At 39.3% G+C, this 204225-nt stretch overlaps 4 protein-coding genes across 4 annotated transcripts; 1 reads left to right on the forward strand and 3 right to left on the reverse strand.

Moving 5' to 3' along the window:
- Positions 1 to 5726: 5726 nt before the first annotated feature.
- On the reverse strand, positions 5727 to 16002 carry LOC140230265 (tRNA wybutosine-synthesizing protein 5-like). Its single transcript, XM_072310442.1, has 8 exons — positions 15828 to 16002; positions 14010 to 14175; positions 13108 to 13261; positions 11772 to 11963; positions 10520 to 10652; positions 8700 to 8863; positions 6707 to 6877; positions 5727 to 5920 (listed from the first exon to the last, which is right to left on the reverse strand). Exons 1-8 carry the CDS (start codon positions 16000 to 16002, stop codon positions 5774 to 5776), a joined length of 1302 nt encoding a protein of 433 aa, XP_072166543.1. The 3' UTR covers positions 5727 to 5773.
- Positions 16003 to 25272: 9270 nt separating this feature from the next.
- LOC140230045 (cell division cycle-associated protein 7-like) lies at positions 25273 to 32462 on the forward strand. Its single transcript, XM_072310251.1, has 9 exons — positions 25273 to 25368; positions 26165 to 26275; positions 27114 to 27206; positions 27655 to 27846; positions 28725 to 28829; positions 29630 to 29836; positions 30544 to 30693; positions 31507 to 31643; positions 32415 to 32462. The coding sequence occupies exons 1-9, from the start codon at positions 25351 to 25353 to the stop codon at positions 32428 to 32430; spliced, it is 1029 nt and encodes a 342-aa protein (XP_072166352.1). The 5' UTR covers positions 25273 to 25350; the 3' UTR covers positions 32431 to 32462.
- Positions 32463 to 40584: 8122 nt separating this feature from the next.
- On the reverse strand, positions 40585 to 44152 carry LOC140229668 (cytochrome P450 2U1-like). The gene is made up of 3 exons (XM_072309912.1): positions 43765 to 44152; positions 41970 to 42986; positions 40585 to 40945 (listed from the first exon to the last, which is right to left on the reverse strand). Exons 1-3 carry the CDS (start codon positions 44150 to 44152, stop codon positions 40761 to 40763), a joined length of 1590 nt encoding a protein of 529 aa, XP_072166013.1. The 3' UTR covers positions 40585 to 40760.
- Positions 44153 to 59750: 15598 nt separating this feature from the next.
- On the reverse strand, positions 59751 to 180391 carry LOC140230046 (serine/threonine-protein kinase SIK3-like). The gene is given in 14 exon segments (XM_072310253.1): positions 59751 to 60328; positions 65508 to 66609; positions 67858 to 68221; positions 69359 to 69456; positions 70285 to 70458; positions 71684 to 71706; positions 71709 to 72018; positions 72859 to 73110; positions 74195 to 74418; positions 77490 to 77613; positions 79890 to 80014; positions 84308 to 84469; positions 86376 to 86556; positions 180209 to 180391. Coding segments are annotated over 14 exon segments (3885 nt in total). The 5' UTR covers positions 180377 to 180391.
- Positions 180392 to 204225: the final 23834 nt, after the last annotated feature.

Here is a 204225-nt window from a genome sequence, read left to right on the forward strand (position 1 = left end):
TCCACAAGTGGGTTCTTGGTATCTTGCAAAAAGTTAAAGGGGCATAGTCCCGGTAGTGTAGAGGGCGCTGTTGATGATACTGCCGATCACCGTTAGCATTGATACGAAGATTACCGAAGTTCAGCTGTCATCAATAGTAAAGTGCGCAGCTGTTGCTAAGTAACGTTGCCTTCGTTGTCTTCTCTGCGCATCGCGCAGTCTGTAGTAATGCCAGGGTGCGTGCATATGTGTTTGTTATTATGACATCACAAAAGAAGTTTGCTAAAGCTGTCATCCCCCTCAGCCGAATCATGAGCCGAACTGTGATCCGACCACTGACTACAGTGAATCGGACTTCTTCGGACTCGGGGGGGGGGGGGGGGGGGGGGGGGGGAGGGGAAAGTGGGCCAAAGCGTAAGCGCTAAAGAGGAGTCGATAGCGTAGGTCTCTATAGGAAACTTGTGCCGTGCGCCCGCGTACGCTTTTGACTATAAAAACACCAGGACCATGCACCTTTAAAAGCCCAATATTTTCATCTCGACCATTAGGGGCCTACTATACCTCCCTTTAACCAGAGTGAACTTGCCAACTTACATACCTCATTATAAGGGTTCCAATGTAGCAATGAAGTACTGTACATACATGTATATGTATGTCACATCATCATACAAATTTCACACACACACGAAGAAAAAAAGACTGACACAAGTCTTTCACTTCCATACTGTGTAGTTGTAATAAAATGTTCTACTCCTGTCAAATAGCACATTACAAAATGTTGCTTTGAGTGTTTTTGTTTAATTTTTTTTCAGTCACTGTACTGAGTCTGTTACATTGGTATTTGCAGTATGTGGTCATAAAACTTCCACATATTTCCAAATCACCAACATTTTAAAAATCAAGGTACATGAAATCTATCAAGGCACAAAGATGCATTAAGATGACTGAGTCCAATGCGTACAAAGATATTGGAATGTTGATAATCACCATGCAATATCCTCCCCTCTGTAATGCTGTATGCACTTTTTATTACAGGAGCATAATGTATAGCATACATGCTGGCTTTGAAGACAATTTCACAAGTGGCTGAATGCACAATAAAGAACACAAAGATGGAATTAGAAATTATAACTATCCCTTTCCAAGAGACGAGTACATTGTAAGAGCGATTTCTCACCTTGAAGGTGATACACATTAATTGCACCGGGTTGAATAAGGATATAAAGGTTATAATTTGTCACATTTTTGCCATTTTATAATGATATCACCCATGGTGGGACCCCACCCCTGGTACTCTTGTTAATATTTACCTGTTTTTTGTTTTTTTGTTTTTTTTGCCTGCAACAGATGCAGATTGCTAAATATGTGCATGCATCCATTGTACATATTGGTACAATCAGGCATACATTGTACATCCTACACCATTGTACAAACTGTACATAAAGGTACAGTGTAGGCCTATCCTGCACAACTGTACACATAGGTATACATGTACTTGTACATCCTGTGGGAACACCTTACAGGGTTACAGCCCTTTACACATACATTGTATTGAAATGTGCAATGCACTGAAGGCAGCTTCAAGAGACATCTCACTGCTTAACATAAAAAAATCAAAATATATTGCATGGTCAGAGACTCCAACTCTCCCGTTTTTGACGGGAGATCTCCCGCCGAAAATCCATTTTTGCAAAATCTCCCATTCTCCCGCTTGAGATTTAATTTCTCCCGCCCTGGCTCTTTGTCTCCCGTTGGAAAGGATTTCTCACTTATTTCTATCGTATGTTGAAAAAATAAGCCTTAGATAGCACCAGAGAGCATCTAGAACCCTGGGAATTTCGCGCTTCGCACACATCAACTTGGAATCTCCCGTTTGCTAGGGGTTTCAGGCGGGAGAATCTCCAGATCAGAAGGTGCTTTGGGTTGGAGTCTCTGCATGGTTCTGATAGACAACTAATAATACACACTCCTACAATACAGTGTCAGCTTCAAAGCATACAATGTAGATCTGCTCATGGATGTCATTTACAACTGGTATAATGCATGGTCTTCACAAAGGCAAATGTTTAATACTTTCAGACTTTAAAAGCAAGAAGACTATCATCTTAGCTGGCAACTGGTTGCTGAATTAACCATCGAAATGTACATCATTTCAAAATACCACTGGCATTGTATGCAAACACATCACCAATGGAAACTGCTAGTATACAGTGAACATGTATAATGACACATGCTACTAAAAATAGCCATCAGTAGCATACACATTATTTGCCAACATTTCATTTGAGAAAGTGGTAGAATCCAGACTGCCTACACAAGCAGCGCTAGCTCAAAATCTCTCAAAAGCGGTAGAATTGACAAATATGCAGTAGGCTGTACTAAAAGTAATTTCAACATTTGGTTGTTTGAAAATGAAAAAAAAAAAAAAATGAAGGGAATGTACAGTATTTGGTGGGTGCAGAATACCATTGGATTACAAAGAGGGGCTGCTGACTCTTCCACATTCATCTCACTTTATGTCATACTTGACTGACATTGAATGCTGGCATCACACCTACAGGTGTAACAAATCGACAGAAGACTTACTAGAACAAGATTTAATTATTCCTGAAATACATACAGCCAAAACTGCCCTCCACCACACATACAAAAGCACACACAAACTAGCAAACAGACGACATTGTGACCAAAAAGGCTCTCGCACTGGACAATTTATACATGGATTCCATGTTTCCAAGTTCCTTGAGTGACTGTTAGTGATGATGAATAATGGCCTCTCATCACTACTTAAGGCTAAAGGCAGTTTGATGATAGAAGATGATAGACTATTTTCTGTGAACCTGATGCTTACATAATATGCTATCTACTTTGTAATTTCTTCAGGGATTAAATTGACAGAGAGAGACGCGTTGACGCATCTGCAGATTCCCAAATTCGTTGACAGCGCATTTGCTCAGAAGCACAGCTTTGAATGCTCTGTTTTCCCCCTGAAAATATTGGCACGATCCTCAAGTTTAGGATAGCGCTCTCTTGATCTTTAAAAATAAAAGTCTCATTCAAAGTGCAAGTCACTTTTGAGTCTTTTCTCTCTCACTTATTTGCACTGAATTTGAATGACTGGTATGGGTATGGAGGAGCGGGGCTATACCTCTCCTTTAGGGCCCATCTCCAGCGGTGCCAGTTAAGGCTGGCCCAGCTCTTGGTACCGACACAGTCAAGATTCCGTTGGATACCCATGCATAAGCAGCAAGGCCGTCATGCAACCAAAACCACTATGCATATCCCATTCAAATTTTAGGTACAGTGAAACAAGAATAAAATCAATGGGCTAAGTTTGTAAAAAAACTTATAATGTACCTCTATGGCATACTGGTCGGGAACACGTTGATATTGGCAACATCAAAGGCATGAAATGGAATATGCACAATGTACATGTATATGAAGTGTATCAAGTGTATCAAAATCCTTCAAAAATCCATAAAAATTCCTGGATCACTACAAAAATTAAATCATCTGTTCCTTGTGTCATTATCAACGTTTCCTGCAAGGTTTATTCAAATCCGTTAACAACTTTTTGCGTTATTTTGCAAACAGACAAACATACATACAAAATGTACAAACAATTGCCAATGAAAATGTAACCTCCTTCCTTGGTGGACGTGATAACACTATAAATAATGAGGATGATGAAGATGATGATAATAATGATATCAATAATAATAATAAAAGAGCAATGCAATGAAGTCACACATTTAGACTTGGTAAGGCTTCTTAGTTGACGTATTCATAGATTTCAATACATCATAAAATATTTGATGCCTATACATGCACGCAATATCTATTATAGACAAAAAAAGTAGGAAGCACAAAGCATTCTGGTATTTCATAAAATATGTCTAACTATAAAAAAGAATCTCAAAATCCCACTAAACATTAATGAGAAAAATTCACCATACAATGAAAGACAAAGAAAAGATATTTCATTAGAGAGCTTACAAAAGTTCATACATTCAGAATTACATTATATACATGTGTATCTTCAAAGCACTCTATAGTAAGTTAATGTGCATCATGCCACTGAGATGTCTGATGAAAATATCTTCTAACGGGAAGACATGGAAAGATCTGCTTGGCAAGGTATCCTTTTTCAAGAAGATTTTAAAAAATACATCAAAATAGATACTATCTTGTCAATTCAATTAGTACTTAATAGATATCGTAGACACTAATACCATACACATTTTTGTTCCTTCTTTATGAACATAATACATTTGTAGCATCATTATTTGTTTTTTATTCGGTTGACTTAAGTCAGTACAACTCTAAATTGGCAACACCTGAGCAAGCTTATTGCAATTAATAAATACCATGATACACGTGTAGCTTTCTAATAATTACACGTGGCCCCATCACCGCTCTGCCCTATTAACCCATTGAGGACAATCTGATGTTGCTATAACAGGTATTTTCATAGACACCTGCCCATTGCAAGTATACTCGGGATATAGTCTTCAACGGGTTAAAGTGACAGATACCAATGCCAAGAACTCTGCCAGAGGTGATCAGATGAAAAAATACTTTATCAGCCTTCTCTCTTTTATCTTGCCCAACTCTTGTTCAAACTTTAAAGCCTAAGATATCATTGAAGTCAGAATTCATCTTGGCTTTAGGCAACACAGTACCATGGTGTTTTCAAACGGCCCATCATATTTACATGCCCATCAAACCAATTATATCCTGCACACGACTATTGGTACATTTAAAATTTAAAAGCCCATGATTATCACGAAAGAACTTTATTCAACTGGTAGTTAGCTTTTCACATACTGTTTGCCTTGTAGGTTAAATTATTACACATAAAGTGAGACATATCATTTGAAATTGGAAAAAATTACATCTGGAGCTGTTTATTTACACCAAAAGTCAGGAAACTGTAGCTCTGTGACTTATCAAGGTTTAATGCATGGTGATGGATCATATAAGATTATTGCTACACAAGGACACTGCCACATGTCTGTATGACCTTAAGTAGCAAAATATCTCTATAAATATTATGTACATGGTTGCATGGAATGTTGATGCTGAAATACTTGAAATTTTGTCATGATGAATAAACACACCCCCCCCCCCCAAAAAAAAAGAAAGAAGAAGAAATAGAATTAGAATTAGAAATGAAAAGCATTTGTGTTTCAGCTTTAAATTTCAGAATGTAATCATCCGAAGTGCATTCATCACAGGGAGGCACTTAAGACCTTTCCATTTTGGTATCCGAGTACTTCATATATGGTCACACATAAATATTCAATCAAACTCTGTCGAGAAGTTGAGTCAGTAATGATTAAACACACTGGATGGCCTGTAAAGCAAATCCCTGTGGACAGGTAAATGTATGAATTAGAAACATTGATATTTTACTGTGTTCCCAACACCCAAGCCCTTCACAGAACACAAGTCTAGCCTCAATAAATATAGCAAACTACTTCAAGCATCTATACTGTTTGAAGTCATCTGAAATAGAGAGATCCTAAAGGAAAGTCATGCTCTTTAACTCTCAGCTTGCCCAAGTAGCAATTTTGCACCATACAATATGCACAAATCAAATAGTGTAGCAGTTGGTCTGGTATGTTAAGAGTTAAATTAAGCTGCATCAAAAAGAAGTACTTAACACTATTGAAAGAGAATCAATGGTACTATTTGTACAAAAAACCCAATGCAAGTAATGACTAAACAATGTTAAAACTCTGAGATACAGAAAGACGGTACTACGCAGCCCTCTGCCATGCTGTTCGCTGCGTTATAACTCGTCATGCATTTCGTCCGCCGTAGGACCGCTCGGTAAGTCCAGGTAGCGCGCAAACGACTTGAAGATTTCCACATCCATCTCCACAATCTCCTCGCGAGTGACGTAGCCTCGGCCCTCGGGATCAAATAAGCCAAATACCTGTCATTTAGATAGAAATGAATGGTACAAAACAAAACAAGAAAAAGATGATTAAGGAGTGGTGAGATTCTTGTTGCATAAATGCTTGTGAAATGCTTGAAACATATTATGACTTTTCAACCTAGCAAAATCTACCGGAAACAACAATTACATGAATAATTTTGTGGTGATACCGAATCCTTATGAGCGTTATGATGGCATAAACATCAATATTCATGAATACTCATAAGCTCCCACGGCATTCCCAAAACATTACCGCATGAATCAAACACACACAAAACAAAATACAGTTCTGATGAATTTAGTGGCTCTTTGGTACAAGGAATTATATTTTCCAATTTAAAAACAAAGAAAATAATAGGAATATACTAGATATTTCTGATCATAACTTTAAGAACACTTCTGGTCATGTAACAATTGGAGTACTACTGGAAAGGCATTATTTTGCTCTACGCAATGATGGAATTACCGGGTACTTTAATATGTTTAGAAAAAGATGGTGCTCTTGATAATAAAACTCTTCATTTTACTCAACCTTACTCAACAGTAACCACGAATGGTAAAATTATGATAAAAAGATACATCTCTAAACAACAGAAATATGATGGCTTCTGGGATTGACAGATTAAAGCAATTTCCTTGTCCCCCTCCCCTCCCCTCCCCTCCCCTCCCCTCCCCTCCCCTCCCCTCCCCTCCCCTCCCCTCCCCTCCCCCACCCCTTATCACTCCCACTTTATCCCCATCATCCCTGAGATGGACCACAGGAGGTATCATCTCTCTCCTCACTTCTTCTGTAACAGGATACTCCAAGGCTCTGGGCATGTCCTCCTCCCCCTCGTCTATGATGTCCTGGTAGAAGTGGTCAAAGCGTTGCATGGTCAGCTGGTTGTCCTCCCCTAGTATGGCCAGCAGACCCTCCCTCAGGGTCTCGGGGTTCATGAAACCCATCTCAATCACCTGGAGGTGGGAGAGAGGGAGGAAAGTAAGTACCCCTCCATAAACCTTGATACCAAACCTTGATCATGATGATGGTAATAACAGTAACAGTATCAGGATTAGAAGTGATAACATCTAAAAAAATATCCAATGTCTAGCAAGGTTATTGTGTCAATCCCAATGTGAATATCTTAGTGCACAGCATATCTCATAAGAGAAGTGAATCTGCACATAATTGGACAAGTGAAATATAGGTTCATAGCTTTATCCAACTGGGAAATGAGAGGGAGCTTTCACACAAAAAAAAATTTAAAAAAATCATAGGTTGCTAAATCATAGGTTGCTACATTTTGCCAAGTTTTTCCTTGAAAGCAAATATGAATGAAACCCGACAAGAACATAACACATTTTTATGGTACTACAATAAGGGTGACACTGTTTGCCTAATACCCCCATTCCACAGAGATTTTTCTCATCGGTCACTCATTGGCAGTTTGTTGCTTCCGGCCACCCATCGAAGTGTATCAGATCGCAGTCTGATGAATCCAACTTGTGTCGGTCGACTATAAGATCAGTGACAGACATGTCCCGTGTGATCCTCATCGGACGATCTTACCTCATTGGATCATCGCCTGACACGTCTTGACACTGACCTTGATAGTAGACCAACACAAGTCAGATTTGTCAGACTGCGATCCGATACACTTCAGTTGGTGGCCGGAAGCAAAGAACTTTGCTTCCGAAGAGTGACCGAAGCGAACAAAATTTGGTGGAATAGATGTATAAGGTAGCATTGCTAGTCACCTAGAGCTATATCTCCACACAAGAATCCTGTATAGGAGGCCAGAATCCCTGTCCCCTAATTTACAGGATGTGTGGGGGATGGATCATGTACCCAGGTTTGCATCATGCTCTCTTCACAGATCTGAAACAGGATCTTTAACTCACAGGAGTCCTGATTCTTTCAAGCACGGGATCCCCCTTCCAATGTCCCATCTAATAGACAAAGTGTTTGGACTCTTAGGCCCGAATTCACAAAGGTGGTACAAATGAAACCATGGTTTAAACCATGGACAAAAACCATGGAGCGCCAAGTGTCGCACGGAATATTTTGCTACGAAATCAGTCATTTCGTCGACAAAATGACCGTTTCGTTAACGAAGTTATCATTTCGTGGACGAAATGTTCAGTTAGTTACAAAATGTTGTAATTTCGTTACAAAATAATCATTTCATCGACGAAATGACTGATTTCGATATGAAATATTCCATGCGACAATTGGCGCTCCAGGGTTTTTGTCCATGGTTTAAACCATGGTTTCATTTGTATCACCTTCGTGAATTTGGGCCTTAAAGGGCAAGTTTCCCAAAATATACAGGTGGACTGAATGAATGCTGCAATACTAGTAGAACACATCAGTGGCAGTTTGAGGAAAATCAGATAATCCATTCAAAAGTTATAAAACACTTTTTTTAAGTCTTAGTGCTGCTATGGCTGGATGAGAAAACTACAACAGTTGGTGACATTACTGCAGAAAGACGATATAAAGAAAATATTTCACATGTGACTAAATCAGTTTTTATGTTTTGCTCTAGCAATCTCACACGGTGCGAAAATGTGAACAGTGTTTTCAAAATAGATTAATACCATATGGATGAACCTTGAATTTTACATTAGCGAATATCATACTTTTACATTGAACCATTTTTCAATGACAGATTGTCAAGGAGATATATGAGCAAAATAAAAACTGATTAATCACACACAGGGCCTTCAGTGACTGAGTGGCTGGGTGGTGAACATCCTGCAGAGATTTATTACGACCTGTTTTGTGTGTACTTACCTTGTCGCCCTTCTTGTATGTCCACAACACCTTGACGTCACTGAGGGCGGTATACGTGTTGATGCCTTCGCTGGTGCAGTCCGAGTCGTCGAAGGTCGGCTGAGAGGTGAAGAGGATGGTGCCAGAGATACTTCGGCCCTGAGCTCTCACCTGGTGAAGGTAGCCTTAAAGATAAAAACAGACTAGAAACTAGAAAAGTACTTGTAGTGCGCAGACGTATTAAAGCAGCTCATTTCCACCCATTATACACGCATGCTGAAATTCATCCGATTTCCCACTAGAGAAGCCTTTTGTTTCCGTCATAAGCATCAATCTAAATAGTGTCACAAATGTACACACAAGTAGTTATGTACATGTATCAAGGCTGTATGCATGGTTGTTTAATGTGTATGTACACAGGGTGACCAGATTAATGGAGAACATTCTATATGATATAGATATAGTACATACAGGCTGACCAGATCAGTGGAGAATTTTCTACATGGTATACAATGTAGCTACAGTACATGTATGCATGTGAAAGGAAATACATTATAGCTCACTCAATCTAGAATGATTTAACCCATTCCAGAAAATTCTAGGAAGTGCTGGCTGAGTGAGGCACTGCCCTTGTAACCCAATGTGATTGGTAGTTAATTTTGGCAATGATGTTATGCACATATTAGGCAGTGAGTCATCCAGGTTTCCTGGAATTTGGACTTGCTAGTATGTTCAGGTATGTGGCCCCAGGTTGGAGAAAATTACAGAATGTACTAGAAAGGGGTGAATGGATAGTATATAAGCTGGAGAAATTCTGAGGTAGGCAGAGTACCCGACACCTCTGCTCTGAGAGTTACGTCACTTTTGGCTCTGAAGCGACTTGTTATAGTCAGTCCTGTGTTACCTGCTGACCTGCTATACAAACTGTGTTTGTGGAGATAAGGCCTGGGAGACATTTTGCCTGCAGAGAATTAATTTGCCTACATTGGAGAGAGACTCCATATTTTAATGTCAATGGACATTATTACGGCAAAGCTGTGACGGGCTGGATTCCTTGCTGGACATTATAAAGTGAATCATTATTCAACGCATCAACTGGACGTGGTCATCATAACATTTGGATTCTGCACGTTTCGCTGTGGACGTATATCCTGGATTGTTACCCCGGATTTATACTGTGGATTAATGCAACCTGTGCTTCTGGAATTACGTCGGAGGAATCATTCATCGGTGCGTCAAGGATCACTCATCTGTGCATCAAACATCGTATCTGGACACTGTCAAAGGATTACTTGCTTTCAAATTTGGCTGTAAGTGATTTCACTACCGATTTATAATTGTTTTTATCGATCATTATTGTACTGATGTAAAAACTGATTACGAGTCTGTACCCACAATATCACTGTTAATAAACCGCCTGAACATCAGTTGATTTTTTCTTTTGTGCGATCATTCTCAGAGTGATTTTGGTCGTAACAATAGCAAGCAGAGCATGCACTTTAGAGTGCGTATGCAAACCTCAAATATGTGAAGCTTGAACTCCCAAGTTCGTTGACCCTAACTGAAAAAAGATTTTAAAAATCCCTCAAAAATCCATAAAAATTCCTGAATCACTACCGAAATATAATCAAAACTACAGAATAAACTGCACTCATCCCCTTCTCTCACAAACATCAACAGGAACAGCTTATTGTAACACAATTCCTACTTTCACCCAAAACTTGTTTGTATTCTGCATTTCACACAAAGCATGCCAATGAATTCTTAATCAGAAATGTGCTAATCAAACAGCATTTGCATCTTTTTCTTCCTTTTTTTTAAGTCCTCACTAGTTGTCTCACCTGCTGGTAGGTAGATGCAGTCTCCCGGATCCAGAGTTGCCCAGGTCCACTGAACCTTGGCTACATCAGGATACTTAAACATGTTGATCATATCCACATCCAAGGTGGAGTAACCAGAGCCGACAAATGAGCTCTACAGCAGGGAAGAATGATGAGTTGGAGATGATTTGTGAATCTTATCAATATTATTATGAAAACAATGAAATTACAAGTGAATATCTTTGGATGTACTACATTTTGTACAATACATTTGTACAAAAATAAGATACTCTCATCCACAAATTAATAGGAAATTCACTGAAATTAGCAGTGAGAAAAAAATTATTGTATGATAGTTTTTATCAGTTAATTTAAGACTTCTTTCTCATCTTCTTCTTCTGCTTGAACTAGATTCTAGTTTTGCACAAAGAAAATAAGCACTTCTATGGGATCCTGGTATTCAAATGAAGAAGGAAGATGTCTTCAAATCTTCATAACAGATTTGCAATATATCAGATAAATGTCACATTGTGATAATGATATAAACATCTTCAAACATATACCAGGTACTTGTTTCCAACAAGAGTTGAACATTTCTTATACCACATTTATACTACGGTCAAAATCGCGAGACTCCTCAAACCATTTCTAAAACAATTTTTACAATGATCTCTTGCCTGTTTATTCTGCCCTTTTTTTACCACGCATTATATAACCACAAACATGATTGAACATAAAAATGTGCAAGTTGTGCTGTGTTTATCAGCACCGGTCAGTCATGATGGCTGGTTTGTTTATATACATTTGTGAGAGATGACCGTCAGGGATTAACTTCCAGATTGGCCAAAAAGCCGCTTTTCGAAACTGGTAGCGTTTATACCGCAGCCGAAGGTCTGAAAACCACCTCGTGTAGGTGGTTTCAGAACCTGATTGGATCACATCCCCTTTTCCATATTGTGTCTGTTTATACTGAATTTTTTTTTTTAATTCTTGGAAATGGTAGCATTTATACTGTAGCCGAAGCTGTGAAACCACCTCACATAGGTGGTTTCAGAACCTGATCAGATCAGATCTCCTTTTAGACATTTTGTCCGTTTATACTGAGCTTCTTGTAAAAGGCTGCTCAAGGCTGCTACAGGAGGCTTCAGAACATAATTTTAGCTTCATATAAATAGGGTACAGTCACATAAAACCCAGAGCATTTTTTTTTTTTTTTTTTTTGGAAAAGGGTCACACTAATCTTTTGATCCCTGCAAGGGGGTGAATCTCTCACCTTATCAGCCATCTCCAAGTACTTGGCAAACTTAGGGTGGATCATGATGAAGTTTTTGCGGCCCGCCAGCAAGCAGTGAAGGTTGTGGTCGGCGTCATAGTGGATGACGGATGCCGTGCCCCCGCTGCTCATCCAGAAGTTGGTCTCCTGGATGTAGCGCTTGAAGGTGCCACACAGTAGACTCTTGGGCACCTTAATCAGGAGGAAATCCAGATGAAGAAGGAGTTCATTTACAGTGTATGTCTCATATATCTTGTACAATGTACATACATCATGCAATTTCAGGTCTGCCAACATTCCCACATCCAAATCCGGGAGATTCCACACAGCAATCAGGGAGATATTTGTGTGTTACATGCATTTCAATGGGCGAAAGTAATTCCCAAATCAGGGAGATTTTAATACAATGGATGTGTATTCTCTTAAAGGCATAATTTACCATTTGCATATGAAACAAAAACCCAGCATTAGTGCTTTAAAATAGTTCTAAAATGTGAGTTAGGGATAGAAACGACCACTGTCAAAATTTGAATCCGTATAATCGATGTTAAGTGTTGTTTAATACACAAAATGTGAACAATAGTTATAATAAAGATGTTTCCAGACTAAACCGTATACAGTTACGGTTTATGAAGAAAAACCCTGATATCTCCTTATATTTAAGGTTTCATTGCAAATATTTCATATGGTAGGATGTTTTATGATACAGCAGACCTACACATATGCATCAAATGTGATATCTTGAACATTTTTGAAATCACTGCTCCCAAAGGTAAACTGGACCTTTAATCAGACATGAACAGATTTTGACATTTTCAGGGAGACTCCTGCAGAATCAAGGAGACTTGGCAGCTCTGCAAATTTACCAAATGCTCCAAGCTCATGGGACACAAAAGTGTTGCTATGGTGACTGATATGACTCCCATTACTGTATCGCCTTATTCTTCCAATAGGTCTATGTAACATCCTGACAGAGTGAGACAACAGTTTCAAACAATTGGCAAGAAACTAAAGTTTTGATGCCACAACCCATGTGTTGAGTGCTAATACATGTATATACATAAACTGTACATTTATTGAACTAAGTTTCGTTTGACCGTTTACCACTGACCTTTGACCCCATGGATCAAACTTTCTCCAAATGATCACCATCATTATATCTACCTCAATTTTCATTAAAAAAAAAATACTTTAATGGCCATTTTCAAAATAATGGGGGGGCCTTGCACCGTCATCCACAAAATTGATTACGTATGGACGGACAACCCCCAAACCTGATGCCTCTGCCGAGACTTTACGACATATGCGTAAGAACAGATTGTGGACCAATATTCACCTGTATGTCTGGCCTCATCTCATCGGGTAGAACAGTGACGATGTACCAGTCTTCTGTCTTGTAGCCGTCGAGGAATGCGGAGATTTTCATCCGCTTCGATCTTACTGTTCGGTCTTCCTTCTTTACTTCAACCAAGACATCCAGGTCGCCGTACCTTCACATAAAATAATATGAAAACCTCAATATTGTCACTGACGTAGATTGCATCTTGATCATTCAAGTTACTATTACAAGTGTTTGCACAAAGATGAAAACGTTTCAAGTTTTACTATTGAATGTGATGCTAGGGTATATCAGTGCTGCCAACAAACAAACACTGAAATCAGGGAGGTCAGGCAGACCAATCAGAGAAACGCTTGTGTGTTACACGCGTCTCCATCAGCAAAAATAATTCACAAGTCATAAAGGATTGTATAGTCTCTTTCAAAGCCTTTCTGTTTATTTATATCCAGGGAGCCTCCTGCTCTGGTGCATGAATAATGTCAGTTATAACCATGTATGGGGCACAAATTTCAGTATAAGTTTTGGTTGACCCACCTCAGCAATGAGAAAAATTATCACTTCCTCTTTTGGTTATGCTGAGTGCAATGGAACACATGACTGCAGAATACATTACCATAAGGATCACCTACTAAAAGAATTAAAGAAGACTAAAGATTGTAGAAGTATCATTATCCCTTTTGCACAGGACATGAAATTTTACATGGTTGAAGCATAATGACTTCTAACATCATGCATAAAAGTTTACCTCTGCTAGACACAGATATGAACTACTCAAGAGATCCAATTAGAATATCACTTTAAGATATATTTAAAAAAAATTGTCATGCCTTACTAATTTTGAAATCCATACAGAGGCAGAGGCCTCCCCCATCCCCCCAAAAACAGAGAAAGTGCTTTACTTTTCTCGTAGGTATTCATCCGTCCACTTTTCAATGGCGGGCGACTCCTGGACTGCCTTCCGATAGACGAGGGGCTCGCGGGTCCTCACGTGGTCCTCCCAGAAATGTTTGGGGGAGAGAGGCTCTCGGTATTCCTTGACTCTACTTACAGGCTTTTTTTGGTAACCTTGGGAACATAAAAATGATGATAATAATAATGATGATGATGATGACGATGACGACAATAATGATAATAATAATAACAATAATAATGATAATAATAATAACAATAATAATAATGATGATAATAGTAATGATAATAATAATAATAATAATAATAATAATAATAATAATAATAATAATAATAATAGTGATAATAATAATAATAACAATAATAATAATGATAATAATAATAATGATAATAATAATAATAATAACAATAATAATAATAATGATAATAATAATAATAATAATAATAACAATAATAATAATGATAATAATAATAATAATGATAATGATAATAATAATAATAATAATAATAATAATAATAATAATAATAATAACAATAATAACAATAATTGTAATTATAATAATAACAACAACGATTTTACAAAGTCAAGATGAGAGGAGATTCAGCATAAGGGCATAAGACAGCTTTTTGGGGTAAATGTTTTCAAAAGAAGTGTATGGCCTACAATATGCTTGATTGTAAACTGTGTTTATGGCTATGGCAGTTGGTAATTTCATTCACAGTGGAATCCAGCACATGTGCATATTTGACAGGGTAAGCCAGGTAACATTAGAACTGATAATGACAATATTTCAATGGACATTTACATGGAAGGTGTGAACAGACTAACATGCCATTTTACAAACTGGCTCTGCAAGCAGTTCAGTATGGCCTGAATTCAGGCGGCAATTATATACACAATAATGAGAAGCAAAACCACAGAGACATTGAAAGAGAAATTGTATGAAAATGGGCTTAGAAACAGAAACATCAAAACAGACAGACAGACAGAGAGAGAGAAAGACTGAGAAACAGACAGACAAGCAGAGAAAAAGAGATATAAAGAAGATAGATATACCCAAAGAGAGATGAGGATGCAGAATCAAACACATAGAGAGAAAGAGAGACAGATGGAAAAATATACCCAGAAGAGGGAGAGGAGATAGGGGAGTATATGGAAGAAACACAAAACCATAGGACAGAGAAGGTACAGAGAACAAGAGAGTGCTAGAAATTCACAGAGATTCCCAGCAAGATTCCCAGAGAGATTCAAACATATTCACAGATTCAAACAGAGATTCAAGCAGAAATTCACAAAGAAATTCAGGGAGAAATTGACAGAGGGATTCAGAGAGAGATTAACAGAGATTCACAAAGAGATTTGCAGAGAGATTGACAAAGAGATGAACAGAGAAATTCATAGAGAGATTAACAAAAAGATTCACTGAGGGATTAACAAAGACATTCACTGAGAGATTAACAAAGAGATTGACAGAAATATAAACACATCTAATACAGAGATAATCACAAAGAGATTTGCCAACAGATTCACCACCATAAACTTATCACCCATTATTCCTATCATAATGAACCTTTCCTAAAAAATTTCATCAGCATTCATGCAAAACTTTTCAGGTCATATCACTTCAATAACAAACAAGTTTACAGGGGGGGGGGGGGGGATTGGGGAGGGAATCTGGTCTGGGAAAGTAATACATTGGTAACTGACTATACATCATATACCGTTTTGAATAAAAAGAGAAGTCTCAACAATGATCAATAACAATATAAGAAAAGAAAAAGTAACACTTGTAAATGGTCAAGCATACCAAATGGCCGTAGATGACCAGTGGGAATAACGCCGTCTCGTCTGTACTGGACAACGGGTGGGAATTGTACATTCAGCTTGTCGTTCTTTGGATAGGAGACCTTTGCCTCACAGGACACCGCTGCCAGCAACACAATGGCAGCTAGAAATAACAGCACATCTAAGAACGTTTCCATAGTTACATGTATCTGCAAGAAAGGGAACATACAATAAGTTTTTGGTTGGGTATTTTCTGCTGAAAACATGCACTGCTAAACTTCATACTGTAAAACACGATATTATATATTCGCGGCATGAAATGTTTGCGAATTGGAGCTGGCAGTCTATATCATGGCTTGAAATTTTTGCAAATTTCCTCTGGCATTCAGTAAAAGGAGAAATTTTTGCGATTCATTAATTTTCGCTTTAATATTTCGCACTACTTCAGGCTAGCGCAAATTCTAAAACCCGCGAAAATATCTCCACAATTTTCTCTGCACATTTAAAATGGGTTGACAATCATGCAATATGAATTCAAGAACCCGCGAATAATATGTTTTTGAGCCACTCAGGGCGAAAAATTAATCACACGAAAATACTGACGTTCACAGTAGTGTAGACAAGAACTTTCAGGTTCATTTTAATTTCGGGAATCATGGCTCTTGTGAAATTAAAATGCACACAAACGTTCCTCATTTTACAGTATATGGAATTCACTTACCTGACATCCACTACACAAGCCTCCCCCCCCCCATAAAAAGGAAAAAATACAAACAAGCAGTTAAAATACAAACAAAATCAGAGATGGAAAAACACACTTCTCTATACTTCTGTACATTGCTGAATACTTCTGTGGGCAGAAAATTGAAATTGTTTCTGACAGAATGCACTGGCATAGAAAGGCACAATTTTGCAAAGCAAATAAACTCCTCCCATAGTCACTCACCTCTGTCCTGGTTGTCTGTATACCTGCATTAAATCCCTTTTGAACAGCCTCCAAACTTTTGTTGGAAGTCCTCCTGTGGACAAAAGGCGAAGAAATATATCATATATGATCTCCTTGAGGCGTGTTAAGGGAGAGTTTACCTCCCTTTTTAAATCCTTTGCTTGCAGCTCATTACAAAAAACTGGGGGATTAGAGTTACGTGTATGAAATTCTGAGCCGTTGGTTGATGTGGCACTCACTGTTCACGTGTTGTGCAGACATTGGCCCATTGTATGTAATTAGCTCTCAACAGCTGAATGAGAAAATGCCACTGGAAAAAAAAAAAAAGAAAAAAAAAAGTAAACTTTACAGAGCGGTGGTATTGATTGATGGAATAAATCACGACCTATTTGCTCTCGAACCCCGGCTCCTCAATGAACATCTGGCATCCGATCAAGGGGGGATGCTGCTGGATCAGCGGTTGCTGGGAACATAATCGGCTGTATGCAGGCAGCACGTCGCTATTTACACTGCACTGTGATACCCGTTCAATGACGACAAAGGGCCATAAATCCATCCGGGACTGAAAACGGAGCATTTCTATTTGGTGTGACTTTCTGGATCATACCACCTTGGCAACCAGTGTTAATTTACAAAATAGGATCTGATTGCTATTAATAATGCTGGCTGTCAATATCATGTTGCCTTTTACATTGATACATTGTGTGCCATTTGGTTAGCAAACCTATGTTGTCAGGATGATTATAGTGGAGTTAGTTACCACCTTATACTTTTCAACCTTAGAATGTGTGCATAGAGCACAATATTGACATACATTGTGGTCGTTTGGTAAAGGGTACTCATTTGTTTGCCAGCATCAGTGGAGGGAGTTTAATCTTCAAGCTCAGAAGAGTTTAATTAGCAAACAAGTGTAAGGTTTTAAGAGTACAATCACAATGATAAACTTGGATGTTCATCATTACCCAGACTGGTAGTATACCTCAGTATTAATACTAAGGAGCTCATTTATTTCCAATGTGCATGCATATTAGAGAATGAGTATTAATTTTGTAATTTCTCAGCACCACCAATACTAAGAAAATGTGACATTAGGCGAAGAGATGATATTAAGCACACTTCCATTTTAAGGAAAAATGTCATTTTCATGAATGCAATTTACATTAAAGGACAAGTTCACCTTCATAAACATAAGGATTGAGAGAATGTAGCAATATTAGTGGAACACATCATTGAAAGTTTGAGGAAAATTGGACAATCCGTTCAAAAGTTATGAATTTTTGAAGTTTTTGTGCAGTAACCGCTGGATGAGAAGACTACTGCAGTGTATGATGTCACATGCGTATGCGTACAACAATATTTATAAGGAAAATATAAAGAGAATTTCACAAAATTTCATCTTTTGAAAAAAGTACACATTCCCTTGACTCGTTACCGACATATGTTATGAGTAATATTATTCCCCCTGCCTTTATAAAGAGAAAAGTCAAGTGCTCTGACTTTTATTATGCGAAAAAGTGAAAATATGTTGAATTTTCTTTAAATTTTCTTTATACTGTTCTACGCATATGACATCACAAGCTATAGTAGTCTCCTCATCCAGCGGTTCCAACACAAAAATTTTAAAAATTCATAACTTTTGCACTGATTGTCCAATTTTCCTCAAACTCTCACTGATGTGTTCTACTAATATTGCTGCATTTTCTCAATCCTTATGTTTATGAAGGTGAACTTGTCCTTTAAACAATCATTTGATACATTAATGACAGATTAAGCTCTTTATTCTCAAGTAAGGCAAATTTGCTGTACATACCTTTTGAAGGAAAAGCTCAGGGAATGTGTACTTTTTTTCAACAAATAATTACCTTTCTATGTCAGTAACAAGTTGAGGAAATATGAACATTTTTCAAAAAAAGAATTTACTTGGAATTCTTTTTATATTTTCCATATATCTTGACATTAAAAAACTGTGGTGGTCTTCTCATCCAGCAGTGACTGGACAGAAATTTTAAAAATTCATAACTTTTGAACGGATTGTCCGATTTTTCTCAAACTTTCACTGATGTTGTATTCTATGCACTGCATTCACTCAATCTACGTAGTATATGAAGGTGAACTTGTCCTTTAAAGTCACATTGGATTTTTATTGTGTTATTATTATCATTAATATCATTATTTTAATACACTTTGGAGGCTATTCAAGCAATGGTATGTGTTATAAGGCTGGGTCCAAGGATTTACTCAAATGCTTCTTTTTCTCACTCCTGTAAGTACTGCTTCAGTCAAATATAATGAGCAAGCGGTCAATTATGGCATAGTAGGCATGCAATACCATGCAACTCTACACAGGTCCAGTGTGAAAGCTCCTTAAATGATTAACAACTTATGACACACACACACACACACACAAATAGATGTTATGGATAGTATCCAAACACATTTAAATTACTATAATAAATGAGAGACTTCATGAATGACTGTGATAGATAAACTGAAAGATAAATGGATGAAAAAACACATAGAATGATACAGAAATAACTGTAAAAGCAATGTATCATACATAATATGATACATTGTGATCAATTATCTCAACCTCCAGTCGATGTGATTTCACCTAGATGGTACTGGTACATTATAGTGCAATAGTTTACGAAGTATGTATATGAATCGGGAAGTTAGTTACTTCTCTTGGCACTTGTATTGACGCTGAAGTACAAGTTGGAGTCTATTCTAAAGACCCCATGCCAGGGACTTTTGGACAATGTGTACAACGCTATGGGACTTTTGTGTTTTCTATGCCAATCGACAAAGCGCACAAAGGGTTTACAGCTGGCTACAGGTGCAGGGAGCTAGAAAGCCATTCACATCCAGCAAGAGAGCCTTTTGATATCAGAAAAATATAAGATAATTACTGTATATACCCGTATATGCCATATATTTAGCAAGTCTAATTTTTCATGAATTGGGACTTCCTGACAAATTTACGTGTGTTAAATTCGCGATCACGGAGTACAATACTGAATGGAGAAATGTATGCATGTATGTTACATTCATGTCGGGATCATAGTCAATATTTTCGCACATCTTTAAAATTTGTGAATACATAAGTAGCACCTGACTTGCAAAATTTGTGAAAATAAAACAACACAAAATATTCAGCGTATACAGTATTTAAGCTCATTATCAAATTTGAAATCAGATTATGCTCCAGCGATCGGATAGCCTCAACTTGGTATAGGAGCTTCACACCGACAACATTATGGCTGGAATTCACAAAGGTTTAAACACAGTAGGGTGCCTAGCTTCAATATTTTCTATGGATTGTGCAAAGTTTGATTGAAAAGAAAAACGCACATGGCACATCGCATAATCAGTATATCATAGGCCAACAGACACTGCATCTAACATTGAATGCAAACCCACACATCGGCGCTGGGGCGACAAGACCTCGTATCTACAAAATGTCAAATGTTCAGGAGAGCAAAAAAACATGGCAGCCAAAGCACTGTATCCAATGGGACAGACATTCCTTTGACATGCTATGGTGGCTTCATTTATGGGGTAAGACAGTTAGGATTTGGACAGGACATCACTTAACCAATTATTTGAGCATTAATAAAAAAATAAAAAATTCAGATACAAGGTCTTGTCACCCCAGCGACGATATGTGCAAGGCACAAGTACGCATGATTTGCTCATTTTGGTCCATGGATTAAAATTATTCATGGATACTGTAAAAGGCAGGAATATTCATGGTGTATAAATTTTTGTATGCTTTGTGCTACTAATTATGGCTATCGCACATTCTAATCTGCCAAAATCTCTTTGCGATTTTATCTGCACATTTTGACTGGGTTGAATCGTCTGCTTTGTCGGCTTCCCTGGTACCGGTACAATGTATGAGTGTGTGCCCCAGTACTATTTGAGTGCATGTGTGCATAGAATTATTTCCTGTGCAGGCTATACATTCAAATTGATCAAGCAGCTACATCAACTTTCATGCAGAGAAATGTAAAATTAAATTTTGTCTCATATTTGTGAAGTGAATGAAAACATAGGCCCTACATAATGTCAGCAATGGCATATTAATAAAGAGTGAATTCAAGAACCTGTGAATATGTTTTTGAGCCGCCCAGTGCGAAAATATGGATATTTACAGCAATAAAATACCAAAATTCAGGCCTACAAGTACTGTTAAAGAGGAAATTTTTGCGGTTTTGACATTTTTGCGCATTTTGCGCAACCAGAATCTAGCGTGAAAATAAAAGCACATGAATATTTTGCTTGCCATACGTTCCAGTAGTTGATGTCTTGATTCCGCGGAATTAAAAACACGCGAAACTCTTCTTACCCTGCCTAGCACAAAAAATTACCAAAAATTTTACTGTTGTGATTAAGTACTATAAAAGTGGATATTTTTGCACGACTAATTTTTTGTGCTTGGCCAGGTGAGAAGAGTTTCGCGTGCTTTTAATTCTGCGGAATCAAGACATCAACAACTGGATCATATATGGCATGCAAAAATATTTGCATGCTTTTATTTTCGCGCTAAGTTCTGGTTGCGCAAAATGCGTGAAAATATCAACACCGCGAAAATTTCCACTTTTACAGTACTCCAAAAATCAAATCACACTAAAACTCTATATCACTGGGGGAAAAAATAAAAAATAGCAAAGCCTTAAAACATCTTCTCACTCTTTTTTTTTTTTTTTTTTTTTTTTTTTTTTACTGCTGGTGAGTGGTTTCCCAAAACCATCAATGTTCAAGTGACTTGTGGTCTCAAAATAGGAAATTCTTGAAAAGATTGGTGATATGCAGCGGGGGATCCAGAGGGGGCTTGTCTCCAATCTGGGATGGGATCAACTGCACACACGTCGCCTCCACGCACAGAGCACCATGTTCTAGACTATAGAATACATCACCAAGCTCCATATGTCAGCAGAAGAGATCATGTGCTCAAGCTCACCGTCCCCGTAGCATCAATTGATTCTTATAAATTCTCATTTTATCCCCGAACCACTCGCATCTGGAACCAGTTGCCAACCATGGCAGTTACTGCCCCAACAGTAGCTGCCTTCCAGGAGGCTGCCCTTCCTGCCATCAGAGGGCTGAAACCTCCTGTGGGTTCCATGTTGCTGTAAATCTTACAGAATTTTTAGTGTGCACATCACTATTTTTATTGTAAATATGCTACGACTGCACCATCACCCACTGTCACAGCACATCCCATCCCAGTTTAGTTCGGAAAGAGCTGCTTCAGGGATTATCTCATCAAGGTTCAAGGCTTTATTTTTTTGTTAAAACAAAAAAATAAAATAAAAGGAAAAAAATGGGGGGGCACGTGCGCCCCACTTCAATTCTGTAAAGGCTCCTCCCCTTTACAGAATCCCTGGATCCGCCCCTGATATGTGATACAAAATAAAGGCACAAGAAGGACACATCATGATGATCATGTAACCTTCTTGGAAATCAAGTGTTGTCAGTGCATTGTGTGGTCAGTCTCAGTGCACATTCACAGGTAACTACCTGGCCCCAGTGGCCAAAAACAAACAGACAAACAAAAAAACACACGAACAAACAAACAAACAAACAAACAAACTGAGAAATATTCTTTACCCTTGCTGTGCCTTGAGTGCCAATTTTCACTGACATGTATGAAAAGTAATTGTCAAAAAAGCAACTTAAGAATACAAATTAAACTTTACTTTTAAAATACTCCATTCCATGACACCTTAGTCTTACCAAGTAAATAGACTGAGGCAAATTGCTAACCTGAGTGGGCATGCTACCTCTTACAACAAGGTTCAAGTTTGGAAGGGTTAATGGAATAGATCTGATGAGATTGAAAAAAGTTTGCAAGCCAATCAAGTGTCAGGCTCTTTACTATTTACTAGCAAGTGTCTTTAGACCAGGCTCTATATGGGTTTATTAGCTCTAGCCTATAGTATTAGTGACCAAACGACAACAAAGGTTAATGGGACAGGTGTTTGCTAGAGCTAGAGTGACACAGAACCGAATCTACCTCATGACCTGTGAATCTAAATGTGAAAAAAGAAATAAGCAAAACGTCCAGTCCCAATTCCGTACGGTCAAGTCCAAAATCACTATGTTGTATTGCTTACCACAAAACGGTGAAAATGGGACTATCAGAATGAATCAATAGCAGAGATCCGAGAGAGGCTTTATCTAAACCAACATTTAAAGAAGCAGGTCGGTCTTGATCCCGCTGTCAACGGCGACGCGACGCTACTGGGCGGCCTCGCGCGCCGCCGCCGCCGCGGCAGAAGCATGGTTGTAGCGGCTGCCGTAGTACCACCACCGGTATGGTCACTCACCGTTCACACAAAGCTCTACACGACCTATCAACAAACACTCCCAAAAACACTTTCTTTCTATGGTAGCATCTACTTTGGGGCTGAACTTACCACTCCTTAAAAGTTTGTCAACAAGATGAACGTGATGTTCTTGATCATTTTGCCTCCAAAGGACGAGAAGTTGAGTCGCAAGTCAGATGATCAACATGTGTCTGTTTCATACTGGTTCCGAAAACATGCAGATTGAATGACTGTTGTTACGCCCACAGATTCACAGCGCGAGTCACAGCATACTACACTGGGCACATCTTCCGATGATGATGATACAGTGTACATGTGCCGTATACTGTACTACTATAATACGTGCGTGCATAGCATCAACGATTTACGAGTCGCAAAACCTAACGCAAGACAAAGGGGGAAATCCCTGCTGATTTTTTTTTTTTTTTTGGGGGGTTGTTGTTGGTTTATTTTTTGGGGGTGGGGGATCACGGATCGCTATGTCTAGAGAAAGTTGCTGTTGGCTTCCAAGAAGAAGCTATTAAGAGAAATGAATGCGTTTGAGAATATGAATATGAAGTTGGAGGCGGATCCAGGAATTCCGTAAGGGGTGGAGGGGGGGGGGGGGCACGCGCCCCCACTGCGTTTTCTTTTCTTTTGTTTTGTTTTATAAAAAGGGGGGGGGGGCGCCCGATGCACCCCGCCTGGATCCGCCACTGAGTTGTAGCTTTATCTATTTTAGTATAATACGCCTAAATAATGGGGGAAAAGTGGATATGGTATCTAGTTCAGAAGAATGAGGCATGCAACTTTATAGCAGAGCTGGTAGAGCGGCAATAAGACACAGCATACTAGGCCCGAGCCTACTCGATATCATGGGTATAGAGGATCGAGGAATATATGATCTGTTTTTTAGTGATCCTGCTAGTGTGTAACTCTAAACTTAGAAGACTCTAGAAGGGAAGAATAGACCCCCCCCCCCCAAAAAAAAAGATCAATGACCTTTGTTTGTTTGTTAATTTTCGAACCTTCGATGGATTTGAAGTGTGTTTTTTTTTTTGGGGGGGGGTTGTGTGTGTGTGTTTTGGGTTTTTTTTTTTTTAGGAGTCAGATAAAAGTGTTTTAGTGGGGGAAAGGGATAGGATAGGATATCTCCTTGATGGTTAGCCCCCACCAAGCGGCCTTGGAGAGAAAAAGAGGGATGCGCTCGACGGATTACTATAGCGCCCCTCTGATCACTTTTCTCTAGAAATACAACAAACCAGGGGCGGATCCAGGAATTCTGGAAAGGGGAGCGCAAATTTTTTTTTTTAAAAAGTGCACGGGCACCCTTTCATTTTTTTTTTAAATCTATTTCTTTCATTAAAAAAAGGGGGGGGCACGCGCCCGGTTCGGTTCTCCCCCCCCCCCACCCCCCCCCACCCCCCCCCCCCCCCCCCCCCGATCCGCCACTGTACACAAGTACCGTACCGGTACAGTAATGTGCCTACGATCCATACAATGTGAAAAGGCCTGGTAATCTTCCCATAGCCATCTGGCATCACTGCCCCCATTCCCATCCTTTACAAAATCTGGCCATGCCTGCGAAGTGAGTACGTATTACTATACGTATACGACCGAGCTATATAAAAGTGTCCTACTCCAGTTTGTGGTGACACCCCGGCCCTGGTGAATAAATGCTGTTGACAATTCCACTGTAGAATCTGGAACAAGTAGAATAGCACCATATACTATAGATAGTAGAACCTCTTTGAATAGCACCTTTCACTGTACTACTGATACCGCGTTTGGACAGCCTAGCCCCCCTATGTACACCTGTTTACGTTTGTATCAAAGAGTATAGACACTCTTTGGTTTGTATCCCCTGATTGCCTGAAAAAAACACTGACCTGGATTTGGAATAGTTCAAGAATAGGTATACTAACCAAAAATTAAACCTTGTATTCATATATATGGTTTGTGTATTATCCATTAATGAGAGAAATTTATATTAATTTTTTTAATTTAAGATATAATCTATATATTTCCTTCCTTATTTTAATGAAAAGAATGTAGTAATTAAATATGATTTCATCTTTTGACCCCCATATTAATAATGGTCTATTCCGGATGTGGAGTTTCCCGCGTTAGGTTTAAAGAGCATTCAGCGCGCCTCGAGTACGCCATACGGAAACTGTATCCATTCTGCAACGTACTACATGCGAGTATACACTTACTGCTGGCTGGAACAACGTTTGATGAGGTGACATCGCATTTGGAAGACTGTTCCCTAAAACTTATCATTTTCAATGGCACCAAGCAAAAAGGTTTGTTTGTAACATATTTCGGAATAAAGATGATGGACGGTCGTACCTTAGAAGTAGAACCGTGATCCCTAGATCGCCCCGACGACGTATCGAAACTGGCATTCGCATTCCTAATCCTAGTCTAATCATAGCGTGCATTATGAACCGAGACTTTTAAATTTTAAATGGCTGCATGTATCGTTCGATTAATAATACAGGTATTAGAAGAGTCGTCAAGATCTCGTTGTCGTGATCGAAGTACGACGATGTAATAGTGTTGTGATATAGGCCTACACTGACCGAATTGTAAGTTTAGGCAGGGACTTCACAGGTCTACACATTACACAGAAAGAGTAAATTCTACTCTGTCTCTAATTAACTGCAACCGGCTAGCCGGCAGCCCGAACGCTCACACTTTTTTTTATAACATCATTATTGATAAACTCACAATAACTAAACTGTGTACAAGGAGCGCCCCGGTCCGGTACCGGGGTTTCTAACGTTAACGTCGTTAGATTTACAATGTACTCGGTCCCAAACCTATAACTATAACTTCTACCAACTACTGTGGATATAGTAGCTGTTGGATGTTGGCACGCAGTGCACAGTGCAGTGTTGATTGGCGATCGATGGCAATGAGCCCTGAGCTGAGCCTGGCTGTGTTTTCACTTGATCATCGATCACGTCACATCATGACATCACATCGCATCTGATTCTGATGCAGAAGTAGCTGGAGGACTGGTCTTGTACATCATGTAGAAGTCTAGAAATACGTCGGGCAATGGTTGATGATTCAAGCCATTTTGTTCTCTTTCAGAATTCCTCCTTGTCGGATCTGTTCACGGCAGATCTCTTCAATGGCGAGGAAATTGATGAGGAATCGTACGAGGACAGGAGGCGGAAGAACATCCAAGAAAATCAGCAGATGGTATGCATGCCTAATCTTAACCCTTTCTGTGTCAGGGACATTGGACAGTAGACTATGTGACCCGCTACAACAAAAGGATCCTAACTTGTTACAGTTGCTGACGGGCGAGCTAAGCATGGCCCAGAAAAAATGCTATTTTCAGGCCTTTCCTTTAATCATTTAGGTTCGAAATTTCGGCAGATGATAGAAGATACATTACACTACAAAATTATGTTAAAAACAGAAATCTGAACGTTTTGACAGATTTTGGTGATCTGACTTCAAACTCGATTTTCTCGGCTCACCCGTCAGCGACTTTAGGATCCTTTTGTTGTAGCGGGTCTCACATATTCTATGCTGTGACTTTTTCTCTTTTTTTTTTGGCACTCAAAGCAGCAGAGTTAGTGCATTAAATTAATGTGACCAAAATAAATAAATAAATAAATAGATAAATAAATTTTAGAATTCTTACCATAGGAATACACATTTTGATACTTAGTGTGTGCTTTATATGAAGGTGATGTGTCTGTGAAATTTGTATACAAGCATTATTTCAAAGCCTTCATGGAGCTGTGACCAAAATAAATAAATGAATGAATAAATCTTACCATAGGAATACACATTTTGATACTTTGTGTGTGCTTGTGTAGGTGATGTGTCTGTGAAATTTGCATACAAGCATTATTTCAAAGCCTTTGTAATAGAGAATGAAGCAGTTGTTGAAAATCCTTGTAAATCTGAACACATTTCCTAAAACTGTAGCGGAGTTCTGTGTTTTCTACACCTGGATAAGCAATGGATTCAAGCATATTTTTCTTCCTTTGTATGCATCTATCATGTATTGCCTTTAATTTTTTAGCTCACAAAGTTGTTGGCGGAGATTAAACATGTTCCCGGACTGCCCGATCTGCCCATGTTTCGACAGTCTCCGGCTGCTGTGAAAGCACCAAAGGTAACATAACTAAATTTACCAAAATATTGTGTAGTGATGTCGCAGTCTAATTGCTATCCTGTTGTCATGAGAACTGAATGTGCTGAAGTTTCAGATAAATATGAATTTAAAAAAACAGCAACAAGCAAATTAAATTGAAGATTTTAAATACACATGTGCAAGATGTCAAGTGTGATATTTTTGGAACTCTCACAGATTGCACAGCAAATAGTTGTAGAAGACATATCCCTACTTCACCCCCCCCCCCCCCATTATGATATCAGTGAATAGAATATGTGGCATCAGAGACAGTTGCTAGTAGTAAAATAGTAAATCTACAGCTTTAGATGCTTTCATAGTCTGTGCAAGCCTCTATAAAGGCTCTGGTATATTTTTGGTATGTGTAGCAGTTTCTCAGTCATTGAATATTTGTTTAATGAATAAACAAACAAAACATGTTGTTTTTCAGCCAAAGTCATCCCGACCCAGAAAATCCCTGGAGGTCCAGAGGGCCAGTCCGATCAGACGGAATCCCAGCCGCCAGGCCCGCTTTAGCCCCACCAAGGGAAACACCCCAGCTGCAAGAACCAGACTCTCAAACAGACTCCAGAAGAAACAGGAGGAGCAAGAAGACGAGTTCTTCCCACTTGTTCCTGGACAGGTATACAGAAATATACACTCTTTTTTAACTGATGATATTTATTCTACAAGAAAATTATAAGTGACATGTGAAGAGTATCTCTTTTTCATCATTATTGTGACTGGCAGAAAAAAAAAAAAGAAAGAAGAAGAAGAAGGAATAAATAACTGTTTAGTCCAGGCCTTACTGCAGCACTTTACAAACATGTTCAAATTTTCTTATGATATTTGTAATATGGATAATTATACATTGTAGACTATATACCAGGAAAGTTTGCCGGACATTTTTAATGTATGTGGTAAGGGAAAGGGAATTTAGTAGCTACACGATGTAACTCTACATTGAATCCTGAAGAGAAAGAGCCTTGAAATGATATGATCTTGGTGATACAAATAAAGAAAAAAAGCTAGCTTGTTGTCTTGGACTAATTGACAGCCAAGACAAATTCTCGGCCATCGTCCACATGTGTTTTGGCATAGCCAGAAGGTACAACACTGTATCACACATTGTGTAGTCTTATTTAAGCTGTTTCCAGCTGTCATTTAATACTGTATGCACCATATATTTAATGAGTCTAAATTTTCGCGAGTGGTTAAATTTGCGAGTGGTTAAATTAAAATTACAATTACTGAACAGAGAAATGTATATGTGTGTGTCACGCTCATAACGGGATCAGAGTCATTATTTTCATGTGTCTTTAATTTTGCAAATAGCACCTGACCTGCGAAATTCGCAAAAATAAAAACCTTGCAAAATATTCGGCTTATACAGTAATAGATCTGCTCTCAGCATGAAAGTCTTATCAAAAAGTTCTTTGACCAACAGATTTCTCATCAGATATGACCAAATAGTGGATGTCAAATCACATGACACAGCCTCTGTCTCATGCTCATTTGCAGAAACTTGTCATCAAGTTCGGCCCCTCTCCCGCCACACGCAAGCGGCATGCCTCGGACGGCGAATCGGACCTTGACAGTCGTGGTGATGACTTTGAAGTCTTTGAGGTTGGTTAAAATTCATACTTGTTGTTTGTTCAGTTTTGTTGTGTTTAGTGATGAGAATATAAAACATGAGATAGGATACTTGCATGTGGGAAACTTCATCATGAATGCCATACCAATCAATGTCATGCAGTTTACAAGCTATTTTGCTCTGACAGACCCAGAAAATTAATTGGGCATTGTGCGATCAACCCTCGATTGTCCCTAGCGTACATTTCTTCACGTTAGCGTAAAATATCATTTTCATCTCACGTCTTGTAGATCATAAAGCGGAAGTGGCACGAGAAATGGAAAAATTGCACACTGAAGCATTTGTTTGGGTTTTTTTTTTTTCTTGTCAGCTGATGAAACCTGTAAGGGGCACCCAGAAATATGTGGTGCCCCCCCCCCTTTCGAAATTCCTGGATCCGCCCCTTTAGTAAAACAATCTCTTTTTCCTTTAAATCTATTGTTCTTTCATTAAAAATAAATTACTCTTAAAGGAGGTGGTGTATAGAAAATGTAATAGTTTCTCATTTGTTTTCTAATAAGTGTTTAAATTTCAATGCAGAAGGCACAAAGGAGAAAGAATATGCAAGAAATAAAAGGAAAGATCATTTTTCAGAGAGCAGATTTTGACTTTTGGCTTATAACTATTTATGCAATATGTAAAAACTGACTTTTCTTCTTTTTTTTTTCTATGTGATAGTCATTATATATATTCTTAGCTTACGTTCAGTGAAATGTCTTGTTTTAGATATTTCCTCACCTTTTAGCATTTAATTTTATCTAATATTTTTCCCTGAATTGTGGATACATCTCAGGATGAACTTCCTTTGGATGGGGCTGGAGGGATGCAAGAGCATGAGGAGAGTGATGATGATGAGGAGGAGGAGTACGAACTGCCGACGCCCACCAAGAAACGGCGAAGCGCGGTTCCCGCCGCGCCGAGGCGGCCGGACGAACTCACGGAGGAGGAGCTGAACCTCGTGGCGAATTCGGTGAAGGAGAAGAGTTATGACTCGGTCTATGTAAGTTAACCAAGCAATTATGTCCACAGAGTGTTTGATCTCAGAAGGATACGCCGACTTGAAAACAGAGGATTCTCTCTAAAAGTAGGATTGATATCAAATTACAAGTGTCCACCTGCATTTGTTTCAGTTTCAGTTACATATGAGTCAGAAGTGAGTAATACATGGGAATGTGAAATTTAGACAATGCCGGCCCATTTGAATGCTATGTAGGAAAAAATAGATGCACCTATTTTGCAGCAGCTGCATTTGATGGCTGGCTTGTACAAGAATTTTAGCATGTAGGGGAGATATATGTAAGCTGTTTGAGTCAGAAGACTTGGTGCATTGTCACATGCAGAACAAAGGACATTAAAGACTCATTTGAATCTTCAGAAAATTGAATTCCAGTTCCTCCATAAAAATGGTATTCAGTTTAAGAGAAAAAAAAATAAAACAAAAAAGCAGTTAAAATTTTATTGAGTTTTAAAGACAGAATATGAATTTGTTGGATTTTAGAGTTTTAAATGTTAAAAATAAAATGTTGGACCACAGCTTCACATTACGAGACACAGAGTGAAACAAAAACGCAACGCTAAGTTTCTTTGAAGAGAGCATTATTCTACATGCAAGATTGAGATTATGACCAAAAGAAAATAAGGTATATTATAAATTGTTTTTAACATTCACCACAAGTTCGTTCCCGAACTTTCATTTTTCATTTTCAGGGCACCACATGCCACCAATGCCGCCAGAAGACTCACGACACAAAGACCATCTGCCGCTCGGGGTCATGCACAGGGGTCAGAGGTCAATTCTGCGGACCCTGCCTGAGGAATCGCTATGGCGAAGATGCGCGAGAGGCTCTCCTCGACGAGGTGAGAGAATGATCAAAGTTCTGAAAATGCTGACTTTCACCCAAAATTTATAAATTTCCTCCTAGCATATTAGGACACTGATTTGACATCAGTCATATAACACAATTTGTTTAATTGTGTTTGATTTCATTCATTCTATCATCATAGTCTTTATGAGGATTGAAAGATAAATCATTTTAGTGTTTTTCTCAAGCCTGTTACAAGTGTGCATTTTTACTGTACATAGTTATACAGATATGTAACAATACTCTTCATCTTGTGATACAAAGTTGACAGTAATTTTCATGTAACTAAAAAAAAAAGTAAGTCATTTTGTCCTCATTCAAACCTCGAAATTATTGTGGCACTTTTCAGTGTTATTAGTGATGTATTAGGGATGAAATCACAGGAACGGTGTCATCAATGTCAAAATGGCATTAAAAATCATTGTTTGGTTCAAACAAAAGGAAATCAGTATCTTCAAACTCTGAGAAATTGCTAATGCAGTAATTTAACTTGATGAGAAGCTAATTGCAATGCAAAACAGAAATTAACAGTAGTTTGCAAAAGTTTAGATGGTGTTTGATCAGGTATTCTCTGAAATTTGATTGTGTTCAATTGGCATGCAACTTTATTTGTATTTTTTGGTGTACTAAAAAAAAAAACAAAAAAAAAAAAAACAGAAGTTTTTGTTTTTTCCACTGATACAATATTGAAGGACTTGGTTTGAGCAAATGAAAAACGAAAACTTCAACTATCCAAACAAATGCACAAAGAAAAAGCAAACACACAAACTAAAAACAAAATGGTGTATAAATTTTTCACTTTCCACAGAATTGGATCTGCCCTCCGTGCCGAGGTAACTGCAACTGCAGCTTCTGCCGAAAGAAGCAGGGACGCCACGCCACGGGAATCCTGATCCATCTTGCAAAGCATCACGGGTACCGCAGCGTCAAGGACTTTCTTGAAAGGTGAGGACTTTGAGCTAAGAGTCACTTGCTTTTGTTTTTTTATTTTTTTTATTTGGTTCTTGTTTCTGATTGGTCATCAAGCTGAACCGTAATGCACACATTTCACTTGATTGCATGATAACCAGATTTTAAAAATGCCTGGCTTTTGATGCCCTGATTACCAAAGTGGAGTTCACTGTGGCCAATCAACTGGTTTGAAATGTTTATATTCCTTCTGTTAGTACAATATGTCATGCCATTTTATAAGCAACATGGAGTTGGGGTTGTTTTGTTTTGTTTTGTTTTGTTTTTCTTCTTCTTCTTCTTTATTAGTTCAGGGAGTAGTATATTCATGAAAAATTGAATGTGCAAAATCACTGCCGTATGCAGGATTTCAGTAAAAAGTCATATTTGTCAGGACATGTTTCTAGAAATGCAATTGTTCTCTAATTGTTTTCTGGCACAAGTTTAGAATACTTTGACGTGCGTTTACTTTAATGAGTATATGTCTCGAGGAACATACATACGATGTGAAAGTGACTTGCGCTGATAGATATGCCAGTGGAAAAAATGAAAAAGTAAAAACAAAAACTTGAGGTTTGAGAAAACAATTTTGTGGTTATGATTTTCAAGGAGCATTTATCACAGCTTGTACTTCCAGTTTTACAGCTTGATTAAATATGCTTTAAAGTCAAATAGTTTACATTCCATGGAAATAGACTCTGGTGTGAAACACCATTTTTACACTATTTACATTTGTATTTTTTCTTCTGTCTCTCTGACATCTGGCAGCTTTGGACGTCACTAGGGATCATGACATGTTCTTAGACTTCAGGAATAAGAAGAGCATAGTGATGGGCTGTGATGCCCAATGTCGCCCACTTTCCTCGGTCAATGTCTGCCCATGTAGACAAAGTCACCTTGTCCCCGCTTCTGACCAACACATCTACAGAGCAAGGTATAACTGCGCCATTTCTCAACCTTAACTTGTGACAATCAAAATAAGTAAAACTGCTACATTTTGTTAATGTCTATGCATGATATATGCAACACACTTTATTTTTGATGTGCTTGCAACTGTAAAGTCTTGTAGAGACCTGGTCAGGAGCCAAGTGCTTTTTACAAACTGTATCTTTATTCCTTTCAGAGATATTATTGTTTGTGTTTTTAACTATACTTTTTGCACTTATATTAAAGGGGATGGCTAGTAACTGATCAGTGGGAATCAGTGGGAATGCTGAGGGATGATTGTTCCAATCCTTGTGGGATTCATTTAAGAGTACATTATATATCTTCTGTTGTGTGAAATTTATTTGCTTCAGAACAGTCTCATATTCAAGTAATGTGCAGATTAATGCCCCATCACTGACCAGGCACGCTAACCTGGAAACATTAAACTGCACATTACTTGAATATGAGACCATTCTGAAGCAAATAATTTTCACACAACAATAGATATATAATGTACTCTTAAATGAATCCCACAAGGATTGGAACAATCACCCTCCAGCATTCCCACTGATTCCCACTGATCAGTTACTAGCCATCCCCTGTAAGACAGGAAGAAAGCAAAGGTCAGGTTGAAGAAAAAAAAAAATTGCCATGAATTACCAGAATTAACCATGTTTTGACATGGTTGCAATTCCCTAGAGATCCACTGAGCCTCCAATTTTTTTTTGTATGTTTTTTTTTTTCTTGTTAGGTTGTTGATTCCACGCAAAGTTCTTGTATTCTACCAAGAATCTTTACATTGTCAATGTTCTTTTTTATTCTTGTTTTGTCTCTGTGCTTAGGTACAAGGTTGTATGTACATAAAACAGATTTTAACGTGTATACATGTAAACATGGCTGTAACTTGTGGCTCGATTATATAAAATGTACTCATCTTTGAACACTTCGTGCCCCAATTGCATGGTGTTATTTGTTACACCATATTCTGCCTTTATGCAAGTACTTGATCAAGTTGGATTTTATGTGGTCTGATCTCATTTTCTGTCTGTAACCACGAAGAATGGTAATATCCTTGTAACCACGAAGAATGGTAATATCAAAACCTTGTACAAGTGTATGTTCAAACCTTTCCTCTAGTCAGTGTTAAAGAAATAAAAAAAAAAAAGGAATGCTTGTGGTATCTTCTATGCATCATTTTTTCCAGTGCTGCAGTAATTTAGAGGTAATAAAGACACAAAATGACACTGGAAAATTTGAATTTGATGGGCTGCATCTGTCAGTTACTGTAGCTCCTTTCAGATAAACGTGGTATCTATATCAGAACCACATGGCCGTTCGAGGCCAGGTCATTTGGGCTTTTATATTATCTTTTTACGTGTTGCCAAATTGTCATTTTATGGAGTTGTTCAAATTCATCATTGCACAGATTCATGTATGAATTATGAATTATGTTTTACCTTACAAATTCCTCCAAGCATGTGCTTATTTTGTCAAAAAGATAAATTTTACTATGATCTTATGATTGACTGTAGTCATTTGAAGGTTTTGCATTTTTAGCACTGGGACATTGAAGGCATGTGGCCATTGCGTGTAGTGCCATGCTTTGCAATTTGCAACATATACGATACGTTGTTTCTCTGAAAATTTCATTACATATTTTGAATTCCCGCAAGACAGCGTACATTACAGTATTTGAATGGAATGAGATATTGCTAACTGCCATTCAATTAGTTCAATTTTCTTGTAAATAGTTCTAACTTTCCTGAACAATTTGCACTAATCTTGCATTAACAATGTCAGTGGGGATGCTGGTCCTACTAAAAGAGGTGGACGTATATTTTGCCAAAGTTTTTAATTTGTGTGATATGAATTATTCTATTAACCAAGTTTCGAGCAAGAAAGATGTTCATTCCGTGTCTGTACATAAACTGTTTAGTGCAAGTAGAAGTTTTGCTAACATGTTCCCAACAAGATTGAGATATATTCATGGAAATGCAATTTGTACACGGCAGATCAGGTGCCTGTAGGCAAGGGTGTTACACTTATTTAGCTACGCAGAATTTTCAGACTAAAATTGGCCGTGCTAGCTTCCAGTTATCAAACTTTACAAAGATTTTTTTTTTTTTTGAATGATCATTGATAGGAAGGTTTGCTACACCTGAATGGACTTGATAATCTACTACTGTAAGTTAAGATTGAATTGATTTCTGAATGCTGATGAAAAAACTTGGCAAGTTAAGCTAGTGTAAGTGTCTGTGGACATACTGTATAAAGAGTTAATGACCAAACAAGCAATGTACTAATGTGCAGCTGTGCGAGAGCATGATCTCATGCATGTTTGCTTGGTGCTTTTATTTTTATGTTCTTTCATCTGTCTGGATTTAAATAAAACTCTTCTCTTCCCCATAAGAGTCACCTCTTTCGTTACTGCAGACAACTACACGTGTTATGATGTCAGTCATGGTACTTCTATGGAGTGATCTAGAGGGGTTAATAGGGAGCTTTAGATTTGCGGCACGGACGTTTGAGACGACGCTTGCGTTGGTCATTCTCCTCTCTCCCTGCGTCGTGCTGAAAAGTAGCTTTAGATTATGCTAGGATGCAGCCTATAAAAAATAAAATGGCGTCCCCATATGATTGGTGCATGAAGTAGCTCTGTACGTCGTGAATTCAGCGGACGTAAAAATAACCCAGAACGTGCAGTGAAAATTCAGACGACGCAAGCTTTAAATAGATCAACTTTGATATGCGCTTTTGCGCATGCGCAGAACTTTTTTTTTTTTCTTCTGAACATCCCCGTCGCGAAAATCTAAACCTCCCTATTGTCCCACACTGACATGCTCAACTCATTCCACAATGTGCCAAATTTGTTTTATGTATTCCATCATACAGTGGTGCCAAAGAGTTGTAATTCTTTTTAAACCGTTCTGTGCCAAGGACTTTGGACAGTGTAAATACAATGCAATTGGGTTTTCTGTGCCAAGTACATGTAGCACTCAAAGCATACAAAGGGTTCACATGAACTTGGTATAAAGAGACATAGTGTGATAAATTACCTGATATAGTGAACTGTTTCTACAGTTGTAGTGGTCCCATTGTAGGCCTACGCGTGTTGAATGTTGTAACAGCTCAGGGCAGGTCTGAGTAGATTAGCAGTTAGGCCTGTGTATAGAGAGTACCAAAATCGCAGGATTTCTTGTGAATTCATGCATTTTGATCTCTAATGTGCATCAAATGATGTGACAAGATAATTCACTGTGATCCTATGATATGCTCACACACTTTTTATTAATTTGTTACGTCCTAATACAGACAGCAGTTTCCCAAATGTTGCCAACAAATTTGATCAAAATATGCATGAATTTTGAAACATGAATTGATAAGCCACACTTGTACATAGAGGTTCAAACTTGTTCACTGCAAAACAGTAAAACAAAATCAAAGAAAAAAGTTTTTAATGTCTATTACAAAGTTCTGAATTTGTTGAAATGTTACTGTCAGAGCCGATTTTACTCTTTGGTAGAGTAAAAATTCCTTTTTGAGAGATCGTCTACCAAATACCTGATAAATTGTTCGTCCAATTATGTACTGGCGTGCTGCAGCATTGAAGAGCAGTTCATTCCAATTGTGGTTCTATCATAGAATATCCAGAAAGAAAAGTAGGGTCTAGAAGTGGTTGGTACATTTGACATGTCTGCCCAAAACAAATGATATCTCCCTACCAGAACAAGCCCAGAATATTTTTAGAGTGAACTGATCTCTCCACAGCAGATCATTCCAATTTGCTGTGAAGTTCAAAGAGTCTTGAATTTGTATTTCATTGTTTTTCAAGCTCCAGTGTTTCCAATATAATACAAGAGTTTGTTATGATGAGAATCTGTGTTTGCTAGTCTTGATCAAGACTTTCTGTTCTATTTGTGTAATGCACCAATATCTCATTTCAATTGTGGTATTCTTCAGGAAACTTTGAGTACGTGGTATTGTGTATAAAGCAGCTGCCAAAGTTTTCATCACTATTTGCCAAATACTTTTACTGTTCTGATTGTTACTATCAAACTTGTTCTTGCTAAACAACAATAAACATCTTTTTAATTTTTCTACGAATGCCATGTTCTTTTGAGTGTTCATTGTTTGGACTAACACCACTGACTGTGATGTGTCTTCTGACCTGGGTGACACATACATGTTGTAAAGAATGTGTTTAATGTGTGCTTTTAACAGGGAATGAAACCCAAATTCTACATATATGTGGATTGAGTGAATGCAGCAATATTCGTGGAATACATTTGTGAAGTTTGAGGGAAATCGGAGAATCCATTGAAAAGTTGTGAATTTGGGGAATTTTGCCGCAGCCATTGCTGGATGAGAAGACCACTGCAGTTCATGATGTCACATGTGTACAACAATGTAAAGAAAATATACATTGTATATGAAGAGAATTCCACAAAATGTCACTCTTTTAAAGGGACTGTACAGTACTGGCTGAGGTGGGGATTCATGTTTTGAACATTCCTAAGCGAGATAATGAAAAGCCTCTTATGAAATATGAACGAGCATGTAATTTTAAGAAGGATTCAACGTTTATTTGATGAAAATTGGTTTTTAAATGGCTGAGATATCCAAAAAAGTGCTAATAATAAAAGGCGACATGCCACAACTTTATTAGGATCTCTTTGTTTCACCTTGTTTTTGGATATCTCAGCCATTTCAAAACCGATTTTCATCGAATAAACTTTTGATACCCCTTAGAACTGCATGCTCTTTGACATCTCATAGAGTGGTTTCTGAATATCTCGCAAAACGTTAAAAGCTAAATCCTCACCTTGACCAGAACTGTGCACACCCTTTAATATTAAAGTACACATTCCCTGGACAGGTGTCAAGGCCAAATTTTATTCTATCTGCCTTCTGGAAGATGGAAGTCAATTATGCTAGGAAAGTAAAAGTATGTTGAATTCTCTTTAAATTCTCTTTATATCCTTGTCCATGTATGACATCAAGAAATGTTGTAGTCTTCTCATCAAGCAATAGAAGCACTGAAATTCTAATAATTCCGAACTTTTTAGCAGATTGTACGATTTAACTCAAACTTTGCTGATGTGTTCTATTAAAGGACAAGTCCACTTTCTTATACATGTGGATTGAGTGAATGCAGCAATATTAGTAGAATACAGTACATCAGTGAGAGTTTGAGGAAAATCAGACAATCTGTTGAAAAGTTATGAATTTTTGAAGTGTCTGCTCAGTCACTGCTGGATGAGAAGACTACTACAGCTGATGATGTCACATGCGTACAACAATATAAGGGAAATATAAAGAGAATTTCACAAAATGTTACTTTTTGAAAAAGTACACATTTCCTCGACTTGCCACTGACGTATGTTAAGGGTAATATTATTCCCCTGCTTTCTGAAGGAGGGAAGTCGAGCATTCTCTTATTGTCCGAGAAAAGTGAAAAATATATGTTGAATTTTCTTTATATTTTCTTTATGTTGTTGTACGCATGTGACATCATCAGCTGTAGTAGTCTTCTCATCCAGCAGTGACTGAGCAGAAACTTCACAAATTCATAACTTTTCAACGGACTGTCCGATTTTCCTCAAACTCTCGCTGATGTGTTCTACTAATATTGCTGCATTCACTCATTCCACATGTCTATGAAGGTGAACTTGTCCTTTAATGTTACTGCATTCTCTCAATTCACATATATCATATATTTGGTTTCATTCTCCTTAAAATAACAATGTGGAATACATGTATTATCAAAGTGTTGAGAAACTTGACACCTTGATAGTATTAGCAGTACTAAAGACACTAAAGCAGCACACACACATCATAGTACACACATTCACCCATTAAAACACACACACACACACAACGGAAAAGCTTACATTGTATGAGAATAACACAAGACCACTACCGGTAAATCCTCGCCAAAAACAAGAATACCAACTGAAACCACATTGAAAACTTGATCTAAATAAACAGAATAACGAGGGATTAACAATTTGTGTATCACAATTTTTATTTCTTTAGGCAAACACAATAAAAATGGATGTAACAATGACAAACACATATTAAGCGTCAACAATCATATCGCCATGTTAAGCTCACACATACATGATGTATTAGGAACACAGGTGAAATCTCAGAATGATGTAATCATGATGTAATCACTGCCATAATGAACAAGTTTTCAACATTCAATGTGTCTTAAAATACACAGCATTTACATCTCAACAAAATTAATGATTGCAGACTAGATCCTTCATGTTTATCACACAGCATGGATCAGAGTGGCATGATTTGTTCAAGTTTACCCCGACTGTAAAATCAACCACCCAGGAAGAAGTTTGATCACATTTGCGAACACACTAAATCATTCCTTACCAAAAAGAAACACACAAGCATTCATGGTATAAAAACACATTCAGTATCGCCAACTAAAATCGCCACATTAGGTTCACACACATTGCTCATTTAAATGGACGATATTACAGTAAATACATGTAGCTGCACATATGAAATCACCATTGCACTGAGCAAAGTTAAAAACATATTTAAAAAGTGCACGCCATTAACATCACGCCACATCTACAATGACAATGTCCTACATTTTCTGGGTTGTAAAGGGTGTGTACAGTTCTGGTTGAGGTGAGGATTTAGCTTTTAACGTTTTGCGAGATATTCAGAAACCACTCTATGAGATGTCAGAGAGCATGCAATTCTATGGGGTATCAAAAGTTTATGTCATGGAAATCGGCTTTGAAATGGCTGAGCTATCCGAAAACAAGGTGTAACAAAGAGATCCTAATAAAAGGCGTGGCCTGTCGCCTTTTATTATTATCACTTTTTTGGATATCTCGGCCATTTGAAAACCAATTTTCATTAAATAAACATTGAATCATTCTTAAAATTACATGCTCTTTCATATTTCATGAGAGGTTTCTCATTATCTCACTTAGGAATGTTCAAAACATGAATCCCCACCTCAACCAGTACTGTACACTCCCTTTAACTATGAGAATAACAATGCCACCCCATCATTCAAGTGAGCTTTTTAATATGTAGTGGATGTAATAATGATCAAACACTAGTTGAGATTTTGTCACATCCTTTCATGTAACCTAGTAAAAATATACCCTACCTGAAGTCAATTTCTCACCTAGCACACACTTCATAACATATGATGCCATTTGCTTCTCTCATCTCTCCATCTCAAAAAAAAAGAAGAATGCAGACTTTTACACAAACATAACAGTAATTGTGTAATGTGCATAATTAGTTTTAAAAAAAAAAATCTCTTTATTGTAAATGCAACTTGTAGAAGTTGGATAGCATTGTAACACAAATTACTATTTAAGAGTTAAGGAAGTGAAACATATACCCCATTTAGAGTCCCCCTGTCTAGGAGGACCTCAAGAGGACATGCTAGATGAAAACTAGCCATTTTTTTTACACAAACTCAGTAGGTTTAGAGTTTAGAGTTTAGAGTCCCCCTGTTGTCTAGAGTGAGGTCCGTATACATTTCTGTGGAAACCAGTGAAAGGGTATTTTTTTTCCACCACAAACATTCATCATGATTCATAACTTTTGAACAGAGTATCTGATTTTCTTCGCACTCCACTGATGTATTCTACTACATTGCTGCATTCATGCCATCTACAGAGACATCTGGACTTCAAAGCTCACATTTATATATGTATCACATTGCAAATGCTATTTTAGTCCCGTCCAAAAACTCTGGGTATATTTGGGACTGGTTTATGTCCGTGCAAGGAATGTACCCTGTGTTTGGTTAATGTGTGTGTGTGTGTGTGTGTGTGTGTGTGTGTGTGTGTGTGTGTGTGTGTGTGTGTGCATGTTTTCTTGCTAGGTTTTCTCTTTATTTTTATTATCTCTGGTAACAACATTTACATACAAAATATAGTTCTGTACCTGACATTTAAAAGTGAACATACCTTATGAAATGGTATACAATGTACTGATGTATTCAATGAAATCTCGAAAACTGACAGCTGCAGTTAACCCGTTCCGTACAGGAACCCAGTGACCTGCATGCTGAGAGTATGGGCATTTCAGAATTCAGTATGGAACGGGTTAATTCACGAACAAATTTTACTATGTCAACAATAAAACAATGCATTTTTTATCAAACAGTATTAAAAGAGATAAAAACATCTGACTTTATGGATTGCGAGGTATTGCACAGACTTGGTATGGCATGGGGATTCGGGTGGCCCCCACTTTCCCCACGGTGCTAGGGCGTGGAGCGCCCTCTGGTAGTCGGAACTCGAATCGGTGGAGGAGGTGGGTGAAGAAGAAGTAGAGTTCCATCTTAGCCAGCTGCTCACCCAAGCACTTCCTCCGACCTGTGATGACCAAACAGAGAGAGAAAAAAATGTAAACACAGGAAAACTGGTTTATAACGAGGACCTAAAAAGCATGATGATTGCCTTGTTATATCCAAGGAGCTTTTCCCCAGTAAGTACAAGAGTGCAGAGTATGCATACGCCCTGTACTATTGCTTTGTGAGCGCACGGGGAGCACTGGAAGACGGCGGTAGGCTCACCCCTCATGCTAACACCCTAGCAAACGAGCAACCAAGAAGCAGCCAAATCTGGAAGTGCGTACTTGCGAAAAGTTCATAAGTTGAAATACGTGCTGTATAGATGTTACTTCACTACGCAAAAAATCTGCCATTACTAAGTGGGTAATAGCAGCCCCCATGAAATCTCAGACACCATTATATAGTTCGCCCTCTAGTGGTGGAAAGGAGAAAAATCTCTTTGGTCATATCAGATTTTTCATGGTCTCCGGAAGAAAAAAAAAACAACAATGAAGAAATGTTGAGGGTTGTGACCTGCAAAATCTCCTTGTTAAAGGGGAAATCCAGTCCAAATATAAGTTTGTCTGATATGAAGAAAAGAGTAAAATATCAATATTCAACGGTAAAATTTTGATCAAAATCGGGTAAAAAGTAAGAAAGTTATGACATTTTGAAGATTTGCTAATTTTTCAGGAAACAGTTCTCGAACGGTGACATTATAGGAATATGCAATTTGTGGCAAAGTGAGCATGGTCATATCCTCATAACTTGCCATACAGTTCATACCATATATATATGAAATTTGGAAATTTCAGATTTTTAATTAAAACGCAATTATGCCCGAGGCTCAAAAAAACATCTAGAAAGAAACAACTTACTGGTACTAATGCAGAATGGAAAGAGTTCATCACTTTGGAAAACAGCACCATCATTGTATCATTAGGAGTTTGATTCTGAGAAATTGCATTTGAATATCACATCTTCCCTACGGAACAACACTGCCAATAGCCATCCCAGGCAATCTTAAACCATTGGGTACTATTGGGGATAAAAGAGAAACAACCTACCAATGCAGAATGGAATGAATTCATCCCTTTGGATCACAGCGGTCCTATCCTCATTCAGAAATCTCTCAGGGACAAACTCCTCAGGGTTCTTCCATGTCTTCGGGTCGTAATGCACGGCCCATAAATTCGGTAGCACCAGAGTGCCCGCAGGGATGTCAAAGTCGAAGAGCTTTGTGTCGCAGGTGGAGGCGTGAGGGACCGCTAGTGGTACAATGGTGGCCATGCGCTGGACCTCCATCAGGACCGCCTCGGTGTAAGGGATGTCCTTTCGTTGCTCCAGGGTGGGCATCCTGTCCGGCCCAATGGCTCTGTCCAGCTCCTCGTGGACTTTGCGCTGGACGTCCGGATGCAGGACCAGGTAGAGGATGGCCCACATCAGGGTGGTTGCTGTGGTGTCCGTTCCCGCCACGAAGAGATCCCCAAGCGTCTGCCGCAGATCGTCCTCGCTGAAAGGGACCCCGCCCGTAGAGGGACCGATGCTGCCATCGCTTCCATCATGTGGTGGATTTCCATTGCACGCTTTTTCCCCCTGCACCCGCTTGAGCTCCTCCATATACATCTGCACGAAGCAGGGCTCCTCCGACTCTGGTCTGTTGAGGGCATCTTTGATCATGGCGCTGTCAAATTCCTGCCACTTGCGGTGGTTGTTCGCCAGCTTCCTCCAAACTGGAAGCGGCAAGTACTGAAGGACAGGGATAAAGCCTGTCACACCGGTCGTCTCCGAGATCTCCAGACCTTCGTGGATGATGTCAAGGAACTGCTTGAAGTAGATATCGTCATGCTTGAAACGTTGGCCGAAGACAATCCACGAGATGATGTTCGAGACAGACACATTGAGGTCATGAAATGGAACAAAAGGTTCTGACTTTCTACTGGTAAACAGGTCTGACAAAGTCTCAATTTCAGAGACAATGTTCTCAATGAGGCGGGACTTGCCCATCCCGAGTGAGCGCAGAGCTGCCAAACCAAACCGCCTCCTTTCCCGTTGATTCTCTCCGACATGGGCTGAAATAATGCCTGCATATGAAGCAATGAAAAAATTATTAAAATTAAAATTAGATGAATACTGGTATGAAAGTCACAAATAATACAAATATCTGAGGTCTTTACAGACCTGCCTTCAACACAGATTGCTCTCGACAATACAGCTATATTAAATAACCAAATTCTAATCGCACTATGGCCATGCAACCTGGCTTGAAAGGCAGGACGTGTTCCCTCCTCCATTTTCTTTTAAGGAGTGGGGGGGGGGGGGGAACTCCCCCCCAAAAAAAAAAAAAAAAAAAAAAAAAATCTTAAAGCTTGATATTCTTATATTTCTATTTTGTTGGCATTATCTAAAGATTTTGCAGGATCTTAGCTGTGAACTTTCTTATTGAAGGTAAGCTTTAAGAATTTTTTTTTCCCGCTTGAAAATTTTCAAAACATCCACCAAAGTATGCTCCTCATTGTTGAGATTCAATTTAATTCTAAAAATTGCAAGAGCTCCCTCGTGTCCAAGGGATACCCCTCCCATAGACCTCCCTTTGAAGGGGTACATATTACTAGACCTCTATTACTAGTCAAATGGAACGAGAGCTTGCCATTTATTTCACCAATGATGCATTGTTATTGCAACTATAAAGCATTTTCTCTCTCTCTCTCTCTTGTAAGATGAACTAGTTTACACGTTACTTTGAAGGACTGGATGGGGATCGGGAGAAAGGGAAGATATGGGGTGAGAAAACCTGACGACAGGTAAAGAAAACGTGTAAACAAACTAGGACCTAACACTGACTGTCTACACATTAAATACCTCGTCCTTTGGTAATGTATTCCATCATTCCTAGCTTCGGTCTGTCGGCAAAATCGTCTCCGGATCGGGAAAACGCCTCTCTCATGGAAGAGAAGTCGTTGAGGATTAAAGTGGGCACCACTCCTATCCTCGTGTAAAATACCGGGCCAAATTTCTCCGACATCTTCGCGAACAGCTTCTGCGGCTCGTCCCCAATCAAGCTCGGCATGCAGCCTATCACCGGCCAGGTTCGGGGCCCGCTCGGCGGAAGCTTCATCGCCGACTGCGCCTCATATCTCGTCCTGAATAGCTGCCGTGAGACGTAAATACACACCAGAAATACTGCGAAAGATATTAGAAATGTCGTCGAATCTACAATCAGCAGGTTTCCGATCACTTCGCTGACCATGGTGCGCTATTTCTTGGAAGGATTTTGCCTCCTGTTGACGTAAAATCAGTGAGAAAATAGGCCCTGTCGGAAGGTGCTTCCAACGATGGTTACGTACAATTTGTATGTAATCATTACGTAGCAGAAGTCTTTTTGGCGAATGAACCGGTTACCGCGTGCGGCTGGCATTGCTATGCTTTTACAATACAACCCGGCGATCGTTGAATAACGGTGCCTGATAGTACACGTGTATTCTATTTCCAGGGACGGTAAGGTAAAAAAAATAATAATAATAATACTATAAAGCAAAAACGAAACAAAACAAAACAAAGCAATGCCTTACACGCTTAAAATCAAACTCTAAACAGATGAATTAGGTTGGTTTTATTGAAGTATTTTTCCCCAAATATAGATATACGACAGCAAGAGGAAATTCTCCTAAGCATAATTTTCTTTTTGTCTGAAGATAGACTATGAACCACACAAAGGCGATTTCTTCACTCTTGAGCAAATTACCGATTAGATAAGGCGAGCCTTGTCACTACAGTGGGCCTTTTGTTTTTTGTTTGTTTTTTTTCACATTATGTGAAGCGACGTCTCAATATAGGTTGTATCAATTATTATGTCAATATGATGAAAAGTAAAATGAGCTGAGAGAATGAAACAGAGCGCGGTGAATATTAATTGACCCTATTGTAAACTGATTCAGATCCTAATTAAGCATAATTTCCACCACTCCCCCGCAGTACGAGAATTCTCAAGTTTTTGATTAATAATTCTGTGATAGCGGTTACACTGGCACATTCATTTTAATGCAACTGTGATTAAATGAAGGGATAAAAAAGAATTAATAACCTAAGTTTCTAAATATTTCGACTAGTTTGTTGTTTTTTAAGCAATTTTAACAGTTTATAGATTATATATGCTAGCTATTCAAGGCAACTTTATGATTATACTAGTAACAGTCCTTTTTTTTTCGCAGAATTGGCCTGTGTCTGTGACATAGCCTATAGGCCTATGATATAGGCCTATGACTCTAATCAATTGCAATATAGCTCGAAGGTTAATAGTTATGCTCTTAGTTTTGCTTCCCGTTACTTCACTGATGTATGTCCAAAGTCGACATCATACTTTGTAGGCATATATTCCGACCGGGGTGGGGGATGAAAATAGGGCACAAGACAAGACACAAGATTCTCCATTTTTCTCCATCATTTTTAGCCTTTATTGAGATTTTGGGCTTCAAAGATATTGTAGAGATCGTAACTTTGAAACTTAATTCATGTATCTAATTGCGTTAAATTGTCTTTGGTTCTTATTGTTATCTCGAAGAGCACTTTACGCATGAATGATAACTTGTTTATTCTTGCAATTTTTACTTTTGTGCCTTGGAAGAGAAACACAAAGGTGTCCACTCATGCGTAAAGTTTCACTTTTTATTGACTTACCAGGTTGATAGCCAATTAAATTACCTTTAATATGATATACAGTGTACAATGCATTAACTTTTAGCCAAATATTACAGGTTGCCCACAGTATGTAGGGCCTAATAGTTAGATTTCATATCAATCAAACAATTACATGCAGCTAACATTATGTTGCTTTGTATAAAAAACAACAGAAAAATCTGAAGTAAATCAGTGATTTTTTTTTTTTTTGGGGGGGGGGGGGGTAGACATACATTAAAAAGCTTTGAACTGAAGATTAGAGTAAGACAAGTTGGCAATGCTGTCTGATGTAGGTGCTGAGCAGCTTTCCATTCAGTTTGTACACAAAAATTCACCAATTTTCATTTTTCTTCCAAGAAATTGTTCATCAAAATTCTTAAATGATATGCATACACAAGTTCTGTCTATGCCCAAATGTTTGCGAAAGGTGAAAATTGGTGATTTAATTTTTAAATTATTTTAATTATTTTTTGTACAAACTGAACAGAGAACCACTGAACACAGTTGCCAATTTGCCTTCTGCTCTAAACTTTTATAGCTCATAGTTCCTATGTGTGTCTAGATTTTCCCCCAAAATGTTCATTGATCTACTTCTCTTGATTTATCTGTTTTCATGCGAAGCAGCGTAAGATTAAGACAGCATTTCCCTTTAATTATAAGGCCAGTATATATATGACCAAGGTTGTCATTTTGTTTCCATGAAGACACTATTTTAGACTCATAACATTCTGCACTCATAACATTACGCAGAGATGGAATTCCCTACCATTTATGTGACTTTACTGTAAAAGGAATATGAAATGCATTGTGGCTTTACTGTGTACAGACAAGTAGGCCTACATGTATCATTATCACACGTCTCACTCCTTGTGGCTTTAACCACTATTGTGTGACTATGGCATCGTGCCTACCGAATGTCACTTGTACTTTAGCATGAAAATGTTTGATATATGTAGACTGACACACGGCAAAGACCCCTTACATTCACAGCAAGACGCACTTTACACGCAAACAGCAATGCACACACACAAGCACCCATACCCTCAATCGTAGACTTGCACACTCAATACTTAAAACAAGGTCATCCTCAATGGCATCGTGTAAATAAGTTTTGTTTGCACTGTATGAGGTTCTTTGTTGTATTTTGTAGTTAATGGAGGATACAGATATATCATAGATCATAGATATATATAAATTCTTGGGACTGCAGAGGATGGTTTGTTGTGTCTGGTATTTTGTTGTGTCAGACCTAATCATATCGAGGTTCCACTGTATATATCAGCTCTTGATTTCATGGATCCAGTGTTGACAAATTTAAGTATATTCTAGGCGGTGCTTTTAACAAACCTGTATGTTTGTGTTTTATCCTGAAGTACATGTACTGGCAAGCTTTACTGTATGTATAGCCTTTTGTAAAGGCAACTCGCAATAATTTGTGGACGTGCACATTCACAGCGAGTGTAGTGAGCTGCAATCGCTGCGTGCGAGTCCACAAACTATTGCGAGCTGCCTTTGCAAAAGGCTATACTGTTAAAATACCAAACTTTGTAATACAAAAATTCACCCTTGTTATTGTCATTTAGCTGAGCTACTTGGCTAGATTTTGTCAAATCAATCTGCCACTGCCATTTTGTACATCACTTATTTTCATGTCTTGCATTGTTTTTGTAATCACATACCCCAGTAGGGGTCACTGAGTTAATAAACTTAAAACTTGAATCGCATGTTCACATACAGACATACAAGACACACTCACAAGCACACACGACACACATACACACACACACACACACACACACATATATACCCACACATAAGCTGCCTCCGACCACACAAACTGACACAAAATGAATCTTGTGCTCTCACAGATGCATGCATGAGTGCAAACGACAACAAATGGGACCCAGACAGGTGCAAGATTTTTTTGTCATATAGATATTTATATATACAAATAATCTATGTTCTCTTTTTTTTTTTTATTTCAGCATTTGTGATCTAGTGAATTCAATAACAAATATAGATCCATCTTAAGGATTATAAATAATGCAATATCAATATTTGGCTAATTTGCAAAAAAAAAAGTCAGAATAACCCTTCCCTAGTAATTAATGAATTGAAACTTTTCTCCATTGTTGTATACCATGATTCAAAAACACTTCTGCAAATGCAACAGCAGTACTTAGTAGTGACATTTCCACATTACTGTGTGTTCATACAGTGATAGAAATTGTGCTTGAACTTTCCTCCGATTTTTAGAGACATATCCCTTTAAAATAACAAAAACGAGTGCCACAGTAAGACATGACAACATCATGATTCATGTCACCTCTCCGATCTGCAAGCAGCCTAATCGCTCGCTCGCTGCTGACGAGTCTACCTTTTCACCGGCACGCACCAAGTAAAGAAGGGAAAAGACGTGAAATGTTTGTGCATAATGTAACAGTGTGTGGAGGGCTGAGATTACACAGTGTTATGAGAAGAAAATTCACGAAAGTCGATACAGTTAATGACATTGAGATGCGGTCGACCACTAGCACTAGAATGTTCTTCTTCAGATGAGACAACCACAAGACAAAAACTTTACCACTATGCATCAAGAAGAAAGGTGAACATACACATACAAGATAAACAGAATTGTTATTCAGGTTGATGTCTGTTCTTCCAGTGTCTCTATGATCGCCCCTAACACCACTCTCATTTCTTGACTTAAGAAGTACAAAAATGCTGGTTGTGATGTTAACATCGGCTTTTAACACCATGGAGAAATATCCACACTGTAATCTGTTTGCACCATTTATTACAAAGAAAAAAAGCATGTTGAAACCAACAGGCAGTCGTTTTTCCTCTCTCTTTCAACCTTCTTTAAAAAAAACTTCCCATATTTTTGGGGTCGTTTGTTTCTAATTCTACACTAGTTCAGGGTAAGCTGGTGAGATGGAGGGGCGATGGAGAATTGAGGGACACACATTATGGATGTAACAGCATGAGACATTAACATGACCACAGAGTGTGCATACGATGTGAGGTTCTCTTTTAGAAGCTTCCTTCTTTCGTCTCTAATAAAAACGATGTCACGATGAACGTGGACGCTATTGCAAACTGCATTCAAAAATCCCCTGTAAAAGGAGGTGTGTGGGGTATGGTGGGTGGAGACACGGCGATTATGAACACAGTTTGCTTCATATTCACACCTTTCTCGCATAAATTACAGCTGATCTGGGACTACAAAATACAAAAATAGCTAGACATGATGAAATTTTCAGCAACTTGTGATTTCAGGAAACGACTGAGAGTTGGGGAAAAAACCTGAAATCTGTTGGCGTAAACCATTTTCCACATTTCCCTATCGAGTAAAACGGGTGCTACGGTGCAAGTAAAGTGCTGTATTTCACACAAAGGACTAAAAACATGGGCAGTTAAAAATCACACATATGCTTCATTTTACACAAGGCAAGAAACAAACAAATCAGAACTTTTTTATGAGGGTTTCCCAATTTCTTGATACACAAAATATTTTGTTGGAGATGGTGGCTTCCCCGTATTTATTTGGACTATCATTATCGGTCACAAGAATGCAAAATACTCCCTAATTGTCATTTTTTCTTCACTCTTTTCTGAAATATAATGCAAATATTCTTGACGATCACATGCTAAAGAGCTGACCATTTCAATTCTTCTCTTCATTCTTTGGAATTGAACACGCTCTACGTACTTGACGACATTCACAATAACAAATAACGACATCCTGACTCGAGATCACGCACAATCCCGAATCAAGTCGTCGCACAAACATCAATTCCAAAGCGACAGCATCATCGTATCTTTCCCACCTCTCTTCTTTGTGGTGATTTCTCATCCACATAGGATGTTCGCATCCATAGCAACCTGACTGGATGTGTGTGGGTCTATCGCTCTTGCTAACATCACTAATGTTTAATCGGTGGAGTCATAAATCTGACGATACCCAACCATGCAATTCACACTCGTATTTAAACACTCCTAATCAATTTTGCACCATTGGCTCATTTTTTTTTTTCACTCTAAAAAGCATTAAAAAACAGACAAACAAACAGGATCAACTTGGAACACACAGGATTTTCCTATCCTCCCTCTACAAGCTGCTGCGACATCTAAAATCAGCTCACGGTCACGTTTGTAGTTTTGCATTACAGACAACGAATTAACCTTCAACAACACCTTTTAATCATTTGCACTGCACAATGAGAGACACTGTAAGAGATCTGTTTCAAAGGGAGTGCTGTGTCCAGAAATCAACCTTGACTTGGGCATAGACAAAGGAATTCACATTATGAATGAAATAACTTCATAAACAATAACTTCATAGACAATTAATAGGAAAACTGTGTAGTTATGTGTACTTTAGTGTCAGGGTGGTCAATGGATTTTGAAGTAAAAATACAAAGAAAGGGCATGAGAAATAAAAAAAAAATACACAGTAAGAAATGGAGAGCTTTCAGAACTTCTACACGAAACTGGTCATACCAAAGAGAAACAAAAGAAAGCATGAAAACAATAACGGATGCAACACACACACATGTGGTGAATAACATGCATAACTTAAAAAGGCAAGACAAAGAGTGTCACATTAGCTTGCATACAATGAAATCAAAATGTATCATTTTTTTCTTCTTCAAACAGAAATGAACAAAGCAATGGAAACAATAAAATAAAAGAAGGCAAGGACAAGGGGAGAGGAGGGGGGCTACAATTTACACAGCCTTAAAAAAAAAAAAAAATGTGTGAACGTCAATTACATTACACAGGAGGGTAACTGGAACATTTCTATTACAGATGTTAGCGATTGAGCTCTTTTAAGAAACTCTTACACTTACCAGCCATTTGACACTCAAGCAGTCAGAATCATACTCTGTTTATCTGTTTTTGGTTTGCCAGATTTTTTATTTTTTTTTATCTTTTTTACGACTGACTGTCCACACTGCCATCTTGACTGTCCACGAGCTGTGGGGGCAATTGGGGGCTTGGGACACAAGCCCTGTGGCATAAAAACCAGACATTGCGCATGCCACCACATTTGATGAACATAGGTGGGTGCTATCAACTACGGCCTAAGGTCACTCTCCCCTCCAAATTTTGTCCCCGTACCCATCTGGCTTTGTGGCGGAAGTGGGGACAAGTCCCAGTAAGTGTCCACAGTATGGTTTTGGAGGGACAAGTCCTGCAGCATGGGACTTTCCCTGCAAGGCAGAGACAAGTGCGTATGTCGGGAATGGGACACTGGTGCTCTCCATCCAAGAATGAACAAGACATGGTCTTTAATGAGAAGTTTAGAGTTAGCATTGCCACTAGGGGCACCAACAACCTCTGGAACCACAGACTTTACAAAACATTGAATAATCTTTTGAGAAGAGCTGTTTAAAAAAAAAAAAAAGCCAGAGCAGAAAGTGGTAATTTTAGACATAAGTGTGGCATAAATGTTCTTTTGTCAATTTGGTTGAAAAGAATAAACATTCACAAGTTCCTTTCGATATGCATCCGGTTCATACATCACAAATATCTTTGTATAACATTGTTTTTATGAAGACCACTCCAGTTCTTCAATACTTCATTTACAAGTCAAGGTCACAAGGTCTGAAATGGCCTTTATCTGGACATGCTCGGGTTGTATCTGTGAACCAGCTAATTTGTGTTTCAACAAGAGTAAGTCCAAGTGATTATCCCTGGATAGATGCCGTGTCTATTCATCGCAAGGTCTTTAATGTCATTCTTGGCAGTATTTCATAGAGCAAACTGGAATAGTCTCTTTCATTCATGACCGAATCTGGTCATATACCGCTGTTCATCTCAGTAGCAAAATCATCATAATCAAACTTTATCCCTGGATGTGTAAGTGATCACAGCATTGACATTATCTTAGAAGATTCAAGTTAATATTTTTGTCTGATATTGACACAAATTGTTGTTGTTGTTGTTTTTTTCTTTTTATGTATGACACACGAGAGAGAAAGCCAGAAAAAAAGAAGAAGTTCATTCGCAAATTTCCTGATGTACAAAGAATCTGTAACAAAATTAAACTCTCAGCAGTGCAACACCCAGGGATTTCAAATATTAAAAAAAATAATAATAACCAACATCATGGAACACCTGACCAAAAGAAAAAAAAAAAGAATTGGTCAAAAACACCATTACCTGTGTAACTCTGTCTGCAATAGATTGTGATGTCGGCAGCAGAAAATTGGTTTGTATTCGACGTGATTATTATGCTCACATTCACACTCGTATCCTCCCCGAATCTTTTATTTTGCCGCCTTACGCACGGCTGGTTTGCGCAAACATGATTGCAAGATTAATAGAGATAACACTTGGAACTTTTTGTTGACTCAACATCAAATCTAAGGCCAAAATGGCTATCAGTCGTATGCCAGCCGAACGAGGAAGTGTTTGATGCTGCTAGTCACACTGACAAACTTTAAATATTCCATTTTCTTGATATATTTCAGCACTTCAGCATTCCAAGAAATGATATAAAGACTTTTTCTTTTCTAAAATAGACTTTCAAAACTGGGAAGGATGTGGATGGGGGGGGGGGGGAGGGTTGGGAGGGGGAAGAAATGTGCCCCTCTATAAAAAAAAAATGCACACACAAATCACTAGATGACTATAAATATGACAACATGGACAGAAGCAACACATAACATGGACAGAATAAGTAAAATGCAACCATCGCAGTGAGAAAACATATGCATGACAAGTGATGACAGAATGCAATACGGGGAATGAAGGACTACCAAAATTTTGTATCACAAGTTGGGAGTGGTGCTGGTCGTGGGGGAAATGACGGGAAAGGGGGTGTGACAAACTATTACACATGTCAAATGGCACAGCAGGGCAATATCACGTTTTCAATTTCTTCCACCTTTTACAAGGGCCTTGAGAGTTGGAGAAAGGAAAAACTCCACGCTCAAGGTTTAGTATGAAAAGTGCCACACTACCAATTAAAAAAAAAAAAAGACAAAGTGTGGCAAAGAAATATGCATAGTTATGCATGTATGAAATACGTATACACACCAAAATATAGGCATATTTGTACTCACACACGTATAATTACACACTAAATCTCAACATCTCAATCCACAGATATGTCATGAGAAAAAAAAAAAAAAGAGAGAGAGAAAAAGAGAGACGTGCCAATCGTAATCAATGAGCGAGAATATCTGCAGCTTCGGTGTGAAAAACGAAAAATGGAAAAAAAAAAATGCAGTGTAGACAATTTCGTCTCGACATTTTAAGGTACACTTAAAAGATACGAAAGTAAGTGGTACACCTATCTACAGCACAGTGTCGTTTGCGAGATATATAATACGTGATGCTTCGCAGTCGTCGTTGGTTAAATGACAGTAAGCAACTCCTTCCCACACCAGCTCCCGCCTTTTTCTCACTTGCATTCGCCCATGCACAGCCAGGAATACTATTCTGATTCAAAAGTTTGGGCTGTAGCATAATACCAGATACCATGGCATCCATTCAGGAGAATAGTTTACATTGCATGCCAATGTAATAATAGTGCAAAGTTTGTACACATAAATACAATAGAATCGATAATACAGGTAAACATATCAAGGTGTTTGTTAACATACTATAAATGTACATCTCTATATAAAATGTAGGCTATAAATTAGCATTCATGTTTTCACCATTTTCTCTTTTCATTTCTTTTTTTTAATCATCTTATCTTTAATTTTTTGGTTTTGATCTCGTCACACAAAGATCCACGTGGCATAAAAACACACCATGCAAACACTGAGCCTAGTGTCACTCAGTGCTTTGTGTCAGTGAATGGTAACGCATGCTTTTAAAATAGTACACACTTTGATTAAAAAAAAACAAAGGCCCAGGTGGGACTTTACTCACAAACCTCTGAACTTCTCTCTGGCTCATACCCTGGTCACTGAGCCAGGAACCCAATTATCTTAGTTGTACTTCAATTATGGCAAAAAATATAGGTTGTATAAAGGAAAAAACAAGAAACAATACCCTGGTTCCAACATCGTTTACAGATTTTCGCAGAGGACAATACAAGACAACGACAAAATCCATTTAATCGTTTTCCACATCATGATACACAAAAAAAAAAAAAAAACACAAGAACACATGGACTTGAATGTCTGTAATACTGATAATTGAACACAACACATTGGTGTCCATCGCAACACCATTTGGATGGAGACCGAACGGTCAGTGATTGGTCAGTGAGCGGTCAGAGGGTGGACACAGTAAAGTTTGTATGCACGAAGATGAGTAAAGATGAAAACCAGGCGAACTCTTTCAACATTGTGATCTTTATCTTGTCATAACCCTTTGTGCAGTTGAAGTGTACCAATATCCTGAGAATTAAATTTGTTATATTTGTAGAATTTACTTGCCTTCTGCAAAATATTAGAATTTTCTGTCACTCCGATTGCTTTTCACTAGGGTTTAAATGTAAATTTTCACAAGTACTGTATACCAAAACAAAATGACTTGAAATAGACTAGTCGATCACCCGATTCTTTCATTCGAACAATTGCGCTATCAATATTCTTTTTTCCAAATATGTCTTGAATGATATTGATGTGCAACGCTTGGGCATGATCAGCTCACTAAACTGATCGACAAGGAATCTCGATATTATTCGTAAAAACGTGCCCGTACAGCTAATACGCGCACACATCAGTACCAGCTCTTACGGAACACAACTTAAATGCGTGGAACACATGTGCCAAATTGTCATTGAGATATGATCTGATTTATTGGAATACTTGTACGTATACTTTCAGGGGCTATCACAGCTGAATTATGGCTGTTTTTGTGCATTCTAGCTGTACACAAATTTGATCTCCAAGGTATTGGTACACTTTAACTAAACATTCAAGAACATCCTATACTGTGTAAAACTCCAATCACTTCATCATCTGACAAATCTATTCACACATATCAGGCAAAGGCATCTTTTTCCACTAAAATAGCTTGTAGACTCAGAAATACCCCCTCCCCCTTCCCACCCTCCCCATTCACCCCCAAGGGGGAAACATCAAGTAAATACACAAAACAAAATTCTCTTAGGGATTAATGTCACTTGCTTCATTTTGTTTACATTCTCTGAACAGCCGTACTATCTTTTGCTATCAATATTTCACAATAATCTGAATGCTACTCAAGGTTTTCATTCTTTCTGGCAGAGATAATGTTTCTTCTTTCCCTCTCACAATTACACTGGATTTATAGACACAGGAGAGACTGAGGGCATTATTTTTCTGAACACTCCTTCTCAATGTTTTGACGAGTATTTGCAAAGTGTAACCGTATCACCCCTCCAACCCTCCCCCCCCCCCCCCCAACACACACACGATAACAAGAAAAAAGAGAAAGAGATGAGAAAATACCACAAGCTTTTTGATGGCTGAGATTTAAGTAATATTATCAAACGAGAGAGAGAAAAAACACACACCATATATAGAGCCATATGAACACTATATTCATGACTGAAAGCATTGAGAACTGTGTTATATCTTTCCACTATCATGTTCACTGGAGAACCCCCCCCCCCCCCTTTTTGCCTCTTGTGTGTGTTTTAGAATCAAAATGTCGCTGGCCTCAACTTCATACCAGTTACCACCAATATAGTAATTGTCATGGCCACGCTGAGAACAAACAAGCGAAGCCTTTGGACTCTTGTTGATAAGAAAAGTGACTATGTGAGATGATGCACTTGGGGCCTGGTGAGTTGAAAATGAGACCTTACATTTCTGGGATCTTGCATTACAACTATTGCATTATTTTTCTTTTGCCTATTACACTTCATAGAACTTTCTACACCTAAACACCAAGTGAGGATGCTTGGTAGATGATAAACATTGTGACACTTAAAAGTCACACAACCCATGCACCTATGCACCCACAGTACTACAGACAGACCAAATCGTCTGGGGTGACTGAAGTGAAGGCTAGCCACTTATCTCCCATCCATAGTCCATGTTTCTAAATGCTTTGGAAGAGCAGCAGCACTCTTGACCTATTGAGGACGTGTCCCAAGTATACTCGGGCAGGTGTCTATGGGAAACGCGTGTTGTAGCAAAATCAACCTGTCCTCAACTAGTTAAAGTCAAAGACACATAACTTCACTTCTCAGTGCAAAATATAGCTACTGTAGATAACAATAACCATATTTCTCAAGCTGATAAATAGCAAAGGGCAAAGGGCTCAGAAACTCTCACAGGGAATGAGGGGTATTAATGAGCTTGTTGAAGTCTAAACCATACTTGACCCTTGAGCTAATGCCACTGGAGTTGTCTGAAACCTGTCATTTTGAGGCTTAGTCTGTATTTGGAGGCAATTTAACACATGTCCAGATGGAAGGACAGTCTGCTCCAAGCCCACATCAAATATCAGTTTGGGGGGGGGGGGGGATCTTTTTTTCCCCACCATAGATGAGACAAGTAGATGCCCTCTTGAGAAGAGTCTCTCAATGCATTAAACTAGAAATTTTCATGAGCATGAAATGCTTCGTGAATTTCGTGAAGAGCCAAGATTCGCGAAAGTAACATGCACGCAGAAGTGTTTGTCTATGCAATGCATTGAATGCCAGTGGCAATTGGGGCAAAGCTTCCTAACGCGAAAGTTTCATGCCGCAAACGTTTCTGGATTTTACAGTATAACGTATCTTCCTAACCAGCAATGGGTAACCAACAGGAGAGAGAGGGGTATCACATTGTTCAGGATGAGACCTTCCTCATAGATTTGAAACCCTGTCTTACTCCTTCTTCCTACCAGTGCAATCATGGCATCACTTCATGCAGTCTACTCTCAATAACCCAATTAGTCTGAAGAGTGAAACATGATTGTAACTAGTCCAACTGATATCATAAATATCACGAGCTATAATTAGTCTAGAATTTTCATTTGACTGTTTGTCTCTTTCTCTTTTTTGATTTCCCTAACACACACTTACAGTAATTACTTTTTAAAGTGAGAGCTGGGGCCTGTCACACGTTGTTTCCTCTATCCAAAAGCTTTCCAATACTCCACACTTGACAGTTGGTGGCTTAACAATCGATCGGTTCACAAATATATTCAAATTTTATGCATGATCTACTGAAAACAGTTCTTCTTACCAACTCTTAATATCAAAGACACCTTGCCCCGAAAAAGAAGAAACAAGTAATGCATCTACTAACTGGACCTTACAGATTGAACAAATTTCATGACAATGGGTGAATTCAATAACTGGCCATTTGGTCTACTGCGGGGGAAGGATATATCTATGAATTTGAAATGTAAACACATGCGTCTCACTTGAGGCCGCGTCACATGGCACGTAGTGGAGCAGTCAAAATGTTTAAAGTGGAAAGTAGGAGAACACGGAGGGGGTGGATCTTCCCATTCATTTTGAGAGCTACTTAGAACTCTGAGGTCATCCTTTGGAACATACAGTCAATTCTAGATTACCCATGGAAACATCTTTATTTGGGAAATTTAGAAGGGGAGAAGGGTTTTTGTTGAAGGGGACTGGTATTTGTTTGCCTTTTCCCTATTTCATCCCATTTTCCTTCAATCATTTGCCCCATGGTAACTATTTGTGGCTCCTGACCATCATTTTCTCTACACCCTGTACACCCTTTTCACAGTATAAACACACTGGCTCCAGCGAAATAGAAGAAAAAAGTACAAGAAAATGCATGCATTGTACAATAGATGTCATGCACGCTCCAACACACTACTGATCGAAGAGGACATTAATCTTTGGGATTTCAGCATACCTTCTGACTCAAGACACACTTACTCCACGCTGGGAGGAAATTAGGGAGGAGGCGGATCGTTTCCATGGAGATGCTTTGCTCTCGAGATGCCTGCCAAATCGCTTCTCGCTTGAAAGATGCTCTGTGATGCAGGAATTGTCAGGGCACGGATTCAACAAGTGCAAAGGTCAAGATTCTACTTCTGCCTTTTTAATAAGTCTTTGTGGAGATATTTACCACATCACAGTGGACGACGTACTGTATCTGAGCCCAATGTAGAATCATTTTGTAGGATTTCCTGAACAAAAGTGGAACAAATTCGAGGGAGAATCCGTGCCCTGCCCACTTGTCGTTTTCTGAATTACTGTGTTCTTTCTCTTTTTCTCAAACTGTGCATTAGACTGTTGGCAGATTCCTAGCATTCAATGTTTGCAAGAAGCTTCCCCATCTGTTCACAAACAGCATCTTTCAGCAATTTACTCGAGAAACTGTCTCTTGATTTGACAAGGATGGCAATGGTTTGATACCAACAAAAAAAAAAAAAAGAAGAGTAGATGGCCTACAAAGCTGAAGTGTGATTTCCATTCAAGTCAATGACGAGGTGTGACGCCTTTCAAAAGTCAATCAGTCAAAATGAAATTTGCCCCTTTTATCTCTACCACCACAATTTAGTTTTGTTCTTGCTGACAAATCAACATGTAAATTAGTTTTCACCACTGCAATCACATCAATCAATGTCAAAGCAATTCATAGTGGATGCCACAAAATGAGAAATACCAATATCTACTGTACCAGCATTGCTGTGTAAATGATTGCAATTCGGTCTCAAAGAATCCGGGCAGATTTCTCGAAATGTCCTTTTGCTTTTGGTAATGTGCATGGAGGTATTCTTTAAACTTTTGGTTGAATGACTGAAGATGCTTTAGTCATCTTGTAATGTCTTTGGGATTTAAAAAAAAAAAAAAAATTTCCTTTTCAACACTGACCTCACCTTCCAGTTGTGTATCAAATCTAAGAACATGTTTGCTAGCTAAGCAGTTTTAAAGTTGAATGATGCTGGTTTCCCCCCCCCCCTTTTTTTGTGGAGCGTTTCTTGAAGTCTTCTGTTGCTCATGCACTTGAAACAAATTAACTGATTAGAAAACTGTTTTCAATCACTGAAAGGGCTTACGGTGGCAGTACCCATTTATTATCACCCCACTAAACATTCATTCATGATTTGTGGTCGGCATAATATTGTATTTAGATGGCGCTGTCTCTGGTTGAAATATTGTTTGAAAATCTGATCAAATAATCCAAAACAGGAGGAGCGAAACGAAGACTTTGGAAACTATTCCACACTCATCATTAATTTTTGTGTCATGATCAGCTACACTGCAAAATCACATTCTCAACCGATGCCTGTGTTATGGCGTACACTCGAGTGTTCATGGGATCAATACGCTACCAATCTAGTGGTATCTTATCAGCAAAATAGAACTGGCCAGTACTGTTCTAAATAATACTTGAATCACATGGAATCTTATGTGTACATCACCCATGATAGCCGTATTCATTCGGCATTCAGTTGACCACTAGCTGTGGTGTCAAGTGCAGTGTTCTTAGAGAGTGACCAACATGTATATAAAGGAAATATCGTTTATTTAGCTCAAGGACTGACAGCACTGTTTTCATTTGCATTTTATCACCTTTTTTTGACAACTTCGACATTGTAACATTTCAGCCCTTTTTTTTTTTAAAAACAAACAAACTAGAAGGCGAGGTAAAAATGGGCAAGCACCATATCAGAGCAGAATATGATCCCAGCTGATATTGCACACATTTGCTGGATTTCTTTGGGAGGCCTGTAGAGGGCACCAGACACAGAGCCATCTTACTTTCTCCCCATTCACAGACCATTGGAAATCACACCTCTCAGATCAGAATGGATCACAAAATGTCTACATGCCTTATCCTTCTTCCCCGCAATGCAAGAAGAGAGAGCCGCATTCCCTAGAAGCTATTTTTCAAAAATTTCCTCTTACACACGCTTTTCGCCATCTCCATGGTTACGCACCTCTCGACAACAAAGCTGTTGCCCCGGGCGACCGATCTAGCTACCTCCCGCCACTCCTCCCCGGCTGCTATTAAATCACAACAACTCGCACATGATCCAGAACGCTCTGCACTAGCAATGACGTGCAAACACCAAGCACTGGAGTGTTTGTAACATTCGTTGTCCTAAACCTCACGTGTACATGTATAAATAATATTCTTAAAATGCTACACAGCACAAGAGAGAGAGCTCACGACGGTCTCGCTTCGGCAGCCCAGCGAAAATTCCGACAGACACTCCTCGGCTGAGATGAGAGATGAAACGAAAACATATGAAATGCAACAGATGATTTTTCTTTATGTTTTTTTTTTTTTCAGCTGCTGCTAGAGATTCATGGTCTGTAAGATTTCGCTACACAGCTCCTTGTACTGGCTGGCGTCGCCAGCGATTTTCCGCAGCTTCAGACCGTTCAGCTTGAGCCCTGGCACTCGACACACCTCCATTTCCATCTCCACACCATTCTGTTGCAACATGAACATGCAGTCGTCGTTCCTGTACACCAGGCCCGGCTGCTTCTTGTCCAACGTCCTCTGAATCTCCGCCACAATCTCGTTGAGGTCCTTGTACGTCGTCATGCTGAACGACTTTGCGTGCTTGATCGGCGACGGCTCGCTGGCGAGGTCCGACGAGTCGCTCAGCGACATGCAGCTCATGTTCATGCTCTGCCGGATTAAGGGCGGGATGGCGCCCTCGTAGTCCAGCTTGACGAGTCCGATGGCCGTCATGCCCGAGTTGTTGTTGTTGGCCATGTTGAAGATGCCCAGGTCCCCCGAGGGCACGCGAAACGTTTGCTGAAGTAGCTGGGCCCGTACGTGCGTCGTAGAGGGCGCATTCGCCGAGTGATGCCGTTGGTGGTTGCGCAGCTGACCCTGGCTCCCCCGTATTCCGCAAGGGAAGAATCCTAATGGAGGGGGAAAGAGACGGGGAGAGCGGGAGAGAGAGAGAGAGAGAGAGGGGGTGGGAGGGAGAAAGAGAGAGAAAGAAATATAGAAAGAGGAATGGGGGAAGGGGGGAAGACAGAAAACGGGTGCAAGGTGACTGGTGCGTGATGACTTCATTCTCATACATATGCAACATGGAGTGATGAATATTCATGATTTTGTGTCTACTGCCTTGACGCTTGTGATAAAGTCTTATTCAAGCTCTTCTATCATCACATTATTTTTTTTTACAACAACCAATTCAGCCACTTCAATTTTTCAGCAAATAGATATCAGAAGAACATAAACAAAGGTTGTGGAACGGAACAAGTTACAGTATTGATTTCACTTCTGGCATGTTACAAAAGTCTATCTTACTCAGAATATACAATACAGCAAGAATAATTTTGGGTCTTGCCTTTGAATTCTACAAGCTATGATCTTTCAGTAAGAAAAAAAAAATGAGAAATTTCTTTTTGTGTTAGAAAATACTTTCCACAAGCTAATTAGAGATGAACTCTGCCGACTCTCTCACAAGGTCAATCAAACATAATTACCAAAGCAGCCAGATGGGAGACTAGATACCAAATTCATTCTGAAATAAAAGCCTGTGCAATGGACTCTGTAGCTAATGGCAACAAGAGCCTTACACACACACATTAATTTCTCAAACGGGTGTGCTGCAAGGAAAATTGCCAAACGCTCGAAAAAGAGTCGAGAAAAATCATACAATATAAAACCGTGGACGACTTCATGCAAACTGATGATAATGTGGTTTGTTTATAGCCAGATTTAGCAGGCTTTTACCAGTACACTACAACACAAATCTGTCACATTTTACCCATTCATGTGGAGGAAATAAAACATAAATAGAGACGTCATGTATGCACCTTTTATATGACAAAGAAAAATTATTCAGACCCACGACAATGATACAACTATGATGGGGAGAATGATGACGATGATGATGACGATGATGGAGAAAGACAACATTGAAAACTGAAGTTGGGGTATAATAACAACCAAAGTTTGACATCAAGATTTGGTGTCAAACACCAGGGAGTGGTGGCAGGGTGGGGTCTGGGAAGGGGGGGGGGGAGGGGTGTGTGTGATGCAACGATGGCTACTTGGGGGCACGGAGATCGTACGATCACATGACCACAATCTTGCGTTCAAGGAGACAATGCATGGCCTGCATGCGACACAGACGTACAGAACAAAAGACTAAAAAAAAAAAGTACTGACAAAGATTTGGTCGCTATCGGTTGGTCCGAAAAAGTGGGAGCGGGTGTGGTCACACAGGTCGGGGGTCATCTCCTACACATTTTGCATAAATCTTCCTCAATGCAAATCTGAATTCATTTGACTCTCCCTTTAAGCACAGGAAAGCCATGGACTTACAAACTTGGAAGTGTTGTAGAGCATATATAGTTGGACACAGGATTTTGATTCAGTACAAAAGGACACACAGCTACATGGCAAATGCCAATAATGAAGGAATGGCACAATGTAAGATACTGTTAGAGTAGATATTTTCATGTGACTATTTTTAGTGCATTAGCCGGATGAAGAGTTTTTCATGTTTTTAATTCAACAGAATCAAGACACCAACTACTGGAACCAATGGCAAGCAAAAATATTTCTGGTAGCGGGAAATGCACATAAATTTCAACATCATGAAAATTTCCACTTTTACAGTATTTGTTCTTGGTATCAACACAACTACACTTGCAATTGCACTACAAGACACATTTTACTCTGATACTCTACAACTACACTGCTGCACACTGTCAGGTACATTGCAGGTTTTCCGTTGATATGAAGTTAAAGTTCTTTACAAGTAATGGACGCCGTACAAATGGAGACTTTCAGCTCCTTCACACAGATTTTTGGTTAGCTCACGTGTGTTTGCCATGTAAGACTACTCCCTTTAAGATGATTATCGTAAAGGAGACTCCGAGTGAGAAGCACCATAAGCTGAAATTGATCCCAGACAACTTCCTCAGCTCTTGGAATGCAGCAGCGGAAGTAATCCCACAATGCAATCCTAAGCCTCCCAGAAGCTGTGTGACGTTACCATGACGATATGAGGTTATTGGCCGGATGGTCGACAGCCTTTATAGAACCACTCCTCACGCCACTCCACTGTATACTTATAAAAAGGGACTGACAAACGTATTTTGTGACTTTGCATCCATATGAAAGCAAAAAACCTCTCAACAATATGACGTCACATGGCGCATCAAATTACACTTGTGGCATGTAACAGTATATTCATGCTTGCTACGACAGATTTAGACAATGGGCTAATTCCTAACCCGTCAATGTTGCTATGCATGTTTCTTTGCATCCCAGCCACATTCCCTTTTTTCAGATGATGGACAATCATAAAACCACCACTGCTTGAAGCAAAGTTATTGAACTTGTCATTGACGGCAGATTAATGCAACGCGTCAGCCTCAGCCCTTTTAGCATTTTGAGTGCCATTTGGCACAGAAATATAAATCCAACAGTGTTGTATACATTGTCCAAAATTTCCTTCCACAGTAAGGGTTAGAGCAAGTATTTACAGTCCATCTCCACTGATGAATGCTGAGTAAACCTCTGAGAGCAAGTGACTGCAATCTGCATATATGAAGAGTAGCTTTCACATATTCTTGCTTCTTCTGCGTATGTAGTTTTCTGTTCCTTTGTTTTCCAGACGATCGGCCCCAAATCCCTTATACGCCAGACAAAACTAATCCGCACACTTCCCATGCACCGTCGACATGAGTACAGACTATGTGGTATCAAAAGGGAAATGTGGGATCAAGCGCTCTTGGAGGAAATCGCCTAGCACTCTCCCCGATCACATCAAAGGAGCTTGACAGGTGGAGCTGGAATCGACTGCACTCAGAATTTGCCAATTTCAGAGAATTTTCCTCTCCTTACAGGTGATTCAATAACAGTGTCCTATTGTGGTTGTTTTTTCCAGTTGCACTGGACATTTTGTGCAATTTTCTCACTTCAATGGTGATCAATAATACCATGAAACAGCAAAAATGATACAAGTATGCCGAAAAATATATGCCTTTTTACAAGATGAATACATCTAGTGCCACTGCTTCTGGCATTGAGGCCAATATATCCATCTGTTACATTGAATTCAGATAGATAAGTGAATATATGTGCCTGTTTATTACTCCAGTATCAAAATCTTTCAGAAATACACATTACGTGCAAAAATGATGGGGATATCATAAGCATAATTTTAAGGCTGTTTTTTTTTTTTTTTTTTTTTTTTGGGGGGGGGGGGGATTTCCCTTCCAAACGGAATCTTGAAAATAGCACCTTCTTTACTTTTTAGTATCCTATCATATCAATAAAAGATTCCCCAAAGGGGGAAAAAAAAAGAGAAAAGAGTGATAATACAATATTTTCCTGTCTTATTAATTTTCAGCCACTCTTGAAACATTATTACAGAACTTACATACATACCATAAATTTCACATATTACAATACCATCAAATACAACATTGTTACACTGGCACCACTCTTCACAGTATGTCATTTCAACACCTACATGTATTACATATATTCGTGAAGGCAGCTAGTATCGACATATACACTAGAATGACTTTTCAACACATCTGCACATCTACACTTATCGCGAGCAGCGATCAGATTATCCATGAAGTCTTTGTTACAAAAGAACGATCCCTACACCAACGGACTTGCGACTATTCACCTCGTACGAGTTTACACGCTACTTGTCATCAATCGACACAACAGATAATACTAACCACAACCAGTGGAAGAATTCATGATCTCCGAAAACAGCTCATATCACCACACATGTATAATTCAACAGTGACTTCAAAGGTGTTTGATACTTTAATAATTGCACCTCTTCTTTCATAAACATTGCATTGAATTCAAGTTCAAATTTAGATTGCATTCCATGTATGTATGCGCTTCAAGCAATCTTACAGAGTGGATTTGGCGCAATATGAATTCATACTGTTATCGTCATTATCAGTATGTTTACATGATCGCATGGTGGTAATCCAATTTTGCTAGCCGTGTCAATTTCCACCAAAGTTGGCGTATTTGCTTTCAAAACACATGAGTCAACTTCGTATCCTAGCTCACGAAATCTGACACTGAGAATGTGAATTTGTGCATTTCTTATCATTTTTTTCACCCTTTCCTGCAGAAGGCATATCCGTTTTGTCACACGAATCCTAAAAAAATAGCAACAAACAAAATTTCCAGAGTTGCTCATCTACAGTGACGAAAAACATTGCAGGGGGGGAGTATTCATATCAATAATTTAAAAAATTGGGCTGATCAAAGGCTTATTGTATATATATGTATCCGAGATATCCTGTTCCCACACAGCCTTCCAAAGAAAGGTTTACCACCAATGCGTCATCACGGCATTTTCTTTTTATTCTTTATTTACAATACTACTCATCATGTGTCCAGGGTTTGTTGTATTCTTGACACGGCACTTATTGTCACTGAAAAAAAAAATTTAAAAAAATTAAAAAAAATGGCAAAGTTCGTAGCATCATGTAGATACTGCTTGAATCAATGCTTGCAGCTGATGTCAAGCATATACTGACACTGGCCGCAACGTGAACTGTAAGAGTAAGGCATTATCACTGCTCTGTATCCACACTGACAAAACGTTCCTCCTCAACAATTGGCACAGGTCAAAAGCTAACTGATTTATATGCATAAATCATACTTATGTTGACAAAATACAGTTTTATCGCAAAACGAGCTAACTTCATAAGTTGAGATATTTGCAATTAAAGCCGCTTAAAACAAAGGAAATCTTTTACACAGGATGTTCTTAATCGTAACTTCCATGAGTATTCCTTATTACAATGTATGTTCCACATATGGTATCACTGGAAAGGTTTTATTTCACTCTATCCAATAATGGAATTACTTAATGTTTGAAAATGGCACTTAGCCCATTTTGCGATGAAACTCTTCAAATATAGGTGAACTTTAATTTAAAGGGGAAAAAATATGTTGTTTCTTTTGTCAATTACATACATATCTAATTATGTTGAGTTGCTTTAGGTGGCGTTGTGCCTTGTATGAGGCAAGGCCGTATGGAAGGGATTATATAAAGCTTTGCTACGAATAAGTGGCTTGCTTAGTTACCTTGGAAACCACCACTGGAATGCATATCTTGGTTCTGTGTGTTTTCTAGCTCCTGCTGTAGGCTTGCGTCCTCGTAGTCTTGTGTGGAGAGGTGGGGCTGTAGCAAGGTGGCTGGGTAGGCCTGGCTGAAAGGCAGGCTCGGGATCTGGGGTGCGTGGTCCCCCGCATCAGACGTCGGGGTGTTCACCTCGTGGCTGTTCTGCGCGGCGATGTACGCCTGCGTCACCGAGGGCATGTGAGAATAAGGCCCTTGCAAGTGCGGGTGGGCGGCCAGGGATGCCCCCAGGCCCGGCAGCCTGTCAGTGTGTGCCTGCGACAGGCCCAGCATGTGGGGCAAGTGTCTTTGGGCAAGGTTGGTGAGGTCCATGGGGCCAAGCTGCTGGGGGTGCTGCTGGGGGTGCGGCTGGGGGTGCGGGTGGAGGGTGTTCTGCTGGACGGTATCGGGGCTGCCCGTCATGCGCAGCGGGCTGGGGTAGTTGGAGTTCTGCTGCTGCATGAACTGCAGGCGCTGGAGGGCAATGGCCTGCATCAGCTGCTCAGTAGTGGGGACCGCACTCCTCTGCTCCCGCTCCAGGCTTTGGTTGCTATCATGCTGCTCGCTTCGCCCGTCTGTCTCCTCCAGGAGCGGTCCGTTCAGCCCTATGTGCTCCAGACTCCCTTCCCCGAGGAGGTTCCCCGAGCCGGGATTGGAGCGGTCGTGACCGTTGAAGTTCACCTCCACGCCACGGTGCGAGTGCACCGAGTGCGCCGTGACGGGACTGGGCACGGACTCGTCCGGCTGGCTGCTGACCGAGTGCGGCGAGCCGACCATCGTGTCCAGCAGCGGGTTGACCGGGAAGCTCGTGTCGGTCGGACTCTCCACGCCCGTCTCCTCGGGGTGGACCGGCAGCGAGCTGGAGAGCGGAGGGCTCCCTCTGCTGCCGGGGCTGTGCAGCTTGCGCAGGCTGGGCGGGCTGTCCGACTGGCGCTGCAGATGAAGGCGCTGAAGGTGCTGTTGTAGGTGCTGGGTCTGGAGATCGTTGATGGGGGCGTCGGAGCGGAGGGAAGAGACGGGTGAGATGTGGGGTGAGGCACTGGCCAGGCCCGTTGGTGAGTGAGAGAGCTGCAGAGGAACAGGATACATAGACAAACACACATCACTAACAAATAATACACAATGAGATTTCTGTACTCATCATGTCTTCAGAAGTGGCATTAACAGACAATCTAGGAATAGATAAATGCAACATGGCTAACAGTGTAACAAATCTGTCCCTTATTTGCTGATAGATGTATTCTGGTACTTTGACCCCTCGGCCATCCCCCGCCCCCCCCCCCCCCCCTCCTTCCATCTCCTTCTCCACCTCAGTGTTTTCCATAAAAAACCATTAAAGCTAACAACAAAGAGGAGGCACACAGCAATCTATCATGTTGATTGTCTACTAGCCCACATTTGGATATCTCTCTTAAACTGAACTACTGTAAACGTGGAAATTTTCGCGGTACATTAATTTTCGCGGATTTCGCGCTACGCTCGGCTAGCGCGAATTCAAAAACGCGCGAATATATCTTCACAATTTTCTACGCACATTTTGAACGGGATGAATTGTGTGCGCTTCATCGATGATACTGCTACGTAGTACAATGTACAGGCATGTTTACGCTATTCGTACTGTGCGAAGAGATACCCTAGATTGCTGTGTACTGTAGCATGCATGTGTGCACCGCACGCATCGATGCTACAGTCCCCCGTGACTACGGTACTAGAGTCACAGCTGTACTACGTATTTGAGTGCTTGTACTCGCAGTCGAGCCGCTCGCTACGTCGCTTGTCGTACGCTGGCATAGCAAGCTATGTAGCAGAGGCTTTGGATGAAAGCAGTGAATGTGTACTACAGTAAAGTAACCTGCTGCTGAGCGCGAATTTAAGAACCCGCGAATACGTTTTCGAGCCGCTCAGCGCGAAAAATTAATCGCGCGAAAATATTGACGTTTACAGTATGCCACATTTCAAGACAACAGATGGGAGCATAGTAGCAAAATGGCAAAGATTCTGGACTCTTTAAAAAGAGGCCGTGACATCAAATCAAACTCAATAAAACATCCTTAAACATGATATTTTTCCCACAATACTCCTCTTGATCCAGTCACAAAAATGGGTATGTAACAAACCTTTTCTAATGATAACAGCATTACTTTCTGGAACAGCAGAGCTACTATCACTAAAGAGGTCAACCTAACTACACAAGACCACACCACAAGATTTGACATCGGCAAAGAATTGCCAAGCATGTGTGTGAATTGTCCCTCCCCCATTCCCCTTCCTCCCCTCCCTGCATCCCCAGCCAAACCCCAGCAAAGTGAACGTTACCATGACGCCCTGCATCTTCTCCTTGTGGAGCTGGTGCTGGTGCTGCTGCAGCTCCTGGGTGCGGGCGTCGACCGGCGAGCTGTACTGCTTCTGCAGCTGCTGGCACTCCTTGTGCAGCTGCTTAAGGGAGCTCTTCTGGCAGCTCCCACTGCTGCCTCCGCCCGCCGCCGCCACCTGCTGCAGGTGCGCCCGGTAGTACTGGAGGTTGGGCATCCCGTCGGAGGCCCGCCGGGCGCTGGTGCTGTTGGGGTAGAGGTGGGGCTGCAGGAAGCGCTCGCGACGCGTCCGCACCGACGTGGGTACCTCGCCGGCCGTGAGCATGTCGGGACCGATGGTGTGCCGACATCTGCCACGGTTTAGGTATCTGGAGAGTTTGACACAAGAATGGCGTATTAGAATGCAGCAACTTTTTCTATTTCCTGAAGGTCATTACCTGTTTTAGTTTGTGTAAACATAACATCTGCAGGCAAATCAATTTGATAATTTTGATATTGTTATTTTCAACAAACTTGAAATATATTTCTATAAACTGATCAAATTCTAGGTAGTTCTACTAAATCCACAGCTTAAACTTTCTCCCCTCCACTGTCAATTCAAGATATGGTGCTCCTCACTTCAAAAACTTCAAAGATGGTGTCAAACAAAGGAAGAAATAACCTTCACAGTTTCATACTCATTAATATTATTGTGACTTTGATAAAATCTCCCTGTGACGACTCCTGAGGATAGGTCAATGATAACATTCTAACTACTTCTTTGGAGACCCTAAACACCATTTCCAAGATTGATGGCAGGATTCAATCAATTTCAGTTGTATGGTCACTGAAAGATGGCCCAACCACAACAAGTGCTTCATTAGATATTTCAAGAAAAAATTTCACTTTTCATAGTCAACTTAAGTCAATCTTATTCTAACTTTGTCACATGCAAACTCCCTTTCACAAAAAGAACTCTTTTAATGAATACAGGCAACTCCCATTATATTGAAGTCCTAGGGACCAGCAATTTTCTCTCATAATATCAAAATTATGTTACAGCCAACTAGTATGGTGTATAAAGATATATAGATGATAATTTGGGGGCTTGAATTTATACTCTGTTGTAATTAACAAGAATTTCCTAAGAACCATGTTTGTTATAACCAGGGCCAGCTGATAAACCCCAGAAGTTGTACCAGACAATTGCGCTGCTGGAGACCTTTTGTTTTGTTTTTGTTTTGTTTTTTTGCTTGTTAGCTGATGAAACCCGGAAGTGGCACCAGAAATATTAACTGGGCCCCCCATTTTTAAAAACACGGCGCCAGCCATGCTTCCAGGGTAAAAAAATAAAAAGTGGTGGGGGTCCCCAAGTGGTTAGATCCTATGTATTTCTATCTATTATGCAAAAAAGTGTGGGGGGGGGGGGGATGGTTGCGCCAGCCCAGATAATCGGAGTGCACTGTATTGCGAAAACTTCCAAGGGAGGTTTCCCGCCCCTGAGGTTATCTACAGCCCTTGATTACCGCTTCACTTCCTCCTGGTCTGGCTCCCCGTCAGAATTCTCATCCTCCTCAGGCATGGCGGTGGCTGACAACCTCTGCTGCAAGGTTTCTGCTGCAGTCTGTGGGTGGGGGCAACAAGTAGGTACAACATGTGGTATAGTTTCCTCAACACTTTTCTAGATTAACCATCAATGGCTAAAACTGGTTGACACATTCGAGGTAAAGAATGAATGGCCGCTACCGCAGATACGAAATCAAGAATGAATAAGCAATTATGATACTTGGGATATTGGTGATGATGATAATGATGCAAGAACCATGAGGATTGGGATGATAATAATGATAATAATCATGGCGGCACAATTGATGATGATGTTAATACTGCAATGACAATGAAGCTTGTGGTAAGCTGATGATGATGATAATGATGTTGACAAAATCATTTACGTTGACATCATCATTTAATGATGATGATGATGATGAGAGTGAAGATGTGATGGTGAAAGGGATAGTTTTAAATACTAAATGCCACTGATGTATTAGATACTCACTGAGATAGAATTTTGGCCCTACATAAAACACAAGTGATACAAGAGTAAAATCTCTAACATTTATGAGATTCTTTTACAATTCTGAAAGGAAGAATGATTTACTTCCAGCCCATCATTATCCTAATGGAGGGGATGTAATCTTTTGATATGAATTGATGTGTGAATAAGTTCTGAAATCAGTTTTTAGTAGTAACCAAGATAAAAAGAAATGGTCATACAAATTCGGGCAAGATTCAAGCCTAAGACCTCTTGATCATCTAACAGGTGTATCCACTGGAACACCAAGCTTCTGCCCAATAGTCAGCAACTGTTAACAAATTACACATACTAGAGGGATCGAGAGATGCTTTGTTTCAAAAGAGCTTGAGGTATTGCCACTCCCCCTCTCCCACGCACCTGTCCAGTGGCATCAATGTCCCCTGGCTGGCTGGTCCGGACGACCGTTTGTAGCTGCTTCCTGAACTGCTGGATGTTAAGGTACATGTTGGCGCCCCCGTCCGACGCCCTGCGCCCAAAGTTGGACTGGCCCGCCGTGGCCTCCAGAGCCGGAGGTTTCAGGAGATGCTGCTCCTATTATGGAAGCGGGAGAGAGCAGGATGTGCAAATGAGATGAGTGCACAGTTACCAAGATAACCGTCTCTTACTGGACTCTACACTGTTCACTCTATAACTACTCTGCATTGCCAATTTGGGTGAGAAACAAGATGAGCTCTTGGGTATTCATTGTGATGTCACTGCATTGCCAATTTAAGAAGTGGCGAAATAAACATTCAGCTCTTTCATCATGATGCACAGTAAGTATTGAGAACAATAGAACATAAACTTCATTTATGTCATGATTTTCCTTTATCTTGCCCACTCACAATGTGGCTTTTAAAAGGTAGAGAAAAGGGACAGCACTGCTCAAAATGCATGTTAGAACGTTGGCTGTAAATATAATGCATGTTGATCTGACATAACTGTGTTTGACATGTGGCGCGGGGGAATGGAAATAAGCTCATCAACCTCAGACACTCCTACATATGAATAAAGAGGGAAGTAACATCAATATGGTGATGGAATATCTACAGTAACTTCAGGAAATGAGTAGTACAAAGCAGTGAGGAGTTGCTCTCGGAAGCATAAAAAGATTCCGATCATCTGAGAGTGGCAAATGTTCTCTTGCCTTGTCCGAATTACTGGTACATTACTTCCCCTAGCAGGGCACAGGGCAGTACTGAAATATGATAAACAAATGAATACAGCATAACCTTATCAGGGCAATTCCCCCCCCCCCCCCCCCCCCCCCCCCCCCCCCCCCCCCCGGAATTAGGATTAGGGTTAGGGGAAGGGTCTGGGGTAATTGTCCAGGGGTTTATTATTGCCCTAGAAACAGCTTAACAAACCTTACAAAATTACTTGATATTTGCATTCAACTTTAAACAACACCAACAAAAGGTTCCGCAGCCCCGACATTGGCTGGAAAGACTAACATGTCTCTGATAAGTTGACATTCAAAACCCTTGGCAAACCTCACACAAAGGTCTACTCGCATAAGTGCATCAAACACTCAAGAACACTGAACAATGCAATTTTGAGGACTGGAAAAACAAATCAGACACAATTCAGGCAATGAGTCACTGAAAGCCTGAAAAAAAAAAGAAAAAAAAGCATGTTGAAATCTAAACAAGGTCTAAAGCACAGCTGAATGGGAATGATGATAATACTTATGTTATAATAGAATGGGGAATTGTTTCTTTGCTTTACTATCATCATTTTTTTTGTTTTAAACAGGTGTGAAACTTAAACTGGATACCTTATACGTAAGCTGTTGCTCTGGCTGTTGGGCATTGCTGTGAGAAGGGGCAAGTTCTGCGGCAAGTTGCAGTTGATGTTGAAGGCGGCGGCCGCCCCGCCCAGCGGTAGGCCCAGCAGGCCGTCCAGCTGGGCGTCGCCGTCCCCACTGGCCACGCCCAGCCCCATCCCGGCCAGCTGGGGCGGGGCGGGCAGCTTGGCCCGCAGGGCGGCGGGCAGCTTGTGGGAGGGGTCGCCCGTGATGATGGTGTGCCGGCGGATCTGCAGGTAGCGGGCCAGGGCCTCGGGGCTCGGCTCCTCCGGGTCACTGTCCATTTCTTCCAGCTGGTCGTTGGACTGACGATGAAGAAACATCACACAAAAAAATCAGATAAAATCTATCCATTCGTGGAAACGTTAACTTCCTGGCAATTGTTTCAACAGTACTCACAGTAGGAAGGTTATTCCATGTTATAAGAAGGAAATTTCCATATTGTTGAAGTTCAAAATCCTTCTGAAGACATTTCTGTTTAAAATGTATTTTGAATAAGTTTTAGTCTTGCAAACTGCAACACCTACAGTACATAAAATTCATTTTCTTTTTCCATTTTCATCCCTCTCCCTTAAAGCGCATAGAGACACTAAGGTAGTGATATAATATATATAAGCATTGTAGTATCATGTGAGTGTAAGAGATGGAAACAAAAACATAGGATTCTAAATAAATGTTACTGTCCATGCACAGAATACCCGAACGGAGGAACTTCATCATATTTTCTACAAGGACAGAACTTTTACTAACACAATAAATTGTAAATGAATAAACAACAGAAACTCTTTTTGTTAAATCTACATATTTTATGTACTCTTTCAACATTACGGGTTGATTAATAAACTTGTTTTCCTTTTCTACAAATTTTCATCAATTCCTGCCATAGTCCCCTCTGGTGCCTACATCCTAGGATGAGATGTTTTCACCCACACTGTCCTTCTTTAACTGAAGGTTTGAGAAATGGGCACCAAGTAATTCTAATATTATAATAATGGGCAGGGTCCACTGGCATAACAGTGGCAATACTAAATATGACCATTATCGAATCGCAGTGTGGAGTGTCTAATCCTGTACGATCATCAGGTTGGTCCACACTCCCAACACGAGAGCTTATAACGTGTACATGTATGAACAAACCTACATACCTGTATGACCTGGTTGTCCTCGTTCGTGACATTGACCTGCGGGATCATGTGGTCCGGCAGCATCATGTTGCGCTGCGCCGCGGGGGCGCCCTTCCCCACCGCCATGGCGTGGTACTGTCCCAGCAGCGCGGCGGTGGACTCGTCCGCATCAGCCAGTCCCCGCCCAAGCGACGCACGCATGTGCCTGCGGTGTTTGTCCAGCAAGAGGTTGTAGATTGCACTCAGTTCGTCAAAGCTTTGGTTTGTGATAGACTGGGAAGGGAGTGGAAACAAATGCCAATTTTCATATACTGGTAGAACAACTGAAAAATACTAACAGTACACATATTTTTGCAAAATTACACACAACATAATGGAAACCATAAAGCCTTACGTGGCAGCAATACCAATATATACAGTGTATATATATATATATATATATATATATATATATATTAATAAGCATATAATTTCATAATAACATTAACAAGAACAATGCCCCCAAATTTGATAACGCACATTAACTGGCTAGTTTCGTGCGCAAAGCAGATGATGGAGGTAGAGGTTTTGGAGACAAATCGGGGGAAACGACGGAGAAAGTTGCCCATCGATCAAAGCTAAACAAACTATTCAAATGAGTCAAGAAAACATCCTCCCTATGCTCTCTACACGTGAGTCTTCTGACCAGAGTTAGCAACCTGTTTTACTAGTTGATGATTGCTAGATTCATGTTCCAAGCGGCCACGGCAGCCCCATTTGCCCAAAACGGAGTGCTCCGTGATGGGTAGATGAGATATTCTCCGGTTTCCCCCCCCCCCCCCCTTCGCATGCTAGCTTTGTTCATTCCAGTCCTCGCCCCAGTGAACATATAGCTATCAGACACTGTTTTCACGGCGAGTGGTCAGGCTAGACTATCAACATTTTCCGTCGCATCCAGCTACGGACCGCCTCCAGGCTTTGTTACGGCCTCTTATCCCGTCGATGTTCATCCCGTTTTATCACGGCATACAAGATTCCTCCTTAGCACCAGGACTGCAGTAGCAAATTTTTGGACACTTTATAAATCTAACGCGGCATCCACGGCAATCACAGCCTGTCATGATTGCTTATCCCATCCCACTGTGTTGTTTCACATCCATCCCGTTTTGTCCATGGTGGCATGAAACATGGCTGCCATGGTTGCCGAGAACATGGTGTAAACGCAGCATTAATGTAGGAGTGTGTAGTAAAATCATCAACTTGAAGAAAAACCGGAAACTCCTATTGTTGAAACAAGAGCTGGGAATGGTTAAAAAAATTCAGATTCTTTCCTCCAAAGTCAGAATGGTTGGGATCTGGGCGTGTCTCTCCCCCTCACCTGCAGGATCCTCTCCCTCTTCAGGCCCATGGACACCATCTGCTGAAGGACGCCCTCGTTGACGGGCTCCTCGCAGTCTGTCTCCGCGTTGTGCTCGGCGAACATCTTGTCGAAGACGGGGTCGGGGCCGTCGGCCTTGGTCCAGCGGTGGCTCAGGACCTGGTCCGTGGTGTAGCGCCGGCCCGCATCCAGGACCAGCATGTGTCGTATTAGATCTTCACAGCCTGGTGTGGGAGAGAGAGAAGTGGATGAGCAATGATTGGTTGGAGCCTATCAACAACAACAACAAAAACACAAACAAACAAACAAATGCATCATATTTGATTTTTTTTTGATTTGATTTGTTTTATTTCTGCATTCAATCAAATACAATTTAAATACAAATTTCAAAAAGAACAAAGACAAAGAGTAGCAAGTGCAGTGAAATAAATCGATAACAGTACACAAATAGATACACATAGGTGACTAAGTGTATTGAGCAATGTAGATACACAAAAACATAAAATAAAATATTTGCAGTATTTTTCAGTAAATAACAGAGATCATTGAATGCAGGAGACCACCATCGTAAGCGATTAAGCTTGAAATGGATGGAGGCCTCATGCATCATATATTTCAGTTCAGTGCACATCTCATGAATGTACACACCAATCCAAATGTAAAGTTGGTATAGTGCCCTCCTGTTATCACAAACAGTTACAACAAAAATTTTGTTACACCGAAGTAAAATGATTTAAGTCCAAAGATTGTTTATATCTTCTTTTCGTACTTTACCGTTTGGTTTAAATAAATTTTGGTGTAACGAAAGAAGTAGAGTTGCCTGTAAATATATATACATCACATAATAGATAAAGGAAAACCTTGATAATACTCTGTTTAACAAAGTATTTATAGAAAGCATTGCCATGCACCAGCCTATGCACTGGTTAGCAAGGTGAAAACACACGTTTCATTACTCATCATTCATAACCACATTAGAGCATAATGGTACTCCAGATCAGGGGTCGCACTTAACTTTTTTTTTTTTTAACTAGCCAGGCGGACTACTTAGAATCAATTTTGACACTGAAGCAATATTTTGGCTAGCCGGACGGACTAGTAACTTCAGAATTTTTTGATTTTTGGCTAGTCCGACGTGATTTCGGGTGGCTAATGGCCAGCGGACCATCGCCAATTTCGAACCCTGCAGATACAAAATGTACCACATGTAAAAACTAAGGCTGGTGAACGTAGTTTCTCATTTTGTGGGCCACAGGCATGGAATACCTTGCCAAAGGAACTTCGCTTATATCACCATCTGTTTTGATATAAAAAAAAAAAATGAAAAAGTTTTTATTCTCACTTTAAATATGAATGTAAAGTGCATTGATCAACTTAGTGGAAACGGGCAATAGAGAAGACTATTTTTCTTAGTATTATTATCATAAAATGACACAGGGAAGAATACAATGTATATTGATGGGAACATACTCATATACATGTCACATTCATGAGGATATAACGGGAACTGTCCATTTTAACATATGTACAAAGAAAATTAGATGGCCAAGATGACCTTGTACATGCGAATCATTATCATATGACAGGAGTTATACTTCAGGTCTATACTTTTGATCATAATAATACTGGTAAACAAATCTCCTTTACATATGAAAGATTTGGCAAAGACCTTGTTTTGTTTGACAGGTTTTGTTACAGAATATCTTTGAAAGAGTTCATTTGAACACATGATCTCATTTTTGTATGAATGCATCTTCTCTGGACTCTCGGAGCCTACCACTAGCAGCATGCTTTCACTCATACACATTCTGAATGAAAATCTGTGCTTTTCTCAAAATCAACAGGGGATCAAAGAGCCACCTTAAAGGTAGGGAATCCCATTTGCATGCCTTAAATGAAGAGTTGTATAAATACAGTGGTATGTTGAAGAGAGTATCATTTTAGAAACTCCCATAAAGTATTGAAAGTGGAAGGTAACATTTAGTACATTTTTATTGACCGTTAGATTTTGAATTGATTTTTTTTCGGGGCTCACTGTAAATTCCAGTACATTACTAGTCTACCTTTGCAGACCCATGCACTGCATGTGTGTTTATCATGTATACTTTGTGAAGAAAGTTCATCAAAACTTACAAACATTTCTATATACATTCTTGCCACACACTCTATATGTTATTACATCAGCTCTTATACTTTTAGATTTGTTTATTGATAAAAAAATACAGAAGACTGCAACAAAAAGGCTTAAGTGTGGCTGACACACAGAACTACTGAGCAGTTGAGTTTTGTGCACTATTCAATTGTAGATAACTGTTGACTTCCAAATTTCTCAGCAGTGGCCTAAACAAGTCCCCTGAGGTACATATTTAATGTTTTGCTGCATTTTGGGAGGTCTGTAAAAGGTATCCCCTACCCTTAAACAAGTACATTCGCAATAACCATGATATATAGCATGAACGCACGACACACATCGATAAAGGGAAACTGCCGTGCTGTAAAGAACAATGTGCTTCCCTCCCATTAAAGATATTCTCACATAACACCTTCACTAGATAAAATGCACCTAGATCCCTTCTGTACTATTTTGACCTCATATAAATGCTCTCTATTGTGTCACGTAAATCCGGTATCTGTCGAAACGCAGGTGTGGCGTGGTATTGAAGGACAATTCTCTGCCTTTGAAGTCTGACATATGAAAGTTCACAATCACATGTCTAAAGTAATATTGATGACACTTAAAAACACGCAATCTTCTTCTCACCATCAATATTTCATTGACCAGTATGAAACCTGTGGACATTTGTTACGAGATAAACTAACATTAAGTGACAATGGCTATGCAAATTCAGTGTAGAATTATAGGTTTCTGAAACACACACAATCTATTAAAGCAGCAGTAATTACTGCAAATACTGCAGAAAAAAGAAAAGACTGACATTGAAAGAGAGAGGGGGAGGGCATCCATTATCCAAAAAATAAATAAATAAAAACTTTTCATTTACCAGGGCCCTACTTCGCTTGCGATATCACGCTCATTTCATGATGCTTAGTATCGTAGTAAACACCCTACTGCAAAATGAAACTGCTGCCCACACAGCACACTCAGCTAGCTTAAACTTATACATCAAAAGTTTACACATCCAACTGGACCCCACGGAAGACCAGCTTAGCATAACTGAATATGGACTATCCAGCCATCTGCTGAGATGGAAAATGAACAAACAAACAAACAAACAAACAAACAAACAAACAAACAAACAAACAAACAAACAAGCAAACAAACAAACAAACTCACCTTCTGACATGAAGAAAGGTATCCTAAACTGGCCGGAAAGCACCCGCGCCCTCAGGTTGTGAAGGGTCTTCCCATCAAAGGGTAAAGCACCAGAGACTAATACATACAATACTACACCCAGACTCTGCAAAGAAGAACAAAATATTTGTTAGAAATAAGTTAAAATTACCTCCTTTTCTATTTTAATGAGGAACTTTCCATCCCCCACCCCATATTCAAATACTCTATTTCTTTTTTATTTATTTATTTATTTTTTTTTTTTTGGGGGGGGGGGGAGGGGAAGGAGCTATACTGTACATACCGCTGACTATTAAAGGCAATAACAAAATCCGTACACAAACATATTTCAAAATACGACATCAACACTTCGAGTCTAAGGTAAGTGACAGGATGACAAGACACAGTTATAATTGACTGGATTGACTAGATACCACTTCTGTGTTCCCATATGGAATCATAAGAATCAAAAATTTACTCATGAATTTTCTGTTGCTACCTTCAAAAGTTAGGGCACTTTCTTTTCGAGGAACACACACACACACACACACATCTAGAGTGCAAGTTTACCCCATTTTCTGTAAATTTACACGTGTATATAACATTAACAGAACTGAACATATCCAACAGTACAAGTTTCACCAATATACATCATGTAGGAATACATGCAGAATACTTTCTAGTTTCATATCTGTAAATGGATTTGCGATATTGGCTGACATTCGCTGCATTTCAAATTGCGTTTTATGTAGCTCACTACACTTATTTTTGCCTTCTCATGTGTCTGATGAATCATTTTTAGCTCTGTAAGTAATCAGACTGGCCTCAGAAAGACCACCATATCTTGTATGTATAGTTACCATGTGCAGTTATCTAGTGTACACCCTCCTGTCTTTGCTCATTACCATGTCAAGCAAAAATTAAACTTTATTGCTCTTGTTGACATTTTGAACTACACCACGGCTGGGGCAGTAGCTTCCAATGACAACCCTTTGACACATAGATGCACAATTCTACAGCAAAATCAAATGCTACGCAGATTTTTGCTCACAAACAGAAAGAAGAAAAAAAAAAAGGTAGAAGAAACCATAGATTAATTGAAACATCTTCAAAATAGAGTCAAATGCCAAAAATAAAGACAAAGACAGAGAATGATATGACTGCACTGGGGGTTGGAAGGGGTAGAAAACCTATGGAAAACCTATGTTTTTATCTTAGTATTACTGCCGGAAAAGGTAGAGAATTTGAATGGCTTGCTTGACACTGAAGGAGCAATCAGGAAGAGGGCATATATCGGTTTCCATGGCAACAGAGACACATCTTTCCTTGCACGCATGGCTTAATCACTCTTCTCCGGCTTCATACACCAAGGTTACGCCGACGAGGAAAGGAGGCTGAAAACGACGGGATGAAAACAAAATACAGAGCGAGACAGGATACCCACACACACATGATGATCTCATTAGCGCAGAGAAGTTCCAATCTTTCTAGGAAGAAAGGTCCTTGGGAGAAAGGATGCAGTGGGGGTGGGGATGGGAGAGAGAGAGAGGACATGTGCCACTGAAGACGAGTCACGTCTCAGAATCTCCCACTCCCCCGGGTGAACGTGTGCACGGTTGTACCCACATATCATCTCTTACGCCAAACTCTATTGTCAACTTCTGATGAGTGCAAGCCTAGGGCAGACTTAACATTTTAATCTCTTACTGACTGAATTCACACACACACACACACACACACACACACACACACACACACAGTCTGCAGTGTACATGACTTTATGAATGCACAGGATGCAATGCACTCTACCTTAAGATCAGACTTGACGTGCTTGCCCAAAACAATGAGCAGATCACAAAACAAAACAAAAAGATCAAAATAAAAAAACAATATCCCCATTCCCCTGTGTGGAATGCACCATTCAACTCTTGACGAAGAAAATTCCCAGCTATCACCGCACAAATTGGAAAGTGAACTTCTCGCAGCCCTGTGTAGTATGCATCTTTTCATATGTGTTCTCTCCTTATCGTGTACATGTGTGCTTTTGTACATACCAATCCGTTGCATCTTCATACATGATGTATTTGCGTGTACGCTTGAGCGTATAGTGTATTGATATGTATGATGCATTGTATGAAAAATTGAGTTTTAGCAGTATCACTGATGTTCAGAGCACCAATGTATTATTGATAAAAAGCAGTAAGAGCACAATACCAAAAGAGAACTAATTACATTAAAAAGTGCCGGGATACCAGACATGATGGACAAATCGACCCAACATGAATTCTCAGCCCCAATCCCCACATGCGCACCAATGCGTTACTTTTTATGAAGCCCTGCAAGTATGATACTGGTTTTTCCGATATCGAATACTGGAGCCCCAGCGGACTGCTTTCTGCTTACCCAGACGTCAGCCTTTGGACCATTGTACTCCCTCCCTTCGAAGAGCTCGGGGGCGGCGTAGGGGGGACTGCCACACCACGTCTTGAGCAGGTGGCCCTTTTCGAAGAAATTGCTAAAACCAAAGTCTGTGTTGTCGCAGCGAGAGAGAAAGAGAATAGGAAGGTGTGAAAGGAGAGAGAGTGGAAAGAGATAAAAATGAGAGCCAAGAGAGAATACAGGGAGAGATATATATAGAGAGAGATAATATTATGAAATTTGATATTTCTAAGTACTCATATAACGAAAACATGAACATTGGGTACATAACATTGACTCATTAATGAGTGAGTCAAATAACGTGGGTTCCGTAACGGGAAGCGAAACAAGAAAAACATATCTGACAAGATTTCAGTTAAAGACATAGTAAAAAAAAACAACAACAACAACCCGGAAACATAACGCCTCCGGCAACACTTCATGGCGGAGGCATATTAAAATGGTTACAGAAAAAAATAACAGGAACGGTTATGAATATGAAAATATTCACGTACTGAACATCATCACCTAAAGAGCCCTACAGCACTGTGGACACACAAATTGTATCATGGTTTTTTAAGTGGCAGTTACACTTCAAATCCTCTCCAAAGCAAGGGTGGACAACAAGTCATCAAAGGACAGCATAGTATGTTTTGCAATAGGAGCATAATGAATACTGGTTTACTGTTAATACAAGATATCTTCATGGCATGGAATTTTCGCGAATTGAAGCTGGGGAGTCTTTTCCGCACCATGAAATTTTTGTGAATTGCCACTGGCATTCAATGCATATACAGATGTAAGTGTAGAAGAAATTTTGCATGCATAATCATTTCACATGGTGTATCTTAGCTCTTGCAAAATTTGCAAAATTAATACGCACGCAAACATTTCTGGATTTATAGTAACTTTGCTTTGACTGCTGAAGTGACCACCCAACCTGCACTGCACAAATACTCTATGGATTACAATGCAAGTACAACTGTATAGTACAACAAAATTTACCATGCTTAAAATATTTTTCCTATTTACATCAGGCAAATCCATGTTTTAATGGCCAGCATGACTTACTGGTAAATTGGCTTAAATATCACAAATTTCAAACCTTGCAATACCAGTAAAGGGGTGGCAAAAGAAGAGTATATTAACTAAATCAACCGATCATCATAAAAAATAAGGGATTCGAAAATCTGAAACATTTTTCGCATATTGCAAGGAATAAAGATCTTATAAAAACATGGATGAAACAACCTCGAGCAGCAACAATGTACATTGTATGAAACAATGATTAGCAAGTTCACACTATACACAAACTGTATCTAGCAAGAGTGGTGCCAATTTCTCTTTCGGCTTGTCACTCCCTTTACAGTAATTTGCCAATACAAGTGTACATCCTTCCGCAAGACACATTTTGTGGTGAAAACCTCCAGGAAATGGTAATGTATTAGGGTATCAGTGGTGACAGTGTGATGTATAATGAGGTAAATCTTGCGAGTGGGCAAGGAGAACGTTACCACTACTTCTTGTGAGTGGGCAAGGAAAACGATACCACCACCTCATTCAAAAGAGCACTGTTCTGCCCGCACATGAGCGTTACATCAGGATTAAATGCAGGCCTTATCGGCAAAACCATCAACATCTTAAATGAATCTATCAAAACAAACACACAAACGCAGCCACTAGCTCCTGTATGCACACAATTTTTAGGCATGTGTACCTTATGATACACACACAGTGCTGTAGCAAGCCATTTGGAATTTCACAAAATCTGACGGGAAAATTGATAGGCAGTTGGCTCAGGAAATCATGTGCTCAATGAATGATTTTAAGCAAAAATAAGAAAACTTTATATCCTGTGATGAGAATCTTTTGGTTGATCTTAATCTTTGATACCTTTCTTCAGTAATCCAACACTTTAACACAGCTTCTCACTTCCTTTCAAGTTTTGTATGATTCACCATGTGACTTTTGTCATGTGACTTTTGTCATGATGAACTTGCATTGTTTGGAAAAGTAGACATGTGTGCTACTTATAGAGATCATTCTAGTGAAAAGAGAATGGGTTATTTCTAGTTCAGTGCTAGTGCTCGTGCTATCTCAGCACTCACACTGGCGATACAAACCAAACTTGAAATCCGTCCGTGTTGGTAGATTGACCTCAAAATTATGACATATTTCAGGTAGTTGGTGCTGGGCCCGGTGTTGAATGACATTTTCTGAACCAAGCTCCACTTTTTGTGTTTTGGCGATTTACATGCCTCTTCCCCACTGGCCAACACTAGCCCCCAGGATTATCATTTTTGTCATTTCAAGTTCGGCACTAGACTCCCATTTTAACTTCTCAGGCATGCATGCTCATCACTGGCTATCTCAAGTTCTATTTTGGCTTGTAAGATATTTTTGTTGGCTTCTACTTGAATGCCATCCAACCATATCTGCCACTTTTACATTCTTTTTTTTTCACTCAGCATTGCCTTCCCAAGGGCCTTTCTTACAAGTACCAGCCTGTCTAACCACCCAGCAAACCAGCCATTTTTTTTTTTTTTTTAATTAATGTGAAGTTGCTTTCTAGAGAAACATATACCAGCTATTCTAACATTCGTCTTGGCTCATTCAGTAGTCTCCGGTACCAGCTTCTTTTTCCATTTAACGCTGACCTCTTTTGACATTTATGTTAGATCGGTTTTCTATGCTGCCGTTGCAACTTTCCGACACGGTTCATCAGGATTCCGCTATCTGCTATTTTGACATTGCATGTTGTTATTCATTTATAGCTTTCAGTTTGTTTGTTTTTTGCTCTTATTGTTGTTTTGCAATTGTTTTGCTGTTGCTGTTGTTGTTGTTGTTATTGTTGCTGTTGTTGCTGTTCATATAGTTGTTTGTTGTTAGTTGTTGGTTTGTTATTTGTTGTTTGTTGTTTGTTTGTTATTTGTTGTTTGTTGTTTGTTGTTGTTGTTGTTGCAGCCATCATGCATTACTTTGACATTTATCCTGGCTTCTTCATAGCAGCAAAGCATGGCCGCCAGTTTGATTCCGGCTTCAGTACACCGGAATACCAGCTGTTTCTTGACACTTCCATGTTGACTATTTCATCTAAGCCAACTGTACTTGCTATTTTGACATCACATGCTGCTGGTTCTTTTTTTTTTTTCTTTCTTTCTTTCTTTCTTTCTTTTATAACTTTATAGTTGTTATTGTAGTTAAAGCTAATCTTCACTGCCAATTTGCTTTGCTGACATTCTCCACAGCTGTAAAACAGCATAATATTCCTGCTATGTTGACTTTCGCGTTTAATGACCTCCTCAGTACACCACCCTATCAGCCTAGTTTGTTTTACTTTTTTTCTTTCTTTCTTTCTTTCTGTCTTTTTGGTGGGGGAGGGGGAGGGCTGTTTTGACCCTTCAAATGTACTTTTTGATTAACAGCCAACTGTATTTACTGCAAGGAAGATTATTGTTGGCTATTTTCCAGCCAACAATACCTGCTATTTTGATACTTCATGCTGCTGGAATATTTTTTTTCCTGTTGTTGTTGTTTTGTTGTTTTGTGTTATTGTTGTTGTTCTTCTTCTTCTCCTTGTTGAAGCCTGTAACTTGACTGCCATTTTGCTGATTTTGTTCAGATTTTCTGCTGCTGCAGTTCAGTTCAGTTCAGTTCAGCTCAGTCATAGTTTATTTCCAATCAATCAACGAGAATCAAGAAAAAAACATAGTACAAATTTCCAATCAACGAAAATCGAAACATAGTACAAAGCATACATGTCATGAAATGATATTGTTCGAACATTTGCAAAAGATTCGTGTAGTATCCGAGATGAATTATATAACAACATACTAGAACAATAAATATATACTTCGTGGACGTGCGGAAAATAGATTCGATTGTGGAAGATAGTGATCCACTAAAAAGCAAAGCTTGTGGGACGTGGATCGCTAGATAAGTAATGAGTAAATAATATATTATTCGAGGGTTTTTTATAGCTATTATATTTGATATAGATTATTTAAATCATTTGTAAAAAAAGATATATATGTAGTTATATTGAGATACGCAGGTCGGGAAAAAAATATATAAAATATCAATGCTAATGCCCAGACACTGTTAACTGACCTCGTGTATCGGGAAAATATGACAAGGACAACACACACGTACGCGCATTACCCACACACATATAAGACACGAGACAGTACCGAGAGGAGAGAAGACAGTAACAATACATTCCCGCTGCATGATTTTTGCATTTGCTTCTCAGGTTCACTGCCCTATCAGCCATGCTCTTTAGTGGGTGGAGGTTAGTTGCTCTGACCGCTCACGTAGACTCAATCAATCAATCAGATCAATTAACAGCCAATCATACCTGCTGCGACGATGCTTCTTGCTGGCTATTTTTCAGCCAACCTTACCTGCTATTTTGACGTTCATGTTGGCGTCGAGGAGGAGGTTTTCAGCCTTGAGGTCTCTGTGGACGATGCCTCGCTTGTGGCAGTAGTGGACGGCGGCGACGATCTGCTTGAACTTCTGCCTCGCTTCCCGCTCTGTCATTTTGCCATGTGATATAAGATGATCTGCAAAAAAATAAATAGAAAAAATAGAAAAAATAAATAAATGAATAAAAAAATAAATAAACAATAAATAAATAAATAACATAATGAATAAATAAATAAATAACATAATGAATAAATAAATAATGACAGTACCTAAGGCTTACTGTATAAGCTGTTATTTCCGTGAGGGCTTGATTTTAGCGAATTTTGGGAATCACAGTAGGATCACAAATTTAACAACATAGGGAAATGTCTCCATGTGCTAGGGTAATAGTGCATTTATGTTTATAGCATATGCATCCATTCGCGAAAATGTCTATGACCTCCTCATTCGCGAAAATCTCATGCACGCGAAATAACATAGTATACAGTATACTGCACTGAAAGACAAAATTATTCCCTTTATAACCATAATTACAATGTCGCAATCAGATACAATTAAAGACAATCAAAGTATGCTAGCATGTGGTAAATCAAGAATTATTTCATAAAATGAGTGAAATTTCAAATGAACTGGCCCTCATTACAAGTGCAACATGCCAAGGGACCGGTCAGAATTATTCGCATTTGGGTGTCTTTTCTGCGGTGTTTCTCTTTCAGACCTTGGCAATATGTAATCATGCACCCTGCAGCAACTTTGAACATTCAGTATAATGTTTCACACTGCAGTTTACATGTATACCCCACTTTCAGTTCAGCAACAACCACTCAGCGGCAAAAAACAAACAAACAAACAAACAAACAAATAAATGAATGAATAAAAAAATAAATAAATAAAAAAAAGCCAAGTGTTTCAGCATTTGGGGCTAGCTCTTTTTTAAACAGAGGAGATCAGTATAACATATGTGTTACATAACAACATAATATAGGTTGGAGTGCCTGACAAACTGGAATTTCATAGGAGATGTGTGGATTGCAGTGCCAACGTTCACCTTTGCCAAGTAAACAATTATAAATGTTCAAATTGTATCCTTTTCTTTGTATCATTCTTTTAAATCTTAATTCTTAGAAATGCCACAAAATTCCATCTCCAATAAGCAAACGGCATCGAAACAAACAGCAAATAGATCACGGTGCTCTTCCCCCATTCTGCCCTGAAGTATTTTCTGCAAACACATTAGAAAGCAAAGCCATTTCTCCCTACAATGCATTTAAACTCAGCAAGTCGGTCTCACATTATGGCAATCAATTGTACCCTCTGATACCAGTATACCTGCAACTACATTTTTATATTAAAACAGTCATCTCCTGCTATGCTTTACGCTAATCCGCTCTCAATTCCTATGGCAAAATTTGTAAATGTCAACTTGTACCTTTGTAGAGCCTCACGCACGCACCTGGAACGGCTCTTCAGATTGCACGGACAAGAAATAGAATACTAACAATGACAAGTTCTCTTCCCTTGCGAAGCAAATTGAACTTAATAAAACATTTTATGCACCGAGTGCTGCCAACTTTAATAGGCAGCGTATCATTTCCCAGTCACGCATCTACATTTGTACCTTCCACTATCGATTTGTTTGAGGGGGAGTTTTACAGGAGTACTTTGGTATATTGCTCATTAGGAGCTAAAATCATGTCAGCCAGGCTCACAGATCGAAGAACTTCACAGGCTTTTGTATTTTAATAATGATTTGCTACTCATTTTGGGGAAAGAGCTGCAAAAACTTGAAGAGTTGATTTGAAAGATTTGTTAAAGTCTAACATTTGCTCCTTAAGATGACTGCAAAAAGTGTTACTGACTTCATAATACCATCATCTATCTTTTCACAGAATTTATACAACAACTATTGACCAATATGAGCATTGTCAAAGACTAAACGATGGGTCACAACGTGGCAACCTTCTACGAAAGACGCAGCGACTACATAGTTATCTCCAAGAGAGGGCGCTCTCTTGATATCTGCCCGCTCTGTGGTCCACTAACCGAATATTTCTCCTCCGCTCGCATACTCGGTGACAAGGTACATATATCTGTCCGTCTCCATGACCTGGTAGAGGCGGATGATGTGGGGGTGGCTCAGCAGCTTCATCACTTTCACTTCTCGCACAATCTTCTGCAGGTTGTCCCCCTCCAGTTGCGTCTTATCGATGATCTTTATAGCAACCTGCAGAATGTAAACGAATTTTGACAATAATAATGATAATAATAATAATAACAGTGATAATAATAATAATGATATCTTGTTTATCCAGGGTAGCCTCTTCAGTGTTGCCACAGCTCTACCAGAGGGCCCTGCTATTATCATTACCCTAGTGTCGCCAGTTACCCATTTTAATTACTAGGTCGAGAGGGACATGGTGGGTTAAAACATTTTGTCCACGAACGTAAAGCACTGGGCGGGATTCGAACTCGGGTCCTCCGATCAGGAGTTGGGAGTCTTATCCACTATGCCACAGCGCCCCCACTATGGTGACAACATAGATAACAACAATCTTTGCCACCAACATCATCACCATCTTTATCAATCTCAACATTGGTGTCATCAACAACATCATCATCTTCATCATTCCCAACATTGGTGTCATCATCAACATCATCATCACCATTATCACTTACTAATATACTGTAGGCGGGTCTCAGAGCCTCGTCAAGGAGGTTTGAAAGCCTGCTCAAAAAGTGATCTCTTGTCTGTCTGTACTACTCAGGCTGGTTTCACCCACACAGGCCCGATTGGCTCTGTTCCCATAGTAACCGAGTTCCCCTCCCATACACAGTTCAGCCTTTTGAATTTCTCACATAACCACAAATTAAAGGCATAATTTACCATTTGCAGATGAAATAAAAATCTTGCACTAGTGCTTCAAAATAGTTTTAAAATGTGAGTTAGGGACAGAAACGACAAACATAAAAATTCGAATTAGTATCATCAATATTAAGTATTATTAAACATACAAAATGTGAATAATGGTTATAATAAAAATGTTCCCAGTCTAAACCGTCTACAGTTACGGTTTACTGAGAAAAACAGTGATATCTCCTTATATTTTAGGTTTTATTGCAAAATTCTTATATGGTAGGATGTTTTGTGATACAACTGACCTACACATGGAATCAGATGTGATATTTTGATTTTTTTTTTAAATCACTGCTCCCAATAGTAAACTGGACCTTTAATGTGATACATGTATCTTTTTGGAATGAATTCTCATGACAGCAGATAAACTGTGTGGCAAGGTCCCACTGGTGTAAATGCCACACTTTACACTGACAAGTTATTACACCTTTCCTACAATTGTAGGTACAGTGTAGGTATTACACCTTTACTATTAAAGTTATTACATCTTACTAAAGGTATTACACCTCACTAAGTTATTACACCTTACACTCGGGAGTCAGCAAATGTGCCAAACTCTACATATGACAAGATTGGCTCATTCATACAGCTATCACTTCCGTGATATACAATTGTAATTGCTTTAACAGTTTGTGTAAGTTGTCCTTTGATCAACTCATCAACAGAATGGAGAATACAGAAAAGCAATAGTGATTTTGGTTTAATTGGTGTTGTTTTTCTTCTGAATGATGAAGCATAGGCCTACACAATGTAACCTTTGGAACAGAACTCTGGAGATTTTCTTTTTATTTCCATGGGTCAAGGAACTCAGTGATAGAGCAAAACTTGCTGATAAAAAACAAAACGTTTTAAAAATATGCTGTCTTGGTTCATGCCTTGTGGCTAAAATTTCAGGTCAACTTGATACAGGCATATCACATCCTACTAAGCTACACATTAGTGGATTCATGACCAAAATTGGTTTACAGATTCAATTGGGTCTGCTGAGTTTACACTTTAATGGGAATTGGGAGGCTCTGTAAAGGGGATGCTCTGTCAAGAAAACTGTGAGGACTATCTTAAGTTTGGCAAGTTTTCTGCCGGTAATAGCAGAGAGGCAAGATACAGGTAGCTATGCAGATCCATGCAAACAATGGAACACAGACAGAAGTATAAAAGAGTGGCTTCTAATTATCTCGCAAAAAGCGGAGATCTGAAACTCCATCTCAATGAAGACTATATGATCCCTTCAATCCCTTTAAGGGTAGTGTGTAAAAGGAAAAGAACTGAAATGATCATGTAACAGGAACTTGAATGTCTGAAATCAAGGTTTCAGTTATAGAACATGATGACTGTTGTCTAGCTTTTTTTCAATGAGCCATACAAAAAAAAAAAAATGGGGGGGGGGGGGGGGTAAAAAGGCTGAAACAGAGCGGATTAAAGGGATGGTACAGTATTGGTGGAGATGAAAATTGGGCTTTAACTTTTTTGTGAGATACCAAGAAAACACTTACGAAATAATACAGAGCATACCATTTTAAAAGGAATTCAAAGTTTATTTGATAAAAAACGGGTTTGGAATAGCTGAAACATCCAAAAACAAAGTAAAACAAAACGATCGTAATAAGATGTGGGTCCCACTTTATTAGGATCGCTCTGTTTTGGATATCTCGGCCATTTCAAACCAATTTTCTCATCAAACAAACATTGAATCCCTCTTGGAATTACTTGCTCTTTAATATTTCATAAGAAGTTTCTCTAAATATCTCACAAAAAAATGATAAAAACCTGAAGATAAGTCTCAACCAAAACTATACAATCCCTTTAAGTATCTAGGATGTTCTAAAGCTGGATAACAGCGAGGAGAAAGATAAATGAAAAGAGAAGTACATGTGAAAGAGTAGAAAAAAAGTGTCAGCAGCTTAGGTGTTTGAAAAAATGAAGAAGACTTTTGAGGGAGGGGGTGTCGCCACTTGCAGTCTTGAGTCTTGTGGACATAGCAATTAACAAACTTGGAAGGTAGTACAATGTATGACCTTCCCTTGAACCCCATTCCCCATTAGCTTCCAGGTCAACCTTCAGAATGTATATCTGCAGTACACTTGCATACGATCCACTATTTCACATATTCACATTCACCCCTGCCACAATTTCAACTTTCAGACAATAAAATTTCCCCACGAAAAAAAAAGAAGAAGAAAGTTCTCTCCACTGACTTTTCCAAGGTACTATACAGCTGTAAGCTCTTTTTCCTATGAATTCGAAAAATATACAGAAGTTGACTGCAATTACTCGAAAGCTATAATGAAAGAAGTACAAGTTACATAGCACAGAGAGTCCCTGAGCTACCAACGCTACTGCTGAATGGAAAAAATATCACAAACATATAAGAACATTTTCATGCACTTTCAAGATGACTTGAGACAACAAGCTGACTAATCTTGCTTACAAAGCGATGACTCATACAGCAAACAGTTGATTTTGAATCATACACGTACACAGTTGTATGATGAAAATGGGAAACTTACAGGTGAAATCAGTTATATATCTTTTATCTTCTCAAGGCGCCAGAGAAAATGGCACAGAATTTTAGACACCATTATTCAGTTTTGTTTTGTTCTGCTTTAAGTCTGAGTGTTGACAAAGTTAATATTTCACAGTTTATCTGTCAACACCTCTTGATCAGAATTTTGTGGAAAAGATAAAAACAAAAAAGCAGAGTGTGATACAGTGATTTTTATCTGGTGCACCATCCTCATCGTCACTCCTCAGCTCTGATCTGTGAGACCGGATGAACGTGTTGTTGGCAGCTACGTACCCTCTACATGTGTATCGCCAGGTCGGCAGTGTATCGCCGTATCTATTTGGTGTAAATACGGATTAGTGGGAAATCCTTCTCTTATCTTCCTACTTCTTCTTTTTTCATCCTCTTTTCTCCCCAAAGCTTGTTTGATTGCTCCCCACAAACATTTTTTCCCCGCTTCTCGAGCTTCTCGAGCATGGTGTTGGGAAACCGCTTACTATGGTCGACCTTGCACTTACTGTAAACTCCCCATTTTCTTTCTACCCCCCCCCCCCATCTCTCTCCGTCTTTCTACCTTTCTCTCTATATATGCCTACAAATGTACATGTGTACCATATCAGGTTTTTTTTACTAAATTATATAAAAGCATAACTCTCTGAATTTTCTTTTTTCCTCTTTCATTCAATCTTTTTATCTTTAAAGCTATACCATCGATACACTGTACATGTATCTCATAATGACATCAATCTGTACAGTCCATTCATCAATGTACAACTGCACCATTTCATATGCCACAATCACGTTGTATTTCACAGTTTTCATTTTCGCAAATTTCATGAGTTGGGGGGTTACTGCAATTTTTAAGAATGTGCAAAAATATTCGCTCGGATCCCGACACAAAAGTGACAAGGTGTGTGATAATGCTGCACTACAAAATGGCAAAATTTAATCACTTGCACAAATGTCAGGAAGTCCTGATTCTCAATAAATAAATGAATGAATGAATGAATGAATGAATGAATGAATGAATGAATGAATGAATGAATGAATGAATGAATGAATGAATGAATGAATGAATGAATGAATGAATGAATGAATGAATGAATGAATGAATGAATGAATGAATGAATGAATGAATGAATGAATGAATGAATGAATGAATGAATGAATGAATGAATGAATAAATAAATAAGTGAATGAATAAATAAATAAATAAGTAAATAAATAAGTAAATAAATAAATGAATAAATAAATAAAATGAAATTTACAAAAAAAATAAATAAATAGGCTTGCTAGAAATGTGGCATATACACCATATGTTACAAATTTAACAATCATCCATCCATTTACCTTGATATTCCTCCTCATTATCAAGCTATAGATAATATAATACACTGAATTTCTTCCATTACCATACTCTCCCAAAGACCTTGTGGCCATGTCTCATTATTGATGATAAACATGTAAAATCAGAACATTTCATAATCTATTATGTGTTCTGTGTAATAACATCTTCAAGAAGTCATTTTTTTTTTCATTTACTGATTTAGACACAAATGTTGAGCATTCATCAAATCCATGGCTATTCGGGGTATAGTTGTTTTTTTCATTCTTTTTATATAATGCCATTTCCATCAGAAGAGAAATGTACAAGTTTGTTTCTTTTTTTTGATTTCATTCCTGAGCAGTCTCTTTTTCAACTTAAATTCTTTATCATTTCTCATAGGCCTCTTTTTGTACATACATTCCCTATACACATTCATCATGATTCTTGTGATCATATGAAGTTGGAGCAAAACATTACTGACATTTACAGATTGGCTAAAGAGCGCTTTCAAGACACTGTAGAGTTTCTAGTTTATTACAAATTCATGGTCTTACGGCAGATGCCTCATTACTTGCAATGGAGGCTAGTTCTGACAAGATTGCTCCAAATTTCAATCATGAAATCACAAATACACATATCTTGTGAAAAACGAGATACATATACGTCCAGCAACACAATTATGTCCGGCAGCGCATTTGTCCACCCACTCAGGCCCACATGATTAGCCTACATACGAGTATAATGGTCTTTCCTACGTTCCTGTTATTTTGGCAAGATTACATGTACTTCTGCTGGATTATAAAATCCATTATGTATGTAGGAGTATGAATTGATAACAACACAAGCATGCATTCGGTATGAAAACAAATATGTGTGCTTGTGTGATATACAGTGTGTAGTTGTTTTTTTTTTTTTAATACTACAGCTTCAAGTGGCACTTTGATGCTGAAAATATTGCCAAGTGCAATAAAGTTCGATTTGACGGGCATGTACACTTTATTGTAGTCATCTACAGCTAGAGAATGAAACTCAAGTATCAAACCCGTTTTGTACGTAAAAAGGACTGATCGATGAAACCATTACAAATTATGCGTAATTGTGCAATCTCTTGCACATAGGGGATGGGCCATGCATTATATGTACACATGGTATATATACTGAATACTTTTGTATGCTTCCCGGCTTTTCACTGCATTCTGACATACAGAATGTACAATGTAGTGCAGGCTCAGCAGCACATGGCCATACATGAAAGCTACTTGTATGTACACACTTGTATCTCTGCGGATCAGCAGAATCTCAAAAGGAGTTTATCAGTACACAACAAATACGCTCGAAAGGGACATTTACTTAAAATCTGTGTATATACTTCTATTTTCATTCCCCATCTCTCCTTCTCTCTCTCTTTCTGCCTCTGTCTCTCTCTCTCTCTCTCTCTCTCTCTCTCTCTCCCCCCCCCCCCCCATATGCCGTATTTACAGAAAAGATGTATCTAGTCCTCCAGATAAGGGAACCAAGACAGTGATTGCGCTACGGGTTGATATCGGGTTGATATCGTGGCACGTTGATGGACATGCTTTCCCAGGACCCGGGCTGAGGGATTTAGGAGACGTCTCCAGCCAGACGCACAGACTCGCTGCATGCCGATCACACCGCCTTCAGTATTTTTGTAGATATATCTCCTTTTTTTTATCCCTTTAGATTTTGCACCAGATCAGAACTTGATAAAATTCCATGAACAACTATCAATGGCGGTGCACCTCATTATGGCTTGAAAACTTTAATCATATATGAAATTCAAAGGCGGTTGCAACACAACAAGAAAATGCATGTGACATACAAAATATGTATTTTCCCTAATCATCTCCGCCAAGGAGGTTATGCTTTTGCCAGTGTTGGTTTTTTTGTTTGTTTGTCTGTCTGTCTGTCTGTTTGCAAAATCAATCAACAAGTTATGAACAGATTTGGATGAAACTTATAGGAAAAGTTGATTATGACACAAGGAACAGATGATTAAATTTTGGTAATGATTTGGATATAAAACCATCTGGATCCAAGATACTTTTCAATTTTTTTTTGAAGGATTATCGTCGGTGAATAGGACCAGGGAGGTGGGAAGAGATCTCTTCCCACCTCCCTGATAGGACCAACAAATGAGGGAGTTCAGGCTGCATGTAATGGAGGTGTGCATTACATGCGCACTAATAGCACAGGCTCAAAGTGCAGCATGCAGTACCATAGAAGCTGCTGATAAGGTAGACTCATGAGACACAACATAAACAGAAAGGTTTCTCTGTCATTGGGCAATAAGGGTGATTTCCAGCATGCATAATCTACGGGTTGAAATGAGCTGCTGGGTGGAGGTCAGGGCTCTTCGAGCGCTTTCTACAGTAGTTTCCTTTAAATCACCGCATAACCAACATTTCTCACCATTTCTGTGACCCATTCCACAAATCTGTTCGTAACCATTTCAACCTGCCCTATGTTTGAATATCAGCAAAACAAATCTACATGAGTCTAAGTATTAAGGACAGTCACATACATAGTTATACATTGTACAATAGTAAAATACTATTGTAATGAATAAAAGTGATTAAATTTTGTCACAATCTGTACTACAAATCATCTGCATTAGTATTATCAGAACAGTTATCATCATTATCATCACTACTACAGGTGAATACAGCACCTCAGCTAAAGAAAATAAATTCCTGCCTCTATGTCATGCATGTAAATGCACACGAAGTAGGACCTTTGCCACAGTTAATTTGTTTAAAAAAATAAATAAATAAATCAGAAACACAAAAACACGTTTTGTTTAGTTTTTTTTTTTTTTCCTGAGCAATGTTCATGGTTGTTCTATAATAAAACTCATTGAGGACAGACTGATCTTGCTATAACATGCATTTTCTATTGACACCTGCCCGAGTATTCTCAGGGCTAGTCTTCAACATGTTTTAAAGAACAAATGGAGCATGTCAACACACATAAAGCGAGGGCCAGCAGTGCAGCTTTAAGCCACTGCTGCTGATTGTGACAATGCCCAATCAGACTAATGGGGGGAAATGCCCCAAGATGGATTGGAGAAACCAGCATTGGCAACCTCTTGGCTCTATTCCACAGGCTGCCGCACAGACGCTCAGACGCAGACATACAGACAGACACACACACAAAGACACACACAACGAAAGAAACATACAGGGGTACAGGCTGAATGGATAATGGACGAGATGAAGAGAGACAGAAGAAGAAATAGAGAGAGAGAGAGGGAGAGGGAGAGAAGGAGAGAGACAGCCTCTCTTCTTTCTTGTCAAGCAAATTATCACATTATGTCAATGTGTCAAACTTGAACAGGGTGAAACCCTCCTGCGGGAATATATTTTTCTCTCCCTGGGCGAACACAGCTTCTTGCTGCTCCTTCCCGCACAGGTGAAGGGAAATTAATTGAAACGTTCTGTGATCCTCCCTCTCCCCCATCCCCCCTTCCCTCCTCCCCCTTCCCTTCCTCTTTCCCTTTCCTCCTAACCACCCCTCCCCCCCCCCCACTTAGTCTCTTCACCAGGTGATTATCTCCTTACCATTATATTCCACTCACAGTGCAGTCTGACATAGAGAAAGGCAGTGATGCAGAAAATGCAGCCCTCCATTTATTGCTCATAAATGCTTCATCTGCTTTGACACACGCCCTACGCCTCATTACTTAATGCTCTGTTGGCGTTCATTTCCACTCCTAGCATTCAGGTGATTTCAAAGTATTAAAAGTCATCATAAATGCTTTAGCATCTTTTGCAGAATACAATAGTGTACTATGTGTTTGTCTCTCATTGCAAAAAAAGTAATTCAGCACATTTTTGTTGAGGTCATATTTCTGGGGGGGGGGGGTTAAATTCTCTCTCTTTTTTATGATGACTAGTATGTTAACACACAACAATACTAACAGAGGAAGTACTTGATATCAAATGAATGTATATTTGGAGAGTATGAATGATTGTATGAAACACGATACCATCGACACTACGGGCATCCATCATAGCGTCAACTAGGGGCACACGATTCATGATTGATCCAGTTTCATTGCAATGCTGTGCTAGAGATCTAGAGCTCGAAACCCCCAGCATGATTATTCACTGGGAGTGCTACTGAGGCAAACGTGACGTTTTGCCGTTATTCAGGATAGTACACAAAGGGGTGTGCATTCCTGCCCTGCCTAACTCAGCTTGAAGCGTGTGACGCATCTGTCGCGAGAACGAGCGTCAATTAAATCACAAATTTGATGTTAATTGGCCCTACCCACCACTGACCTGGAGATATTTTCTATTGACATAAACACGACGAACTCAATGTCCTGAACATATTCATGCATGCCTCTAGAAAAATGCATGGCCAGGTCATGGAGGAATTTAATAACAGAAAATGACAGCTGCACATGAATGAAGAAATCTTTAGCCATTACTTTGAATGAAGAGAGAGAATTCAACAAATTGTTGGAAGTTGGCAAATACATCCCAACCCAATTTTCAATGCATGGGACTAAACAATACACAGTGCATCCACCCTATATGCAAATAAACCTGAAATACGAATGAACAGTGACAACAATAGTGTTTCTATTGCGAGTGAAAGAATGGATGGAGACACAATGCACATAACTTCATAGCAACTCTGATGACAAAAATGTACATTTCGTCATGCCTGCTCTTCAAGTTCTCACGGTTTGGTCAAGGTGAAAAGGGAAAGGGGGGGGGGGGAGGGAGACTTAACAACAGACTATCGAAATATTGCAATGTTTGGTCCACACCCTAGCTTGCGAGCACACGTTGCTTGCTATTTCTGAATTGACGAGACGTCGGCGCCTCTGACAGGAAGTCATTATATCTGCTCGCTTTCGCTGCACTACATTCATGGACAGGCAGAACGGTCTGTCTCGGGGAATTCCCCCATCAAAATACTATCCGGCCACCCACTGTCTGCTGTGTAACAGAAATGGGCAGAAAAAGGAACATCAACTGATTGTCTGAACTTCTGCAAGGCATATTTAATTCACTGAACGTTGCGTCTGGATGACATGAAGAAGAAAACAGAAACGAATTTGTTGTCTGTACGCATTATTTCCACCTGCCTGTAAACCCATCAAAAACACATGTATACGTCAATTCAGCGACTACGTATCAACCTCATATTATAGCTGTATCACGTGAACCATCCTTGCATCATTTGCAAGATGTGAAGGGGAATCACCTACATGTATTAAAATTAAAGAGCTGAATAGACTTCAAAATAAAGCCATCCACCTTAAGAAAAAAAAAGTGTATTAATTATGCTCACAAGCGCAACGACATTCATTGGCCATGGAACTTCCACCGACCCACGAATACAGCCAGATCTCCCTCTCCTTATTTCGAATCTTTGAACGGAGCAGAGGTGTGAGGATTTTGAGGCAAAGACCTGCTGCAAATGTGCCTGGGGTTTCTTTCTTCCTCCTGGCAGCTTTGCAAATCACCATCCACCTGATTCACAGCAAACAAATCGATCGCACTTGTTTCCAACAGGTAAAAGAAAAATATGGGCAATATCCAACCCCCACCCCCTTCACTCACTTGGCTTGCCTTTGTATCGTGATGCAGGAGGATGGGGGTGGGGGTGGGTGGGGGGGGGGAGGGGAGCATTGGGGCTGGGTATAAGCATGAATTTGTTTCATCAATTTGTCTCCATGCTACAGCAGGCAAGCATTTGGCAGGAGTTCACATGGCAAATTGAAAAATCAATCTGCATTATGGGGAATATATTAGTGCCGGCTGGTTGAACAAAAGGCAATGCCCTAGTATGTAGCAAGCAATCTCAATCCCCCACTCAGCGCTGCGTCCTCCTCTCTCTCTGTCTTCCTGTCTCGTCGAGGATGTTTCACACTCGCAGAAAGAGCTCGTTCGTAATGACGTTTCTGAAGAGTGTTCAGAGTTAAAATATGAAGTATTTGGATGCCGAAATGGGTTCTGTACTTTACATACAGTATGTATGCAGCAACCATTGATAAATTGTGTAAAGCCAAGCTCTACACATTCAGTTGCCATGCTATAGAGCCTACGCATAAATTTCAAGTTGCGAAGAGATTCCACTCCTTCTCGGACACCTCCCTGGCTCCACCTTATTGACTATATCGGGTTGCGGTCAAACCAGTAACATTACCAACACGACACAAAAATAGGCTGAAGCAAATGCAAAACGTATAGACTATGCATCAGAAAATGACTACCACAAACCATATGGGGGGGGGGGGAGAATACTAATTCACGATTGCTGCATTAAATCTCACATGAAGAGAGGTACAGTTGGATGAAAGTATGACACACATACATTTTGAAACACGCACCAAAACAAGTTCTCTGCTAATCTGAAAGTGATCTTCGTCTGTCTGTCTCCCTCGCTCTCTCTCTCGCCTTCTTTTCCTCTTCATTCTATGTGACGCACGGGCTGCGTACGTAGGTGGACTGATTCACATGATCCTGCACTACTGTAAAATGTGAGACTTGCATTTGATTGAAGTGTTCGTCAGAGCACGGTCACACAAATCAGAGCATCACATACAAATTATCTAAAGACAATATCGGCCAATAAAGAAAGTGTGTCTGACCCTGATTTGATTTGCACGCACCTCTCTCTTCTTTCTTTTTGTGGATATCCCTTTTCTGTTGTTTTTACCACAGCAAATGGACAAAACAGAAGAGACTCACGATCTATTATAAAGAACCATCTCCGACTCTCCTTCAGGTTTTATCACTGTTTCAGAGATTCTTTTTCATCAGCGTACAAATCCCTAGTAATGCAGACCAGTGTGCATGTGTGTCCAAATGTCTGTCATTCTGTCTGTATTCCTTTCTTTATTCACCTTAATTGCATGTTTTTAAGTCACCTTTTCTCATGAACGCATCATACTCCCTACACTGTATTCACAGGAATACACAGACCAAATACTGTGAAGCAAGAAATATTCGCGGCATGAAATTTTTGCGAATATCCACTGGCATTAAATGCATTGTGTAGGCAGACACATTCACACGTATGCATATTACCTTCCTGAATCCTTGGCTCCTCACAAAATTCTCTAAAGTTTCATGCACGCAAAAAATTCATGGTTCAAATTACAGTACTACTGATGGAGACATCAGCACGCATTATATACACACACACACACATGTATACCAAAAAAAAAAATGTAAATATGACTGATTGAAGTAAACGGTACCAGCCAGGGAAGGATGTGAACTGTTGAATGCCAAGACAGACATACAATGTACGTAAGAACACACACACACGTGTACTCAATTACATTGCATCTGCTGGGGACATCGCAGCAGAATGTTTTTGTTGTTTTTTTGTGAGAGTAATGAACAATTAACCTTTGGCAGGTATCGAGCCCCCCCCCCCCTTCCACCCCCCCTTCCCCACACACACACTGAAGAGCAGTCTGCATGAGGGGCTACAAAGCAACACTTTATTGCTAATTACTGCAGCCATACACACCAAGACTAACAATTCATTCAGCAAAATGCAGTTGGTGTGTGGCTTTCTGTCATGCCGGGGAGCGGAAAAATAAACATGAACATCCAAGTCGTTACCACATAACAAGCTTTCAACGTGACCACACATCAATCATGGAATCTATCGAAAGCGCGGAGAAGGATTTAATGAATAGACATTGTATTTAGGCAAAGCTTGATTTGCCTTCAATGCTTTCTTTTGTGGTGCAATGAAAGAAACATTAGGTACATTCACATTTGAAATACTGTGGTATTTAAAATACCACAGTATTCAAAATTCTCGGCAACATTCTCATTGGCGAAATACCACGGTAATACACGGCACCGAAGATAATGTACTTGGTACCGTTCTCATTCACAAAATAGCATGGTATTTCTGGTATGCACTGTGCATGCGCACATCTACAGGGGAAAAAAAAAAAGGAAGTGTGCCGGGTAAGTGATACTGATACATACCGGTACACCACTGTACAATCAGTGGTGTTTCGGGATACAGTTTCCTCTCAGATCCCCCTAGCATATATTTCTTTTACTGTGTGTGTGTGCAAAGTTCGGTTACACACCTTACATGTAATTATACAAAGATATTTCTCGATGTATTTTGTGGTATAAACTGCATTCGTATTACAAATTCACGAAGGTGGTACAAATGAAACCATGGTCTAAACCATGGACAAAAACCACGGAGCACCAAGTGTATACATGTATTTCGTTACGAAATTGGTCATTTAGTCGACAAAATGACCGTTTCGTTGACGAAATTATCATTTCGTGGACGAAATGTTCATTTAGTTCCAAAGTGTTGTCATTTCGTTACAAAATAATCAATTCATCGACGAAATGACTGATTTCGTAACGTAATATTCCATTCGACACTCCATGGTTTTTGTCCATGGTTTAAACCATGGTTTCATTTGTACCACCTTCGTGAATTTTGGCCCTTGTGTGTGCTTTGAGAGTCACTTGGCATAGAAAACTCCATAGCACTGTACACAATGACCGTGGTCCCTGTCACAGAAAAGATTTAAAATGAGTGTCTCTTCACAATATGCATACTGTGCAGCAGCAGAGCATGGACACACATTGCAAATGTTAATGCAATCCATTACTGAATGGGCGTGAACCAGGGGCAGACCACATCACTGGACAGGTGTCACAAATTAGTTTGGACACATTTCTTTGAGTCTAGAACAGTCAGCAGACTGACTGCATGCCATCAGCTAGTTGCTCGTGTGCATGGTAAACAGCATCTGGAAAACTGTCTAGTTCAATTCCACCATGAGCTGGAGAAAATAATAATATAAAAAAAGAAAGTGGGCATAGTCAGGTCAACATTAACCCACTGAGGACGGCCCAATTTTGCTATAATGTGCATTTCGCAATGACACCTGCCCGAATATACTTAGGACTCATCTTCAACGGGTTAAAAGTTAATAAGTCTGCATGATACTGTATACATGTGTGTCTGGATGTATAACTTACAATGTGAATCTTATAGTATATTGCACGATGTTGTGTGTGCATGCATACACGTGTAGTATGTGTGTGTATGTGTGTGTAGTAATTACCTACTGATATGGATCAGGTACTGTGGATATGCATCACAGCGTCCTCACTTAAAGGTACAATGACCCCATTGCCATCTGTAAAACTGACGCTTATCGAAAAATTAAAGGTCAGAAGCCAATAAAACAAAGGTCACTGTAGCAGCAGAGGCAAGCTTTTTTTTGGGGGGGGGGGGATGGGAGAGGTCCCCCAGTGGGGGTCCCTTCCTCTCTCAGATAGTACCTTCAACTACCAGAAAAGGGGCAAATGTGTTATAATAGAAAGACTGAGTAGATCATAATGTGCCCTGATTCCTGTATGCTGTCATACCTGCACAGCCCAAAAGCACGCTTACCAAGTTTAAGACCGGGGAGTTACGATACAAGGCTCCCCATTCATGACTCATCCAGGCTAGGAACAATCAGATAAGTGATTAGGCGCACGTCACTCATTAAACCAAAACGCTGCCAAAATTCCCATGCATCTGCCACATGGGTAATGAAGGAAGGCACCACAGAACTGCACCCCTCAGGAATTAGTTTGATGGTTGCTTGTCCATTTCAGCTGCAAGAAAGGATGCCAGTTTGCCAGACTGTGGCTAAATGCTGGTTCTGCAGCAAACAGTTTTCAGTGCCCTAAATACCACAGAACAGGGCAAATAATTCCCATACTGTTGAGAAATCAAGTCTTAACAGTAGAGATGTACCTGCAGAACAAGTAAATGATCAGAAAGATATGATGGAAACTGTAACATCAATAAGACAATTAAAGGGATTTTTAAAAAAAAGTGGGCAGATAAATGTATCGACAGACTGATGGACGGACAGACTGACTTGAAAAAAGAGAAAGTTGATAAAAGATAGACTGATTGAAAAATAAAGTTGATAAAAGATATCACACATAAAAGTTGATAACAGGTAGTCAGAATGAATACTCCTAGCTGCATGTGTACATGGATGACAGTGGTTGTACAGAAATTGAAGCCACATTCAAGAATTTCGAATAGTATTGCACTGAAGATAGGGTTGCCACATCTCAATCTTCTGCTTTCTTCAGTGCTCACAACTATGAAAATAGACAATTATACTTGATGTTCACAGAAAGGTCAGCGAAGAAAACAGGTTTGGATAACTGACGAGCCATTTCTGCCTCCTTTTCCAAGTGGAAGAAAACTGATGCACTTAAAGATCTAATCACGTGAATACAATGATGAAATGTCTGTGATAAGTGTCCTGATTTTTATGACTGCTCCCACTTTGTTCAATTAAACAGCATCATTAATCATCCACAAAGTTGAAGCCTTCAGAGATTTTGATGACAATGACTGGGAACACTGGTATCAGAAAAAAAAAAAGTTTCAATCTGTATTTCTGTGCTTGGTAGCAAAAAGTGTACTATATTCACATCTTTGGAAGATAACTCTCAGCAAAACCTGACACATTGTTACCATCTGATATTTACTTTGCGCTACATGTATGACATGATACTTGTTACTATACATTATAGTTTGCACCTTCATTGCACTATAGTATCCCTTTGCACATAGATACACATCATGTTTGTATACGCTATAGATACTTCTTTGTGCTGCACATACACGGTATTACTCGGTGCTACACACATTATGTTGTGCTATGCACATTACTTTGTGCCATGCTAAGGCATATAGGCCATAGTAAAGATGTTGCTATGGAAACTAACCCCTCCCAACAGACTCTGATGCCTCCAGCTCCCCCCATGCTGCACTGCACACGCAATGTAGCAACATTGCAGTACCAATATGTGCAATACTTTAGCCCCTTATACTGCACTGAAATTCAACTGTGGTGTTTAAAGCTTTGTCACGCAACCCCAGTTCGCCTACACTGGGAAAACAAAACACTAGGACACTAATGAAGAACTCTACCCACTACCTCTTCTCCCCCCCCCCCTCCCCTAACAAACAAACAAACAAACAAAAAAGGAAAGACAAGGAACAGAATTTCATAAAGAGAACTTGTTTATTTGATATCAAAGACAATCTCTTTAAAGGGATGGTACAATTTCGGTTGAGATGGGGCTACAGGTTTCCAATGTTTTTTGACGATGATTTTCTTTCTTTCTTTTTTTTTAGATAATGAAAAGCCTCTTGTGTAATATGAAAGAGCATATATTCTACAAGGAATGCAAAGTGTATGTGATGAAAAGTGGTTTTGAAATGGCTGATATATCCAAAACAAAGCAATCCTGATAAAAGGTGGGACCCACCCATTATTAGGATAACTTTGTTTTACTATGTTTTTGGATATCTCACCCAATCCAAAACCAAATTTCAGCAAATGAACTTTGAATTCCTTTTAGAATTGTCTGCTCTTGAACATTTTCAAAAAGTGTTTTCTACGTATCTTGCAAAAAAGTTAAATGCTGAATCCTTTTAATACCTCAACCAATACTACCCCATCCCTTTAATGAGTGAGCTAGAGGCCGGAAATCACACTCCTGATAGACATTCTGTTCTATGCTTTGAAGGTGAAGGGGGAAAAAAATACAGATTAATCATTTACAGCAACTATTCATGCAGAAGGCAAAATTCCTGGTAAAGCCAAAGAAAAAGCAAACAACAAACAAAATCTGTTTTATTTTTCTCATACAGTACCAGCAAAACAAGAATCATGCATGACCATGAGAGCCACGCCATAATTACATTGTGTACGGGGAGAGTCAAATTGCACAGTAACTTCAGCTTGCATATGTTGCGGGACGACTGGAAGAAATCCTCCAGAAGGATGGGCCGTCATCTGTCGTGTTTAATTATCTGCAAGAAGGTCACTTCTCATCCCGTGCGCAAAACAAGGTGCATCCTTCTTCGACACTTAGCATTTCAATTGCAATGCATCACAGAGGTAGGCAGTGTTTCTTCACTGCATTGTCTCTACAAGAAGAAAAAAAAAATTCACCTACCGTAATTTCAATACATTGACATTTGTCTTTAAGGACATTTGTTACATATGCGACCACATTTCACAGGTCCATGCATACTGTTTCAGGTGACCTGTGCAAGTATCGCATGAAATTATGGTGCGGTCTTTTACCAGGTTCGGCTGACTGGAAACAGAGGGGTTCGGGGCAAAGCCGGGAAGAGCGATCGGCCATGCTATAGCCACATCCCAGATACACATTTATCTGTTCACATCTTAACATTGTACAGTATCACATTAGCCTGTGAATGGAATATTGCAAACATTTTATACGGTTTGCTAACGTAAAAAGAGATATCCGAGGTTCTGCCGGTAAATGAGTAGTTGAATAGCAGGTGTGCCAATGCTGAAATTCAAAATGGCTACTGGCGAGGCCGCTTTCCGTAACCTCCCACACTGGCCAAGAAATATCAGCTGAGCTGAGCATGTAGAATGAAGGCCGATAAAAACTGTGGTCCAGCTTGAACAGAAACACGAGTGGACCGCCATATTCCATGTTTTTCAAGGCAATTTCCTGACTATTACACTGCACTGGCTTTTAAAGGCATTATGTATCATTTGCAGATGAAACAAAAACCCAACTTTAGTGTTTCAAAATAGTTCTGAAATTGAGAGTTAGGGATAGAAACAACCATTGTAAAAAAGTTAATCAATGTGATCAATAAGTATTGTTAAATATACAAAATGTGAACAATAGTTATAATAAAATCGTCTCTAGACTAAACCATTTACAGTGAGAAAAATAGTGATATCTCCTCATATTTTAGGTTTTATTGTAAAAATTTTCATATGGTACGATGTTTTGTGAAACAAATGACCTACACATAAGCATCACATGTGATAACTTGATCCGTTTTTTAAATCACTGCTCTCAAAGGTAAACAGTACTTTTAAAGGCAGTCGCCTGCAAACCACTGACATGCCTTGAAATGGAAATGCCTCCATGCCACCCTCACATTCTGACATCGTACAATATTTAGCTGATAAACTTGATTCAAGTAACTTTATAGGACAGGGGGATGTTAGACAAAAAAAAACCCTCTCCAACCAAGAAAATAAAAGAGGGGAAAATATATCTAAAAGTGAATAGGTTGTTTCCACCTTGGAATGAAAGCACAGGACAAAACATAATGTACCGCAAAAAGTAAAATTTGGCATTACTGCATCCAGATTTTCAAATAAAGCTAACAACTGAACCAAGCCAAAGTGGAGCTCAGGCCAGGTAACAACACAATCTCATTCACACCTTATCCAACTGCTATCCAGCTGATTTGCTTCACTGAGAAATGAATCAAATTGGTGTCAGCCGGCAGCGCTACTCCTTCCGAGCGCATTACGTCCTTAAAAGATCGCACGCCGAATAAACGGGGGCCCCCAAATCACCACTTACCGCACATGATGCATGGCAAGGGTCGGCGTTCACAAAGGTGACATTATTAAGCAATCAATATCTCATGTACCAAATGGATGAAGGCGAATCTCGTCCCTTCCTGGTACACTTTCAATTTCTCACTCACTTTTTCTCTTATCTTTATCTCTCTCTCTATCTCTCATACACACACACACACACACCGACATACCCACACACACACCGACATACACACAAACACACACACACACACACACACACACACACACACACACACACACAAATATACTCTCACACATGAGCAGGACTATATCCACCTATCGATCTTTCTGTCGGTCAACTTCACACATTCTCTTTCATCACCTTAGGTTAACAACTGTTTCACTTTTGGTGCAGTTCCAATCTTCAATTATTTATTTTGTCGATTCCAAAAGAATAACCGAGTTTCCGATCACACGTAGGCATGAGCATGATTGATAATCGGGAGACATTTATCCCACTGAAGATTAGCTGATTTTGCTGTAGCTCGTGTTTCCTTACAGACACCTGGCCGAGCATACTTGGCACTAGTCTTCAATGGGTTAAACAACCGCCTAGTTTCTGATTTCTCTTTTGATAGTTAAAGGACAAGTTCACCTTCATTAACATAAGGATTGAGAGAATGTAGCAATATTTGTAGAACACATCATTGAAGGTTTGAGGAAAATCGGACAATCCGTTCAAAAGTTATGCATTTTTGAAGTTTTTGTGCAGTCACCACTGGATGAGAAGACTACTGCAGTGTATGATGTCACATGCGTACAACAATATAAGGAAAATATAAAGAGAATTTCACAAAATTTCATCTTTTGAAAAAAAGTACACATTCCCTTGACTCGTTACTGACATATGTTATGGGTAATATTATTCCCATTGCCTTTAGAAAGAGGTAAGTCAAGTGCTCTTTTATTATGCAAAAAAAAGTGAAAATATGTTGAATTTTCTTTACATTTTCTTTATCCTGTTGTACTCATATGACATCACGAGTAGTCTCCTCATCCAGCGGTTGCAACACAAAATTTTGAAAAATTCACAACTTTTGCATCGATTGTCCAATTTTCCTCAAACTTTCACTAATGTGTTCTACTAATATTGCTGCATTCTCTCAATCCTTATGTTTATGAAGGTGAACTTGTCCTTTAAGTCTTGGGTGGACAGTTCGTGTCCAGACTCCCAAATATTGCATCATCTGTTTCACAAGATGCCATAGATATCAACCATCACCTGCAATAGAAATATCCTGCCTTTTTCCAATGTAATTCATATCACTTCTTGTGTCATGTTTTGTTTTGTTGTTGTTGTTGTTGTTGTTGTTGTTGTTGTTGTTGTTGTTGTTGCTTTTTTAGATTATGGCGTATGGTTATGTCTTTCAAAAATGTCCCGAGAATGCTTTTAGACTTTTTTTAACTATGTTGAGATGACAAGTTTTCTATATCTGTATAATCTTGCCTCATTGAATGTATGTCTTCATATTGTTTGAAATACGAGATGAGAACAAAGAGTAGGATGAAATCAGAAATGCCGTATCGTCACACTTTGATTTTTCTTATGGTCTCCGGCATAATGTCCTCACGCTCAAAATGACTTTGCAAGTGTCTCGATGTAAGCAACGGTCTGTCTTTTGTGCATTTCTTCCTATCTGCTCCTCTCTTGCATTTCCCTCCTTTCTCTACCACATCTTGTTCTCTCGAAACACTTTATTTTTCTACCACAATATCTTGTTCTCTCGAAACACTTTATTTTTCTACCACAATATCTCTTTTTCTACTATAATTTCTGGGAACACTTTTTCCTACCACAATATCTCTTTCTCTAGCACAATATCTCTTTCTCCAACTTTCTTTTCATCTTTTTGTATGTCTGCAACCTCTCTATTTGTTTTCTTCTGCATTTGTTTCCTTTTCCCTTTTCTACACCTTTCTTCCTAGTGGCACTCCCCTCATCCCCCTCCCTCGCTTGTTCTCACTCTCTGTCTGTCTGTCTGTCTATCTATATGTCTATCTCCCTATCTTTCTCTCTCTCTCGGTCCATCTCTTTGTTAATGGATGATATGCTCCCTTGCCCCTGGCTCCGCATCTCTTGTCTGTCTCGCAGAGCGAACCTGCGACATTCCTGACCCACTTGCATCTCATTGGGTGATACAATTGTTGCTCTTCGCCTCCTCCTCCGCTCCACCACCGGGAGCGGTGAGTGGCCTGGAAAACGACGAGCATGAGGTCAAGACGGTCTGCTGCTATGATGGACTGTTGCTATGATAACTGTGTTCTCATTGTAGTACTAGGCACTTTTAGATTGTGTGGACACGGCAGCGGTCAGGCTGCCCGAAAGTGCGAGCCAACCGTTCCCGGCGACTCCCGTCGACGCCAGAGTAAAACCATTTTAGATTTCAGTCGACGGTAAGTACTGGTCCGACAGACGTGACGTCATAATCGCCACGCTATTATACAAGCTATGCATACTGCCCGTCCTCAATCTGGGAGGACGTGAAATCCCTGGAGGACACGTTCTCGATTCTTGCGACGGACGTGCCACAAAATCTGGAGCATGCGCAGTATCATGAAATGACGTCATCACATGGCAGACCACGTCCTGGATGCAAAATCTGAAAGTCCTTATTCTGCATCCTGCAGTAACGGTAACACCCCCATCCCCACCCTCCATTTGGCGAAGTACTGTAAAACATGATATATTCGTGGCACAACATTCTTGTGAATTGGAGCCGACGGCCTTTTTCGTGGCATGAAATTCTCGCGATTTGCCACTGGCGTTCAATACATATAGTGTAGACAAGAAATTTCGCGTGCATTTTAATTTCGCAAATTTTGGCGCTCGTGAAATTCGCAAAATTAAAATGCACGAAAACATTCCTCGTTTTACAGTACATTGTAGTACCCAGTTCCTAGAGCTGAGAACTATCTTCTACCTCTAATATAGTACCCTTTACCTGGAGAAACCCTGGAGAACCTCTAGAACAATGCTTTCCAACCTTTTTAACCCAAGTCCCACTTTGGCTCCTAAAAGCTTTTTTCAGGCCCAGTTTACATAGATAGAATACAGATACTTTTTTTTCGGGGGGGACAACATTGTGGTCCAGCGGTTGAGAAGCAGGGCTTTGGAGAACATGCCAGACATATCAAAATGAGTGGAAGAACAGAGGTAGCCCAGCTGGGGGTGACAGAGAGCCCCCACCCCGGTTTAGAATTCACAGTTCACTAGCAAGAACTCTATAACAATTTGTGCCATCAGAGTAATAGAACTATAGAAAATAAGAACAGGAATCTTACTTCTTTTTTTTTCCCGGAACAGGAAAACAGGAACTGGATTAAAAAGTAGCTCTTCCAGATGAGAAGGTCGATACTAGTACACTTAACATATCTCAGTGTAAACTGGTCAAGGAAACATGCACTTTTTCATTAGAATTCAAAAAAAAAGAAAAAAGGTTAACTATTTTATCATCAAGCTCTTGATCTGTATCTAGTCATCCGAGTATGTGAGAGTTCATAAAGTACAATCATGTTACTGAGCTTCTGAGCAACAGCGACCTTGATAATGGATGCATACTACTCTAAATGTGGACAGCTTATCACTCTCAGTCCCATGTGATGGATTTTGTGCGGGCCTTCATTTCGCTGACTATCAGTTCAACATTATAGCCACTTTCAAAACGTGCTGGCATTTTCTATTCTTTCTGCTTCACCACTGCAATGTCTGCTGGTGAGTTTTTTTCTTTTCAGCCACTATATGATAATTTCATAAGTATGATGAGCCCTAAATATATGAGTTGTTGGTAGATCAGGCAAGCCTACAGAAAAATGCACAGCGAGCACTGGAGAAGGCACTGGTAGCTCTTGAAATGAAGTGCTGTAAAACCTGAAATGTTTGTGAGCATTTTGATTTCATGAATTTTGCGAGAACCAAGATTAACAAGAGACCCGCGGGTCTAGCGCTCACCTGAGTATCGCAAGTTCACCTTTCACGCAGTCACTAATCTAAATTATTCACAGCTCTACCAAAATTTGACCAGGCATTCTCAAACTTGTAGAAGATGAAAATGTACAATAAGGGCCCAAATTTTTTTAAGATTCCTTAATGTGGGGGGATTGGGGCCCCCTGGGGCCCTCTGGGTGGGGCATGGTGCCCATTTTGATAAATTGAGATCCTGACCCCCTAGGGATGCTACCTGCCAAGTTTGACGAAAATCCATCATGAGGTTGTAAGGAAGAAGATGAAAATGTACAATTCAGGCCCCCATTGGGACCTTCCCAACCCCCCCCCCCCCTCTGCCCCCAAGAGGGGCACCCCTGGATCTGCTATGAACAAACTTGAAACTACAGTCATTAATGTGCTCACTCAAAGTATTATCTTAGCTCTATAACTTCTGATTCTAGAGAAGATTTTTAAAGACTCCTTCATTTTGGGGGGTTTGGGCCCCCTGGGGCCCCTGGGTGGGGCATGGTGCCCATTTTAACAAATTGAGATCCTAACCCCCTAGGGATGCTACCTGCCAAGTTTGGTGAAAATTGGTTATGGGGTTCTGAAGAAGAAGATGAAAATGTACAATTTAGGCCCCATTAGGACCCCTCCCCACCCCCTCGCATGGGTCCCAAGGGGGGCACCCCTGATTCTGCCATGAACAAACTTGAAACTACAGTCATCAATGTACTAACTCATAGTATTAACTTAGCTCTATCACTTTTGGTTCTATAGAAGAAGATTTTTACAGATTCCTTAATTTTGGGGGGTTTGGGCCCCCCTGGGGGCCCCCTGGGTGGGGCGTGGTGCCCATTTTTACAAATTGAGTTCCTAACCCCCTAGGGATGCTACCTGCCAAGTTTGATGAAAATCGGTCTTGGGGTTTTCAAGAAGAAGATGAAGATGTAAAAAGTTTACGCACGACGGACGACGAACGACGGACGGCGGACGACGCACGACGGACGCCGGACGAAGGGCGATCGCAATAGCTCACTTGAGCCTTTGGCTCAGGTGAGCTAACAAAACTAAAATACATGCGAAATTCTTCTCTACACGGAATGCTAGTGGAAATTTGGAAAAATTGAATGCCATGAAAAATATATTGCTTTACAGTAACCGTAAAATGTACTCATGCTGTGGGTTTGGCTTCAAATTTTGACCTTCAGAAAAAAAAAACCTGCACAAAGGTTGCCGAAAAAAATCAACAACAATCTTGCATTGACTGTTTTCCTTTAAGAATTTAAAGTGGCACTGGCTTTCATCCTCCCCTCCTCCCTGGCATCTCCCCCCCCCCCCCCCCCCTTCCCATATGGCTTGGCATAAACAAGAAAGACAAGATAGGCATACACATGCATGTTTTTCAAATTATTTGTCTATTTATATGTTTTCATTTTGTTTTCTTTTTGTGTGAAAGCTGTTCAAATCAGAGAAAGTCTTTCCAGACCTCATATCAAAGATGGTTATTCTGTGCTCTGGTAGTATACTATGCAGCCTAATATTTCAAACTAAAACAATGTCCTCTCTTTGTCCACGTCCTTTCTATGCAAATTGAGCAATAAGATCCGCCGGTTACAAAACCAAACATTTTAAAATGCACATCCCACAGACATGCCACCCCACTTCCCGCCTTGACAACAAGCCACACATATTGAAGCATGATCTACATCTAATATGCTAATTCCCTTCACAAAGGTAGCCCCTTCACTACAGAACATGACAACTGAGTTCACAACTCACAAAAAAGGAGAAAATGGCCAAAAATCTGCCTGTGAAGATTCTCTCTCTCTCTCCTTTTTTTTTTCCTTTCAGTGGAATTGAAACCCTTCAAAGACGTACTTGTAGGATGTCGCTGCACTGACGTATGTCCTTTCCGCCCTACGTCAGATTTGTTTACATGGGACTGAGGCAGTCGCCGATATGACATCACTGCAAGTAATTCACTTTTCTCCCTGCCTTTATGGGATAATTCATATTTGTGCACTTGACGGAGGGATTCCGGCGCACGGAGACGCAGGTAAAAATCCAGCTACCCGATGGAAGCGAACGTCAGAACTTCTCCATTCCCAGCATTCCTTTTGTTAGCGCAGGGGGAGAGAGTTTCTCCTCTATTCATCCCGTCCATACCAATGACGTGCACACAGTGGCGGCACACTCTTCCATTCTTTCAGAGTAGACATGACCCAAGAATGAGACCCTATGAAAATGCCCTGCGTAATGCACTTCTGGGCAGAATACTGAACTGCCTCACAGAGGTGCATGGCTCAAACTTAACCCATCAAGCCTCCCTCCTACCCCACCCCCCCCCCCCCCACCCAACACCGATTTCTGTGGTTTGATGCTGCATATTTATTCTGACTATTCCTTGTTTACATTCCATAAGATACACATTTCTCATTTCATGTCCACGAATGTATTAAAAGAAAGAGAGGGAGAGGGATACATTGATGTAGAAGAATAGAAAGAGAGAGAGGGGGACAGAGTTATATATCGAGGTAAAAGAATAGACAGAGAGAGGGGATATATTAGAGGTATATATTGTACTTAGAAGAACAGAAAGAGAGAGAGGAGGACAGAGTTATATATCAAGGTAGAAGAATAGAAAGAGAGAGGGGATATATTAGAGGTATATATTGCACTTTGAAGAACAGAAAGAGAGGTGGAATATATTAGAAGTATATATTGAGGTAGAAGAATAGAAAGCAAGACAGAAAAATAACTAGAGGAGTACAGATAGGAAGAAAGACAGAGAAACCAGGCACAGAAGACATGGACTGGTAGGATGGGAGAAGACATTGACTGGTAGGATGAAAAGACATGGACTGGTAGGATGAGAGAAGACACAGACTGGTAGGATGAGAGAAGACATTGACTGGTAGGATGAGAGAAGACATGGACTGGTAGGATGAGAGAAGACACTGACTGGTAGGATGAGAGAAGACATGGACTGGTAGGATGAGAGAAGACATGGACTGGTAGGATGAGAGAAGACATGGACTGGTAGGATGAGAGAAGACATTGACTGGTAGGATGAGAGAAGACATGGACTGGTAGGATGAGAGAAGACATGGACTGATAGGATGAGAGAAGACACGGATTGGTAGTATAAGAGAAGACATGGACTGGTAGAATGAGAGAAGACATTGACTGGTAGGATGAGAGAAGACATTGACTGGTAGAATGAGAGAAGACATGGACTGATAGGATGAGAAGACACGGATTGGTAGTATAAGAGAAGACATGGACTGGTAGGATGAGGGAAGACATGGACTGGTAGGATGAGAGAAGACATGGACTGATAGGTTGAGAGAAGACACGGATTGGTAGTATAAGAGAAGACATGGACTGGTAGGATGAGAGAAGACATGGACTGGTAGGATGAGAGAAGACATGGACTGGTAGGATGAGAGAAGACATGGACTGATAGGATGAGAAGACACGGATTGGTAGTATAAGAGAAGACATTGACTGGTAGGATGAGAGAAGACATGGACTGGTAGGATGAGAGAAGACATTGACTGGTAGGATGAGAGAAGACATGGGCTGATAGGATGAGAGAAGACATGGACTGGTAGGATGAGAGAAGACATTGACTGGTAGGATGAGAGAAGACATGGACTGGTAGGATGAGAGAAGACATGGACTGATAGGATGAGAGAAGACATGGACTGGTAGGATGAGAGAAGACATTGACTGGTAGGATGAGAGAAGACATGGACTGGTAGGATGAGAGAAGACATGGACTGATAGGATGAGAGAAGACATGGACTGGTAGGATGAGAGAAGACATGGACTGGTAGGATGAGAGAAGACATGGACTGGTAGGATGAGAGAAGACATGGACTGATAGGATGAGAGAAGACATGGACTGGTAGGATGAGAGAAGACATTGACTGGTAGGATGAGAGAAGACATGGACTGGTAGGATGAGAGAAGACATGCACTGATAGGATGAGAGAAGACATGGACTGGTAGGATGAGAGAAGACATTGACTGGTAGGATGAGAGAAGACATGGACTGGTAGGATGAGAGAAGACACTGACTGGTAGGATGAGAGAAGACATGGACTGGTAGGATGAGAGAAGACATTGACTGGTAGGATGACAGAAGACATTGACTGGTAGGATGAGAGAAGACATGGACTGGTAGGATGAGAGAAGACATGGACTGATAGGATGAGAGAAGACATGGACTGGTAGGATGAGAGAAGACATTGACTGGTAGGATGAGAGAAGACATGGACTGGTAGGATGAGAGAAGACATTGACTGGTAGGATGAGAGAAGACATTGACTGGTAGGATGAGAGAAGACATGGACTGGTAGGATGAGAGAAGACATGGACTGATAGGATGAGAGAAGACACGGATTGGTAGTATAAGAGAAGACATGGACTGGTAGGATGAGAGAAGACATGGACTGGTAGGATGAGAGAAGACATTGACTGGTAGGATGAGAGAAGACATGGACTGGTAGGATGAGAAGACACGGATTGGTAGTATAAGAGAAGACATTGACTGGTAGGATGAGAGAAGACATGGACTGGTAGGATGAGAGAAGACATTGACTGGTAGGATGAGAGAAGACATGGGCTGATAGGATGAGAGAAGACATGGACTGGTAGGATGAGAGAAGACATTGACTGGTAGGATGAGAGAAGACATGGACTGGTAGGATGAGAGAAGACATGGACTGATAGGATGAGAGAAGACATGGACTGGTAGGATGAGAGAAGACATTGACTGGTAGGATGAGAGAAGACATGGACTGGTAGGATGAGAGAAGACATGGACTGATAGGATGAGAGAAGACATGGACTGGTAGGATGAGAGAAGACATGGACTGGTAGGATGAGAGAAGACATGGACTGGTAGGATGAGAGAAGACATGGACTGATAGGATGAGAGAAGACATGGACTGGTAGGATGAGAGAAGACATTGACTGGTAGGATGAGAGAAGACATGGACTGGTAGGATGAGAGAAGACATGCACTGATAGGATGAGAGAAGACATGGACTGGTAGGATGAGAGAAGACATTGACTGGTAGGATGAGAGAAGACATGGACTGGTAGGATGACAGAAGACATGGACTGATAGGATGAGAGAAGACATGGACTGGTAGGATGAGAGAAGACATTGACTGGTAGGATGACAGAAGACATTGACTGGTAGGATGAGAGAAGACATGGACTGGTAGGATGAGAGAAGACATGGACTGATAGGATGAGAGAAGACATGGACTGGTAGGATGAGAGAAGACATTGACTGGTAGGATGAGAGAAGACATGGACTGGTAGGATGAGAGAAGACATTGACTGGTAGGATGAGAGAAGACATTGACTGGTAGGATGAGAGAAGACATGGACTGGTAGGATGAGAGAAGACATGGACTGATAGGATGAGAGAAGACACGGATTGGTAGTATAAGAGAAGACATGGACTGGTAGGATGAGAGAAGACATGGACTGGTAGGATGAGAGAAGACATTGACTGGTAGGATGAGAGAAGACATGGACTGGTAGGATGAGAGAAGACATTGACTGGTAGGATGAGAGAAGACATGGACTGATAGGATGAGAGAAGACACGGATTGGTAGTATAAGAGAAGACATGGACTGGTAGGATGAGAGAAGACATGGACTGATAGGATGAGAGAAGACATGGATTGGTAGGATGAGAGAAGACATTGACTGGTAGGATGAGAGAAGACATGGACTGGTAGGATGAGAGAAGACATTGACTGGTAGGATGAGAGAAGACATGGACTGGTAGGATGAGAGAAGACATGGACTGGTAGGATGAGAGAAGACATTGACTGGTAGGATGAGAGAAGACATTGACTGGTAGTATAAGAGAAGACATGGACTGGTAGGATGAGAGAAGACATGGACTGATAGGATGAGAGAAGACATGGACTGGTAGGATGAGAGAAGACATTGACTGGTAGGATGAGAGAAGACATGGACTGGTAGGATGAGAGAAGACATTGACTGGTAGGATGAGAGAAGACATGGACTGATAGGATGAGAGAAGACACGGATTGGTAGTATAAGAGAAGACATGGACTGGTAGGATGAGAGAAGACATGGACTGATAGGATGAGAGAAGACATGGACTGATAGGATGAGAGAAGACATTGACTGGTAGGATGAGAGAAGACATTGACTGGTAGGATGAGAGAAGGCATTGACTGGTAGGATGAGAGAAGACATGGACTGGTAGGATGAGAGAAGACATGGACTGGTAGGATGAGAAGACACAGATTGGTAGTATAAGAGAAGACATGGACTGGTAGGATGAGAGAAGACATGGACTGGTAGGATGAGAGAAGACATGGACTGATAGGATGAGAGAAGACATTGACTGGTAGGATGAGAGAAGACATGGACTGGTAGGATGAGAGAAGACATGGACTGATAGGATGAGAGAAGACATTGACTGGTAGGATGAGAGAAGACATTGACTGGTAGGATGAGAGAAGACATGGACTGATAGGATGAGAGAAGACATTGACTGGTAGGATGAGAGAAGACATGGACTGATAGGATGAGAGAAGACATGGACTGGTAGGATGAGAGAAGACATTGACTGGTAGGATGAGAGAAGACATGGACTGGTAGGATGAGAGAAGACATGGACTGATAGGATGAGAGAAGACATGGACTGGTAGGATGAGAGAAGACATTGACTGGTAGGATGAGAGAAGACATGGACTGGTAGGATGAGAGAAGACATGGACTGATAGGATGAGAGAAGACATGGACTGGTAGGATGAGAGAAGACATTGACTGGTAGGATGAGAGAAGACATGGACTGGTAGGATGAGAGAAGACATGGACTGATAGGATGAGAGAAGACATGGACTGGTAGGATGAGAGAAGACATTGACTGGTAGGATGAGAGAAGACATTGACTGGTAGGATGAGAGAAGACATTGACTGGTAGGATGAGAGAAGACATGGACTGATAGGATGAGAGAAGACATTGACTGGTAGGATGAGAGAAGACATGGACTGATAGGATGAGAGAAGACATTGACTGGTAGGATGAGAGAAGACATTGACTGGTAGGATGAGAGAAGACATTGACTGGTAGGATGAGAGAAGACATGGACTGATAGGATGAGAGAAGACATTGACTGGTAGGATGAGAGAAGACATGGACTGATAGGATGAGATAAGACATTGACTGGTAGGATGAGAGAAGACATGGACTGGTAGGATGAGAGAAGACATGGACGGGTAGGATGAGAGAAGACATGGACTGGTAGGATGAGAGAAGACATTGACTGGTAGGATGAGAGAAGACATGGAAGGGTAGTATGGGAGAAGATATAGTCATGGCTTGACACTAACGGTGGCCCGGGGCCACTAAAAACGCACGTCGGGCCACCAAAATTTCAATAATGAAGAATTTGGTGGCCTGATCGGGCCACCAAAAAAGGTCGGATGTTTGCCTTCGGGCCATCAAAAATAAGTTAGTGTGGAGCCCTGATATAGTGAATTCAAATTTTGTTATCTATAAATCTATAACCATTCTGCTGTGCACAGTGCATAAAAAAAGAAAAGCTAGTTAATACATTGTAAATCAGATTTACATTTTTTTCATTAAGTATTCTACATAAACCCCAATGGAAAAGTAACTTCATACAATGTTATATACAACACAGTGTAGAATTGTTATGGGCCTCTTGTCAAACACATCACATTGGTAATATTAAAGGTGGTTGAAATTGAAAATTCATTCTCGTGAGGTCAAGAACACAGAAAGGCATGCAGATGTTTCTTCCAGTAACACATGGCGTGGTGGCTCGGCACACCGGGACCAGCGATTTCGGAAGCCCGCCTCTCTCTCTCTCCATTATTAACGCCAGGATTAATTAGGGTCAAGTGGCGGGGCGTCGCGGCACATCTGGCCAGGGGGGACGGAGAAAACGGAGCAACAAGGGTTGCAAAGGGAGGGAGGGGGGCGTCGTAATTGTCTCGTCTGACGCAGAAGCCTACACGGGTAGCTGATCATTTCCATCGGCGTAGAACAAGACATCACCAGTAGGCAATATGGCTCAATCAGCAGTGCATCAAGTGCTGCCATTTTTTTACAAGTTTTCGCGAAGGAAAAAAAAAAAGCCCAATAATGATGATATAAAATATGTATCGTTCATGTCTATCAAATGAGTCATGATGGCCTTTCAGTGGGAACCACTCAATTTCAACATTTGCTTGAGAGGTATGACTCTGTGTATTCTTTTACCCGCCTCTCCTGTAGTATTCGCTGATCATCGTTTGACAGGGATTAGTCAGTGAGATTTATGTTTAATTTCTACTTGTTACGTGTTTAATGTGCACATACATAGCTAGTTTCCTCCTACCCTTTTCTATATTTCTGTGAAACACAAGATATTCTTATCTTATTAAAAGCCGGTTATTACTCACAGTACTTTGGGTCACATTTATAAGCAAACTGGTACCGGTAGTATAAAAATGCAACTGGTGGCTAATAGACATGCTAAAATGTAATGCAAAAATCCTATTGAAGTACAACGGGTTTATAAAAGGGGACGGCACAGCTCATACACGAACAATCAGTAACATGTTTGCCCAACATAGCAGCTTTTACTAATTTACCCAATATTGCAATTTGATTGAAGCATACTATTGCGGTAAATAGAATACCCCGTCAGTTGGAATAAAACAGCTCTTCTTAATGCATTGATCCACAAACAGCTATGACTTTGGATGCACCCTTGATTTCTGCATCATAAAAAGTGATTGCATTCACCATTTACAAAATCCATACTACATTGTACATGTACTTCACATAAAGAGCAAAGAAAATACAATCCTATTACCTACAAGGCTTTAAATTCATCATTCATTCTCATAGGCAAAATGACCATCAGGATCCACTCAATTTCACATTACAAGCATGACACATATTACAATACTGGGATATGGTGTAAGTCGATTTATGATGTAATTAATGACCTTTATGTATCCAGGGCTCCCTGCAAGACCAGCCACAAAACTGGGCAAGCTCATCAATCCATTTAAAGCCACTGCCCAGCTATGGCAATTTACAAATGCTTGTTGTTATTTATTCTGCAAAGCAAAACTGTTTGCAAAAGTATTGCTTGAAATGATCGATTACATTGTATGCACTATAAAGGGATTGTATAATTTTCGTTGAGATGGGGATTCCGGTTTGAACTTTTTGCGAGATAATTAGAAACCACTTAAATATAAAATATTGAAGAGCATACAATTCTAAGGAGGCATCCAAAGTTTATTTTGATGAAAACTGTTTTTAAAATGGCGGAGATATCCAAAAACAGAGTAAAACAAAGGGATATTAGTAAAGGTGGCTCCACTTTGTTTCAGTTTAGAAAGCAAAAACAAAGGGCATAAAAAACAATCAAGGATATATTTTGTGTAAAAATTGTCTAATTTACCAATTTAAATAGTGTTAAAACTTTTTGCCTACAGTAGATCCTAATGCAGAATGGCCAAGTGCATTATACATACTACATCCCTAAGGTACCCCTGGGGCCTTACAAGGGCACTTTTTGATTCGTTTTAAATACTCTGAGCAAACGGGCATATGCCCAGTATGAAATGTATCCCTAATGCCTGAAGTGCAACACTACAATAACCACAACTGAAGCTGTTTACGATACACACACAGTAAATACACACAGGTGTAACTGTTGCACCGACAACCACTTCTTCCTGCTTGAACTCTTCCCTCTCTCCCTACCCCTCTCCTCAACGCATTCCGCTACGAGGAAAATCACTTCCGTTCATTGTACAAGGGCCCTCTGGAATCCGATCGACAGCATTGTTAGCATTCCGCAATGATCAACCTTTTTTTTTATGTGCCTCTTCCCTAACCCCATCCTCCTTCCCTTCCCCCCCCCCCCACTACTTTATTCTGCCCCAATACTTTCGTCAGAGTGTGCAGTGCACACTGACGTGGATATTTGGCCAAATAAACTTAAAGCAACGTGCGTCACTTCTACGCAAAGAGCTCTGGTTAGAGGAAGCGAGGTAGAGAGAAGCAGAGAAAAAAAGTATTTATAAGGGAAGAAAAAAACAACAACAACTGAAAGAAAGCATACAAGATGAAGAAAAGATGTCTTTCACCACAGAAAATTGAAAGAAATGTTTTTAAAAAAAAAAAGCACTTGATCAATGGCATTCATTTCAGACATATGATCAGTGCTAAATCTGTTTAATGGCTTGCACAGTTTTCTTAGGAGTATAACCTATCCAACATGCATCCCATAATTCCCCCCCCCCCATTCACTTGTATTAAAATATAAAGAAAGAACATACAACAAGATGGTGAGTGATTCCTTACACGTGACAAAGTCATCGCACCATCTCTTGTTAGAAGGTGAACAACAAAAGGGTGTAACTCCATCATGCAGCCTCTTGCATTCATCCAGTCGACTTCCGTTTCCTGCGCTTTCTTTGAACCATTTTCTGTGCATGCAATGCAACATCCTATCCGTTATCAGGGACCACTCGGGAAGCTCTTTCAGCATCAACGGCCTTCAGTTGTGAAAGCATGGTAGTAGTCACAATCACATTCTCATACAGTCTCAATGACAAAAGGCTGATAACTCCCTGCAGTTAGAATAATCACATACTTGCAGGGAAATGACGTCGCATTATCATCACACATATGTACCACATGAGAGAGAAAAGGCAAAAGCTCTACAATATCTTACAGCAGCTGTACAGATGACTTACAACGTACACTGTATAATTCATTCACTGAAGATTGATTAGAAATTTGGGAAAATTTGGAGCAACCCAATACCAATAAAATCACTTTGCAAAGGTATAGCTGAGGGCAAGAGCACATTCAGCTTTAAAGGGCAGCTTGACCTATATCAAGCAAAATATTTGTGTTTGACTCACTCTTTACATTTTTGACTACCGGTAATACTTCAGGTGAAATTTCACAGAAACTGCATTGTAGCAAGGCTAGTGAAAGACCATCCTACTTTCAAGTTCTACTGTAAAATTATGAATATGTGTCAAATATGCGCACATTTACTGTGCATATCTTTCTCTCACTTTCTTCTATATGATATCCAAACAAAGGCTCTCACTGTCAAATATTAGCATTTTCCCCCAGTGTGCAGTCCTGAGTACCTCATCTACATACTGTATGTAGCATTTCTAAGCATCACTTGCAATACCACTATGTCCAACATGGCATGCTCTTTAAAGGGAAGATAAACCCCCCAAAAAATGTGGATTGAGTAAAAGCAGCAACATTAGTAGAACACATCAATGAAAGTTTGAAGAAAATCGGACAATCGATGCAAAAGTTATGAATTTTTAAAGTTTTGGTGTTGGAACCGCTGGATGAGGAGACTACTAGAAGGTTATGACGTATGAGTGGACTACAATATCAAGAAAATATAAAGAAAATACTACAAAAATCCATTTTTCATGAAAATTACAAATTCCATCAACTTGATATTGACATATGTTAAGGGTAGCAATTATTCCCCTGCTTTCTGAAAGCGGTTGGTCCACTGCTCTTTCATAATTTTAGAAAAATGAATTTTTGTTGAATATCCTTTATATTTTCTTTGTATTGTTGTCCACTCATACGTCATATCCTCTAGTAGTCTCCTCATCCAGCGGTTCCAACACCAAAACTTTAAAAAATTCATAACTTTTGCATCGATTGTCCGATTTTTCTCAAACTTTCACTGATGTGTCTACTAATGTTGCTGCTTTCACTCAATCCACATTGCTCTTTGGGTTTACCTTCCCTTTAAGTCAAAAACATCTGAAATTGCTGCATTTTGCAGTTGTACTGTTTTCTTCCGGTGACATGAGCTGCACGTCAATCTTGTCAGAATGTCTCACTTTTCTTCTTCTTTTTTTTTTTTTTTTATTGTTCTCATTTGTCTGGCACTGCAGGGATTCCAAGAAATATTCTTCCCCAGAGGAAAAGTGCATGGGTTAATTAGGATACCATAAAGACATCAGGAGTTTGTTACTTCCTGCCAAATATGAAATAGGAATACACACATTTTCTTGTCTCCCAACTGTATGTTTGTTTACTTTGCTCACATACTTGGAAGTGACAGTACGAAAGTCTTTGTTGGTTGGATTACTACCATATGTTCCCAAAAATTACAATGGGAACCTCTGCAATGATAACTTTAAAACTAGTGAATAAATCCAAATACAATTTCAGGGTATGAACTATGACATATTACCCCCATCTTACAGGAAATCCCTTTGATTTGCTCACTGGTCAAAGAGAAATGAGGATCTTCGTAGAGCATGTCAGGAATCCCTTCCCCCACAAGTTTTGTTCATGAATTGCGCAGTTCGAAGAGCATCCAAGTGCTGAACTTGGAAGAAACAGACCCATGACATTCTTGACAACGATCCATACTTCTCTGTGACCACTTGACCAAATTGAATGGGTTTCTGTAAAATATAGGTAAGATGCTGTATTTTTAGATCCTGAAATAGCATTCAGACAGTCAAATCATATTGAAAGTTGTCAATGTGGAAATCAGATTTTTTTTTTTTTTTTTTTTTTTGGGGGGGGGGGGGGGGGAACATACACGTACTGTATAGTATGCACTGCCCTCTATGGGCAATTGGACTGCTCAGCAAAATAGCCACAATCATGACCTGGTGACCTTTGAGCAATACATTAATTATCAAATGAGTATTTCCAATTATGCCACCAGTTACGCAATACACTCGCATGATTCGTAATTGTAACATTCCACAGGTCAAATGTTAACAACATTCATACATTGTATGTACTACTAAAGTGAATCTTCACACCAAATCAAGTTTCTATGAGACTCCAATGTACATCACACAAACAAATTGTTCCACAGTTGATTTCTGACGGCTAGTACAATCATGCATGCCACTATAAAACATGATATATTCGCAACATGATATTTTCACAAATTGGAGGCGATGGCCTTTTTCATGGCATGAAATTTTTGTGAGTTGCCTCTAACATTTAGAAGACAAGAACTTTCATGTGCATTTTAATTTCAGGAATCTTATCTCTCCAGAAATTCCCGAAATTAAAATGCATGCAAACATTCCTCGCTTTTCAGTATATGAAATATCCTTTAGCCACACATTTGAGTGGGCAGCATTTATACCTAAAACAAACACATGCACACAAACACCTGTCAGGGCTTTATAAAAATATTGTACTGCAATATTAACCAAAAAGTATGCATATTTTCCTTAGATCCCACCCTCCCTCCCCCCCCCCCCTCCACACACACACACACACACACACACACATCATCTTTCCTATATTGCAAGTTCCCTTGTCCACGCCACAGCACTGAACCATGCCCGGAGAAAACATGTTTCACGATTGCCTCCGAGACCCGGTATGGCCAGATGAAAATGAACGCAGCGCACACGCAAGCCTGTTATGAATCGCGGGGACGAGAAACAACAATGTGTCATCAACGTCATCGCAGGGAATCCGACACTGTCGCTTCACCGTGTGACACACACACACGGAACGAAAGAAAGACAGGATAAGAAACGGAGGCATAAAAAGAAGGGGGGAGCGGGAGAAGGGGTAATCAGTGGTAATCTTGGTCAGATGGGGGGGGGGGGAGGAGAGAGGGGGAGAGAATGAGAGGGAGGGGGGAGACCACTGTACAGGTGCAATATGCTATGCCCTGATTAGCTGAGAAGCCTGCTCAACATATCGCGCCATGCTGGTCATAAAATACAACACACCAATACATGTAGGATGGAAAGTGACTCAAACTGAACAGCTCCCACTCACAAGTACACTGATAAAAATGTGTTGTTTTTCCCCATTTACTTGCAAAACACACCCTGAGGGAGGAAAAATATTGTTCACAATCAACCTCAGATCAAGGTAAGGGAAAGTCTGGTAAAGATAAAGCAGGCAGAATCAACAAAATCTTTGGTGCCCAAATGGCAATGAGATGCAGTGATGTTGGAAAATCCTGTTTTTAAACCTAGACTGTTTTGAAGCACATGTTTTTTAATAGTTGTTGATGCTTGACAGTGAATCAGAACCCCACAAAAACAACCTGGAAATGATTCAAGGAGACAAGAAAGGATGACCCATGAAGGCATAGTGACAAAGATATCTGTAGTGAAAAGGCACTGTGAACCTTAACTATATAAAGGAATCCTTTCTAGCGTCTTCACTATACAGTGTAGCTTCCTGCAGCACCTTGATTGAACACGCACTCTTCAGTGGGCATAATGCACCCCTCAAATACAATGTACGCACAGGTTGAATTCCCTGATGCTTAGGCCCAAAATGCCAATGATGAAGAATCCTTCCAAAGTAAGAAAACAGTTAAAGTATCCAGATGGATTACCATCTGGATCACTACTAACATCTAATCATCTGTTCCTTGTGTCATTATCAACTTGTCCAATGAATTTCATTCAAATCTGTTTACAGCTTTTTGAGTTATTTTGCAGACAGATAGACAGACAACAAACAACCAAACGAAACCAAATAAATAAATAATAACCTCCTTGGTGGAGGTAACAAAAGTAAAAAATGTTGACAAACACAGAGAAAGTAAAGTGATATTTCACAGATAGACAAATGTGAGACAGAATATATACTAGTTGGCTGTGAACATGAAATACTGAGAAAGACAACATCCAAGAAGAAGTCAGCTTTCTATTGGTTTTCACAGAAATCCACTTCAGACACTCTCATACCCCTTTCAGATCGGATATTTATAGTCCTCTGTTTTCTCTTGCATGGATATCTGCTTATTAATAACTAGCAGTGATTCAACTGGAAGTATCTGTGTCAATTATAAGCAATGAATCTCCTCACCTACCTTTCAGACCTGCATGCATTAAAAGCTACAAGTAATATGAATCACTGAAGAAAAAATGCAAAAAATATACAAGATCAACTACTTTTGTAGCTCTGTGCAGGCACCCTGTAGAAGTGTTTGGGTGATGCCTCACTACTGATTGGGGGAGGAGAGCATTTCAGACCATGGTGACCCCCTGAGCATGAGGCAGTTCTCCTTGAGGATGAGGGTAACATAAGCTCAAGGTTTTGTTACAACAGTGTCTCCATGGGCACTAATCAGAGAGAGCTTTCAGACTGAAGAAACAATGACTCTTTTCCAGTGTGAAAGGGATAGTTGGATACTGAAGAAGCACTGACACCATTCCAGTGTGAAAGGGACAGTTAGGACCTAGATACTGAAGAAACGATGACACTTTTCCAGTGTGAAAAGGATAGTTGGCGACGTAAGAAACAATGACACTTTTCCAGTGCGAAAGGGATAGTTAGATACCATTACATTGACCTCTTCAAAACTCTAGAATGTTGTTAGGTTTGTTCAAGTTATTGGTTTGTTTGTTTTTTGTTTTTTTTTTGTTTTTGTTTTTTTTTTTGGGGGGGGGGTTGAATCCTCACAGAACTTTCACTTTTGTTTCCCAATTGCAGGTAAAACGACTTCCTCCTGTACATCTGTATAGTCATTTTCTTCTCATGCATCATTGAGCAAGTCAAAGAAGGTGTGTACCGAAACATTCTTTTTTATTCATATGAAGATGACACTTATCATTTGATGCTCTGTGGCAGAAGCTATGAAAGTTCATCATCAGGGCAGGTCATCTACAATTTCACTCACCTTGTCATCTTGATATCACATCTATCATACAGTGTAGCTGTGAGTCCATGGGACCATACATTGTACGCCTTCCAGGGGAATACACAGTGCCATCCCCTGTATCACCAACCAATGTATGGTGAGAGTATGGAGCTACATTGTATAGTAGTTAGTTCCATGGTGAGAGATATTCCACTATACAAGTTCAGGTGTAATAACCCGCAGCTTGGCTCAGAGTAGATCACAGGGTGTAGTCTCCACCCCAGTCTTTTAAACCATGTCCTTTCCACAGGCATACTACACTGCAAAGGATATCTGATTTTTCTTTTTTTTTTTTTTTTTTTTTTTGAAAGGGGTGATGAAGGGGTTTCATGAACATTCAAAGTAAATGGTCCTCTTATATGCAAGGTCTTCTGAATACACGACAGAATTTTTGCAGCAAGCTGATCAGTGGCATCAAAGGAGTTAAAATTCCACATCACTAGCAATGTATGAGTTTATACATCAAGTGACAACATTTCTTGAGTTTTCCTTTCGCTTCCTGTGCATGCTTGTGGTGCCTTGCGGTCATCTCATTTATACTGGAAGATTGATTCGGTCACTTGAAAGACTTGGATCATAGACAGAATGAATTCAATTTCAGAATGGAACTGACTCATCCTGTTGTCAAATCAGTATACCTCCCATGTTGGGCTGAACTTCAGGCTACTGTTGAGTTCATTCCCTCTCCAAGATGGAATCATGTTAAGCAACTTTGGGCCCCTACCACTTCAAGGGATTGTGTAGTTTTGGCGGAGATCAGGATTGGGCTTTCAACTTTTTGCAAGATACCAAGAAACACTCATTAAATAATACAGAACATACCATTCTATGAATTGAAAGTTTATTAGATGAAAAACTGGATTTTGGAACGGCTGAGAAAAACAAAGTAAAACAAAGCCATCTTAATAAAAAGTGGGTCACACCTTTTATAAGATTGGTCAGTTTTGAATATCTCAGCCCTTTCAAAACCAATTTTCATCAAATGGACTTTGAATTCCTCTTAGAATCATATTATGCTCTTTCATATTTCATAAGAGGTATTTCATTATCTTTTTAAAAAAATTTTAAAAAAATCATCATAAAAAAACGTTGGAACTTGGAGCCCCATCTCAACCCGAAACTGTAACATCCCTTTGAGAATGCATTTCCAATTTCAGCATTCTTTAATTTTATTTCTTTTTTTTTTTTGGGGGGGGGGGGGGGGGGGTTATGTGGCGAGGAAAGAAGCATGAGAATGAGACACACTATTTTGCACAATGCTATAATTTGGTCAGCAAACCTTTCCTGTGCCACAGTGTGAAAACTCACACCTTGCAATCAATCACACGGTGAGTATGGGCGTGAGCAGACTGCAGCAATACAACCAGGCAGCGCAGCATGCCCCAAGCAGTAGGATTTGAAAGAGAAAGGGACTTTCCCCAAACCCTCGCATGCCCATGTTTCAACAGGCAAATGACATTTGCAACATTTACATACTGTACAAGTGGATGTCTTCTCATGAGTAATTTTTTTATTTTTTTTTTTTTTTTTGCGCTCAGCTGGGTAACATGAATATCACACGATTTTGAATTTGCGGAATCAAGACATTAATTACTGGAATATATGGCATGGAAAAATTACGCATGCACATGCTTTCATTTTCACGCTAGCTTCTGGCTGCGCGAAATGCGCAAAAATTTCAAATCCAGGAAAATGTCAAATTTCCAGTTTGTATATATTGTCATAAGTCTGCTGCATAATTCTGATTCCAAGTCCCCCCCCCCCCCCCCCCCCCCCCGTCCCACGCATAGTGAAAGCAGGTGGTATACATTGTATTGACATGGTGTTGCAAAGATCATACTATGAGAGAAACATTTAACAAATTGTTCTCTGATAATTTATCCCGTGCAACAGGTGTAGTGAAATCAGCGAGGTATGAGGAAGATATGACGATATCCCACTGGAGAACTTCACTTCCAATGAAGCCGCACCGACAGATTTTACTGAGTGAATTAACACATTGAAAGAGATGCTGGCTTCATGTATCACCACTGCAGGCAACAGGGTAAGCCTTCAGCTTTTACGCAATATCATCTTAACCACGCCCTTTCCCACCACCCAAACAAAAGCAACAACAACAAGGGCAAAGAAAGAGAGTCAAACTCCCTAACATTACATTACAGCTGCTGCAATATACACTATTGTATGTGGTTTCATTGGGCAACTAAGTACAGCTGTATTTGCTACTACATAGGTGTCAAAGAAAAGAAAACTAAGTGCCAAGGAGCTAGTAGTAGTAGTAGTAGTAGCGCTGTCAAGCGAAGAGGACTTTGAACTTTCCTCTCCCTACTACAGACACCCGCCTGATACCTGTTTTAACATCAGGATCCACGGAACCATTAATCAACAAAGACATGTCATCTTTATATACACACACACCAAGAAACAAAAAAGAAAGGGGGGGGGGGGGAGCCATGCCAGCATGTTAAACAGTAGACTCGACTTCCTGCAAAACCTAGTCGTGTCTAAAAATGCACGTTCCCACCAGAGTACATAAATGTAATGACATACATCATGAAACAATGCATTTCTATGCTCTTCATCTATCTCTAATTGATTAATTTATGAGAATAACTGCCTGCAAATCAAACATCCTTTATAGATAAGAGTGCCTATGTTTTTTTCCTGCTTTTGTTGTTTCTTTCTCAGGACTGCACGTTGGAGAATTCAGTACCGACATTCGACCTTCGAACACATTCCACGATGTATTATAAAGCGACTATGGACCAAAGATTCCCAGAACAATATCAATTATGTCATATCAGCAGCTTAATGGTGCAGTAGATGAGCCTATGATGATCTGTGTTAAATAGTAATCCTCAAAAACTGACCTCTAACCTGGATAAACAATCTATTCATAAACAATCTCTTCGTCTAATAGGCGGTTTTTGTAACATATTCAATTTTTTTATGCATACTTCTTTAATAAACAAGGGTTGTTCTTGACAACCTGAAAGCTTGTCTGAGGCCTGTCTAGGGACAGTGATTTTCCGCGATCGCGGAAAACGGACGGAAAACGCGGAAACGGCCATTTGAAACGGAAAAGTAATCCACACGGAAAATCACGGAAAATCACTTTTCAACAAAATAAAACACAAAAAGTAAAAATAAATCCAACAGAAGCTGTAAATTAATCATTATTACATGTCCACGATATTCACAGACTGCGGAGACTTAAGTTTCAATAACTGTCGAACACTTACTCAATCCAACACCAATTGAAAGTCCATTTATATTCCAAAACACAATGTGTGTCTCGCCGAATAATGTGTGATGATAAAGCCAGTATTTTGGCAGTAAAAGTAGCGGCAACAGAAGAAACTGCTGTTTTCTGCTCGCGGTAAGCTGCCAGCAGGTGAGTCGAGTGGTGACTTGCTATGCCTGCCTGCTCCACATGTGTCGTGTGTATAGAGCACAATGCATGATGTGAACACCAACTTCACGCAGAAAAAAAGAAAAATCCCACGATGCCAAGGTGCCAGACTGGGGGATGGGGAGGGGTGGAGAGAGAGAGACCATTCAACAGAAGAAACCGCGCGTATTGGCGCATTCTTGGAGGTCATGAACTGTCTGGGGTGTTGGAGATGAACAGGGAAAGAATGTTTACCGGTAATTAAAGATAGCTCAAGTCGAAGCCCAGGGCGAAGACCCAGGATTACAAATGTAATGATTTTATATTTCTTTCGTTTAATACATGTGTAATAATAATAATAATGTGTAATACAATACTATAATACCTATTGATTTATCAATCTGTAAAACACAAGTGTGACTACCAGTGACAATAAAAAAAAAGACTTGTATTTGTTTTCTGCCGAGATTTTTTTTGTCTTCATCCTAACACTTTCCAGTTCATATGAAATTTCTGATGTTTTTACTGCAGCATCAACAGTCTAAAATAAATTACTGAAATATTGTCTAATTGCATTTGAAATATGAGATGTGGATGATCGTCCACATTGATTTGTACCCTCTAAATTTGACATTTCATATGAACATAGTAGGCAATGTTTCAGTAAATTCTGAAGCTTTGTGAATCATGAAATTTGTGGCAACCATTCATTTGAACTTCAGGCATGAAAAGTTCCTAAGAATCAGCAAAAACAACTCAACAGATCAGAGATAAAGTTCCTTCGAATTGAGAAGAAGCACGCAGATTTGCTGGGCGTGAGACCACAAGGATCAGCTTTGTTTTGAGATTGTCACAATCGTGTTGTCACTGAGTATCGGGAAGTTCTCACAAACTCAAGGATCACCTCTCCCTGCCAACTCCAACATGTTGCTCCCCAACAACGTGCATGGTTGAATGCATGGCGTCTCGATGTCACCGTCTATAGGTACCCGAGGCTGCTTTGTATTTGTCTTGGAATATTGATTCATTTCTTGCCATGACATGAGTGAAGTAATCTTTTTGCATGGCTATGTAAAAATTTGTGACACTCAACTCGTCTTTTTGATGTTTTTCTTTCAGTCCAAAAGGAAGACAAAATAGTATCATGACGTTTACAATTGTTCAAAAGGTCTGCTATTGATAACTCACAGACTAATCACCAAGGGGCTGTTCCAGGCCCTCCCTCCTCCAGTCGAGCAATCTACACGCGCGCGCAAATTCCTCTGCCATGTGGTTTGCCAGCCAGCTGTCGGAATGTGCTTTGAAGTTACATGGCAGCCTGGCCTGGCTGGCATGAATGGGTGTCGAGTTTCAATCAATATCTACTGTTGTTTTATTCTTGTATTTGAACATGTCGTCTCACTTGACAGAAACACGGAAATCGGGAAGGTGTAGGGGAGAGGTTTTTGTTGTGTTGCAATGTGTGTGTGTGTGTGTGTGTGTGTTTCCTCGGTTTTTTTTTTCTTTGTTTTTTTGTTTGTTTTTGTTTGTTTTGTTTGTTTTTGTCTTTTTTTTGGGGGGGGGGGGGACCCGAGGCCAGAGTGAGGAAAGATCAGAGTGAAATGAGTGCTAGTTTCTTGTCTGGATTATTGACTGAAGAAAGATAAATTGATTGTTCCTTTAGTGCTGAAATTTTTTATCTGTTTAGACCTGAAAGAATAAAAAGACTTGACTAGACAGTAATAAGTCACTTGACTAGCAAGTCAAGAAAGAGGACATAATGATAGTTGTTGATACTGCAGGCCAGGCCTTGATAGTGATACACAAATATGTAATGCCCCACTGCATGATTAACTGGATTACAATGTATTGACTGAAGAAAGATTTAGATAGATTGATTGTTCTTTTAGTGCTGAAGTTTTTATCAACACTGCTTATTAAACTGATTATCATGTATTCTGTTTGCAGCTTCTAAAGGAATAAAAACACTTGACTAGTAATTATGTCACTAGTTGAGACTCAGAGACTTATTTCACTTTGTATATATTTTTTTTAATTTGTAGACAGCAGTGTAAACAGCCCTCTTTATCATAGCCATAATTAACCTCGCAGATTTACACATTACGCAATACTCTTCGAACATTATCACTGTGGCAGCCTAAACCGCCATTTGGCAACCTAAACCGCCCTTTGGCAACCTAAAAAACTCTATAGGTTGCCCGGCTGGCAACCAAGGAAAAAAGTTAAGTGAGATCCCTGTGCATGTTTTGACAGTCGAAATAAATAAATTGTAATCCTGATGTTTCATTTCATTTGTCTTCATGGGTGTGTGGTACAGAGGTTGGAAATCATCAGGTATACACTATGCATAACATGTGTGAATGTATACGCGATTACACAGGTACACAAACCTCAAATAGCAATCATTTAATTTTTGTTTATTTTTGCATGCAAATACATGTAAACGGAATTTGCATTTTTTGTGTGTACAATTCATATGGGAAAACGGAATTTCCGTTTTTTCACCATGTTGAAACGGAATTCATGATTTTCTGAAACGGAAACGGCAATTTTTTGAAACGGAAAATCACTGCCCCTACCTGTCCAACATAGCAACAAGTTAATATATGTGTAAACTGGATTCCAACAATTGAATTTTATCTAATATGAGCACGTTAGTGGAGTAGCTCTTCTCCATGTTGTCGGGAATAAAACATCCATAAATTTGAGAGCATTATGAAAATGGTATGTTCTCCATGTGTATTCTTTTTTTTAATCCCTTCTCCAGCTCGTATTTCACACTTTACTTTCTACCCCTCCCCCCTCTTCTTTTTTTCCAAGTGGTAGCATACTACATGATTTGACAATATGACTGTAAAATCAAAATACAAAACTTACAATCTTCTGAATGCATAAAACAGCGAATGAAGACTACTTCCAACAAGTTATACTTGTCTGGTGTATACCACACAATTTGCAAGAACATTATTTTGCGTATAAAGACTTGCACAGCATTTTGTTAAGTAGTTAAAACTCAAACAAGAGAATTAGAGTAATGGAATGGGATGCGAGTATTTTCCCTTTTCAAAGGTGCTACATAAGTGCTTGCCCAATTGAATGGGACAAGCTAAAGTCGAAGCCAGGCAAGTGTTTTGTAACAGTAAGAAACATACTTGCCCAAATTTGGCAAGCAAAATGTTTTGAAGGGTTCCACCTTTTTCACTTCATCCCCCTCCACTCACAAACCGAAGAAGTCAACCATAAAGGGGCCCACAGATAATGATGCTTAGTGATGCAGCACACTGCTTTAATTTCATTTCAGCAACTTTCTAACACTTAATGTGAAGAAGCCACAAAGCAATGCAATCAGTCAACTGAACCAAGTTTGTTTCCTCAATGTGTTTAAGCACACAAATCAACGTACCATTATGCTGTTTATTCAACTGATTGTGTGTTATTATACCCTTGACTTACAATGTACAAGTGATTTTCTACATTATTTTTCTTTTCTTTTCTTTTTTTTTTTTTACTTTCTTTCCAGCAGGTAAAATTATTGTTCAGGCAAGTGTTATGTAACAATTTAAAAATCTACTTGCCTGAGCAGGCAATATGTGTGGGGAAAAAAAAAAAGTTATGTAACATCCTGCTTCTGAAATCAAGAAGTAAAGTTCATGATTTCACATATATATTGGAGAAGATGATGTACAGCAGCTGTATAATATACAAGGCCACACACATACATGTATGTTCATTGTATGCTTGCTTTTTAATATTTTATTTTTTATTTCAAAATTCATTGATTCACGTACCTCCCCCCCCCCCCCCCAATGCTATTTCTGTCACCGTTTTCTAACCAACAATCTATCAATGCACATTTGTGCATACTGTATTTGCCCTCTAAACCATATATGTATTTCCTTCCTTCTCTGGAAGCTCTTTCTTGATGTATCCCTCTCTCTCTCTCCCTCTCCTTTATGTTCTTTTCCCCCAACTTGAGCTAATTTCCCCAAAGAACCGTCTACTTGCTTTCCGGGCAGGACTCCACCGTGCAGACGGCAAGTGTGTGAGCAAAGGGCACAAGGGCTGAGGGTGATCAAGACTGCCGTCAAATTCCACGCAATTTCTGGGAACAATCGCAGCATGAGGGCTGCCCTGGATGTCACATGAAGAAGGGGTTTCATACTTGCAAAAAAAAAACCAAACAAACTCGTTTGTAGAGTGCGTTTTCTTCGTAGATAAAGTACAGAGTCACACAGCGTTTGTACACTGAAAGGAGTATCCTTGCTGTTCACCAATATGCTACATGCGATTGACACTCCATGTCAATCATGGTACAGTTCGACGTCGATTATCCGGCCTCCTTTAATCCGGAAATCTCTATTATCCGGACACGTTCACGCAGTGAAGGACTTTTTTTTTTTCATCCAAAAATTGAGAAAAAACAGTGACTTTCATGGATCTATTTCACTAATTTCATAAGATGTGCATGATAGGTTTCTCAATATCTAATGAGGTAAAACTTGTATGATTTTCAAATAAAGATACTTTATTTTAGTGAAGAAGGGACTACAATTTTGCACAGGCTAGCATAGATTACACCACCATTGCGGGGTACGCTACCTGCCTAGCTGCCAGTGCACTTGGACGGCAGCTTGGATGGCAGCTATATACATTAACATTGTGTCTCCCATATCCGGCCAATTCGCTTATCCGGATGAGCGATGGTCCCAACATGGCCAGATAATCGAGTTTGAACTGTATCATCACAAACTCCATGGCATGCCAGTGAAACGTCTTACTTGTAGTGTCTTCATATGCACAAGTATGTTCATGTACACGTATGCATTATAATGTCAGAGGTGAATACAAAACTAAGCTTTACATTTATAGCTATAGCTCATAAAATTGAGCTTTTCAAGTCTAAGCATTCCTGTTACAAACAAATGACAAGATTGATCAAAATCTAACTGGGGGGGAAAAAAAAACACTTTTGGTTACAATTGTAAGCACTGCATCTACTATAAAGCTTGAAAACTCAAAACAGTTCTTGAACTGTATGTCATAATTGTAGTATGACAATAGCCTAATAGCATTAGCATGGGTACACAAACAGAACTTGTCAAATTCTATCTTTACTAGATGTCTGCTTGGGTGTCCCCTCCCCCCCCCCCCCCAAAAAAAAAAAAAAAAAAAACTACCAATTTCCACCAATAAAAAATGGGTACACTACTATTGAATGAAACTGTTTAGCTGTAAAAACTCACCATTTCCTGGTTTGCCAATGCAATGTTCCGACTCACTTCTCGAATTTCCTGTGATTTTCTGCGAATGCTACCAGGCACTCTGACCTTAAAGCCTATTTCAGTGCCCAGGTAAAAGATTTTCTGAACACCATGTACACTACGTGACAAAGTATGACCACGAATCATTAAAAAAAAGCATAATGCGTTGCGTCATTGGTAGCTCCATGCGGGGACTATTGAACATACCACACTGCATACCAGTGGGTCCAGGACAAATAATTTCCCTCGATCGTTCGCATATGGTTGACTCTTGTTTCGTATCTGTCCCTCACTCTATCCTTCATCATGCCTTGCCATCTTTCCTTCATTCTTTTATCTTTTTCTCTTACCTTCTGTCCATCCCTCTTTGTTGTTTTGTAATCTGCCATAAATGCAGTTTCCACTTAAAATCACATAAGATCAGTTCAGTTTGCCTTATTACAAAATCATCTTTATTCCTCAGAGAAACATTGGCATTGTGACATCTGATTTTTGTTTTTGGAACAAAAGAGTTTTTGGAACAAGAGAGCCCATTTTTTAATTATGTTCAAAGTACCTGGTATTTAAAATGCAATCATATAGGCAATTATTCTTCTTTTTTTTTACTGTTTGTAAATTGGATGAATTCGGAATACGGAAAAAAATGTTGAGATAGACTATGAAGGCCAATTACAACCAACAGATGGACATTGTTTTGCACTCACGAAACATGCAAAAATGAACTTGGGAAGTCTTTGGTTTCAATGACGTCTACTTCAATGTATACAATTGTTGAATGCTGTTTGTTTGTTTGTTTGTTTGTTTTTGTTTGTTCTACTGGTACCCACTGACCACCTACAATTTATGATCATGACTTTGCAATGCAGTGTGTTTCTCTTTGATAATATCAATACAATGTATGCTACGTGTGCATATAAATGTATGCAGGGTTTTTGACATGGGTGAGAAATATACCGGCCTACATGTAGAAATCCAGCAAGTCTTTAAAGTAGCAGCCCAATGGCAAGAGTTAATGTTAAATGCCACCAGTACAACTACGTAACAGACAGACAGCAGGAAGCGGTACGGAAAAATCTGAAAGCAAGATAAAACGTCACGTCTCGTCACAGCATCAGCAGTGATGATAATGTGTAATGTCAATATTAATTGCACGTGGGAGGAGGGAGAAAAAGTCAGATTATGCTCAAAAGATTTCACTCGATGATTCACGGCACAAAGGAGTCCGTTTTCAATGAATTCTGGATTCCGCTGCCAGAAGTGTTTTGACATGCAGCGATTAAAGGAAACCAAAGCCAAAATTATATAAAAGTGGACTTAGTGAAAGCAGCAATAATAGTAGAAGACATTGGTGAAAGTTTGAGGAAAATCAGACAGTTGATGCAAAAGTTATGAATTTAAAGTTTTGGTGCCGTCATCGCTGGACAAGAAGGCTACTTCACACCATGACGTCATTTTGGACAATACCAAGAAAATATATGGAGAATTCCACAAAATTTCACCTTTTATGAAAAATACACAGTCCATCAACTTGTTTGATATTGATTATTGTTACAAGTAAAGAGTATTCCTCTTGCTTCCTGAAAGGGGTAAGTCAAGTGCTCTTTCGTTATGCTAGAAAAGTGAAATCATGCTGAATTTTCTTTATATTTTCTTTACATTGTTGTCCAAAATGAAGTCATGAAGTGGAGTAGTAGTGCAATTATCCAGAGATGATGCAACCAAAACTTTTCTTAAAACTTTTACTGATGTGCTCTTCTAATAGTACTGTTTTCTCTCATCCACATTCATATTTGGGCTTCGGTTTCCTTTAATTACATGTATGTCATCAGCTGAACTTTCCTAACAACTCACAGATCAAAACCTTGTGTTTTTGACTCAACACTGATGTATAAAAAAACACAAATCCCAATCCATCACAAGCAAAGGGCTGCAAAATCAACGGAGCATCTCAAACACCAACACTTTAGCATCCCACACCACAGTGATTTACATTACCCACACCAGAATTACACAGACAGGATCTCAGTCTCACCTGCAGATGTGGAAAAGAGAAAGAGAGAAAAATAGAGAAATTAATATTTCGCATTTCAAAAACCCACCGATAAGAGACCAGACATGGATACAGATGGTATATCTTTGATAATCATGTCGCACTTAATACTGCACTGTTCAAATTTGCAGAACTACTATGGCAATTGAGAATATACGTACACGTACACACAACTGTACTTTTAGCACGCAATATCTATCAAATTCTGGAATGAGAGTCATTTAAAGATACAATACAAGTATTGATACATCAATGTACTTCATTAAAGATAAGCTTATTTGCACATATAATATGTAAAGGAATTTGTCTTTACAACACATTATGTACAGTGTATTGTAGATATCAATGAAATGGATCTTATCAATGTGATATACTTGTACAATATAAGCACATGCAAGTGACTCTTATGTACAGCACAATGTTTCATTCTTTATCTGCTCACAGTAAAGTACACATATTATGTGCACAAGGTACGTCACAATTGTTTCATTCTGGGTTTAATAAACACTTGACAGCAATATCCAGACAGACGCTCACAGTATTGTTAAAGTACTTGTTTGCTGTGCATCTTAAGACTATTTTACCTTGTGTGGTTTTTTTTTCACAATAAACTCAATGTTTCTCCAATAAGAGTTATATCATGTTATACATGTACACAAATGTACCACCAACACTTTGAACTTTCTGTACAGTGTAATCTTCTGAAAGAAAGATATTATATTACTCTTGTACGACTTTTGCTTCAGTGTAAATCCAAGAGGAATGTCCTCAAAATGTTGAAGGTTTGTGTGTATACATTTACACATAAAATATATCATAGAAATCAGAAATGAATTAACATTACACACACATTTTTCACTGATAAAATATCAAACTGTTCAAGACTGACAAATGTAACAACCACTTTAAAGGGGAAAACAACAACAACTGAGTCAAGGAATGAACTTGCAGGCGTAAATGCTTTTTCTAACAGTGGCATAAAATGAATGCTCCAACTGAAGAATGACGGCACAAAAACTGAGATTCTTCTTTGGTCTACAACACTGAAATTTAATCCTCATTTGTTTCAGCAGGTTTAAATGCAAAGCAGTGAAGAAGACCACAATGATTACAATAAAACATAGTAAAACATATAACATGATTATTTCATTATCAATGCGATAATATCATCAAAGATATCAACCCTATAATGATAAAGAAAATGATAAAATCTTATTACATTAGTACCATCATCATCATCAGCTACTACTGTTATTCAAGCTCTGTGAAGTGACTCCTTTCTTATTCCCTGACTGCCCCCCCCCCCCCCCACACACACACATAAAGACCACAATGCTCTATACATCCCAGGTTTCAACAAGCCTATTCCACAGGTGCTCCACCCACGCCCACACAGAACAGGATTTCACACGCAATGATACTGCTCACTCCTGCAGCTGAATGGAAGTGTCACAATGCAAAAACTGCAGCTATTGTTGGATAATGGAAACAAAGATTTTGGTGGACAATGGAAACAAATATCTAACAGAGGCTGGATCTTGGAAAAAAAAAAGAAGTGACAAAACGTTTGACCTCACAAATATTCATGGAAGAACCATAAAATTTCACGATGAATGGAATAGCAACACAACTCATCAACAAAAGAACAGTAGTTGACCTACTCTTTTAGTAAAGTCATTTAAACAGTTTAGAATGTCCTAGTTCCTCAATCACCTCCAAGCCCATTTCATTTGTCCCATTTAGTGTCTGAATGGTCTCTAAGGTCTACATTATGATGCTCAATCAATCTACCATCACACACACACACACACACACACACAAAAAAAACCCCCCAAAATATAACATCTCCATGTCTTCCACAGATGTGTCAACTTGAACATGAATTTAGCACTGGCATTGTAATAATAAACAAAATAACAGAAAATATCACAACTATAAGGCATTGTCAAAGTCCAATGCACAATATACATTTTTGTACAAGAGCCTTTGTTGGACTCTGTTAAAAAAGAAAAAAATACTTGAAATTGGAGAATCCACTATCAATACATTTTACAGTCTCAGTGCAAGGCATGTTTCATTTATTAGAAGAGTGATTCAAAGTTTGTATATACATGTACTCTGCACACATTTTATAGGAAGGGGGAAGATGTGAGGAACGAAAAAAAAAAATGGATTTAAGCAGGAAGAAGTCACAAGAACCATAATGACAGACATGAAATTTGAGCCTGTTGGAGGAGACTAGCCTGGATTGCTGCAAAAAAAAAAAAGAGACAAGCATATGACCTTGACCTCACACGCCCTCCAACACTGTGACCCCATTCTACCCCTGGCAGACACTGGAGTCATACTGGGTAGAGAGACTTGTTTACATTCCTGGCATGCCAGTAACTACCAGCCTGCTCTCCCTTCCTATCACCCAGGCCAGTCCTTGGCCCTCAAGCTCAGACTTACTTTCCCTCTCTCTCCCCCTCTGTACTAAATTTACACTCCCACACCAGACAGACCCTTTATATAATCATTATGGTGGTAGATGGTTCCGGTATTCAAATTATCTAACTCACAAGTGCAACGTACACTTGTACACTGTACAAGCACCCACTTTGTATACACACACATAATGTACATTTATGTAATCTACATGCACAACAAAACATACGACCATTGTACAGGCATGTACACAAACACTTGGACATGTGTAAACCTACACCCAATGAATGCCCCCCCCCCCCCACACACACACACACATTAACAGGCGAACTAATTACGAGCAATTCATCCAGAGTGCGTACAAACAGGGCACGTGCGTCGGACACTGGCCGTTAATACAAGATGCACAAATGGACATAGCTGGACAGCTGTTCACCTCTCCAAAGCTAATACACTTTACCACTCTCACACACTCCACCAAAAATATATCCACAGCTACTTCTATCACAGCCTGCCAGCAATGCTGCACATATGACCTTTTGACATGGCCCCTTGACAATTTCTGGTGCAGCAACAGCTACTGTTGCATCAACAATTGCATTCTGCAATGAGCTGGGCATTTGAATTTGGGGGGGGGGGGGGGGTGGCATTTCAAATATATATATTGGAGAAGTTGTCGAGGTGCAAGAAGTGCAGTTACCATTAAACTGAAACAGATTGCTAATTTTGTGTTGCCCTACACACTTGTATGTCTCATGCCAGAAGCTACGACATGCAAAATGTAGCACTTGAATAGCTGTTGTTCCTTGGCTTTTCAAACTAGAGAGTATTTAAACCTAGTGAGATAGAATGTAAATTTATCACTGAAAGTTGACTTATTATATGTACATGTGTTTCTTTTCGGGGGCAGATCTTGGAAAAAAAGATCCTACTTTCTCTACAAACTTCACTCAATCTATCAAAATTCAGCAAATTGTGTTAACAATAATCAACAACTACATTATAGCCTGTATTCAAATTCATGAAATTCTTCCGTCGAGATGTTTTCATTGCAACTGATTGACAAATTGCCCCACATCGACGGAAGAATTTCATGAATTTGAATAACAAAGCAGTACCCGCTGCATGCTATAAGGATTAGAACCAACACTTGCTGTCGGGCGAAAGCTCGGTGGTCTAGTGGAGATGACGCCTGTCCGGTGATCAGGAGGTCGTAGGTTCGAATCCTGCTCGGGTATGTACGCCCATGATTTTTTATCATGGCTACTACTAAAACACTGATCAATTCAGTGCTTATTTACGTCGATGTGGGGCAATTTGTCAATCAGTTGCAATGAAAACATCTCGACGGAAGAATTTCATGAATTTGAATAACAAAGCAGTACCCGCTGCATGCTATAAGGATTAGAACCAACACTTGCTGTCGGGCGAAAGCTCGGTGGTCTAGTGGAGATGACGCCTGTCCGGTGATCAGGAGGTCGTAGGTTCGAATCCTGCTCGGGTATGTACGCCCATGATTTTTTATCATGGCTACTACTAAAACACTGATCAATTCAGTGCTTATTTACGTCGATGTGGGGCAATTTGTCAATCAGTTGCAAAAAATTATAGCCTGTAACCACACAAAGTCATATTCCTGTCCGATGTCAATATCATTTGAAACAAGCATATAAATTTTTACAGCCACTACGCACAAACACACACACGCACTGAGATACCAGGGTATCATCTGAGGTAGAAGTGCACCAAAATACACGGTGAAGTACATTTCACTACCATGGCTGTCACACTGTACAACTTAAAAACAAACAAACAAACAAACAAACAAAAACCCTGATGCGAGATGTAACCATAAAGAAACCATCTTTTTCCCTTATTAAAAATCATTTGAACACCAAAGTATACAGAATGATACTTATGACCTGCATCATGCATTACAAATCATCTAGACAATATCAAAAAATAAACAAAAAATGACCCAGGATTCTGGAGAAAAATATATTAGTAAGACTGACTCCAGTCAACAGAGAAAAGAAGCTATGATTAAAGTTTAAAGAGAACAAACAAAGATACATAAAAATCACTTGAAAATAAGAGGCATACACATCAGTTCGATGGGGTGGGGGGGGGGGTCACAAAGATTCATTTTGATGGTAGTAAATACTGAGAATACACATAAAATAAATTTTACTTCTGTCAAAAAGGGTGGGTCTAATGAATCTCGCTCCGACTATTAAAAGCAAACTTTCAGGTACGGCGCCAAGGTCTTTCCGCAGCCAGCACGTGTGTTGCTGGTACGCGTACGTGTCAACGAGCCTTCAGCTCTTACAAAACAAATTTTAATGAAGACTACGCTTTTACTGTCATGTCGTATATATGGGCTTTTTTCAGGCTGAGTACACTGTATCTTGCAGCATACATGTACATGCTTCAGGTGTATAAAGCAAGATTTTCGCGGTATTGAAATTTTCGCACATTTCGCACGACCAGATACTCGCGTGTATTAAAATAAAAGCACACAATATTTTGCTAGCCACATGTCCTAGCAGTTGATGTCTGGATTCCACAGAATTAAAAACACTCGAAACTCATCTTACCCCGTCGAGCGCGAAAAGTTACAAAAAACTCCCGCAAATATATCCACGTTTACAACATTAAAGAGAATTTGACCATATATTACCTATGCACATGTATGCATACTTTGTAATCAGTCTTTCACAGGTTAAGATATAATGTATTATATTGCTTTTGGCTCACTGCAGTGGTGAGAAGTGTAAAGTTTTTTGTGTTTTTTTCTGCCCTTCATGCCTGGTACCCATGAGCTCTCCGGGAGGCAATGAGATTTAGCACAAATATTTCTCTGCGTCACAGATGCCTACAAATGTCAAAGGCAAGCCCTACATGTGTTGCACATTTGCTGGGTATATCTAGGCTTTTATTTCATTCTTCTCTTCACAAGCTCACCTCAACCTAAAAAAAAAAACATTCTTGAACTATCTGCAGTCCCACAGTCATTTCATTTGACTACTTGTTATGCATTTTATTGTGGTCTTATTTTGGGGAAGAGAATATGAAAAGGATTGATGAAGTTCAAGATATGATCTCTATTAAATTCTAATTGTAAATGACTATTGTATCGTGAATTCCACTCAGTGTGAAAGATTTTGTTTCAATCTCAATATAGTGCACATAATGATGGCAGCATTATGATCTATCATCACATTTAAAAGAATTGATGGAATTTCCACATTTCATGTTTTCACAAAAACTGATTAAAAGATTGCAAAAATACATGCACACTGCTTTGTGAGCCTATCTTTATACTTATTACAGAATTATTTGTAGGCAATAACACACTATACATGAAATAAGGAAAAAATAGATATAGCCATATTTGGATGGAGATTTTTAATAATGAAGCATTTGGGATGTAAAAGCGTGCAATTTTTAATAAACTGCATTATTAAACATTCGATGATACATGGACAATTCACAATAAACCGGATCCGAAGTCAACCATCCCTGAAAATACCCCATTGCACGAGTAACTTGTAATAAATAATGTTCATGCTTTCACTTTTCATAATTATTATCATTACCATTTCTATTATTTTTATTTTTATTATTGCCATTATTTTATATACACTTGGATATGTTTGATAACTCGCATGCGTTGTTTAATGATTCTTACTTTCATTTTGCTGCCTCCTCTTGGTACACTAGGGTTCGCTGCCTGCTTAGCCCCCACTCTTGCTTTTGCTATTTCACTCTTCTCCTTTCTTTATCCCTATATTGTTCCTCATCTTGTTTGATGTTGCCTCCCTATTCATCCTCATCCTTCACAGGTTGCCCCCCTTGGTCCATGTGATCATCACTGACCCTCCTCTGCCTTTTGTCTGTCCACCCTCCTGCTCTTAATCCCCCTCCCTTTACATGTCGGACTCCTTGCTCATGACCTCCAACCCTCCCCTTTTGTTTTCTTTGTTCTGTGTCCCTAGCCCTCCCTGACTGTTCTTGTTGTGTGTAGTCAATATGATTGCTGTCCCTGTCTGTTATACCCCTTTCATAAACTCAATAATGCGGATAATATCCGCAATATTTGGTCGTAAAATCGGAGAGGGGAAAGAATAATGCGCATTATTTCGACCCTTCTATTATCCGCATAATAGCAGCGTCGGGACGAGATTTTGAGTTTATGAACGCAAACCCAAATAATTTTCACGACGGGCGCTCGTAAAAATAATGCGGATTATTTTCAGAGTTTGTGAACGCATTTTTTATTGAATTGTCCGCATTATTCTTATGCGGATAATAGGAGGATGAGTTTATGAAAGGGGTATTAGTCATTTTGCCTCTGACAAAGATTCTGCTGGGATCGAAAGCTCAGGCCCCTTTTGACTCCACATTAAAATCTCAACAGGTTTCACCTTATGTGACTGTGATGCCATGATGACCATGGAAAGATAGGGGAAGCAGAGTATCTTTACTGTGAAATATAAGGCTGAACATTTGAAAACTTCTTACCATTATCAGGGCTGCCAACTCTCACGCATTAGGCGTGAGACTCACGCATTTTGGTCCTTTCTCACTCTAAAACTTTATTTCATTTGCATGCATTTCTATTGATCTCACTCATTTTGACTCCTAAATTATAGCATTGGCCTATGGGAGTCTCACTCTCGACTAGTTTCCAGTGTTGGCAGCCCTGCATTATAATATGCACTGTATCACACAAAACATTCACCACATTTTCTCGTGGTTCTGATGACATTTGAAACCTTTGCAATTAATACTGAGGGGGCAGAGCATGCCATACAATTCTATTCCACTTTGGGAGATTTTCCAAAATAATGCTGTGGGCCAATAGAGACAGCTCAGTCTGTGATGGTTGCTAAATTGCCTTAGTGGATAATCCCATTCCATAATAAGACACACGAGTCTTCCCCTATACACTACGACAGAACAACAGACATAGATTAAGGATTAGAGTAGAGCTACAGAGGTTTAACAGAGGATCTATAGGACAGGGAGGATAAAAAGGTGTGGGGCCTGGGACTTGAATCTCCATACTATATGCAAACAATACATGGAACAGAGTTAAAAAAAGAAAGAAAGAAAAGAAACCAAAGCAGATACAGAACAAACTGAATGGGACTCCAGAGCAACAAGACAGAACAGACCGTTGTTTTTGTTTTGTACAAGAGTACAAGAATGACATGAATGACCTTTCTCAGAAGAAAAATTTTCTTTATCACAAAATGTATTAATGTATTTCTAGATAATGTGGTCTGCTCTTACACGACCGTACATATCTTTCATTGTAGGTACCTGTAGGTCTACTTAGGTGTGGGTCTACTTTTATACCCAAAAGAAAAAACCTGTTTGTTTGTTGTTGTTATTTGCATGCACACACTCACACACAACTACACACAATGATGATGATGATGAGAATGTTACTAAAAGAAACTAGAGATTGTAATTTGTCATCAGTGACAAATTAAGGTGATCCGATTTTTTTTTAATCAATGATTCAAGTCCTGATCGCAATAGGCATGACCATGCAGGTTTCATCTGTGTTCAGAGACATTGGCCGTGTGATGTTTGGATTCTCATTTAGAAAAGGGAGTCATATCTGCCATCATTGGTACCAAATCTGTATACACTATAACGAAGATATAGCAACAAGTACATATGACCTTTGACCCCACTTTGCACAACCTAGATGGCATCTGAGCAAAAAGTGGTTATTTTGTGAAGTGATTCTTGTAACATGGTCTTTACGTGTGCAAAATATGGGAGAGATAGGACATGTATTTACTAAGATACAGGATGAAATATTTATGACCTTTGACCCTAATTTACATACCCAAGATAGTGTCCGATCAAGTAGTTGTTATTTTATGAAATATTGTACGTAACATGAACTAAACATGTGCAAAATATAGGGGTGATAAGGGCTGTTTTTCATGAGTTATTGCAAAAGAAAGTTGCAGTAAGAAAGAAATACCTCAATACATCGAAGATAAGTTTGATTTCAACCAAGTTTTTTGACGTGATCCCGACATCATATGAAAAAAAAACAAAGGGCATGCAACGATAGCGCAAAGACTCAGTTACAACATATTAAAATCTCAGAAAAATTCACCGAAGGGTAAGTGAGCTAGTGCTCGATAAAGACAATCATGTCAAATTTCACATCTAGAAAACTTCCCTCCCATAGAGATAACACGTCATAACGAAGAAACGGAAAGAAGTACATATGACCTTTTGACCCCACTTTGCACACACAAGATGGCATCTGAGCAAAGAGTGGTTATTTTGTGAAATGATTCTTGTAACATGATCTTTGCGTGTGCAAAATATGGGAGAGATAGGACATGTATTCACTTAGATACAGGATGAACCATTTATGACCTTTGACCCTAATTTACATACCCAAGTTGGCGTCTGATCAAGTAGTTGTTATTTTCTAAAATAATGTACGTGACATGAACTAAACATGTGCAAAATATGGGGGTGATAGGATATGTTTTTCTTGAGTTATTGCAAAGAAAGTTGCAGAAAGAAAGAACTATTTCAATACATCGAAGATAAGCTTTAATTTCAACCAAGTTTTTTGACGTGATGTAGACATTGTATGAAAAAACGAAGGGCACATTAACGATAGCACAAAGTCTCAGCTACAACATATTAAAATCTGGGAGAAATTCACCGAAGCATAAGTGAGCTAGTGCTCGATAAAGATAGTCATGTCAATTTTCATTTCCAGAAAAACTGCACACCCATAGAGATAACACGTAAATTGGTCAAATTTGACAAGATTACATTCAATCCATTTTTACGAGGTGATGCCGTCATCTAATCAAAATGTTGTTATTACATTAATGAAAGAGCATTCAATAAGCTACATCATACTGAAATTTCGATGAAAATTGGCAAAGGATTAGTGATATACGCTCGAATGAACTTAAAATTTGATGACGTCATTTTGAAAATTTACTTTTTTTACTTTATTAAGAAATTTCATATCTTTTAATCATTTTGCCAGCATTGCCGCCCCATGAAATGACATGTACAACTCATCAGCTTTCAAAATATGTAAAGAAAATGGGGGGTCACCGTCCATCCTGACGAGTAAAATCGGATCTAAAATTGGCGGTTTTTTGGCATAGTTGCACAGTATATCGCCATTGACGCGCGCGCGGAATTTCAACTTTGTCGGGCCCTTATGACGTCATATTGAGTCGGATTGACTTGAAACTTGGTAGAAATATTCCTTGACATTTCAGACATCTGATACGTGTGAAAAAACGGGAAATTTCTATTGCATATGAGCTGTGCGTGCGTATATGCGCGCGCGCGTACGCGTCCGTCCAAATTTTTCAATTTTTCAAAAAATGCTCCAAATGGTCTGAAACGTGTGCAAAAAAAATTTGAGCTCGATTGGAGCATACAAATATTTCAATGCGCGCGTACGCGCATGTTTTAAGCGCATAGATGAATTTTGAGAATATGTGTAGAATCAGCTTGACTTGAACTTTATGTGACGTAAATTTCATTGAAAAATTCCATTCCATTAATGAGATATGAATGAAAATGTGTTTTCATATAATGACGTCATAGTGACGTCACGGTCGACTGATCACAATGATTTAACTTGATCTGTCGTCTTTGTGATACGATACATATATGGTATAAGTTTGACATTGATAGCAAGAGCACTTTCTGAGCTAATCGAAACACAACTTTTGTCCAGAAAGAAAGAAGAAGAACAAAGAATCCGTACAGATACAGAAGGTGATCCGAGAGGATACTCGGATCACCTAAAAAGAGAGTAATAACTTTATCATTTTGAAGTACAAAACTAAGAAATAATACTAAAAACGTATCTCTGTATGAAATTTATTTAAAAAAATCAATCTATTCGCCATGTCCCTTTGGACTCCAGTTTTTGTTGTTGTTTTAGGGAAAGAAAGAAGAGAGAAAGAAAAAGACTCCAGTTTTAATTTTGTTGACAAATGACTTAATATTTCAACAGACTTGGTAAAGTACATTTAACCCGTTGAGGACAGTTTGATTTTGCTACAACACGCATTTCCCATAGACACCTGCCTGAGTATACTCGGGACTCATCCTTTAAATGGTTTTAATACTTTTCGTTCGGTTGGGTAACTTGCTGACATTCATCTTGTATAAGCCATTGTTTTCAGAAACCGATTGTTAAACAATGGAAAGGCTTTTTTTTTCAATATTCACATAAACATTCATGTGTGTCAAATTTTTCCTTCTGTAATAAAGCATGATTTGCACTGCACAGAATAAAGGAGGCGGGGTAGAATACTCCCGGCACTGGAAGTCACCTTTCTGCGGTGAATTAGATCAAGGCCAAATTACCACAGGACAGACAGGTGATGACCCAGACAAAGGGTCGCAGACGTCACACCAGCCCTACAGACTATTACACGGGGCATTTTTCTCCGTAAACTCATGTACGCACTTGGCGGCCTCCTTTCATGAGAACACAAAAGGACTACCAGAGTCACCACCCCTCCCCTCCTATTCAGGCATTGTGTGTGAGTATTACGTAAAACTGCAGTCCCCCCTCCCTCCCTCTCCCCGCATCCCTGTACCCCGTGATCCACCACAAAAACCACCACCACCCTCCACTGCTGCTGTGCATATAGGTGGAAAGGAGGTGGATGGAAGAGGGATGAGATAATTGATTGAAGAGGAGGGGGCGATTGAGGGGGGGGGGGGGGCAAATTAACTGGCTCCTGTTCCCAGAAGCTGGGGGGAAAGAGCTTTGCCCTGTTGGATTTGAGGTCGATGGGGGATCAATTATGTTGACATTGTAGTCTGTGAGTACAGACTGTGGCTATCCCGAAGCCATTGATAAAAGAGGACGCAAACTTTGTGTCGGTAACATTTGTATTGTATACGTACAAGTTGCTTTTGAGCAAGATGCAAGGAACCGTGTACCAATGACGTGAGTCACAAGTGGTGAATTGATTAGCATGCCCACTATTACAAGAATGTTCAGTTTCTAGAAAAACACTGGCCCACACGCCTACTAATCACATGCGACAGGTTTACATTAAAGGGGTGTTTCAGACGATTTGGTATGAATTTCCTATCATGGAAATTTTGCGCCCTCTCTTGGTTTGACGCAATTGGCAAAATATCGCAGCGAGGAAAAAGGGATACATAAATCTATAGTGCCATGTAGACCTATAGATCTGTGGACATTCTTTGTGGTCACTGAGCAGACAAGCCAATACTCTGAAAACCCAAAAACATATGTAAACACACTACACAAGGATGACATACAATGTAGGTGGCTCACACATTCACGCAATTTCTGTCTTCTGTATGTTCTGCTTCCATGAGCAACCAATCAAGCATTTTTATAGATGAAGCTATGGCATCTTGATTCACTGTGATTTGTTTTAAATTTTGAAAACATTCCTATTCCTCAGTCCAATGAATTATGAAACTCTGGACCCAGTATAACCAACGCATGTCCAGTGTAGGCCTATACATGTACGTGGAATATATGCAAAAGTCTGAAAAAAAATCCAGAAATCTCCTTTTGAAACAACAATGCTGAGTAACACACATGGGAGTTGAGTTTAATGCATACAGTCATCAGGCTCTTTTCATATGCATTACAGGTGCTTGCCTTTTGTCAATTTACACACAAACAAGACACTGGCTTCATTACAATGTACACTGTATAATCATGTCAGACAATGTTACACCGTCTTCACATTCAAGTTCAATGCTCTTCGGGTTACAACAGCAAACCATGGAGCAACATCTGTCAATCTGTGTACATATACAGGGTGCCAGTGGAGGTAGACAAACATCCCCACATTTTGTGGTTTAAAGGGATCGTATAGTTTTGGTTGAGACCTGATATCAGGTTTCTAACATTTTTTGATGAGATAATGAGAAACCTCTTATGAAATATGAAAGAGCATGTAATTCTATGAGGAATTCAATGTTTCTTTGATGAAAATTGGTTTTGAAATGGCTGAGATATCCAAAAAAGAGCGATTCTAATAAAGTGTGGGACCCACACTTTATTACAATCGCTTTGTTTTACTTTGTTTTCGGATGTTCCAGTGATTCCGAACTCGATTTTCATCAAATAAACTTTGAATTCCTCTTGAAATGGTATGCTCTGTGCAATATCGTAAGTGTTTTCTTGGTATCTCGCAAAAAGTTACAAGCCCAATTCTCATCTCCACCAATACTGTACTATCCCTTTAAGAATGTAAAACTGGGTCTGAATGAAAGGAATAACATACAGTGTACATGTACGAAATATACTCTCCATAATGTTTAAGCTGGTTTATATACATGCAAATTTTAGGTCTCACACTGTATAAATTGGAAGTATGTCACTTTGTTGAAGAAAAGTGATTTCAGGTTGGAAAAGGAGTGAATAAAGTACATGTATCATGCATCACCAAAAGCAGGGCATTATTAAGGACCTACAGTTTGTATAGGCTATACAAATTCCTCTCACCTGTCCCTCTGGGTACAATGTATTTGGGCTAGGACCCCTACAATGTACATGTACATACTTTGAACAGGCAAAGCAACCATGCAATTCATACTCGCCCAACAGTGAGTTATTCAGTTGCCCCACGAATGCATGCAAAGTGGGTTATAGAACCCTGAAAAGCATCGATAATACAGCACATTTTGTGTAGAGCACGTTCTGTGCATTGTACTGGTAGTATGTACATTGTACAGTATCGGTATTTCTGAGCACTGTGTACATACTGTCTTCCAATAGTCAGTGAATTTACACATTCTGGATCCAGGGCATGCAACTTTCAATACATGCTGGCAAGTGTTACTATAAAGCAGAAGGAACCGTGGTGTGTGTGTCGTTTGGAAACAGAGACATCTCTCCACACAATACCAGCGATTCAATTTGCTGGCGAACTCCCCCCGAACAACATTTACATTGATGCTGCCCGCCTCCCCATCTGACGTCATGAGGTCCTCGTGTGAGACCCGATAGCTAGGCACTCAAAACTTCCCTAAAGTGGATTCCTGCCTTTCTTTCCCCCCATTCTATGCCATGGCTCTTGGGAGGTGAACTTTATACGCACTTTTAGAGGCCGATGGAACTATACAAAACAAATGTTTTCTCGCTGAAATCAGAATTGATAGCTGAACTTAACGATACTGCAGCGCTCACAAACACTCACATGTAACATACTTACGCTACGTTCGCAAAGCACAGCAAGTCGGGGCTTACGCTGAATTCGAGTGGAAGGAGAGCTTTTCTGACCAAATGAGAAATCTCTCAGTACAAAAGATGTTCTCTGATAATCATATTTTCGTGCTATCAGCTCTATTTTACTCTGGAGACCACAGAAAAATAGACATTTGGTCTAGTAAATCAGAATTAGATAGCTAAAGTTAAGATACTGCAGCGCTCCCATAGACTCATACGTTATTACGGTACACTCGCGGAACGCAGCAATGAATTCAAGTGGAAAGGGAGCTTTGTTGACAATATTCGCAAGAATTTTCAAAGGTACCCCCTATCGTATTTGGTATCTATATAAAGTGGATGCAGCGAACACTCAAATGGTGCAACTTTTACCACACGAGGGCAGCATACGGAGCTTTTATTCAAGATCATAGACAGGCATGTATTTCAGCGAGTTACAACGTAACTTGCCTTTGGGCTAGAACGTGGCGCGGAGCCTGGCGAGTTAACTCGCCATTGGTCATGATAGGATTAAATATAAAACAAATTTTGATCATTTGGACATTTACAAATGCAGTATCAGTAAAATCAATCCCAGGAAACAAATTTAAACATTTTCCTTCCGATATCAAAAAGGATTTGCCTTGAATACCATGATAATGAACTCAGTTTCAGAAAGAACAGACAAACAAACCAAATCTGTCAAAAACATCACCTCCTTGGCGGAGGTAAAAATGAAACGCAAGGTCAATACCCAGGCAGCTATACAAAAGTGAACATCATTGTGAAGATTATGGTGGCAAACTTGAAGCCATTTTTTCTCATATAAATAATGTATCTGCATAAGTACACTTGTATTTATTTTAAATAACCTGTTGAAAGTACTGTTCTTGTATTGAGCGAGTTAAAAGCCATTTCAACCATGCACTTCTCATGAGGGCACTGGATTTTTACGGCAGAGAACCCTCAAAGTCCTCCATAAAAACAACAACAAAAAAAAGCAGATGTCTGAATTGGAAAGAATGCACTAAGTAAAAGAGTAGGGAAAGAAAATATACACAATTTGTGAAAGCAAAGCACCAGGGCAAGGGGACTGTAGAACTGATGCAAGCGGGGAACAGTTCCAGGAAGATCCCTAGACATTCCTGGAAATTCATGTATTGCCACTACAGCACACTTGATGAACATCCCCCCCCCCCTTTTCTATCCCTATCACCAACTCCCCCCCCCCCCCAATATACCGCACCCCTTTTATTTCTAACAGGTCATCCATTCTGATCAGAATAGCTAGCAGGGATTCTGGCTGTAAACAAGCATCCACGTGACAACGGGAGCTCAAGTCTTGGCTGGGTTGGGGCATCATCGTCGGCTTTTGGAGATGCTGGTCAATCTTGAGCTCACGGAAAAGAGGCAGGATTCTACGAAAACATGTTCAAGCTCTCTCTCCCTGTCTTACTGTCTCTTTCCCTCTCTCTCTCACTTTCTCTGGAGGGATGTTACTAGGAGAAGGGATCACAGCTCTCTCCCAAATTATCATCACTAAAAGATATATTCATTCAGATACTGGAGCAAAGGATTTCAGACCCTCGTACAAGTTGTGGTTTCATACACTGAACATGTCTCCGGAGGATCTACGAGGCATTTGTTTTGAATGATTGACAAGGCTGCTAAATTTATTCACAAATCCTCCATGGGACTTGATGGACCTGCCGCACGTAAATAAAATGGCAAGAACTCGCAAGAAATTGACTATTCTGAAACACGCAAACAAAGATTTGTGCATTGTAGGTACGTTGGGCAGAAGGGTGGCTCTGCTGGTATTTCATTTGAAGAAAACAAAGAAATTTTTGGCAATCTTATTTCATCATCTTTTACAGTGTGATATCAAACATATAATTTTCATTTAAAATTACAACTCCGCATGTACACAATCTGTCATGTACAGTTGATACTGTAGGCCTAGGATGTACATGTACAATTTGTACCTCTAACAAGCAGATAATTGCTCTGAGATTTAAGATTTAACTTGCTGTACCAAGTCTCAGTGTTCTTATTCAACAAAGTTAAGAGCAATCTCTTGTTTTGAATGTACAAAGTACACAAGTTTCATAAGCATGCTAGAGGTTCAATGTACAATTTAAAGCCTTAAATAAATTCTATTCAGACAATGCTCTTGTAAATATTTGATGATTTACAAACATGGCAAACTTTAAATGACCAGTGTGATAATATGTTTGCATGTAGTTTTGTAAGCACAACGGTTTACAAATGTAACATCTGACTTTGTAATACCAATGACACTGATTTCAATTATTAGTGTTGGTTATATGTTTGATCATTCTTCCATTCTGTCACTCCTAATGGGCAACAGAATCATTTTAACCTGAGATCTCACTCATAGATTTCTCCATCATTTCAAAGAAGTTGAAGAAAATATGCATTTTCTCTAATCCCCTCCCCCCCCCCCCCACAAAAAAACAAAAAAAAAAACTATATGCAAATGAAAAATAACCCCTTTGGAACTCTACATGGTAACAAAGAAATTTTCCAGAGAGACACATAAAAAATATAACTTTTACACAATTAGATAAGACTATAGAGAGATTAATATACATTGTCACAGTAAACCAATTCTTTTCTCAGTGAAAGTGTACAGGTATACCAAGAGTTTTGGACATACTGTAAAACCAGAAAAATTTTTGTGTACATTTAATTTTGCAAATTTCGCGAGAGCCAAGCTCCACGAAATTAAAATGCCAATGAAAGTTCTTGTCTACACAAGTGCATCGAATGCCAGTGGCAATTCACAAAAATTTCATCCCACAAAAAGGCTATTGGCTCGAATTCATGAAAATTTCATGCCGCAAAAATTCCCAGAAGTTCCATGCTGTTGAATATTTCTTGTTTCAAAGTACACATTTTACACTCCTCTGTGGGTTCTTCTGCCCAAGTTCTGCTCACAGGTCCTTAAAGACTATGGCTAGATGTACATCACACAATTTTGAAAATTATTTCATTTTTGGATTACAAACCTTCAGAAACACGAAGGTGTCATATTACTAAATAAAAAAAAATAAAATAAAATTGTATTTCATTTGCAGATTGACGAACCTTAGGAATTAAAAACCTTATTTTATTTATAAATAAACAAACCTTTGGAATAACATTCGAAATAATGAATCAAAAACCCTTTTTCATTTTCAAATTGATGAACCTTACAGGAGGAATAACAAACCTTATTTCATTTACAGATAAACCACCCCTCTGGAATAACTATCAAGCAAAACAACGCCACAAATGTTCAGATTAACAAACCCTAACTCATTTTGGGATTTACAAACTTCTAGGTATAGGGAATTTGTGTGTTTCGGAATAACAAACTGTCAGAATAATGAACCTCATTTCATTTTCAGATAAACAAACCTTCAAAATGATTAACATTACCCTTCATTACCCTTCCATTCATACATTGTAGTTCTACCCCCCCCCCCCCAAAAAAAGGGGGGGGGGGGAAGTTGTGTACGATGTATTATGAATGCAAAGGTGACCACACAGATTAACTGACGTAATTTACCAAACCTGTGGTTTTAAGCCTTTTTGTTCTTCAATGCACCTAGAAGAAAACGTATGTGGAGGTATGTACTGTACATATGCTGTCAAAACATACATACAATGCCTCTGTGGTTTGTTCAGTTTCGCAGAATTCGCCCCTGTAGATTTCAGCGGGGGTGTTTGTTCTTGTTGTTCACCTCACCTGTGCCAGTGTGAGTCACATGACGGCATGGGAAGTCAGGTGATTTAAAGTCAGGTGATATATCCAGAACTTTCTGTGCACTGTGAAAGGAGAAAAGACTCACAATACACCCTGTAATGTGCCAGAGAGTTTGGGTTTATCTCGTATCAGACAAGATAGGATGGACAAGAAGACACCCTTTAAAAAGTGCCAACATGTGAGAACAATTACAAAATAAACGCCAGTATAAAAGGGAAGAATAGGGTACAGACACTACAAGACTTTCACTGTCAGCCCTATTTGTCAAACACCTCCCAGCAGTGAGTGGGCAACAACATCTTAACAACAAGAGGGGCCATGTTTTCGCAGCACTTCATCAACTGGTCGTCGAGCGACACAACAAAAACAAGTTTGGCCCAATCCAGACTGTGCAAGCGTTGAATGTTTACAAAATGACTGTTTTCCATCAATGACCCCTTCCCCCCCCCCCCATACCATGACACAAGCAGTATTCAATGCCTTGTGGTGTCTGTGTGTTATGACAGCGCAATCCGCAGGACTACATTGTATATTGATACCTTGTGGTATGCTACATAAAACTTGTACAATGCCTATGAGTACACCAGTTGTGTAATGAACGTATACAAAGTGCTAACAGCATGCCTTGTATAGTGCAGTATATCACGGCATGAATATGAGAAAAATGTGTTGGTCACATGTACAATTTGTACGTGCAATTAGTGTCGTCGCGTAATGTCAGGGCTTCAAACACTGGAAACTAGTTGAGAGTGAGACTCCCATAGGCCAATGCTATAATTTAGGAGTCAAAATGAGTGAGATCAATAGAAATGCATGCAAATGAAATAAAGTTTTAGAGTGAAAAAGGACCAAAATGCGTGAGTCTCACGCTCAATGCGTGAGAGTTGGCAGCCCTGTGATGTGCATGTTGTTGTTAGCAGTGCTGCATGTTGTTGATAGCAGTGCTGCATGTTGTTGATAACACTGCTGCCTCTTTCTCTATTAAATTGTAAAGATCATACACATCGTGACTTGACATGTATGTTTGTAGACATGGTATGCTGTGATCTCTAATGATTTGTGGATCAAACAAACACGTTTGTTACGATGATGCGTTTGCACAATTATGAGACTGCTGTGCCTTTTTTTTTTTTATCACCATTTGTGTATCTGCATGTCCTAGTGCATACAACTTGTATTGTTGGTGTGGTTATCAGTGGGTTTAAAAGCTGCATGGTTTAATGCACACTGTTTTACCCACATACTGAGCTTCATGTTGTGTGGTTTACACAAGTCAATACCAGCCACCGCTTAAAGGTCCTGTTTACCTTTGGGAGCAGTGATTCAAAAAATGTTCAAGATATCACATTTGATGCATATGTGTAGGTCTATTACAATGTATCACAAAACATTCTACCATATAAAATGTTTGCAATAAAGCCTACAATACAAGGAGATATCAGTATTTTTCTCATTAAACCGTAAATGTTTACACGGTTAAGTCTGGAAACATTTTTATTATAATTATTGTTCACTTTTTGTGTATTTAACAATATAACATCGATTATACAGATTCAAATATCTACATGTACAGTGGTTGTTTCTATCCCTAACTCACATTTTAGAACTATATTAAAGCACTAATGCTGGGATTTTGTCTTCTGCAAATGGTAAATTATGCCTTTAATGTGGAGCACCACTTGAATGGAAGAAAAAAAAATTGTCTCCCGACCCCTCTCGATTTAACAGCGGCATCTATATGCGTTATAAAACTGTAAATACCTCACAAGTACGACATGTAATTGAGAGTCCAGTACATGATACAGCACTTTAATATGATAGGATGTTTTAAAATGAGTGACATCACATTTGATTCAAACCTCTTTTCTTCAAAATAATACAAAGATCTTGTGAAAAAAAAAATTCAAGCAAAATACCTCATTCACTGTACAGTATTTTAATACTCCCACTGCAACGCAAATTAATATGTGAGCTATTCATTGTTACATTTAAAGAGAGCTGGTTTATAGTCAAATGTGGTTCAATCTCTTCCAAGTGAAAGGAAAAATGCTAAAAGAAAAACAGTTCTCCTCAAATGATTTGATATGGCTTTATAGGTCTACAGTATATGTGGGGGAGTTAATCAATTTTCTTTTTCATGCCAAAGTACATCCAAGTAGGCAAAAACACTTGTTTTGGTTGTACAAATACATGTCTCTGATATCCCCCAACAGCCAATTCATACATGTGTCTCTTCAAAACACCAGTGGGCTGAAAAAATGATGAATAGCACCCACACAATTCTGCATGCGCAAAGGAAGACAATACAAAAATGTGTAAACACCTTGAATGAATGTTGAATAATTTGGAAAAGGATCATTCTGCATGTGTTTGCATTGTAAAGACTGTTGTCAAAGGCTAGTACAAAACAGAGACTGTGTGACTGATCCCATGTGCAAGAATACAATATAGGCATACACTCGTTACACTTTTCAACTGGCTGTGTGTAACAAAGGAAGAGACAAAAAAAAAAGGTGGAGTTTAAACACAAGGTCCAAGGGCACAATGCACAGTGTAGAATGTAATGTGACATGTTTACCGTGTATCTCATGTGCTATAGCAGCCTTTCACACATTGCGTGACAAGCCGAGAAACTTGGAAGTCCCCACAAACATTACAAATGAATACACAGTGTACATGTACAGCATACCTAATAGCGTTCAATTTGTCTTTGACATTCTAGAACCAGTCCCTCGTTCAGCCAGCATTCTGCGCATAACGACACAGAGGTCATTGGCACTGGAATGCCACAGACAAGAAAAATGTTTCCACTCTGAACGTGCATGAATTTAATGCTATACATTGTGAGTCAGGGAGAGTTATAGCCGATAGTCTTCTATTCAGGCATCTACAGGATTGATCTGCTCTTTTTACTAATCACAAATAAAGGCTGCTGAGAATTTTTTCAAATCAACATACAAAATGCATTGTATTCATTTTTAAACTATCATGCATACGTGTAGATGTTCAATGGTGCTTTCATTTTAATTCTTCTGGTATAGCATTAGGGCTTACATTGTTAGGCACAAGTGATTCTTATATATTTTTTTTTTTCATCTCTGTCGTATGCTGCATTCGTAAATGACCACTTGATGTCGACAGTCAACATTAAAAATGTAATAAACAAGGAGTGTAGGATATCCGCGCTGAATACAAGATTTAGTATACTAGTGTAGACAGGGCTCAACAGTATTTTTTTTTTTTTCCACTGGTAGTCGTTTTGGGCCACAATAACCTGCGTAAATCTTAAATTTTGATGGCCCACGGAAAAAAAAATGAAGTGCCCCGCAACTTCAACAGAAAAATGACAATCCATTTTGAATCTTAATTGTCTGATCAGGCCACCAAAAGATAGCTTTTTTGGAAATTTCATGGCCTGACATCAATTTCTAGTGGCTCTGGGCCACTGGGCCACCCTAATGTCGAGCCTGGCATAGGTGTAGTAAACTTCAGAATGCCAGCTAGGCGAAGTACAAGGAAGAGCATCAAAGAAGAAGACAAAGTCATATTTAAATCATTGATGATCCATTGATATCATTGATAAATCCATTGATGATCTACATTTCTAATGCACAACCTGTAATTTAAGTCAAAGTAAAACAAGAAATTACTAAGCAAAGGATAATGAATAATGAATGTGAATATTGTTCTTTAAAAAAAAAGATGTATGTACAGTGGTGCCTATGCGGTATCTGGTTTTCTTGTTGCAAAGGTCAGGGACAGATTGCAAGTGAGGAACAAGTTTTAGAGAGAGTGAAACCATCAGGCACACCACAGACCTTGACTTTCTTGATGAAATGCTACCACAAATTACATTTTCATATACATGTATGAACAAATTGAGGGGGGGGGGGGGGAACCTTCCAACTTTGTGCATTGAATGGTCCAGGAGCATTTCTCACACGTGGCCTGAAAGCAAATCATATCGAGACTTGGGGAGAATGCAGACGAAAGCTTCGCCCGACAGACTACAGCAGCAGGAGGGGCAGAGCAGCTAGGGCGTTACTCAATACGCCGCAGACTGCCTGCTGTAATTGATGCGTACTGCCGACAGAATGAAGTACTGCAGCCCTTCCACTGACGGTGTCAGGGCCAGACGAGTTCTGAATGCCTCCACGCACAAACGAGGCATCTAAGTTTATGGCCTGCTATGCTATACCAATGCTAGCACTTGCGCATTAATCAAAACCACCTCCAACATGCAGATCTACATGTACATGAACACATTGTACATTTCATACATCTTTCCACAGCCATGTTTGTTCCCATGCAATGTTTCAGTTGCCCGGCAAGGTTGCCTGACCTGGTAATAAAGTTCTCTTGGGTGTGCAATCTCATTTATGTATCATACAAAATACAGAAAATCATGACACAGTTTTGACAGGATTGGTTTTGAGTGAGAACTAAAGCTGCACATTACATACAATTGTACTTGAAACATAATAATGATCTTCACTTTGACCCATTGAGGACAAGTCCTGAGTATACTCGGGCAAGTATCTACAGTGTACATGGGAAATAAGTATAGTAGCAAAATCAGTCCATCAATAGGTTAAACACACATAGTGTATTAATAACATGTTATTGCCATAGATTTAGTTCATCAGGCCTGGGTTTTATGTACAGTATATTGTACCCTCGTATCACAAAAGCTCTAATTTTCTCATGCAGATATTTTTGCAACCCAACAGTGATTCGCAAAATTCATGAAAATTGAACTCTCACCAAAATATTAAACAGCTTCTACAGTTCTGCAATGCATTATAAACTACTCGGTACATTCCCCAAACATTTTTTCACTATCTAGGGCATTTAAAGACAAAATGTTCCTTTAAACCTTATGTGGATATTCAAGCGAGGGCCCTGCACTATTCTTTTCAACAGCCAAGTGCCCATTTAATGTCATATTACAATTTGCTGGACAGAGGATTTTCTACAGTACATGTAGCCCCAGGCTAGTGGAGACATGGATGTGTAGCAGTCTGGATTACACAGCACACGATTAATGACTGAGACTTCAATCATGTCACCCCATGATTAGAAATGAAACATGTGAAATACAAAATTGTGCATTTAATAATACAACATGTATAGAGAAATCAGCATTTTGTTTTTGTTTTTGTTTTATTTTGTTTCATTATCTTTAAATCCAGAATGTCATCTACAAATATCAATGGCTGAAGAGTAATCAATAATGAAATCCTGTTATTTCTTCTCCATTTATTTATTTATTTATTTTTTTTTTGGGGGGGGGGGGTAGGGGTAGGGGAACAGATTGGGATGTTTACTTTCAGTTTAACAGATCAGCATCAATATTCCTAAACCTAACATTAATAAAATAATGTTTTTGTCTTTGCCATATTGCATGTTGGCATGTCTCTATAAATACATTGTAGACATGGGAAGACAGCTTTAAATTTCATAACATTGTAAACCAGTCTACAAATTACTTGATACACATTGTACATTGTATAATGTGATTACAATCTCCTTCATGTAACATCTCCAGGAAAGAAATGAAATTTTATACCTCCCACTATCTGATAAACAACTACTTCACACAGTCTAATCAAAATTTTGCTTTTTACGTGAATAAAAAGTTTTTCCTGGAGCACAATGGGGAAGGTTCAGGATATACACTGTACAGACTGTAAAGCAAAGCCACATATAATTAAATGTAGGATTGTTTGGATTGTACGTGTATGGCATGGGTTCCAGAGGCAGTATGTAAAATAGGTTTAATATAACAGTCGTTGCTATGTGCATACAAACATTACACACATACACATGCACACAAACACACACACACACGTTTTGTGTCTAAAATGTTTTCCTGAACAGCTGAATCTCCCGCTGAACCGCACAGAGCCAGGAAATGTCACGAGCTTGGCGCGGCTTACTCGCTGGATATCGCGGACGTCTAGCTACAGTCTGGCAGGTTATTACTCCTGAAGTCGGCAGTGCTGCGTTGGCATCCGTGGCCAACACAATGTCTCTACAGCATGGTGCATACAAAAAAGTCCCCTCCCCCCCCCCCCCCACCCTTGGAATGTTGCTCAGTTTCCAAGGGGCATTTTGGCACATTGGCAGGTACTGCACAAAGTTCTCATATTATCTCTCCCAGCCCAGTGTTGTTGCTTGATTCTTTCCTTACTTCTTCTTTCTCCTTATCTTTCTCTCTCGCTGTGTCTCTTCTTCCCTCTATCAATCTTTTTCTCTCCCTCTTTGCATGTGTGTGTGTGTGTGTGTTTGTGTGTGTGTCTCTCCCACTCTCCCTCTCTAGCTCACTCTCTTTTTTTTCTCTTTTTTTTCCTACCTTAGACTCATCCAGGGTACTGAAAATTTTACATAAAGCCATTAAAGGCAAAATACTCTACACTGAATATTCTCATTCATGCTTGACTTTATCACCACATGCACACATAATGTACACTGTACCATACACCGTGTATATTTACTGACATCACAGCAAAAATTAAGAACTTTCTAACCATCAAAATGTTCATTTGTATTAATGATCCAGAAATGAAGAAACAAGATACTGTATACATGTATCTTGCCACCTTGACAAATTATTGCTATACAGTACTACAGTGCAAGGAGGTTTTTATCAAATAAAGTCCAAGCACTTTGGAAAGTTCAAATTTGCTGTTGTATTGAAGTTTGTCATCACATCTTAAGGAGATATACTTTGTAGGAGAAGAAAAAAGAAACAATATATACAATCCCAAATATCTATTCATGTGTGTTGATACTCATATAATTCATATAATTATTTCTTTTACACAATGTGTCTCAGCATGAAATTTGATATAGGGCCTATGCTTGTTTTTGCAGTAAATACTGTATTATGTGAATTTGAGCAGACCACCAACAGGTAGTGGGCTATGGGGCAGTGTATTGTGCACAGGATGGTTTTTGAAATATTACATCATCAATCATTTGATCAGCATTAGTTACAAGTTTACGTTTAAATTTTCTAAGAGCATGCAACTGTTTGAGGAAATCTTCCACCCATGTTACTGTATCTAATATTTTGTGAAGATGTTACTAATAACTGTGTAAGTTTGGCAATCAATTGCAGGCCAGTTTCCATTCTTCATATACTATGTACTACTCCACTATTAGAAAAGGAGGCACAACATACAGCGTACATCGAATACCTTCTCAGTACCACACCATACACACACTGTACAACCTCTTCCTACCTTTTAGGCAGAGATCTGAATAAATTCCTTCTGGAAAAATTATGCACGCTGATCAGATGAATGCTGTATGGGCCCAGGGACCGCAAAATTGTCCAAAAAAAAAAAAAACACAACAACAACAACAACAACAGTGAGGACTCTGGACATACAACACAGTAGTTTTATATCAAAACACATAACACCATCATGGTTAAAGGGACGATACAGTATTGGTGGAGGTGAGAATTGGGCTTTTAACTTTTTGCGAGATACCAAGAAAACACTTATGAAATAGTACAGAGCAAACCATTTTAAGAGCAATTCAAAGTTTATTTGATGAAAATCGGGGTGGGAATGACTGAAACATCCAAAAACAAAGTAAAACAAAGTGATTGTAATAAAAGGTGGGTCCCACACTTTATTAGAATCGCTCTGTTTTGGATATCTCAGCCATTTCAAAACCAATTTTCATCAAATAAACATTGAATTTCTCATGGAATTGCATGCTCTTTCAGATTTCATAAGAGGTTTCTCATTATTTCACACACACAAAAAAAAAAAAATGTTAGAAACCTGAAATTAGGTCTCAACGAAAACTATACGATCCCTTTAAAGCCTTGCTTCTCAAAGCATCTTCACAACTGCTGACATGTATTTGCCCTTTGCCTGAAAACAAGGAGGACAAATTTCGTTGGATTTCTCAATCTCTAGAGTCGGGGGGGGGGGGGGGGAGGAGACGAGCGAGGCTTGTAATACCTGAATGACATCATCTCTGTCCTGTTAAAGTCTACATTACACAGCTGCCATCGCCGGCATCTACATGTACTACGGTAGAAAAGCCGCGCCGACAGCCAACTTGAGTTGCTTTGCGTATCACAGAAGTTTTAAAGCAAAGTAACATTCTTTGTAACACATTTGTTTCCCATGGATTTCATTTCTCTACTTCTGAAACAGGAATCCATCCAGATATTTTTTCCAACAACAAATAAGTCATATAGACTGCAGCCGGAGATCATCTTTTCCATGAAATGTGTTATTTTTTTCTAAAGTGTGGGTACATCTTTCTATTTCAGGAGTTTTAGGGGAAACAACATACATACAATGGGAGTTTTTATCCATGCCTACCAAGGATTTGGTAGAGAAGACTATTTAAAAAGAAAATGAAATAAAAAAAAGTCCTTTCTTGCTTTATACTTGAGTACTGTACATTGTACATATTAACACTGTACATGTGCTGTAATGTGATAATAATGTTATCAATTAATAATAATAATGATAATAACAATTACAATTATAATTAGAGTGATAACATAATTATAATTACAGTCGATAAATCTATATTGCGCCAAATCCATCAAGGAAAATGTTCGATGTGCACTTGAGAAGGATAGAAGTACAGTTGAACCTCTCTTATCCGGCCTCCCTTTATCCGGATCTCTCTATTATACAGACGCAATCTCGCCGTGATTTTTTTTTTTTTTTTTTTAATAATTACGGGAGGAAAGGGGGATTCCCAACTCCTTGAGAACTCCTACACAAACACACATGAATTACATATTATTTCCAACATTAACATACACCTCTATTTTGGGGTCTGTTACTGAGTGTAACAATGAAAAGGTTGCAGTATACACATTACTACATGTGGTACTACATGGGCTACATCAGTACATGTGTATGTATATATGTATAAAGCATTGAGTCTCCCGTATCCGGCCAAATCCCTTATCCGGATGAGCCCCGGTCCCGACTTGTCCGGATACGAGAGGTTCAACTGTAATATAAAGAAGTGGGAAAAGCTGAAATATAATGAAAGAGATATGAAGTTTTCTTCTACATATTTCTTTACAAATTCCCCATGGCTACTGTATATCATCTCATGAAACCTAAAATTTAAGTCTCTTTTAAATCCTTCATTTTATATGACTGCAACCAATCCATTATTAGGATGAGGACTTCACCACAGTGTGCACAATTTACTGTATGGCTTTATTGCTTACAAAATGTAATATGAATGGGATCAATTCAAATCTCCTTCAAATGTGTACAGTATACATTATGTGATGTAAGTAAAGTAAAGGTGCGGTGGAGGGGGTGGGGGGAGAATCACTTTCTGGGTCAAATGGCACTGTCAATTAAACTGTAAAGGATACCCTACATTTGTATTGAAACTCATTTGTGTGACATGGGTGACTGCACTTGACTGTGTGTGTGTGTGTGTGTGTGTGTGTGTGTGCATGTCAGCTTTGAACAATTCTACAAATACTATGTATGAAGGGTTGAAGCCATACATTGTACCAGAGTGCATGAAGTTGTCACACACACTTTTCATACAGCACACAAATGTAGGACTCTGCAACTCCTGTTGTCAAGGCAACCACGATGAGACACAATAGAGAATATTCTCTCTTCTTCTTCTTCTTCTTCTTCTTCTTCTTCTTCTTCTTCTTCCTTTTTTTTTGGGGGGGGGGGGGGGGGGGGCTTGGAGGGGAGAATGGAGAAAGGGGGACTGTTCTTAATAGCTAAGAGTGCATGAATAGACATGAACTACATGTACCTCAGTTCAATGCACTTCTACATCCCACACGTAATACATCACATTTTATATTTTCCCCATCATATTCAAAGTTGTGGGGAGAGAGACCCACTGCAAACCTTTGCATTGAAGTTTCATAATCACATCAATACTGTAGTGAACATGCTATATGTACAATATGTACACAATATTACATGTAATGTGTCTGAAAGTGGTAGTAGGAATAGAAACCTGTTGTAAAGGACCAACATTTGAAAGAAAAAAGAACATGATGGGAAACCATGCTGTCCTACTTTAAACTTTGAATAGCATGAAAAATGCTTGCCCTGGTTCTACAGTACACAGTGCTCTGTATCTGCTTTGATGTGTGTCAATGCACAAACATGATCTTTTATAAATTTTTCAGATTTTGGTTTGGTTGGTTGATTGCTTATAAACTTTGGTAGTTGTTGTTGGTTTTTGCGTTTGTTTGTTTTCGTTTGCTTTTGTTGTTTTTGGTTGATCCATCTTGATATCAAAGAAAATTTAGGTAGTAGTAGAGCCAAGAGGGACTGATTGTAATAACAATAATACTCCACACCATAACAATAATAAGTTCAGGAGCACACAGTATGTACATTGTAAATAAGTGCTTTATACAATGTAAATCCAAATACCTTATCGAAATGTTGTTGTTTTTTATCTGTTTGATACACAGTTTTAGATTATTAAGTTTCCCAGTACATACATTTGTACAACTGTAATTTTTTCCTTTATAATAGAAATGTCTCTTAATCTTGAAAATGGAAAAGAATGTGGGTAAAACCAGAAGAAGAAATTGTTCTGTACTGTTGTAGGTATTGCAAATGAGTTCAGCAGACCACTGTGTACTGTACATGGTGAACTTCGTAATACTGATGACATCACAAGACATTTCACCACTATCCAATATTCTGCTGTGATAGTCAAATATAAAGCAAACAAACAAACACACAACAAGATCTTTCTCCATGCAACTGTGCATGAATCACAAGTTAATCCACAGTAGTGCTGCATCTTTCTGCCTAATCCATGATTGATAGGTCAAACTTCTTGATGACTCAAGCAGCTTCACCGTTAAAGTTCATGTGTCCCTTTTGCAGCCCTGAAAATTGTAGATTCCTGTGGAAAGGTCTGAATTACCTAGTACTTACATTCGTACTTGTATTTAAACTACAATATGACAGGACCTGTCATATTGTTGAAGTACAATTGTAGGTAATTCAGACCTTTCCTCAGAATGATAAAACTGGAAACTTTATGATGGAGGGGGAAACAATACTACAGATTTCTGGTGATTTTTTTTTTTGGACCCAAATCATAAATTCCAACCATTATTCTCAAAAAAAGGGGCTTTATAGTTTTTTATTTCTCTTTGAAAAAATCTAAAGGTACATTGCCATATTATTAAAGATCTTATGCATGATGTTTGGATATTATTCTTCCACCATGCTAAAGATTTTGTCACATTTGGAAAAGGGACCTTCAAAGTTCAATTTAACACCATCTCCTCATGTGTAATACACTGAAAGTAAATGTCCTCATAGTCCTAAATTTTATCATTTTCTGTACTGTGGTCTACACAGAAATCTACACAGTTTAATAGTAAATTTCCTTCTTTAAATTTTCAACCTTTTTTTTCTGTTTTGTTTCATTGCAACGTAACTCAGAACAGACAACATTTACTTTTATAGTGGGTAAAGAGTTGAATATTCTATCAAAATCAGAAACCCAAAACATGATTGGCACATTTGTGTACAATCACACTTTTGAAGCGTAATTCATGTTTAACTCGTCTTCTTTGAATTTACCAGGTACAGCAGTAGACATGTCAAAGTCTTTTTGCGGGAACAGGACAAGGCACGCTTTCGCAGGCATTTGTACATTGTACCTTGAACAGCAACAGGTTGTCTATTGTCTACTACTGGTAAACAACAGCTACAACAGCCTTTAGATTTCACAAATTAAAGGTAGGAAAAAGATGCTCACTGCTCAGCAGCTTTCTAGGTAGGAACCATACCCCCCCCCCCCCCTGACACACACACACACACACACACACACACACACACACACATACATACAAAATGTACATGAACACACACTCACACACAATGTACAAATTACAAAAACTAAAAGGGCCTTACATTGTAACTTCAAATTTTGTGTACAATGTATTGAATTGAAACAAAACACATAACAATGAATTAGACATTGGTATGCAACTTGTAGCACAGGTTTGAATAGGGTTTTCGCATTACCAAAATGGGCAGTATCTTATCTACAAAATAGTGTAAGTACTGTACTTTTCTGAAATAGGTCAAAAAATATTACAGTAAGATGGAACTTTTGGGGATGAAATACCTTTAAATTTCAAGTAAAATGTACAGCAATTCATTAGTCCCAGTACCATGTGTAGCATAGCTATCAAAGACATCAGATTTCCAATGTTTCCGCGTTTGGGGGGAAAAAAATAATACTAATCTCCAAACATTTTAAGGTCATATCACATTCAAATTACCTTTGAGAACTTAAACAAAAAATGGGAAACTTCACGCATGAGCATATCAAGTCAGTGGACATTATAAAATGGGTCCAAGAATGTAGCCAATTGGAAGCGCTGAAATGAGTCACGTGTGCTTGTATTAATTTCTCACTAACATCCGGATCCACGGCCGACGTCACAATGTTTGCACTAGCAGTGCGCACTCAATCAGTTGTTACAAGTGCGTCGCCGCTACTATACGCGCTGTCAATCCTGTAAACAACACTTTTAGTTCGGGCTGCCGGCTGGCCTTTCTTGTGTGCATAACAATGTCATGTGTGGCGTACATATACGTACAGTACTTATATGTGCGGGATTTCCGAGTGCGACGTGTTTGGGACGAACATCTTCGGACATCTTGATCCACAAAGGTACGTGAAAAATGTTGTTAGTTTTCGACGCATTTTATAAAACAAATGATGCACAGGATTATTTTGTGGCGTTAGTGGAGGCGTAGCGCACTCGAGGGTATTTACAATTGTGAAACATGCACGAGGCTTCGCCTCGTGCATGTTGCACTACATTGTAAATACCCGAGAGTGCGCTACGCCTCCACTAACACACTCTATCCTGTGCATCATTTGTATAACAATACATGTTTTCTGGTGCAATAACAACACATGAAAAGGATGTGTGTAGGCCTACATAATGTATCACACTATACATGACTGAATAGGCAAGCACTCGACTTCTAAAGCCAAAACATACCAACGGTAGTTCTTGTGTGCTTGCAGAACTATGCATTTTTGCTCTTACAGAAATGTGTGAAAGCATGTCATGATAACACGATTATCATTGGGTAATGATGAAAACGCAAATACAAAAGGTTTACGGAACCTGTACTCCAGTAACAGAGCTTACCCAATCATGGTTGCTATGGAATGTTTTATATTCGACATTGATTATGCCTGTATCAGGCCATAGCAGTATCTATCGCTTGCGAGAATGAATTGCATACAATTTGTGATACTGTATGTGCCATTCAACACTACTGCCAGGACATAATTCGATCATCACGTAGTGTACTAGCAGCGTTCTACAAACCAACAACAGAAGAGGGGGAGGGCGCTTCGGGAATAAAAGTCAGCATACAGACTTTTATCATTTCGGATCATTTCTCACTCTTTGATCTCAAAATACTACAAAACAACAAGATATCCTGGCAAATCGCACCAGCCTGACAAGTTCCTTGGTAGATCTTCCCAATATGTACAAGTGTACACGTACATTGTACCTCTAGTTACAGGTGTACTTGTAGCAAGCATATTCCAAATAGAGGAAGAAGAATGTTATTATAAAGGTCCTGCCAAGTACGTCATGTTTTACATGTACAACTGTAGCTTTAATTACCCTGCAGCATTCAGAAAGAGTTTCCAATTATCTTTTCCTCTTCCTTGTGAAGTGATCCTGACCTACAAGTAAAAATATTACGGCAGTAGACCAAGAGTTGATGGTGTGGTACTGCAATCACTTGTACTTTCTTTTTCGCTAGAAACATACAGAGTTTCTCACCTCAATGTTGAAACCTTCTCTTTCATGCTCCTTTGGGCTCTCATGCTTTCTGTATTCATGACGGAGGGGTTGGTGCAGATCATTGACACAGACACTTTCTTTTTTTAATATCAAGTGCAACTGTGAAGAATGTTTTAATGGTTTCATACTGCCACTTGATCAATGTCTGGGGCAAAGCAACTGAAACAAAAACAATACTAAAATGAAAGCAATGATACATTGCCACTGGCCTGTGATTTGATGTTGTGCATAGCTTCTCAATAATTGACTCAAAATGCACAGGCTGTATTAAACTACTTGTAAAATAATAAAATGTACAAAGCAACAAGGACTATATTTTTTAATTTAATGTCCAAATGGATACTGTACAATTTGAACATACAACAAAGGCATTTGACACATTGGCCCGAATTCACGAAGGTGGTACAAATGAAACCATGGTTTAAACCATGGACAAAAACCGTAGAGCGGCAAGTGTCGCATGGAATATTTCTTTACGAAATCAGTCATTTCGTCGATGAAATGATCATTTTGTAACGAAATGACAACGTTTCGTAAGTAAATGAACATTTCGTCCACGAAATGATAATTTTGTTAACGAACGGTCATTTTGTCGACGAAATGACCAATGTCGTAACGAAATATTCCGCGCGACACTTGGCGCTCCATGGTTTTTGTCCATGGTTTAAATCATGGTTTCATTTGTACCACCTTCGTGAATTCGGGCCATACAGTGTACAGTAGATTGCATTATAAAATATAGTAAAACAATACTTTACAAAGTTTGAAAGCATTGTTTAGAATATTAACAGCATTTCAGTGTTTGCATTTTTTTTTATAATAGAACTCGTAAAACAGACAGGGTTATGGCTAGTTATAATGACAACAAAGTTAGTAGTGTACAAAACCTACAACTTGATCAACTTTGGTATTTACGTGTACAATGTAATATAACTTAATCCTCACAACATTTTGACAGCTGTTCTACTGAGAGTTGCAGTATACTACTGTACAGACACAATACAGTGTACAACTTTTATAAATGTTAGGTTTTTTTCCCCATCTTTCTTACTCCCCCCCCCCCCCCCAATTCGCACTATTGCTCTACTGTATAATCAGGGAGGTGGAAGAAAGATGGAGTGTGCTCTTCTGAGTTTCCTTTGAAGTCATGCGTGGCCCCGACAGCGTTTTTTTCCCCCTCCCGTAATCCCATTACTCACGCTCGGCGCACTGCAAGTCGTAAATCTTGTGGCGGAAATCACGACGCGAAATGCATTGTGGTCGGGGAATAAAATGGCGTCCTATGGTGTAAGCACAGAACTCATACTCATAGAGTGTATTCTGTAAAGCAGTGGTGTAAGCAGTGGTGGTGGTTCTGGCGATCGTGATTTTGACGGAGACGAGTTTGTTGAGGAGGAATTGCTTTTAGCAAATTCAAAATCACATTGACACAGCAACTTAACGAAATTTGATTTGCAATTGAAACTGAAACTCAGAAAGTTAGTTGTACTTGGAAATTGGAGGCCAAGGCAAGGGCAAGGCTCAGGACACTGTTTAATCAGGGAGGTGGAAGAAAGACCTCCCTGGTTTAATAGCGCAGCGTCACCTCAGGTACGCTGCCTGGCAAAAGCATACCTAACGTTAACTACACGTAGCCGCGACAAAACGCGGCTACACCTCTATTCCTTCGCAGACGTTGTCATTTTTCAGTGTGGTTGTGCGACTCCTTCATGAATATCTTTATTAATCGTGGAAAACTAAAATACAAGGAATTATCGTAATCTATGATAATCGTTCAATAACCGATATGCGATTTTTTGTTTAATTACGTCAAAAACTCACCGAAATCTGTGGCTGAAATCAGGTCTGTAAACGTCCTTATTGCTTCACTCCTCATCTGCGTGTTATTATGAATGGCATTCACTCTCGTATGCTACAACGTACAACGTAGGTAGTCGGAGAGGCGCCCTCTAGCTCTCCGACTACCTACGTTGTACGTTGTAGTATACGAGAGTGAATGCCATTCAAATAACACGCAGATGAGGAGTGAAGCAATAAGGACGTTTACAGACCTGATTTCAGCCACAGATTTCGGTGAGTTTTTGACGTAATTAAAGAAAAAATCGCATACCGATTATTGAATGATTATCATAGATTACGATAATTCCTTGTATTTTAGTTTTCCACGATTAATAAAGATATTCATGAAGGAGTCGCACAACCACACTGAAAAATGACAACGTCTGCGAAGGAATAGAGGTGTAGCCGCGTTTTGTCGCGGCTACGTGTAGTTAACCTAACGTTAGTCCTAGCTAGTAGACTCTAGTATTTCACAAACTAGAATCTAACCACTGTTAAACGTTAGATTCTACTAGCTCCAGAGGGGTACTCTACTACTTTTTAATTAAATTTTTTATAACGTTAGCATGGGGTAGAGTCAAGCCGATTACCGGTATTTACCGATGAATGATCGAGGGAGAGTGAGGCGAAACACTGTATACTAAGCTCTGTTTTTCCCCCTAAAATATACTTACAGCATCATACATCTAGGCTTTTATAGATATCATCTTTAATTCTCTACGGAAAATTATTATAATCAAGGCTGATATGTCTAATTTACACTTTTTAACACTCAACTTTCCATTCCAATATGTATTTACTAGTAACTCAAATTCACCGAAACAACGGCAACGAACGCTGTCCCGACGCCTACGCGGCGGCCCTACAACAACCCGACAAGTACGCTGAAAAGCCCCAGCTCGCTCGGGTGCAGACGAAAAAAAAACCGCCTCGGTCTCTATGAAGCACTACTTTTACACTCGAACTGTTTGAAAACACGCCCGAACACGCTCATGTAACTTATATCATTTTGAAGATCAAGGTCAGGCCTACCTCTCTAACTATAAAAAAATTGCGGAAATGTGCGGGATTTCTCATAATCGATACAGAAACAATATGATGACATCTCTAGCGCACAAAACTTACTGCTCAGTAACTCCGTTGTTTGTGTACCGATTTCGCTGGTTCAAACGGCAATCTCCTCAGCACAGTCTGCTGAACCAGCGAAAGGTATAGACATACCACGCTACCCAATTCTTGAGCCATAAGTTGTAGCTTTCGAAGGGGGACGTCTTTCACTGAATGTAATAGACTGCCAAAATTTTGAATATGACGTCATATTGTCGGTGCCACGCATCGCTTCAAAGCCCGATTTTTACGAGCGTGTGTTTATGGAAGGCCTGGAAAGGAGATCATGTTGCGTCACTCTAGTGCGCCGGAGGGTGATGGGTGGACCGATAAGGCCAGATTTTGACATATTTATCACAGAATGAGGGTTGGATTTCAAGACGTTAATCGGTGTAAGACCACTTGATTTTTTCTCTGAGGGAAGCTCTCAGAGTGCCATCTCCATCTTTCTTCCACCTCCCTGGTATAATCTAGTATTCATTCTTTGGCACATTATTCCTAGACGCTATTACGCCATGCATCACTTCACTCTTTGTTCCTTATTTACAATATACAATGTACTGAATACTAGCATTTTCCAGCCAGCCGTCTTGATATCATCAAGCACTCGCAAGGCTAGACGTCTCCGAGATTGTGGGAGGCACTTCGTTGGAACTCCCTGGTAGGACCCTGGTGTCTTCCCAGACAAAGTCCCACACAATGGATGTGCAGACAGTGTAGATGTGCAGTTACAAGTAGGTTTATAGCATCATCCCCTACCAACACTATCAACTGATGAACGTAATATGTATCATTAAACATGTAGGGATTATGTGTGTGTGTATTCACTACCTGTGTACATGTACCTGTCCTGCAGCTGTGTATTACAATGGCATTTATACACATGACCAAAAAAAAAATATACACTTTGTAGAGCATTATGTTGGCCCTACACCTTCAAAGAAAGATGTGTAATGTACTATATGACACACCATAAGGTTGGTTTGTGCATAATGTACAATGTATCTGTGCTTTCAATTTCACTGCCACTTTTTGAAAGTGTGAGAACATTTTTTTAAATACTTTTGTATTGGCAGATGCTTGGAAGTTGAGCTTTAACAGTGTCCAGTGTTTCCAAGTTTCTGGTGGAAAAAAAAAAATCTAAATTCTAGAATGAGGGGAAAAAAAGAAAAAAATGCGCTCATAAAATGCATCATAACCAAATAAACACACAACGGCACCATACAAAAACACCAATCAGGCATATCTCTACAGGACATACACTTGTACACTTGTACAGTACAGTACAGTACACATACATGTACATGTACACTGATGGTTTGCAATGCCTCTTTGAAACCAAGAATTACTTTATCACCGAAGGACAGTACACACTGTAGATCCTTATAAAGTTTGCACAATTTCTAGACATCCTACACAAGGAGAAAGGAAACACAAAAGATTATCAAATTCCAATATCCAGTTCTGATCAATGTACAGTTTACTTTGTATTTTGTCTTTGTAGACATGCTAGAAACTGATTTACAATGCAGTGACCCGCAAAGTGCAGAAGAAGAGAAAGCAGTGAACATCACACCACCACATCACAATAACTACTAGTACATTTAATATACAATGTGTATTTAATCTATAAAAAAAAAACAAAGAACTATGAACTACAGTGTATACTTTTTATGTTGTGTTTCTGTCAACTTCATAAATTGCAATGCAGAAAGACACTTTACATTCACTGAAAACCAGCTCTTGCTATCATAATCACTTTGTCTTTCAAAAAAGTATTTTGTAATTTCACCTTAATAAAGACTATTAGAGGCAAGTTTACATACATGGACTCACCTCACAAGGAATTCTTTGACTATGCTCTGGGTCTCAATACATAGCAAACATCCTAGAGGTTAAGTTTTAACACACACCATCATGCAGTAAAATAGACAGCAAACCTAGTGTGATGTATAATACATTGTATCTAGCATACCACTAGAATAATCAGTATTCCACATACATGTACACTGTTTATATTCTTGCTTTGTGTCTACCTCACTCAAGCAGGTTGTTTCCAATGCAACCACAAAGCTTGCCCAAGGATTATTTGACCCAATAACTGATGTCACAGTAGACCCGAGTTCTAGCCACAATGTACAGATGTGACCAGTACCTTAAAAGTATATGCCACAGAATTGCAAGAAGCATATTGTTCATAAACATGTACATGTACATGTATGAAATATCCCATTATACAATGAGCCACTAAAACTACAAAAGAAAGAGAAATTTATGCATTAACTGCACCAATAAATGGATCTCCACATTCCTTTTAATAGCAGAATACTACATTGTACATTTAAATACAAATATACAGTTGTACCAACAACTCTCCAAATACAAAAATGACTTGATTGCTGTATTGTCTTTACAATTTGTACATAAGAAACTGAATTCTAACATTAAAGCTCCTGCAAGCAAAGGATTTTTAACTTAAACTTTATTAATAATCTGTTTCAAGAGATCCACAGTGAGTTTTTGATGAGGTCCTCTCGACCATAACTCTGCTAAAGCTACAAATTTCACAAGGACTGACCTTTACCTCGATAAGAACTTACGCAAAGGCTTACATGATCAAATTATGAGTTGAGTACAATCTCAACAACTCCTTATCAAAGTTGCAGTGTTACAAACAAGTTTGGTCAGCTTAGGCTACATGTATGTACAATATATATTACATTGTACACACGTACACGAGTTGTACTGTATGTACAGTACACACTGTCCATGTATTTGCCAGTACTGGAATTGCTACTGAAATATTTGTAACCCCCTCCATCCTACCCCATTGGAATCAATTACATAAGAGGTAAATCAATCAGAGCTTTACACATTGTGCATTGTCTAGCTTAGCTCCTTAAAACTGACATGGTTGGGTGAATGCATCACAAATATTTCAGATGCACTGTACACAGTACATAACACGTTGCAGCTCTCCAATCTGTTTTTGGCCCAGTTTGCATTCACACTGAGAAAAGGCCAAGACCACCTCCAGATCGTGGCCACATGCGCGGCCAATTTTGGCCCCGCATTTGGCCTTTTGCGCGTTTACACTGAAATGAAGGCGGGCTTGGCCACGGCCGAGCCGCGGCCGAGCCCCGTACTTTAAATGGGGTCTTAGTCCTTTATACACCATCTCTACATTATCACATAAATTCCTGCACTTGCATCATGAGCATCTACATACCAGCAGCAGTATGTACAAGTGTACACTAGTGTATTGTATGTCTAAAACTTTCTTTCATATAAATTACAAAGTACAATGACCTGGCAAACAAGCCATATAAAGAGGATCTACAGAGTTGTACCTTTATACACCTGTACATCTTGAGAATGATGGTGTTCATAAACACTGAATATAATGTACAGGTCCATACATCTGTACATAAAACAAATTCTATACTTCATACCATCATCATTTCTCTGTCTTCTAATACATGGTCATCAAGGAAATCTGGAGCACTAAACTCAAAAGAGTGCAGTCTGAGGGCATGAGTTCAGATGCAGTCACCAGCTGTCCAACTCATCTCACCCAGATAGAGTGGTCCCACACACCTTCAGCGGTGAGCGGCATATGACTATTCATGTTTAACTGTGTGCACAATGTGAGGGTAGTGCTGTCAAGAATCTGGGTCAATCATAAAGTAAGGGGCCCACCTTATCAAATAGCAGGCTTATAGCCATACACAGTACATTTAATGCAGTATCAGTAAAGGGAATGGTTACGATCTCATTCATGTTTATAGTAGGGGGACTGTTTTACGAGCACCTCGTTCAACTTTGGGTCCAATGCAGCGATGGCACAATGGAGTCACGAACATTGTTGTTGTTTTGAAACTACTCCGTACTTGAACACTAATAATACAAGGACATCATTATCCTTCTGTACCATCAGCTTACAATGAGCAACATTCTCCACTTCTGTACGAGAGAGATACAATGTACGTATGTAAACTTCATGACATAAAATGTTACTTGTTAATACATTGTAGCTGATCCAGCCTGATATACAACAATTCTGAATCTAATTTCAAAGAGGCAATCATCTAAAGAATTGTTTGGAATTTTTCACAACATGTACTAATGTATTTTACTGAAAAAAAAAATAAGTGAGGTTACCTGAAGATGATGTTACCAAACCAATGTGTACAAAATTTCTAAGCAAGACCAGTACACATTCACAAAAAGAACAGAGGGTTTGTTTGTTTGTTTGTTTGTTTGTTTGTTTGTTTGTTTGTTTGTTTGTTTGTTTGTTTTAATTCCATCTCAGAAGATGGCTGGATAGCCAGTATTCAGCTGCAATACAATTGTAGCTGGTCTTCCATGGGATCCAGTAACTTTAAGGCGGGACCACTTCTAAACACCCTGGTGACGAACAGATGTTGGGATTGCTCCAGAAGTCACTTCCAGCAAAGAATACAACCTGTGACAATTACTTTCTGATTAAATACAATGTTTTACTATCAACAATCATAAAAGTGGTCATCATGGCCACATGATGAGCCAAATATGAATGTGTACAATGTACAGGCTAATGTGTTTGTGTATGTTATGTTACACTGTACATACTGTTCTTTTTGTTATTGCTACTGTAGTTGTTATGACTTTAGTCATACTGAGAGTAATCATGTGACTGCTATATGGAAAAAGTTGTGTCTTGTGAGTTTCTAAACAGTGGTCCACAAGATGATAACTTGTACCAGTAATGGAGACTGTGTAAAATAATGCTATTTAAAAAAAAAAAAAAAAGACTTGTCACCTTCCACAATGAGTAGACATTTGCAGTAGTTGTACTTTATACATTGTGAAAGTACAACTGTAGCTCACATGAATTTTAATACTGCTGTATTAAAAACCAGAAATCTACACAAAGTATCATTCTTGTCTGAAAAACTGTCTGAAGTTGTGTCTGAAGAAAAATCAATTTAAGGAGCAGTTCTGTTGTTCACACAGAGTCACCGCAGTTGTTTCCAAAGCAGTTTTCCTTCTTCAACGTCTTCTTCTTTTGATGACACTCTTTCCTCTTTTCTTTTGGAATAATAAGCATTTTTCAAGTCTTGATTTACAGAACTAGACACTTCCTACTCTTCCTTAAAGACTTGTAATATTCGAACAAAGTACCAAACATTTTTTTTTTTTTTTGACAGAAAATGATTCTTGATTTACTTCACAGTCATATATCACCACCATGGCCTTGTGCTCTATACAATCACAACAAATTATGAAATATTACTCACAATGCTGGAGGTGGGATTAGTGGGTAGGAGAAAGGGACTGTAAATCTTCTAAAAGAGTCACAAGTTACACAGTCAAAGTCATGCACTGACTCACTACTTGAAGTCACAGTGCATGTAAACTGCTGAGTACAATATGTACAGATTGTATGCTTGCACACACAGCATGCACAACAACACAAGGAAACAGATCCAATATCAAAATACAATCTGTATGACTACAATGTCATGGAGGCTAGAGGTCCTGTTACACACTTTATACTATACACACGTGTGCATGGCTCAAAACACCACATGTCTCCTGTTTTGGTTCGTTGTGTTTTATTTTCTTTTTCTTCTTCTTCTTGTTTTGCTTGCTTGTTTTGAGATAATAAATGTATGCATTATCAATCTTTATGCAGACTACAAACTACAGCTTCTTGTATGTACTGTAATCCCCAATGGTACACGTAGAATACATTACTTACAATTTATGCAAATGAAGATTCTGCATGAATGCAGTAGTATAAATCTCACTCTAAAGAAATCAATATATTGGCTCATGTACTATACAACATCAATATGTGAAATTTCACACACAAATACACTGTACATGTACACACATACACATTAATTACACTATACTTACACTGTACACTAAAACCCACTCACTCACACACACTGCAGACAAGTACATAATTTGTCAATTGTATGATATCCTAATGTGAAAGAAGAAAAATATGAAGTGTTACATGTACATGTATAACAAAAGGCTTTTTACAGGGTGCCTATTTGCTGCAGGGGCCATTTCATTCATCGATGGAAAGGCCCAATCAGGTGTCACTTCCCATAACACTTGCGAGTAACTCCTGCTTGTGTTCTAAAGTGGGACTATTTGCACACATGATGTTCATTAGCTGTTTTATTGATGAATGAAAGTACCCCTGCCAGAAATAGGCACCCTGCCACAAACTGGGTTGATTACTCTACTGCATGTTGTACATACACTTAGAAACAATGTGTTTGAAAAATGCAGCTGAACCGGTACCTATTGCTAGAGATGTACAATGTAGGCCTACATATTGTATACTGATGCCTATAAAGTATGTTTTACAACCACATCTATACTGGAGGACCCTACTGTAATTAACACAATTTGGTTCAGCTAATGGGCAATTCCACGGTAACGGAAGGACATTCAGACAGAATTTTCACAGTTTAAAAAAGTACTCTAAGAAAAGTTTGATGGATACAGCATTTCAAACTACAGAGATGTATTACCAGAGCCAAAGACTATAATTTCCACCAAAATTTTTGTCATACCTGCTAAAGAGTAATGAAATATGCATATTAATGAGGTCGGTAACGGAAGGACATCAAAATGGACATGGGTTTTCAGGCAAATTAGTTTTTATCAAAACTCTGTGAAGTTTATGGAGCTATTTTAATTTGTTGGTATACAGTTTAATTGCCATAGTTTTAGCTATAATGGAATATATTTGACTTTCAAATATGTTTATTTATTTTTTAATTACACCACATAATGTCCATGTGTGTGTGGTAACGGAAGGACGGTAACGGAAGGACATGCAGATCGTCTGTGTAAAGTGTATGGGGAAGATGGGTTATGGTTAGTTTTTATTAAACCTCTCTAAGGTTAATAATTTTTTTCATATGTGGCAGGTATACAGTTTGATCCGAATAGTTTTAGCTTTACTTTTATGTATTCAACTTTGAAACATGTCACCTGGTTTTTTAATTACAGCACAATGTTTTCATTAAATGTGTGGTAACGGAAGGACAAAGAGCTTCGTGTGCATACAGTGAAGGATGTTATTTCCAACTTTAATGTTAATCCTTGTAGTCCAATGTGATATTTTTTCTTTCTTTTGCTTAATCCCCCGTAAATAAATCATGATTAAAATCTGCACACATCACCCTGGAGAGTAATCTACACGAGACCATAGTTAGATTGTTCAAAATACTGCTAATTCCTAATCATATGAATTGATTATGCAAATTTATTCAATAAATTACATTTTAGCCCATAGAATACTAATGTGAAGCAATTTATGGACATTTCTTGGTGTGGATCTTCATTTTGAGGTATTAAACAAATGTAGTGATAAAAAATTGCAAAATCAATCTCAATTCTTTTATTTTTTATTGTTTCTTGAATTTCTTTTGTATTTCTTTGTTTTTTCCCTTTTGTTGTTTAAGTGGTTTTTTTCCAAAGAAAATTGTTGCAGACCACTTTTTAAACATAGTTAAGCGAAAGTCAAGTAATCAAAGTGATCGAAAGAAAAAAAATTATCAGATTTTTATGAGTTTTATGAAAGAGCACTATTTCCCATAGGGTTTGTACACAAAATTACAAAATTGAGCCAATTTTGGGTCGACTTGCATTCAGGAAAGAGGTGTGGCTTCATTTGTTATTTGAATTTAGTCAAGGGTACTTAGAGTAGGTTCTGACACATTTGTGTTCTCATCTTAGGGATATTAAATAGCTAAAAACAGACTCTAAGTCCTTCAGTTACCACACCTTTGTCCTTCCGTTACCAGCTTCGGTAACGGAAGGACATTTTTAATTTATTTATAATTATTCAAAGAGGAGGGGTTTCGTGGATGGATGGGTGCCAAGTTATAGGCCTACCTAAACTTGCTTTACACTGAAAATTTTATGGTTTTTATATTACTATTTTTCATAAAATATTAAAAAGACCTCTTTTTGTGGTAACGGAAGGACAAAATACAAGGTCACCTTTAGGAAGTCACTGAAGCGTTACAAATCATGGAAACCGTAAAAATATTAAATGAACTGTTTCTTTCATAATTACTAAGTTCTAAATATAACAATTCATTACATTTATTTCTCAAATATTGAATACAGGCCATGCTACATTTGTATTATAATTTATGCATTTTTGAAAATTAATAAGGTTAGTTAAACAATTGAAAAATTGACCCCGAATATGTTATAATACTAAACATTTTTACTCAAATCAATAAAATTCACACTTTAAGCTTTCATTTGATACCAAAATTGCGTGGGAAATATGAATTTGAAATTTTAGATGTCATGTCCACTTTGGCGTGGAATTGCCCTAATGCAGTAGTATGGATACAGCATAAACTTCTATGATATGTACTGTAACAACCCATCACCATCCCAGTGCAGAGAGATATTCTATACAGGAGTAGAACTACATGTAATGTACATTAGACACACACACACACACACAAAAAAAAAAAAAAAAAACACACACAATTTCCAGCCACTCAACATACAGTACCACTGCTAGACATCATACAAAACCACAATGTAGAATTAGAAACAGACATCATAAGCAAGGCCAATGGTATACTGTAAGACATGATTAGCAGCATGAAATTTTCGCGAATTGGAGCTGACTGCCTTTTTCATGCCACATGGCATGAAATTTTTGCGAAGTGCCTCTGGCATTCAATGCACACATGTACGTGTATGTAGGCCAATAGTGTAGACAAAAGCCTTCGTTTGCATTTTAATTTTGCGAATCTTGGCTCTCGCGAAATTTTCAAAATTACAATGCACTCAAACATTCCTTGTTTTACACTTACAGTATTGTATGTTACTGGGTTGTGCATTCAAAACAAGTTAGGTTCTATCATAATAACCCTCTATAGCCCTATTAAAAAATTAAATGATAATAATGTGATAAGATTCATACAGTTACTGTCAGTACTCTGTTGTGAACTATTCCATCGTCCATACTCTCCATATCACCACGTAGTACAGACACAGACAAGTTCATTCATAATCTTGAGTGTTGCAATGACAAATGCGGGTATCACCAGTCTCCACAATGTCTACGTACGTGTATTACATTAGCCCTGTTGATTTCATGGTAATCATGTAGAAATGCACACCATGCACACCTACCATTTCCTTCCTTAATTTGTCAATGAAAACTTCTTGTAGCTATCAGAAATGTCAAACTGACGGTTTCATGAAATTTCATAGTCAATTACAGAAGAAAAGTAGCTAATTTTGACTCGAAAGTACGCCGATCGACGGTTTCATGAAATTTCATAGTCAATTACAGAAGAAAAGTAGCTAATTTTGACTCGAAAGTATGCCGATCGACGACTGTCTCAGCGTAGCATGATGGATGATCGATTATGTGAAAGAGCGATATAACGAGAATAATCGATCGTTGTAGTCTGTAATACAGCCGCTTGTTTGGTGTTTAACCACAATAATTACGTCGGCTCGACAGTATAATGTGGAAAAAAGAAAGTGATCTTGATGCGTCTTTTTTTTTATCGTTTCAGTTAATTTTCTCCTGCATGTGACTGTATATCTGTCAACATTTTTCGCTGACTAAATGATGGACGGATAATATGTGTACAAAACAGTAAAAGATATATGAAAAAATGGGAATTATCCATCATGAATATTGCACAATAAAATGGATTTCGACAAAACAAAAGCAAATACTGGGTTGCTGTTTTTGTATACATAATAAAAAATGAAATGGAAAAATAAATACTATCATAAAAACAATTACTTTCTACTGTAAGTTGAACTTATCAATCAAAAACATATTACCATTTCAATTTCAATATTCTGTTTCTTTTTAGGTAAAATGAGCACTTTATGAGAAGTCCAGAATAGTAATACATGATTGTATAACATACACTTTTTGTAATACTATTCTCATTAATTTATTAAATTAGGCCTATGAATGATGAAAATTACTAGAAACAAATTCCCTTTGAATTCAACTTCCTTCTCATCTTCTTTTCTCTCTCTTTCTCTCTCCCTAATAGCCCAACCTTTTTCTTCCACTTTTCCTTCAACCACATTCTATTCCCTTCAATACTATTCAAATTAAATAATTTAAACTAAATTATTATCAACTTTTTTCATGATAAAATCAATACTTGCCACAATTTTTAAAGAAAGGATCGATGTCTTAATCCTGGTATGAATAATCGTACCAATAATTTGAATAGTGGTAATCATGATAGTGGCAATGAAAACAAAGAACTATCACAATAGCTCACTTGAGCCTTCGACCAGGGAGGTGGTCCCACGCCTCCCTGCTTCGACTCGGGTGAGCTAACAATAAGAAAAAAAAAAATACGAAAAAGAAAGTAGGGCCTTGGGGCTACACGTATTGCACGAGTCGAGTTCGATATTGTTAGTAAGCGGCTAATTAGAGACTACCAGAATCGATTATAATCGTTGACATCGTTCTCTGCGAAATCGGTGCAGCCACTAGTTTAATACGTCGGAGACTATGGTCGCGACCGACGTACTTTTCAACTCCGATTTCTCATTTTTCTTACCTTTTCGGCTTTCTAATTCCATGAAAACTCTCTGATATCGTTCAATTTAGCATCTCCAATAGCTGCACAAAATTTGATTGACAAACAGCGAAGCGAACGGTAGGTGTGCATTTCTACACGATTACCGATTTCATTTGGTTCCTCAAAGTAGTGTCTTGCAATATTTCTATAGAAAGCATAATCACTAAACATTCCGCCTGAATTGACAATATTTTTGGGAGTAAGCAAAAATATATCCACTATATTGTGGTTCCATTCACTCCTCGTGTGTGCTGTTCCTATGAGAGTCTACGTTAAATTGCTATTCCACCCCTAGGGGCTGACACTGACGACGTACAGACCATCAGAACTGCAACAACATTCCGCCCGCTTGCACTGGCCGTGCGTTCGCATCGGCCCCTACCACTCGCTACCACACGGACCTGATAGTGAACAGCTGCACGCTAGTCATGACAGGAAAAAACAATCTCTACTGGACCAATATCGTCATTTTTACCTTCGTTCTGGTGGGTACATGGGTCGCCAATTTCACCACAGCAAAGTTCCCTTTCCCAATGGCTTTTTCGATTTCGTATTGTCCAACTCGTATTTGTCCTCGTGGTCGAGATATGCTTGATATTCCGTGTCCCCCACCGCCATTCGGCGGCTGTCGGACGGACGCCATTTTACTCCAAGTCTCAGCGATCCTAGTACTGAAGTGATCGCGATTGCAATGTATCGGAACCAAGACATTGTATGAAAAATAAAATCACGAACTTATTCCCCGTCTCTCTCCCTCTCTCTACTTCTCTTCTCTCTGTTTCTGAAAGTCTACATGTCAGCGACTTACAGCACTGTGAATCTTGCATGCAGAAAATCAAAACAAAATAAAACATTAGGAAGCCACAATTCCTATGGGGAATAGACGTGACGTCACGTTTGTTCAAAGTCAAACGAAAACGAGTTGCATCTGTTCTAGAGGTACAACAATATTGGGAAGACATTCAACTTTGGAGGTCAATGTATCAAATTGCTTCTTGACAGATAACAAGTACTCACTATATGCCTACATTGAAATAAAATACTGGCTGTATCTGTAAAACACGATATATTCGCGGCATGAAAATTTCGCGAATTGGAGCCGGCGGCCTTTCTCGCAACATGAAATTTTCGCGATTTGCCACTGGCATCCAATGCATATTGTGTAGGCAAGAACTTTCGCGTGCATTTTAATTCCGCGAATGTTGCCGCTCGCAAAATTCGCGAAATTAAGATGTACGTGAACATTCCTCGTGGACATAGCATAAAATTCTTGACTGATTTTTTCCTATTCTAGAAGGGGATATCTCTTTGGCTTGGAGACACGAGTCGCGCTGGTTGCGGAGATGTCTCCTCGACGTATCCGCGACGTCTGTGCGACGTCACACGAGACTTCTCATTTGACCTTGCGGAGACATCACTAGACCCGATGGCGACCTAAAATACTTGCGACGACGCAGAGACGTCGCGGAGACGTCTGCGCGACTGAGAAGACGTCGAAATAAATTAGACACCAAGAAAACGACCAGAAGTTGCTTCATTTTCAAGAATGGAGATGACCTTTTAGTATAGATGATTCTATATAATGTAGAGAGATCACATGCATGTGCATTTTATGAAATAAACAGTAAAAAAAACAACAACTAAAAAATACTCAATGGAAAGTCTCGAAAAGTCATTCCTGTTTTCATGTAAGTATCTCTAAATCAACACGTCTTAGTGCAAACCTTATGAAATATGCAATAAGACCTTTTAGTGTGGTTTAATATTGCTTTTGGTAGTTCTGCCAAGGAGGTACTAGGCGAGTACCTCCTTGGTTCTGCTGTATAAACTCCTTCCACATGTCCTAAATAAACCGTTTAGTTTACAGCGGTTTCATCACGTATATTCCTGACTATGAGCCAACTTTGAACTGATCAAGTCCGAGGCATCTTAATGTAGGGGGTAGGGAGGAGTGTCCAGCCTCCAAAATGAGGCGTATTTTGAAGAGGTACTCACCCTATAACAAAATCCACAGCTAACCTAGGCCTATATACCTATACTTGCAAAACTTATATTTCCTATTGTTTGATAATTTTTCCTGATTACTTTTGTTATTGTCTGTTATTCCTCTCTTTCTCTGCTCTAAGTCAATAATTCAGAGTGTGCTTATGTTGTTGTTGTTTGTTTGTTTTTTTCACGTTGAATTTTTGTTCTCTCAAGGCGACAAAATGAATGACTTAAGATGCCGTGATGGTGTTTCAGTCAGGGTATGCAGTTGCTACCCAATTAAAATTGATGATGGTATTTTTTGTCATGATTGAATGAGATGATTTTGTCATATCTAATATTTCATCAATATTTTGTATGCAAGTTCGTTTACAGTTAGTTTGGGTTTTTATACCGGGGTGGGGGGCAACAAAACTTTTATGACCATTGCACCGCCTGAAATTTCACATGCACACAACACAACATAATAATCATAGAGGTGTCATGATCTGGAGCAGTATTGACTGTTCTCCCTGAGATTGCACTAAAACTTGTGATTTCTTGTTGACAGAACGACAGTGTCCAATAAAATGTGTTTTTCCTCCTTCTGTTTGGTTATTTGCAATAATAATTGTAGTTTGGTGCAATTTGTTTTTGAGTATGTCAATAAGTCCCTAACGTGACACTGTCGTGTAGAAAGCAGTGTTGATAAATCACAAGAGCGCCACCTCTTGTCAGCATCCCACCCACCCCTCCCAGTGACAGTTATATCCCGTGTAAATAAGAAGAAGTCGAGGTCGAAATTGAATACTAGTACAAACTACTGTACATCGTAATACATGTAGTACTGTATAGCATGGAGTGTGCGTTGCTAAACATCCAGTTTCGAGTTTCAAAATCAAATTTCAAATTTCAGATTTTTCAGCAGCCGATAATTGTTATTTGTAAAGCCCGTGATACCTCCAGATCGAGTCTGTACCTCCTTTTTCTCATTGAATAATTGCAAGCTTTACGGCAACAGCTCGGGAGTCAGCGCTATTTTGTTAATGAATTGCACTATAATAGTAGAACAAGTAATATGGGCCTAGGCCTACAATAATACGTACCCAACCTGTCTGCTGTCAGCAGCTGGTCTTGTGCAGTGCCCGCAGTGCATGTGCGGCGAATCATTGCATCTAACTTTGAACCAATCAAAAACAACTACAATGTACCACGGGGAAGAAAAGTACAGCCAATCTGATCACGCCCACGCGTCCCACGCTTACTCGACCACGCCCACCTTATGCGTCACGCCTACCTGAAACTTTAAAAGGTACAGGGTAGGGGAGGTCCCTCGTTTGGCAATCCTCGAAGTCTTCATCAATGCTCTTCCTCGTTAATAGCATCAGGGCCCTGTTTCTTATGAGTATGCAATCAAACATAAGTCACAAAATCAAACATAAGTCAGGTATCAGCCAATCAGAATTGAGTATTCGGAGACTTACACTGTAAAAACATCGGTGTTAGATTTAACACCATGGGTGTTAAATCTAACACCAAGCAAACTTCAATAGAGGACCACACCCACAGGTGTAGAAAATGTATTGTGACGGTGTTAAAAAGTGTTCGCCTGGCACTTCGTGGTGTTAATTTGACACTGTGTCTGGTGATATTTTTGACACTGCGCTATACACAGTTAATTCAATAATGACACTGCATGGTGTTGATTTGATATTGGTGGTGTTAATTTCAAAGGTATAACACCCGTCCATCTTCAATAGGGGACCACACCAACTGGTGTTACTGTGGTGTAAATGTATTTACAGGGTTTTTTTTTCAAAAATCAAGTACTTTATCGGAAAATTCTCTATCGTCTTGTTGAAGTTCAAAATTAACAAGAAGTGCAGTAACTAAAAAACTATTCAAAAAACAATTTTTAAATTTTGAAATGACACCCGGAGGTGTTAATCTAACACCATGAATGAGCACCGGAAATTTAACACCAGCTCGGTGTTTCATATTTAACACCGGCCTTTTTGCAGTGTATGTTTGATCTGAACTTTTATGCAACAGGACCCTTGTATCAGAAACGAATAAACCTCCAGATTACTGACAGCACCATCTAGGATACTAGTACTACTTTATATTTGTATCATGTAGGCCTAGTTGGATTTTTGTTATCTTCCATTATACAGCTGCATTCGCAGGCCCTTCTCAAAATAACGACGACTACCGAAATCCTAAACCTCAGTGTTCGATGATGACCAGGTATAGAATGTCATGATGTGCTGACCTCTAAGTCTATTCATGTAATCAGATTCTGGCCGAGACTGTCGCGACATGTTAGAAAAGAAGATTCCACTTATGATGTCCTCTGCTAGTTCGAGTGCGTGTACAATGTTGTGGAGAAATGGGCAGTTACGTATCAAAAGCATGCAAAGTGCGTTACGAAACTAGAGAAGACGTAGTTACGTGCATCAATACCACGTGCGTGTGCACAGCAAACAAGTGAAAAAAAAAATGCAATACGTATTAATCAGGGTTATGGTAAAACATGGTCTCTGTGGATGATTAATGTCAAAGAACGGACAGCAGTGAGTAATGATGTCGTTCACAAAGGGTAGTTACAGAGAAATAGAAAACAAAAATATAGGAAATCTTGCACTCGGAGAGCACGCATCTTCGGCAAGGAAGATCACTGGCATCCAAATATTGATTTCAACTATACAATTCATTCATTCATTCATTCATTCATTCATTCATTCATTCATTCATTCATTCATTCATTCATCCATTCATTCATTCATTCATTCATTCATTCATTCATCCAGTCATTCATTCATTCATTCATTCATTCATCCATTCATTCATTCATTCATTCATCCATCCATTCATTCATTCATTCATTCATTCATTCATTCATTCATTCATTTATTCATTCATTCATCGATTCATCCATTCATTCATTCATTCATTCATTCATTCATTCATTCATTCATTCATTCCATTTCATTTCGTTTTGTTTCATCATTTTTGTTTCATTTCTTTTCATTTATTTCATTTTATTGAAGTCCTTCATTCATAGTTATCATGTAGATTTGATCATTGACCATCGAAACTTACTCCTAGCATTTTGAATCGCATTGATATCACCAAAAAACAAACAAACAAACAAAAAACAACCCCAAACCAAAACCTTTCAAAAACAAAACAACTGTGATCCGGTCCACTATCAAAATTTAATCATCTGTTCCTTGTGTTATTATCAACTTTTCATCCAAATTCGCTCATAATTGAGTTACATTTTGAAAACAGACAGGTGTCACAAATGTACACACAAGTAGTTATGTGCATGTATCAAGGCTGTATGCATGGTTGTTTTAATGTGTATGTACACAGGTGGACCAGAATAATGGAGAACATTCTATATGATATAGATATAGTACATACAGGCTGACCAGATCAGTGGAGAATTTTCTATGTGGTATACAATGTAGCTACAATACATGTGTGCATGTGACAGGAAAGACATTATAGCTCACTCAATCTAGAATGATTTAACCCATTCCAGAAAATTCTAGGAAGTGCTGGCTGAGTGAGGCACTGCCCTTGTAGCCCAATGTGATTGGTAGTTAATTTTGGCAATGATGTTATGCACATATTAGGCAGTGAGTCATCCAGGATTCCTGGAATTTGGACTTGCTAGTATGTTCAGGTATGTAGCCCCAGGTTGGAGAAAATTACAGAATGTACTAGAAAGGGGTGAATGGATAGTATATAAGCTGGAGAAATTCTGAGGTAGGCAGAGTACCCAACACCTCTGCTCTGAGAGTTACGTCACTTCTGGCTCTGAAGCGACTTGTTATAGTCAGTCCTGTGTTACCTGCTGACCTGCTATACAAACTGTGTTTGTGGAGATAAGGCCTGGGAGACATTTTGCCTGCAGAGAATTAATTTGCCTACGTTGGAGATAGACTCCATATTTTAGTGTCAACGGACATTATTACGGCAAAGCTGTTGACGGGCTGGTTTCTTTGCTGGACATTATAAAGTGAATCATCATTCAACGCATCAACTGGACGTGGTCGTCATAACATTTGGATTCTGCCCGTTTCCTGTGGATTCCGCACGTTTCGCTGTGGACGTACATATCGTGGAATTTACCCCGGATCTATAACGTGGATTATTGCAACCCGTGCCTCTGGATTTACGTCGGAGGAATCATTCATCGGTGCATCAAGGACCATTCATCTGTGCATCGAACATCGTAGTTAGACATCACCAAGGGACTATATAACATCGTGATTACGATTTGGGCTGTAATGCGTGTAAGTGATTTTATTACTGATTTATAATTGTTTCTCTTGATCATTATTGTACTGATGTGAAAACCGATTACGAGTCTGTACCCACAATATCACTGTTAATAAACCGCCTGAACATTAGTTGATTGTTTCTTTTGTGCGATCATTCTCAGAGTGATTTTGGTCGTAACAAAATTGGGGGCTTGTCCGGGAAGTGAATTTAAAGCCAAAACTTAGAATTTGGAACGCTCCGGAATCCAGAATATTAGTACAGACAAAATACCAGTGAGTTGATTGTTCAATTGTACATTGTGTGTAATACATTGCGACAATGTCAATCAGTACAATGGATGTTCAGGCATTTGTTCAGAGGACAGATTTGTCCCTCAAAGATTTGCAAAGGTTACGCAAATGTGATTTGACTGCTATTGCACAGCATTTAAATGTTGATGTTCCACAAGGTGTAAGAAAGGCAGAGATTCTTGACTTAGTAGCTGGTCACATGGAGCTCAAAGAAGAAATTGACACTTCAAATCAAGCTCAAATGTCTGATCAAACACGGCTTGAGCTTGCTAAATTGCAACTGAAGGAGAAAGAAATGGAAATGAAGGATAGGGAAAGGGCTAGAGAAGTGGAAAGAGAAATCGAAATGAAGAAACTTGAAGTGGAGCAACAACTGAAATTGCGTGAGATGGAATTGACTCATGCACAGACTGTTGGAAGTCGTGAAAGGGCTCCTTCTGAGTTTGATTTGGCTAGGAACATTCGATTGGTGCCAAAGTTTGAAGAAAACAGAGTTGATGCATATTTTGTGTCATTTGAGAAGGTGGCTGACAGTTTGAACTGGCCACAGGAATTTTGGCCCATGCTCCTTCAAAGTGTGTTTGTCGGCAAAGCAGCCGATGTGTACTCATCTCTCTCAAAAGAGCAATCACGTGACTATGCTACAGTCAAGAAAGCAGTGTTGAATGCTTATGAGTTGGTGCCAGAGGCATACAGACATAAGTTCAGAAATTCGTACCGCAAACCAGGCCAGACACATGTTGAGTTTGCTCGTGAAAAAGAAATGATGTTCGATAGGTGGTATAGATCCCTGAAAGTGGATCAGGATTTTGATAACCTGCGTGAGGTTGTTCTCTTGGAAGAATTCAAAAAGAGTGTTGCTTTCAGTGTGAGGTCGCATTTGGATGATCACAAAGTGACAAGTTTGCATAAAGCAGCCTTGATGGCTGATGAGTATGAGCTGACCCACAGAAATGACAACAGACCACCTTTCAGGAATTTCTCTGGAAATAAGAGAGACAAAAATCAGTCAAGCAATCCAAAGAATGCTGGTTCTGAAAAAGGCACGAGTTCTGAAACTTCATCGGCACCAAAGCCTCAATCTGACAAAGGGTCCAGTACAAGTGCAAATGTCATCAAATGTTTTCACTGTAACAAGACAGGGCATGTAAAGTCACAGTGTTGGAAGTTGCAAAACAAAACAAAGAAGGACATGGGATTTGTCATGTCAAAAAGTGTCCTACCTGAAAATAGTGTCCCGTTCAGTGAAACACAGGCCATTGAAAGTCGATCTCCCAAATTCAAAGATAGGCTGAAGCAGGTGGATGAGAGCTATCGTAGCTTTTTGTTTGATGGTGAGGTGACCCCATGTACTTCTGGTGAGGCAGGTAAACCAGTAGTCATCCTGCGGGATACGGGGGCCTCTCAGTCGTTGATGGTGGATGGTGGTATGACTTTTCCACCAGATAGTGCAGTGAATGCAAAAGTCTTGATTCAGACTGTTGATGGCAGTTATATGTCAGTTCCACTGTACAGAGTGGATTTGAAGTGTGACCTAGTTTCTGGTCCTGTTACTGTTGGAGTTGTTCCTGAGTTGCCCATGGCAGGCATTGACTTCCTGTTGGGGAATGACTTGGCTGGGGACAAGGTGGTTGCGTCTCCAGTTGTTTCGGATAAACCAGTGGTGGTTGCTGAAACTGAGCAGTTGCAGGAGGAGTTTCCTGGGATTTTCCCAGATTGTGTTGTGACTAGGTCTCAGGCTCGTAGAGCTGTTCAAGATGATGCGGATTCTGTTGATGTGGAGGAGAATTCCGGTGTTTGGTTGGCAGAAACCTTTTTCAAGGATTTGAATGATGGGGTTGCTGTATTAGGCTCCGAGGCTAACAGTGATGGGCTGTTTAGCAAGTCTTCCTTGGTTGAAGCACAGCAGGCAGACTCTGAGTTAAAAGGCTTGTCTCAGACGGCGTGTTCTGAGGCTGAGGCTGAAAAGGTCCCTGAGTGCTATTATGTCAAAGATGGCATTTTGATGAGGAAGTGGAGACCTCCCCATAGGCCAGCTGATGAGGATTGGACGGTGGTCCGTCAAGTTGTTGTCCCTCCCTGTTACCGCGGTGAGATCTTGAGGATTGCTCACGAGTTACCTGTTGGCGGCCATTTAGGCGTCAGAAAAACAAAGGATCGGATCATGAGGCATTTCTATTGGCCAGGGTTGAATGTGGATGTGGCTGAGTTTTGCAAGACTTGTCACACATGTCAGGTGGCTGGTAAACCACAGCATTCAGTGAAGCCGGCACCATTGATTCCGATACCTGCGTTTGAAGAACCATTCAGTCGGGTTCTAGTTGACTGTGTTGGACCTTTGCCTAGGACTAGGTCGGGTCATAAGTACCTCTTGACAATCATGGATATGTCTACACGGTTTCCAGAAGCTATCCCATTGAGAAATATCACTGCTAAGACTGTGGTAGATGCTCTAGTGCAGTTTTTCACTAGGTATGGGTTGCCCAAGGAAGTGCAGTCTGACCAAGGGTCAAATTTCATGTCAGGCATATTTCAAGAGGTGATGTATCGTTTGGGTGTGAAGCAGCTGAAGTCGTCAGCTTATCATCCCCAATCCCAAGGTGCGTTGGAGCGCTACCACCAGACCCTAAAGACAATGATTAGGGCATTTTGTGAGGAGTATCCCGAGGATTGGGACAAGGGCATCCCTTTCCTGCTGTTCGCAACGAGGGACTCCCCAAATGAGTCGACGGGTTTCAGCCCATTTGAGTTGGTGTACGGTCATGAAGTTAGGGGCCCACTGAAGCTCATCAAAGAGAAATTCATGACTGAGGATGATGAGGTCCACCTACTTGACTATGTGTCAAAGTTTCGTGAAAGGCTTTCAAAGGCTTGTGAGGTAGCTAGGGAACACTTGAAAGTGTCACAAGACTCTATGAAGAGAAAGGCAGACAAAAATGCCAAAGCCCGAACCTTCAAACCAGGTGACAAAGTTCTTGTACTGCTGCCCATACAAGGTGAACCACTGAAAGCCAAGTTCAGTGGCCCGTACTGTGTCAAAAAGAAACTCAATGATGTGAACTATGTGATCAGTACGCCAGACAGACGAAAAGATCAGAGGGTGTGTCATGTAAACATGCTGAAAGAGTACTATGAGAGACAGGCTAGTCAGCCTGTAGGTGTAGCTCAGGTGGTAGAAGAAGTAGTAGATGAAGAGGGAGAAGCCCAAGATGAGAATGGAAGTGCGCCCTCTAGTGCCAGGTTGTCTAACTCAGAGATGTTAGGGAAAGTAGATGAGGCACTGAACTACCTACCTGAAAATCAGAGGAAAGATGTGACTAGTCTGTTACATGAGTACAAAGAAGTGTGTAAAGACAAACCAGGTTGCACCCCTCTGGCTGTACATGACGTTGATGTAGGAGATGCTGACCCTATCAAGCAAAACCCTTACAGGCTAAACCCGAGCAAACTGCAAAAAGTACGGGAAGAGGTTCAGTACATGTTAGACAATGACATAATAGAACCGAGTAAAAGCAGTTGGAGCTCCCCAATCGTCATGGTGCCCAAACCGGATGGGTCTCAAAGATTCTGTATAGATTACCGAAAGGTAAACGCCGTGACGAAAACAGATTCTTTCCCCATTCCCAGACTAGAAGACTGCATTGACAGGGTCGGAAATTCTGCATATGTCAGTAAAATGGACCTTCTAAAGGGATACTGGCAAGTGCCCTTGACCGACAAAGCCAGGGAGATTTCTGCCTTTGCTACACCAGATGGCTTGTTCCAATGCAAAGTAATGCCATTCGGCATGAAAAATGCTCCGGCCACCTTCCAACGGCTAACAAACCAAATCATTGCCGGACTTGACAACTGTGTAGTATACATTGATGACATCCTAGTGTATAGTGACACGTGGGAAGAGCACATTACACACTTGCGGCAACTCTTTGATCGACTCAGGGAGGCCGGATTGGTGATTAATCTGGCAAAGAGTGAATTTGCAAAGGCCAAAGTGGTGTATCTCGGGCATGTAGTCGGTCAGGGACAGGTATTGCCAAGAGAAGCCAAGGTAGAAGCTATACTAGGCTTTCCCATCCCCCAATCCAAGAAGGAGTTGCTCAGATTCCTGGGCATGGCTGGTTTCTACAGGAAATTTGTGCCAAATTTCAGCACTGTAGTCACCCCCCTAACAAACCTGCTGAAGGGTAAGGCAAAGTACACCTGGACTGATGAGTGTCAAAGGGCCTTCGAGAAACTAAAAGCAGTCCTTGCTAATGAGCCTGTTCTGGCAGCTCCTGACTTCCAAAAGCCATTCAAAGTGGCAATAGATGCTAGTGATGTAGGAGTGGGAGCGGTTTTGCTCCAAGAAGATGAAGAAGGCACTGACCGACCGGTTAGCTACTTTTCCAAAAAGTTGAACGCATACCAAAAGAAATACTCAACTATCGAGAAGGAGGCTCTCAGTCTCATCCTTGCCCTCCAGCAATATGAAGTGTACTTGACCAATAGCAAAGGGGAGATCACGGTCTATACTGACCACAACCCCTTGGTCTTTTTAGACCGGTTCAAAATGAAGAACAACAGACTGTTTAGATGGAGCATGATGACGCAGCCATATGCACTCAAAATCAAACATGTGGCAGGCAAAAATAATGTAATTGCTGACGCTTTGTCAAGAGTGTAACATGGAGAGAGTATCATAGGTGAAAAGTTTTCACCGCATATCATTTACAGTGTATGTGTTTAGCATATCCATCAATGTATGCAAAACAGTTTGACATGATTGTATAAGCTTCGAGAATCCAAGCAATATCATTGTAATTGGTATCCATGAAAAGAAAACATGGAATCAATGCAGCTTTTCAAAAGGCATGTGATAGTATGTGATTATGGTTGTTTGAGTTGGATTTTACCTCACATTCGTTGTAAATAACAATGAGAAATTGTGAAGGTAAAAGAAACCCTTGCTACGGCAAGGCTTTCTTTTTCCCATGGGGGATGGTGTCACAAATGTACACACAAGTAGTTATGTGCATGTATCAAGGCTGTATGCATGGTTGTTTTAATGTGTATGTACACAGGTGGACCAGAATAATGGAGAACATTCTATATGATATAGATATAGTACATACAGGCTGACCAGATCAGTGGAGAATTTTCTATGTGGTATACAATGTAGCTACAATACATGTGTGCATGTGACAGGAAAGACATTATAGCTCACTCAATCTAGAATGATTTAACCCATTCCAGAAAATTCTAGGAAGTGCTGGCTGAGTGAGGCACTGCCCTTGTAGCCCAATGTGATTGGTAGTTAATTTTGGCAATGATGTTATGCACATATTAGGCAGTGAGTCATCCAGGATTCCTGGAATTTGGACTTGCTAGTATGTTCAGGTATGTAGCCCCAGGTTGGAGAAAATTACAGAATGTACTAGAAAGGGGTGAATGGATAGTATATAAGCTGGAGAAATTCTGAGGTAGGCAGAGTACCCAACACCTCTGCTCTGAGAGTTACGTCACTTCTGGCTCTGAAGCGACTTGTTATAGTCAGTCCTGTGTTACCTGCTGACCTGCTATACAAACTGTGTTTGTGGAGATAAGGCCTGGGAGACATTTTGCCTGCAGAGAATTAATTTGCCTACGTTGGAGATAGACTCCATATTTTAGTGTCAACGGACATTATTACGGCAAAGCTGTTGACGGGCTGGTTTCTTTGCTGGACATTATAAAGTGAATCATCATTCAACGCATCAACTGGACGTGGTCGTCATAACATTTGGATTCTGCCCGTTTCCTGTGGATTCCGCACGTTTCGCTGTGGACGTACATATCGTGGAATTTACCCCGGATCTATAACGTGGATTATTGCAACCCGTGCCTCTGGATTTACGTCGGAGGAATCATTCATCGGTGCATCAAGGACCATTCATCTGTGCATCGAACATCGTAGTTAGACATCACCAAGGGACTATATAACATCGTGATTACGATTTGGGCTGTAATGCGTGTAAGTGATTTTATTACTGATTTATAATTGTTTCTCTTGATCATTATTGTACTGATGTGAAAACCGATTACGAGTCTGTACCCACAATATCACTGTTAATAAACCGCCTGAACATTAGTTGATTGTTTCTTTTGTGCGATCATTCTCAGAGTGATTTTGGTCGTAACACAGGCAACCCCCCCCCCCCAAAAAAAAAGACCACACACACACACACACACACACACACACACACACACAACAAGCAAACTGAAAAACAAATGCCGACAAACATATCACCTCCTTTTTTAATAGCGGAAGTAAAGACAGACAAATACATATTATTGAGCAACATCACTGACCAGTTGCTCGAACAAGAATAGAAGGGGCAGATTCGTGCAAGGGAGAACTACAGGCGTTCTCTTTATTCTTGAAGACATGAAGTAAACAAGAAGACAGTGTCAATTTTGAGCGCGAAAACAATTCACCAGTTCTCAGCTCTGCAGCATCATCAGAAACAAAGCGGGACGGAATGGAATCGCGTGCGACAAACAAGTTTGTCCCTATCCCATTCCAGCCGGCATTCAGAGATGCAAACAAGAGGAACATGATTAACCTTATACTCTCCAGACCGTTGAAATTGAAGTTGATTTTTTACTTGGCAAAGAAGTAATTTGCAAAACGGCATATCGTGCGGGAGATAAAAAAAAAAAAAAAAACGGCTCCACATGCAGAACTACCTACAACTGTAGCATTACTTCGCCATCCTCATGTATGGGCCAAGTGGCAATTTAGCATGTTGCTTTTATTTGGATGTTAATGCGTGTTTGGAGAGAAAAGAAACTACAACGACAAAATATCATAGACGAAGATGGATAAATCTAAAAATTATTATGATTATTTAATCAATCAAATCATGAACAAGGGAAACTTTGCTCCTTCTCCGAGTTGAACTATCCGAGATATATAGATAAGATATCACTATTATCGTCATCATCATCATCACCATCATCATCATCATCATCATCACGACCATCATCATCATCATCATCACCGTCGTCATCATCCTCACCATCGTCATAATCATCATCATTACCATCATCACTACCACACCGTCGTCATTAGCATCACCATCGTCATCGTCATTATCATCACCATCATCATTACCATCACCATCATCATAATCGTAATCACCATCACCATCGTCACCATCATCGACATCATCGTCATGACCATCGTCATCTTCATGAAGGTCTTGACCTTTCTCGTTGTTGATTGCTTTCATCGCGTGCTAAAAACATTCCCTGTATTGCTTCCTTTTCTTTTTCGTCTTCTCTTTCTTCCACGCTTCACTCTCCTCTCCCGTTCAGCTGTCCGCTCAGTGACGTAACAACCAACGTCATTACGTGCTGGCTTCCCTCGTCGTCCGGTTCTTGGGGGAAGCCGGAGAGAGTGCGGTGCGATCGATCCTTGTTGCCGTGGCAACGCGTATCGCCTGTCTTCCAGAGGCTGCCCTATTATAACGCGCTGTTGTGCACACGGGTCGGTCGAGTCTGGTTCAGGTTTCTTTCACTGAGCTCATGAATGACAAGATGCAAATGCACTCTGTTTGCCCAGTTCTCCCCCCCCCCCCCCCCTCCCTTCTCTTCTTCCTCATTTCCCTCCTCCACCTCTTCTTCCTCCTTCTCCTCCTCTTCTTCTTCCTCCTCCTCCTCTTCTTCTCCTTCCTCCTCCCCCTCCTCCTCTTCCTCCTCCTCTCACCTCTTTTCTTGTATCCTTTTATCCTCTTTCCTTTCCTTCTTCTTCTTCTCCTTCCATCCCTTATCTTTTCCGATCCTCCTTCGCTGTTTGTTTATCTTCTCCTTATTCTACTCCTTCATACTTATTCTTTTTCTGCTCTCATTGGCCACCCCTCTTCCTCTTCCTCCTCCTTCTCTTCTTCTTCTTCCTCCTCCTCTTACCTCTTTATTTTGTATCATTTTCTCCTCCTTCCTTTCCGTCCTCTCCATCTCCTTCTAGCTCTTAGTTATCCTTTCCGATCCTCCTTTGCTGCTAGTTCATCTTCTGCTTATTCTACTCTTTCATATTCTTCTTCAGGAGGGCCCTCTGGCAAAGCAGTGGTAACACTAATGATGCTACCCTGGATAAAGAAGACCTTATTATAATGATGATGATGATGGTGATGATGGTGATGATGGTGATGATGGTGATGATGGTGATGATGGTGATGATGATGATGATTAGGAGGATGATCATGATCATGATGATGATGATGACTATGATTATGATTATGATTATGATTGACATGGGCATTTATTTTCTTGTCCCGTTTATTTCCTCGAAATGAAAAGAAGGAGGGAAGAGTATGCACACGAGCAAACGGCAGTATTCCCCATGAGTTGGACTGCATCAAATTCGCCGTAAGTACAGTTACAATGCATGAGACAAAGTAAATGAAAATTGTTCAAACAAATTGTGTAACGAAGCTGAATACACGTGGGGCGAACTTGAGATAAGATTAATGAGCATAGATTATTAACGATGCGTAAATATATTATATGAGTACTGCTATACATGTTTACATTACTTTCACGCATTAATCCTGTTTCTCATTCCAATTCATATACGTAGTGTCTTAATTACTCCCCAAAAATGTAAATGATAAGTAATTCCCCGTAATTCAATTCTGGATGTTCAAATTGCGTGTGTGATATTGAAAAAAAAAAAAAAAGGTTGAGACAGTAATGACGGATAAAAATGACGAGGAATAAATAGCTATAGCATCCTTAAACAGTGTAATATTGTTACAGCTGTTGTCTGTATTTTTAGGCGGCAACAATGAGGCGACAATAAGACGCCACTGCGTTATCATATTAATTTAGCAGCCGCGTGGAAGTGATTATCATTTTTTTTTTTCTTTTGGTAGAAAGGTTCGTGTATCCATTTTGTTTTTTATGTTAAATGGCGCCTATACGATGAGTACCGTTCTCACTGCACGTTTGCGCAGTCAGAGTCTAATGTGGAGCAAACGGTGGTTTTTGTTTTTTAATAATAATGGTTAGAGACTTTTTTTTATAATAGTGGTTAGAGACCCATGTGAGAAGAAGCATGCAGTGTTTTGCTGCAGAATGGCGTGCTCTGAAGCAAAAAGGCAGCAAATTGGACGGCGAGGGTAGAAGAAGCCGTCTAAAGATTGAATAATGAATGACGTTCAAAGTGACCTTTCCCGTTTTCTGTATTTTCTTCACTCTCTCTGTCTCCCCTTCTCTCCTCTTCCCTCAATGGTAGTTATTCACCGAGTACAGTAAGTTGTCTCCTGTCGCGATGTACACCACATTGTCACAAGATGGCGCTATTTAAATCGTCTGCTCGACAGCATAATGATGTGCGCTGTTACACCTTGGCCCCGTTTTATCAAGCTCGAGTTCTGATTAATTTTATGGACTTGTAATCGATTAAGGAAAGTTATGATTGACTTATGGATTTATTTTTGATTTGTGAGAGTTATAATGATTGATTTTACAGCCCTATGATTAATTATAAGTTTTAGGAAAACAGGCCCCCTGCGATAGTCTTAATCCTTATTTATGTTTTACAACTCTCTCCCATCGATTTCCAGGGCATTGCTTTTTGTCTGTTTCTCTGTTTGTTTGTTTGTTTGTTTGTTTGCAACTCATGGAGTTATTTCACTGCTCACATAAAGAAATGACCTGAAAAGCCAAAATTCATCCTAGAATTTTCGTTTTTGTTTCATTTTTGCTGTTCGTTCTAACAAACAAACAAACAAACAAACAAACACGACAACAGCAGAAAAAATAAGAATAAATGCATTTTGTGCCCAATGACGTTGAAACAGGGACACGTTTTTGCTGCTGTTGTTGTTGCTGCTGCTGCTGCATGCTACTGCTGCTACTGCTGCTGCCATTGTTGTTTGAGTTTGTATGGCGTTTATCATTCTACAAAAAGAATAATTACGGCAAATCCTTTATTTACAAACTGATTTTAATCCCACTGTTGTTGTTGTTGTTGTTGTTGTCGTTGTTGTTGTTGTTGTTGTTGTTTTGGGTTTAATGGCGTGTATCACTCAAGATTGAGTATTTACGCCAGGTTCCTTTTTATCTTATTTTTCCCTTTTTTTCAAATTGATATATTTTGTCACGTTCCTCATAAAATTTTCACAATAGCCTTTGTCACAGGCTGCATGGTTGCAGGGCTGTATATATTGTCAAAATCGTCACAGACTGCAGGGCGAAATCGCAAGTCTGTTGAGGATCGAGAAGTAAGCAATAAATTGAGTATAGGTCGTCCCGTGAGCTCCGCACTGTCAAGCCACCGAGGAGTTGGAGGCGAGCAAGCTTCTGTAATCTCCGACCGCCATCTCGCTCAGCTTTAAAATGCTAGTCGGCTTTCTAAGCTCACGACGCAGTCATTCCGTCAGTTATGTATACCAATAGCAGCGCAACGGGGGCCTCTAAAAAAAGGCTTATTGAAAATATCCAAATAAGTCCAGTTTCTTTGCAATATTATTAATAGCTGGGACAGATCCGATGATACAGATACTAGTCTGTCATCGTGAAATCCATTTACCAACTGTCGTCACTACACTGGTCATACATAAAAAAAAAAAAAAAATTGCTGTCATTATGTTCAAGATTGGTTCTTTCGAAACAAAGGAAGTACAATAAACAGTATTGTATAGATAAAAAGATATAACATGATTAAACGTAATAGAATTTCAGAGTTTTGCGCGTCATTAGAACGATAAGACAACCGAATGAAATACGTAGGCCTATAGGCTTTACATATTTAATGTCCTTCTTGGTTCTGTTGAGTTAATGTGATTGAACCAAATAAAAAGCAAACATAACGAAGAAATGTAAAAAGATTATGAATCGAAGAAGATATTGAACATAGATATGACATTTTACGTGCTCGACGATTTTTTTTTTCCAGTCAACACTTAGGCCTACACAGCTAACAATACATGCGGCCGTATTATCTAAATGTATCATTGATTTGTTTTCTAATCTTCAAAGAATATCCTCCTGAATTGAAATGACCAAAAAGTAGCCTTCACCGTAAAATTATTGTAAAATATTGTGATACTAATTCAGCAAAGATTACCTACTTTGAATTCAATTTGCCTAAATAATTATAGGGTGTTTACTATAGGTATCACTGTTTCTTGAACACTGTCGTTTTCCATTCATTATATTATGCTTTCTTGTTTCATAGACTAATGCCAATGTCAATTTGAGCATGGAGTAAGGGCGTTTGTTAGATAATCTCATGATAGCTTCAGTATATAGTAAGCTGTGCAGTCTTCAGAGCAAGATCTGACATTTTGACCAGACTTAATGATCAAAGACGAAGTATGGCTTCAAACTATTTATGTCATACCTGTGTTTAAATAGGACAAAGTACAGAGTGTAAATCATATAATAATCCTTCCCATTTGCACTATAAGCCGGTTTCCAACAAGATAAAACAAAAAAATAATGAACGAACACTGTAAACCTAACAGTGGCGTATCTATATAGGGAAAACGGCGCCCGGGGCAAGCGCGAAAATTGCGCCCCTAATTTCTGAAAAAGTGTTCAACCCCAACCCCATCCTGGTAGGGACTTTTAAAACAGAGTCCACATAATACGCTTTTTCAAGCACTTAAAAGTGGTCATTTGAGGGTGATTTGAATGTTATCAATTTAGATAAATTTTGGCGAGCGAGCGTAGCGAGCGAGCAGAAAATTTGTGTATATTTCCGCGTCGTCATCACGCTTTGTTCGTATCTTTTTTCTTCTTTTTTTTTTGATCCAAAATTTTTGTATTTCAGCTTACTAAATATGGAATTCTTGTCATTTTTTGCTTATTAAATCTTACAATTATAATCAAGATATAGTGACGGCCTTATAGATAACAATTTATACCAACAAACTGAGGCCTTGAAAAAAAATACTCCAAATTAGTACGCGCGAGTGAGCCGTAATTTGTATATTTCCGCGCCGTCATCACGTTTTATTCTTATCTCTTTTTTTTTTTTGTGATAAATTTTGGCGAGCGAGGCGAGTGAGCGCAGCGAGAGAACCGAAAACTTTTGTATTTCAGCTTACAAGACATGGAATTCTTGTCATTTTTTGCTTATTAAATCTTACAATTCTGATCAAGATATAGTGACGGCCTTATAGATAAGGAGATAGGAGATACCAACAAACTGAGGGCTTGAAAAAAGACTCCAAATTAGTACGCACGAGTGAGCCGAAATTTGTATATTTCCGCGCCATCATCACGTTTTGTTCTTACCTTTTATTTTGGTGATAAATTTTGGCGAGCGAGCGCAGCGAGCGAGCAGAAAATTTCTGTATTTCAACTTACAAAACATGGAATTGTTGTCATTTTTTACTTAATCTAATTCTAATCAAGATATAGTGACGGCCTTATAGATAAGGACTCATACCAACAAACTGTGGACTTGAAAAAAAAATACTCTGAGTTAGTACGCGCGAGTGAGCCGAAATTTGTATATTTCCGCGTCATCATTACGTTTTGTTCTTATCTTGTTTGATTTGGTTTTTTGCGCCCCCTTCCGTATGTTCGACACCTTTGGCGCCCTCGTTTTATCCAATGGGCGATTGCTTCAGAACGAAAGAAATAAAAATGCAGCCGCTGCTCCGTGTAACATTTTGCCTTCTGCATAACGATGGCATGTGTGAACACAATTTACATTGTCATTTTGTCCGCGTCATCATCACGTTTTGTTCTTATCTTCTTTTTTATTTATAACTTTTGGCGAGCGAGCGCAGCGAGCGAGCCGAAATTTCAGCTAACAAAACATGGAATTTTTGTGTGAACACAATAAACATTGTCATTTTTTTGTTCTTATCTTGTTTGATTTGGTTTTCTCTCTTCCCTCTCCCATTCTCCCTCCTCTCCCTCCCCCCCCCTCCCCCCCTCCCCCCCCTCCCCCCCTCCCCCCCCCCTCCCCCCCCCGGTCCGGGCGAGGTTTTTTCTTTCTTTCTTTCTTCTTCTTTTTTTTTTCTCTTTTTTTTTTCTTCTTCTTTTTTTTTCCGTTTTTTTTTTTCGTTTTCGGCGCCCCCAAGGAGTGGCGCCTGGGGCACGTGCCCCCCTTGCCCCCCCCCCCCTAGATACGCCACTGAAACCTAATCTACTTGTCACAATGGCTACTAGCACATCATTCTTTGCTTAATCAGCGGTAGTATAGCCCTATAAAATTGCTGTTAAAACTCGACAGGCCGTGTCTGTTTATCTATCCAGATCTTTCTCACACACAAAGAATTTTTTTTCATTTTGATCACAAATGATAACTAAAACACAATGATTTATGCGTGTACAGTAGGTCTGTGGTAATACAGGAACCAATAAAGCAAATCAAATAAGATAACGCAAATCAAAATGTTTTATTCATAATATTCTACCCGCGCATTGATATGACTCGTTACCAACAATTTGAAATGTATTGTTTTAGGTGTTTGCAAACGCAGCCAAATGATCTATTCTGCTAACAACAACAACAACAACAACAACAACAACAACAACAACAACAACAACAACAACAACAACAACAACAACAACGACAACAACGACAACAACGACAACAACAACAACAACAACAACAACGGCAAAAAAAGTAACAACATACTGACATGATTGACTTGACTGCTTAGTTCTCACTTAGACAGCTCATAGGGATATTACTACTAATTGCTATAGCGCCATCTTTTGTTCGTTGACAGCTAAGGGGGTGACAACAGTCCTCAATCTGATCCATCAGGATAATCGCAAATTTATCATCTGCGATTGTCTAGATCATTCGTGTAGTCAGTTGGTCTTATGTGGTCCTGAAGTCTGAAGGAGCATCGTAAAACCTTCATCTCTATCAAAATTCAGGCGCACCCACTCCGAATAAAAAGGGAAAAAGAGAAATTAAGAAGTATATCTCTAGACTTATGACGTACCTCGTTTGCCCTCTTACGTCATAAGACAGACTTCAGCATTTCTTCAAGCCTGTGATGAATGCTTATTTTGAATAACACGTTGCCTAACATTTTATTGCATTATAGCTGGGGGTATAGCTGTCATACCGATATGTTTTTATATTAATGCAAGCGCAGTTCAACTTTATTTCTACATACATGTTTGGTTTTGAGTTAAAACGACTCGTTACTTAATTGATTACTTATGTCATTTTCTGCTACATTGAATTAACTGTGATTTATGACAATATTTTGTAATGCAACCTCCAAGCATTACATGCTGAAAGTGCAGACTGAAATAAAGTCCTTCCGCAATTAAGAAACACACACACACACACACACAACACACACACACACACAACACACACACACACAAAACACACACACACAACACACACACACACACACACAACACACACACACAACACACACACACACACAAAACACACACACACAACACACACACACACACAACACACACACATACACACACACACACACACACACACACCATAATTTCAAGAGTTTGAGCGGGAAAATGATTCACCTTCATTTTTGTTAATATGACATAGTACAATAACTGTATTTGAAATTAAAGCTGCTAAAAACAAATAAACAAGAATGAAAAATATTGGATTTTTCATATAATAACTTCAATAATATTCCTTAATTGCTTATGAATAACGAGTATGGTATTACTGGAAAGGCTGTACATGGTGTTTGGCTCTATATATGATGTGACTTCGGTCAATGACGCGAATCTATCTTACGAAATGTTTTTGCATAAATTTCTTTATTATTATAATAATCGTATTCCCTTAGTTAATAAGAACAATCGCGCAAAAATAAAACAACCATGGATTACCAAAGGGCTAATGCGTTCTATACTCACCCGTAATCGCTTATATAAAATGTCCTTACGTAAACCAACACCACAGAACAAAGCAAAATACAGAACATATCGAAATACGTTAACCACATTAATCCGGGCATCTCGAAAGCGATATTATTCAGACATACTAGAATCAAATAAGGACAGTAAAACCAAACTGTGGCGAACTATCAATGACCTTATTAAGAATAAAAAGAAAGAACTTCCGACCGTTATTTCCGAAAATGACCAAGATATTAACGACCCTGAAATCATTGCAAATTGTTTTAATAAGTTCTTTACCAACATAGGCCCCAATCTCGCCTCAACAATACTTCCGAACGCTGGAAATTTTACAGATTACCTTCCTGAAAGTAATAATAATTCTTTATTTTTTACTCCCACGAATGAAAATGAGATATTGAATATTGTTCGATCTTTTAAGTCGAGTAGATCTTGTGGCCACGATGGATTAAGTATGCACTTACTAAAACAAATAATACATTTTTTAGTAACCCCCATAGTACATATCTGTAACTTATCATTATCTACTGGGATCTTCCCAAATTCTTTAAAGATTGCGAAAGTAATCCCTATTCACAAAAAAGATGATGCGTCCCAAATAAAGAATTATCGTCCAATTTCATTATTGCCCGTCATTTCCAAAATCCTTGAAAAGATTGCACATGAACGTTTGTATAAGTTTCTGGTTGATAACCACATTTTAAATCCTAACCAATTTGGTTTTCGAAAAGGTTTTTCTACAGATTTTGCAATCATTCAAACTTGTGACAAAATTATCGATTCTATTGCGAACAAACAGCACGTGATAGGAGTTTTTATGGACCTGAGCAAGGCCTTTGATACAATAGACCATGGAATTTTATTAAAAAAGCTACATAATTATGGCATAAGAGGAATAGTTCTTTCCTGGTTCCGAGATTATTTATCCCAACGTCAGCAATACGTAGCATTTCATTCAAGTACCTCGTTTAAGTCATATATTACTTGCGGTGTACCACAGGGATCCATTTTAGGACCTCTACTTTTTCTTATATATATTAACGATATTATAAATTCCTCAACCCTTCTCACCTATGTATTATTCGCGGACGATACCAGTGTCTTCTACTCTCACAACTGTTTAAACACACTAGTGGATATACTTAATTCTGAGCTTGCAAAAATTTCTACATGGTTTAAATGCAATAAATTATCATTAAATATAGATAAAACGTGTTTCATAAACTTCAATACCTCACATTTGCAACCGATAATGCCTAATAACATTATTATTGATGATATGCCCATTATTGGAAAAAAATCAACCAAGTTCTTAGGGGTAACCCTTGACTCCAACTTAAATTGGAATAACCATATTGATAATATAACCACATTAATATCTAAAGTCATTGGAATACTTCGGAGATTAAAATATTTGGTAACGGAAAAAGTACTCATTATGTTATACAATGCATTAATCTTACCGTATATTAATTATTGTAATGTTGTCTGGGGAAACTGTAATAAAACCAAAGTAAATGTCATTTTTCTTTTACAGAAAAAGGCAATAAGAATATGTACTAACTCACATTATTTAGAACATACTGATCCATTATTCCTTAGACTAAAAGTTCTTAAAGTTGATGATATACACAAATTTCAAACAGCAATATTTATGTTCAAATACACGCAAAATCTACTCCCACTCTTCCACAACGCATTTTCCCTTAACAGGGATGTCCATGCTTACCCCACGCGCCATCGTAATGATTTCCATTTGAATAACCCTAAACTCCTATTAGCTCAAAAATCAATTCGGCATAACGGGCCTGATATTTGGAATTCACTCCCTCTCCACATAAAACAGTGCACATCTCTTTATTCCTTTAAGGCAAATACAAAGAAATATTTCTTGGCACAATATCATACTGTACAGTAATCATTAAACATGTACCTCTTATACTCAACAACAAGGCAATATTTTGGTCCACCCCCTTTTCCTTTTCTTTTACTTTGCTGCTTGACCCGTCGCCCATATTATAACATATTCAATCATTTTCTTAGAAGTGCTGACCATCAACACTTTCGCGCTTCATCACCTGCACACGCACTCACAGGCACCTCTCCTGTTTACCAAGTAATTGTATAAAACTGGATTTACACGCATTTTAACATGGCCCATCCGTATTAGTGTTCAAGTACTACAATAAAAAATGGTAATTTAACTCTGGCTGTCCGTCTGTTCAAGCACGGCTTATAACGGCGGCCCCTCTGCATCATATGTATATATTATATATTGTACTGTGAATCAAGTCATTATTGGCCATATAAACATTTTGTATGTTATTTAACGTTTCATTTGTCTTTATATACAAAATATGACTTATTATGTAATATGTCAATAATTTTCAGAATTGAATTTGTGTAATTGAACCTGCCTTTGTTATTTTTGTATTCTGAAAGAAAATATGAAATGCAGAAAATAAAATCTTTTCAATCAATATAATTATCATGATGGAACTTATTGCAAAGAGAATGTTTAAAAATAAAAGAGCGTGGCCAATTTTGCAATTAAACTCTTCAGATGACGACTAAATAAAACCTTTCAACTGTTGACTTCCTTAATTGTTGTTGATGATCATGTTTTGCTATGTGGTGCTACTGATCTTTTGGTATGTTTGTCCTTATCGATGGCGTATGTGGCCCCCCCCCCCCCCCCTTCCCCAAGAAAGACGGGTTTAATACAGGAGCAGCGGTTGTTTCTTGTCGTGTGTGCGTGTATCTAGCTGTGTGTGTATGTTTGGGATGAGGTTATTGCTGTAGCCAGGTTTTGTCCCGCATTTCCCCTATATAATACCAACCCCGGTAAAGATCCCTTTTCTTCCTAACAGCATCTGCTGCGGACCTCCTCGACTCCCGCGGGGGCATTTCATGAAGCATTTTGGTCGGATGTTTTTCTGACGAACTGTTACAAGCAATTGAAGTCCTTGCACCTGATTGCCTGAGAGCAAATTGTGTTGTCCGACAACTTTGTCAGACAAACAGCTTCATGAAAAACTGCTCCACCCGTATTCCTAATCTCGTCTATAGTAGCCTCTCTGTATATCTTGTT

Source organism: Diadema setosum, chromosome 6, assembly GCF_964275005.1.
Source record: "Diadema setosum chromosome 6, eeDiaSeto1, whole genome shotgun sequence".
In the NCBI taxonomy this organism is placed as follows: Eukaryota; Metazoa; Echinodermata; class Echinoidea; order Diadematoida; family Diadematidae; genus Diadema; species Diadema setosum.

What these genes read in the sequence shown, in the direction of transcription:
- LOC140230265 (XM_072310442.1), bottom strand. Translation starts at nt 16,002, where the DNA reads ATGGAAACGTTCTTAGATGTGCTGTTATTTCTAGCTGCCATTGTGTTG. An exon ending in CTGCATCTACCTACCAGCAG is followed by an intron (nt 8,864 to 10,519) that starts GTGAGACAACTA and finishes TTTATCTTTAAG; the next exon opens with GCTACCTTCACCAGGTGAGA. An exon ending in CATACAAGAAGGGCGACAAG is followed by an intron (nt 6,878 to 8,699) that starts GTAAGTACACAC and finishes TCCCACCTCCAG; the next exon opens with GTGATTGAGATGGGTTTCAT.
- LOC140230045 (XM_072310251.1), top strand. An exon ending in TCCAAGAAAATCAGCAGATG is followed by an intron (nt 26,276 to 27,113) that starts GTATGCATGCCT and finishes TTAATTTTTTAG; the next exon opens with CTCACAAAGTTGTTGGCGGA. An exon ending in AGAGTTATGACTCGGTCTAT is followed by an intron (nt 29,837 to 30,543) that starts GTAAGTTAACCA and finishes TTTCATTTTCAG; the next exon opens with GGCACCACATGCCACCAATG.
- LOC140229668 (XM_072309912.1), bottom strand. Translation starts at nt 44,152, where the DNA reads ATGGTCAGCGAAGTGATCGGAAACCTGCTGATTGTAGATTCGACGACA. An exon ending in ATACATTACCAAAGGACGAG is followed by an intron (nt 42,987 to 43,764) that starts GTATTTAATGTG and finishes CTTCATATGCAG; the next exon opens with GCATTATTTCAGCCCATGTC. An exon ending in ATTCATTCCATTCTGCATTG is followed by an intron (nt 40,946 to 41,969) that starts GTAGGTTGTTTC and finishes TGGTCATCACAG; the next exon opens with GTCGGAGGAAGTGCTTGGGT.